The sequence below is a fragment of the Vidua macroura genome, chromosome 12 (assembly GCF_024509145.1).
Source record: "Vidua macroura isolate BioBank_ID:100142 chromosome 12, ASM2450914v1, whole genome shotgun sequence".
In the NCBI taxonomy this organism is placed as follows: Eukaryota; Metazoa; Chordata; class Aves; order Passeriformes; family Viduidae; genus Vidua; species Vidua macroura.
In genome coordinates, this window is record NC_071582.1 from 783,350 (window position 1) to 1,067,927 (window position 284,578).

At 41.5% G+C, this 284,578-nt stretch overlaps 12 protein-coding genes and 1 long non-coding RNA gene across 34 annotated transcripts; 7 read left to right on the forward strand and 6 right to left on the reverse strand.

Annotated features, from left to right (window-relative positions):
- Positions 1-219: 219 nt before the first annotated feature.
- CIB2 (calcium and integrin binding family member 2) lies at positions 220-35,596 on the reverse strand. 2 transcript variants are annotated; one of them, XM_053988555.1, is made up of 6 exons: positions 35,498-35,596; positions 25,479-25,513; positions 16,164-16,275; positions 8,507-8,654; positions 8,224-8,419; positions 220-1,708 (listed from the first exon to the last, which is right to left on the reverse strand). In XM_053988555.1, the coding sequence occupies exons 1-6, from the start codon at positions 35,546-35,548 to the stop codon at positions 1,687-1,689; spliced, it is 564 nt and encodes a 187-aa protein (XP_053844530.1). In that variant the 5' UTR covers positions 35,549-35,596; the 3' UTR covers positions 220-1,686. The 2 variants fall into 2 exon arrangements, with proteins under 2 accessions (XP_053844530.1, XP_053844531.1); XM_053988556.1 differs by lacking the exon at positions 35,498-35,596 and adding an exon at positions 26,617-26,704.
- Positions 29,101-102,707, forward strand: DNAJA4 (DnaJ heat shock protein family (Hsp40) member A4). 5 transcript variants are annotated; one of them, XM_053988536.1, is made up of 9 exons: positions 96,608-96,626; positions 96,732-96,747; positions 96,835-96,975; positions 98,601-98,781; positions 99,678-99,782; positions 100,520-100,747; positions 100,837-101,067; positions 101,600-101,700; positions 101,785-102,707. In XM_053988536.1, exons 3-9 carry the CDS (start codon positions 96,844-96,846, stop codon positions 102,001-102,003), a joined length of 1,197 nt encoding a protein of 398 aa, XP_053844511.1. In that variant the 5' UTR covers positions 96,608-96,626; positions 96,732-96,747; positions 96,835-96,843; the 3' UTR covers positions 102,004-102,707. The 5 variants fall into 5 exon arrangements, with proteins under 5 accessions (XP_053844515.1, XP_053844512.1, XP_053844511.1 ...); XM_053988537.1 differs by lacking the exon at positions 96,732-96,747 and having other exon boundaries at positions 96,559-96,640; XM_053988539.1 differs by lacking the exon at positions 96,608-96,626 and having other exon boundaries at positions 96,835-96,879.
- IDH3A (isocitrate dehydrogenase (NAD(+)) 3 catalytic subunit alpha) lies at positions 42,290-55,618 on the forward strand. 2 transcript variants are annotated; one of them, XM_053988544.1, is made up of 11 exons: positions 42,290-42,391; positions 44,473-44,535; positions 46,230-46,313; positions 47,471-47,585; positions 48,131-48,318; positions 48,545-48,678; positions 49,278-49,380; positions 49,462-49,526; positions 51,355-51,439; positions 51,927-52,079; positions 53,968-55,618. In XM_053988544.1, exons 1-11 carry the CDS (start codon positions 42,365-42,367, stop codon positions 54,049-54,051), a joined length of 1,101 nt encoding a protein of 366 aa, XP_053844519.1. In that variant the 5' UTR covers positions 42,290-42,364; the 3' UTR covers positions 54,052-55,618. The 2 variants fall into 2 exon arrangements, with proteins under 2 accessions (XP_053844519.1, XP_053844520.1); XM_053988545.1 differs by lacking the exon at positions 42,290-42,391 and adding an exon at positions 43,877-43,960.
- ACSBG1 (acyl-CoA synthetase bubblegum family member 1) lies at positions 55,876-97,041 on the reverse strand. Of its 9 annotated transcripts, none has more exons than XM_053988527.1 (16): positions 96,275-96,836; positions 95,167-95,434; positions 89,499-89,647; positions 80,738-80,820; positions 72,292-72,509; positions 71,555-71,643; positions 70,647-70,767; positions 68,466-68,546; positions 65,873-66,022; positions 63,322-63,498; positions 62,629-62,810; positions 61,781-62,011; positions 61,004-61,221; positions 59,090-59,229; positions 57,849-58,095; positions 55,876-56,797 (listed from the first exon to the last, which is right to left on the reverse strand). In XM_053988527.1, exons 3-16 carry the CDS (start codon positions 89,576-89,578, stop codon positions 56,721-56,723), a joined length of 2,094 nt encoding a protein of 697 aa, XP_053844502.1. In that variant the 5' UTR covers positions 89,579-89,647; positions 95,167-95,434; positions 96,275-96,836; the 3' UTR covers positions 55,876-56,720. The 9 variants fall into 9 exon arrangements, with proteins under 9 accessions (XP_053844502.1, XP_053844501.1, XP_053844497.1 ...); XM_053988526.1 differs by having other exon boundaries at positions 61,781-62,014; XM_053988522.1 differs by lacking the exons at positions 55,876-56,797; positions 96,275-96,836 and adding exons at positions 56,804-56,983; positions 97,019-97,041 and having other exon boundaries at positions 61,781-62,014.
- A 520-nt stretch (positions 102,708-103,227) lies between the features above and the next one.
- Positions 103,228-110,542, reverse strand: SKIC8 (SKI8 subunit of superkiller complex). 2 transcript variants are annotated; one of them, XM_053988548.1, is made up of 10 exons: positions 110,384-110,528; positions 110,231-110,258; positions 109,769-109,874; positions 108,769-108,941; positions 107,599-107,747; positions 107,189-107,282; positions 106,317-106,410; positions 105,573-105,665; positions 104,916-104,994; positions 103,228-103,500 (listed from the first exon to the last, which is right to left on the reverse strand). In XM_053988548.1, exons 1-10 carry the CDS (start codon positions 110,393-110,395, stop codon positions 103,411-103,413), a joined length of 918 nt encoding a protein of 305 aa, XP_053844523.1. In that variant the 5' UTR covers positions 110,396-110,528; the 3' UTR covers positions 103,228-103,410. The 2 variants fall into 2 exon arrangements, with proteins under 2 accessions (XP_053844523.1, XP_053844522.1); XM_053988547.1 differs by lacking the exon at positions 103,228-103,500 and having other exon boundaries at positions 103,508-104,994; positions 110,384-110,542.
- A 2,266-nt stretch (positions 110,543-112,808) lies between these two features.
- CRABP1 (cellular retinoic acid binding protein 1) lies at positions 112,809-152,670 on the forward strand. 2 transcript variants are annotated; one of them, XM_053988554.1, is made up of 5 exons: positions 112,809-113,015; positions 139,518-139,600; positions 139,999-140,177; positions 142,863-142,976; positions 152,348-152,670. In XM_053988554.1, exons 2-5 carry the CDS (start codon positions 139,531-139,533, stop codon positions 152,396-152,398), a joined length of 414 nt encoding a protein of 137 aa, XP_053844529.1. In that variant the 5' UTR covers positions 112,809-113,015; positions 139,518-139,530; the 3' UTR covers positions 152,399-152,670. The 2 variants fall into 2 exon arrangements, with proteins under 2 accessions (XP_053844529.1, XP_053844528.1); XM_053988553.1 differs by lacking the exon at positions 112,809-113,015 and having other exon boundaries at positions 139,355-139,600.
- Positions 152,671-156,085: 3,415 nt separating this feature from the next.
- Positions 156,086-157,679, reverse strand: LOC128813431 (uncharacterized). The gene is made up of 4 exons (XR_008439037.1): positions 157,507-157,679; positions 156,507-156,550; positions 156,280-156,424; positions 156,086-156,155 (listed from the first exon to the last, which is right to left on the reverse strand). It is a non-coding gene; the product is annotated as an uncharacterized LOC128813431 (long non-coding RNA).
- A 16,006-nt stretch (positions 157,680-173,685) lies between these two features.
- On the forward strand, positions 173,686-195,027 carry IREB2 (iron responsive element binding protein 2). 2 transcript variants are annotated; one of them, XM_053988511.1, is made up of 22 exons: positions 173,686-173,765; positions 174,374-174,463; positions 177,541-177,706; positions 178,837-178,974; positions 180,994-181,215; positions 182,806-182,875; positions 183,889-184,072; positions 184,647-184,786; positions 185,167-185,338; positions 186,427-186,527; positions 186,965-187,081; positions 188,187-188,346; positions 189,130-189,265; positions 189,856-189,940; positions 190,548-190,704; positions 190,972-191,096; positions 191,403-191,507; positions 191,779-191,921; positions 192,365-192,512; positions 192,602-192,724; positions 193,252-193,437; positions 194,053-195,027. In XM_053988511.1, the coding sequence occupies exons 1-22, from the start codon at positions 173,747-173,749 to the stop codon at positions 194,161-194,163; spliced, it is 2,898 nt and encodes a 965-aa protein (XP_053844486.1). In that variant the 5' UTR covers positions 173,686-173,746; the 3' UTR covers positions 194,164-195,027. The 2 variants fall into 2 exon arrangements, with proteins under 2 accessions (XP_053844486.1, XP_053844487.1); XM_053988512.1 differs by lacking the exons at positions 173,686-173,765; positions 174,374-174,463; positions 177,541-177,706; positions 178,837-178,974; positions 182,806-182,875 and having other exon boundaries at positions 181,197-181,215.
- Positions 195,028-198,840: 3,813 nt separating this feature from the next.
- Positions 198,841-203,962, forward strand: HYKK (hydroxylysine kinase). Of its 3 annotated transcripts, none has more exons than XM_053988541.1 (6): positions 198,841-199,059; positions 199,168-199,246; positions 199,544-199,881; positions 200,603-200,745; positions 202,628-202,811; positions 203,438-203,962. In XM_053988541.1, the coding sequence occupies exons 3-6, from the start codon at positions 199,551-199,553 to the stop codon at positions 203,899-203,901; spliced, it is 1,122 nt and encodes a 373-aa protein (XP_053844516.1). In that variant the 5' UTR covers positions 198,841-199,059; positions 199,168-199,246; positions 199,544-199,550; the 3' UTR covers positions 203,902-203,962. The 3 variants fall into 3 exon arrangements, with proteins under 3 accessions (XP_053844516.1, XP_053844517.1, XP_053844518.1); XM_053988542.1 differs by having other exon boundaries at positions 202,628-202,664; XM_053988543.1 differs by having other exon boundaries at positions 199,544-199,716.
- A 959-nt stretch (positions 203,963-204,921) lies between these two features.
- On the forward strand, positions 204,922-210,536 carry PSMA4 (proteasome 20S subunit alpha 4). Of its 3 annotated transcripts, XM_053988550.1 has the most exons (10): positions 204,937-205,019; positions 205,235-205,254; positions 205,309-205,438; positions 205,648-205,690; positions 206,447-206,609; positions 207,956-208,033; positions 208,268-208,356; positions 209,219-209,349; positions 209,573-209,696; positions 210,131-210,536. In XM_053988550.1, the coding sequence occupies exons 3-10, from the start codon at positions 205,436-205,438 to the stop codon at positions 210,283-210,285; spliced, it is 786 nt and encodes a 261-aa protein (XP_053844525.1). In that variant the 5' UTR covers positions 204,937-205,019; positions 205,235-205,254; positions 205,309-205,435; the 3' UTR covers positions 210,286-210,536. The 3 variants fall into 3 exon arrangements, with proteins under 3 accessions (XP_053844524.1, XP_053844525.1, XP_053844527.1); XM_053988549.1 differs by lacking the exon at positions 205,235-205,254 and having other exon boundaries at positions 204,922-205,019; positions 205,361-205,438; XM_053988552.1 differs by lacking the exon at positions 205,235-205,254 and having other exon boundaries at positions 204,977-205,019; positions 205,298-205,438.
- A 5,966-nt stretch (positions 210,537-216,502) lies between these two features.
- CHRNA5 (cholinergic receptor nicotinic alpha 5 subunit) lies at positions 216,503-231,927 on the forward strand. The gene is made up of 6 exons (XM_053988534.1): positions 216,503-216,657; positions 224,974-225,125; positions 225,414-225,458; positions 227,231-227,340; positions 228,293-229,124; positions 231,111-231,927. The coding sequence occupies exons 1-6, from the start codon at positions 216,552-216,554 to the stop codon at positions 231,270-231,272; spliced, it is 1,407 nt and encodes a 468-aa protein (XP_053844509.1). The 5' UTR covers positions 216,503-216,551; the 3' UTR covers positions 231,273-231,927.
- Positions 231,928-233,981: 2,054 nt separating this feature from the next.
- On the reverse strand, positions 233,982-242,871 carry CHRNA3 (cholinergic receptor nicotinic alpha 3 subunit). Its single transcript, XM_053988535.1, has 6 exons — positions 242,781-242,871; positions 240,712-240,851; positions 240,599-240,643; positions 238,677-238,786; positions 236,560-237,571; positions 233,982-235,135 (listed from the first exon to the last, which is right to left on the reverse strand). Exons 1-6 carry the CDS (start codon positions 242,833-242,835, stop codon positions 235,007-235,009), a joined length of 1,491 nt encoding a protein of 496 aa, XP_053844510.1. The 5' UTR covers positions 242,836-242,871; the 3' UTR covers positions 233,982-235,006.
- Positions 242,872-247,420: 4,549 nt separating this feature from the next.
- CHRNB4 (cholinergic receptor nicotinic beta 4 subunit) lies at positions 247,421-260,691 on the reverse strand. The gene is made up of 6 exons (XM_053988532.1): positions 260,509-260,691; positions 255,747-255,892; positions 253,928-253,972; positions 253,693-253,802; positions 250,278-251,250; positions 247,421-248,215 (listed from the first exon to the last, which is right to left on the reverse strand). The coding sequence occupies exons 1-6, from the start codon at positions 260,552-260,554 to the stop codon at positions 248,075-248,077; spliced, it is 1,461 nt and encodes a 486-aa protein (XP_053844507.1). The 5' UTR covers positions 260,555-260,691; the 3' UTR covers positions 247,421-248,074.
- Positions 260,692-284,578: the final 23,887 nt, after the last annotated feature.

Below are 284,578 nucleotides of genomic sequence, written 5' to 3' on the forward strand. Positions count from 1 at the left end.
TTTTTACCCAATCAGAGCTGAATATGAGGATTGATTTCTGTTAATTTTAACTTGGGTAAGGGAATTCAAGTTTAATTTCTTTATTTAAACAGAAATCAGTAGGAGGAAGCATTAAAATGCCATAAACATTAATGAACATGATAGCTCTAAGATATGTATTACAAATAAATGTTATTACTGTAATTTTCACTGTACAATCTTAGACAAGTCTGTCCTGTGTACTTTGAATATCCAAAATTTCCATTGAAACTTTTAATGTAGACACATACTGCTAGAGAAATATTTCTTCTTTATTCATAGTGTGTAAATCTGAACAGCAAGCTACCCTGCAAGCTCACCACACAGAAGAGTTTCTGAGGTAGACAGGCATCACCATCCCTACAGAAATGATAGACAGGTCAGGTTCTCTACTTTAACAGTTTTCTATGTAACACATTTCATCCTTTGAAAGATTTAACTTTATAGTAATTGGAATAATGATCAGAAAGGAAATTAGTATGTGGTCAGCCTAAAAATTCTCAAAGCACAACAGAATGCTTCAAAAGTTTTAATTGAGATGACCTTGATACAGAAGCCATGTAAGTGACAGAGCCCTTCTATTGACTGTTAGAACAGTAATTAATACACATATGATTGTCTTCAGGTCCCAGTACCTAAACAATACTGGAAGTAAAAATAAATTAAAAAACCCAAAACAATAACAAAAAACACCAACAAAAAGATCTAGCTGATTTCCAGCTGGAGAGGAAAGAAAAAGAACTGCATTCATGCATTTTATGGGAGAGATTGCATAGCTTGTTCCGAAAGAAAATATCTTTTCATGTCCTTAATAGTAGTTCTGTGCTTCTTCAATTTCTTCATGATTTACAGATGACCATGTTCCTCCATTCAAGAACATTATCAGCCCATAGAATGAGTAAAATGCAGGAGCCCCTTTGAGAATAAGGACACAGTTTTAACATTTATCTTGGGAAGAAATGAATCACGTATACAGTTATAATATACAAAAGGCAAATATTTCAAGTTTTATAAGGACACAGCAATCCATAAAATATTGGTTGAAGGTAAGCACCAAACCCAGCAGTTGCCATTTTAGTGGCTGAAAAGCAAACCTGGGCTGTGGCTGTCTTCAACACTGGGAGCTTGATCTTGGCTGCAATTCTTTCACCTCAGGTATTTTCCATGCAAGATCCCAGCTGTACAACACAGTGATAGAGGCATCTCATTATTTAAGGCCCATGCTTCCTTTCAAATACTCTTGGAAAACACACCAAAGCTAATCTCTCAGTTTTTGGTTTTTTTTTTTTGTTTTTTTTTGTTTTTTTTTTTTTTTTTTGTTTTTTTTTTTTTTTTTTTTACTTTTAAGAGCAGTATTAAATATTCATAAATATAAAAACTCTGTGGAAATACCTTCAATAATATTCTGATTCTGACTGTTTAAAAAAAGGGAGGAAAAAAAAGAAGTACCACAATCCAACAACCAACCATCTTCGCCAGAGTGCTTGGCCAGCAGAGAAGATAAAAATGTGTCTGTTCCAAATATCCTGTAGATCACATGATGCTTCTGTCTCTTTGTGGACCAGAATTCTTTCAGTACTTTCTGCTGAGTTCTAAGAAGCCCTCATTAGAGGACAAAAGTCCCTGGAGCGCCTGAGATTCAGAAAGGATGGACTGGCAGAAACATATTCAGATTCTTATGTGGAAAGTACTGCAAAAGAAAGAAAAAGATTAAGACATATAAACACATTTCTCACTATGCAAAAAAATTTCCTTTAAGTACAAAAAAAGAAGGTGCTGTGTGAAAAAAAAAAAAAACTTTCTTCTTTTGTGCTTTGAGAAGATTTAAATCTCATGGGAGAAAATTCCATCTTCTGAAAATGTTAGCTCAGGGCCCAAGCTCAATATGGGATTAAATCAAGTCTAAATTACCCAATTTATTGGCTGTAGAGCTGATGCCTTGTGAAGGCTGACCTATGTTGTGGTGCGTGTTTTTGATTGCAATCTGGTCCTAGTAGTCAGTTTTATAACCTCCCCTATTTTGTATTGTTCAGCATATTTTATTACCAATGGATCGTTCCTTTCCCCACTGTGTTGTTGGTTTTGCCTCAGTTGTCCATATCCCTAAAGATCTGCCCTTTTGTTCCGTGTTCCTCCTCCCATTGAATGTCAATCCATTTCCATGCCGGCCCCTTTCTCTAGAAACTTCCCTGTCAATTTTGTATCCTTCGAGGCCCCATTGGTTTGTTTAAGTTGTTCTCCTCCCCTGTAATCCCCTCTTGGTTTAAACGTTGTATCTCTGCCTTGTGCTCCTCCCCAGGCTTCTCCCAACTGGTTAAAGATTGTACCCGCCCCTAAGGCCTCCCCGTATATAAACTGGTGTGTGCCTCGTTCAGCGTCTTTCTGTTCCTGACCCTCCTGGGAATAAACACCTTTGGAAAACATACAGGAGACCTCTCCCTGTTCCTTGTCCCTGCCCTGGAGCAGTGCTCCCATGCAGTAGAGCAGCTGTGCCCTACAGCTGCAGCCCGGATTGAACAGCTCTGCGGGGGCAGCCCGCTCTTGCCAACGGTGTTGGGAGCCAGTCAGGCTGAAGAAATCCAGCACTGCAGCAGGCCTAGGCCAGAGGCCAGATGGAGCTAAAGAATAAAGCAGGGATTTATTAAAATACCTCCATGGATCCACCTTGGGCAGTACAGAAGCCCAGCCAGGGCTGCGCCCAAGATGAACCAAAATGGACAACTGGTCATGAAGTCTCACTTTTGTAAGTTCTGGTCCATTTGCATATTGGAGTTAATTGTCCAATTACAGCTTTAGGTTATGAAGTCCCATCCTGCTTGTTTTTCTCTCTTCAGTCCACGTTGTTTGTGCTCTTGGGCCTGAAATTTGGATCGGTTGTTCTTGGTCCCAAGCTAGGAAAGGAATTGTTTTGTCTCCCTGCTCTGTGAAGAGAGCTCACCATCCCTAATATGAAGCTCAGCACTACACATTAAAGTACTCCAGAATCCAAAAAATATAACAGCTAAAATCTAAGGCATCAGAGCAGAGCTAAGTGTTTCCCAATGGTACTTTTGCTATGGCAGAGTATTTGGGTCCTAACCAAGACAAATTAGGCAGGTGAAGTTGTTTTTCTCGTTGGGCCAGGAGATTCTGGTTGTTACCCTCTATTTGCTCTTTAATACAGGCAAGCAGCATGGCTTACAACTGCCACCAGGCTTCAGAAGAGCTCCCGAGCGTCTCAGCAGGACAAGGAGAGACAATTTAAAGAGGGTATGCTGAAACCCCACTGTCTATAGGCAGCAATCTCTTCAATGTCATCACACTACCAACTGTTTTTCTTGACTGACTGAAATGAGAAGAGATTATTATGTATTTTTGTATGTAGATTCTCTAAGTTTGTTGCCTACACTGAAGGAAAACCTTTTTGGAACATTTGAGAGGCTGTAGACTTTCTGGATGCACACTCTTTGGATTTTGTTTTACCAAAAGAATACTCTAATTTAATTACAGCTATTAGATTTGAATCAGAAATTCACTAAAGGAAGCTTGTGGCATGGATTTGGAGGAGATAAAATTTCATATTCACCATGGTCCCAGGAACTTTGTCTCTAGGAGCTTATTCAATCTGGATGACAGTAAAAGATATGCTGTATAGCAGCCTGGCACACCAGCCTCAGCACTGTGAGACAAAGCAGATAGTGATGCAAATAGTTTACTGGCACTAAGGTTTTCTAAACAAAAGAATTATAAATATTTTGTTCACAATTCAAGAAATGTCTAGAGACAATATAAATCCAAGTTGTTAAAAATTTAACTCCCATGCGGGTAATATCTAGGAGCTAAAAATCCATCACATTGTATGTGAAAACATTTGAGGCATGATTCCCCCAAAAAATCCACACAAATTCACCTAACTGGAAATCAATTTATTAGAAAAAAAAGTTCTATTTTTATCAGAGTGTCATTTTGGCCTTTGAAGATTCAGCTTTTTACTAAGAAGCACCTGAAATACTCTGAAAAAATACTGACAAAAATTATTTCCTCCACTGTATCTTTGCTAAGCATCTCTTGCCAATTAGTCACTAGCTCTAATATTAGTCCTTAAGAACTAATTAATCTGTATGTTGGGACAGTCTTATGAGATACACATTCCCTATAAGGGAGCTTCCTTTACTTCAGCATTTGGTAGGATTGGGGTCACAACATCAACTAGTGGCTGGGCAAAGGCCCACAACAGTTTCAGAAATACTGCATTTCCAGTGTTTAATGTGTTGTTTCCCTGTCTGGTTCTGGCAGCTCCCAGGTATTACTAATGCCATATTCCTCTCAAACCCCATTACCTATCGTTACAGCAGGCTTCACCCTCAGGCATTCAAATAAGCTGAAACTTCCAGGATGATTTATAAAACAATTTCCTGTGGAAAACGTAACCAGTCTTGTAGAACAGAACACTTAGCTAGTGCCAGCTCAATCTGCCAATGCTTCCATTAAACTACAAGCAGCTTCTTAATGATAACAATTTTGAGTGAAATAAAACTACTGGGATCCAATTTTCTGAACTAGTAACTGTCCTTATCATTTACAGCTTAGTTCAGCTTCTGGGATAACAGCCAACTGCATAGATGCTCCCTGGTTAATGATTAACAGTGTTTTCTTCTAGTCTGGAAAAAATTCCTCAACGACAGCAGTGCAAATCAAGCAACAGACTTTACTGCATCTTCATTTGTGTGACAGCAGCACAAAGCTGGCAAAGGCTGTCTGTAGGAGATTAAACCTACAAAGGGTCATGAAGTAAAGGTTTGAGAAAGGACTGATGAGATAAGGAAAGTAAGTCAAACTAGAGTGGATGAACTTCAGCTCATAGCAGGTCAAAGCCTGGATCATGGTGCCAAAGTTAATGCCTGCTGTGTATGTTAAGTAGGCATGATAATGTGACAGCTTTAAAAAACCCCAGCATGTGCTTCAAAACCTGAGTGCATATTGCTATAACAATCTGGCCTTTAAAGGTTTTCCACAGAGTAAAGAAGATATTCCTCCTCAGTAACTTCAAATCTCATGCTGCTGCTGATGATCATTTGCAGCTGGATGAAAGTTCTCAATGTTTGTCACAAGTCAGGTGAACACTGGTCCCACATAAGAGGGCAGAGAGGAAAAAGTGTTCTATGGCTTCATACAAGATCACCTGCTCAAGCAATGGCAGAGCCAGGGATAAAACTTCACTGCCTGGATTCCTACATTTCCCCCTTTCATGGTATGAAGAGGTGGCTTTGGTGGGGACAAAAGGAAAAGAACAGAATAAGAAATTCTTTACTACAGATAAAAACCATCTGAGGCCTTGCAAGTTATTCAGCATTTTCAGAAGGCTCTCATACGACATACCAGGATGGTATTCTGGGATCAGATGTTCAGAAGTATTGACTGCCCATGGCATCACAGCAAAATCCCTGCAAACTGCAGCTACCCAGCATCTGCAATTGCTCACTGGAAATCATTCTCAATGTGGCTATTGCTTTGGTTCCTAGGCATTCCATTTTCACAGTTGCTGACCAACTGGAAGTGTAAATCATTAGACTCTTGGGCTTCCTTGAATTTAAATTCTGGAATGCATTCAACTGGGTACAAAAAGTGGAGATAAGCAAAATCAAATGAAATTGTTACTGCCTTTGAACATTGATGGGTTGGTATTTCTTCCACGTCTGCTTAAGATTTCGAATGGCCAATTTATTTTAGGTGAAAGCATGTTTTTTATCTTTTTGCAATAGTAAGAAGTTAGTTCAGTTTTCCACTGGCATATCGGGTTGGTGATCTGCTATTCAGACATTTCCTGTGCTTTGCATGCTCTGTAGATTACCCAGCGAAGCTGCACAGCCCTGCCTGCCCTTTGGCAGCACACAGCCCAAGGCTATCATTTAAGACAACCATTACAGCTGAAAACTCAGAAGAAAATGAGAGGCTAGGAACAGAGCTGGAGATTAATTCACAAAGATGTAAGAAAGCATTGTTTCAGTAAATGAATAGGTAATGTGTCCAAGACTGTTACAGCACAAAGAATTGGGATTTTTGTGGTGAGAGATCAGCTACAGGAATTGCATTCTTGTCCCATGTCACAAAGTCTGTCACATGCTGGCAGGCACTGGCTCCTGCCAGAGAGTGCTTGTTTAGGTTCAATCCCAGTCAGACTTTGGTGAACCTATTGTGGCATTAAACTTCAATGAATCCCATTCCAAAAGTCAAATCTATCTTTGGAATGCAATAATTACACAGTATTTTAAAAATTAGAATAAGTTCTTCAGAACAGGAAGTTCAGCATTAACAAGTATGTCAGTCTGTGATGCAGTGCATACAGGAAAAATAGAACAATGCCCTAAAAAGATAAAATACCTTTACAAAGTGAACAGTAAACCACAGTAAGGCAGAGGTATCAAATCTTCCATGTAAATCGATTTGGAAAAAAGCAATCTTATGACCCTATCACTTTCTTTTCCTGCAGCTGTTAACTCAAATTAAAACAGAAACCAAACTAGAGAACCTACACATTCTCAACTCTGAGGCTTTTTTCCATTACACTCTCATTTTCCAATACAGCTTCAAAGACACATGTTGCTGAACCGTAAGATCTGAACCATCAGATTCTTCAGAGGATTCTAATATTTTCTTTACATATATTTCCAGCTAAGAAATGGTTTTCTTTGTACTGTTATCCCCACAGAAGCTGGTCTTATATAAAAACTGCCAGGTCAGAGGCTCTAAACCAGTGTTTTGGTTAGAAGGTGGAAGGAGACCCTTCTTTATGTCACCAGGAGGACTTCAGAGATTAATCCCATGACCCAGCTAAACTCCTGAACCTGAAAGGAGGGGCAAGTTATGATTCCTCTGGAAGCCAGGGACGCCAAACATCTACCTTAAATATGCACATTGCCATCTTAAACCTGAAGGAGAAATCTTGTCACAGACACGGATCCAAGTACATGTGTTTAAACTGAGCAACTGGACGCTCAGTCTTTCAATACTTGGTACCCTCATCCTTTGATTTTATTGGTACTCTCCAATTTCTCTTACCTAATCTATAATACACATCTTACTTCATCCCACTTTTTACTCATCATCTTGCCCTGCTGAATACCCAGCACTCAGTAATTTTCACTCATTTCCTCATCTTTCCAAAACATCACCTAACTGGAAAAGAAAAATAATTGTGACAGTCATTCCAATGGCTACACTGCCAAACATTCTTCTCTGCAACTTTCTCAGAAAATGACTGGACTGCACAGCATTCTCAGCTTGGAATTCTCAGTTAGCAGTTTGCAAGCCTCTACAACACAGCAGTAAAGTCAGTCATGGCACAGGAAACTTCTGAAACTGCAGCTTCTACTGAATCTTCAGATCTGCCTTCAATTGTTCACATTTGATCACTGTTCTCTACCAGATTTGTAGGAGCAGCACAGCCTTTTGATTGATTAAAGGAAACTCTACCTGATCCCAGCAGCTCCTACATGGATAGGAGTATAAAGAAGATGTTTTCTTAGCTGGAAATATCTGTAAACAAAATATTAGAATACCTACTGAGCTGAGATTCACCATAATGATGATACATAGCTTGTTCTAAAGGGGTTTCTGTTGATACACTTGATTAGTCAAGGAATACCAGAAATGTATAAAAGACATTCACATTGAGTGTCTCCTCTCCAGAAGGTGATGTTTCTCAAGGTTCACTGGAATCACGTGCTTCTGCTTTATTGTTGAATCGCTTTTAACCTCTTTCATCAGAAGTTTCATTTGTGAAAGAAATACTATTCTGTGTTCTGCAGGACACTTTACAGTTCTTCAAAAAACACTTTCACAGCAAAGAGATCAACGTCTTTCCATGTATATTTGTAACGTGTGTACAATATTTACACACATTCCTATGCAGACAGCTTGGATCCTTGCCATAGGCTTAATCCTTGCTGTAGGCTGAATTTGAGCTCATAATGGATCAAAGTATTTTCCTGAACTGCAGCAAGACGGGTGGAGGAGCCAGAAAGGTGATCATTAAAAGTAATTGAACTCTTAGTTTTAAGTTAGGAGAGAACTAGAAAAGTAAACTGAGTTAGGTAAGAAGTCATCCCCTAGTCAGTTCTCTAGTAAAATACTTAGGTCTGGCACTTCTTATATTAGACTGCAAAGTGATATCCTAAAACAATACCTGCAAGTACGCAAGAGACTCTCTTTTTCTCAAAATAATACCTGAGAAAGTCTGGTGCCTTGGAAATCATGTTTTCAAAATCTGCAAATCCTAATTTCCCATCACCATCCATGTCAGCTTCTTCTATCACCTTCTCACAAACCAGAGTGATTTCCTCTGCTGTCAGCTCTTCCCGGGTCAGCTTATTGAGGGTTTTTTCCAAGTCTGCTTTACAAATGAAGTTATCTGTGTTAAAATCTAAACAATAGAAGAACCAAAGATCACCGAGTGTACCACTCATTTACTCCAAACACAAAAGCACACCAGAGCCCCTCCACACAGTACCATAAATCTTAAAGGCATAGATTGCTTTAAGTTCACGGGGAGCCATTTCACTGAGCACGGAGAACATATCCACAAAGTCATTGAAGCTCAGGCTCCCCTCTCCATCTTCTGAGAATGACTCCACAATCCTTTCCTTGAAGGGATTCTCCTGTGAAAGACATACATAGACTGGTATTTGAAAGATGAAAAAACCTGCAGACTCCCTGATAATGAATATTTAATTGCATAGTTGGCTCTTTAAAGACAATTTTTCTTTCTTTTTTTTCCCCAAAAATGCATCAAAAAACTTACATTTGTATGCTTTAGCAGGAAGTTTCAGCAGTCATTGCTGCTGCATAGTACCACTTCTGGCCTTTTAGTTTCACTGATACATGTCAATGTCCAGCCTGAGGTTGGACTGACTAAAAATTCCAGAGATTTAAATGAAATGTAATCTCCACAGGAGATGATCCTGAAATCACTTCTAGCACCTTAGAGTAAGACAATATTCTGAGCCCATAAACACACAAGCAAGCGTAAGAAAACCTGCTTTATCACTATGAAATCCAAACCAAATGTTTTTACAGTAAAAACCCATCATCTTTCTAAGAGCTATACAAAACTCCAACACTAATTGGTAGCTGTATCAATAAAACTTGGAAAATCAATTCAATTCAGTTGAACATGAACAGAACACAAACATCACTTGGGCTGTGAGCAGCATCTCATTAAAGCTGTGTTACAGATCTTTTCTGAAGCCAAGACACTAATTAACATACTGATCCATAAATATATACAGCTGTGGTGCTGGCATATCAGGTTCACTATTTTTAATATGCATGCAGCATTTTGTTTGGCCTTTAAAGAAGCAGTAGTGTGAAAGCTCAGAAGTCCAATCATATCTCCATTTAATTTCTTTTTCTTCCCCTGTAAATTTAATTACCTAACAGATATTCATAAACCATCCTATTATTTTAAATGAAATTTCAAAAACCAGCTATATTTGAGAGACAAATGACCAGAAAATGTTATTTTTCAGTTTACTTGAATTCTTTCTTGATAATTCACACATAGAACAAAAGCATCTATGGAATGCATTTTTAGCATAACTGTGGTGACTAAAAAAGTAATGACCAGGACGAAGACTGTTTTTATGGACAGATGAAGTAGGGACCACAGAGCCTTAGGCTCAAATGACAGCTCATTAAAATAGTCAATACTAAATACAAATTCTCCTGCAAGGTTGGATGACTGAAGGAATCCACAATTGGGAACAGGCCTACAGATTTAAAAGTATAGGAGATTAATGAGCTCACAGTTCAGATGAAGACAAAACCAAGCCAGATAAATCCAAATTAAATAGAATAGAAAAGAGGGATTCCTGGGAAAAAAAAAAAAATAGCAGCCTCAAAAAGCAAAAGGGTCACATCTCTCTAGAGCATGCGAATGAAAAATAACACCCCAGACCCAGGCAGATGGCTGAGAGAACCTCACTGTAAAAGGATATGTAGTGATCACTCATGTCTCGTGAATGATGTGTACGTACAGCAGGTGTGCATCTGTGGGTACTGCTCAGGTTAAAGTATCTCACTTAAATGCCTGGAAATACTTGTGGAATACACATTTACCTGTTTGTGGGATTTACCTGTGGTTATACACACATACCTGTTTGTGGGATACGCACACACAGGGAGGAACAATTGGTTCTGTTGTTTCAAACTGCCAGTTTATAAATAAGCCAAAGTGAGATTCGTTTGGGCTGAAATATATGAAAAGGCCCACTTTCTTCCTAAAAGCACACCAAAAAATGGTGTGTTATATCTTTAATAATTGAGAATGCCAAACATCAGAATGGACATCAAAACATGTTAGAAATTTATTTTTCATTTCTAAAATGCTGTATAGCTCTCTTTGGAACAAACCTGATGAGAAGTGTCATGGTAACAGTAGTAAACTGACATCTTAGAGGCAGCATTGGGTAACAAACTAGGAGCAGACAGATGCAAATATCCCTATCAGCAGTGAGTATCAAGCCCAGGACTTTGTGCTTTAGAAAGGCTGGGGCAGGACCTCACTGACCCAATAAGCATATTGCAGTTGCATAAGATGAGTTATTTATTTGGCATGTCAGAGGTCTTGAAAATACAGATGAATTAAGAATTAATTAAATGAACCTAAGCATACTTCTTAAGTAACTCTTTGCCAAATGGATCTCTAAAACCAAAATGAAAAATAAAATCTTTCCTCATTGATTTCTTTCCTTTAACTTTCTCATATTATGTGTCTTCAGGCAGTATATCTGTGGCTTACACAATGGAAAGTATTAGCTTACCTTCACAGATACTTTTCACATCCTTTCTGTAATTTCATTACCTCTACTCTAAAGAACACAGATTAGGGTTCCATCATATTTAAAGGAAGAGCCATGGGGGAAGGGAGTAAAGGGGAAAATTATATTGTTTTTTCCTAGATTGCTTTCCCATAAGCACTAATTGTTGAAAAAAGATTCCTTTTAAAACTAGAAACTTGCACTTGTCTTAAAAAGCTTTTTCTGTAGTCTCATAATAAAAATGAGAACAGAGACAGAAACAATAAAGAATTGCTACAACCAGAAAACAACTCTGCTGTTTTGCAGATTGATGTTGCTGCAGTGACTCGAGAGAATCCTAAATGTGCAATCCATCTTTGCAAGGAACACTTCTTTTACTCAGATAATTGTGTTTCTGTGCATTTTAAGATCTCACACAGCATCTATTCCAACATACAGACCTATAACAGCTTAAAATAAAACACAACCATTAGTTTTCTAACAAACTGTTTGAGGGTTTAATCCTGGCACTGCAGATAAATCACCTGTTATATTCTTCTGTCCTTTAGTTTCCATCCCAGACTCTAGGAAAGCACTCTGGTGTCTTTTTGCCTTATCTGTTTTGTAGTTTGAGGAATTAATTTCAAGCATCCAATCCTATTCCCACAGGCCGACTGCATTTTGGAAGTAAGAGGTTGCAAGTGAAGTTCAAAGGTAGGTCAAGATAATTAAGTTGGAGATACTGGAGAGTCATTACAAAATGCTAATTAATTTTCATACCCACAGAAACACAATGATGACTTTTCCTTTCATATTTGAACATAAGTCCCCACTGACTTTAGAGAATATATTTAAAACCACAAAGCAGTCTATTTTGCAGACTATTGCAAGTCAGAATCCTTTTGGATCTGTTAATCAGGACTTTTTCAGCAATGGTAAAAACTAGCCTTTCTCAAACTTCAGAAGTTATTCCAAAAGAGAGGAAAAAAACCCTGCTATCAGACAAACATTAATCTAAAAGTAGCTAAATTGTTCATTACCAAAGCTCCATAGGAAAGACTGGTGCTTCAGAAGAGACGCATAAGTGTAACAGCAAATTGTCCCTGGAGCAGAAAAAAGCAAGTTTCTTTGCAGGATTTTTTTCTTAATTTTCTTCTTCCTCAAAATGAATAGCATGAATGAATGTGTCTATGATTATATTAATGTCATCAAACTTCTCTGCAGTGCCTGCAGGGTACTGTTTAAGAAATTCCTGCAGAAACCAAGGCTAAGACAGAGCTAAATTGGTAAGCTTATGTCTTAATAGAAAAGACCATTTTGTTCTGTCAGAAAGCAGAAGCATATGAAGCTCAACAATGACTCTTTACTGAAGTCACAACAACCAAAAAAACAAAGATTCAAGCTGCACACAGAATTGCTTAAATATTACAGAACCTACCAGCACCTCATGGGAAGATAAGGCATTGTGACAAGAACTGATTCCTAATTGTGACAGGGAAGTGTACAGACAAGGCTGCAGGCACCAGGGACGTGCAGGCCTGGGGTTCGATGCACAGAATACAGCCCTCGCTTATGACTTGGAGCACACACAGCTGAGATGTTCAGATAAAGAGACTTCAGAGAAGCAAGGAGAGTGGTCGCAGTAAAGTTTTGCTCCTCTGAAGGGAGTCAAACATCCCATCATAACTAGGAACAACTAAGAGAATGCAGCAAGGATGTTGAGATGAGCTGGAGGCAGAAATCGGCCAGAGCAGGGTTGGGACTTGGGAAGATCACCCTGCTCTGGCATTACTCATTGCCCCTTTACATGGAAAACCCAGGTGCCATTGCCCAATGCACAGAAAGCTCTGAACCTAAAGACTCATTGAAATCACTTCTATTAAATCACTTCTATTCTATTCATTGAAATCATCCTATTAACACTGTGGAAAATGTTTTTATTTTGAAGCAACTCGCTTGCATTCGCTTTATTCACTTTTAAATTTACTACAAACAGGGTGTTAACATTGGTTCTGAAATGTGCAATGGAGTCGCTGTTCCCTGTGTGTCCTTGCTGGCTCCTGGCTGATTCCTGTGCCTGCTGCCCATCCCGTTTCAGCAGTGGATTTATGAACTACCTACCCCCCCAGTGCAGCTTATGACAAGGCCTGCAAGGATCAATGAAGTTCCTGTGTGAGCCAAAACGCAGGAAGCAACAGACTGTAAAGTGAGTGAAACAAAAATGGTTCCCCTCCAGCAGCCCTTTGCTGCCCAGCTCTGGAGAGAAGGATTGCTCTGCACTGCAGTGCCCACAGCCTAGGAAAGAGGCAATCTGGGATGTGGGTATGGACACCCACCACTGCTACCAACCACAGGGGTCTCTGGCACCAGGTTACATTTCCACCTGCAGCTCTGTGGCAATGACAGCGATAATGTGACCAAAATCAGTTTTAATTTGAAAAAATATCACTTTTGCTTTCTCCGTGGTGCCACACTGAGCAGTCCATATCATGGCTACAGTTTTGCTATATTAATTACTGCAATCTCACAGGTGTCTTAATGCCCCAAAGTTAATTTATTAGACTGGTGCCTGTGTAACCAAGATTGTGAAAATTAGAGAACAGAGACTGCAATGAAACTGATGGAGCAAAGTAGCTCTGTTAACTTCAGTGTAATGGTAGACCTAATCAACTTAAAGTACCTTCCCCTTCTTTATTTATTTATTTCTTGTCCCAACTTTCAACTTTTCAGAATCAGGAGTTAATGAATAATTCATTACCAATTAAAGAGAATGACCATCAGCATTTTTTTTCCCTTGAAACACAAAACACCTGGCTCAAAGCTTTAATGCATGAGGTAAAGCTCTTTCTTTATATTAGCAGAATCTAATTTAGAAAAGTGCATTATTGATTCTATCCATTTGTCAGAACCTGCAGTGGTATTGAGCTCAACGTTGCCAGTAACTAGAAATGTAATGTGTATATGAAAAAAGCCAGGTGCATTGAAATTAGCACTAATTTTATTAGAATTCAATAGACATTTAGGTCATTTATTCCTATTTTAAGAAATAAATGTTGTCTTTGTCTTCACCTTGATGAAAATTTACCAAAGAAAGAAAACACCATAATGATTTGTTAGGCAGTCTGGTCAAGTTGCAAAGGTTAAAGATTTTTTTCTTAGTGTATGAGCTGAAGTTAGTACCTAGGTCGCTTCAAAAATAAACTCTTGAGGAAAGACTCTCTCCCCCTCACCCCCGTCTGCACAGGTGCCCACAAGATGCTTCATGAGCAAGATGGACCCCAGTTTCTAACAAAGAGCACGTTAACATCTTTTCGTGTCAATGCTTTGAAACATCACCTAGTCTCCTCCTACTGGGATTTTACTGGAAACAAGCTCAGTAGCTATTGAAAGCACTCTGTGATCTCCTAGAATTTCTGAAATAAAATGTGTGGTTTGCAACCAATATTTCTGAGGTTCTTTCTTCCACAGACTTATGAGACCTGAGAGAGAATTTGTACAAAATTCAACACTGAGTTTGTCCAGTTACTTTCATAAAGTCAAGTTCCATTACCTGGAGACATCTTCTAAAGCAGGGTCAGAAAGCATCACAGACTTGTGGTGCCAGTAGATAGATTATGATCCATACCTGATTATGATTCATACATGGAAGCCTCTTAGGAAGTCTATCATTACCATCTAAGTTTGCCAAGCTACTATGATATGTTCCGGTATCTCTGTCTAAATATGCTCCTGTATAAAATTTCTGGTTTGTATGTCAGCTTCAGTACCAGGCCTTCCATCTTAAAAGTTCTCACAGAATGGGCTGTTCCTTAAGTGTTCAATCCTCTATCACTGAAGCCAAAAAGACTCTGAGCAATCATAATTTCTCACTTCCTTTTCTAAGCTTAGCCTTGATTTGTCACAAAGCAACTCTCAGCTATCTAGCAGTTAAAGTCTGAGGAGTCAAAGAACTGTGCCAAAGAATTCATGTTGTGCTATCAAGATCTCAGAGACAATAACATAAACCCTAAGGAATACTGATGCCATTACAAAAAGCATATATTTTGCTGAAGAAGCCCATGCTTACTGTGAAAAAGAATTCTAAATTATTTCTCAGCTTCTTCAGAAACCCAAGCTGTCCATAGGCATTTGCTAAATCAGAGTCTGAAGAATAACTGAATGATAAAAATTTTCCCAAGGTTTTCTACTGAATTAAATGCTTGTATGTGTTTAATGTTTCCATATGAAATGTTTAATGTTTCCATTTATATGAAATGCTGGCCGAATACTTTTTAACACATACATTAACAAAACATGCTTCTTGTTCAATAAATTATATTATCCCAGAATCAAACTTACAGCAAGTGTGGTATTAAAGGAATAAAGAGTTCTGTGAACTTCAACTTGAAATCTAATTCAAATGTTTTTCACTTCATGTTGACTTAGCGTCCTCTACAACTGAATTTCTAAAGCACGGCTTCTGTTTGTAAAATATCAGATATTTGAAAAAAAAATACAACATTAAGGAAGAAATTCTAGATCATTAAAATTAAGTGGAAAGCCATCAATCACAAGGTTTTTACAGCATTGTTCTTGAAAAGCTTAATAATGCTTCACACAACTATCAGATTGAACGCATAATTGTTTCCACATTATAGTAATTCATAGACATCAATTGACTAGCATACATAAAAAATAGACTGTGTGACAAAACACAACATAATTCAATGAACTGTTTAAAAATAAATGCTAAATAAGTGCTAAATGCACATTTGTCCTGTTAAAACCATAAATCATTAAATTGTTGAATTGAGAATAAAAACAAATAGTGTCTCTTTTTTTTTTTTTTTGCACTATTGCCTTATACCTACTGCTTCTCTCATTTGCAGTTACATGGACTGTTTCTCCACTTCCTACCATGTAATGTCCCCATGAAAATGAAAATTCCTGACAATTAAGAAAAATAATATTTATTGTGCTCAGGTAGCTGAGAAAAAAGGGGAAAACCTTAACTTTTTATTAGCAATATTCTGCACACTACTTGCAAATTTCCTACGAACAGACTGAAATAAGAACTTCAGATTTCTAACCAGCTCTTCACACAGAGATCCCTGTGGGTACATGGCTTCTGCGGGGGATATACACAAAGAGCAAAGATTGCTAATTTTTTTTTCCTATTCATTTCCTTTAACACCTATCCTAACTATCTCTACAAGAAAGACATTCACCTGAATATTTTCTAGTTTCTGGGGTTGGTTTTGCCCTTAAACAATAACAGGAAGGGGACGACCTCAGCATGCCACAGCACTTCTGGATATCAATTTTGGAAAAAAGTCTGGCAGACGAGCTACAGAAGTTAAGATACAGTTTGCAAGCAGTCAAAAGTGATACCTTCAGCTCAGGCATGTTTATTATAAGCTGCATAGGTAGTTTAACATCTGGGTCCTTTGTGTAGTCCATGGGCACAACGTTTGGTGCCATTTCATGGTATCGGCCGTGCAACCTGTAAACAAGCAGAAACAAACAGCCAATAACCAATTTTAAATAACCAATTCCATTCAGACAGTAATCAGGTACAAATTTGTCTTGCAGTTCTAATCATTGGTTTTAGTGCACAAGTCTGAGCCCACCAAATTCCTGTCTTTCTGAAAAAAAGAGGGCTTTGATGCAGCATCCAGCATAACTGCTACCAACAGCCACGTGTTTCTTGAGGTCTGTAACTGAGCAGAGTTTCCTTTCACACCGTGTGTTTGTAACATTTAGGCACTGCCAGGTGTGTGCACAGAAGGCCTGAACCAAGGCACGTACTTTTCATATGTGGCAATTCTTATCATATGTGGAAGTTAAGTCTTACACCTAATTCATAAACTGCTTAGGACAGAAAGTGCCCCTTTTGTCATGTCCTATGTATTAACACAGTGTATTCTGATCTCTCTGTCGGGCATATGTACTACTTGTATACATTATAAAGCCGTATCTTGTGACTTATTTTCCTTTTAACAAAAAAATCCTGCCTGCTCACCAGACATACTAACAATTACATATAGAGATTACAGTGTTTTAACAGCAGAATATAAACAAAACAGTAATACAGGAAGAAATGCCTCAGCAACCCCTTCATTTCCCCAGCTTTACCTGCAGCAGCACCACACCCAACTGAACTACTTCAGGTTCCTGTGTGTAAATAAACTCAAAAACTAGGATAAAATCATCTACAGGCATCTGTTTTCTTATAATTATGATGTGCCACAAAGAACACATAAAATGAAACACAGAAACACATATTTTCTGCATTGTAGTAAACTGATGTCTTCATCCTGCACAGCAATATTTTGTGCCATACCAGAAACTGGATATCCACTATCTCAGCACATTTCAGCTGCTTACCACAGCTCATCCTGACATTTCATAAATACTGTGTAACTCAAGATGCAATAGCCATTTCCCTCTCTAGCAATTGATTTCTCCATTGTAAATTGCAGCTAAAAAGATGTTTCTAAATACAACAGAAAAAGCAACTTGAAAGTTTTGCTTAAGTTTTTAAGTGCTTTTAAGTCCAATGTCCATATATGGGTTACCTACTTTTTTAAAAGCTAGAATACTCAAATGGTGTTCTAGTCTTCAAGAAAATTAAGCACTCGTTATTGGCAAAACTTGACGACTGTGGACAACATTCAGAAGTTCAGGAGCTGACAATCCCTGTTCATTTTAACTGCCAAGATTTCATTCTTTATCTAATATTAGACTTGTCTCTTTATAACATGCAATATCAGTGCAAAGTAAACCTGTCACTTCTTGCTGACAGAATTCACTATCTTGTCCACAGAAATTGCAATCTATTTATACTGAAGTCCAGCCATACTTTTTGGCGGTTGAAAGATGGATACAGCTCCCAGCTCTAGACTAGGCTGACAGAATTGTCTGGAAGGCAACTGCTGGACACAGAAACATGCAGGTAACTAACTGCAGATTTGAGAGCAGCTCTCATACCCTGTTTTTCTCCCAACTAACTCTGCTGTTAATTCACCAAATCGGTCAAAGATCTGTGGATGTAAGAGCTTTCTACCTGAGTGGATTTCACACTAAAGCATCCAAATGAGTCTGTAGGAAGTGGCTCTGATCTAACTCCTGCAAACTAAATTACAGCAATAAAACACATCTTCCACTTGCTCTTACCTGCAAGGATCCAGTAACTCTATTTGTAATAGCCTTATCACATGGCATGATTAGCATTTAAGACCATGAAAAAAAGCCATAAGATTTCCCTATACCAAACATATAGTATGTTGCACTTACTCCATTATCCTTCAAAATAAAAACCAAAAACCCCAACCAATCGAACAACCACAAAAGACAGTAATACCTTTTCCTTCTGTAAGATCTTGATGCTGGAAGGTTCTTTAGTACTGTTTTATAATAAATTGGATTGCCAGTATCAAATACTGGATTTTGTAGAAAAAAGTAGCAGACCTGCTTCAGCCTCTTAACAGGATGCCAAGACAACCACCTGTCATAAGGAACACAGTCCTTTTTGCTGGAGGTCCACCAAAACTCCCGTTTAGTCGAATAACTTACCTGGCATTGGGAGAGTACTTACTTTTTGGCAAGGAAACAATACATGTCTGATCAATTACAATTTACACGATGTAACGCTCAGTAGACATCGGGGTTACTTACACCCATAATCCTCATGCCTGGATGCAATACCTCACTACACCTTGTAGTGTTGTGCACTATGACAAATCAGTAATCGCTTCCCAAATGCTGCTGTCAATACTGACTGTTCTCTCACATCTCTCAATAACATTAATTCCTAACTACAAATAGAGAAGAAACAAAGCTCTGGTAAAGGTCTGATATTTCTCCTGTTTTGGAGAAGCAGAAGGCTCCTTCAGGTGACCTGAACACATAAGAGCAGTTGTGACCTAGAGGAAAGGCTTTTTGTCCTTTTTACTCAGCATGCCCTTCACAAAAAGAATGTCAGAAAACAATCTAAAGCCTCTTTATCTGTCCTTGACACAGAAACATTTATGTCCTGTCAGGGAGGTAATGTAAGGTTTTGCAGTGCTGTCTGAACACACAGATTTGGAAAAGCTGCCATCATCATACAGAGACTATCATGTAACTTCAGAAGCCCAAGACCAGCCTCACTGTCTTTGCAGCAATAACTCCTACAGATCCTGCAGCTGTATTTCCTCTAAAAAATTCTTCTGGATGCCTGCAGAAGCATTCTCCTATTCCTGGATGCGCTCTCTTTCTCAGCAGGACTCCTTATTAACTTTGCATGGAAGTAGGAAATGAAAAATTGGCAGTGTCTTCCCTGCCAAATGAGAGTGGGAGGGAACATGGTGATAAATTTAATGGCAAATTTCAGTAACTGATGATGCTCTGTCCCCACAGGTACTGGTATATGTTTATGCTTCATGTACAGCATTAAAGGATTAAGGCTGTGATTCTGTATAATTTTAATCCAGTCTAAACCCAGACTGCTGATCTGCCCTTGAAGAAATTTGAAGCCCACCAGCTACTCACATTCCTTGTATAAGCACTAACATTTAAGAATGTGCAGTGAGGTTCAGGGAACTGATGTGTTTGAAAATAAAGACATTATCACAGTTAGCTCCTTGAGGTTACTGAAGCAGTTGTGACAGCAGTCACAAATGGGGGGTTAATTTTTCTATTAAATTAATCAATAAAGGCAGAACAAGACTTACCCCTGTAGACAGCAGTAGTTTTAAAATCAACTCAGCTGCCCATCAACCAGTGAAAACCAAAAGTGCTGTGTTCAGAAAAAAAACCATAACACAGTTTTGTCTCCACAGCCTACTTTTGATTGATGATAACTTTCATTTTACTATGTCGGGTCTTTTACATGGCGAAAAAAGTAGGTCAGAGTCTGTTCCCACTTCTCAAGGGTGAAGCATCCTAGAGTCAGCAAAGATGACGCTGTGGGAATTTGCTGGATACAGTTTGGGATGTCTCCAAACTTACAACAGAGCCTCCTGCTCTACCTGAATAGATCTGAAAAAAGAGATTTCTAAGCTTACACCCTGCAGCAACCATTTAAATTCACTACTGAGCTTTGGGAGGGAGTCAGACTGTACCCAAGGTCACCAGTCTGTGTGTTTAAACAAAGAGCAGCTCTTCCTTGGCCTGGTGTACATTCATCTCCACCATTAAATGTAGTGACAATACATTACAGCTGGCTGAGCTGCCTTTTTAACAGGAACTCTGCACTGAAGGAGTGCTGAAAACAAAAGATAAAAGCTTGCAATGGCTCATTGATTAAAAATAAGTAGAGGCTTTAAAGTGGCCTTTAGAAATGAATAAACATCTTCCCAGTTTGGGTCCCACAGCAAGTCACTTGATTTATGCTGTAAGGAGAAAACATTTTTATTCAGCAATATATATCCTATTTATTCTTAAGTAAAAGGGATGCATTCAAAGACTTGTACATTACACTCAAGACCATCTCAAAGAGTAAATTCTAGATTGTTCTGCATGTTCAGAAAAAAAAAATAGCAAATGGTTTAACTAGAGCAATGAAAGCAGTGAGTGCTGATGGACAGTCCCACCATGGGTTCACAGGAGCTATGGCATGACCTGACCACACACTGTTCTAACAGGATGGAACAACCTGTGCCTGCAGCAAGACCAGAAGTGCACAGCTGCTGTTCAGTTGTACTTTTGGTTATTCACCACAATCAGAGCTATAGGCTCCTGTCCAGATGCCAGAGCTGAATGGAACCGCTGAAGAAGGACAGAGACAAACTCACCACTCCAGAGATAGCAGGAGAATTGACAAGTCAACATAAAGCCCTGGAAAGAGCCAGGTATCAGCAATCAGCCCTTCCAAGCACGTGAGATGGCTGGAAGTAAACGCAGCAGCAGCATTCGAGATGGGATTGCACAGAATGCAGGACAGAATGCACTGATGGGAACTGATTTACAACCCTTGCTACAGAGGCTGTAGCCCTGTACTGATGCAAATCAGTGAACTGCACATGCTCTCTTGTCCTGCAGTCCTTTAATGGACAGCTGGGGAACAGGGCCAGACAGACCAAAACCTACAAGTCTGCCATACAGGGAGAAAAAGCTGCTATAGCTCAAAAATAAGGAGATTCTTTAATCTGGGGCTGAGAAACTAAGGAGGGGCCTTCGGGGCAACTGAAAAAGTACTTGGAGGGTCTTTGATTTATGCCATACTTGCACAAACTGTTTTTGCAACAATCAATGTTAAATGTTACACATGGTAACGGAGGCATAAATCACTATGCTGCACCAATTCCTCAGTGAATTATTGCTTCCAAGGATTGCAAGAGGCTAGAACAGTCTGTTAGAGAAGGTGGTCTACCATGTGAAGCTGAAACCAAAATGACAGGAAACATGATACAAGGAAATTCAGTCAGAAACTGAAACCACAACTCACTGAATTGCCACAGTTTGAAAACAGATAAAGAACAAAAGACAGTGAGAAACACAAGCAGAAAGAGTTGAAAGTTGAAGGAATTCTGTTACTGATATGCATTTTCCCTTTTATGCTTTCCAGTTGAAGTTATTTTCATTGTATCAATAAAATACAATAACTGGGCACTGAAATCAGATTTCTAAAAAGGCAGCATAATAAGATGAGAAAAAAGTGGATAGATGAATCTTCTGCTAGTTTTAATTAGCATGTAAAGTATTTATTCATCTTTGCAATGCAAAATGAAGCAGCACAATTTAATTTAAGAGAATACTACAAAAATATCCTCCCAGATCATCTACAGTAAAATTAAAAAGAAGTTGTGAGAAATGTTTTTGCAGACAATTTATAATACATTTATTCTAAAATCTAGTCATAGTTAGGAAAACTCTGACTTCCAATATACGTACCCTACTGTTCCCAGACCTACATGATGCATAGTGAGTATAGATAAGAACACTTTATAACGTTTTTCCTTCCTTGAAGCGCCACTCAAACCCCTGCTCACAGGCATCTTTTCTGCTGGTGATTCCAAGAATCACAGAGTGACTGAGGCTGCGAGGAACTCCTGAGATGAACTGGTGCAACCTCCTGCCCAGCAAGGGCACCTGAAGTAGGCTGCCACATCCAGATGGCTTTTGAGTGTCTCCAAGGCTGGAGATTCCACAGCCTGTCTGGACAGTCTGTTCCAGTGCTTGGTCACCCTCACAGCGCTTCCCTATGTTCAGCCAGAACCTCCTGTGTTTCTGTCTGTATCCACTGCCCCTTTTCCTGGCACGGCCCTCGGACTCCTTTGCAGCCTCCTCATATGAGACAGTCCTCAGTCCCCTATCCATCTCAATGCCCTTTGCCAGACACTGCAGCAGCTGTACTGGGGAGCCCAGAACTGGACACAGTACAGCAGCACTCTGGACTCCATACAGAACAACACTGACAAGGATTCTCTCCTCTCACAAGCCTTAGCAAAACAGGTACAATCTGACTAAAATATAATACAGGAAAAGTCTATGGTATGGAAATACAGGGACTGCCTAAAACCTTTTTTTTTTTTTTTTTTTTTTTTTTCATTCATAGAGGATACAGAAACATTTTTAACAACAAGAATAGTAACATAATTAACAAGAAGATCAACAGTAGCATCAGGATATATGTTCTTTGTATATGTAGTTTCTTGCCTAAGACTCAGGAAGATTCCCAAGTATAGAGAGCTCCTCTAATTTCATTATTTTGGCTGATGTGTATTCCTCTGAAGCTAACAATAGGGCATTTCCCCTTTCTGCATATAAAACTTCAAACTCTTTAAAAGAAATACAGGAGTTGTTTTCTAACTCCTCCCTCCATTTGTGTAGCAACTTGCTCTACAGCAAGCTGCCTCCCAGGCAGTTTGCTGCATTTGCTCCCTTATAAGGAAGCTTTCCAGACACTTGAAGGAAACCACTGCTTAATTCTCTGACAGATTTCAGATTTAAAATCCACCATTCAGCTGGATTGGCTAGAAGGGCTCCTGTCACCTCACCTTTCATCCATCAAGAACAAGCCACGAAACAAGCGGAGAAGGCAACAGGACTATTTTTCTTCTACCAAAAGGTAGAAAGGTTTGGTGACATCCTAAGTGGTGTACAGCTTGGTCATTTAGTGCCATATTCCCCTGGCAGTTGTCTAACTAGGTTAAGTCACTCTCAAGTAATACAACTTGAACTGACAACTTTTGTGCTTTTTGGCTAGGACAGACATCCAAAAACACCTGCATTTGAGTGCTTGTTTGGGTGCCAAACTGTGCCAGTCTAAAGGGGGAAGCAGAAACAGATGAGCTAATGAACAGTTAAGCATTATTGCTAGAGTAAAAGCTTGTCTGCTAGAAAATCAGATTTGTAAAACTGAGTAAGACAAATAATGCCTTATGAGAGATAACTCAACCATTTGTTCCCATTTACAATCACAAGAGAGGCACGTTATACAAACAGATTCATTGCTGTAACTAAAGTGGTTTTCCAACTTTTCTTCACGTCCTTTTTCTTCTTTTTATTCCTGTTTCTCTCTACAGGATGTTTTCCAAGGTAACAAATCTTTTTCAAATGGTGATGCCCAAAACTGGACAGTCTATTCCTACTGAGGTCACAGTACTGCTGACTGGAATTTTCTAAACACTGCTGAGGCTAATGCATTCTAGAAATGCATTTCTTTTTTGCAAGAGCATTGTGGGGGTGTTGTTGTTAAAATGATGCTCACTTTGCTCAGAACACTAACCCCCCAGCCCATTTTTTTGGTACACTCCATTCTGCACTTGCAAATTTTTTCTCAGTTCTTAGGACTTGAGTGTGTGAATTTTCTTTTGCTCATTTTGACTCTAGTAATTTCTCTAACATACTGAGTACTGTTGAAAAAGATAATCTTGATCTTTATAGCATCTGCAACTCACTTCACCTCAATGTTTCTTACCATTCTCATCAATTTTCTATGTTCGGGAGTATTTTGACCAAGAGTTCAGTGCACTTACGCAAGTAGAAAAGGACTAACACAAACTGGAATATGTACAAGTCTTTACCACAAAGACATGTTGCAGCTGCTTCTTTTCTCTGACTTACAAAAGCAGATACTCACAGGAAGATTTGCTTTTAAGAAATCTGCAGTGGCTGTCTCTGAGTATGTATTAAGTTCTAGGCACTTACAGACTGATTGTCTACCAGTGTGTTCTGGCATCTCTCCATACAGAAGAGTTGTGTCCTGAAGCTGCACACATTGGTCTGAATTTCCACATTCTCCTTAAGAAAACTGGGGCATGTTTTCAAAGCCCTAACACCACCAAAGCAACCGGTAACAGCTCTAAAAATTTGTCAACTGTTCTATGAATATTTTAGATAATGTTTTGAGTCAGTGATAACATAAATATGTCTATAATAACCAAAATTCTTTAGTATGTTCTTGCCCCCATGACTGAACGCTCATAGCTGCGATCAGCACTTCCAAAAAGTAACCATCTTTAACCAAGACTTAGGAGTGTATTTCGGTTTTCTGGTGATAAACAGCTATCAAACACCAATAGTGAGCTATAGTTTCTATTTTTCTCTTTCACCAGGCACACTTGCCTCTGGCTGCAGTCTTACTTTATATTTTTTCCTAGATCCATTTTCAGCATTTTGTGTTAAATTTTTCTTCACTTTAAATTAATAAGTTATACTCTTTTCTAATAATTTGCACATTATCCACACTCAGATTACTAATCAAAAAATGTGTCTTCAACTCCTCTGACCACAGCCTGTGTTAATGCTGACTTGAGCTGCTGCTGACACCAAAGCCTTGCACTCTAAAGTCAGTGTGTAAGTCATTCTAACATCTTACTGGTAGGGAAATGCCCTCCTCATTTTCAGTTACATTTGCTCGCTGTGGCTCTCATGCCAGCTTTGGCACTCATCTGATCCTTCAGAGAGCTGATTCAGCTTATTAAACCAGCAGAAAATATATTTACTGTTGGTTGGGGTTTTGATGGGCTACTTTCCCTGTAGGGACATATAAAAACACTTAGCCCGTCTCACCTAATTGCAATCTCATGCTGGTTTACATCAGTTTATAGCAATCTAAATTGAAGCTGCCATATTCATTCCTTCATCCCCACCTATACAACAGTCATTAACAGCCACGGAAATGGATGGCGAGACAGGGATTTCTTCTTTTTTCTTTTTGTAAGGATGCTCCTTGTTGGATCATCTCACTGAAGTCAGCAGCTGCACAAGAAATTCAGTTCAGCCTAAAGAGGACTCAACCTGCATTTCCTCCATACCAGCCCTGTGAGCATCCTGCAGGGTAAGTGCCCAGCAGTACCTGGCTGCCCCTTCACTGAGACAGGGAGATGCTAAATCAGTAAGTGCTAATTAACCAGGGGCTCAGAACCCATTTTATTCCTGCTCACTAAAACTTTACCTCAGACATGTAGAAACACCTCTGGATTCTACACTGACTGCAAGATGTGCCCTCACTGGTATCATTGAGCAGAAAAGCAGCAAATTCCTTTCATACAAGTTACTGGCTCAACCCTAAAATAGTCTATGATAGACACTTTAAGCTAATCACTACTTTATGACAATTATACATTATAAGTGTATCTTAAATCCAATCCTACTCTATTCTATACTGTTAATTCCTGCAGAGTAACAGGCTTTATCTGGTTTCCTCACAAGTCAGATAAAAAGATTTAGCTCCTTCCACACGGATCACGAAGGAGAAATTCGAAACAATTTACTTACCGAAGGATTTCCTTCCGAGTGAAGAACGTGCAATCCTGTTAAAGAAACAAAATGTGTCACTGTACTACAGAAATATTGAAAACAACTTCAAAGAGTTATTTCTCAACCTTTTGGAAGGAAACTCAGATCTGACAGAGAAACATTAAAGATCCTGTTTGGGTGCCATCAACGTTTGACTCAGAAAGCAATATACACTATAAAATAACAGAAATATTTCAAGGACAGGCATATCAGTAAAAATAAAAATATTGATAATGTGATAGTTCAGGAGGAAAAAACAGGTTGCTGAGATACTTCTCCAATGTGAAATGACCAGACCAGAAACAAAATTAAATCTAAAATAGAAGGTATATGCCAAAAGTATTCAATCAAAGAATATGGAAAACAACAAACAACAATCTGCTGTTGATGACAAAAACTGTCTTCTTACTTTAAGCATCCCCCTGCTGGAGACAACTGGTTAAATAATAAAATTATGTGGTTATTTATTAGTTATTAACCTTTTTTGCTAACAATCAGTTTGCACTGTGGCCAGTTTGCTGAAGGCTGCAAACTCCTCTATTTTAGGAGCATGGATAAATGGATAGTCCCTGCCCTGAATAGCACCAAACCATTCAGCTCTCCCTGTGCTATCACAGAACTAGAAATAACTAAAATGCAAAAGTAGAGCTTGCTGAATTTGAGAGAAGAGCATACAAGCATTCACTTGCATTCTAAATGGCTCTGATGTGACTGAATTGACATTGGTTTAATTCACTTCATGAACACCTCTGTTATACTAGAATTCAAACACTTCACCAAAGAACCAGAATATGAGCAGTGGCAGAGTTTGCATTTCATGCATTTCTACTTCAGTCACAAAAAGAGATATAATTTCAGGTGCTGTGAGGAAACAATAATCAGTCCCATCCCATTCAAAAAAAATCCCCTAGTCTCCACTCTTACCTAGTATGTATTTAATGGAAATTCTGCCCTGCATCCAAGACTAGGAACACTAGTGGTAATGAAATATTTGATAATCAGTTGAGAACATCATTCTTCAATTCAGAGAATATGCAACTTGATCTTAGAGCCAGCTCCTGAGGGTGTACATATAGGGGACAACCACCAACACAAAGAATTCTTCCTGATTACCCACCTCTCTCATGGCCCATGTGATGTGGCAGGGCATTTGCCTAACCATTCAGGTCTTTGTAGGTTTCCTCCTTCAATGGAAAGATATTTAGAATATATCATCTTTGAAAATCAGCTTATGACAAGGTAACAGTACCAGACTTGGTAAGTAATACTTAAAGGGTACATACAAGTACTTTGTCTCTACAAGTCCCTCTCTTCAGTCAACCAGTGAAAAAGTATTTTTTCTCAAGCTGAGACTCACTGGGGCTAAATGCCTCCTTCTTCCAAGGAGGGAAGAAGCAAAGGATCCCTGCTGGCAGAAGCAAACAGCCTGTCTCAGGTGTCCAGGAACGCGATCAGTGCCGCAGGTATCAATTACTGAGCTGCCTTGCTCTCCTCCATACAAAGTGACTAGAGCAGCAGCTCTTCCTTCAGTGGATTGTGCACTTACAAGGCCCAGGAGGAAGCGCCTTGGGAGCTGCTGACACTGATACCACATTGTCTGCAACTGCACAAAGTGACATTGGAGCCAGCTGGTCAAGTCTTCCTTAACTCCACACAATCAACACAGTCAAACTGTCACTTAAGGATGCTTCATTTACTAAGAAAGGGCAGGTGTAATCTCACAAATAATTGTAATGCCCTCAGCTGCAATCATCTGTAATTATATAGGCTAGGGAAAACAGTAGCCACTTAACGACAAAGCTGTCAGGGAAGCAATATACAAATGGAGACAAAGATTAAAAGGAACTTAAGACTTTACCTTGCAAAAGTCCTGCAAAAATGCTATTGGAAGAAATTAGGTCAGATAATAAACCATCTTTGTTGACAGTCAACACATTTTTTATATTTTATTCTGAGTTGTATCATGATGTTGCTAACAAACACTGCTGCCTGCCTCTTTTTTGATCAACAAGTTTTTTACTAATGTAACCTAAACCCCCCTAATACTGAAAACCTCTATAGCAGAAGCAGTTGCAACTATCTACCTGACCACTGTTACTGACAGTTCTATTTCAATTACACCTGCCAATTGCATGGAATTGTCAGGGATGAAGAGTGCCAAAAAAAAATCAAGAATGGCCTCACACTTGAGAGAGATCTTAAAGCTACTCAGGGTCAAAGCACCACAAACTCACTGTGACCTGGTCTATACTCTTGATCCAGCCAGATGATACCACCTATGAGACAATTTACCATAAAAAAGCCTGTCAGGTGTCAAATGGCAAGTGCAAAACCAGAGCTCCACGTGACCTCTGATAGGGAAGTCCAGCCATCCCTCTTGCTTCTCCCACCTTTTTATTTCTGCCTGTTCCTTTACGCAGACTTCACCTTGATGAGCAGAATAACTGCATCAGAGAACTCTAAAGGAAGGAACTAATGTGTTTGTAAATGAACCTAGCAATAATGGACACATTTTCAGCTTGGATCATTTCCTTTTAGTGACTTAGAATATAGCATTGGCAGTACTGGTACAAGAGATGAAGGTGAAACAATTATCTATTGATGGCAGGAAAGGGTTGCAGGACTGAGTTAATTTTCCTTTTTTTTTTTTTTTTTTTGAAATCACAGCCCTCAGTTGGATTAAAATCATGATGGAAAAAAGGTCTAAGTAACATAATTACATTTTATAGTTGCTGGAACTTCAGCAATTTAATTCCAATTTAATTAAAGATTTTGGCCAAAGAAACACGGAGGTGAATCATCCAATTTTCTTCTGGCTACTTCATTCATACAGAAAAATACATAACGAAGGAAAATAAATAGTAAATGAACATGTTAAATTCACTCTCTCATAAGGAAAGGTGAAGTGCCCTCTGGAAAGCATTTGTCATTAATGCACATGATAACTTTGATTTTCCTGCAAGCCAGAGATATCATGGAACACATTTGCTATTTTTATGGACTTTATTTGTGTTTACTAAGAGCACAAAAAGAAACCTGTCTGTTCTGTCTGGATACTAAAATGTCTGGGAGTCCTGCTAGAAAAGCAGAAACTGAATATGAAACAAATAAACATCACCAGAGTTTTCATAATTCTTATCAGTTCAACATTACTGGCAAGAATTGATCCTGGGAATTATTGCCTTTATTTCTAGTGCTATACAATGGTCTGAAAAATTTCTGCTAACAGCAGGCCCTCGGGGGCTTTAGCTTCTTGAGAACAGAGGCTTTGCCTTGACAGGTCACCTATTCTAGCCCCTGAGAACAAACATGAACCTTTTCCAAGATCAACTCTCCCACTCAGTCTGTCCTTGTGCCCTTGATAATCAAGTAAATTAGAAGTCCAGCATGGGATCACTGATGGTTGTTTGGAGGTAAGATATCACTAAAATAAATCTGCAATTATCTACTTAACATCTTGTAACAAAGTGAATAAAACCAAGCAAACAGAAAATAAATTTCCCATTGATTTCCATGAGATTATGACCTTGTATAATGGAACTTGATTCTCAAATTTAGCATCTAGATGGCTTAACTGCTTCTTAAAATATTTTGCAGAGAGAAGAGGCAGACAGCTGGTGTATTTAGGTTCCACAGGTAGCTTGGCTCATGGCTGATAATTGGACAAGTCAGTCAGCATTGCTTGTAAAGCGCAGTTAACAGTCTCTGCTCTTAAAACATAATTTTTATAGCAGAGAGCATGCACATGCTGTCAGTTTTGTTCTTTTATTTCCTATGTCAGATGAATGCAGATTAAGGACGGAACAGACTGAAATATGGTGGTCTACCACCTTGTGCAGTCGTCTGCAGGACTTGACTGCAAACTCCTTGGTTGGTTCTGCTTTGTAGTGAGTTCTACGGTGATTTGAACAAAGCAAAAAAGGAGAGAGAGATGCTCTGACAATGCTGCTAGTTAACTGTCTGTAGAGTGTCCATCCAGCACACCACTCACCCCACGTGCCAGCTGTTCTGGGGATGGATTGCCATTTCCCGAGAGCAGCACACAGCTTATGAATGGCAGCAGAGTCCAGTGAATGGGAGGTTACCAACCACCACCCCCAGAAACAAGTACTGTGCATAAAGCACAGCTCTAAAACAAAGCTAATTTCACGGCGGTATGCAAAACATTCCTCTACAAAACAAAAGCTGGAGAAATGAACAACAGAATGAAAGAATAGAAATACTCAAATATGCTGTGAAACAGTATTTCTGAAAGCCATTAAATGCGTATTTCTTGTCTAAGACAATACATATACATTCTGCTTTATATATGTATAGTTTCATAAGGTCAGGTTTACTTTGATCCTGCAACAGCTTCATTGGAAACTTTTATAAATACAAAAATAATATAAATCAGTCTGTCTCTATTGAGTAAGAAACCTCCAGAAGGCTGGTTTGCATAGTACAGCACATCTTTACTTCGGGTCCTCTTTTATCCGTTGTTCCAATACAGATAGACCTGGTTGGTCAATTAATCAATACATTTCACCTGACTGGCTAATTAACAAGACCCCTTTCTTATAAACAATATTTGAGAAAAACAAGAAAACAGAATAAGAAAACACCACCTCTGGTTGTTCATGATAATAAGCTATCATTGTTTATCTTCAACTCCCTAAAGTCTCCCAGGCCGATTCTGGGAAAACTTATCTAGTTTTCTCGCTCTCTGACCAGGCTGTCACATCCACATCAGTCTTATAAAACCACTGCAAATGAAAAACAAAAAAAACCCAAAAAAACCCAAACCAAAACAAAAAAAAAAAAAAAAAAAAAAACAACAAAACCCAAAAAAAAAAAAAAAACCCACAAAAAAAAAAACAGCCTCAAAGATCATGCAGACACTGTAAACCATATAGCTATCTGAGAGAGCAGCTCTTAAAAAATGTTAACTATTGGGTGCTGCAACACCTTAAAAGGTTATATTTAAAGCAAATTACTGTAGAGGTTTCATTTTTAAAATTATAAATGACATTTTGTACTGTGCCAAAGTACAAAATATGTGTAAGAGCATTTAATCAAAACACCGTATTATCCTGTGAAGCAACCAAGAATCTGGTACCAGACAGAAGCAAATGAACTCTTATATAAGACCTATTATTAACTCTTGTTCCAGTAATTTTACAACATTTTACGATTAGTAATTGTACTACATTTTACAAATGCAATACTTTTGTTCTACATTCCACACAACTAAGACTGGCATGGAGCTGTGCAAGACTGAGTCTGCAAGATATTTATGTATTTTCATCACTGTTAGTGTATAAAGAGTTAACAGAGTCAAGGAGTGAAAAATGCTGTTTGCATCGGAACACCAATGAAAATTTTACCACACAGCTCATCCTTACTTGTCATCATATAAACTTCACAATTACACCCAAACCAACCAAAACACCCACTGAGTTTCAGAAGGAAAAATTCTGCACCTGTAAGAACTGGTTTACATATTCATATGGCAACAGGGGAGTAAAAACAAGTCAGACATTAGCAAGGACTGAAAAAAAGCAAACTGCCAAGAAAAGTAATTTTGTTCAATATACAGATGCACCAAATAGTAACACAAAACAAGAACCTGGCCAAAGGATATTTTCACAAAAAAACTTGCTCCATTATTATGCTACTTTTACTTGCACAAAAACAGCAATACTGTATCAAATGGAAAATGCTTTTTACAGAAGATCCTGAGGAACCTATGAATGCACTTCTTGTATTCTTGCAAAGGGTTAATTTTCCAAGACCCTGGATGAAGTCTGGATGGCTTTTTAAAAGACAGCCTGATGAACCTGTTTTACTTTACAAATGGTGTTTCTTGACGGATCACAAGATAACTTGTACAACTCTGGTTTTGCGCAATTCTCATGAAATATAGTTGAATTGCACTTTGACATAAATTTTGATAGAAGGAAAAAAGTGAGCTCTGTAATAGAGAAATTCTTGTGTAAAAGAAGAAAGTCAATACTTCATCGTACTCTATTGTACTGCAATATTGCCTGTAAGACTGCCAGGGTAAACATCAGTTCGTTTTGAGACTGCATTAAATAATGCAGAGTAAATAGTACTATTAATGAACAAATACAAATGGCTTGCAATAAAACCAGTAATATGCCTTATAATCTTTAGGTTCTAGAAGGGAAATAAAACAAACAAACAAAAGGATCGCTGAATTTATACTGAATTCAGCTCTCTTGATTCAAGTAATCCCAGAAAAGGAAATGAGTTTGACTGAACTGTGCAGGAGTTCGTCCACAGCCAAAGTACAGTTTCTCTGCACTTCCTACTCAATACAATTTTTTTACAGTTAGTAATGCTAAGCATCGAGGTGAATAAATGGCTCTGAATTAATAAGTAAGTTGTTTTACAGCATACTTGTATTTTCCATTGCTTCAAGCATCTGTACACACTCAAAACACCCTAAAATTTCAGTTAATTTCCTTTTCTCAATATGAGACTTGACCTCCAAAATCTGTAGGCAGCTTTTAAAACCTTAATTTTAAAATGTTCTTTTATTGCAATAAAATCCATCTTTCTTGGCTATCAGTACTTACCTTTTCCCTCACCAGACCTTGGTTAGATGACCTTCATACTTTCTGTATTAAAAAAACCCTCAACAACCAAAAGCCCCATTCACCAAAAAAAACCTAAAAACCATAGCCAGAACTCTAAGGGCATAAGAATCATAAATGCCCAGTAAAATTCCTTTTCTTACAAGGCCAGTATTTTAAATTATGTGAATCTCTATGAGCAACCCAATGCTAGCAAAAGCCTAATTTGCAAAACATTTCACTAATCTTGTGGAAATGTAAAGAGCTGCCAACAAGAACACTATCATAATAACAGGTGATATGATCTTAATAGCAGGTGTTACGACAAGGTGTTAGACTGGAAAGCTGCAAAGCTCCTTTCCTTACTTCACATCTACCTACTTCTTTTTTTTTTTTTTTTTTTTAATGCTGAATGGTTTAGCATTATCAAGTTCTATTACAGGTCTCTTGTACAAACAGTTTCAACTGGCTACCAATCTTAATGAAGAGCACTTAAAAAACTTGCCCGTTGAAAACACTGAGGTCATCCTGTGGGTGACCACATTTACAATTCTTTAATTTAAAGTTAAAAGTTCTGCTAACAACTGGCTCTTCAATATGACCATTTACATGCAAAAAAGGTGCATACATAGGCTTCTCAGAAGGTTTTACATAAATAAAGCAATTTGATTTATTTTATTTCATTAATATTACACTAATGATCTGCGATTTATGTATTCTAGCTTTTCAAGCAGGTGATTTTTCTGTAGCTTAATCTTCACTCGCTAAAGCCACTTGCATAGGTTTTACCATACTTTAGGCACATGAACTTCTCACTTTTTCACCTCATAGTGTCTTTCATGGAACTAGCACATAAAACACAATGATTTTTTAAAAAATTATAAAAATTTTCCTCCTTAAAAAATATTAGGTGCTATAAACTCAAAGCAATTTGTATGAAAGACAGAAATAATAGAAGGTATGACCAGGTAATACAATGTCCAGAAATATATTTCAATAAAGAAATTATAAGTCTAACCATGAGTTGAGTGAGGTTTTGAACAGTCTACCAATAGGAACTATGAGGAAGTAAAAAAAAAGAACAACCAAGATCTATTTTACAAAAAAGATTGACACTTTTGCTTCTGAATGCTGATACCATGAACACTGTACTACTGTTCATAGTATCACTGGACCACTGTTGTAAGGAGTACAGAACTAACTCACAGACACATAAATTCACAAGAAACTGCTTTAGGGGAAAAAAAAAAAAAGACTCAATTTATAAGATCAGTTTATAAAAGCAATTTATATGGAGATGCCTTCCTGGTCACTGGGGTACAGATGTGCACAACAGACTGTTGCAAAGCGGACTGTGGTGCACAGTGTTTTACTTTGGCCCATGGTTTACAGACCCTGGTAACTCAGCTGCTGGCTCAAGACATGAAAAACCTGAACTAAAAAAATTATGGAAACACTGCCCCATTCTTCCTTTTTCTATTCTGAAGAAATTCCACAAATGAGAAGAAGGCAGGTAAGATGGCAAATTCCAACTCAAACAGCTCAACTTACAAACTGCTGACTCCTCCAGGATGCTGTGGAGAGGCAAGAGCTCTCTGTGTGGGTGGCTCCAGCAGTCAGCCCAGGATCTTTTTGTTTAAAAGACTCAAGAGATGCAAAACTAATAGATCAGAGGCAAATCACCATCAAAATTATGTCTTTATCTGATTCTTCACAGCATGAGGCTAACGCTCCTTCCTGACAAATTCTGCAGGTCAGTTATTGTCCTGAAACCTGTTATTTTATGGTACTTGCCAAACATAACAAGTGCTGTTACTAGTCAAAAACCGTCTAGCTCTACACTAATGAACTGCAAGTCTGCCTGTAACAGAGAAATCCCAAAGGAGACTCAATCCACTGGGCCAAACTCCTGCCAGGCTTTGAGATCAATTACCCAGCATTATGAAAGGCAGGGGCTGCAAAAGCCATTAGAGAGGCAATTTCTACGTGAAGAGCACTGAATTAGGGATGACATTTCAGCTTTTGCATTTGCCAGTTTATGTCAAGAGGATAACATTAATTACATTTGGATTTTGTTTTGTTTCACTGCAGTTGTGCTCTGTTCTGTGTTCACTTCTATTGTTAGTAGGAAGACTGGTGCTTTACAGATCTTTGATTTCTCTCTTGCCTATCCAGCAGGGATGTGAAAAAAGCTCTTTTGGATCTTGGACTGCTAAGTCTAATATCACTAACTTAGATTAATACATTACAGACTGCTGGTGAGAAGTGAGACAAAGTGGAAATGAAGAAGGTCCACTGTCATATTTCCTACAATGATGAAGAAAACCACTAGGAATTTATAAAAGCATTTAGTTTATGCCTTACTTTCAGTGTGGGATAACGGTTGACAGCATTTAAGCATATACACCTGGCCTCACTCCATGGCTCAATATTTACACCTGTGACAAATCCATGTTAGCAGTGACTTGAAATAAAATTAGTAACTAAAATAATAGATTCTACTTCAATAGTTTTAATTAACGATCACAAAGATAAAATGTTATTAAGTTACCCAGTCCCTTAAGGGTCTGTATCTGTCCCTTGGTTATCACAAGATAAACTAAATCTTTATTTCCTGTGCTGCTAATTCAATGTTTGTCATTTCATGTAGGAGAACAGAGCAATGCAGCCAGCCCTGGCTGCCTCTCTTAAAAAGTAGTCAGCTGCCTCCTTCTTAAGCACACTTCTACTCAATGCTTTGCTTCACTGTATTTTCAGAAACTTGTTCAAGATGCATTGTGCCCATTTCAGCTTCCTGAAATCCATTTCAGTGAGATCTGCAGTGTGCTGAAACATGACTAAAAACAGGGAATCCTTTTTCCTTTTTTTTTTACCCTATTTAAAAACAGTTTATGCAATGTTAAGTAAATAAAGAAGTACCAAGTTATCCCTGACATAAAAGGCATACTTACTGATGATGAGGCAAGAAACTGCTTTCCAGGAGTGGATACAAGTATAACGGCACCTATTCTGGAATTACACTAAGGATGTTTCTCTGACTTATCCTTAGGAGAAGTGAATTTAAACAAGATTTGTTTTTTTCTTTTCCACTCTATTGTCAGCAAAAGGCATTGGGGAGAGAAGGTGCTACACTTTTGTCAAGCTAGTCACAATCTTTATTTTGCTTCCTAGTTCAGACACTGAGGATGTGACCCTTCTCCCTCTATACAGAGAGGGAATTAAATGAATATATTCAACAACCCAGCCTTAGATATCATTACAGCTGCTGAAAGGAACAGTGGAATATATACATGCAGGTTACAAAGAAAGTTTTCAATTATATTGGAAAAAAAACCACTCCCCAAACCAAACAAAAACTCAAATCATAAACATACGTAGATTACTCCCTTTCATCCCCTAATGCAAACCAAGATATCTTACCTGGTAGGCATCTAGCTGTTCATCAGTAAATATCGTTTGCTTATTACCCATCTTAAATGAGGAATTCTTCCTCTCTGCAAATGCATCCCATTAGAAGTAGCTGGATTCCTCTGTATTGTAGGCATTTAGAGCACGTATACTCCGTGAGCGTGCTGAAAAAAATCCCAGAGCCTGCATTGAACTGGCTTGGACTGCACCTGCCCAGTGAGGAAGGACACAGTCTGGGAAATCTTTGCAAAAGCTTGACTGGAGTGTGCCAGGAAGGAAAGTGTTAAAATCACAGGCAGGTGTCGTACGAAAACAGGGATACCAATCTGCCCCTTTTCAGATGCTTTTCTAAGAGGCATACGGAGCTTTTATAACGCAAACCCCGAGCAGCCGCTCCCAGCAGAATGCAGCTCTCTCCTGCCTCGGGGTCTCACTCAGGGCGCTCCTCACGGCACCTCCAGGCTTTGGAGCAGCTCTGCGTCAGGCAGTGGCGCTGGGCAGCGCAGCCGTAGTGCCAGGCACACCAGCCAGCCTGGGAAGAGCGGAGCGCACGGGCATCGCGCACAGACTCCAGCCTGCTCTGCGAGCTGCCCTGCCCGCCGCGGGCTGCCCGGGGAGCGCTGCTGGTGCAGCCTCGCGGGGTCCTCACGGCCCCACTCCCGCACCCGGTGCCGCGGGAGCTCCGCAGGAAATACTCGTGTCTGCACCGCGCCTAGCGAGGATGTGAGCTCACCCCCAAAGGTACCAAACTGCCGGTTACAGCCGCGAACACAGGGACTCCTTTGCACATTAACTAAATTCTTAAAAGTCAGCAAGATTAAAGTAGTTGAGCAGACGCTATCCTGCCTCCTTAGGCTCAAGCAAGCACGGCTGGGAAGGAAAAACCTCTACCACAGCCTAAAGCAAAAGCAGAAAGTGCCAGTAGAGGGCTCGCTGCGTATTTTAGCGCACCACAAGCCTACTGACGGGAAAGTAAAAAAATAAAAGAGCATCTATGAGAAGCAGACAGACAATATCATATTATCTAACATCTGCAGAAGGATAAGCTCTTCCAACAACAGCAGGAAGAAGTCTGAGTGAGAAAGGATGGCAACGGGGAAGAAGGACCCATTATAAGCTCACTTTCCATTCAGGCACAATGGAACAGGACAGGGTAAAATTTCCAACTTCCTTATTTGTAGTCTGCCAATGGCCATTATTTCCTCATCAAGATAGCAAGTTGAATAAAAACACTTTGAGAATTATTGTGTGCTTTTCCCTACAGCTTCTAATGATCCTGGCCTGATACCAGGATTGGATAATAGGAGTTCACTTTACCTTGGCATGTAACAACAAACATTTAAAAGTAATAGTGAAATCAAATATATTGTATACATAGTAAAAATATCCTATGAAGTGTGTTGGATATGTAGTAAAAACATTCTACAAAGTGCTGAACCACAGGCTTATAAGAGATGGCTTATTCAAATTATAACATTTAGAAATGCAGGTTTGATTAGCTGCAAACCATCACTGCCCTGAGCTACAAAAATTACAAGGTATATCCCATACACAAAATAAATGCCTTGGGATGAGAATGTTGGCAATAAGGCTTATTAGCAATAAGCAAACGTCAGAATTGCAACATCAAAGAAATGCATTCTAGCAATTGAGCATATTGCAGCACAGTTTCAGAATAAGAGAGAAGAAGCTACAGTAGTAAGGAAAATACAAACAAAATGATTTACCATCAAACCAAGACAGCAGCAATATCTGTTCAAATATCATACAGTTGTACTGACTATAACATGGCAAAACTGATCTCTGTTTTCCCAGCAACTAGTGCTTTTTTTTAACTTTTCCCTGGCATGTAGTGGCATTGGATTCCTATTATGTTCCAAAAAGTTCTCCACAGGTAAGTCAAAACATTAAAAATAATTTTTAAAAATCTGCAAAATACAGTATTTCAATTTTTTAAAAAATAAAAAACCCAACAATCTATAAGGGCACCTTGAGACAAAGAACTTGCACTGTTCTGAAAGTTCTTACCTGTCCTCAACTCTGAATGAGGTCCATGGTTGGCTTTAGTGGTTATATGTATAATTAAGCATGCGTGCTGATCTGGTGCTACTGAAATAAATGCAAGAGATAAGAGCCGCTCTCAATCAGACCAGGCCAATACTTAGGCAAGTGATTTGCATGAAAAGGCATTCTGTTCACAGCCACCTACTTCAAGCTGCCCATCTATGCAAATCAGATTAAATACAAATGGCCAAATTACCTCTAATGTCATTATACAGAAGTTAATTGGCAGCAGGGGCGGATTTGGCTCCGTATCTTTTAATCTTGTGATTCTGTACGTTTAACAGCACTCCTACAGTGAAAAGCTGACATCCCATCTCTTCATTTTTCACCTGCTTTTCTATTCCTGGCTGCTTCCCCTATACCCTAGATGACAGACACATGAGAAAGTCTCTGTCTTTTGAATCTAAATAACAGCAGTAAAATAGCAGCAGAGCTTGATGGAAAGCATTAACTAGGTAGGATTTACCTGTGGTTACAATGTAGGCCAGAGGATTCAGATATAAACTGCTAAGGTTTACACTATACCAGCTAGCTCTTCTCAAGCATATCACAGTGGTAACTACATCTCAATGCACAATTACCTTGCTGTGCTAATTGGGTAAAATTTAAAGACAGTATAATACACAAAGTCTTTTTCACTCCTGTTTGTTTGTACATGTCAAAGTTCAGATGATCTTCCAGTTCACTCTTCTGGACTTCTATCTGTTTCTATTTATCAAAGATTAGCTTATTTGCCGGTTGGGTGTTAAGTAAACTTACTGCCAGCATGTTGTTGCTGCAACAAATCTATAGTTTTCAATGTGCACAGCAAGAACTGACCTTAAATACTACCAGTACCACCACATTTCACTGTATTTCAGTTTTTTAAAACTGTTTGCCAAATTAAGTAGTTTTAAGCTATTAGAAATAGATAACAAACATCTTGCAATAGGTTGCAGATAAAGTTTTGTAAGGAGGACAGTATATCTAGAATAGTCTTGCCATTGTATCAGAGACAATAGTTAAATAGCCCCTGCTCACCTGCTTTAGAAGTTTAAATCCCAGAGCAGGAAATACACTGTTATTCATGCACCCCAGTGTAGTACTGAACAGCAAGATGGGTGTCAGCTGCAATGGCCTCAGCTGACCACAGCTGCAGGAGTTTATTTCCACAGCTACAGCTCAGGCAGTGGGACACACCAGGCTGGCAGCTCCACACAGCCTTTGGTGCAGGTTTCTCTGCTGTGAAGTGCTGCAAGCCCTGGCTGTCACAGCAGGTGATTGATCTGATTTATTAGGAGAGGCGTAAGTTTAATGGCCTCCAACAGACAGGTCAGAGTACCTTAAGTTGCCTCTGTAAATTATGCAGTGAGAATGTGAAGGTGGTGTAAGTATAAACTCTAACCCCTCACCAAAGGAGACTCAAGCCACTCACTCAGACCACTTTACCACAAGAGGATCCACACAGAGTTTTAACAGTCACATTCCATATCTGCTGCTTTCACATATTGGTTTGCTACAGCTTTTAGTAGGGAAGAAAAGAACCTAAGAAACTTCACACCCATTACACCAAGTATTCCAACAACTTCCCTCTCACACAGATGTTTCCTTGCAGAATAACTGTTCATAAAGAGTTACTTTGTTAGCAAAAAGAACACTTTTGATCTAGAGGGGCTGCCTATACATTTATTCTGTTATTACCTTGCACAAGTCCTTAGGGCCCACTGCTACTGCAGGTCTAAGTAACTGTGATCACTACTTGCAATGGGAGAAGTTCTGTCCTCCACTGATGCTGTAAAAATCTCCTGATTTGTTTTATTTACTGGAAAGCTATTCAAAATTCTGTTTGCATAAAGAAAAAAGATTAACATTCACCTTATACAGCTGCTGTGGAGCTAAAAAAAAAGTTCCTTAAAGATGCTACTGAGCTACAAAACAATACAATTGCAGAAACTATAAATAAAAAATGAATTGTAAATACACAGTTATGAAAACCTAATATATATGAAAACTTACAGTTTTTGCTTGTGCAGTGGGTTAAAAAGTTGCTTTTCCAAAACATGGTGGATGGGAGGATGCTCAGACTCCACTAAATTTGTCTAGAAGTGTCCTAGGGTGACGTTATGGTGCTTGTATCCCAAATCGTGTGTTCTGTTCATGCCTGATATTATGTTCTGTGCCTTCAGGACTGACTCTGAAAGTGAAGGATTGGTTTGTCTTGTTATCAGCTGGCTCACCTCCCCCCATGCTCTGTGTCTAGGAGAGGCTTGGCTGGCTTTGCTTGCTTGCTTTCGCTTTGCTTTTGCTTATTAGTTTAGCTAGGCAGTCCAATTTTTACCCTGGACTGTTTCTTTTTCCCTTCCCTTTCCCTAATATCATCTAAACCTGCTCTGGACCTGGACCTGGGAAACATCAAGAAACACCAAGAGTCTGCATTTTTGTGACCTGCAGCAGCCATCCCCAGCGCCAGAGACTGATAGCTGGGCAACCACTCCCAGGAGAGACTTTCTGAATTTGTCATCTCTTCAGAACGGTGAAAGGGTTTTGTCATCTGGTGTTGTTTTTTTGTATTGGAGAGCGTTTTACTTGTTAAATAAACAGGTTTTTTTTCACTTCTCTCTGAGGAAATCCTTCCCGAACCAGGTGGGGGAGGGGCTGTGGGGGGTTTGCTTTCTGGGGGCTCCTTCCAGAGGTCTTCTCCCAAATTTGCCCTAATCTAGGACAGGAAGTGATATCCTGTGAGAGGAGGCTTCATGGGCTTGAGCTTTGAGGAATGAATAAACAGCTTGAGAAACACGCAAGACTCGCGTCTCTCAAACTAGGAAAAGCTGCCGACTTCGCTGAGGAGCAGGAACTTTCTAGGGAGTTTTAATGCTAAAGAAAATAAACAGAAAGGAAAACCTTAGGTGAAAATGTGTTGGTTTTATGATCTTATCTATCTAGTTTAAAAATACACCATGTTAGAAAAGGAAGGCTTCTGAGTGCATTTTGTTAAGCCTAATTTATCCATAATAAATAGAAATTACCTTTTTTTTTTTTAAAGGTGTTTTACACAAGGCAATGTCTTGCCTCAAGGACAAAATAATAATAATAAAAGTAATGGTTGCCTTAGCAGGCTAAATGTAATATAATGAATTTCCCCATAGGGAGTGGCAATACAGCGATCACTAGGGGAATGGCAGTATTGTTGTATCCTCACAGGTATTATTTTCTTAAGCAAAGTAACTACTCATGGGTTTATTACTGTCTTGCGCAGCCCTTCTCAGAACAGATCCAAACCAGCCACTGTTAACGCCTTATTACTGTAGCATTATTATGGTAACACCCGCAAGACATAGACAAATGGGTGTTGAAAATGCGTACAAGAATTCTCCACAGTATCTCCCCTCCCCCCAGTTTTCAATCCAAGTGCAACCTAACAATGTAGATGCAGATACAGTCACAAACACAAGAAAGCAACACGAATCTGCTCACTATGTATATAGTTGCCAACACTGAGCTAAGTAACTGGAAAGTCTGCTAATAATCTACTAACTCTATCACCAAGAACTGGTACACAATTAGTCTTGGACAAACCTCACATTTCTACGTTGCCAAGTGTAAGAAAGGTAGAAGTTTTTAGAAGCGGCCATTCCCAGAGGTATGACCTCAAAGTGCCTTACTTCTAGCTCGGTGCTTTTCTCTCCGGAAGGCGCGGTTGTCCCGCCGCCCCAGCGCTGCTGACGAGCCCTGCCCGGGGCGCGCCGGGCCCGCGGCTCCGGGAGGCAGCGGGGTCGGGCACTGCGGCCTCAGGGCCCCTCACGCCCCCGCCGCTCCTCCAGCTGACACACCAGCAGCTTTTAAAAGTAATGAGACAAGTACCTCAGAAAGGAGGGCAAAAACAAGTCTTAAATTGTCCCGATTTCAACAGCTTTGTTTTTAACACTTTAAAGTACATGGGCTTAGGAGGCTTCTTATCTACTTCAACAAAAATCTGGCGTCTTTCTTAAAAACTATTTTTTTCCCACAAACGACCAACATCCTCCGGGGGCACCAGGCCGTCCGCCCCGGCGCCTCCCGCACCCGGGAGCGGGAGTTCCCCGGCAGCCCCTCCACCGCGCCCCGGGATGAGGGCCCGGGGAAGGAGGCTCGGACCGCGTCAGGCAGAGACAGGCGGGAGCTGAGGGCCCGGGGAAGGAGGCTCGGACCGCGTCAGGCAGAGACAGGCGGGAGCTGAGGGCATGGGGAAGGAGGCTCGGACCGCGTCAGGCAGAGACAGACGGGAGCTGAGGGCATGGGGAAGGAGGCTCGGACCGCGTCAGGCAGAGACAGGCGGGAGCTGAGGGCATGGGGAAGGAGGCTCGGACCGCGTCAGGCAGCGGCGGGCGGGAGCTGAGGGCCCGGGGAAGGAGGCTCGGACCGCGTCAGGCAGCGGCGGGCGGGAGCTGAGGGCCCGGGGAAGGAGGCTCGGACCGCGTCAGGCAGAGACAGACGGGAGCTGAGGGCATGGGGAAGGAGGCTCGGACCGCGTCAGGCAGCGGCGGGCGGGAGCTGAGGGCATGGGGACGGAGGCTCGGACCGCGTCAGGCAGCGGCGGGCGGGAGCTGAGGGCATGGGGAAGGAGGCTCGGACCGCGTCAGGCAGCGGCGGGCGGGAGCTGAGGGCCCGGGGAAGGAGGCTCGGACCGCGTCAGGCAGCGGCGGGCGGGAGCTGAGGGCCGCGGGCGCTGCCGCAGCGGCGGTCCCGGGGCGGGGCTTCGCGGGGCAGGGCGGGGCCGCCGCTCCCCACGCGCCGGTTCCGGTTTAGCGGCGGGCGCGGAGCTCTCGGGCCTTGGCAGCCGCGGTGCCCGGGCGCGTCATGGCCGCGACCGCGTGGATGCCCACGGTAGGCAGGGGGATGGGCCGGACCCTGCTCCGCGGCGCCCGGGACGCGCCCCGGAGCTTGCTGGCGCCTGAGGCGCGGCCGCCCGGCCGCAAGGTCGCGGTGCCGCCGGGCCCTGGCAGCGCTCCGAGGGGGGAATGGCCGCGGGGCTCGGGCCGAGTGGCGGCCCCGCGGCGCTCGCGGGTCCTCTCCTTCCTCCTCCCCACTCCCCGGGACGGCGGCGGGAAGGGGCCGCGGGTGCCGTTATTCGAGCGGGCCGGGGAGGCGCCGCGCCATCCCTCCGAGCGGCCTGCGGAGAGGTCGCGCCGTAGAGGTCACAGCAGCGGCGGGACCACCGCGGCTGCGGGCAGCTCCCGGTGCGCGCCTGGCAAGCAGCACCGTCTGAAACGCCATTCCCGCAAAGAGCCCGTGGCAGCGGGCACTGCAGAGCCGGCCGGGGAGAACTGCTACCGCGTTCTGCCTGGCGGCTCTCTGGCCCCCACACCTGTCCTCTGGGATTTACAGCTCTGAACCATTCTGAAACGAAGGCCTTATCCCGGGGCTGTCACGGAAATACTGTTTTTTTTGCCTTGAGGAAATGAAATTTATTTTGTACCTTTAAATAAGAGCCTGCTTGAGGCAAAGTTATTGAGGCCGCCCCATTTAACCTATCTGCTAAGGTAAGGAAGAACTGTCAAGAGCTAGTCATGACACGTGACGTTAAGGTCAGAATGGATCAGTTTTCCTTGGGTGGATTCTTTGTTGGTGTTACCAATGTTGAACTTCAGTATAATGTACTAAGCCCTTGATTTCTGACAAGACAGACTGTGCCCTTTCCAGGGCTACTCTGGAATGTGAATCCTGATTCTATATGCAGGAACTGTACTAGGAGAACACTTACCCTTCACAGTCAACTTCACATTTTCATTTGATTACTCTGCCTTCATCCTCAACCACAGGGCCTGCTTTGGTAAACACGGCTTGCCTGTTGCAGTGACCGTGTACATCTCATGTGGGGCTACAAGTAAAAATAGATCTAGCTTAGATTACTTCTCCCCCAGCATTCATTACAATATGAGAATTATATTATTTCTAGTTGCTTCTATTGGTGCAACGTAGTTTGTTCCTTTTGCCACACACCATTCTGTCAGTAAAGAAATAACAAATGCAAGCGGGACAGGAGAGGAATACGAATTGTCAAAGTCATTTCTAGTCTGATAGCTACAGACAGCCTCCATATGTGAGTTTGGCAGAATTGAAGTAGTGTAAGCAGTTAGAAGTCTTCTGGCTCTTAAGTCCCAGAGGTATCAGTCGTCCTAGAGAGGAGGAGGTTAAGATTGGGAGGCCGTGATTTTTGTACAGAGTAGGGATTTTGTCCATGGTGCTAAGCTGGGCAAGAGCCCAAGCTTAGATACCATCCCAGTTTTGAAGCTTAATGCCAGTTAGGAATGCTTAGAAAATGTAATTCTTTTGACTGTGATGTCTAGACTTGTTGCTATGGTGAATTTTGTCTTCGGTGTGCATTTCAGTTCCACTTCTAAAAAACCGTCAGGCATGCAGAAGGCAACAGTACAGCACCTACAGGTATAAAAGGTACAAGAACAAAATTCACCACAGTTTGAATGGAAGAAGGGACACTAATGTAAAGTAGTTTTGGAAACATCACCTAAAATGTGTAAAAATACTGTCCACCCAGCTGCTACCAACGAAGCGTTTGATTTTTCACTTTGCTTTCCGCTTGTCTTCGTCCTTGGCATGTGATGTATTTAGTCAGAGCTCCTGCAGTCGTGCTTCCAGCATGCTGTGTGTGAGGACTCCAGGTGAGGTGCAGGGGCCCCCAGGCAGGACAGGGGCATGGGGCAAAGCGTGGCTGTCCTGGGCTCACCTTGTGCTAAGAATACCCACAAGGCGTTGCTGCTCTGAGTGTTCGACTGCAACTTGGCAAAGCACTGGGTACTCTGGTTTCATTTGAATTTTTATACTAGTTTGAGATAGGAGATTTAAAGCAGTATGACTTTAAAAAGAAGATTTGCTGCTATATTGTTAAACTTGTAAAATCCTGTTTGTGCAGTAAAAGAGCATCTTTCTGTTTTGGATTTTTGCAGGTTTCTCGATTGCTAGGTGCTTTCAAAAGCCAAAAAAAGGTGACCAGAAGTTTTGGTAATACTGTGAGTATAATAGTCCCATTTTTTTCTTTTTAAGAAGTTTCTCAATAAGCGGGTTTGAAAATTTATAAGAACGCTGTTGTTATTCTTATGTTCCCAAAAAATAAGGGCCAAACAAGTGAACATGCATGCTCTTTATGCCATCCTGGATTTATATCAGTTAATCACTGTCATTGGCAATTGCATATCAATGTGAGAATATAAAAGACTCTAGCAAAAAATAGAAGTAGTGTGGAAAGTTTTCACAAAATACAGACATAAGCCAATCTTCTGGAATTCATCTGGGAATGAGCAAATAAATATTGGGCAAAATAGAAAGATTGTTGAGAAGCTTCTCTTTTTCTTTCTTTTGCAGACTTCCCTCTAAGCACTAGATTTACTTTACTGCTGCTTTTAGAAGTCCTTGCATCTAAAATTCTGCCTTTTCAAGGTCCTCTTTAAACTATCTTAGACGTTGTATATTTCACTGTAGATGTTTTACCTTCTTTTTTGTGTATGTGTTTGAAGTGCCCATGGGCATTCTTTTTGGTGAAGGCAAGAGCAGGGCTCAGCACCCTTAAGCAGGACTTAACCTTAAAGAGGAACTGTGGCTTTTCATGATAAGTTTCATAGAACTTAGTACAATAGTTAGAAAAGAAACTGAAGGGTCACTTATACAGTATAAAAATCAGAAGGTGAGGCACCCCTGGTTCTATTGAAAACACTGAGTTTCAGGCTCAGGTGGAGCCCTGCAGTGCTGCCAGACAGCACTGTACTAATCTTGAGGCATTTCATCAGTGTCAGCTTGCTCAGCAGCAGTGTTCTTTTATCTGAAGCTCTGTTTATTTGTTGCACACAGTGAACTTCTTTGGCTCAAAAGTTAAAAAATCAATCAGTCAATATATATTGAAGTTCTGGCCTGTGAGTTGATTCTGTTGGGGATTTTTCAAATAATGTATGTGAGCTGCCTTTTTTGTAGGTAATAACGAGCCCATAAAACCTGCTGGATCTCTTTAAATAAAACAAAATGAGCTGGAGCATGTACCCTTAGAACAGTGATCATAATTCATTTTTTTCTTCAAAGAAGAATACATTCTTCCTCTGCCTTTTGTTGAGCCTGGGCTGTGCATTTTTTTTACTTGCTTGATGATGATAAAAGAAACAAAACTGAGGGCATTGTGAGAGGTAAATAAGTTGGTATTGTTTGAAATGCGTCTGAGATTTGTAGGAGGTCACTTGAGAAGTTTAGCTTGGCATGACTTTTTTTTGAGGTGAATATAGCTGTTCATACATGTAATAATTTCTAGCATGTGTCAGTATCATGCAGCATGTTGATAATATTGTAGACATATGTTGTATTACCATAACTAGGTAATACAACTTGCTCTCCAGATTTCCAGAGGAAAGCATGCTACGTTCATTAATTTCAAGAAGTACTGAGCAGGAATCTGCCTTTCACATTCGGCCTCTGTTTTGAAATAGGAAGAGGTAGTAGGTGAATTTTTAAACAATTCTCTCAAAGCATTTGCACACGCCCTTGGAAAGCAAGCCAGTCCTTCTCACTTCTGTCCAGGACTGCTGTTCTTCATAGTGAATATTTGGTAAAGGAAAATTTATTTTATTTTCTAATAGTTACTTGGTTCCTACAACACATGAAGATGTTTTCTATGTGGAAAACAAACATTCATTTGTTGTACTACTGATATTTCTTTACCTAGGTCCAAACAGTAACTTTAATCCCAGGAGATGGCATAGGACCTGAGATTTCTGCTGCTGTCATGAAGATCTTTGATGCTGCCAAAGTAAGTCATATTTGTCTTGCTAGAAGCATTGCAAATTGAACTACAGCAACAAATATAATTAGGCATATTAAAAAAAGCTTAAAATCTCTCTTAAGACATTAAGTCATATTTAAGCTATTAAAACAACTTTCCAGTAGAAAGAGTTTGAAGCTTCAGCTAATAAATGACAGGAATGTGATACCAAGGCACGCACTTAAACTGTTAGCTGACAGAAGATTAGAGACTTGAGAGCAAATGCTGTGTTTGATTTTTGGAAATACGAACTCAATGTCATATGAAATCACCTTGTTGATGTAGTAATCCTGAGCAACTGACAGGATATTCTTTCATTTATTATGACTTCAAGTGCAGGTCAAAAGTGTGTGTGAAAGTACTGGCTTATTTTAGCAATCCAAGTGCTGTGCTGCCAAACACATTAACTTCAGTGATATGAAAACTTACTGTATCCAAGAACTGTTCTCTTACCTATCTAAGAAACTTCACCAGACCTTGTCAAGTTTCCTTTAAAGGAAATACAGCTCTTCAGGCAAGATGCCTGTTAAATTGTTCCACATTAGTAACAACACCCAGGCATATTCCCTTTTTATTACAACTATCCAACGTGGATTTAAAAACGTGAAGTTTCTTTAATGATGTTGTATCTTTTCATTTGTGTATGGTCATTCCTGATGAAACGAATGGGTGGCAGCTTGTCTCCACTTAGGAGTCCTGTGGTGAATGCAAATTCAGAAAGCATTGTGGAGCATGTGCAGATTTTCAGTGAGATAACAGATACACATCTGTGTCATGCACAATCTTCCAGTCAGTGGGGATGACAAGTCCTCAATGAATTCAGCTTTAAAATGTTGTCTCTTGTATACAAGGAACTCAACAGCTCTAAAACCTTGAAATAAATAGCACTTGTGTATATGATATCTAGGGTGCCATTGTGGTATTCACATTTATGATGATTTGCTGCTCACAATATTTCATTTCCACTTACTTAATTACATTTTTCAAAAATTACTTTAGTTCAAACATCTCATGCTTACCCTCACTCACCAGAGAAAATAGTGTTTAGAAAGGCCTGGACAAAATTCCTTACACACCTTCTTGTGAAAGTTAAAACTTGAAGCAAAGTCACGACATTAAAGTTAACATAGAGTATGTGTGTTTAGGCACCTATTCAGTGGGAAGAGAGGAATGTTACGGCTATCCAAGGACCAGGAGGGAAGTGGATGATACCCCCAGAAGCCAAAGAATCCATGGATAAAAACAAAATGGGATTAAAAGGTATTTTAGGGGTTAATACACAGATATTAAATACTGTTATGTTTATAATGAGTTTGATGTAAAGCCAAAGTTCTTCCTCTGTAGCACAGTAAAATAGGGGATAGCTTGTCAGGTAGTTGTCTGTAATCTTGGAATAGTCCTTGCAGGAAAGGTTCATGCAATTTCCAAGCCATAAGTTTGATAGTTATTGCAGTTGAAATTGGGTACATAACAACCTTTGGACTCTCTGCAGAAGGCATTCCTAAGATACACAATAGTATGCAATAACTACATTACTAATGAGCAGTATCTTTATATGTTTTAATGAATATGTTTTGTAAAATCTGTTCTGTGTAAGGCTCGCAATTTGGCCTTTGCCCAGTTGATGAATGTGCCTGAGCAGTAGTTGACAGAACAGAGAATTCCCATGGCATTCCAGCATAAGGGTGAAACAGGAATTTGGAGATCCTCTGTAGGAGTCCCACGTTACCTAGCGTTTCAGCACAGAGATCCATGGAGGGTTTTATTTACTCATTCATCCTTGTGTACCTTTTTTTTCCCCCTAGGGCCTCTGAAGACCCCGATTGCTGCAGGGCACCCATCAATGAATCTGCTGCTGCGTAGAACCTTTGACCTTTACGCCAACGTGCGTCCGTGCGTGTCCATCGAGGGCTACAAAACGCCCTACACAGACGTGAACATCGTCACCATCCGCGAGAACACTGAGGGCGAGTACAGCGGCATCGAGCACGTGGTGGGTGCCTCAGCTGCTGCCTTCTGCTGCCTTTCTGTTTCAGCACTGCTAACTTTGCCCATCTCTGGGGGTTCAGTGAGATTTTTTTTTTTTTTTTTTTTTACCTTTGGCACCCATGAGAAAGTTCCTCCATTGTGAAATGCATTCTGCCTCACTCAGAATTCTGCTGCTTGGTTCCAAATGGGAAGAATGAACTTGCACTGCTGATGCACTTCCTGTCTTTCAGATTGTTGATGGGGTTGTGCAAAGCATCAAGCTGATCACAGAGGAAGCCAGCAAGCGCATTGCAGAGTTTGCTTTTGAGTATGCCAGAAACAATCAGAGAAGCCACGTGACTGCTGTGCACAAGGCAAATATTATGTATGTTGACACTTCTTTAGAGAAAAACAACCAAAAAAAATCCCCAAAAATATAATCATAAATAACTGCTTAAATCTTATTAAATTGTGAAACTTCTGCTGATGGCACTGGGAGTCAGTAAAATGGGAAAAATTCAAGTAAATGCCTCCTAAGAAAAATGGGCAATACTGATTCAGTATTGACAGGGCTGAGATAATTGTGTGCCAATGTTCTTACTAGCAAGTTTGTAGTAATTCTTCCTCTCAAAGCTCTTATTTTAGAAACTTTTAAACAAAGAAAGTTAATTTTAAAACTGAGGATGAAAGTGGCTGGTGTCTTTTGCAGTTTCCACACCACTTCATACTGAACTGAGTCATAACACGTGATACTATGTGACACCACCTTCACAAATTCGCTAAATCTTCCATAAATGAATATAAGTAATTCTGAGAATTAATGCATGCTGTTTAAGATACTGATACAGAAGTATTTTAGGAGGGATAAATAGTCACAAATCAAGTTTCTAATTCTAGTTAAACCCCTGTTGCATGCAGTTTTCTTTATCTCCAGTAATGCTTCCTTACAATAATTGCAATATTGTCTTGATTGTCTAATTGCAGGAGAATGTCTGATGGGCTTTTCTTGAGAAAATGCAGGGAGGCAGCAGAAAACTGTAAAGATATTAAATTTAATGAAATGTATCTGGATACTGTATGTCTGAATGTGAGTATTTTATGTTTTAGTTGTGGTTATTTTTTTTAGTTTGAATTCTTAACCTGAATGAATTCTCAACCTTCCTTCTAGATGGTTCAAGATCCATCTCAATTTGATGTGCTTGTTATGCCAAACTTGTACGGTGACATCCTCAGGTATGGAGATTTTAATTTAAACTCCCAGCATGTAAAATACTGACACTTTCCCAACAGCTACTGAGGTCACATGCAAGCCAGATCATCTTATACAGTCAGACTTCTTAACAGACATTAACTGCTTCAATTATTAATATACTAATGGGAAGAGCTATATGATGAGGATGTACTTTTTATTTTAAAAAATCTGTTTCTGTTTCTGGAGGCTATGAATATTGTTCAGATGGGACAGAGAGAAATTTCTCAATATGTGTGAAGAATGTAATGGCTTACATTGTAATAGAGAATGAACACCTGGTTAGATATTAGACAAAAACTTTCTCATCCTCAGCACTAAAACAGATTGTGTAGGGTGACTGTGGGACTATGATGTACAGGAAGCTCATCATATATTTAAATCAGTCTGCATAGTCACTGAAGAACTAAATGTGTGGCCTCTTCATATTCTGCCAGCTCTTGGTTTATGTATTACTTTTCCTTACTGTGAAATAAAATTTTGTATTTGAGTAACATTAGTACTAGAGGTTCTTTGTGTCTTGAAGGCAAAACCTATCAGCACACATTTTCCATTCTGTAAAATTATTAGGTAGAGTGTAAATTCCATTAAAGACCTGTAAAATGAAGTGTTTTAATCTGAACTATTAAGTGTATTATGTAACATAGTTTCCTTCTCACACCTCTAAGAAGCGATTGAGAAAAGAGTTGGAACTGGAATTTTTATTTTCAAGTTCAGCTATTCACATGTTAGAATCCATCTCCTGGTTTGGTACAGATAATAAATTTAAAGGTAACTTATGTAAAAGAAATGGTTCTTAAGCTTCTCTTAAAACAGCACTCTCTCTGTGATAAGGCTGTGCACGCTAAGAAAAATCAGATTCCAACTAATGCCTCTTGTTTTAAGAATTGGTGAAGGTGTGCACAAGGCCCTTACAGCAGCTCTTACTGTGTGAGTATTAGCTAAAAGAGATCAAATCAGAGGAGTCTTATCATCAATACCATTTCAAAGAGTTTATTATCACCCATTTTAAAGTTCTCATAGAAATTCCATTAAAAATTTCATCATTCTAAAGCTTTTCAATAAATTTGAGTCTGTTCTTGAAGAGGACACTGTCCCCACTGGGTGAGGTCTCACCTGCTGCTCTAAAAGTATGAACAAAATGCCAAGCAGCTTCCTTAGACTGAATAGATCTGAACAGGCAGAAGACAATCTCTTCTCTTTAAGCATTGAATACTTAGAGTGACAAATGCAGACTGTAGTCAGTTTTTCCCCAGGCATTTTGTAACTTAAGTGGTTTATTTTAGCTTAAAACAGTGCTCTGCAAAGTCATCCAAACTTTTCTCCTTGTTAGTGCTAAGCTAAGGACTAACTTAGCTTAGTATGAGCCAGGTTTGTAGGCAATAGTTATGTATGGATGTGAAAATAGCAGAGTTTTAAGAGCTTTGTTAATCAGTGTGTTCAGCTCAGAGGGTACAGTATGATGCCAATTGCAGTTAGTTTTTGAGACTTCTACACATATGCTGTGCTTCTAGTACTTTTTGTTGTGCCTGTGTCTTATCAGCTTTATTCTAGTATTTGGAATTTCCTTTTAATTTTCCTTTATTACATTATCTTCTGCTAAGTTCTAAGAATTTTCCAATGTTCTGACGGGGTACAGGTGGCTAACAGTGTCTGTTCTTTTTCTGTATTTTTCTCAGACTGTACAGGTGTATAAATTAAATTATAGTTGCAGTTGATTGATAAACAAAAATATTTTAATACCTTGCAGAGAGGAAATCATATATGGAAAAACTCATGGATTGTTTAATTTGGTGTTTGGGTTTTTTTCAGTGACTTGTGTGCTGGACTCATTGGGGGTCTTGGAGTAACACCCAGTGGAAACATTGGTGCCAACGGCGTGGCCATTTTTGAATCAGTAAGTCTTGTTACACACAAAGGCAGATCAGTATAACTTTGTCTCAACTTGAGAATCTAAACTTCTCCATGCCATACAATGTGGTTGACATTTAGCTAACAAAGATCTTCCCAGAACTCTTTTTTACTGCGAAGATACTCAAGCTTTACCCTGAGAGACTGGTTAAAGTAAATATTCCATGTAGGTTTTTTGCACATCCTTCTTTTGACCAATACTTTATTGCCCCACTTTTTCGTATGATAAATACCCTCTGTGAAATAGAACTTGAAGGGCTCAACTTAAAGGTATTAGGTGACCTAGTTTTCCTTTTCTGATGTCTTTGAATGGAATTGTTTTGGTCCTTGGTATCTCCTTTCCACTGACTGTATCACAGCAAAGTAAGTCCTGTTTTAACGTGAAGACCTGTGGCTCAGGTTGCTTGCACAATTGCCTAGGACATTTTAATCAGCCCTAATGACATAACAGATAGGTTTACTCTCATTTCTAGGTTCATGGAACAGCACCAGACATTGCAGGAAAAGACATGGCAAATCCAACTGCCCTCCTTCTGAGTGCTGTGATGATGCTGCGCCACATGGGAATGCACAAATACGCAACAAAGATTGAGTCAGCTTGCTTCGATACAATTAAAGATGGAAAGGTAACATGAGGGTGTGCAAATAAATGCACTGAATTAAAATCATATCCTATCAAAGCAAGAATTAACATGGAAGATTCATACCAGAGTGGGGGATGGCCTGCTGAGCTGGCCTGTTGCATGAGCAGTGCCACTGTCCTTCTCTGACAGTAATTATATTATCTTTGGTGATATTAAATATGCCCTGCAGTAATAAGAGGACAGGCTGTAGCATTCCTTTTGTCTCAGCAATGCTCATCTTAGATTTCCACAGCTTTATGAACTGCAGAATAGTAAACTGGATGGCTGTTTTTCAAGAAGTGGATCAGAGTTTTAAGTAACTCTTAGCATTTCATTTATGAAGTTTATGAAACCTGCAAAGCACATATATTGAAATCTGGATCCTGAAGTGAAGGACACTCATTTGCCTTTCACAGGCTTCATCATCCACTTTGTTTATAGCATTTCAGCCCTGACTGTAATACTTTTGTTTCTGTTTTTTCAGCTTAATTATTTTCTTTTTTCATTCCTACTGCTTTCATTCATTTTTTGACTACAAAAGAACAATTTTTATCCAGTATTAACTTTTTTCTCTGAAGATTGCATATGTTTCTCTTTGGAAGAGAGTATCTTCAGATTAATGACTCAAATGGGATATTGGGAGGGAGAGGGGACTTATGCTCTGAAACCTGACAAATTTGTGGTCTTACCATTATTGGTTCACTCTCCTACACTGATGTCCATCTCTTGAAAACATAGTTGGAAGGATTTTGAAGATTGCAGTTAAAGAGGATTAGCTAGTCATTCTGGTTGATTTATTTTAGGCAGGACCATGAGAAGCCGCTTTGTAATTAAAAGTAACAAGAATGCTGAAACCAAAAGTTGTCATCATTTTTGAGTTTGCAGCTATCTTGCTGTATGTAGGAGCCAGTTAAAAAAAAAATTAAACTTACAACTGCATAAAGAGGTGCTCCTGTAAAGTTTCCATTTATTGCTCTGGAAATTATATCCTCCATCTGCAGGTCAGTAATTCCATGGAAGATAACACTGCAAGTTTTGTGACAGGGCTACTTACAATGTTATGATTATACGCTCACAATGGAGACAATCTTTTTAATTGAAAAGCTCCATAATGCAATTTAAATTACAAGATCTTAAAATAGCAACCATGATTGCTTCTCTTGCTTGTTATTCCTCCCTTCCCCTCAACAAGTTAAGATATGTGTGTATGGGAGGGAAACTTAATAATTTTAATTACCTCCTACAGTGCTTCAATCTAGCTAGGTTGGACAAGCAATGTTGCCCCTTTTTTATTTTTATTTTACTGTCTTCATGATGCCAGACAGGAGTTGTACTTGATGAAAGAGATTTTGAACTCTACATTTCCTCTCTCTTAAATAAATGAAGCAAATTTTGAGAATTGTTAACATGCAGCATTAAGAGTTATGTGTGCTTGTTCTGCATGGGTTTTGTTAAAAAAAAAAGACCCAATATTTCTGAATTACTCTCGATTAGTTGTCCTTGTGCTAAGCCTTCATATATGAATTTTACTTCCAAAGGACAAACTTCTTACTGAAGATGTAAATACTTAATCATTAATTACACCATTAAAGCCCTTTGTAGAGCTTAGACCACACACACTTTATTCCTGTAGTTAGGTTAAAATCATGTTAAAATCACGTTCAAATCTGATAACATTATAAGTGCTTCATGTATACTTAGGTTTTCTCTCCCTGCACAGTCCTTACTGATGAAGTCTCTATGGGATGCAGCACTCAAACTTGATGTATTCCTGCTCACCTTACTTACCATCCATAGACAACACGTCATGAGAACATCCAGACTTGTTCGGAGACAAGACTGGCCCCAGAATACAATTCAGTAACGTTATTTTTTCCTTTCTTTCTTTCAGATCTTGACAAAAGACTTGGGAGGCAATGCCAAGTGTTCGGAATTCACAGAGGAGATCTGCCGCCGAGTACGGGACAAAGACTAAACCTCCTCCTCCTCCTGCTGCTGAGGACTCTGGAAGGACATGTCACAGAGTACAATATATGTAACCTGATATCCACATGCATAGAGTTTGCTTATCTCTTGAGAGCAAACTTTTTAGCTGAGGCCTCTCCATTAATAAATCTAGTCCATATGGCTACAAATGATGCTTGTGCCTGCTTTCGGTGGACTTTTCCAAGTGCTTTGTTTTATTTATTTTTTTCTATCTGGTGAACATTTTTATGTAAGTGAATTCCTTTATTGGCACTGTAACTGTCTAATAATTTTCCATTTCAATTAGAGGGTTTTACTTTCCACATAGAAAAATTAAAACCAGTACAAACAAACCAGTAACAGATCAGTGAAATATAAATGCACCTTAATGTTTAAACCTACTTTATTAATCTTACTGAAATTGAAAAGATAGGTTTTCAGCCTAGGAGTAGCACAAGATGCTCTTCATGCACAGAAACGGGTATAAAATAACTTAAAATAGCAATTTTGTGTTAGAAGCAACAAGAAAACCACTTTAATACTCTGGTGATTAATGAAATATAGCCCTGCCAACAAAAGGCACGAATTAAGAAATACAAAATTCTAGAGATTTAATCTATGTCTGTATTTTAAAAAAACCTACAACCATTAACAAGGGGTGAAAATTAATGCCGAAGTAAAGTTATTTTTTAAATCTCTATACCAAAATAATTCTTACAAGTTTTCCTCTCTGAAACACACTTTACAATAGAGTTCTAATGAGGGCAAACGATACAAAATTACTTCCACCATATATTGTGAGGGGAAAATATTAACTTTGCAGATTTACACTAAATATTTCATTACTTTGGCTAGACTGCGTTTTGTGTTGTAGTTTCTGCACAGTCTGTTCAGAGTGTCTTGCTGTATTGACTAGTAATTTTATTCTAGAAACACTGAATGTAAGAGACGAGTCCTAAATGGATTAAGACAGATCAGTGGTTTGGCTCTGGTGCCTATATTCCAGAAATACATTTCATCCCTATTCAAGGGGATCTGAATCTATTTTTCCCTTGCTTACTAAGCTTAATGGGTGCAAAAGCAACTCGTTGGCCTCCCTTCCCCTCCCCATCAGATGCAGGTTGTCACTCGAGTCGTTCTGATCTGTAACTATCAAGGCATTGCTTCCATTCCTGCACCTGACAAGAAAATACGTATTTTCAAACTTGTTAGTGTAGCACAGGATTATCCCTCCTGGCCAGAAGCAGGCTTCTTACAGCTTCATTCTATTAATAGAAAGTAAGTGGAGTAATATCTATTACAACTGTTTAGGGCTGGTTGTTTCAGAAGTAAAACAACTTTGGAGTAACAACTTTTTGTGTCACTCTCTAAAGCAAGCATCCCAGCTTTTTTATACAGTCTTACAACATGCTGGAGGAGAGTTATTCCTCCCACACTCTGCTTTTTGTGTATAGGGCAACATTTCTTTCTGTGTTTCCCGAGCTGCTGCTTCCTTGTTTCCTTAAGGTTGATATTGTTAAAGAAATTCTGAATTACCATTGCGCACAAAATGGGGAAGAATAAACTTTTCAAAGTCCTATCGCTCATTTTGTTTTTATAATCCTAGGCTGCTGCTTTGTCTTATATACTGAGCTGATTATTGGTACTTGCAACAAATCTTAGCTCTGTAAGATGTGTGAGATTGGTAATGGAACTTTTATAGAAACCTTACCCTGTTCTGCATCATTTCTTTGTCTCAATAACGTGCTGTGGCCTGCCTTGCCTGGGTGAGCTACCAGAGCTGTCTGCCAGAGATCACTTACAGCACACCCTTTACACAACGTTGTGCCAAGCATTTCCTTCTCATAATATGATTTATTTTGCATATGGGTAAGAAGAAACACAGCCCACATTTGTCAGAATTAGTGCAATATGAATACTGAAACATGCAGATACACACTGACAAACACTCAAAGAAAAGCACTGTAAACAATTTTAAAGAAGTTTCTGTAATAGCATTTTAATGTGAGAGCTCCTGTAGTTATTCCTTTGTGCCTTTCAGTCTTAGGGAGCTATTCCCCTGCTTCTGATTATTTGTTTTTATGAGAAATAGTAATGCTTATTCCAGCATGGACTTAAGAAGCGAACTGCTGTGTTCACAGAAGTCTGAATTCTAGGCCTTACAGAAACAGGAGTGTCCCCAGGTTAGTGAACAAGAAAGTGTTCGTTGGGGAGGGAAAAAAATCCCACCCCTTTTGATTTTTAATTTTTTTTTTTTTAACAATTATCACTGGAGTGGTATGGCAGTTTCATTGAGCAGTACTGCTAAAATAAATCATGAGCTACAGGAAACATCCTGTAGAACAAAAGAAAACAAAAGAAAAATAGAAGACTGTATAAAAAACTTGTTATGTTTTAATCTAGAGGAATTATATCTGCTTTATACAACACAGAAAGATGTTTTAGTCATTAAGGTAATAAAGTAAAAGCAGTATTCAAGAATGGACATACTGTAGATGCTTCTGTAAAAGGAGGACAAATGATCAGGTGAGTATCAGGAACAACTAAATTGACAGCAGCTTTCTAGTGGTTTGGTTCAATAGACTACAAACTTGAAGCATAAATCTTTGTTAATGCTTTTGATGAGAAAATACTTCCTTTTGTTCACAGATCTTTCTTAACGCTTGGAGGAAACACTTTTTATTCTTTATAGAAGGAGTCTACTTCATTTCGGTATTTCTCGAGCACAGCGAGCCGCTTCAGCTTCATTGTGGGACCTTAAAAGAGGGAGAATCAATTCCAGAAATAGGAACAAAAATTCCTACTCAGTTTGAGCTTTGGTGCCTGACTGTTTTATTGAAGAGCCTGTTGGGAAGAACATGGGCCCCTCTCAGCACAGATAAATGCTGAAAGTGAGAAGCAAGTGTGATATGTGAGGTTGCATCCACATAAGCATGAGGGAGCTGCAGAAAAGAAGGTGGTAATTGGCTATTATTTTTTTTCCTAAAAATATGTTTTTGAAAGCTTTTAAACAATTCCCAGTTCATTCAAAGAGCCTGGTAATGTGCTTTGGGGAGCTCCATTATCAAGCTTTCACTATCTTGCTGCTTTTTTTTTTGTTTTCTTTTAAAGAGAAACTTTTGATTCCTTAAGTTTTAGCTTTTATATTTTCTAGATCAGGACTGCTTTAGTGTATAACTCTCAAACTCCATAGCCTGTCAGCTACTGTTCTCCCACTTACTCAGAAAAAACAGTTTCTCTCTAGGCCTGAAACCCAAGGTCACCTTATTTTCACAGGCCCCGAAAAATGTAAACTGCAGTGAAGTGGGGGACGGGGGGCAAACGAGGGGAACGAGACCCCACCAGGTGAAGCTGTACCTGGACATCAGCCTCCGAAATGCAAACAGACCAAACTTGCATCTGCCTGAGCAACATGTGACCGTCGTCCATCTTGGGTGAGACTCCTGCACTGCCCAGGGTGCACCTTGTGAAGGCCTTTCAATAAAAACCTGCCCTTTATCTTTTAACTCTGTCTAGCCTCTCTTCTAGGTAGCCATTCCAGGCATCACTTTCAGTATTATTACTGAAGTTATTAACACTTTAATGCACATGGAATTAACCAAAATTGTTTAATTACCCAAAGCAATCCGAAATTTAAGAGCTCTACATGCAAATGAACACAGAGTCATAAATGTGTGCACAGAAATAACTCCAATTTTTGTATTCCTTACCACACACTGCATAACCATTTTTTCCTCCTGTACTGAATATTCTTTGATCAGCAGCCTCTTAACTTTGTGTACCTCAAGATAAATCAGTAAGTCTTACCTAGTTCTCCCCCAGAAATGGAAAAATCTCTTGGCAGGACAATCCATTTCTGAATGCAGTGAACCCTGTTGGTAGCAGTGCTGTTGACTCTGTCGATTCCCTCCTGGATGGCTCTGTAGGTCGCCTGGTCTCTTGTAGCTACAATCTCGGACACTTTGGTGGCTTTACTACCACTCCTCTGGCAGAAGTCTCTGGCTTGCTCTGTGAGAATGTCAGTAGGATCAGATGTATCTGGGTCCAGCACACTCTAAAATGTCAAATGAATTGAATCATTAAACATTCACTCTTACAAGGCATTAACAGGTTCTCTGACCAGGCCCTCTCCCCTGGGAAGAAGGCTCAGGATAAACACACAAACATCTGTAAGCCTTAAAAAGCAGAAACACCTACAGATCATAAAGGGCTTTTCTTTCCACTTGGCTACCAAATGCAAATATTGTCGGCTTATATGCAGATGTCATGAACAGAATTAAAACGTGTGAATGAGTAAGGCTATAGAGTCCATCTCTGACCTTGAATTTCATATTTTCCAAATGACTCCATTGTTACAGGGAAACATTTAGCTCATCATTCAATGGAATTGTTACGGTGTAATGTAAACAGCTCGAGATAGAAGTGTTCCTAGACTTCTTAAATTAGTATTTCTATTGTACCTGAAGATAGGGAGTATCAGCCATAGAGGTAAACAACTTCACCTAAGTGGCATTCACTGGGTATGTTCACAGAACTGAACTGCAGATGTTTTAGGAGAACAGTGATTTCTCAATTGATGCTTATACCACAGCAAGGCTCTTAATTATTTTGTTCCACTGTCATCATTCTTGTGTTATAAAAATAACAAATTGTAGAGAAAAGTTTCTGTTGGAAGGTTTCTGGGTTTGCCCATAACAGAAACATTTGTTGGTTTTGCTCATCTATAAACATAGCAGCCATTGTTGTGTTCTGTTACAAAAACTTCTCAATCTTCCAGCATTTCTTATATAAAAATGTGCATTTAAATAAAAAATAGCTCTTATTTGTACATGTACATTTGTACAGCAGTAAATATGTGGATGTTTAGCAGATCAGGTAACCCTCAGATTAGACTCAGCAGGATTTGTCTGTAGTTGCTACGTGTTTTTTCCCCCTGCTAACATCTTCCTATCTAATTTTAGGTCTTGTTACAAATGGTTCAAAATTATTATTCTTTTGTTAGGTGCAGGTATATAACTTCACTGAAGGCAATATTAAAACTGGTTTACCTTTAGGGTCAGGAACATTGACAAAAACTTCTTCTTATCTCCAATCACCATAGCATTACTAACAATTGGGAGTTCTTTTTTAACAGCATCTTCGATTGGAATTGGAGGCACATTTTCCCCTCCAGCTGTAATAATCAAATCTAGGCAAAAAAAGAAAGGCTATTAGTTGAATTCAAATAAATTCTAGAGATCAGGTTGATGTCTGGCTCAACCTGCTCTTCTTATTCTGCCATAAAAAATACGAGATTTTTTCCCAAGATAATATTTTCCAAATACCACAAATCCTATTAATTATCTTCAAAACAAAAATGCTACTATTTTTCAAACATGTGCTCAGGTTCTCACATCTCCCTCAGTATATTCGCTCCAGATATTTTTTACATAACCCAGTAACAGCTTATTCTCAAGGGACTGTTACATAACTGGAATTTTTCTTTGAGAGATCATCTCTTCCAAATTAGTATAGGATTCTCCTACTATTCTATTGTTGATATCTCACCAAAAAAGCAAGTTCATTGTTACCATGATTAAAAACAATTCTTAAATCCACCAAGAGGGGTCAGAAAAAAATAAGTTCCTACTGGAGGAAGTCTTGATAAAAGCAACATTTGTTCTGAAGTGTAATACCTATATTCAATGAAATTATTACAAACTTGAGTATTCTCTAAGTAAATTCCAATTCTTTGCTTTTGTTATATTGGTGACTTCCAATTGTGCTCAAATAATTGTCTTTGCAGCAGTTCAGAACATGCTTCAACAAGTAACAGAGACACACTTTTCTAGGTCTAACTTTTCCTTTCATTCCACCCTCCTTTTGTTATAGTCCTGTCTTTGTCTCAGATCCTCTACCAATCTCTCTGGCCCTTAGTTTTTCATTGTCCTTATTTGGACTTGGATTTAAAACTTCAATGAAACTGGACATATGGTCATTTCATCCCAGATTGTTGTCTACCTATCCTGTAATTTAGAGTAACTGCTATTAGTTCAGCAATCCAGACAGATATAAGAGAAACACAAATGTTATGAATTGAGACAAGGGGTTGTTACTGCTGTGCTAAAGGAAAATGAATCAGACAAGAAAAGAAGTTAAAATCAAGACAGCTGCATTTGGTGCAGGTTATTAATAGCACCAACTTCAGACCTGATTCCTAGCAGGACATGATGCCACCTGTGACAAATTCACTCATCTGTGTTATCTCCCTAGTGATTGATCTTGAGTTCTAAGATGATATTTACTCAATTCTTAAATCTTCCTCAGTTACATCTTGCCTGTGACCAATCCCACTGTCTGAATACATATCATGAAGAAAGCCTCCAAGTCAGCCATTGGCTAGTCTCTGTCTCGTGAGCCTTCAGCCAGTGTCCTGTAGTAATACTTAAGTGCACTGCTTCAGCTGTAGCTTTTCCTTTGGCTCTCAAGCTTCAGCTCTGGTCTCTGCAAACACTTAACCTAAGACACCAGAGGAACCGACCTCTGACCTACAGCAACGATTTCTGTGTAGCAGAGGCTGCCTCTCCTTCCTACCTAAACATTCTCATGTGCACTTAAGACACTGGCAAGATTCAAAGGGAGACTCGACAGCTTCATGACATCATTCAAATCAAACAAGACACATTAAACCTGTGCTAGTAGTTTATATTGTTAATTGTAATTAATACTGAGTAAAGGTGTGGGAGATGAAAAGCCTGGTTGTAGGAACTGAATCATCTCCACCTACTACAGACTAGAGGGAAACCTTCCCTGAACACAGAGCACACTGTGATTTCCTCATAGGAAAGTTTGTTTTACCTTCCTGCTAGGGCAATGCTGCCGGTATTAGAGGAAAGACACTTCATTAGATGGACTACAACTGAGAGATGACTGAATAGTGCTGAACATTCACCATAAACAGAGAGCAAGATGTTACCTATTACCTTTAATTCTTCCAGTGACATAGAGAAAGCCATCCTTGTCTAGCTTTCCTAAATCTCCAGAATGCAGCCACCCCTCCTCATCAAAGACTTCTTTTGTTCTGTCTTCCATATTTAAATAACCCATGAAAACAGTCCTTCCCCAGAAACAGATTTCTCCATTGCCTTCTGTATCTTTGTCCGCCAGTTTCACTCTGCATCCAGATGCTGGTTTACCACAGCTACCAGAGAAGAGAAGAAAAACCCCACAAGGATCACAGAAACATCAAACATAATAGTGATAAGCTGGCCAACGTGCCAAATCCCTGAAACTGTCAAAGTATCCGTAACTGCAATTATCACCATGTTGTAACTGTCCAACAGCCATGGACTACTCCTTCACTAAGGCAGATTTGTCAGGGTGTCTGAGCACTTTCTGGCAGTCTGTCTTGGCCTGTGCTTGCTGCTCTTCCCCCTGTATCTTCAGGCATAAAACCATTATTGGTTTTGAGGCCTTGCCCTCTCTTGGGCAAGGGCTAGAGTATATGTCAGATGTAGTCACTGTGTTTGGCTATAATGCTGCAACTCAGTCTCAGTGCTCCTGGCACAGTGTGCTGTGGAGTCAACCTGTTCAAATTCTGATCTGGAAATTATTCTGACCCTCAAAGTCACAACAGAGTGAAAATGCACTCAGGGAAAATAAAATAAGTTGCAGTATCTTTGCTGACCTTAGTAAATACTCTTTTCATAGATAAAATGAAACAGATCATATTAAAAAAATAGTAATAAAAGCAAAATTACCTGTGCTGCCTGTAAATGTAAGGCCCAGACAGGCAATGTGGGCCTGTGGTCTCACTCATCCCATAGGCCTCATACAGGGTGATGTTCAGACCCAAGAAGAAATACAGTGTTTCTGTATTGAGAGGAGCAGCACCAGAAAAGTGCTTCTGACAGGAAGAAAGCCCCAGTGCACTACGGATTTTTGCAAGCACTAAGTAGTCTGCTAATCTTGTCCAGAGCTGCTTTAGATCACTGCTGAGTACAAAACACATAAGGAAGTCAGAGCAACACAGGAAATTTTCAAAACAAAATCTGTGCCTGATTTTGTTTGGACATGTATTTGTCATTTGGTTTTGGGCGTTGACAGAAGTTAGAACATAAGAAAGGTGACACATTCATCCTTCTTTCATTTATTCAGTGTCTTTTGTTTCTCCTACATTTGGAGCCTTCCTACCTCCAACTCCTGAGGTATCTGAATTCAACAAATACATAAAGAATCGATAAAAACATATTGCATACAACACAGCTCTTGGTTTTTTATCAGTTAAATGTGTCTCTGAGAACATACACCATTGAAAGCTGAAATTTGTAAGATCTATCTGAGAAACTGAATGATAAGAGGAGCAAAGGAATATCATGGAATTATATTTTGGAATACCATTCTGCATAAGAAATTTCCCCCACTTCATTGTAAAATAATTAATATCAACAATAATTTATAACTTCACCCTCCCCCCTGCACTATATTTGCTGTGCTGCCAAGCCAGATTTTACCCACTTACACAAAGAGTCTCACGAGGCTTCATGGTTTATTATAAGCAAATTGCTACTCTCAGGTTGCTGGAAATCTCACTCATTGTACTACACACCTGTTTGAGCCATTCAGGTTCTTCTCTAAGCTAAGTGACATAGCCCAGGAAAGCATTTTCTTTTTCATAAATCCTGACTGAGCAGAAGCATCCTTTAACTTCTCCATGATTTTCTCCCATACTCGGGGAACTCCCATGTGAGATGTTGGCTGCACTTCTTTTAGTGTGTTGATCAAGCTGCCCTGTTATAATGAAAAAATTTCAACAAAAGGCACACAGCAGAGATAAAGAGTTTTGGTGAAGTAAAGCCTGAATGTTTCATTCTGTAGACCATCACTAAATATGCAGAACATACAGAAGGGCTGCTGAGCCCACTTCAGTCACCCATATGCACTAATATGTGTCAGGTCTGACACACTGGGGGAGGTATGTACACAAGGAGGAAAAACACACATGGTTAGTTCCTCCAGCCTCCCTTTTCTCCAAAAACTGCTTACACTTATTTTGCCTTAAAAGAACCTTATGGATATGAATTATATATTTTAATTAGAATCTAGAGCATTGGATCACAAACACAATGAGCTTTATTTTTCCATAATTCTTACAATAATGGACTCTCAATCTTCATCCTACAACTTTTTAAATATCATATTCTCTCCCTCTACAACTTTTTAAATATCATATTCTCTCCTTGGGATGTTTTCTAAGAGAAAGAAGTGCAATCTTAATTAGATGCAATGCAAGACAAGGTACCTTCAGAGCATCTGGCTCAGCAAAGTAAACTTGCTCTCCCCATTTGATTCCAGTCCACAGGTCATAGATCTGTGCAGCTATGTGGCTGAGTGGGAGATAACTGACTATAGATTCCTGCTGGACCTCTGCAGGTTGCATACCTCCTGCTCTGCTGCAATGGGCTGATGTCCAAGTTATCTGTTTAAATAAATAATACAACACGTTAGGTACGGTTTGGATTTTGGTTAGGGCTTTTCTCCTTTCTTCCTCTTAACACAAACTTGTTATCCTCTTGCTATGCTAATGAAACTGTGGAAAATCTGTGCTCACAGAAAGACATTGCAATACTGACCACACACCAGCCTGTCAGTTCCCTGGGGACACTGCCAAAAGCCAGATTACCTCTGCAGCAATACAGAAGAGCAGATAACATAAGTAAATACAGCATCTGTGCAGCCTGACTGGGCTGTGAACACTAGCAGCTCCCCATGCCCTAGTGACACACTCAGCCAGGCAGCCATGGGCTGGATGGACGAGAAACAAATTGATCTGTCCCTTCCTTTCCAACTCTCCAGCTCTGCAGGCTTTCTATTAAACTGGTGCCTTCCACCAGTGCTGTACCTGCAAGTTAGAAAAGGAACAATAAATACTCAGTGATCAGTGAGCTCAAAGGACAATTAGTATCAGCCACAAGTTCATTGCCTGGTACTGATCATCCCCTGGCTAAGCACTCAGGAGGAAGATAGCAGCTGCACTCTATTCCTCTGGAAGCCTCTGGGATATTCACTGCAGTGGTTCCCAAGTGACACATACACACCCCGCCTCTCATGAGAGGTAGCACATACATGAATAGTTTTGAAGTTGTGTTGCTTGACTTCTTAGTGAACCTGGATGAGGTTTCCCCCTCCTTCTTCCTATTTCCCACTTTATCTCAGAAGATGCAGTTCAAGGATGCTAAATATGCATATCTTCATCATCAGAACATAGCATATGGAAGACACATAAATATATGTCATGTGATGGTGTGAGAGACAATGGAGAAGATATATATGCACAAAAATAAAAACCAGAACAAACAACACCCCCCCAAAAAAAACCCCAAGCAAACCAGAAAACCCCAAGCAACAAAAAGAAACAGCTCTTTCTCAGAGTCTGTAATCTAAAGTGGGTAGTGCAGGATACAGAAATAAGAGTATTCAAGCTAACAGAGTAAAGGCATAAACCACATGTATTCCTGTCATCAGAGCACATTCCTATGTAATAAATTAGAAAGTACAAGTGTAGGCTTGGCCTAAGGAAATAGAGATTCTCAAGAGAGTGTTTTAAGGAGCAGCATGCTACCAGGCCAGGCCATCCAAGTTTAGGTGGCAGCACTGGGCAAGCAGCTATGGGAGACTCACACAGAAGGAAGAACAGGATGTCTTTAAGATGTGCCTGCATTCATTGCTTTTGCTTCAAGCTTCATAGCACACAGGCATACTCACAGCAGATCTGTGAGGGTCATGTGGGACTGATTCAGCACTGGTTTTGCTCATGAACAGTGGCAAACATCTTTGACTAAAGAAGGCAGCAGCAGAGCTGCAGGCATGGCATGCTTTCCACTGTTTGTCAACATAAAAATAGCCTGTTTGTGATCAGCAGCCAAGAATAGTTTGGCAGCTGGCATGGAAATGACACCAGACTCCTTTGATATAAAAGAGCATAGATTTGTAACACCAAATCAGTCTTTTTGTCTCCCAAGTTCATTATGTTCTGCTTCCAAGTACTAGTGCACTAATTCCTTACATTTTGGCGAGTTGCTGTTTTCACATTGTCCATGTCCGCAGTAATTTCTGCTTTAAGTGGTGATGCCTCAACTTAGACCATCCCTTTACACAGATTCTCTATGTAGTCAGAAAGGCTCCCTACCACCTTCCACTCCTGCTCAGCCACGTATCTTTCCAAGCAAACCTCTGTGGAAAGTCCTTTTAGCAAACAACTTTGCTTTTGTCTATAACTGGAAATTTTCTGTTTGCAACAACACAGGTAGGGTTACTGTCAGCACCAGCACTGAGCACTAGAGCTGTATTATCCTCCAGTGACACACACAGAAACCTGCACACAAGTCCAGGAACAAAAGGCACCAAAGTAAAAAATCCACACATCCACCCCCAATTTTAATAAAATCTGCAAAAGCAGTCCATCAGGCTGTTTTGGTAGTAGCTGGCTGATGTATATGATTTGTTCATTTCACAATGACCTATGACATCACTTGAGAAATTTTATGGCAATCTGTGAATTATATTTATGAATTCATGCATTAAATCTTACAAGAAATACAGTGAATAAAAATTTCGTTTTCATAAAGAACTGTTCAACTTTGTGAAGGGCTGCTTGAATGGAGTTTCATTCTTTACCTTGTTTGTACTTTACCAGAAACAGCTGACTGCACTTTGCTTTGCAGTACACTATCCACGCTGTAAAAGCAAAAGCATTTCAGGGCTCTAGGATCTACCAGCCACTTCAAACCACAGCAATAAATATCCCCACACTTTGCTGTTTCTCTGCTACAGGAGGAACCTAAAGTGCCTACGTTGTCATGACTCAGCATGGCTCCTTTTGGCTTCCCAGTTGTTCCGGAGGTGTAGATCAGAACACAGCACTGATTTGGCTTTTGGGAGTTAATAATGTCATCCAAAGTACTGTCAGAGACGTCATCTCCCAGCTCCAGAAACTCTTCCATCTAGAACATGGAACAGAAAATACAGGATACCAAATGGCTTCCTACAAATTTACACGGTACTGCATCTCTCCTGTCCCAAAAATGGTAGAACATTTCAGTGCCTTGTTCTGAACACTTGTCCAAGGCAAGTTTCCCCAGACCTTGGCTATGGAAGAAATACAGTGATTCTATCTTAGAGCTTAATGTGTGAATTGCAAACAGACTATCTAAAATTCTGCTGTCATGAGTCTTTTCAATGTCTAAGAAGGAAGAGTAATACTGTTCCTTCTCCAGCGTGGATACTATGGAGGCTAAAACTCTGTTACATTCTCACACTGTAAGAATGATTTTGAGTATTATTTAAAGGAATCTGGATGCATCATTTTTAAGAGTACACTTGTGACAGCTCATCTATAATTCATTGTACAGTATATAAATATAATTATAAAGCAATTGAACAAAAGCTTCTTTGCAAAAGCATCATTATCTAGATGTGTGAATGTTTGCCCAAATGATGTGCTCTTTTATAGGAAATAGCATATGATGATGCTGGTCACAACTTCCATTCAAATTTGGCTCATTCTAGAATGAGATAAAACTTTCACAACACTGGGCTTTTGTGCCACACAAATTGGCCTAGAAGAATCCTGAACCTGCTCCTCTGTGTTACATGGGTTGCTCCCCAATACTTCTGTTGCACACCCCTGATGTGCTGGTAAGTGTAACATTGCTTGCGATGCTAATTGGAAACTGGAGTATCACAGAATTTTTAAAGAAAATTGATAACCAAATGGTCAGTTTCCCATGGCAATCATGTGATTCATACTGTGCCACAGTAGTCTAATATTTAAATGCAAGGTGCAGCACCTTCATTTTCCAGCAATTTCTTGGAGCTACATCTAAGACCACAAAGCAGCAATAGGGATGATAAGAAAAACAGGTAAAAAAGGAGAGCCTCTACTTGAGGGTAGTTCATTTCTTCTTTCAAACATCTGGCATTGCCACTGTGCTACTAAGATCACAATAGTCAGCATCTGTGGCACCTTAACCTCCTTTTCTTGGGTGTCAAGGCTGTCCCAAGGATTATTCATCAGTTCTATACTTTCTTCCAACAAACCACATCTCTGAAAAGAGAGGCGCTGCACAGCTCTGTAGCAAGTCAGGGATTTGTCACATTCTATTGCTTCCCCACAGAATGTGGCTGCATCAATTTCACAAGCTCCTGGAAAGCCTGGTGGTGTGAAGGATGTAATTGTTTGTACGTCACTAAGCAGCTGTTCCTGCTTTCCTGACCATACTGTATTCTCACAGTGGAATGCACTGATCACTGAGAATCTGTTGCACAGGCTTTGTTTACTGAACAGCACCTGCAACAGATGGTGCTGCCATTCCAGCATGTGTGGAAGGTACAGAAACAGCCACACCACACTCCTGACTCTGCATTTGCCTTCTGGAAACACGCACTGCTCAGCCAGCTCTGCCCCTGCCACCGCTCATCACATGGCACAAATCCCTTTCATCAAGCACCGCGTGGGCTGGTGGTTTGCTCTGCACCACACCTCAGCAACAATCACTTCTGCCTCTGGGGATCCGATCTCTAATTTTTCCTTTAGATGACATAAACGATGGCATCTGTCAGACACTCACAGCTACCCTGCTCCTCTGAGAAAATGTCCAACGTGATGCCTGAACACTGAACCAGTGTTTAAAAATACAGCAATTCTCACACATTTAGATTTCAGTAAGTGCAAGTTGTTCAAGAATTAAATGCTAGCACCTAATCTTTTTTTAAACAGTAGGATCATCTTTGTAGAAACATTTTTATTGTACAAGATGCAAGGCATGCTCTATACCAGTATGTGTAGTATTGGAACAATAACAGTTTATTATTAAGTTATATGCAAGACATTAAAAAAAAGGCACAGAAGACTTTTTTCTTATCAAAATTGCAAGTATTTTAAAATATTTCTATGCTGTTCACTGTTCATTATATTTTTATATACTGAATACATTATATTTCTCTTCAATATATTTTTTCAACAGCTGAGGTTTTTCAGCCTAAAATCTGATCTGTAGTGCAGTTAGAATACTGGGTTTTTAAAAAAATTACTGAACTCACAGGCACCAGGGAGCAACTTTTTTTTTAACCATTTGAGAGTACACATTCCCACCTAAAACCTACAGGTGTTTTGATAACCCAGTCAAGTTAAAAATTAGGAAGACACGAGACAGACAGTAAAGCAAGGTAGCTCTTTTCTTAAATATGAAGTATCAAAGGTAAATTGAACGGAAAAAGCGGAAAAAGCTTTTGAACGTGTTTGCTGGAACACAGCAATGCCTTCTAAATGGTAGATAATCAGAGTAGAAATTGATCAAATAAATAATAGCCCACATATTAACTGGTAATACATGCATATAACCCCATGCATTATTTGGTTATGCCTCTGTTCTAGTGTTCACTCACCGTGTACAAATTTGGATGTCTCTCTGCAATGGAGTCCTTATATAGCACCACAGCCTTCAGGTGGGGCAATCGATTCCAGATCTGTTGCATTTTTTAAAACAAAGCTATTTATTATTCATGTCTTGTGTGGGCTTTTATCCACTCTAATGCTGCCAAAACTGTAATGGGTTGACAGGCACAAAAACCTCCCATTTCCTTTCACTTCCAAACTCATTTCACTTCTCCCCTAAACTCATCACCAGCCAGCTCAACTAGAGGCGGGGGGAAGGAGGAGGGAACTACATAGTCTACACAGACTACACAGTCTGCTCCAGGAAATCCAGTTTCAGTCAAAAGGTTTAAAAAATGAAAAATACACCAGACATGGCTCCTCAGCATCCTTTCTCATAATGCACAAAAAGGCACATAAAGGAATAGTGCAGGTCAAGCTAGAAGCTGACCCAGGCCTGCAATTACCAATAAAGTCCCTTAGCAAAAACCATAACAGTTCAAGTGCTAAAAAAAGTTCAACTTCCTTAAGGAAAAAATCAAAGGAAGCTGTTTGCACATTTTAAGGATAAATAAAAATATAAAGCTGCAGGCTTACAGGCAGATAGCAGTGGCTGCTGCTGTCAGCAGCTCTTTGTGTGCTTTGCATGGCCTACAGGAAGCATTGATTTCACTGAATTCTGTGAGAGCCCATGCCTCACAGACACCTTTCAATTCATCACATTTGGAACTGAATTTTGCCAATACAAAAGCAGTGCCTTGATGGTAGCCAGTATGTACATATTATTAGAAGGATAGCAATTGATACGATATTATTTCAGTCTTGGGTTCCAGAAAAAAAGTTTAAAAAAAACCCTCTGCTGGATAAAGCAGAGCTGGCCAGAGCTCTCTTTTTCTACATAATGTGTGTGAACCAAACTCCTCAAGTTGTTCCATTTGGATTCTTCTCTCCTGTTCACAATAGCATAGCCTGGTATATGACGCTGCAAGAAGGCTTATCTGACTGTGTGTTTTTATAGAACACTTACAAAAATCTCTCTTCCTCCATATTGCCTATAAAACACAACTACGAAATATAAAGTAATTAATGAACAAGTTATATTAAATACATTTGAAAAAAACCACTGCATATTTTCTCTCTTGTTCCATCATGGAGGGCCCTCCTGCTTCAGCAAACTGTGCCATTTTGTGCAAGTTTGATGAGTCCACAGGCCACCCTCAACATCTGACAGACACACAAACCCTCCCAAGAGCTGCCTGTGCTCCTCTCCCAAGTCACCTTGCCATCAGATTGGTCTTTCCATCTGGCACTGTTGCTGAAAGGCAGGCCCAGCTGCCCAAGAGTGCTGGCAAAATTGAGACTGTTCACTTAAGAAGGCTCCTGCTGTCTCACTAAGCTCTGTCTCATGTTAACCATGTGTCGCTGTCGAGCAGGACGGGAACAGAGAACTCCAGATCAGAAGGCAAAGAAAATGAGCTCTGATTTATTTCAAATATACCGCTCTAGATATAGAGGACATCGAGAAGCCTAATTTCATTGGTCTTAGAGTAAAAACATGTCACACCATTGGTGTGCAGTGAATGACGCACAGTGGCAGAGCATATCTATAAACAATGTGAATAACAAGATAGATTAGAGAATTATTTACATTCTTTCCCAACTGTTTCCCAGGCTCTTGCCTGGTTAGAAAACCTTTCTCTTTCTCTCTGACTGAGCTGAGAATATCCACAACCATGATGCTACCAAAGTGCAGTAAACTCAAGAGCCTTAATGGCTGATATTATAAGCAGGAAATGATACCTTGGAAAGAGAAAATTCTGAACACTGACATCCTTAATATTTAAATGGCAGACCTTTACAAACTTGCATCAGCATAATCTCTTCCATTCAAGTGGACTGTGCTTTTCCATACAGAATCAGGTGGTGACAGTAAAAACATGGGATCAAAATGTGGGTTTTTTCAGGTAAGCCTGCAGTGAACCATCCAGTGAGTTCTCTGCTGGAGCCAGAGACACTGCAGAGGGTCAGAGCCACCCATGAGCTCTGACACCAGATACCAGATTTCTGAGTAACAACACACACTTCACAAAGAAAGATTTCATGATACAGAGAGTGTACATGGTATTTGGGACCAACGCAGCATTGAGAAATGAAAAATTGTGGCTTTCAGTAATCATTCAGCCACCTTGTACCTGCATTATCTTGTCCAGCTGTTTCTGATTTTCCACAACCATGATATCAGTCTTGCTGTCATGGGCAATGTAGTGACAGGCCTCTGGAGAATTAGTTGTATATATTCCTGTGACAATTCCTCTGCATCAAAAAATTTATATATGTAAGAACATACATTTATATGCATACACACACATATACATGCATGTAGTATCAAAAGAGAGTAATAATCAAAGATCAGATGAAACCTCAAGGGGTATGAAGGTGTGGAAGCAAACAGCAGGACAGCTCTAATGTTTGTTTCACATATTCAGATATACATGAATCTCTGATTTATGCACATTGCAAAAACTAATCTCTAATTCAGTAGAAGATGCTAGGACTCAATGTTTTAATTCACTTAAGGTTACACAGGAGGTAGCTCAGGAAGTGGTAAAAAAATCCTCACTTATGTCCTCTTTTTGTTTAAGCTGTGCACAGATACCAATTTGGATTTTACTGGTACAGAGCAGCTTAAGAAGTAAAATCCAAATTAGCAGGTATCAGGACAGAAGAAATCAGGGTAGTTAATATCCATATGATACTTCATCTGCTTGAATATATCTTACTGCAGATATCATTAATATTGTATTATTATCATTAACATAAAACTGTGATTCTCATCTATTTCCCACATCTTCCATTGATAAGATCCTGTACAAGAGCTTCTGTGTGACTGTCATGCTTAAGCCCATGGCAAACAGGATGCATTTATGAGTGTCTGAACTATTTGGGATATAAGACACTAGCAGGTTGCTGAAAGTGCCAATCAGTAGCAACACGACCTCCAAAATATGACACAAAATACTGACCTGATACATTCCCACACCTAGCAAAATAGAAGTTCCCAAATCTCCCTCAAAAATTAACCCCACCAAAGAGATCTTACCCAGCAAAAATAGCTCCAACAGCTGAGATGAACCATTCTGGAGAATTAAATCCAAGGATTGCTACACTATGGAATCGTTCAAGACCAAGCTTAAAAATAATATATATATAAGATTACATAATATAGGCCCACTGGAGAGAAACACAAACACAAATATAAACCATGAGAACTTTTGATTTATTATTACAGTACTGACAAGGCATGTGAAGGCATGTTTTGGTATCCATAGCAAACCTGGTGTTTATCAGCAATTAACAGGATGTGAATTTTCCACTGCCTTCTCCTGTCTGCTTGAACTCTGCTGTCCAGAAAGGCCCAAGACCCAGAATACTTCAATATGAACAAGAGCATAATGAGTACTAATATTACCCTATACTTAGAATGTTTTAAAGATTGACTTTGTCTCACCAAATTCATGATAGTAGTTTCCCCCTATTTTTCTTTTTGGATCTTAAGGCCACTGAGCTCTTCTGAACTCTGCACCCATGTCCCAGAGACACAGTGCAACACAGCAGCTCCTCACTTGCAGTCAAGGTTCCCTGACAGCAGTGTTACATCTGACCAAAAGTCATTTTCATCATTATCATTTCAATAAAGAATATGACTATTGATCTTCAAGTAATGCAAAAAAACCCTCTTATATATTGTGGGGGTTGGGGTTTTTTTATTAATTTGTTTTTTGGGTTTTTAAAGGACACAAAAGGACTACAGGCATTGGTTTTGTTTCCTGTACCTACCTTCAAGAAGCTCTTGGCTGCTTTCCTAGAGAGGCAATAATATTCTGAAAAAGTTATTTTCTCCCATTTTCCATTCTTTTTGCTGGCCAAAGCATTAAGGGATCCATATTTTTCCAGGCTCTCCTTGAACATCTGATGAACTGTTATGGGAGTCTGTGGACATGAGTTATCTATTCTCAGCCTGACTCTGCCATCAGCAAAAGAAGTCCACAGAGACTCTGGAAGGTAAAGCACCATTATCAAGGTAATCTGCAATTGAAAAATACCATGTCACTGTGTACCAGAAGACAAGAGGATTGAATAAAGACCACAGGACTAAGCAGAACTCTGGCACTTCCCAGCTTTGGAGAGAAGGGCTTTCCAATTTTCTTATTATCAAATATACCATGTAGAAAGAGAAATCCTTATTTCTTGTACTTTGTTCTGCATCTTGAATTAAAGTGCCATACAGAATTATGTGGATGATCTGTGTGTTGCAGGCACCCCCCCAGTTCCAGAAGAATCTGTTTGCCTGTGCTCAGCTCTGGAATAGCTGGTGAATCAGAAGACTAAAGAGATCCAAAAGATATGAAACCTCCACCCCTGTTCAGTATCCAAGCTCCTTTTGCGTGTTCTAACTCTTCCCTCCCTCCTGTCCCTCCAGCTATTCTCCCTCATCCTGTCCCTGTTCCTCACTACTTCCCACAGCTTTTCCCTTGGCCATCTGCCCCATGCTCTAATGTGTCCATTCCACTCACTCCTGCCTTGCCCTGGTTCCATGGTTCCATTTTTCATCTTCTGTTCTTGTCTTCCTCACCCTGTATTTATACCATCCACTTTTTTCTCCCTGTATTTTTTCTCCCCTCCTTTGACAGGACAAAGATGCAGAGCACCAACAAATGTCACTTGGCTCTCACCACTGGTGCCAAGGACTGGGACAGTCCCTGGCACTCACAAGAAATGTCTGCCTCAGACTGTCCTTGGCTCTTGCAGCCCCTACAAGAGGCTGAGTATGAATATGCTCCATAGAGGATCTAGGGGTTATAAGGTGGAAAAATTCAGGTGAATTCTCACAGGGAAAGCACAAACCCTCCCACAACTCCTCCATCAAACAGTTCCCATACTTATGAACAAAACAGTACAAGAACATTTTTTAAGATTTTTTTGTTTCCTTAGATGTACTTTCATAAACGAACCAATATTTTTAGCATATGCATAAAAATTGATATATTCTACAGTGAGCTGGTGAAAAAAATTCAGACCAAAGTGCCTGGGTTCGTCAGAATTCAGAGTAAGAGAAAACAGTACGTTTTGTAATTCCTAATACAAGTTAATAGGCATAATTCTATTTTACTACACCTATGGAAAGCAAAACCTGTAAAGCAAGCTCAGTTAGTATCTGTGCTGTTTCCTGCTACCTCAGCGGCTGAAAAAAAGCAGTTTTGGAGTGTTCAAAAGTACTACATGCATCACACCCCTCTCCAATGCTATTCTAGCTGCTTCAGAGGTCTGGGAACTGCCTCTCTGAGCACTTGTGGCAATACAGGAACACATTAGCCATAGCTGGATCCACACCAGTGCTTTAGAACACACTTGCAGCCTGCATCAAGAGCCAGAGGCACAGCAAACTACTGTAAGCTCACAAACATTTCATTCCATTCCTGCTCCTGGCTGGCCGATTTGCATTGTTCTCCTGACAAACAGAAGGTGCTAATGACAATAATAAGTACAAATAAAGCTGCTTTATCTCCATGCCTTCTTTTTTTCATGTGTAAATGGCACATAATGATTTTCAAAACATAGCTGTGCTTAGGTCAGTGGAGAAAGGGCATGATAAATCCAGACAGTTTAGAAACAAATAGCTGTGAAGGAGTTCAGGTAGGAGACAGACTTTATCAAAGTGTAAGCAGTAGCACCCAATAAATACTTTACGAGTTGAGAAGGCAAAGCAGCTGTTTCTGCACTTAACCCCAGTGCAGGTGTGAAAAGGATGAGAGGTAAGACCTGTCAGAGACAGAAGCTATCGTTAATACAAATGTTTATTTTACGCAGTGACACACCAAAGCCCAGATGAAAAATTATATATATAGATGTTCTGGTTGGCTTCCAAAGCAAAGGTATCAGGGATTGCAGGTGTGCTTGGACACAGATAGGTGACTGCTCTGTTCAAAACAACATCATACCATACAGAGCTAAAATGCAACATTCTGGTGAATATATTAAAAACATTCCTGAATAAAGAGTACCTCTCTTGAAGGAAACAGAAAATATTAGCAAAATTCCTACAATAACATAACTTGCATTAATAGTGTCTTTTCACTTCAAATGTGCAGCAGATAACAGCACTGCTCCCAGAGAATAATGAAAATCAATCAAATCCCTAAAATATCTATACATAGAAACCAAAAATGTACTTGAAAACTGGGTTTCCTTTTGTTTCCCTTATGCAGGTTTTTCTGCTGTTATAAAGGCATCTTTGCTTCATATCAAAGACAAGGAACAGAATCACTTTCAGAGACTCTGTGCATCACCTTAATAATACTCAAGATACAGCACAAACAAAGACCTGAATGCCCATTCAGTGTCTGCTTTTGCATGTATTTGCAGGTAGAACTTAAAACAGTTCTGAAATCTCAATAAGCCAAATAATTCTAAAAATCTAATTAGTCTGTGCCCAGAGTTAGTAAAAACAATGGAACATGAACAATATATTCTTCTGTCAGTTTGCAGAGGGATTTTGAGCAGAGGGCTCATTCTTTGCAGAAAGTGCCTGGGGAGGAATGCCTGGCTAAATACTAAATGCAATAATTATAAATGTTGGGAGAAGCAAAACAGGTGTTCTACCTCAGGAGCATCTGAAAGTTAAACTGCAATGTCCAGGCTGGAAATGAACTCAGTACCTTCTGAAACCAACGCGGAGATCAGAATAAAACCCCTCAATATACACTCAGTATTGGTACATTATACAACTGTAGCTTTACAAGGAAAAAACCCAGCACTCCAGCTCAAAATGATGCCACTGAAAGTCTTCTGTAATGCAACCAAAGAGTAGTTGTTCCTTTCCTCTTTCTTCCACTAACTCCTGCTACCTGCATTATACTTCATACTCAAAATGCTTTTCCATCCACTACTATGTGACCTTGGCTCACGTCCTTCATATGAATTCTGAGGGTCAGAGATGTTGCAAAAAGATTTCTGCTTAAAGAAGGCTATATTGTCAGATAAAACAAGAAGAGCAGAGATTTTATTCAGGTAATAAAATCTGGACTGTCACTGTTTGAGGCTCTGGAAGGACATTTTTTCCCCTATGTCATTCTCCTCCAAGACAAAAAACTCCATGATCAGACTTCATTTTCCATATTTCACTGCCTTCCCTGCTGAAGGCAGGGACGGCTCAGGGTAGTCGCATTCGTAAGTTATAACAGGATCATTGTAATGCAGCCTGTCTTGGGAACTGTTCTAAGAAGAGCTGATCTAAATACCTAGGATTTTACATGGGCAGTTTCCCCACCAAGATGGGAACTAAAGTGTAAATTTTCAACAAGAAACTTAACAGGAGGAAAAAAGAGTAGTTAAGAACCCCTTAAAAGACACACTTGTAGTTTTCAACTGATCTTTTACAATACAATCCTAAACTTATGAACCATTTACATGTGAATACTGTGTTATAAAAGTACATTTGTCATTCAGATATTTTCTACCAAGTTTGAAATTATACACAACATAGAACACATTACACATTTTGTAATTTTAAAAACAGCCAGTTTATTCCTTCCACCATGTAAAATGGTAAATTCTGACATGGTGCAAGCCCAGATATGAAAAATTACTTTAAACAGACCAACAAATAACGTTTGTTTTTTTTTTTCCCATGTATAATCAGTCTGGCTGAAACTGCTGGACCTCTGGGATACATGAAGGATCAAGAGAAATCAAGAGAAATACACTATTCCTACAGTTTAAAGCTAATATCATTAGTGAAACCTTCTCTCTGTTCACTACCTGACCTGCAAGTATTCTGGTGACTGCCAGAAAGGATTTGAGAATGTAAATGAATTCAGATGTTTATGGAAGAACAGCTCTGAGAGTCATACAAAATGCAAAAGACCCAAGGTCACCTTTCAGACAGATAAATAGACAGGCTGATTGTGGAATGGCCCTGCTGCATGAGCTGAGCAACTCCAAGTGATATTCCATAGATATGCCCTGCGAAGCAAGAAGTAAACCAGTAATTTAACTTCTGCTTGAAAATGAATCAGAATTAACTCACAAAACAGAGTCTTGATTATATGCCAGATGCTGCAAAACATCACTCTGCCCTAATGACGAGGGAAGGAATTCAGCTCTCTGCTGGAGGCATTCCTGTCAGTCATCATCCAAGATTCCACAGCTATGACGCCATCACATTCTGCTGACAACAGAAATACACCATTCCTCCTCTCACCCACTATTTTTCACTTTTCTTCAAGATGTCTGTGACCCTGAAATATTAACTTCATTTTAGTAAGAGCTGGAGCTGAATACACACTGTTTGGAGTCTGCGAGCTTGGTATCTGTGTCAAACTTATCCTTGTGCCAATAAACAGATTAAACAAAGGTACAGAACTTTGGAATTTCAAGTGAACCTGAAAGTCTCGGCCAGCCTAATCACATAGTGATTCTTCTAATAAAACACACAAACCAGCTCCTGTGGCTTGCCTTGCCACAGCTGGGGGAGAAGAAGAGTTTTCTGCTATATTACCAGTTTTCCACAAGAAACAAATTATTTTACCCTCTCTAACAGAAAAGACAATAAATAGAGGAAATATTTTTCAATTAGCCAAAACACACAAAAATATTTCAATTAATGGAAACATCTACTTTTTTCCACTGCAGGAAAAGGGAACAATTATTAATTACAATAAAACATACTGCTCTTCACATCAGTAAACCCCTACAGTGTGGACCAGAGAATTACGATACCCTCCAAGGAATGCCTCCACGAGCTGACGTGGAGGGAGTGGTGCACCAGGACAAGTATAAAATAAGCTTCATAACAACACTGACGCTTCTAAACCTGATTACGATGCGCCAAAATGAAAGTGTGTGGAGGGTGTAATCAGGAGGAAACATCACTACAGAAACATTGCCCAGGCATGCAGGAATGGAAAGTCAAAACTCGGAATTGAAATTGGTGAGTAATGTGAAAAGTCACAAGAAGTGCTTTTACAGGTACAGTGGCAACCAGAGGGAGAACCAGTGATATTGTGGGCAACTCACTGACACAAGACATGCAAAGGGCTGATGCTCTCAGTGCCTTCTTCACCTTGGTATTTACTGGCAAGGTCAGGCTTCCTGAGCTTCCATGCCTAGTGGAAGGTTAGATGTTTTACCTACAGCAGCAAAACATCAAAGTAGGGACCACTTACACAAATTGGACACATACAAAAGAGCTGATGGGACCAGATGGGTTCCTTCAGAGTGGATGCTGAGAAACCAGGTCAAAGCCATCCCAAGGCTGCTCTCTGTCATCTTTGAGAAAGCACAGCAATCTGGTAAGGTCCCCATCACAAGAAAAAAGGCAAATGCCACACCTGTCTTCAAAGAGCAGAAGAAAGAGGATGCATAAAACTAAGGACCAATCAGCCTCACCTCAGTCCATGGAAATGCTATAGAACAAACCCTCCTAGAAGTAATTTTGAGCTATAAAATGGTGACTGAAACCAGCCAGAATGGGCACCCTTGACTTGGCCCTGGTAAATATAACGCACCTGCCTCCAAGATGAGTGACTAGCTCTGACATAGCGAGAGCAGCAGCACATTGCTTACTCTACCTTTAACAGGGTCTTTGACAACTTCTACATAGCCCAAGCATCCTTGGAAGGTTTGAACCAGCTGCAACCGGAGGAACAGGTAAATAAAACATTGACTGGATAAGTAGTCTTTAAGAACAGTGGTCAGCAATTCTAAGGCTTGTTAGCAGTCAATTCCAAGTGACATTCTTCAGGGGTTACTTGTGAGAATGACACTGTACAACGATGGCACTGCTGTCCTGGACAACAGAATGCACCCTCGCCAGCTTCAGTGAGCAAACTTGAGGAAGTGATTGACAGGACAAAAGGCAGGGAGGCCATCCGCTGGAAGAATGGGCTGACACAACCCAAAGCCAGCAGACCAAGGAAAGGGATTATTTCCCCCTACTCAGTGCCCCTGAGGCTGCCCCTGAGACAGTGTGCAAGAGAGAGATCCTGACAAGCAAACTGGCACAAGCCCAAAAAAGGGACTCCTTTTTTGGACTCCCAGGCAGTCAGGGGCCTGGAGCACACCATGTACAAGAATCCCTGCAGGAATTGTGTTTCTCCAGTCTGGAGAAGATAAAAAAATTAATCTACCTGCAGTGAAAGACTGAAGCAGGTATTACAAGGAAAACAGATTCTTCTCAGAGGCACACAGCAGAAGGACAAGAGGCAATTGACATGAGCTGCAGCAAGGAAAATTCTTGCTGGATCAAGAATTTCACAATGAAGGTGACTCAGCCTAAGAAGAGGTACTGAGAAGCTGTACAATTTCCCTGGAGGTTTTCAAAACTCAGCTGAACAAAGCCACAAGGCTTCCTACAGCAGAAAGACATCCTAGTTGCCCTCCAGTGCTCTTTTCTGACATAAATTATTTTGTTGATTCCATTAGTATAAAACCAGTATGGATGAGTTCTCTTCTAACTTCACACTGATTTTAAGTCAATATAATGCCTGCTGCCAACAGTAAGGGTACTCTGGATTTATATACACATTAGAAAACCCCAAATCTGGCCTGCTTCCACAGGAATGAGCTTCTATACGTTAGTAGAAAGGAATGGGGAAAAAATTCCAGAACAACCTGTGGTCCTCATTAGATAAATTTACTCCTGAGCTTGTAGAATGTATCAATTATAAAGTGAGGAAGTTAGTTCTGAACAACTAGAAGATATCAGAATCTCCTCCTCTTCTCTTTACATACAATGTAGACCTCCTGCAACCAGTCACTGAACTTCCTTCTCATGAAAGATCTTTTGGGAGGAGTTTTTGAAATTCAGCCCTCACTTCACCACTCAGCATGTGCATAGCAGTATGATGCTTCCAAGTTAAACACTGCTTCCCATTTCAATGGATAACAAGTAGTGCCACAGATTCCCAAAGTCAAGTAGAAGACAAAGTCTAACAAATTGTAAGCTCCTGATTCATCAACTAGAAACATATCTAAACACCAATAAAGGAACTGCTTAATTAAAATGGATAAGGTGTGACCTGTGTTTGCAGGAAAATTACGATGGAACAGCTGGAATGGCTTCTTCTCCTTAGCTCTTCACCTCACCTTCATGGCAGAGGCTGTGATCACCCCTGAGGAGCCACCCCTCAGGAGTGGCTGAATGACATGTGCATTCCTGCCTGAGCACTGCTTTACAGCCCAGCTTACTTCTCTAAACTGCAGCCAGCAGCAACCTCTGGGAGAGAAGCAGGTAGGCAGCTAAGAGCCTTAACCACTGTCCCAGACAAATTCTTAGGGAAATAGGTCAGAGCCTTCACAAGCACTCTGCAGAATCACAGTCTCAGTGACAATCTACATAGAGAACGTGTAGCTCAAACAGTACAAAAAGATACCCTGTAAGTTTGAAAAAAGGAGTTTGTTAACACCTTTATTCATCCACATTTATTTCCTGCTCACTGAAAGCATATACCTAACAGTTCACTTCTTGGGAAGAACTCTACTGGGTATCAAAGACCTGTCCACTGAAAAGTAACTATATATCCATACAGATAAATATTTATACACATGTATAAAGTCTGCACGCAAGATTCCTACATAGATCAGATAGCGATGTGCTCACTGCTTCAGTTTTCTCCTAGAACAAATATTTTGTTTAATTTAATGAGCACATTCAGATACCAGTAGCAGCCTCTCCAAGGCAACAGGGAACTCTCTTAGGGCTGCAAACCTTCCAAAGAACCTCAGAAAGTTCTGCTAGCAAACCTCCTTTAAGCCACATGGTAGCACATTCAGGCAAGCCATTCAGCACTGCAGCTGGATTAAATGACACCAGTGTGTACATGCTCTGATGCAACACAGAACTGACCAAGGCACAGATATTCCTTTAAAGCCTCCAGTCATTACACTGCACACCAAATCCTCCCCAGGTGACAGCTCGTGAGTAGGCTGTGATGCCAAAGGTAACACAACAATTTGTATGATTCTCAATAGGATCAAGCTATTTTTCATTTTTATCTAGTCATCATCTCAAATACAAACACTGGCAGAAACACATGCAAATTTGCAGACAACTCCTGAAAAATTTTCAGCTGCCCTGACTTCACTTCAGTTTAAATTTTGTCTTTCATTAACTGAGCCTTGAGAAATTGTCAGTCAAAACTTGCTAGAATAGACATAAAAATTACATTTAAAAAAAAAATTAAGAAGAGCTCAAACTTCCAAGGATCATCTTTTACATGCTCACCTGCTGGCTCTATGCCTTCACCCTGGGTCTCGTCCAAATGAGGCAGCAGTTCCCTGCAGACAGGCTGTGCATCTGTAAAGGTTCTAAAAGCAAATAGAACTATTAAGATGTTATCCAGGAGCACTAGCAGGACCTACCACGATCAACATACAAATATGCAAAATAGATATCAAAAGGTAAACAAAAACACAGCTCACAAGCACTTTGAAATCCTAAGAATGACATTCTTTATTTCACGCTTTTGGTTACAACATCATGGAATATATCAGATGAAGACACTAACTCTGAGCAAAGAGACCATGAACTGTACAAGTATGAATAATGAGTTACCAATCTTAACCCTGATCACATTCACACTGCTAATATAACAACACTTTGTAAATTGTCACTACTGATACCTGTTGAAGCTCTGAAGTCAGGGCTTTTTTTTTCAGGCCAGGAAGATAAGGCAATTTAGTTAATAATAATAATAATAATAATAATAATAATAATGAAGTTTCTAAAAAATGTCACCAACACAACAAATTATCATTAATACATGAAAGAAATTAACTTTTCCTAAAAGTAAACAGACCAAGTTTAAAGTACAAATACAAACGCTAACTCAAAAAGTCTGTAAGGTGACAGACTGCTAAGAATTCCATGTGCAAAATATCTACACAATAAGCATTTAGAAATTACGGAACATAGCAATGCACTACAGATTATTCAGGAATAGCAGCATAAAGACTTTTTAATTTAGCTAATTTCATTTCGTAGAACAAATGGTGGGAATCAGCAGCCTTTAGAGGCTAAGAAGAAGCTAGGATTTCCTTCATTCTTTCTCCATAGGTACAACAGAAGAGTCCTGAGTGAAGCTCAGGAAGTCCTTCCCCCTCCACAGTGTAACAAATTAACTCAAAATGTAGAAAAAGAAAGTTGAAACAATGCCCTTCACAGCTGTCAAATAAATAACCTCAAAGCAGTTTTTACACAGTGGTGACAGGGAGCAAACAGCAGGGCCAAACACTACATCAGGCACTATTTCCCATTTCATGTTAACAACCACACTTGAAAAATACTTATATATGTGGGACACTCCTATAATTTAGTATTGTTAGTCACAAAAGCCTTAACCAAGCTGTATCCCCTTTACAATAATGCAGCAGACCACGTAACTCTTCACCTCTCAGAAGTGACAACCACAGTTCTTTTCCTGCCTCACTCTTCCCCACAGGTCCCCTCAGAGCAGGGCACAGGTCACAAAAGCAGCTGAAGGAAAACAAGCAGTCATCACTAATCTTGCCTGTGAGGATATTTTCTCTCTTCTTAATGGCATAATGGCATAAAACATGAAAGGGCTTGTCTGAAAAGCAAAATGAGGATCTGAAAATAGTCACTGCCTTGGTGAAGGCAGATGCTGATGAGAAACTGAGTAATTTAAATATAGAAGGGGATTATCCTGCATTTTGAAAGGTAAGCCTGTGTTTGATATGTGGAAGAAATGGTGGCTTAATGAAGTGGGACTGCAAAGACAGAATGAAAGACCAGGAAGACCTATTTGGGAATAAAACAAAAAAAAACCCATCTGAAATAACTTAAGAACATATGTTTGTCTGCCATCTGAAACCACTTGATATAATTCTTGATTCTTTTCCTACTTTAAAGAAAAACTATATTTGATGTTTAGCAATCCAGTGGAACCTTTTCCTTTAACTATCTTGTGAATAATTAAACTTTTTATTATTTTACAAAACAAATAACCTGAAATCTTGGTCCAAAGATAACTGAAACTTTTTTGATGAAAACAAAGAGCAGAAAAGCCTTCTGAATAAAACAATTCTGATCAGTGATGTATCAGAGAAGCCTCATTTGATGATATTCAAAACTAATAAACATCATTAATGACATTTCCCAGATTAATATCTCTTTAGCTTGCTTTATTCTAACCTGTTGTAGGATACTGGTTCAGTTTACATTATATTCTCTTTATAGAAAAACAGCCAACCAACATTTGAACTTCTGGACTTCCTCTAGTAATGCTTCCATGTGCAAAAGTTCCACGAGGATCCCTACACATTCAGTATCTTTGTGAGTGTTACAGTTGGGAACTCTCCATGCAACATAGTTCTTACCTGTCCCCATGAATCAGGCAGCTCATCTGAGAGTGAGGTTTTTTGTCCTGAAAGTACAATTAAGAAATTTTCTCTTCCAACAACAATTTCTGTGTATATTCAGAACCACTGCTTCTGAGTGAAAGAATGTGGCTTTGATGACTCTACTTTAACCTTTGATTAGGAGTTATTCCTTTAAAAATTAAGTAAATATCCAAGAACGGTTATGGCATCTGGAATTGTTCAAGACTGAACTGAGCAGAATTTGGCGGGGCTGTCTGATCAAGAGCTTACTGAGCATAAATTGAAGCAAGGAGAAAAGGCACTGCAGAACCACAGCATGGTGCCAAGATGCCCCAGGAACACCAAAATGCTTCAGAGATATGGACTTTGGCTCTTAAATTTTTCATTAAGACTGAGGTTCTGCATTAAATTATTCAGTGTTACTAGTGCACGGCAAGCATCTTCCAAAATCCAACTACCAGTTTAAAGGTGGACTTTCTGCATCTGTTTTCTGCAAGTTTACAATTCCAAAGATAATAAGCAAAAACCTCTACAAATCACACAGAGCGAGAATTTAACAGTAGAGGTCACTTGAACAAGTCAATTAGGAAAACTGAGATAAAGTTCCAAAAGATTGACCAGCTAGAACTAACCAAAGCGCATTTCTGTACAACTCCATTAGCATGGGTGATTTTTGAATGACAGTATTTCCTGATGTAATTTGGGCTTTAATTTCAAGATACCACTCTAGCAAACATGACCTCATCTGCTGCCTGAATTCAACACACTGCTCTCACCTGAGAGGAAAGCACAGCTTATGCCAGCTGGCTTATCCAGAGGTCTGGGGCAAAGCCCACCACCGCCCTGTGCACCTTGGATGCTATTCCACACTGGTATGTTCTCACACAGCAGCTGAAAAGCAAGAATCTGAACATTCTCTATTAACAAAGGGATTAACAAAGGGAGAGCTTCCTTTCCCTCTGTATTTCCATGACTGTAACAGCTCTGGAGAGATTTATCTTTGCAACCCAGGAAGCAATGCATGTGTGAGGTAAAATAATGACTGATGTAACTGACAGCCCTTCCTGCTGGGTGTGAGTCACCAGAGGAGAAGCATCCAATCCAGATTTGCTTTCATAGCAACTACTGGTTTTATCTGAGTGTATTTGATACCAACCACTGAATACAGTATCACTTCTTATTGTAACTACAGAAACTAAATGCCACGGCTAAATCTCACTGCTTTTATCATTACAGAATGAGTGCTCTTTTGCTATCTGCACACTAGAAAAACTGTTTGTTCTGTTATCATAATGATGCTTAGTGATTAATGGCAAATCACTACTTACTGTGATACTAATTTCCATAGTTTTTGCTTGTTGTTTTAAGGGACTTTGGAATTAGCCTTCTCCTTCCACAGGCTCTGTTTCCTGTTCCGGCAATTAGAGTTTCTGCTTACACCTCATGCTCCAGGCTAGATACAGTCAGATATTTGCTGTCCTCTAAATTGTTTCCTCATAGTAAAATCTAGTGATAATACAAACAATAAAACTGAAGAGAATCTACAAAGTCAGTCTTTAATATGATAATAAACCGTTTTCTTCTTTGGAAAGAACATTTTACAGAAATTCACACTTGAATAAGCCTTACAGAATACACTGAGTGTCCTGCATAATTAGATTGTAGCTTTTCTCTCAAATTTAAAAACTATGAAATTTATGGTCTAGGATACATTTTGGCCTTGTTTCTGCAGAGTGATTTCTACTATCACAAACTGCACCAAGAGAATATGAACACTGTTATGTAGCCATCATATTATTATGAAATTTAAGGGGAACCTATTCATTAAACAGATTACGTATGGGAGCAAATAAAAAGACATCTCATTCTTTTGGTATTCCTGTTCCTTATCCTATTCCTGTTGTTCAACTCCTGTATTCTTGTCAATGTTAAGTTTTTACCAGTCAGCTCTCTACAGGGATTATCAAAAATTTAAAAGATCAACCTTTCTAGAGAGAGAGGCTTTCTATAAAGTTGCAAAAATAAGCAGTTTAACAAACAATTACATACATGAATTGTTAATACAGGACAAGGTATTCCTGTAGACAGAACTCATAACCCTCTACACACATATAGCAAGCCAAAGTACTTTTACATTTGGAAATCACATTCACAACTGCTCACAAAGAAGACTCAAAAAAACAATTTTTTTGCCATGAAACTAGTGGGTAGTTCAGACCACACACTCACTCAGAGCAATATTCTGAGCTTCCAGACCTGTGCTGTCAGATTCACAATGAAGATACCATCTCCTCCTCCCTTTCTTGGTATTCCTGTTGCAGAGGCTTCTTCACTACACAGATTCTCCACTCCCACCCTGCTCCTGGGTAGTGTTGTACCACATGTGAGATCACCATACAGCAAAATATTTTTATTAATTAATTAATTTAATTCTGGTTTAATGGATGAGACATGATGACTGTTGAAGATGCTGCATTCATTATCAGATAAGCTGAGGTTGTGATGCCTGTGTTTAGAAGAACAGCGTGTTCAAGGTGCAAAGCTCTGGCTGTGGTCAACCATGTTACTGCAGTTCAGGTCCACTTAACTTCCAAAGCTTTCGTTATAAAACTTGCACGATTGCATAATTTTTCTGCTTTTGTCCTTTCAAAATAAATTATCCTGCAGACCGTCTGCAACAGAGAACACAGCCAGTAGGGAGGGAATGCTCAGTTACAGTGTCTGTGGAATGCATACCATTTCTCTGTCCCTTCCATGATTTTTTCCAAAAAGCAATCCCATTCGGCTTCTCCTGGGGATGCTCTGACAGCACTGCTTCCAGATTCAGTGGCTCCCAGGAAGGCTCGGTGCTGTTCTACCCTCACTGTGATGATCCAAACCAGTGCAGCTCCTTCCTCTGCCTTGCTGCTCCTCCGAGCATATCACCGACAAGCTCACCCACCACCAGAGACTGCATTCATGTGGCAGTGGGCACGTTACTTCATACTTCTTACAATAAAGTCCCCACCTTTTAATTAAACTCCTTTCTCTGCTTGCCTTGCCCAAAGAAATATTTTGTAAGATACAGGTGTTTATCTTAGGGAGCAATGTGTGCAGATCCCCATTTGCACAAGTATTTTTTTCTCAAACACTTCTTTGTTGAACTGGCTTTCCTAACTATTAAATATTAATCCTATTTAATAAACACCAAAAAAAATAGGCTGAAGTGGAAAATGTGCCTTTTTCCAAGACAGAACTTCTTCATAATTTTTGATTTTATCTTTCACTGCCTGCTTTTCTTGAGGACAACTTAGTGAATTCCTTCTCTAAACTCCTGCAGCTTGGTGGCTTGATTATTTAAGGAATCCACTATAAAGTGGATGATAAAACATCCTTCTTCCAATCAAGTGTCCTTCTTGTGCTGTTTCAGTCTTGGTGACAAGTGTCCTAAATATTGATCTCTGTTCCAACACTGAGGAATTCCCCCCTCCAAGCTTTTGCTGCATGTTCTCCTGGCCAACCCAGCTATATACATTCCACCAGCCTTACTCTGCATTAGAGCTGCTTTGGGGAGTGTTTTGGGTCTACATCTGCACATTCTTAAGAATTTTTCATTGGGTGTCAGGTATTTTCAACAGCTCATTGGGGCATTTGAATTCAAGAGGGAATATTAAGTATTCATCTGCCAACTCTTCTGGCAGCAAAAAGCAATGGCTTAAATTACCTATGGGTAACCTCTGAAAACTGTAATGATTTTGGTATTTTGCCTAGAGACTTCTGAAAGTAATTATCTTCATCTGGATCTCATTCATGAGAAATCCTTTTCCAAATCCCCATGTATCCTACAAGAGACCAAAATACCAAATCCAGTATTTTAAAACAGAACTCTGGGGACAGACTGTAGAAATGAGCACAAGACAATAAATTCAGAATCACAGCTATGACCTAGAGTTCTAGACAAAGACAGTAAAGTCACTCTGACTTAAATCAGCATAGCACCACAGCTTTGATAGCTCAGCAGCTAAAGAGACTGGCACAGAAACAGCCAAGAAAATACTGTATCTCCAGAGACTGAGGTGCTGCCAACTGTTACCCAAGATGTTCTGAAGATGTTTTCTCATTTTTTATGACATAAGGGAAAAAAAACCCCACAGTAATGACACACCATATTAGTTCTTTAAACCCTAATTTTCTGTAATGTAACATTTTCCTATAATGAATAGAGAGTCACAGGAGGTCCCCATGGCCCTTCACAGGACAGTGCTGTCTATTATGACAGGTCTTATTTACTAATTTACTAATTACTCCTCTATTCAAATGAGGGCAATATTATAATACATTCCTTATTAATTCTATTTAAAAGCTCCCCTTTGCCCTTGAAGGACAGGTTAGATTTAGCTGTTAATTGGTTTCCATGCCCTCATGAGACTTAAAAACAGGGTCACAGATCAGCCCAGATATGTTCCTACTCTTGCAAAAAGGATCAGTTGATTCAACAATCGCTTTGATTTTCATAGTTTTTTCATAGAAACCAATCTTTGTCAAATTACTCACACAACTTCTTCTCTCACAAAGATATATTTAAAAGCTCAACAAATGCTGAATAAAGAACAAACTACTAGTGATAAAGTTAACAGCTGAGATCTATTTTACCATATAACACAGTTGGCACACACCTTCTAGTAAAACCTATTTCTTTACTTGCAAAAAACAGAACTGAAGCACTTTATTCTCGTTAAGAATAAATATCCTCAAAAATCAGGTCATTTATTTTGGTGAGTAGAGCAGTTTTAGGGATAGCCGAGAACTTCATGGCTGAATGGGAAGAAATAAACAATGTAACGAGCCTTTTTTATTCTCCCCCCAAAAAGGCTCTATTCAGCAGTTGGGAGCAACCCAGACCTGACCTTGGTACAGATTTTCTGGCTCTGTTCTCCCCAGCGCAGCAAAAACCTGAAGCAGAAATCTCCCAGTATCTGTCTCTGTATGGATATTTGCAGGGAATGCAGCAAAGTTAGGTCACACAGAACTCATTATTTCATCTCTGTCTCATTTTTTAGGTCACACTGATTCAATTTCAGCCTTATAAAAGATCTTTCTTTCCTATTTCTATTTGATACAATTTTATTTTCTTTGTCTAATCCTTTCTACTTGGAATCCTACTTCCAGCATACTAAAAAAGGGGCAGAAGTTTGTTGCCTAACTTCAAACCACACCAGGTAAACAACAGCGTTTAACATGGCAACATGCACTGGCATCTTCAAAAACAAACCACAGAAGTTTTATGCCAAAGACTTTGAATGCATCAAAAGTATTTTAAGTTCTAGGGTCTGATATTCTTTCATTAGAAATTCAGAAAAAAACCAAATGCTTAAGATATTTCTAATACAGGAAGCTTAAACTTCCTGTTTGCAGTGGATGCGAACCACTGTACTTTTAAATTCTCCTTTAACTTTCTTCTTTAACAAAGAAAACTCAGATTTTTTTTTTAATAAGTCTGTCACAAATAGAAGCATGCATGGATTAAAATAGAGGCATTATTACTAACTTAGCAAAATCCTAACTTTCATGAGTTGGAGTGCACATATACTGATCACAGGTCAAATAGTGGTTTATGATCCTTGGACAGGTTAAACCAAAAAAATGACAATTCTACTACTAACTACACTGGGATTCCAGAAGCAACAACAATACATTCAAAAGTTTTCAAAGATTCCTTAAACTTCTTCCTGCTATGAAAACCTTAAGTCTTTGGATTGCTCCTCCAGGATTACAAAGCCCAGAACAGAAGAAACTGTTATGGTAGAAATTATCCCAACCAATCCTTTACCTGAAAGGATCAAACAAATCTTCCAAGAGACATAACATGCAAGTTATTCCCTAAACAAATGTGAAGTTAGATTTAACTTAACAGAAGACTGAATTCAGTCTCGGGAAATAGATACTAGTACTTAGCAATTCTGACAAACTTCTAACAATCAGAAGCTAAAATATTTCCCATGAAATGTCTTATTGTAATCTTAAGTACTTCCAAAAACTCTAGAGATGGGGAGATTTCTCTCTTGAAAGATACCATTCCAGTGATAGATCAACAGGTAGAAGAAACATCATGTTCTTTTTGTGCTGCCTAGGACAGAAAGGAGACAGCACCCAGCAGGATTATTTTACATGTAAAAGGTAACATAAACATCAAAATACACTCCTCTAAAATTCACTTCCCCACTCCCACCTCTAAGAGATGGGTTACCTGGTTAAGTTCTGTTGCCTTTCACAGGAAGAAGATGGTCTGTCACAAAGATCAATTAATATCTGAGGATTACACCCCCAAATCCAGAAGAGAAGAGGCTAAATAGCATCTGTGCTATAAAACAAACATTTTACAGGTGTATCCTGTATACCAATAAGATACAAGCAACATATTCCCTACTCAATGATGCTATTAGGTTTAAAGTGAAAGTAGGATTTAGCATAGGAGAATAAACCTATTTATAATCTTCATTAACAATTTTCTCTTATCCTAGCCTCAAAAGATATACCTTATTCTTCATTAGATAGTAGAGATACCAGGAAAAATTCTTGTAGATCTGCACAGTAGTACAAGAGAAACTTAAGCTGGGAAAAATTGGTATATGAGTTTGTTAAAATAAGTGCTCAAGCTACTTTACCCATTTTCACAGCTTCCTGAAACATTCCTTGCATTTCCAGTCTGCAATTGTTTTGTGAGAGTCTCTCCACTGTCAGGCATGCTGACAAATCCTGCAGAGCTGGTCACAAATATGCTGAAGAACTGTGCGGATCAGGCATAAATGAGCTACTTGGAGAACCAAAGAAACCAACAGTAACTGGTTATTTGTTAGAAAAAAACAACACGTAATACAAGAGGAGGAGACTACTGCTACAAAAGCTATTTCTTTCTGATTTTAACATGCTTGAAATGTCGCACTGGCTGTGAGCTGCTTACTGTTAAACTTCCTTTTTAATTCACTTTTCTTTAATTATCCATGAGAAGAATTTTAATGAGTTCACAATGCTTTAAGATGCAAATCTTTTCTTTTGCCAAGATTTCCACAAATTCATTCACACAAGTTGAAGCAATTCTAATTTTACTAAGTCTAGTTTCAAAAAAGAACATTCAAGGAAGCTATTTTCTTAAAGAAAACACAGACTAATTACATTAGGAAATGCCTTAAAGTCAAGAACCTATGAAACCCAGCACTGCAACAGCCAAGCACCTCCTCCAGCACCACAACTACAGCAGCACTTCCTGCACCTCACCACAGCAGGCCTATGGCATAATGCAGAAGTTTCTACACATGGCTGAACAAATTACTTCCCAGGATGTAAGAGAGTCCAGTTCAGCTATTTAGGCTACTTCTATACTAGTAAACTAAACAAAATCCAGAGAATGGCTCAAGCCACCCACTGTGAGTGACATGGTTTTGTATGACCTGGCACTTGCATGGGACAAGGCAGGGCAGAGGCAGTCACTGGAGATGATATTAATGACTACCCTGTCTGGAGGAGGAAGAGAGATGCAAGCCATGCCTTCAGAGCCAGAGAACATAATCTGTTTTACTTAATGGTACAAAGACAGCCATAGTGACTAGGAGTATCTAAGACAGCAAATGAAAATAGCAAATAGAAAGCAAATAGAAAGTGTGGATTTTATTCCAGAGTGCCTTGCACCATAGCCAAACATATAATTGTAGACAATGCAATTTGAAATGAAAGAAAACTTTGAAGTGAGATTCTAAGGGATCTATTCTCAACACCAGAAACTTGATTTGAAAATATCAAATATTTCAAAATATTTGAAAACTAAATGGGGGTATTTCAATGGTAAAAATGTGTCATCATATGCAGCAAAACTCTATTTGTCAGGATTGATTTAGCTCTTTAATTTTGGGATAATTCTCCAATCACTTTGTTCCAACAATTCTCTGCAGAAAGCCACAAGGTCTCTTCCTTGCAACCAACTTTCCAGTAACATTATAAAGAAAACTCCTCTTTTTCTTCTTCAGGTCAGCTAAAGTGTTTTAGATGCTACATGAAGGAAACCAGAGAACTGCTAATTCCCTCGGCTGAGTTGCATCTTGGGTGTCTAGTGGCTGGATAACAGGGTGGTCTTCTGGAAGGAAATGGCTGCTCACTCTCTAAGTCATGTACTTTCAGTGAATAAACAGATAACCTCTAATTTGTGTCTTCTGTATACGCTGTGTTTATGAAGGATTTTTTTGCTTTGTTTTTCCTATAATTTTCCTTAAACTTGCTGATGGTTAGCGAATTATTTTGACACAGTCAAGCATTCTCCAGTGGCAGATCACTCCTCCAGTAGCGAGGGCGGCTTGTTACTGCCAGAAGGGAAGCCAGGCTGTGAAGTAAGGGGAATTTATCAGCGGGAATTGGTGGAGAAGAGTTGCTTTGGACTCTCTGCTGTGTGACTGTAACAGAAAACTCACATCATTGTGATAAACTGTGTTTTCCTGCAACTGTCAGCCACAGTCTTGTCACTTGAACAACAGGCTCACGAATGTCAAGCTGTAATAGTTCTACACAGAACCTGCCTTTGCAGTTCTAGTTCTACACAGAACCCGCCTTTGCAGTTCTGGCACATTTCTAGGTTGTCTTCAAGTTTTGAAATAAATCCTAACAAATGAGGCCAGCAACTTATATGGAGTTCAGCAGAAAAAACCTTCATCTTGAAATGGTTTTTACGTGTTGCACCTTACAAGATGCTACAATCCTTTTCTTTTATGCCTAAATCTACCTGCATGCAAGTTGCACCAGACTGCACTAGACCCAGACAGAATTTTTGTGGTGGGATGGGCTGCTTTTTGCAGCTACGGGGTAAGATTTCTGGGTGTTGACAGGCTCACTAAGTGATAAAGGAATATAAAAGCCAAATAAAGCTCGCATAGTGTTCACATCCTTTGCTCTGCAACTAGGACTGGTATCTTTCAGAAATTTGCAACTGATACCTCAGAGTTGAAGACACTTTCACTACAAATTTGCACAGTCACAAGATCCCAAACAGAAATATCAGAGAGGCCAAACCAAAGCCATGTTGTTTCTAAGGTCAGCGACCAACAGCACCACAAGGCAGACCAGCCCTGGTGTGGGTGGAGCACGCTTGGGACAGAATGTTTCAGGTTTAATTCACAGTAAGACTATGGAAACGTGAAACTACCCAGGGCTGTGTACTTGCCCATCTATTTACTTGTAAGGCAAGAAAGTGAATGTTTCACCATAAAACTTGTGTTTACTTAACATGGACAGAGGGCTGGACTAATTCTGGATGCTCCTTGCTAGTCAACCCAGTTAGTTTAAGCAATTGTATGACAGGGCCCCATTTTTAGTCATATAACTGGTAACAAATAGTGCCAAACAATACTTTTTGGTGCAAACATTAAGCTGGTAGTCCTATTGTTCTTCCTATCTTCCAGCACTGAATCCAAACCAAATCAAAAAAAGCCTTACCTCACAACCACTACCAGCAGAACATCTCATAACCTTTATTCAAAGCCTGTTTCAAAGGCCTTGTTAAGTTTCTTTACATAAATTGCACCACTTCTAATATATTTTTATTATTTCATATCCGTTTTCTTAGAGCCTGTCATCTTTTCAACTTGCTACTAATTGCAGCCCTCTGCCTGCTGTGTTCTGTTAACTACATTTGCTGTGATTATCTACAGCTCCCTCTTTTTTCCTACTTTCTCATAAAATTAAAAAATTCACTCAGTGTCTAAAACATTTTCGCTAAAGTAAAAAAAAAAAAAATTAAACTCCACAGATCTACTAAATGAGAGTTGCTTTTGGGGTTTATGTAAAATTCTAAATCCAAGCATGTCTTCAAATACTACACTGGCACAGCCCCCATTAAATCTTACTAAACAAGTGAGTCTCACCACATACCTTAAGGATCAACCAAGTTATGCTACCTTGGGCCAAGGAGATGATGCTGAGGGCAGATTCCAGAATGAAAAGCTCCAGGCAAGCAACAACTTTTTAAAACTCACATATGCTTTTTATACTAATTTATTTCTAATGCAGGAATTCAGATAAGGCAAACCTGTGACTGCTAGTTACTCACTGTACATTACCCTAAAATAGCCCAAAACAAATGCCATCAATTACATTTTTCCTGGAGATACAGATCTTTTACTTTCCATCTATAGCAAAAAGATTTTTCTAACAGTTTGTTTCTGTAGAAAATATGCTTTTTTGTATAATAATTATGGGCCCAGGGCCATTAAAGGTTCATTAAATGAAACTGTCACATTTGACTGTTTAACATACATCTTTAATAAGACTAAAAATCATAGCTTAAAAATATTATTTAAAGGATATTTTCCTAAGAAGTTTGTAGAAATTGTGCTAACTTTTGAGATCTGGGTGCTTGAAAGAATCCAGCTCAGCACAAAGTTAAGTCTGCCGTGATTCTAATTTCACCTTATAGAGGAAATACTGAAGCTCTTTAAACAAATTTAGTGTGACTTAAAAGAGACACAATCCCTCAGATTCCTGATTTTTTTTCCCCCCCTCGGTGTTTGTAATAAAAGTTTTTTTTATACTTATTTATAAAAATCAAGGGTGCTGCAAGAAGCTGAAGCTGCAGTTCAGCAGCTTTTACCTGTGTCTCCAGGATACTACTTTCAACAAGAATGAGAAATAGCAATATAGCCAGATTTAAAAAAATGCAAACAAGCAGATTCTAGCAGTGGTTTATATAATGAGATTAAAAGATAAATGCATAATTTTTGTAGGATATAAAGATGCTGCATGGTCCCAAGGTCGGGGGGAAGCAGTTTTAAATCCAGTTTTAACTTCTGATTTAACTCCTGTTTTGTGCTAACCTGTTTCAGAACCAGAGTCCTCTGGTGGCTAAACGAAACAGACTCCAGATCTAATTATTCCCCATTTCCAGTCCATTCCTGCCTCCCTGCAGAGAACAGAAATTCTCCGCTTGTTTTCCTGCTGACAGCCACACCCAAATTTGATACTGTGCAACTAAAAAGCAACAAGGCGATTCCTGTGGCAGGAGGGAAGAAAGGGAAAGAACAGTAAAAGAAATCAGCTGTTCCTCTGAGAAATGGGTAAGCAACTCCCGATTAGCAACGACCAAAAACTAAAGGAGGCGAGGTGTGCACCACGAGAAACAGAGTTGGGCATACACACCCTTGATCACCAGGCTGGTTGAGCACAGGAACCACCACTGCAATGGCTGAAAAACATGTCTGCATGAGTCAAGGCTGTATCACATTTATTACTAATCATGGCAAAACCATCTGCTGAGGAGGATTCTAACTCTGTTCCATAAATACATCGATAAAGTATTAATAAATAGGAAGCATCTTGCTTCGGACAGCTGCAGGACTGTATTCCCCTCAGGTATCAGAATGACTGCATCACTCCAACATGAGTGATGTAGGAGATGCATGTGATGGTGCAAAGAATACCCACTGAGTGGTATCTCTCCTCTTTTCATAATCTCAAACACCAACCCTTACTACTTTTCCCACTAATTCCTTGAATAAATAACGAATTGATTGTACCAACTGGAACCAAAGATGGAGAAAACAAATACTGCATACGAAGGTAAACACAACCTGGTAGGTCTCCCTAATAAAATGAAATTAAATGACACAGGAGACTCAATCCTCTTAAGCAAAGATCCAAACCAGCCAAGTTTTCGGCTGTTATTACAAGTACCAAATGTTAACAGTAAGAAACCATCCACCAGTGTGAGTTCTTATTATATGTACCAGTATCTACACACACCTACATGAGGATTTCTACTCACAGAAATTACGTACTCTTTTTATGACATACTAAAAATGGATCTCTAAAATTCACTATGTGCTTTGAAAGCTTCTCATCTGCTAAAGCATTCAGCTACTACAAAGCTACAAACCGATTTATTGTTTCTTCTTAAAAGGAAGTAATATGTTCAGAACAACAGATTAGAGCTAATTTATCTTTAAGGTAGAGACCATTATGAGAATAAACCTTTTCTTTTCCTTAAAAAGGAGATATTTTGTTCTTGGCCTACAAGTTTACAGAGTAACTTACCATAAATATTTTTAGAGAAGAGTTCCTGTATTTACTTGTCAATATAATTTCACAATTGCAAAACATACATTTACACGTTCAGCTGCTGATAATTATGCTTGGAAAAATAATAGTTACCAACACTGATTTCTTTCTTGTGGTTTTGAACTGTTCCTTTCATTTATATTTCTTGTTGGTTTACTGTAATTAGCTCCCCCTCCTTCAGTAAATTCACATGCTGAATACAAGTAGATTGCATTAATTCAACCTTCTAATAGTATTTACCTGAAATACAGTAGGAAGTTCGTTTCAGAGCACTACACGATGACAAATTTTCATTTGGATCTCACACTGCTGCTTTTCCTCCCCCTTTTTCTTTCTCTTTTTCCCCATTTCCTGCTGTTAGACAACACAACAGGGCCCTCTCCTTCAGTCATCCTGACTCAACCCGGGCTGCAGCTGGCAGGGCAGGGCACTGGAACCTTTGAGTTATCATAATCACAGGAGACAGTCTGCTTTCATAAAACTACTCCCAGGAATGAAGAACTGTTTCCTGGAATAAAAAAAAAAAATAAAAACAGCTTGCAAGCATTCCTATTCAACTCAAGTTTGAACAAAATCTGTTCTCAGTTCATGCAGCTTTTCTGTATTTTTCACTTGAGATTTTTCAGCATTGAGTTGCCATCTTCTAGGAAAAAATGCTATTGCTCAGAGCCACATAAGGAGCAGTTATCTCCTTTCCCCTGAGCAGTAAATAATTACTTGAAGACCTTTGGTTACCTGGAGAAAGATGAAAACTAGCTCAGCTTCCAAGTGCGCTCCAGGCAGGCCGGCTTGAGGAAAAGGCAAATAACAAGCAGATAGAGAGCAGGGGTACAACATTAGCCCAATTAACTTACAAGGCCTAAAATACTAGGGAACGAGGCATCAGGAAAGCCATCTACTACTTAACCCGAACAAGATCTAAGAACAAGACAGCGCGGGGCAGGTTGCACCAGGGTGCTGGCCAGCCTCTCCCTGAGGCGAATTAATGGATTTCACAGAGCCGGGAGATTTGAAACCGGCACCAAGGGAGGGGCGGCCGTGAGGAGCCCCCTCAGGAGAAACCCAGCGCCTCAGCAGGGACCCCTCACCCTGCCGGGCCCACGGCATTTCAGGTCTGAATTAGGCTCTAAATTAGACTCAACAGACTGTTTCTGCAATACAAACATATAAAACATGGGGCCGCTTTTTATATTTATTTTAGCTCCATAGTCACATTTTAACCATAATGGAAAGCGCAGCTAAAGCTTCCGTATAATGAAACTATTAACCTGGAACTTTTATTGAAAAATAGTATTACGTATATAAACCTAAAAGCAATAAAGAAGAGGAGAGAACAGACGCGCATTACCACGTTAGCATAATAACAATTTACAGCTCCCGTCCAATGCCAGCTCCTCGGTGCGGCACTGCCCGAGCAGTTAGTGTGAGCTGCACTCGGGGAATGCCAGGCACGGCGCCGGGGCAGCCCCAGAGGCGCAGCCCCAGAGGCGCAGCCCGAGCGACTGAGCGAGCCAAACGCGGAGCGCCAGGCCGGGCCCGGCCCGAGGCCCCGCCCGCCCGCGCGCGCCGCCGCCGCTGCTGACGTCACGCGCCGCCGTTCTAGGCCGTTCCAGCCCCGTGACGTCACGCGCGGCGTCATTCCAGAAGATTCGGCCGGGGCTGCTATAAAGCTCGCGGAAGAGGCGGAGCCGCTGGGATCCGTGAGCGGGCGGCGGTACTGGTGGCGGCGGGGTTTTTTTTTTTTTTGTTGTTAGTTTTTTTTTGAATATTTTTGTTTTTTTTTTGTTTTTTTGTTGTTGTTGCAGCGGAGCGACCGCAGCGGTGAGCGCGGCCCGCGGGGCCTCGGCGGGGCGCTGGGCGGGATAAGCCGAGGGTAAGCTGAGGGTAACGTGCCGCGTCCTCCCACAGGCGCCCACCATGGTGAAGGAGACGGAGTACTACGACATCCTGCAGGTGAAGCCCAATGCCTCCTCCGAGGAGATCAAGCGCGCCTACCGCAAGCTGGCGCTGAAGTACCACCCCGACAAGAACCCCAGCGAGGGCGAGCGGGTACGCGGGGCCGGGGCTGGGCTGAGGCCTGCGGCTCACTCACCTCCCCACCGTGAGGCCGCGCTCCCGGCGGCCCCGGTGCGGGGCAGGCCCCGGTGCGGGGCAGGCCCCGTGCGGGCCGGGGCTGAGCCGGGCTCGGCGCCGGGCCGCGGCACGGGCCCTGCGGGAGAGCCGGGGGCCGCGCCGCCCGCGGGCGGGCCGCTGTTACAGCCAGCGTGCGCTCAGTTCTAGCTCACGTTCTGCTTTGCCCTTTCTGGAGCGTAGTGCCGGTTCCTGAAGGCTCCGCGACTTCCAGGTCTCTATTCTATGTCTGTGAGCCTGGCAGCAGGCCTGACGGCCCAGCTGTGGCCAAGGGGATGCAGCATTTTTTTTTTTTTTTTTTTTTTTTTTTTTCGGATGTGACGCATGCTAGTTTCCCCGTAGTTAATGGTGGAAGATCGTCCTTAGAGGAGCTGGTTAAAATAGGCAAAGCTGGAAGGATTTGTAGTGTGCCAGTGGCCACTGTGCTGTCTGACGTTGAAAAGGCTGGTAGTGGATCCAGCTGCCAGCACTGTTGTTCTGGATGGATTTGTGGTCCTGAGCAGGATGGGTTTTCTTGAAATAAAAATGCTAATGCAGACGTCTAAGGTAACTATACCTGGGAAATCACTGGGCTGTACGTGGGTGGACTGCTTACAAGAGAACTATTTTAGATGCTATCAGCACAGACCCAGACCCGTTCAGCTGCCTGTGTTGGCTTGGATGATAAACGAGCACCACAATTGAGAACTAGGGAAAACATTAATAATGGGATCGTTTATCTAAAAGCTGGTCTATTAATACCTTAATATAGGAATAGAAGGTCCATACTTACATTAGTTTCTAGAATACTAATTTATAGAACTCAAACAGTAGCCTAATCAAAGGTAACCTTTTCTGCTCTTAGTTTTTTAGTCAACCTTTTCTGCTTTTATTTTGGGCTGGATTTTTTTTGCTTTACACCATGTTACATGGCCACGAGTAAAGGAAATTTAAAATTGGTCCTTCCAGTAATAGCATTTAAAAAAAAAATCAGTTGGTAATCTTGATAATAGAAAATTCTTCATAGCTATTTAAGAAAATTCCTTAATTGTTTTGATTTGTATCAAAGTCCTTGTGTTTGTGATGAGTAAGCAGCACCAGTGTCTGGTCACATAAATCTCTGCTGTAGCTGGACGTACCAGCTCAGCAGGCATGGAGCATCCCTGTGTAGCTCTAGGCTGACTAGCACTGCTGTGGCCATGAGCAGTTGGGCACCTGCAGGACTTCGGGGACAGTACCACGTTCCTTTCTAAATGGGTTTTTTTAGAGGTTGTAATGGTTGTTGCAACTACCACAATCAGCAAAGTGAAGTTGGTATGTACTTGTAAGGTGGATGTGACTGAATGAAGCCCACTTAAAATATGGGGGGAGGGGGGAGAAGGAGGAAAGGGGGGGTTTTCCTGGACAAAAGTGTACTATTATAGTCTGTTACCCAGGGAGTTTCCTTTTGGAAATAAGTGCTACAAGAGGGTGTTGTAGTGGCTCAATCTGTAGGTGGAGTTGTATATGAGAGGGCTACTTTTCCTCTTGGTCATAGTTGTTCAGAGCTTCTTTTTTCTTTTTAGTTTAAACTTATATCCCAGGCATATGAAGTTCTGTCGGACCCAAAGAAAAGGGACCTCTATGACCAGGGTGGGGAGCAGGCTATTAAAGAAGGAGGCCTGAGTGGCGGCAGCTTCTCTTCACCCATGGACATCTTTGACATGTTCTTTGGTGGTGGAGGCCGAATGAATAGAGAGAGAAGAGGTACACAGTTCTACACAAGTTCTAGAAACTCTAACCATGCACTTAAGCATAAAACACCTGTGCTATGGTACTGCTGTTCTGCTGAGTGCACATAGTGTGGTATTACTTGTTGCAACAATAGAATAAGTAAACTATGATTTTTCTAGTTACTCTAGCATTAAGAGTCTAATAAAGTAGATAACATGGCTTAGCCATAGCCATCTTTCTGCTAAGTTCTGTTTATTTTTTGTTGAAGGGGGAATGGGTAGTCTGTAGGGGAGGGGGAAACATCAGTAAGTCAGCAGTTGATTTAGACCTGTTTAAGTTACCTTTTTTCCAAATCTGTGCCTCACTTGCTCATATGCTTTTGGGCAACTTGCTTCAAAGGACACCATCAACTTAAACTTCAGTAATCTTAAATCCCATTAAAAAATATTTGGGAGAAATTACATGAAACTGAGTACAGTGTGCTGCCAAAAGCATGATATGATTTTTGTCTTTTCCGTGCCCACTGCTTGTTAAAGGAGCAAGTAGTAACTTGCTGTAAAAATCACTGAAATTATGCTATGAAGTGGCATGGCAATTCATAGGCAGGCATAAATAGCAACTTCTGAATTGACAGATCTGAAGCTGGTAGTGTCCTTGCATCTTGCTGTTTCAGTTAAGCTTATAAAATTAGGAGTAGGCGCAGAGATAGGGTGGCTTTAATGATGCTTGGCTTAATTACAGCTCAACTTTTATGTTTGGAAATAAATGGGTGGAGCTTAGTGGAAGCTGATGGAATTGCACATGCTTTTAAGGGGGCTGAGTTGTGTTCAAAGTTTGGAATGAGCTCTGCATTTCTTGAGACTGTGCATGAACGTTTGTCTTTGCAAGAGCTGAACAAGTATTAATATTTCCCTTTTGTTTTTCTAAAGGCAAAAATGTGGTGCACCAGTTAGGTGTATCTCTTGAAGACCTATATAATGGCATTACAAGGAAACTGGCACTGCAAAAGAATGTTATTTGTGCCAAGTGTGAAGGTAAAAAAAAAAAAAGTAATGGTTTCAAATCCCTCTTCAAGTTGTTTGTGTGGATTGTCTGAGGCTGAGAAAGTCTGAAGGCTTTCTTACCTTTCTCTGTCTTCTTTCTTTGCCTGATCCCTCAAAGTCTGCCAGGGTATTTAATTCTTACTTATGCTTATCCAAAAGTAAGTCTCTCAACAACAGTGTTACAAAGTGATTGTTCTAATTGCAAACTAAAACTTGCTGTGAGTTGCAGTTAGGGGTACCTAAATTAAAATTATCTTCACCCAGAAATTGGATGTAAATGTTTATTCTGTAAAACTTCTTTAATTGCTGCGGGTGGAAGACTAGCTTGTGTTATGTTACTAATTTTACAGTTATTAAGTACTCCCTAGACTGGTCCTCTTTGAGGTAAATTTTAATAAGGTCTTGTGTCTTAGTACTCTGTTAAATATTTAGGAAGCAGATTCTTTCCCAGGTATTAAGAGAATGTTTATGTCTTGAATTTGGTATGCTGACAGTTCCTTGGAAACCAGGAGTTACTGGGGGTGGGGCAGAGGCTCATACAATAAGCTGTATTACAAACATTTTGTTTGTAGAAACCTCCAGCTTGTGGGGTATACTTTGTGATGGCAGCTAAATTCCATTACTGAACTACTCTTAAGTTACCCAAATATGCTCTTGAAGTCAGTGAGTTCCAGCCTGACTACTGTAATTTTTTGAGACTGAGATCCAATTTAACTCTTTTGTCCAAGGTTATGGTGGAAAGAGAGGGGCAGTAGAAAAATGCCCTGTGTGTAAAGGAAGAGGGATGCAAGTTATAGTTCAGCAGATTGGACCTGGCATGGTGCAGCAAATCCAAACTGTGTGCCCGGAATGCAAAGGCCAAGGTGAAAGAATAAATCCCAAGGACAGATGTGACAACTGCAATGGCTGTAAGGTTGTAAGGGAGAAAAAGATCATAGAAGTTCATGTTGATAAAGGTAAGAACTGTTTATTTGTACTGGTTCCCAAATAGTAGTCAATAATAGTCTATAGTTCTGCAGAGAATAAATGGGTTTCTTTTCTTCAGGTATGAAAGATGGTCAGAAGATAGTGTTTCATGGAGAAGGTGACCAGGAGCCTGATTTGGAGCCTGGTGATGTTATAATTGTGCTTGATCAAAAGGATCACAGTGTCTTTCAGAGACGAGGGCATGACTTAATCACAAAAATGAGAATTCAACTCTCAGAGGCCTTATGTGGTTTCAGAAAGACAATTGAAACTCTGGACAACAGAGTTCTTGTCATATCTACTAGGCCAGGTAGGTTGTTAAGAGTACTAATACACTATGAACCACTTACCGGTTTAATTGTACCTGGGCTGGAGTTCTTGGGGGAGATTGTTCTATTTGGTTTTGTTTGTTGTTTTTTTTTTTTTTTTTTTTTTTTTACTAACCAGATGATGCAACAAGTTCATGAGGCAGACACTTAATTTAGTTGGTTCTTTGTTGTTGTTACCCTTTCTAAAATATGCAGAATTATACCTAAAGCTGTCAAATACTTCTTAATAAATCCAGTCCCAGTTGGTAGATAGCCAGGAAGATATTAAAGAGGAAATAATCTTAAATTCTACTAAATTATCTGTTCATTCGGCCTGGAGACTGTGCCAAGAAAAGCTGATTTCTCTTATAGCAGGGGAAATAGACTAAATGGCCTTAGCCGTGTACAGCTTGGGCTTAGGTCTTCCCTGTGAATTGGTTACAATCTCCCTGAGGTGCCATGGGAACACTGCTTGTGTGGCTGTGAAATGCCCATCCCATCACAGCAGCCCACTTACAGCTCTCGCCTCCATAGGTGAAGTGATAAAACACGGCGACTTAAAGTGTATCTACAACGAAGGGATGCCTGTCTACAAATCTCCGATGGACAAAGGCAGCCTGATCATACAATTTTTGGTAAGCTGCATGCTTTTCTGTAGCCAGTATACTCATGTTTGCACATGAACAAATACTTATCTTAAAAAATACGTTAAATTGTAGGTGCAGTTTCCAGAGCACTACTGGCTCCCAAGGGAGAAACTGTCTCTGCTGGAGGCTCTGCTTCCTTCACGAGAAGATGTTATGGTTACAGATGAGATGGATCAGGTAGACCTTGAAGATTTTGATCCAAATGAGCAAACCTACCGTAACAGTGCAGGAGAAGCATATGAAGAAGATGAGGAGGGTCCAAGAACAGGAGTACAATGTCAGGCATCTTAAAGCAAGGTGGAGTGGATGTCATCTAAGATGTAAATTTTCACAATGAAAACTGCATGGCTGTAATAGCCACTGCTTGTGGTTTTTGTGTTCAGCAAATTGAGTTGCTGCGCTGTCAGTATCACCTTTTTGTAACTAATTTATATTGTGTTCTTGTAGTCTTTCTATATAAAGCAAATGTCATACTGCTGAGAACCAACTGAGTTGGTATGCATTTTCCTTGCTGTGAAGGTTCTCAATTTATTCACCTGTGCTATTTCTATAAGACTTTGGCAATATCGATAGAGGCTAAGTGGAGTGTCTTATGTAAATACTTTCATACTGGAAAATTAATTTCATAGAATAAAACATAGCAGAATAACTTCTAATAAATAGTACTTCACCTTTTCTCGTGCTTCTCTTGTACTTTCTAAGCCATGCTGGAACCCCCTTTATTTAAACAAGTTCTTCTAAGCTCAGACTCATGTTATCTAGTCTAGATTATTTGTGTTAGCTGCATCACTCATACCTGTCTCATTTTGTATTTCAGAAGCACCTTGTGCATGCCCTTCTCTCTGCCTCATAGCCCTCTTCCTGTGTTTTGTGGGTTTACAGTAACATTCCTTCAGCTGTTTCTTTGTGTGTGACCTAAGGTTACAAACTGTCCTCTAATGTGTTACATACAAGCAAATACTTGCAAATAAAAGTTTGACCTTTCAGAAGCTCAAGCTTTGTATTTCAGCCTTCCCTAGAAAGGGTTTACTTCCTCCTAGGCATTGTATACTTGTGCCTTAACTAAAACGAATAAACCAAAACCACCTGCACTGGGTATACTGCTGCTGTTTTGTAACACACATGATACTACAGTACAGCAATCCCATTAAAGCTTTTTTCCATTTTACCTATTTGCTGGTAATGTGTGTATTAAGTCAGGGTTAGAAGTAACTGGTCCCCTTTAGTGAAATTAAACCATGATGAATGATCTATGTTCATGTACCACACAATTGTTGAAACAGGTGTTCAGCTTAAGTGATCCTCTTCAGGACAAGCTGAGGCTGTCATTTCCCATGTCTGTAACAGCCTCAGTCATCTTCCTTCTGCTAAAATAAGCTGTTGTAACACTTAGCCCATGCTTTCCAGCTCTGGTCTATTTATGTTTAAAGGCAGAGGTGATTAACTGAGCAGTTACTTCACCCATGACTATCTATTTCCAAAAATACTTTTTCCCCAAAAATTAGACACAAGGACTTGGAACTGTAGCTTTTATTTTAAAAAAGTAATGTTTTCTCTCATGCTAAGCAAAATCAAAATTAGATCTGGTTTTGCAGATCAGTATGAATGCTTTTATCATACTAAAAAAAATTACACAGGACAGTAGCAGTCCCTTGAAACTGCTACAAGAGATTTACTGAAGTATCTGAGTCAAGACATTTAAACTGGACAGTCATAAATATGAATTTCTTGGTCATCACCAACAGACACAATTTTGGACCCACTTCCATTGTATTTCACTCCCCAAACCTGTAAAAAAGACATATGCAAGTTTATCCAGAGAGGACAAAGGAAAAGAAGCTTTTTGGCAGTAATATTTATTACAAGCAGTAGAGGAAGGATTATTGAAAGTCAACTAATTAGAAGTGGTGCCGTTCTGGCTTGTGCTTCACCAGCAGCTGAGGCTGCCGAAGCAGAGTAGGACACTGCCCTCTAGGAGCCTGACGAGCTGCTACTGCCAGTCCCGCTGACTGTGGCTTACACTAGCCAGAGATACTCGGTCAGGGCTGAAAAGTGCTTGCCCCAGTTTGCATAAATAACCCAAGCACTTCCACTCTTGCCCATCCTGCAGCCCTTTCTGAAAATAGTATTTTACAGTGCAGGAAAGCAAGAGCAAGAAGCATTTGTCATGCAGACTGAGACATCATGACAGACTGAAGAATGACCAGGTTTATCCTTGAGCTCTTTCAGATAACCATTTACCTACCAGTGCAAAACTTACTTAGAAAAATTCAGGTCAGTCCTCTAAGACAGTTACACAAGCTCTTACTTGACACCCATCTCCATCAGAATGATAACAGGAAGAGTGCAGTTTACCCAGCAGATCAATGTGAAATGCAGAGTGGGTGTTGACAGCAGTATGTTTTGGGCAATCTCATACACTATTCTGCATTAGTACCCAAACCCAGCGTTCTCAGTAACTAACACATCTCTGCTACTGAATGAGAGCATACACAACAGCTAAAACAACAGGGGAAATCAAGTCCCACTTGGTACTTCACTAGTAAAACCCCTGTAACTATAGGTAACTGAAAAGAAGGTTACCAGCAAGAATTTACTATGGAAGAAAACATTAAAAAAAAATCTGGAAGAATGTCCTTTGTTTCTTGCTCAGTGGTCCATTAAAATATAACATTGTTCTATTTATCACCTAACATCTGGACAAAGAGTAAATGGGTAGAAACCTAACTCCTTCCCTCACAGGTAGCTATCACTGAACAATAAATTAAAAACCCATGGTATTACAGACACAGAAGGAGGAAAAACTCCCAAGTTTCCAGGCTGCTTTCAAGCATCTGTTTAAGTAATTCCATCCTTTTAAATAAGTATTTCCACCCTTACACATGCACGTGCTATGTTAGTCACAGAAATACGTAAAACCAGAGAGAAAGGTAACAAATAGAGTCTGGTGAGACTTAGGCCACTCAGGATTGCCTTTATTTGGGCCTGAAAAATGTTAATTACTTGGAAGAGATCAGCATATACACCAGGGAGTACTAGTTCAATATTAAGTGCTAAATAACCACAACTTGTAAAATTTTATTATAGCAGGCTAAAGTTGAATTACTGCAAGCCTGGAGGTGCAGCACCAAAGTGAAGCACAAATGTGCACAACTACACGAGCTCTCCTGGGAATGTGGTGATTCAGGGAATAGCAGCCATACCTGATCTTGGTGGTCAAAAAAAGTATGGACACAGGTCCTCGTTCCAGCATCCCAAACCTTCACACTTTTATCAGATGAACTGAAAGAAAAGTAATACTGATTAAGGTTTAAATTAATATATTAACTAAAGTTTAATGCAAACATTAAAGGGTCTCATGTGGTAGATATAAGAAACCCTCTTTCACCCATCAAATACAGGGATGAAGTAGTAAAGGACTGCATCTTCTGCCATGTTCCACTACCTTTAAAATAAATTTACTGTTCCAACATCTGCAATGTGAAAATGAAGACTCCCATTTTGGCCAAAAAATTCTTTGAGGCAAGTTCTTTGGATAAGGAAATTCCTCTTACATATACTTGGTCCCCCAGCTGTCTCAGCTGTTTTAAGAATGAATGCTAAAGTTCAAGTAGATTAATCTACTACTAGTTTAGGTTGTAATTCTTGATTCAACAGCAATTTTTCAGCTATTTAGAATCAAAGTGACATTCTCTTAGGTCAGGTGTTTTTCACTTGTCAGGAACTACACTGCAGTGAGATGACTTACTCTGTAAAATGCTCTCACTACAGCTGGTGCCACATCACAGATTGGCTCAAGCCTTTACATTTCATGTTATTTCATTTTTCAGTAATCATAAACAATTAAAAATCCTCAATACCTGGAAACAAAATGGGTATCATCAGGACAAAATGCTACATTTAAAACCCAGGATCCATGACCACTTAATGTGCCAGCCAAGTTTGCATGTTGCCTGTGGAAAGAACACATTAACATTTGCTTTGTGAATTCCAGGGAAAAATCAACAGGAATATACTCTAGCTAGTGCAATCAAGAATGGTTCAATGGGAGGTGACTTCTGGACATTTGTTCATCCAAGCTGAACTGGTGTTACAGCAGATTCTGTGTTTCCACTTCAAATAGTTAACATAAAAGTAAGTCACTAAGAAGACAGGCTTAGGAGGACAAAGAGTTTCACCAAAGCCAAAGCAATGCAGGTTTAGGGGGTGAAGACCACTGAAGCAGGGCCATTTCCTCCCCAGGGTCTTCCAAGGTATTGCAAGATGCAACAGAAATAGGTCATAAATATAATTAGCTGAGTACAGAACAGATGTTTTAGGAAGGGTGAACACAAGCTCACAGGACAGATACACAGAAGAATTAGATTACTGCCTACAGGCAAATATGAGGAAAGTAATTTGTTTTCAATTGACAGCTTTCTTCTACCTCTGCACTTTCAAAAACCATATAAGGATGTAGTATTTTATGATTTAAGGTTATTTACTACATAAAAAGTCACCAAAAGCTGAAAGGAATTCTGGAGAGCCGAGGGTTTGATGTTTCACAGTGTCAGCCTCTCCAAGCAGTTGCTGTCCTGCCTGCAGGGCTGGCAGTCCCCACTCACACATCGTAGATCTTGATGTAGCCGTCGTCGGAGGCGGTGACGAGTAACTGGGAGTCAGGGGAGAAGGTCAGCGAGCGGATCGGCATGGCGTGGCCTGCAGGCACAGGGACACAGAGCAGGACTGGCATCCTCTGACTGACACAGCACTCAGCAAGCTACTCCACAACAGCACTGCCTGCTCAGAGACACCAGCCTCGGAAGCCTCTTTCTCTCTAGAGGCTTCTTCCCGCCACAGAAAATGGAAACGGGCAGCAATTCTCAGCTGTGAATGTTAAGGCATGTCTGCAACACAAAAAGTATCTTGTTTCTTTCAGCTGTGGATCTCTATTAGAAATTATGTCGTATTTTATAGTATGATTGCATATTTAAGTGGTTGGGGTTTTGGTTACGACGGGGCAGAAATAGCATGAACACTAAAAGCCCATTTATCTGTTAGAAAAAAAAGCACGTATTCTACAACATAAAAAGTTCAGTTATTTTTCAGAACAGCAAAAAATTGCTTTAGAACAAATCACGTAAGAGAAAGAAAAACCACATGCATGGCAGCACACATTTGGCTTGGCTTCATTCCCTTGTACTTTTTTCTGCAATACAAAGAGCTCCAATTTAAGAATTTAGTTAAGCATTACTGGCTGTATCTTTTTAAAATGCCTTTAAAAGGCATTTATGATGCAAGCCTGAGTTTACAGTTTGCCTCTAATATTTCAAGTGGTTTAGGTTAGGGCACGCTAAATAACTAAATACTGTCTAATGGACAAAAATGTCAACTCACTTTTGCCGTGGTTGTTGTAGCTTATTCTGACTTGCATTATATCCTTTAATTTTCTCAGAAGTGAGGTCAGAATTAGGTACTGCAAGTGACCAAACCATACCTTCTAGCGTATGCAGAAGTTTTCCAGTCGCAATATCAAAAATATTGATGATGCCATCTATTGCTCCACTGGCCAAGTATTTTCCATCTGGACTCTGTAATAAAACACAAAAAGTGTGATTCAACATCTGTGTGCATTTATGGTGTGTAAGCCCTGACATTCCCTTGGCAACTTTTCACAAATAATGACCTATGCAATTTAGCTGGGCTTCTAAAGTCCCGAAGACTATAAACAAGATCCAAATATATTTTCCAGATGTGCAAGGGGAAAAACGTCACACAATTTGTATTTGGAACTGTGGCTGTCACCTAGTATTACTGTAGAGATAAACTGATAAACAAAAATACCTACTTACAACAGATTACAGCAATAGCAATTTCTCATAAGGAATTATCAATCGTGCTTCTTACATATGCAATGCTAAGGATGAACTTTCCTCTGGTGTCCAGAGAATATTCTTTCTTTCCAGTTTCAACACCGAAAATATTTACTTTCCCCACATGACTTCCTGTTGCAAGGTACTGGGAATCGGGTGAAAAAGCCAGGGACCAAGCATCAACTGTATTAAAAAATAAAGAACAGTTAGCTGGATCCTGTTCCTGGTTCTTATTCAACGGTGTCAGTTCTGTATGCATCTGTTCAGATGTGCAACCCTCTTGAGAGTGTACAAGCTTATCAAGTTACCCCTTTTGTGTAATTAATGGAGTGTAGCTCGAGCCATTTACTTACATCTGATAAAAGATTAAATTTCCAGTAAGACCCTGACCTTATGAGACCCTCACGTAACAATAAATTTACAATTATAGACCGCATCAGTTAAGTCTAAATTCTTACTTTTTTCCTGGTACCAAAAGATTGAAACTACTGAAAAAAATCAACACTAGTACGTAGCAAAGCACAGAAGATGCAGGAGAAATGCAGATATACAAATGTAACACAGATAACACTCCTGCAACTGAATGTAAAAACCCATCATTTTTCATAGCAGTGCCACGTATTTATCTGGCACAATGTAATTCACAGTTTTTTTTCTAAAAGTTAAATATTAATTGCCTAAAACGCTGCAAGATTGTTCTTAAATTTGTGACTTCCAGTGGATTCATTAAATACTTGGAATAAGACCTTAGGCCCTGAATTCCAGCTTGGAGAACATTAGCATTGTTACCATTGGTAGCTGTTTTGACTTGCTTGCTTAGGATTGGACATTGTGGATCAAAAAGGATCACATGCACGGCTCAAATTCACTGCAGTGTTATGAAGAATGTTCAGAGCTCCTTTGTAAATACATCTGAATAAGCATTTGAATTATTTCTTCCAAATACTCCTTTACCAATGTGTGTGTAAAGAGCAAGCTGGTTTCCATTCTGCTTTATGCACACAGCAAAAAGCCAACTATGTGTACCTGAGAAAGCACAAATAGGGTGTAAAAATAAATGTAAAATTGACACTGCTTTGAGTTCATAAAACCTTTAACACTTGTGCAAATACAGGAAAGACTAAAGAACCCCCCAAAGACCTTATTCCCCTCATGCACCCCAGTCCCCCAGTATTTGCCAGGAGGAGTCACACTGGTGTCTTACCAGGACCAGCATCCATGGACTTGATCTGCTTGCCAGTCTCCAAGTCCCAGAGGCGAATGTGGGCGTCCAGAGAGCTGGATGCTGCGATGGCCCCCGTGTGGCTGATGTCCACAGACACCACCCCCAGCTGGTGGCCCTCCAGAGTCCACTGCAGATCCAGCTTCTCGTCGTTCCTGCCGTGCAAGGGAGGGAAAAGCCTCGCTGGGAACGGCTGGGGGTACCAAGGGAGGAGCGTGGATTGTTTGTTTGTTTGGGGTGAGGCTGGGGGTGTTCAGCACCCCCAGCCTCACCCCAAACAAACAAACAATCCTCGCTCCTCCCTTGGTTCAACACACGGCACTCCAAGCCCTGCCATGAAAATGTGAGGGGCTACACACAAACCCTCTGTTCTTAAAGAGCTGACAAATCAGTAATTTACCACGTTCCTGCCAAGCAGGTGCTTCACCCTGGGTTTGGAAGCCATCCCACCAAGAAATGTCCCTCACACGGCAGCCTGGGGGTGCTCACAGAGCTGGCATTTGCACAGTCCCCCCAACCAAGCTACATCTGTCCCTGAGGTGAAGCACACCCTCCACACTGCTTTGCTCAAGAGACAGTAGCTTCTTTGCAAAAGCACGCTTGCATAAGGATTATCAGGAGCTTTTTTTCAATAAAAAAGGAGGATGTAATTTCCTCTTTCTCACTATTGCCATGATTTCTTTCACAACACACATCTCCAAATGCACTGTCTCATCAAAAGGAGCATTTCTCATTCTTTGGTTTAGAAATACATCAAGTATTCTCTGACAGGCATTTTCAAAAGGATTCTCATTTTTCTGGAAATGCAAGCACACCAGAATGCCACCACTCCCAGAGAGAGCACACACCAGTGCAGATAAACTTGCTCGAAGAAGCAGCTCTGTGTGCCATTCTTCTATCATCCCTGCAGATTGTGGAAATTCAAGGCTGCTCCACACTGACTACTTCCAAGGCCTAACACAGATTCATATGGAGCACTTACCACTTCCAGACCTTTACCAGATCATCCAAAGAGCCAGAGATCACTGTTTCAGAACCATCATTTTTATTTTTGCCCCAGGCAACTGACCAAATGGCATCATCATGAGCTAAAAGAGAATATATGCACGGCAATTAAAAAAATAAGTATTTTCTTTTGCTAGAAGACCACAACCGGTTCAGGTAATGCTGAACTGGCTAGCTGCAATGTTGGCAATAGACCCTGCTCTGCTCCTCAGGCCTGTTGAGTGCTCCGAGAGCCTGGTCACTGTCTTCTTCGTTCCAAAATATGCAGTGTTGTGTGACCAGCGTCACTACCGAAAAAGCAGCACAGCTACCTCTGACTTACTCAGATTTATGCCTAATATAAACATAACCAGGTCTCCTCTCACGGATACCTGCCATTATCAACTGTACATAATCCCAGAACACCAACATTGCTCAATACCCGTTAGCGTTCGCTCACCTTGCTCTTGCTTGAAGAGAATACCGTACTAGAAAGGAAAAAAATAATTAATATTACACATGAGCAGCCTATACACACACGCATACATATACAATACATATACACACGCCTCAAGCCAGCAATCAGCTTAGCTAACGCTGTGTTTTTAATTACCTGTGTGGTCATGTCTTTCTGAAAACAACCCCGACGGGAGCGCGCCCAGAGGAGCCGGACACGGCTCCGGCCGCCGTCGTGCCTTGATGACCTCACGTACCACAGAGAGCGCCGCTCCCCCGCGCCACCGGCCCCGCGCCCTCTGCCGCCGCCCTGTGGCCGGGAGGCGCAGGCGGGCACGTCCTGCCGGCGGAAACGGCCCCGGGGACAGCGGGGCTGAACCCCGGGGACAGCGGGGCTGAACCTCCGGGAGAGCGGGGCTGAGCCCTCGGGACAGCGGGGCTGAACCCCCGGGGACAGCGGGGCTGAGCCTCGGGACAGCGGGGCTGAACCTCCGGGGACAGCGGGGCTGAGCCTCCGGGGACAGCGGGGCTGAACCCCCGGGACAGCGGGGCTGAGCCCTCGGGACAGCGGGGCTGAACCTCCGGGGACATCGGGGCTGAACCCCGGGGACAGCGGGGCTGAGCCTCGGGACAGCGGGGCTGAACCCCCGGGGACAGCGGGGCTGAGCCTCGGGACAGCGGGGCTGAGCCCTCGGGACAGCGGGGCTGAACCTCCGGGGACAGCGGGGCTGAGCCCTCGGGGACAGCGGGGCTGAGCCCTGGGGACAGCGGGGCTGAACCTCGGGGACAGCGGGGCTGAGCCCTCGGGACAGCGGGGCTGAACCTCGGGGACAGCGGGGCTGAACCTCCGGGGACAGCGGGGCTGAGCCCCCGGGACAGCGGGGCTGAACCTCGGGACAGCGGGGCTGAACCCCCGGGGACAGCGGGGCTGAGCCTCCGGGGACAGCGGGGCTGAGCCTCCGGGGACAGCGGGGCTGAACCCCCGGGGACAGCGGGGCTGAGCCTCCGGGGACAGCGGGGCTGAACCCCCGGGACAGCGGGGCTGAGCCCTCGGGACAGCGGGGCTGAACCTCCGGGGACATCGGGGCTGAACCCCGGGGACAGCGGGGCTGAGCCTCGGGACAGCGGGGCTGAACCCCCGGGGACAGCGGGGCTGAGCCTCGGGACAGCGGGGCTGAACCTCCGGGGACAGCGGGGCTGAGCCCTCGGGGACAGCGGGGCTGAGCCCTGGGGACAGCGGGGCTGAACCTCCGGGGACAGCGGGGCTGAGCCCTCGGGGACAGCGGGGCTGAGCCCTGGGGACAGCGGGGCTGAACCTCCGGGAGAGCGGGGCTGAACCCCGGGGACAGCGGGGCTGAACCCCGGGGACAGCGGGGCTGAGCCTCGGGACAGCGGGGCTGAACCCCCGGGGACAGCGGGGCTGAGCCTCCGGGGACAGCGGGGCTGAGCCCTCGGGGACAGCGGGGCTGAACCCCGGGGACAGCGGGGCTGAACCCCCGGGGACAGCGGGGCTGAACCCCCGGGACAGCGGGGCTGAACCTCCGGGGACAGCGGGGCTGAACCACCGGGACAGCGGGGCTGAACCTCCGGCCCCGAGTCCTGACCCTCAGCGCCCCCGGGGACCCCGCAGCTGCGTCCCACGGTTTACATCTTCATCGCCGCCTCTCACTCGTCCCCTTGAAACAGAGATTTTTAGAGTTAGGTTAACAAAATGAATTAAGCATTTATAATTTAGCTTGTAGAGTTATGTGTTGAATTTTAACCTTTTACTTAAGCAACCTCTGCCTGGTACAAAGGGCATAGGAAAATGCAAATTTCTAGAGCTTCTTGCATAAAGAACAATACCAGAAGAAGCAAAGAACCCAGATAAAGAAGCTCCTCTGTCTCCAAGCCCATCAAGACTGACAGACGTACTCAGATAAGCACCAAAGGACCAAAAGCGCACGCGCAGAGAGGAAAAGTTCAAAAGTTCAGCCATGAGGAAGACCAAAATCTTCAGCCTCAGGACCACCGAGAGACCCCCGTGCGACCACCACAGCAAACCAGGCGTGCCCAGAAGGGCGTGGACTCATTTAGCATGAGAGGCGAGGACAGGCGGGGCCAGGGGTTGAATATGCATGAGAAAGTTGTGCAATGTATTGCATATGGAACAGCTTTGAGAATAAAGGTGTGGGTCAGACTGAGGATCGGGGCACAAGTTTTGGAGAGCTATCTCACCTATGCCGGGCGCTGACATACAGACCCACTTCATAACTACACCAGGTTGTGGAGTCGATTTATTTATTCTGTGTATCGCTTCATGCTCCCGCTCACCCTCAGGACAGCCGGGGCGCAGGGCCGGCGCCGTCGGTGTGAGAAGCCCTCAGGCACTGGATGTGTAAGAAGCCCTCAGACACTGGGTGTGTGAGAAGGCCTCAGGCACTGGGGGTATGAGAAGCCCTCAGGCACTGGGTGTGTGAGAAGGCCTCAGGCACTGGGTGTGTGAGAAGCCCTCAGGCACTGGATGTGTAAGAAGCCCTCAGACACTGGGTGTGTGAGAAGGCCTCAGGCACTGGGTGTGTGAGATGCCCTCAGGCACTGGGGGTGTGAGAAGCCCTCAGACACTGGGGGTGTGAGAAGCCCTCAGACACTGGGGGTGTGAGAAGCCCTCAGGCACTGGATGTGTGAGAAGCCCTCAGGCACTGGGGGTGTGAGAAGCCCTCAGGCACTGGGGGTGTGAGAAGCCCTCAGACACTGGGGGTGTGAGAAGCCCTCAGGCACTGGGGGTGTGAGAAGCCCTCAGGCACTGGGTGTGTGGCAGCGGTGCCAGCGATGCCCTGCGGTGCCGCGGTAGCAGGGATGGTGTCAGCCGTGGACGCCCCGAGGACTGAGGCACGCGTTCAGGTCGGCCGGCCCAGCCGTGTAGGAGGCTCCTGAGGGAAGGCTGCGCTGGCTGCCTCTTGTCTGAGGTGTGGAAGAGACAAGGGACAGGCTGAGCACAGCACTGCCCGACCCCACTCTCCTGGGGCTGCGGCACTGCCCACGGCTCTCACCAGGCACAGAAGACTTTAACTCCACAGAGTCACAGAGCCATTAAGGTTGGAAGGCACCCGTGAGATCATCAAATCCAGAAGAAGTTGACCGCTTTGTCAAGTAGGCCAAAGCACGAAGCGCCACACCTGATCATTTCTCGAACACTTCAGGGATGGTGACTCCACCACCTCCCCGGGCAGCTCATTCCAGTGCCTGACTGCCCTTTCTGTGAAGAAATTCTCCGTGATGATCAGCCTGAACCTCCTTTGATACAACTTGTGGTTGTTTGTCGCTGTCGAGCAGGACGGGAACAGAGAACTCTAGATCAGAAGGCAAAGAAAATGAGCTCTGATTTATTTCAAATATACCGCTCTAGATATAGAGGACATCGAGAAGACTAATTTTATTGGTCTTAGAGTAAAAACATGTCACACCATTGGTGTGCAGTGAATGACGCACAGTGGCAGAGCATATCTATAAACAATGTGAATAACAAGATAGATTAGAGAATTATTTACATTCTTTCCCAACTGTTTCCCAGGCTCTTGCCTGGTTAGAAAACCTTTCTCTTTCTCTCTGACTGAGCTGAGAATATCCACAGTTGTTTCCTCTGGTCATGTCACTTGTTTCCTGGGAGAAGAGCCTGATCCCCACCTAGCTACACCCTTCTGTCAGGGAGTTTCAGAAAACGAGAAGGTCCCTCTGAGCCTCCTCCAGCTGAGCCCCCACAGGGCCCTCAGCCACTCCTTGTGCTCCAGAAAGGAAGTTTCCCTGCTAATTATCTATGTCAGATTTTTTTTAAAAAAAATCTTTTCTTTTGGAAGCTGAAGTTTCTCACGTTACTGTCTCTGCTTGAGTTAGAAGTGCAAAAAAAATGTCAGAATTAAAGTTCAGGAGAGTTAATCAGATTCCCTGAGGCTCAAAACTAAAGACAAAGGATCAGTGGTCTTTCCCAGCTCTTAATCAGTTTTCATATGTACACAAAGCTCTTTGAGATCAATAGAACTTGTCTGAGTAAGCAGAGTAACAACCAAAACAGGAATTCTGAATGTGTCTTAACACAGTTCTGCAGTCAAGAATGAAAATCTGGGTAAAACTCTTACACATAATTACAGACTTTTACATATAATTACAGAATCCTTAGTTCTCTGATTAGGTTGAGCTTTGAGAAGATCTTAAGGCATACAGCTTTAATGTCTTGAATTTCAGAAATCCTCATTTTCTCGTATGTAATGACGCAATGGTAAACATTCCCCAAAAGTAAAAGAAGTTACTCTATTTCTTGCCAGGGTTCTTCTAAGAATTCTTCCATTTAAATGTGCACTTAAAATGTACTGCTTTCACCTTGTGTTCAAATAATCAAGCTTGGTCTTGCAGTTCTGTGTGGAGTACCGCAGGACTGTAACATAATCTTTGACAGACAAAGTGTTTCTAACCTCTCCAGAGGTTTCAAAGTTCTCTCTGTGCACTGGTATTTACTCTGTACAGTCAACACCTTAGGCCTTCATGGGAAAAGATTGTTCCTGTTGTCCTGTGAGAGGACAGAGTGAGATTGTGGGTTATTTCCTACATCACTTACGACACAAATTGATAAAGTGAAAGATAGAGTATTTGATAGAGTGAAATCTGATTAGATGCTGCTTTGGGGCATCAAGAGGGCAATCTGAAGCAAAGTGTGCCACATGTTTGATTTACAGATGAATTGCCTCTGTGGAATAGTAACTGAGAGCAGGTTTCTGTATGTCTGTCCTTATTCTGGAGCACTTTGTCAGTATAGGTATTTCAGCCCTAATCACAACGATGCCTTGGGAGTGCCTCTGGGTGCAAATGACAGCTTTTAAAACAGACGTACAGGGACTTTTGCCAAAGTGAGTAATACAGGAATATGCATTTTTGTGGTTACTAATGTCAGGCCATGTCAGTTTAGAAAAGGGACTGTGTATTACAACTGTGCCTGCAGAGATCTGGATTCAGTTCCAGGCTCCTTTCAGGACCAATCCATCCATTTTGGGTTTGTTTTTCCATCTTAGGATTGGTCACCCACAGGTACTGCAGAAACAAAGGGTGACTTGTGCCAGAGCATGGAGCCTGTGTGCAGATTTATATCTATATATATATATGCACATATATATATGTATACATTCTCCCTGTTGTGGGGCAGCAGCAGCAAGAGCATCTCCATCCTCTTTCCAGGAGGTTGGCATTCACAATGAAACATTAATCATTTCACATCATTCTGTGCCTGGGGACTCTGAACAGTTGTGGCAGGAGCAAAGAATCCTCTGCTTCTGTTGCTTACTGTGTCTCTAGGGGACTGTGTTCCTGGGAGTGAATTGGAATGGCATTTGCACTGTTTGCTCATTCACTTCAGATCTCTGCTTCATCAAGTCACTCAGAGGATCTACAGCTTTTTGTATAGCGTGTGTCAGTATTGTAGTGCATTAGCATTGGGGCAGTTGAGGCAAAAAACAAGAGCCACAGACAACTGAGTCTGAATACAGTCTTCAGTTCCACTTTTGAAACAAGTCCAGTTCCTTGCATGCAGATTTGATGAACTTTCAGCTTTTGTTGGTTTTCCTCTGCTCACTTATTTCTTTGTTATACCTTTTTGTCAGCTGCTGTCCCCTTTCTTCCCTTTTCTTGCAACTTCATATCCTTTTTCAGTGATAGGTTTCTCTTTGATAGTCCCAAGCAGCTGAATTGGGATCTGGAGTCAAGCATAAACTTTCCTGAAGTTTGAAGAGTTTCAAACAAAAGCTTTACTTTAAAAAAAAAACTCCTGTCTTATTTCCAAAAACATCCACTGTAGAGGCACTGCGTGTTGGAAGTGGCGACACCAAACCCAGCCATCATACCTTATAGGATATAGAGATGAAACTACAGTCACAACTGTAGTCCAAGGGCTGGCCAGAACAGGGAAATGATATAATGGAAAAGCTCTTCTTCAAGAATCTGAAACCATGTCCAAATATTAATGACATTCTTGCCCTGTGAGTTAAGGAAGGATCATTATCCATTTCACAGATGGGTGAAATCTGAAGCAAGGTGATGAATTTAGTCAGTGGTAGATGGAGGAATGGGACCTGTTTCTCAGCCTCTTGGTGTGTGCTCCAGCTCAGTGTGTACCTACACACTGACATTGCTTTAAGTTTGCGTTTGAATACTAAATTGCTTTGCTAACGAGAAAGGAAGTATTCCAATGTATTTATTCAACAGGCAAGGAAAAGTACTTGGGACAGACAAAAATGGAAAGGAAAATCAAAACTCGGCCTAACAGGAATGAAAATAGTACTTAGCACTTGCAGGAATAAATCTTTCTCTGGCTGCCACTATGCAGTTCCAGCCCAAGGTGTCACGGTGGGCTTCTGGTCAGGGGAAAGCTTGGCCTGGAGAGTACTTTCCTTCAGAATGGATCAGGTTCCTTTGGAATGGATAAGGTGGACAGGGAGATTGGAGTGAATGAGCAGCTGCTTTTAGGAAGAAAATAAGAAAATAGAACAGTTAATTAATCAAATAAATCATAAAATCTAGACTTTCTTCCCCACGAAAAGAACCTCATCCCCACTGTCATCTGCAGAGAAGCCAGAATGGTCAAATGTAATTACAGACCTTTTACCCTCCTGCTTATGGCATGTATAGGTCAAAGAGAACCTTTCAGAGCACAGTTGTTTTGAAAGGAATAATGAAATAAGCAAGAAAAGAGCAAAAGTCATTGTTCTTCATGAGAAATTTTCTAACAATTGGTCTGTGCTGAATGATAACTGAACCCAGACGTTATTTTCTACCTATCTTCTCTTTCTCCTGGTGAAAATACTTCAGTTCTTCATTTATTTATTTACTTTATCAGAATTATCATATTTTCTTCTTTATTTTATTCTCTCACACAGCTTTCTTTTTTTAAGGAGAAAGAGATGGATCAGAGAGAGTTTCTCAGACCTTAACATGAGCCTGAAATGTTAAACATATAGAATATATAGTTGCATGTAAAATGCAACTACGATTAAAAAAAACATCTGGTGCTCATTTGTCAGGATTGAAATAAGGCCCTTTAAAACATCATGCATGTAGCTGGGACTGACAGAAAGCACAAAGTTCCAAGCCATACATCAAGTCTAGCAGTAAAACCTTTTTCTCCAGGATGATGAATTTCACATGTTTAACCAAAATTAATGTATGTCCCTTCCTCCTGTGGCTTCAGATATATATGACAGCTGGGGATGATGGCCTTATGCACCAAAACTGAACCATCTGAGCTCTAGGAAAACACTTTTGGCTGTCAATTAATAATTGGCTGTTTAGTTGCGAACTACTAAGTACTGACCACATAATCTAAGGCTCTCTTCTAAGCCTGACAGTGTCCTTTTTACTTTGGTATCTATGCATAATGTGTGATAGAAGGCTCCTCTGTGCCATCCTCAGCCAGGTGCTGCTCAGCCCCCAAGTGCCGGTGAATGTCTGCAGTCACTGCCTGTGAGAAGCGAGATGCTGCTCCCACAAAGCAGGAGGAGGAAGGCATCGGGGTGCTCTGCACTCCTCTGCCCAGAACGCGGCCTCTGCCTGCATCTGGGTCACTTGAGCTTATGATGAGTGGCAGCAAAGAAGAGAAGAGAAAGCACTTTTAATTTATTTTTCTGTTCCATACAGATAAAGGCTTGAGTAGGCTGATGAACGGGGAGACAGAGAGGAGGGAAGGGTTTTCCTTCACCTGCTGTGTAACATTCTCTGCCTGACCAAGCTGTTTACAATTCACTAAGGATGAAATGAAGGCACCATGGATCCAGTCTCTGTATATCTTATTTGCTCCACTGTAAAATGTTATTAACTTTATTCTTCTTAGAGACTCTCTTTCTAAATTGATAATCCACTTAGCTGCTAAAATTGGCTTTTAGACAATTTTTTTGCTGGAGTGGGGATCCAGAATGCCTGGCAATGTGGCACCTTTGTAACATCAAGAGTCTTTTTTATGTGATAAACTTTTACAGGATCAAATGTAGAGGACACAACTCTGGCTTTTTAGAATAATTAGTAAGAAAAACCAGGAAGAAAACCCTTCATTCGTTGGCAATAGATGCTAAGAATGTTCATAATAATTAGCTCCAATACTCGCAAAAACTTTTTGTTGTGTTTACTAATTATTTGTTCCTGTGGATTTTTGTGTCACCATTTGGAATATATTTACATAAATAGGACTTAGATCTTCAGTGCTTGGTGTCCATTTGCATGGGTTGCTGGCAGACGGACTGTATGGATACACTTGGCTCAACCAGACAATTACTTTGCCACTTACCTTCATGTCACTGCCTTGCTTTGTTATGGCAGCCTTCAATACCACTTCTGTCTTCATCAACACTGTCTCATTCCTGCTGTTTGCTTTGATGGCTTGGCTGGGCAACCTATTTCGTGTCCTTGTCTCCTTGTGAGAGAGGCTTTTTCTTCTTCAGTTTGGCTGTCTGGCTCACAAATCCCTGTGAATCAAATTGACGGTATTAACCTTACACAGGGGAGTTGTGCTGCAGGATAAATGCCAGTGCTCTGCAAGCTCTGGCTCCCGTGGAAGTCAGAGGGAGGAGGACTAAGTATGGCACATCATAAAGCATTATGTTCAGCTACCACTGGATGAGATGCTTGACTCAAGCCATACAAGTTGGTTAAATCACCGTGTTGTTGCTGGCTGTGAAAGCCCATTTTACAGTGGTGATTCAACATTCTACTCCTGCACAGCAAGACCATGTGTTCGTGTCTCATAGATTTTACTGGGTCCTGAACACAAGTTCAAGAGCCTCTACTGAATCTGTTCCATAAATATCTCATATAAAATGCTAGACACTTTTGTGACTTCCCATCATAAGTACTTCATTCACATTTGACATTGTGTCAGTGATGGGTGTTTCATATAATGAAAAAAAAATTCAGATGTGTAATGAGGTGATTGTTTGACTGCTTTGGTTGACCTATGTTTAGTGATGTGTTACTGACATTAGCAGAAACATGGCATGAGGAAATAAGAGATTTTGTATGTAAGGTAATTGTCTTCTGTGTTTCAAGCTTTCTAAGTCAGACATAGAACCAAAAAAAAAAAAAAAAAAAAAGAGAGGAAAACCAATTCCTGATTTCTGTGAACTTCGGATCAATTGTGTGACTGGAGGATTGTTGCTGAGATCACATAACACTGTACTGGTGTGGGAATTCTTAAAATTAGAGGGTTTTAGGAAAGCTACAAAAGGTAAGCTTTAGAGACAGCAGAACTGTCATTAGAGCTAAGTAGTCATAAGATTTGTCAGCAGAAAAATTATATAAGAAGTAGAAAAGTAATGACAAATGTTTGTCTAACTCAGAAGCAAAAAAACCTTTCTCAACCTGTCTAATCAGTGTGCCAATAACAGATTTACGTTTAATCAAAAAACAATTTAATAGTAACCCTAGTAAAATTAACAATGAAAGCAATCCTATATTAAATTAAAACATTTAGACCAAAGAAGCCCCCAAAACAGTATCTAAACCCCAAAAATTAAAAATCCTTATTCTTTAACAATAGATTTTTGCCTTACGTTTGCAACTAATGATTAGTGAAACGAACAGGGCTAATGCCTTTATTAATGTTCAGCTTTTTATTAAAAAGATCAGCTGGGCAGGGGGCTCGACACGGAGCTCGCCCCCGCAGTTGTGGCTTTCCCAGGTGGCCCAAAGGAAGGAGGCGTGCAGAGTCTGTCACTGGAATCTGCCTTTCTGTCTCCCTGCTTCACAACCTAATCTAGTCTAGTCTTTCTTTAGGTGATGGTGACAGGTAAAAGTCAATCAGGGGATGTGTTTCACTCTTCTTCAGCTAGGGCACTTGTCTAGACCCCTCTACTGTATTTAGTTCTTTGTTTAGGGGTGTCTTTATCCCCTAAAAATACTCCCATGATCCCAAGGGTTTTTTTATTTGCATTTTAGTCTCAGAACGGCAACGTGGAGGGCTGGGAGGCCAGTTATCTCCAGGTAGTTTAGGGAAAACAAACAGAGCAATTAGCTAATTAGCATTTCAATATCGGTACTCAGCTATCAGGAACTTTATTCATTACAATTAGCGAAAAAGTGATCCTCCAAAGTACAATGTCACTCCCCATTATTTTACATACAAAAATCCAAGTTTTTAGTGTAATTATTCAGACAGTTAAGATGCACTTTCTAAAGATAACCAATACCCACAACAATTACCAAAAAGCTATTAGTTTATTTGTAGGAATAAGACTTAACAAGGCATTCCATCACACCTTAAAAGTAACCCATGTAACATTAGAATGCTCACTGTAATAACACCTACTACTAAAACAGTCATTAAATAGAAACATAAGAGAACAAGGTCTGCTCATCACTATGATGAGAATTGTAAGAGTGATTTCATGCCTTAGAATACTACAAAAAGAGTTTCAACAGCTCTGTTTTTAACCCAACTTCAACAATAACATTAAAACAATTAAATCAAGTTAAATGTTAGCAGAGTAAACAAACTAATGCCACATCCGCTACAATCCGTAATATACTGACAAATGTTAACAATTGCTACCCTTCAAAATAGAACAACAATTGTTTTTCTTTTACTAATACATAGACATAGTTGTAAAAAATTTAAAAGATTGTGTATGAACCTGTCTAATCATTTTAAATCCATCCACAAAAACATACAAAAACGAAAAGATTTAACAGCTCAAATAAAAAAAAAAAGTAGGTCATAGTTAGATAATTTGTTCCAAAAATAGAGCTTTACACCTTAACTAAGAAAATTTTATAAAATACATTTATATGTATTAAATATTTTAGTAGTGATACTAATAGTGATACCTTACATACCTCAGTGTGTACAAGAAATTATAGACGAAACTATCAAAGAAGTTTTTATCATACGAGAGAGAAGTAAGAAATAGATTCACAAAGAGTTCTCAAAATCTTACAGAAATAATAGATAAAAGTATAAACATAGAAAAAAGTTTTAAGTTAAGGCCTTAGAACAGGCAAATTTTTTTAAGCAATGAATCGTAATTGCTATCAAATATGACTTATGCCCTTTAAACTGACTAGAGTTTCACATCATTAAAATTGCTGTGTTATAATATAGCAATACTTAATGCGAGCAAAAAGGATGGTTTAAGCAAGTAATAAGCAGAGATATTCTAGTAAAGCTATAAAGCACAAAGCAGTTAATAAATGACACAGTTACAAAAGTTTCTTTTTAGTTGAACCGAGAGGGGGAATTGTGGGAATCCTTAAAATCAGAGGGTTTTGGGAAAGCTGCAAAAGGCAGGCCTCAGAGACAGCAGAACTGCGATTAGAGCTAAGCAGTAGCCATAAGATTTGCCAGCAGAAAAGTTATATAAGAAGTAGAAAAGTAAGGACAAATAGAACAATGGTCTGTGTATTAAAGCTTGCCTAGAATATCTCCCTAAGCTACAGAAAAGTATATCTACCGAGATATTAGGAAGTTCTAAACTTAATAATGGAGCTCTGTGCCTTGTGTTTTAAGGCTTACAAGCAGGTATTGTATTGGAAATAAGAGAGCATTGTTTTAACTAAAGGTACGTGTGCTTACAGTGGTTGGACAGAACTAGTGTCAATATGCTTTTGCTTTGTGTGATTGGTCAAAAAACTTTTAAAGTAAGTTGTAACATTGAGTTCTTTGTCTGCTGCCAAAGATGTGAGCTGCTGGCATCTTCCCATTGTCGTAACCACGTAATGAGACTGATGCTGGAAAAGAAACAGCTCGAGACACGTTCCTCAGCAGTCCTGTCCCATTTGTGATTTGTACATAGACCGCCCACCAGCAATATACTGGAATTTGGATGCTGTGGTACCAGGAAATCTTCAGTTCTTTGTGTTTTCTGGGACAAGAAAACCTTGCCTTTTACACTTTCGATATTTGAGTTAATTTATGAAGTGGCACCTGGAACCCTGTGCTGTTTGATCTTTCAGGTTTGGTGGTTTGGAAATGCTGTCTAAAACACAAGTGTCCCTTCCAAACTGAAGTTGCAAATTCTCAAAAACCATGTTTGGAAACTACTGAGGAAAGGTTTGCTTGCAGAGATTCATGCACTGAAAATACTGAGAGTACAATTTTCCCTGTGGTGTCTTGGCCCTTGAGGGTAGACTCAGAGGTACTAAGGGTGAGGAACCCCTAAATGTGTTCATCATATGACGCTTGACAAGTGCTAGTGAAGTGGCTTTTTCAGTGCACAGGAGTCAGTGCTTTCCACGCTCAGCTGAAAAAGAACAACGAATTTAAGCAGCTGCACTGAGCTCTGTTCGCATCTGTGACCCACTCAGCTACAGCTCTCGATGCTGCCTGATGAAGGGAAGTCATGCACATCTCAGTAGTGACACCTAGGCCAGAGCTGATCCTGCATGAAAACAATTACATGCTGAGCCCTAAACTTCTAAGGTCAGGAAGGGAGTGATCTTTCAGGCCCTTGCAAGGTACTACCAGATTCCATGAAGTGCAGTCAGTAGCTCTGATTTATTAGTCTTAGTGTGTTGTTTAAAGGCAGAGATTTAGCAGGTTGTTGTTTGAAGTGCTACAGTCATCATAGAAATTACTGGGATATTTTGAATTTGAGTGCCACCACCTGATGTTCCTGTGACATGCAGTGATCACAGTAGGAGTGTATGGGACTCGTACAAGCCCCTAACTGGAAGTTTACCAGCAAAAGCTGTATCACAGGGGTTTGAACACCAAGCAAGGTGGTCGTAAAAATATGGGAGTGTTGGCCAGCACAGCATTGACTACTCTAGTGCAAACAGACAACACAAACACAGTCTTAGAAAGCAGAGAACTAGAGTTTTGGCCCAGAGAAGGGACAGCAGTGGTCCTGTCAGGACTGACTTTATAAACAGGGATTTTATGAGAGTACTCAGAAAGTGGAGGGGTTTGTCTGGCGCTTTCGCACTGCTGAACTGGGTACACACAAATGTGCTCAAGTCCTGATCCAGCACAGTATTTAAGCATGCACTAAGTGTTTTAGCATTGAAATACAAATATTTGGAATCATGATGTTTAAGTATTTTGCTGGTTCTCAGTCTTAATTACAGGAGATGAAGGTAAGAAAAGCCTTCTCCCATCTCCTCAGTGAAGATTGTCTCAGTGAAGGTTGTTGCGCAAGTCATGGAGAATTTGTTTCAAGGAGATATTTTAGACTGATGTTTTACCTAGGTCAGATTTGTCAGTTCCTGAGATGGGATTGCTCCTAGTAGAGTTTCCATACATTTTGATAAAACATGTGTGTGCTATGGGGCCCTCTCTGAGAAGAGTCATTTTTCAATATAAAAGGTGCTCTATCAAACATCAGAAGAGAAAATGGAAAATTCAGCTTCACAGCTGGTGGTCTAAATATTGGCACATGATCCTCTGCAGCAGTTTTAGATTTTGAAAAGCAGCTTTTCCAGCACGTGTTTAGAATTGGAATAATTTACAATGTGAAGAAAAAACAAATTACAGATTACTAGTGTAAGTATGAAGGACCAGTCGTCTCTTGTTTCCATATACTGCTTCCTGTGCCAGGTTTTGTTTTCTGAGAAACCGAGCAAGGCTCAGGAAAAGGCCTCGTCTGGGAGAGAAATGAACAAAAGCTAAAGGACACTCAGTAATGTGAGCTGGACTCTGATACCCTTTGGAACCCTAAACTCTGCATAGCCAGAATCTACTCATCCTCCCAAGCCCGTGTGTGGCAGTGGTAAACCTGGCTGGCTGTTTGTCCCCAGTGCGATGGCAGCTGCTGGCCAGTGATGCTGCATTGTGTATTCACCTCTTCTGAGCAAATCACAGCAAGAACAGCCTCTTTTCCAGAGGTGGAAAGTTCTTGGGTTTATTATGTGTGGTAATAAAAATATAGTAACTGCTGATAAGGTGCTGATTTAAAGACATGCAGACTGTATGTCATGGTCTCAGTGGACAGTTTTACCCTAGAGAGACTGAACAAAAGCAAAAGCATTTTTGATTGCCTTGAGTAATGATCATCTTGAATTAGAGAGCTAGATTTCTGCCAAATGCAAGTGGGCAAATCCAGTTTTTAATAGTGAGCTTGCCTTTGAGGATTTACATTGTCTAGCTCCTTCAAGAAAATATCAGCTTGCTAAGTAAACACAATCCCCTTTGCTTTGCCATCTCTGCATTGCTGTCTGCGCAAATTCATTTTGTTATTGCTAGTCTGTTGGGGTTTTTTTTCTTTTTCTTTTTGTATGAATGGGGTCAGTTTCCAATCTCCTTGCATTAGATCTTGGTAAAAATATCTAACGTGACAGTTCCCCAAATGTTTCAGTGTTTTCAAGAGAGAGGTGTGAGGCAGCAAAGGAAGGCTCTGCCCTTGGAATTTAATCTCTTGGAAAACACAGTCTCGAGTCCTTCCAGGCTCTTCATTGACTGACTGACATTGGACTATGTTTTGATTGGTAAAGAGATCTGGGGAGGCAATGCATAAGCAAAGGGGAAAACAAGCAGGGAGAGCTGAGACACACAGCAAGTTACTGTGGAAAAGACCATCCTGCCAGGCTGATCTGAATGTTCTCAGACTGCTACATTGTGCAAGAAGAAAGGAAACAGCCCCTGTCTACTTCTTGTTTCTTTACCTGCTTCTCTGTGGTGAAATCCAGCTAGTGCAAGCCACGTAAACCTCTTTGCTGAGGCAAGAGGAGACAAACTGGGAAGTATGCACAGGTACTGGGCTCCAGGGAACCACAACTTTGCCACATTTATTGGTGGAGAGGAAGGCTGGAGGGAAAGGCAGAGGGAGTGCTCTCTGCTACCCATGATATTGCTGCTTCTAGCTCTCCATGAACTGATGGTGCTGCATACGTGGTGGCTGGGGAATGTGTTTACCCCTTTTCCACAGTTTCTTTCATCCTCCTCTACTTTTCAGGTAATTACTTACAAAAGATGAGAAATCCCTGTGTTTCCTAGGGGATCCTGCCCTAATGCAATCCAATCAAGACAACAATTTTTTTTTTTTTTTATATCATGCCAAACTCCTCACATGAACAGCTATAACCTTTCCTTTTGAGAGTGGCTATATTTTGTTTTCATCTCTGATGAAACCAGTCTCCACGTCCTGTGTTCTGGAATGTTATCTGCGACCTGAATTCTGATCAGAAGTATTTTATCCCGTCATTGCAGTGCATTCAAGGCAAACACACATAGAAAAATTATTGCCGTAGGCATAGTACTTGTGGTTTAGGTGCATATTCTCTTGAAAAATTGTTATAATTAAAAACATTGATATGAGAGGTCCAGAAATGTGGAACTGGCATCCCGTTGTATCTTATGTGAAGCTGTATGTGATAAAGGATTCATGTGGAGTGTAAATAAAGTCTGCACCACAAAACAATAAGCATTGCAGAAAAAAGAACTCTAAACATATACCTGAGAAAGAGAAGGAAGAACAGATTTTAGGATTCAGAATAAATCCAAGGACCCCAATCTAGCAGGTAACTGTAGATTTCTTCTGGAGATCTCTGTAAAGGTCAACGTCCTCTTGATGTTTCTGATTCCCTGCTATTTCAAGGGAAATACATCCTGAGTGTAGCTCTTGTTGTTCAGTTGTGTTTTAGGTAGAAGTGACCTTGTAAAATTAGTTTTAATTAATAACAGCTTGTAATTATCGAAGCATATTTGTTGAAATAAATCTCTTCTCTTACATACCTCTGAGTAATGTAATTTCCCCCTATAATTTCAGTTGGAATCACTATACTTGTTTCTGCCTTTTTTCATTAAGGCCTCACAACCAGCTGAAGTTCAAACTAGCCAGAAAGAGCTCATTATCTCCCCTATGTCTTTCCTAGTCACTGAGGAAAACGCAATAATTCTGTGTATTTCTCAGGTCTGTTTCTAGACTTGGACTTCATTTTTGACTTGCCTCTTTCCTGTGTTTTTATTCGCCTGTCTCTAAAGCCTTCAGAGATTTTCCCCGTAACATCCCTACGATAATGACAGCCACAGGGCCAAACTTTCATCCTGGGACTTGAGTCTCTGCTTTTCTTTGTCTTGATGATTTGGATTGTTCTATCCACAATTCTCCTATCACAATTCCGACTCATCTGCACAGACTCACTTGTTTTTGTAACGGTATCTTGCTAAGCATAAGCTACTTGTCTTCACTCTCAAGACTGTTCCTAGCTACAAACGCTGGCCCTTTTATCATCTGGCACTCAGTACAATGGGTTCTGCAATAATCTTGTAACAATGGGCTGGAGTCTGCTTCTCTTTTTCACATGCAACAGTACGTTACTCCTGGAGCAGCCTCTTTGGTTTCACTGGGCACACGTGAGAGATTGCAGACAGCCCAGTCCGAGTCTGTCGGGTAGGAAGATCTGCTCTGAATTATTATTATTATATAGTAAATAATCTCCAGATGAAATAATTGGATCTATGTCAAAATCAGTATCCTTTGAAACAGTCAAGTAACAAGAACAGATGTATCAGCATGTTAGCGTGCATTAGAAATGAAGTAAATAGATGCCTGTGCATGAATGCCCCGACTGTTGTAACATCCACCAGCTCATGGTTTGCAACAACCAGGGTAAGAAAACTGTGAATAATTAGCATAATTAAATTAACTCAAATGCAATCAGAACTATAATACTGCACCATTAGCAAGTTTAGAAAGTTTTCAGAGACAGTTATAGACAGATTTAAAAGTGCCTTGCTGAACCAATAAGCTTATTTATTACTCTTTGATCTTTCAGTGCCCAGGGCTACCCTCTTTGCAGTTAATAGCAGTCATTCTTGGTAATGATGAAACTATTTTAGAATAAGCATTAATGGAGACTTAGTTAAATATCATTAAATAAACTAGAAATAGCTCTTGTGGTCACAGAGAAACATGCAGTCACAGAGAGATGATGTGATTTAACAGTTTCAGTGAACAAAACAGCTCCTTTCAAGTCCAAGATTTAGACTTTCCTAGAATAGCAGCTGAGATTTATTGCCATGATGAAGAGTAGTACTTCTCTGTTTGGTTTGTCTATTTGTCTAGTGTGTCTTTCCAAAGAGGTCTTTCTCTGTGTGTATTATGCTTTATCAGAAAGTTAGTATTGACTGCTTTGGAGTGGATAATAACTAAAAACTTGGAGATTAATATAGTTTACTTTTAAAATGTTATAGGGTGAAAAACAATGTTTTATGTAGATTCTGATGTAAAAGAGTATATCTAAAACTCTGAAAGTGGCATAAGTAAGTAGTTTCCTGCTTTTTCTTATCTTTCCCTAGGAATAGATTCCCCTTTTTACAATTGCTTTAGAAGTGTATTCATATCAAAGTGCCTTTCTAAGCTTTTTGGAAAATATTCTTTGCGTATGAATGTGACATGTATTTAATGGAAGTGATAGCAGATGGCTGAATTTTTATAATGTTCCACATAAAACAGTGCCTTTTCCTAAAAGCTTGTGTAACAGTGAAGTCACCAGATCACAGAACAGGTAAGGTTGGAAAGCACTACAGTGGGTCATCTGGTCCAACTTCCCTGCTCAAGCAGGGTCGTTCTAGAGAACATTGTACAGGATTGCATTCAGATAGTCTTTGAATATCTCCAGTGAGGGACATCAATCAGTCTCATAGATACAGTTTTATTATTATGCCATGCACTGTTCTGTGTATTAGGGAGAAATGATGAGGAGGTGCTGTTTACAAAAGGGTATATATGTGAAAGACATACATTTGGGTTTTTTGTCAGATGAAGTTCTTAGATATCCAGTACAGTGACATCCATTCTGGGATGAGTTAATCTTCACAGAACTGATCCAAGTGGTAGAGAAATAATGATTTTTCTAAAGCAGCAGATCATATTAGCATCTGCAGGGAAAGTCTGTGTTTCTGCCACATTCTTCATGCAGAGCTTTATGCCACAGGGGTTCTTCTGCAAGTGTGAAGTGCAGTAGTCTCATCTTTATTTTCTGCTTTTGCCTGACCCAGAGGCTTATTCTGACATTGTACTTTCATGTGAAGATGGGGATCTAACAAGGAGTTTTAAAATTTAATTTCCATTTTTTTTTCCTTACTAAATCCAAGTCCGACATCTCACTTAAAAGTGTGAGCTTGCTTTCATGCTATTGCTGAAAATAGGCACCCTAGTGAGATACAGCTGGCAGAAAACCAAATCAATTTAAAGCAATGAGTTTAAAACTGAAGTAGGTGCAACAGGGAGTCCCCCTGCAAGTCTGTGGTTTTGTTACTACTTCTCTTATTTTTAAAAATGCTTTTCTCTGTACTGTTTATTCGGTAAAGACATAAAAGGGGATGTGGAACAACTGAATGTGGTGACACTGCTCCTGTATGCTCATGGGTGACCTTAGTGAACACGCATAGTCCTGGCTAAGATTTTCCCTCCCATCTTTAAACTGAAACTAACCCTACAGGACTGAGCTGGCTCCAGAGAGGATTTGAGCAAAGCACCAGAATTTACTGGAGCCAACAGTTTGCAGAGTAAACCAGTTGTAAAGAATATCAGAATAGTGCTCTCTCTGCTTCTCTACATTTACAGGAATTTGCAAGAAAATCACAGACAGGTACGATTTGTTTTCCTAGTTTGTGGCACTTCTAAATTGTATCAGCTTTATGTAAGCATAATACTCAGATAGGTAGTAATAAAGCATTAGATTCCTACAGTAGCATTCTTTGAAGTTGCAGACAAAGGGATGTGATTTTTCTTCATAATCTTCTGATAAGATTCCAAATATTCTGATAAGATCTGAAATTATTTCTTTTTGTCCCACAAGTGAAACAATTAGCCTGGGGGAGATGCCAAGAACTAAAAAACTATTTCGCCTGATGGCTTTGTGAAGTAAATATTTCTAATACTCCCATCATCTTTCTACTCATGCACAAGGCGTTCTCCTCATATTCTCTTCCACTCAAACGTTACATGGTGTCTAGAAATCACAGCGTCAGTCCAGCACAGCCACTCCAAAACAAGCAGTGCTATCATGAGTAAATGACCTTCTCTTTTCTATTGTTGTCAGTGCCCAGGGCCAGGAAATGAAAGGTTTTAATCTATTCTGACACGAGGGTTGCTGGTGTGCTGCTGCTGGGCTGTGACAAGCAGAAATAAACAGGCTTCTGGATATAATAGTCAGGACTGTCATGCACTTAATTAGTGCTATATGAGCTCTAGCTGCCCTTACACACTATTTATATTGCAGTTTTGGTACACATTTAGAATCAGGACACCATGCTGTAGATCTTTTTTTCCAGTTTACTAGTGGGTTTTTTTACCTCCTGCAAGGTACTGAGGGTTTTTAGTTCTTGCCTCAGAAGGCATACATTGCATACAACTTCAGTTAGAATCCCACATAGGTAGTCAGCTATCAGTCTGTCTTTTCAGTGTATCACTTATCCTTCCTGCTCCCGTCTCACTTTGCATTGCTGTTGTGAGTCTGTTTGTATTTAACGTGGTGGCCCACCTACTCTTCTTGTCACATGTAATTAGTGTCACAGCATCCAGAGGAATGAATGACATTTTGGAGCTGACAGCACAGACTGCTTCCCTCATCAGGATCATACAATATTACTGGTCAAATACTTCACCTATTTCTTGCCTACCCTTTTCCAAGGCTGGGGACTGCATGTGAAAGGTGTGCCAGCTGAACTGGGCACAGAGGTAATTTCAGATGTGGCAGAGAATGGCTTAAGCCACTAATACATTACATGTATTTGTGGGGTTTCTTCCTCCCCAGACTGACTCGTGGTGGGGCACACTATGTATGTAGCCAGTGTCACACCCCTCACTGCATGTGAGTATGGTAAAACCAAGCCTTTAGAACTGTCAGATAAAACAGAATTTGAAACCTTTAGCCAGCAGCAAACTATTCTGTCACAGTCATTAGTCTAAAAAGCATGGAAGCACATTAGAGATTGTTATGAAAGTATATTCTGTCTAATCACAGCTACAGGCAGTGTCTTTCCGAAGCAAGAAATAAATCATCAGAATGAAGGTCCTATTTAACAGCAGAAAGTAAGGGGTCTGTTTATCTTCAAAGAGGTGGTAAACTCTTTTTTTTTTTTTTTCATTATTATAATTGTTCTAATGAGTGAAGTGTTTCATTATTAAGTCCATGATATTTAGCCCACATCCCAAAGGCAAATACTGCTTCTAGAACTGGGACATCTCAAAATCGTAAGCAGCAAGGTATTGTTCTTTTGCAGGGAGGTTTGTTTTATTTGAGAAGACCAACAAACCTGTCATGTGTATAACACAGACAAAGATAATTCTAGCTTGTGTGTCCTTGTGTGCTGGCCTGGAGAGTGAGTCCATTGTGGCTGAAACAAGGTGCTGAATCCTATCCAGTTCTTAGTTCCCTCCTTTGATCAAGGCTTCTGCTCCTCAGTTTCTTGCTTTGCAGGTACAGCTCCCATATGTGGCACTTGGAAGCAGAGGTATTTGGTATCCCATAGGCTGCTTAGGCATTCTGCCACCTGTGCCACACTTGTGCTACACCTATGCCACAGTCTGCTGAAATCTGTAACAGATCAAGTCCTTACTGGACAGTGAGTTCAGATTCCTGGAGCACAAGAAGCTCCTGAATACAGTTTCATTGCCTTGTCACTATTCACTATTCCTGCTGTTTTAGATCACAGACAGCCCTCCCAGTAAGCTTGCTCCTGATACCGGAACTTGTCTTTGTTCACAAAAGTAGCCTCCATTACTCTTTAAGTTGGTTGGTCTGTCTTTTCATTACTACAGCTGATCATGGAATTTCAGAAACAAAACAAAAAAAAAAAAAGTTAGAGAGACCCCCATTCTAAGTCAGTGATATTGTGAGCAGAACCCCTCCTGTTCCAGAAAGCAAGATGCATTCATCTTAGTGGCTTGTCATAGCTCATTAAACAAAATCAAAATTAATCAATATACCACGATTTCTTCATTGACAGCTATGATAATCTGAATTTGTGTCTCTGACATGTGGGCTCAGTTTCTCTTTGGAGATTCTGCTTAGGCTTGTAGCCTTCATTTTAGCAGAGATTTAACAGCTTGGGTCCCAGATATGCACACTGATTTGTTTCTACCGAGAAAATAGCATTCACCATTATTTATGAATGGAAAAATGTAGACAGAATTACATCCATAGCATATGACATAATGGGGACTTTAATCTTGGGAGAGCCTCTTAAATGCAACGTTAGAGAACAGTGTGTTGTTGAAAAAGATGAGTGTTGTCTGCAGTCATCGGCCCTTTTATGATTTAGGTCTGGTTGTTTACATGGAACTATTAAATTTTTTTCTTTAGTTGTAGACTATTGCTTTAAAAGTCTGCATGTAATGGCATTTCTGCTTTTATAAACTATCTGCCCAGTGACAAACACTCTAAATTTTATAAAAACCAATGCCTTTCTTTTTGTCTTTTCTGAAGGGAGAATCTCTTGTATGGCTGGAAAGCCATAGCCATCTGACAGTCTGGTGGCAGAAATTGAGTTCAGATGAGGAGAGTGCTCTTTATTCAGTGACCCACAGTAATTAATGGTAAAAAGGAAGTGTTTAACTTTTTGCTCTAGAAATTTGTGGTTTAGGATTGCTGTTTAGGTTTCTGGCATGGAAAGATGTTGCTGTTCTTTACAAAATAAACCAATACTACAGTAAAATAAAAATTTTAATATCCCTGCAGCTTCACTGTGGTACTTTTTTTTTTTTGTCAGCTCTTCTGAAAAGTAAAGAGATTTCATCATCACAACCAAGTGTAAAGTTTAGCAATTCCCTTTTAACAGTGTACCTTATGTAATGAACTTTCTATTTGTCACCTTTTCTAAAAACACCCTCCTGGAATTCAACTGCAGTATTTCACCTAGCCTTACTTTGAGAGCTGATGTCTCGAAATTACTCGACATAGCATCCTGTCCCTCTCCCATGTCTTCCCTGTTAACATTGCTGACGGGAGATGCTCGCAGGAAGCCGCTGAAGGCTGAGTGCATCTGGGACGCAGATGGAGGAGCTCGGGGGCAGGGACACGGAGCGCGCCCTGCTCTAGGTGGTGCTGCTGGCAGGAGCTGCAGCCTCCTCCGGCAGCCCGTGCACTTACTGCCGTCACCTTTCAAACACGAGGGGCTCGAACAGGTTTTAAAATGTGGAGAATTGATTGCCGAGATTATTAGCTTTTTAATGGCCTCTTGTGAGGGAGGGGCTCTTGGGAAAAATGAGACAAATGCTGTAGAAAAATGACTTATTTGTACTAATGGGATGCATGGACATCGTCTGCTGTTACTGAGAGAGCTGGAGCCCATAGTAATATGCCCCTGTGTCTTGGCTAGAATGTCTTTTTTTTCCAGGATGTATTATGCAAGGATATTGTGGATCCTAAATTCTAAACTTAGAAGCCTAATTACAGCATCTTCTTTTGAGAAATTTGTTCACACTTTCCAAATTTGATTGCTTTCAGCTGTTCACCGAAGTGTATAGTGAGGGACATAAGTAAAAATATTGCAGTTCATAGGGATGCTGAGTACCTTCTCTTTTGACTGACATTAGTTCAAATTATTATTAATTCTGAAGGATGAGGTTCTTTTATTTAGATGCCTCATGATATAGTTTGCTACAAATGTCATCATCCAAGTTTGAAAACTCTGGCCATAATCACTTAGGCCCTGAGAGATGACCCCTCTAATTTTAATAGGCGAGGAAGTGGCTTGGGTTATCTTGATGCTTTCCAGATAATGTTTAGACAAAGAATGTCTGCATTATTCTTTTTCAGTCTGAAATCTGCAGATCTAGTACTAGAGAGGAAGCCTGGAAAACAATGACCTCCTTGTCAGGGACTCTGGTTTCGGTTGGGAATGGTCACTTGGCCTGTTCAGTTAATAAGCCCCAGAAACCTTCTGAATTAGAAAGAGCAAAGGATGTTAGTTTAGAAGGTCAGAGGGTTAACAACAGAAAGAGCAGTTGTACTCAAGGTCATTTTCTGAGCAAAGTTTAGCAGGACAAAGCAAAGCTGGGAGAAGAATTGACAGGAGTAAGAGCACCTACAGCTTACGTATTTCTAGACCTCATCTTCTCAAAGAATAAATTGTCATGTCTTCCTTGAAACTAGTACAGTTATAGCTGTTTGTATTGGTAAGAACTAGCTCAAATGCTTAGACTTATTGCTTCGAAATAAGCTGATGAAAAGCCTTTCAAAGACATTTGGAATTTTAAATTGAATTAATGGATAAGATCCTTATTTCCTGGTTCTAATTTATGTGGAATGCTAAATACTCTGTTTTGTTAGGAAAGAGAAAATAAAGTTTCTTCATCTTTTTTTTTTTTGTCTGCCAGATGTAGTGGAAAGCTTTTGAATTTAACACATACACAAAGGTCAGGGCACCAGAGTAAAACCTCCGGTTGTGCAAATGGCACGGCCTCTATAGCTTCAGGACATGGCCCTGTTGGGAGTTCAGTCCAGACCTAAATGAGAATATATTCCTTTGAATTCACTCATTCTTCTTCTGGACATTTGGTAAAAATACCGTGGTCCTCCATCCCTGGAGACGAAGGTCCTTTAAGAATCTCTAATGACCACACATCAGCTCAGTCCATCTGCCTGCCTAAGTCAATCTTAATAGACCTGCATTGTCTTCAGAGAGCTGACACAGTTTGATTACTTTTCTATTGACAGCTACGGCTTTATTAATGCCTTTTGTTCAAGAAAAGGAGAATTGCTGGGTTCCTGCAAGCCTCTATGAAAATCCCTGGTTTTAAATGTCGTGGTAACCCCTTAATGAAAAAGAGACAACTCTTCTGCATGAGTAATGATAGGGAGCATTTCCAATTTAACAACTTCAGCAATGTCACAGCCTGAAATAGCAAAGCAAGGCCGTGACAGAGAGCACTGCTCTCACTTTTCTAGTATTGTTCAGATTTTTGTAGTGACCACATGGGGAAACTACCAGACAAAGCTCAAAGGAAAAGCTGGGTTTTAAGAGCAGTTTTTTCAACACCTCTACCCTGTGCCTGACTGAAGCACACATTTGGAGGCATCAAATAAATACATCCTATGAGTTATTTCCTTAAAAGCCTCTGATAGGGGAACAGGAACTTTGCTCCTGACTTTTGGACGTACCTATGAAGGACTCTTTGGCTTGGAGCTGGCTTGATTTTGTCTCCTGGAGATTTATGTAGACCAGTGTATCCCAATCTCGGGAGGCTAGGAAGCTCCTGCCTCAGGTCCTCTACTCTCCTGGCTTAGTCCTTGTCTTAGGTTGCCTGTGAGCAGGTGCAGTAACTCGACTGCTTAAAGAGATGTTCGTTGCCTTGTCTGAAATGAAGGTACTGTGCTGAAGGGGAACACTCCCAAAATTAGTCAAATCAGTCTGAATAGCTTCCTTCAGCTAAAGAAAAGGAAAGTTGAGGAAAGAGAAAAGAATGCTAATGTCTTGTTTGCTAGTTTGTAAAAAAACCTATTGGGACTTTCCACGACCTTCTTCATTCAGAGAGCCATCCTTGACTAAGAGTTCCACAAAAAAAAAAAAAAAATCCATTAAAACATGTGTAATGCTTTTCAGAGAGGATGACTTTCACCTCAGGCCATGGATTCTGAAATCAATAAATCCTTGGTTTAGTTTTTTCTTTCTGAATTACATTGTTTTGCCCAATAAAACAGAAAGCTCTCTGTAATCATGTGAATAGACTTTTTCCCTTCCTGTTCATCCAATACTGTATTTTAAAATTGGCAGATTGTTAATGTTGCTTCTAAGCTGTCACTTTCTGCCATGTTGCTTTGTCTGAACCAGAGGGGCTTGGGGATTGATGACTCCCTTTCAGCTGCCAAGCCACAGGCAGAATCTGACTTTCAGGAGGCAGGAATTGTTCAAGGCAGCTGGTGGTAGCTGGGCAATTTGGTCAGAAGGTAATGTCACTTACATTCCTCACACTCTCAGTCAATGCCCAAATTTGTTACGTTACAAATGCTCAAGTGTATGTTAAAAGGTCCAGCTACTGAAAATCTATATTGGATGTTGGTTGTTCAGTATGGCCCTTCCATAAAATTATTTAACAGTTTGTAAGTCGTTTTCCAAAACAGTGTTCTAAACTAATTTATATTACAGACAGAACATTAGTCTGAGATGGAGTGATCTTGATTTTCCTCTTTCCTGATGTTTGTGGCTTTATTCTGGTCCTGGCCCAGGGAAACACACCCATGAGCACCTTTAAAGCCCAGTTCATGGTGATTGTGTTACTACTTTGCTACTATGCATTGCTGGATCAGGATCAAGTTGCTCAGCAGTCTGCAGAATTAATGCCCAAGTGAAATGACAGTCAAACTCCCTTTGTTTTCAGAGTCAGAGAAGAAAATGTTACTTTAGTTAAGGAAACAATTCTCAATCTTATTGTATCCTTGTAGCACATCAGAAGATAGAGCGGGTGGCCAACTAAAAGCCTGATTGTGGGAAAGAACACAGATTAACTAGTTCCCTGTGAAAGGGAATATTACAGGGAAGGAATTAAGATAATCATATCTGTTTTTCTTACTGATCATAAAACCGGCAAAAACTTTACTGTTTGGCCCTAACAATGCAAGAATTCAGTTACTTTCCTATTAGTTAGGTCTCAAAAACCAAAAGGATAGCTTGGCATTGGAAATCCCTCTAGCATTTCAGCTTGGGAATAGTCAGTATTCTTTCAACTTAATAAGGATGCAGTAGAATATACGGTGCAACACAGCAGAAATGCACACATCATATTACATTTCACCAGTTGTCATGCTAGGGGCCCATTGTAAATTAATTTGGCAGATAAATTTATGATGGCAATTTGCCTTCCAGTTGTACAATTTATTCATGTCAGAAATAATTTATTATATTGCCCCTTAAACCAATATTTTCTTTTTTTTGTTTTTCTTCCTGGGGAACCACCTTAGTAAATAAAATCTATTGTTTACCCTGAGCCTTGTGTGACTTCACAGTGGTCAGTCAATAACCTCAAGGGGATAGTTTTGGTCACATTACTGGTCACTTACTTGTGTAGATGATGGAGTACCCTGGTCCCATCTGCACCTATATTACTTTCCTTTGTCTTAGAGGCACTGTTGGAAAGATTAATTAGGTACATCTGTAGGAAAGGATCAGCCTTAAAGGATTCAGGTAAATAAAATAAATGCCAATGGGAAAAAGTGCTGAGGGGCATGTTTTGAAAATCAAACTGTTTTTCATAACATTAATGGGGAAACTACATACAGAAGGAGATTGAAAGAAAAGTAAAACTGTCATTTAGTCTGAGTTATTTCAGCGTGACCTGATAAAGATCTCCTATTGCTGCTGTGGTAGGAAAAAGGATCTATGAAGTGCACCATGCAATGGGATTACAATCCACAATGTTTTCATGAAACACTAAACGAAAAAACAGAAAGATCAATTTTTTCACTGAGCTTTGGCTGTCTTAAAGGACATAAATACTAGAGATGTTTTGCTTTTAAACTTTTGTTGGAGCAAAGTTATGTTCCTCTTGACTTTGGAGTTTAACTTCTAAATTAATTAGTAAAGCCAGAGAAACATGAAGGCTTATTTTTGAGAACAAGAGGAAAACAATAAATTATTTAAAAGAGAAGCAGCATGCAGAAAGGATACAAAAAGAAGTGTAACTCAAAGATTAAGGGGGAAATGACTGTTGGTGATCAGTTCAACTACTGTGTGTACGTGAAGAACTATGGGTGAGAGGAAAGTCATTGGCTCTGGAAATGCACGTGCTTGTCTCCTGCCCATGCTGGCAAGAGTGGACCCTCACTCTCAGAGGGGAGCAACTCCTTCTGGGGTTGAACTTTGAAGTCTAATTCTGAACAGTTGCTTAGCCTGCATTACGCAGTGATGGAAAGAGAGAAACTGCCTCTGTATGAATAAGGTCTGGATCTGAACACATTGCCACAGAGAGGCAGTTAGATACTCTAGAGTGTAACTGGGTTTCTGCTTTAGAAGCTGCATTGTATAGGCAGAACAGTGCCTCGTGGTATTTAAGTAAGATTATAACGTAAATAAAAATGTAATTCAAGCACTCTATATTTAGGATGAATAGCTCAATGTGCTGCCATTGCAGAATAGAGCCTTTATTGACTGAAGGCACTTCTTCCTTCCTGCCTGATGCACTTTCTAGATGAAGGGTATTTTGAAGGCTCCCTCCTGGTCCTCGTGGAATAGGTCAATGGCCACAGTGCAACACCTAGAACACGCATCCTACATCTTAGAGACATTCCCTCAGGTCACATCTGCTGGAATAGTTCTTGCTTGTATCAGTGGCTCAGCAAACAGAAGAGCTTGAATGGTCCTTTAAAGAATAAATTGTCCTTCCTTAAAATCTTCTGAGCTGATTTGTTTTCTCATGTAGAGATAGGAGTTCCCATCTGGTTTATGCTGCTCATACTCATTGTCATAGTTAGCTAAGGACTTTGTCCTGCAAGGAGTGAGCCATAACACTTCCACGGGGCTCCAGGTATGCACATTCTGCAGGATTCTGGAAGCAAAGCATGTAGCATGTTTTCAGTAGTGCATTTGGGAAGTTGAAACTGAGGGTCTGAGCAGGGTTTTTCTTCAGCGTTTCATACAATATACAGGCTTGGTACGTGTTTGTTGGGACTCCAGCCTTACATTTGAAAATCTTAAACCTACTTGCAATAGGAAATTGTTTGTGCATCTTTCTTTTTTTTTCAAAAGTGTTTTTCTTTGAGGCGATTTGAAATTTTAAACAAAGTATTTCAGATGGAGATTAATTTAATGTCATTTACTAAAACAACTGAAGGATACTTCACGCTCTGGTTTTTGTTTTGGGTTTGTATTGCTCAGTTTCTCTTTTTAGAGAACCCCTGTTATTGAAAACATATATTCTTCTCTGAAATGTTCATTTCCTGGAAGAAAACCAGATTTTTAATCAAAATGTTTCCGTCAAAGAGCTATGCCAGGTCTCCAGGGTGTTCTTCTGGAAAGGCAGAAACAAAAATAAGTAGAAAAAGAGTGACAATCAACAGACAAGTACTTGGTTCTTACTCAGGTGAAGTTCTGCCTGGAATAAAAAATGAGAGCAAATTTCAGCATATATAGTATCCTGCCTAACATGCTAAATTAACTCCCAGAACTATTCATTTTCCAGGAGTAAACACATTTTATACACAAGTAACCTACGCATTCATTTTACAGAATGTAACAAGTGAAGAATGATTGTGAGTGTACCATGAAGTTGGTTCAGTAAAGCTTTTCCTATAATTAAAATACATCTGGCTCTGTTCTGAGTGGGAGATCACAGGCCTCTGAATGTTTTGACTATTTCCTTATGCACAACAGCAGCAGAAAAACTCCATATGCCTTAACCTTTCAAATTCTGTTCCACTTTATCATGTGGATAAATCAGCTGCAATAAAGAACTTCAATCTAGCATCTTTGACCTGAAACCGAGGGATTCAAAGGAAAGACAATGGAAATGGTCATGGGAAGCATGAGGGGCTCAGAAGAGCAGTCTAATCTTCAGCACACTGGTGCTAATTTAAGTAAGTGTGAAATAACTTGCTGTGTTTCTCCATAAAAGCTTGTGACCGCCACGGGCACTGTTCTTCCTGCTGCCGGTTCTGCACCTACATGTTCCTGCTGCCAGCAGTGCCAGAGAGCACTGGGAATGCTGAATGCTTGGCCGTGGTGGGGAATGCTTTAGCTGCTGTGCCTCTCTTTGTCCTTCACCCTTCTCGAAGGGGAGACTCGGCTCAGGGCAGTGACAGCTTCCTTACAACAGTTCCCTATCCTGGAAAGGGTTCTGCTCCCTGCCACCCCTGGGACCTGCTGGCTGTCCCCGTGAGCAGTGCTGGGGGCAGGCTGGCACCTGGGAGGCCCGTGCCTGCGGGGGCTCGGGGCTCGGTGTGATGGGCTGCTGTGCCTCGGACCTGCCGTGGTGGGGTCAGCCCAGCGTGAGCCTGGGGAGATTGGCGCCTGGTTGGACAGCCCTGCCTTCCTTGCCTGCCTCGGGGGCTTTTCATCAAGTCCTCACTGTCCACCTCATTTGTGGGACAAGTGACAATCAGGCTCTCGTTCTTGGGCAGCCCCAGGAGGGGCAGCTGTGGAGCCTGCAAGACAGGCGACAAACGGTGATGGATGGAGAGGGCAGGAAGGATGGATGGATGGATGGATGGATGGATGGATGGATGGATGGATGGCCATGACTGCGAGGGGGCTGGCTGGCTGGCGGTGTGATGCTGGCCCGAGGGAAGGGGTGGGGGGCCGGGTGGGTGTGCCCGGCTCTCCCTGCCTCTGCCGCCGCGGTCCGCCCCACTCACAAGGTGCCTGAGCCGGAGAGCGAGCAGCAGCGCCGCGTCCCCTCCGCCCTCCGCAGCGCCCGCCCCGCCATGCCCAACTTCGCAGGCACTTGGAAGATGAGGAGCAGCGAGAATTTCGACGAGCTGCTCAAGGCGCTGGGTGAGTGCCGGGGGAGCCGGGCAGCGGGTCGTGTCCCGCGGGAGGGGACGCGGGACGGCGGCTGCAGCCGCGCTCCGGTGCCCGGTGTCTCCCGGGGGAGCTCCGTGCGTCGGCCGCGGGCAGCAGAGGCTCCCGCCGGTGCGGGGCACGGCTCAGAGCCCTGCCCGGGGAGCCGGGCTGCCGCTGGCCCGGCGTTCTGCCGCAGGGGTCTCGGCGAGAGCCCGCGTGTGCCGGCCGAGCGGAGCCTGCCGGAGCGCCGCCGCTCCCGAGCTGTGCCGCGGGGCTGCGCGCCCTGCCCCGGCCTCTGGCCCCGCTCCGCGCTCCGGGTGATGCTCGGCGAGGTCAGCCCAGGGCACGGCTGGCGACTTCAAGCTCTGCTTCCTCCCTGCTTCGCCCAGGTGTCAACGCCATGCTCAGGAAAGTGGCGGTGGCAGCCGCCTCCAAGCCCCATGTGGAGATCCGCCAGGACGGGGACCAGTTCTACATCAAAACTTCCACCACTGTCCGCACCACTGAGATCAACTTCAAAATCGGGGAAAGCTTTGAGGAGGAGACGGTGGATGGACGCAAGTGCAGGGTAGGAGGAGAGATGGGGCGTATGTGTGGGGGGTGTGTGTGTTGCCGAGTTCTTTTCAGATGGGACAAGCACATCTGCTGCTCGTGAACCCAGACGGTGGCATTGCTGCCCTCCACCCTCTCCTTGAAGCACTCCTGGGGGTTCTGGATGGTCGCCACTTCTCTTGTCCCTCTTTTGGGACAAAACTGAAATCTCAAGGCAACAGGACATTGCAGGTCCCGAAAGCAGAGTTCAGGTGTCTGGTTTCCAGCTTGACAGGGTTTAGTTCTTCTCTTTTTGCTTCCCTCTCCCCTGAAGACCTCAGCTGCAGTGAAAGCTCTCCCCAGCTTCTGTCCCTGACACAAAAAAAAAAAAAAAATGGTGGAGCAAGAGAGACCTCAAGAGTCAGGATTTAGTGCACAGATCTGACATAGCTTTTGTCCTAGATTGAATCAGATGAGCTCTCAAGCAGGACCACAGACTGTTGGTTGGTTGGGGCTGAAAGCCTCTTTGACACCCCTGCCAAGTGCATATGTCCAGTTTACTGATAGATAGCTGTTTAACAGTGTAAGACAGGCTTTCAGCAGGTATTATACCATCAGTTACACCATCCCCTTGAGCAGAAGTGCGTTAGAGGGCATTCACTGGAGTGTTTTGGGCTTGATTCTGTGTGTGAGACCCTGCTCCTCTACCTTTGTAACCACTTCTGTGGCCGTGGAGGGGGATTTAAGTCGGCAGCATCTGACACCAGGTTCTGGCTGGTGTAGATATGTGGGATCTGAGATTTGGGGAACTGGGCTGTGGTCATAGCTGCCTTTTGAAAACCATTATTGGAGGCATGTGTTAGTTATGCTTTCTTCAGACAGTTTACTCTCATAATTATAAAGAAGTATATATAAGTATATATAAAACTCTTATAAAAGAGGTACCAACAAAGATTCTCAGAAGGTAGTCTCAAATGAGGATCCAGTATTAAAGGTATCCAGTGTTGGTGAAATAATGTACATTCCAAAATATGATCTCTCCTAATTCTTGGGTCAGCTTTTGAGACCATTTTTGTCACTAAAAATTGAGAACTTACTGTCTTCAGTGCAATTGCTGTCAGCATAAATTTATGAAAAAGGAAGCAGATTCTGGGAATCGGGAATATTTAGAACATCCACTTGCTCTCTAGGATGAGTTATCATATATTTAACACTTTGTCCAGGAAATGTTGCAGGCTTTGTTAATTTATCTTGTTCAACAAAAGTGTCTTCATGCATTATGCATATACAATAAATGTGACCCGCTGCCTAGAGAAGGATTTGTTGCTGCAGATGGAAAAACAATAACTGTGGCTGTAACCTATGAAAATTGGAAAAACCTGAAAGAAATGGATTTTGTGAAGAAGTAAATTTTTTCCATGTGTTGTGAAATTATTTATAGTCCACTCTCAGGAATATGTTCTGCTGCTGTGTGTATATAACCAAGATGTGGCCACAGAGCAGAAACTGACAGATAATAAAAAATTACTCCAGAATGTAGTTTGCAGTATCTGGCAAAACTGCTGACTGGTGATAGATTTTGATACTTTATGGGATGGAGGGTTTTGTACTGCCAACTAACTTGATCCATTGTTTGTGCAGACAAAGACAGCATCATATATGGTTGTACTTCAAGGCACAGCTTCTATAACTGCCATTTGAGATGGCTTGTTGGTTTATAAAATCTATTGTTTTGAAAAATATTTAAAAAGTACAGAGCTAATTTTAAATCAAAGTAAAGGGATTTTCCCCTCGGAAAGTCTGGGAACTGTTAACTTGAATTTAGGCATACATATGCACACACACACACGTGTATATGTACATGTATATAATCACAGACTAATAAATGTCTCCCCTGTGTAGTTATAAAGTGATAGCTTGAACATTCATTACAGGGCATCCTTCTGCACAGCTGTTCCATTGCACTGTGCAGTAACAGTTCAGTGCTCGAGTGAAAAGCAACAGAGTCAGGGCTTGCCTGTTTGTGAAAGTTTAACAAAATCCTGTCGTTTTGGGTTCTTTTATTTTTTAGTGGTTTCATAGTCGTTATTCAAATGCTTTGAAAAATGCCCAAGGGTATTTCAATTTCCAGGCTCATAACCTTAAGAAAGTAATGTCACAAACAATTGAATTCTGACAACGTTTTTTAAATTTAGCTGTGATTTATTCTAGTTTGTTAGCTCAGTATGTTTAATACACAGTTAACTTGGCACAGTGCCGTTGAGCAGGAAAGATTGTAAGTGACAAATATCACATTACGTATGACTACATGATATATGCAGTTGTTTATGCTTTTACTCTTAGGGGACTTTGTAGTGACAAATAATATGTCAGATCAAATCATATGTGTACAAAGACGCTTGGGACTGTAGATGCTACATTAGCATGTTCCTAAATTACACTTTCCAACACCAAGCATTTGATGGAAACTGAGTGTCCTCACACTGAAAAGACACATTTGCAATTACTTTGTTACTAATATATTCCTCTTTCCAAAATGCCCCATCACACCTTAATTTTTATTTCACCACTTTCCACTGATTACTTTTTTCCTCTGCCTTTGGCTATCTATGTGGTGCTCCTTTAGTGGAGCAATTATTCTCACTACTGCTCATTGTTGTCTCTGTCTTATGCTGCTGGAGAATATAATTAATGTATTTCCTAATGGTTTTCTTGCCTGCAGAGTTTGGCCACTTGGGAGAACGAAAACAAGATCTACTGCAAACAAACTCTTATTGAGGGAGATGGTCCCAAAACATACTGGACTCGAGAATTAGCTAATGATGAGCTGATTTTGGTAAGAAACTTGAACTCCCTCAATACGTGCACCATATTAACAGTTGGGTTTTTTTTTTTTTTTGTAGTAGTATGAGCTATTATTTTTCCCTACTTAAATCCATCTGGAAGACTACCATTTTTATAATCCTCTACCTAACAATTAATATATTGCTTTTTTTCCCTTTTTTTTTTTTTTAATGGATATATATGCATATTCTGACTTGCATTTGATTGTTAAAACTTTAACCATACTAGTACTGGTAGAATAATCACAAGTTGGCCACTTCTGCTCTGTAAATTCACAACATCATCAAAGAATTTGCTTGATTTATTGCAGATTTTCTCTGGTGAGATCAAGGCATTTGACCTCATTTCTGGAGAATCTTCTTTTTAGGCATGTGCATAATACTGCTTCTTATCCATGGTCACATGGCATATAGCAGGAAAGATATGCATGTTGTGAGTATGTTCTAATCCCTCCTGTTTCTGAAAAACATGTCATTTCCTCCCACATCTCTGCCACCTTCCCCAGTTCCCTGATCACCTTCAAGTCAGACTGAGAATTGCCTCCATGAGGTTCATAGAAATACAGAGCCTTGCACATTTGCTGCCAGGCAATATCCCCCCAGTGGTGTGTGAGCTTCCATCTGGCAGCAGTGTGACTGTAGGCATTCTGAGCAGCACGTCTGGCTGTGCCCACCCTCAGTCACACAGGGTCTGTTTATTCAGATTGTCCTTACTTCTGTCAGAGTTCTCTTTGCTGCATCTTTCCTCAGTAGTCACTCCATATTAATTTGGATAATGCAGTATCTGCAGCTGAGTAAAGACACAGTAGCACAGTTCAGCTCGAGGTCAGAATCATTTTATTGCACATGTTCTAACTAGTGAATTCTGGATAAATAGTTGATTAGACTGTTATGCCTCATCAGTTTGGACATGGAAGACAGGCTCCTGGAGTGGTGGGTAAGAAAACATCAAAGCAGGGAGGATTTATTTCTAACTATCACACTAACTAAACCTCTGCACTTCAAAAAACAAACAGCCTCCCCAGTGTTTCTCTAAAGTAGATAGAGTTCTGTTTTTAAGATTGTATCTGAAACAAAAACAGGACCCAAACCTATCCAAGCATAAACAAAAAGCTTCTAAGGTGTTAATATTATTCCAGACATCTTGGAACTGTTCACCCACATGAGGACATGTGCAGTTAGTGAAATCACACTGGTTTCTAACGAATGAATACTCCAATGCTGCATAATTTCTTTTGATTCAACCGCTGGAATTCTTTATATTATCACAAAACTTTAGGAGGCAAAGTACTTTGATGTCTGCTTTGCATCTTTAGATGAAATGCAGTGGACAAAATATTCTCAACTAGAACTTTTCCAGCTTTCTAACAATACATTTCTGTAGTTTATTATTTAAGCAACAAGCTGATGAGGCAGCTGTTAAATAAAGTGCACTGCTCCGAACAAAGCAAGAAAGCCGCTCATAATACAATTGCCTCTTGCCAGCAGCAACGTGAACTTACCCTGCTGGGGAGGAACAATGAACTTAGATAAGAAACCAGAGGGATTCAAAGATTTAAAGCCATCTCACCTTTTTTCTTGTTTAATACAGTTGAACTTTCGTGAATTAATTATTTTTCCAATTAGGATATAAATTATAAGAACTTGCTTCTTATTAACGTATTTCCTTTCATAGGAACTCAGAACTTTCAATAAGTTGATTTCCTGGTTAATTTCCTTGCAATTATAATATACATATTTTTTTTAATCTGTGTATGTGTAGATTCAACTTCCAGTCATTACATGTTGTGTATAAAAGAACCTAAATAATATGCCTAGAATTTGTTATTGCAAATACTTCTCTTAATACCAGATCAAACCACCTCTTAGAAGAACTCTCTGGTTGTGAAGCTAAACCACTGGAATACCTCGAGTCTTTCAATGTAAAGAAAGCTTTCATTGAATCATTATTTGAGTGCTTTTTTAACCCTGTCCAATTTATCAATTTCCTTCTTAAACTAAGAAAACCAGAATGGCATGTACTGTTTTGCTAGCAATCTAGCACCTGATGTTATGGTGATTTCCTCTCCCTACGCTTATCCAAAATGATCCTGATTTATAACACAAAGCTTTGGTAACTCTTTTATGGTCTCCATTTCCCCAGACCGATCCCCTTCCCGACTCAGGCAAGCTGGAATTACGTTCATTGGTTGCAATGTGTGGTTTTACTGTGGCCATTATGAAAATCTGGTATTTGTTTCCAAGTGATCCAGATCATTCTCTCTGCATTTTTACTATTCAATATGAAATACAGTTTCATTCTCCTACCTCTTTGAGCATAGTGACCTCTTTTGCTTTATTAAATATTATGACAATAATTCGTCCTCAGGACAAGCATTTTCAAGCCTTCATGACATTTGATGGGACTGAATGTACAGACCTTTTAAATACGTGGGTTGATGTTCAAGATCCGACAGCCGAAAGCTCAGCAATGAGGTGTTTCTGGGAGTAATGGTGGTGTGAGACCTCTGGTCCTTTGCAGAAGCTGAAATGACCCTTCTGGGAAAAAAAAAAAAAAAAAAAAAAAAGAAAAAAGCTGAAAATTAACCCTTTTGGGAGACAACAAAAGGTTCTACTGTTTGGAGAGAGACAGAAGAGGATAAGCGACATTTTCTTATCGGTGGTCCCTAATTTTAAAGCCCCAGAACATTCCTTCAGAGAATTGAGCTTTAGAAGCTGAACTATTTGAAGGGATTGGCTGAGGTGTGTTCAGCAGCTCTAAAAGGGAACAAGGTAGGAATAAGAGCCCTCAGTGAGAAGACTCTATTGCTCTCTTGCCTCTCCACTGTATTTGGGTTTTTCATCACTCCAGTGAGCAAAGATTCAACATTAGATTATTTTATTTTATGCTTGGCAAATTTCCTTGGATCTGAGTCTGCAAACCCCCACTTATATCTTACTTCAAAACCAAGATTACAATGAGAAGAAGAGATCTCTGTATTCTTCTTCTTCTTCTTCTTCTTCTTCTTCTTCTTCTTCTTCTTCTTCTTCTTCTTCTTCTTCTTCTAAAGCCCCTCTTCAGTAACCAACCACTTTAAAATGTTTGTGTGTAACAGATTCAACTTAAATTGATTTCTTAGAGCTTTCTTAGGGATCTGTAGGACCTGAAATATATTCTCATTCAGTTTTGCTGTCCATATTGCTCCAAATATTTAACAATTCCCGTCTTCACACTTCTTAAATCTCCCTGCTTACCTAAGAAATGTTTTCTGTTCCTTTGCTCTCTCTGATGTGCTTCAGTAAGGCTCTGCTTCTGTTTCTCTATCACAAAAAAATATTTCAAGAAGTCTTGAGACTCCTTATTCACTATTATATGCAGTTGCAGAAGAAATCAAGAAAAGTCATACCCAGTTTGAGTTGCAAGAAAGAATGTAAACTGTGTTAGACTGAGGCATGAATTGAAGAAAGGCTTGGGGTAACAGGCAGGGGGTAAGAAATTAGTTTTACTCTGTTAGTAATGGCTCCATAAATGTTGGAGCTTTGCCACATAATTTTGATCTAAAATACTACATTGCTTAGGAGATCCATTTGATTATGGTATTTTTCCTAGTGTAAGGGTATATTTTTTTCTCCAACACAGCATATTAAACAAAATGCATTTATTAGCCCATATAATAAAAAAAATCAGTGTTTAATTGCCATGACTACCACAGAGCTAAAATAGAAACCATATTACTCTATAATTATCAATCTTTCTTGCATCCTGGCAGAAGAATTCCTTATGTTCTTCAAAGATATTTCTTTGGAGTAAAATGATGGTCTTGCAAGTAACATCATGTCCTCTGGTACACAGATGCTGAGAACACACTATTTAGTTAGCAAAGGTCTTCTTTACCTTCAGCTGCCTTCAGTTCTCCTTAGCTCCTTGCAGCATGGAGAAAAAAATTGCTCTTATTAGTAGATAAATAATATTTGGCTCATACAATGACAGATGTAGGCCTGAAGTCCTGTTAGAAAAAGAATTCTTTCAGCCAAGGGAGGGAAGGAGGATCAAGTTCTGCTTTATAAAAAGATGGTCTGAAAATTAGAACATTGATCTAAAACTAGAACATTGCAACATCTTTTATCAAAGCTGTTTATTCTAATCTCATCTGATGCACTTGCTGGGATTTCAGCACTGCATTTTTAGAATTACTGAACAATGTAGATAAAAATTACATGGAATGTGCAAGCAAGGGAGGGTGCAAAGGGTAGTTCCCCACCGAAGTCCACATTTATTTGTCTTGACTGTATCTTTACATTGTATTGTACTTTAGGATTATAATGCATACACAGAGTCAGGATATCTGTATTTGCAACTCTACATTCATAACGTTTACTTGGATTAGCATTTGAGCAATCAAAATCGGAATATAACACAAAAAATAATATATTTCTTTTATTTGTTTGAAAATTTTGACCTGGAATTAAGTGCCTTTTCTTCCCTTTATTATACTCACAATGTTTCTGTTGCTGCTGTGTATTTTTGCCAGGGACATTAATGAGCTATCAATCACTTACGTAAGTCAGCAGAACAAAAGATCTGCTCTTTGCAAAGTTAAAGGATACTGCTTACAAATATTGGCTATTCAAATGAGACACATTTATATTCAAACCTTAGGTGCATTGCTGCTTTCATGGCTGCTCAATTTAAGTTTAATCTGTAACACACAAATGTTTTAAAGTGGATGATTACTGAAGAGGGGCTTTAAAAACAGCCTCTGACCACATTTTACACAGTTCACCTATCACACAGGGGTTCTCAGAATCAATTGTAGCAAGGGTCAAAGATCAGAACATTGGTGGGGGTTCAAGCATGGTTTCTATTCTACATTCCCTCCTCAGAAAAATCATGCCATAGTTGATTAAAACTAGTGAACTGTGGAGCCTAGATGAGTGAGTGAACATTTTTTAAATGATTTTGCTGACTTCTGTTCTGAAATGAAACATAGTATGTGAGAAGGGTCAATGCAGATTTGGAAAGAGGTTTTGCAGCGGGATGCTGAAATGTGTGATGTGCCTAAGCCTTGCATCAAACAGTGTCAAACTACCTAAGTGTTTAACTTTTCTATAACTTCTGGAGAGTGATCTTACATAAAATCAGTTATCAAAAGAAGGGTCTAGTCATACATATCAAGCTCAGAATGAGGGGATTGCTGATGTTCCCATTAGGGCAGCCTTGACAGAAGTTCAGAAGCCTGTAATAATGCATGTGTGAGTGTTGCATGGGCCTAATGCTTTAATTTACTCTTTGCCATGAGCAGATTTACAAGGGGGCTTAGGGATCTACAGCCCCTGCTCACTACTACAGCCTTGTCTGGAACACATCCCCAGCAAAAAAAGAAGCGAAAGCCATTTGCATTTTGGCTGCACCCGATCCTGAATGCAGCCTCTTGTAATATCACTTGTAGCTTAGATTTCCTCTGTGCCCTGGCTCTCAGTTACAACTGGGAGATGCTATTGTCTCAGGTCTCTGTCATTCATTTGCTGCATAACTTTGAGGAAACTGTAAAATATAGCAGTGCTCAAACACAAATACTGACATTTAGGCCCCTCGAGAAATCACCTGATTTTGCATGGTGCTGTCAGTTGATACCCTGAGGAACATGAGGTTGTGAATTGGGTGATTTGCTATCAATAGCCAAGTTTGAAAGTGGGGGCTGCACATTCAGTGACTATGTCCTTGTGAGGATCAACTTCCTTCTTAAAATTTTATGGGAGTCGGGAGGAGAATGGAAATAGGCAACATGCCTTTGTTGTGAAGATTTGTATCTTTATCCTAGATAACATGGAAGTGTGCAGGGGGACAAAGCCTTTTCTGAGGATTCATTTAAGTAATACCTTATTTTCTCCATCAGTTTGCCGATGGATTCTGTCTTCCTTTTGTAAGTTGCCTCTGCATTTTGATCAGTCATGAGCAGATAAAGAGATTTTTGCATACACTGGCAGAAGTAATCTTTCCCAGGTGATTGTTTCAATCACACTCTTCCTCATTATACTGTGTGCTTCACTTACCACAAAGGCTCCTCAGCAAATATCTATAAAGAAGGCCTTCAAAAAGCAGATTTGCTCCTACAGAAATATATTACTGCCCTGTAATTCTCTTTTAATCTCTCATGATGTCAGTGGTCATCAGATTTTGAGTGAACTGAGAGAGGTCAATTTATTGGATTATCCCCCTGCGCAGGGCTTTGTTTGCAGTGTGCTTTTGGACTCTTAGCTACAGATTATGACAAGCTAAGTGAAGAAAACAATTCCATTATTTGCAGTCGTGGCACATTTAAAATCCTATTTTACATTTAGATAGAAGCCTTGTCTTGTAGCATTTTATGACATAAGTGGGACCTTTCCAAGCCTGTGAGAAAGTGGTGTTTGAAAATCCTGCATCTTCTTGTTACATCTGAATTAGAATTTGGTAGCATTGCACTTTTTTTCAGTTGCTCTGATGAAACTTCACCACCAAATAGCCAGGATTGCTCATTCTTTTTTCATTTGGAAGTTCTACTGCTCAGGGTCATGGAAATATTTAAAGTCTGCTTCTTAGAACAGGAGCTATCGCTTCTTTTGAGTCTAGAATTGAAACCATAGACACTAAACTGCTTCATCCTGCCACTGAATACAAGGATTTAAATGTGAAGAATAGAGGAGTAACACCCTTTGGATTTGGATCCTTCCTTGACCTTGGGCCCATCTGTACATTAGACATTTCTGTGAGTTACCACAAGAAAAAGAATGCAGCAAGTTTGAACATATTCCTCCTTGCTTTCTTTAGTAACACTGAGTGGAGTTTTATGAACAAATGATAGTGAGTCACAACAAGATAGGAAAACACCTTTTGTGTAAGTCCACAATGAAACCTGTACGTTACTGTGGTAATAAAGCCCTTTATGTGCTTCAATTACATTGTTAATCATCTGAATGTGTATAAATCTGAGTGCTAAAAAATGCAGTTTATTCCTGAAACAGGTCAGAGGCCACATAACCTAAGCTGGGTCTTAGGATGTCTTACTTGTTTGAGAAGTGCACAGTGGTTACATGGTACTCCAGAATAATTGTAATTGTGCTTTGCATGATTTCTATCTCTTTGCAATCCGGATTTAAAGACTTTATTGTGTTAAATTATAGTGGCTTTCCAGACTGTGAGAATGCTGTGTTGTGGAGTCCTTGTGTGTAGCAACTGATTTTTTAAAATTTGGGGTCCCCGAGTATGTCCATATTTTCTGCACTTGATTTTTGTCCAGAGTAATTTCAATGTAATCCTTTGCCTGAAATTTTTGGAAGTCCAGAAGTTTAGCTGGAGCCGGATGCTGGAAGTACCAAGTGAGGATCCTGTGTCCTGTGTCACAAACACACTGAGCTGCGACTCTCTGAGTGCACAGCAGTCTGTGCTGCTGCTACTCACCCGTACTACTGAGCCTTCCCAGAAAGTCTTATGTCTTTTTTCTTCCTCCACAAATTTTAATCTTTATTTCCACACTCCCTCCTGTGAATCTTCCAAGGAAGCTGCCAGTCAGACGACACTGATGTCTTAGGAGCAAGCTCTGCCCAGGAGCGCAGTCTGAGAACTGGACACTGCGATTTCAGAGGCTCAGATCTACAGTGGCTCCCTTGCAGTATGAATCACATCTATTTCCATCTACCCTTCCCTGCAGTGTTCCTTCTCAATAGAACTGCTGATCTCTTCTGAGGATAACTGCTGTTGCTTAGCTTTAGGGGAAGGAGTTTCTCTCTTAACTTGCCTGAAAGAGCAGACATAAATTTGTCAGGGAGGTTCCGTGAGTTTTGGCGAGCAGCTGCTGCAGCCTTTCTCATTAGAACTGACTGATGTGACATCCATTCCCACCTCACGACGTGGCTGTGCAGCTCCAGCTGCCAGACTGGGGCTGTGCCAGCTCTGGGAGAACACTACACAGGAATTGTTTTACTGCTGTTTATGACTTGTGTTGAAGTAGCAGCAGGGGACCCAAACCTCCCTGTGCTTACCAGTACCTGAATGTGAAAGACAATCACTGTTGCAGGGATCTTACAGTCTCCACAGAAAACCTTGAGCCCTGGAAGGTCTTGACTCTTACTTCCTCTCTCTGGCAAAACTCCTGCTGAAATAATTTTGCCTTTGTGGATAATTTGGAAATGTTGAAGGAAGCCATAATAAGGATATTTGCAGCTGGTGCTGTGAACAATAGAGAACTATCCACATCCTTTAATGTTAATTTTCAGATGTATTAATGTATAATCTAAAAATATATCTTTATTAAGCACTGATATGACATTGATATGCATAAAAACCAAGTCTGTATCTCCTAAATACTAACAGACTTGTGTCTCCAACAAAGTGAACAAAATAGAAGCCAGAATCAGTTTTAAAGCCAAGTCTTTTCAAAGTATTGGCCAAAACAGGTGTAGAAAGCATTAAAACAAATAGCCTAGCTGAATTTTCATAATGCACTGGGGTAGTTCTTAATGCATGCTTTTCATGGTAGTGACCACAGCCAGACACCCCACCTCAGACCTTGTTAGTGCTGAGCTCAAAACCGTGTCAGCATAGCTGAATGTGAAGGTTTTTTTCAGTCTCTATTTCCTCACTCTTGCCCCCATTGTTTCCCTCATGCTTAATTGCTCAAATTCTAGCCTGCCAAATGGCATACAAACACTTTGGGACTCAGGTGGTTTTCTCAGACAGCCCCACAATCACTGTCCTGCCTACGTGTTCCGATAATCTCTAGGGCATTCCAGATCCTTCTCACGGTTAACAAGCTCACTGGTGAAGGGCACAGTCTCCTGAAGCAAGGTTGTCACTGACACTGCCCAACTCCAGCCTGGAAGAGAAGCTTTGCTATCCCAGCAGGAGCTGTCAGCCTCTTGCAGCAGCGCTATGTTTACAGGTGTACATTCTCCTGCTCTTCATCTTTCCTCCACTGACTTCGTTTGCCTGCTTGAATTTATATCTGCAAATATCAAAGAATACCTTTGGAACACGCCATCTGAATTCCACCCTCAGCATTTCTAGTTCAGAGTGCTGCAACTGTTTCTAAATATAACAATAGTACATTCCAAATTCACTTTATTTTCTCTTGTTTATTTATCAATTCATGCCAAGAAACTACAGAAAAAAAGAATTTATGCATCATTTATCGTTCTGACAAAATCCATCCTGCCTTGCAAAACAGGTCATTTACATTGCATTCCTCTTTCAAAATGATTTCTTTCTTTACTCTTATCTGTCAAAAGGCATAAGCAAAAGTATTTCTGCTATAGAACTGGTTACTTTAGTAAAAATAACACTTTGAAATGGTGTTAAATGTTGGCTGGTTCTATCTCTTTTGATTGATTTTTATTTCTTTTCCAGACCTTTGGTGCTGATGATGTTGTGTGCACAAGAATTTATGTAAGAGAATAAACCCATCAATTTACTTGTCATCTGGGATGAAGTGGAGAACTGTGAAAACCCCCAGTATAATGAGTATCTATGTGTGCTGTTACAGTGTTGTATGTGACCATGTGTGTTATATCTGAACCCAGATCCTTTGTTAAGTGTATTTTGCTTTCAGTTTTCATTTCAGACATTATTCCTTCCCACTTTTATGCCATCAATTTTCATGTCTGCTTTGTATTTTGTAGTTGTCACTTGCCTTGGTTTCCTCAGTTATTAAACTTACTGGGCATAACTCACAGCTGTTTGGGGGTGTTTTTAATTGAAAACCCAGCAGTGCTTTGGTTAGGACTGAAACACTTTCTACCCTCTGCTGAAGTCAGTGTGGAGTTTCCCTGCTGTTGGCAGGTCCTGTGCTGTCGTGGAACACCTACTAGGGCAACACGAAGGGATGGAGAGCAAGTGGATGGCAAGGCCTTTCACAGAACTGCAGGCTGCTCTCTTGAACCCAGAGCTCTGCTTCTTTCCTTCTTTCTGCCCTCTCTCCTTCTCCCTCCTCTCTCTATCTCTCGTCCTCTCTTCCTCCCTGTTGAGGAATAATTTGTGTATGCTGTGATTGCTGGGACTGGGCTTAAGCTGAGCCAGACAAGACAAGGTGAGATCTTTCCCCTTTCCTGCTACAGGACAAATAATGTGATCATGACTAATACTTACTGTCATCACACCCAAGCATCTCAGGCCTGATCAGAGAGCCAGAAGAATATGACAGACTTTACTTGTTTTGGCCATAAAAAAATAAAGCTGAGGAATGCTGCCTTTCTCACCTGTGACAAAGAGAATTTCCAAAGGCTTCACTCCCCCTCCATTATGTTGTTATGATGCCATGTTACAACTCTCACTTCTGGTGATTCAACCTTTAATTCTTTGAGCAACTAGTGTTTCACAAACCAGGGCCATAGTTCCAGAATGAAAAAACACCACATTCAATGTATTTGTTCTGGCTCAGAGTTCTGGCCGTAGCACTATCAAGTATTAGATTCAAGATGAGCAGCCATTCCACTAATGAACTAGATAGTCTTCAGTTCTTCAGCCTTGGAAGTGTCTGGAGATTGAGACTAGGAGCACTACTTATTTCACTGCAATGTCCAATCTTATCTGGCCAACTTTTATCTTTGCAAGAGTAATTTTTCTGCTCCATGTCACACAGTAATATAAGATTTTTAAGAGTTTCGATGTTAGCAGAATATATGCCCTGTTCACTGGATTCTGCTCATTACTCACAACAGGAAAATAGGACCAAAACGTACTCATCTTGGGACATCCATGAAAAATTACTCTGTCTCTTCATCCCTCACATAGCTACGCAGAGAAATCCCCTTTGATAGGGTTGCCAAACTGCCATGGAGAAATCAGCCAGCTGTTATTATTGCAGTGTGGCAAACAGTACAGAAGCACAAGAGGAGAGAAACACAGTGTTTTCTGTCTCCTCTGCTCTGACAGGTCATGCTTGCTTTCTCTGCCATCAGCACTCAGAACCATATTGCAGCTGAAAGGAGCAATCCGAAAGGAGGGTTCCTTTCTTCCACACTCCAACCTTAAGCCAAATCCTGTTTCTGAGACCTTGGTTCTATTGGTATCAGTTGAATACAGTGTATGCTGGCCAACACTGAGGCAGGGGCTGAAATTAGTTCATTGAGGTTTGGATACAGATGAAGCTACCCCCCTGTAAGAACGAAACCAAGAGGGAGGATGACAGGGATCTATCTTTATTTTCTATCTTCTTTTAAGATTAAAATTAAAATAGTTGGGTGTTTTGTTATAAACAAGTTCCACTTCAGGAGAATCTGGATGTGCTTCTGCAATCAGCTGTGCCAAAGGAACTCCACAAGAAAGTGCCAGGCTTTGAGCTCGCTCAGAGCTGCTCAGGGATGCAGACAAAACTGCCTTGCCACATCAAGACTGAGCAGTCAATAACACTGTGTTGCAGGACATGTTGGCACAAGTCATATCCCAGAGCAGCAGGAGCCCACCAACACCACAAAGGCTTGGCCTCCACCTCCAAGAAGCTGTGTGGTGGATGTAGGGGCTGGTACAAGCTGGAGAGGCAAGTAGTAGAGACAAAGCCAGTGAGTAGAAGGGCTGTTTTGCCATTACAAGAAAAGATGCCACTCTTAGCAATTACCTTTTCTACCTGTGTCTAAAACAGCCCTGATGCACAGTTTGTGAGGGCTCAGCAAGGTACTGGCGTGGGCCTCAAACTGTCTGAAGCCAGTGAGTGCATTTAATAAAAGCAGCAATTTCTGTTTCATTTCTAGGAAGGCTCAAGCTAAGCTGTTGTGCTGCTCAAGCAAATGTCCTTCAGAAAACTTTCCCATCAACTGGAAAATACCAACTCAGGTTTCCATTCCAGTTGGCAACTACTATCCAAGTAGTAAAGCATGAGCTATGTAACGAGCTTGTAGGAGTTTTGATTAAAAACAGGCTCTGGAGACGTGAGCAACCCTGAATAACTGGGAACTTTCTTCTTACAGGCTTGAAGCTGTTCTCCTCAGCTTCATTTGCAGTCTGGCATGATAGAAGTTCCTTTCTTTAATAATTTCAGTGTGGAAGCTTTATCACTTGATTGACTTTTGTGAAGTTATAATAAACTTACTGGTGCATGGGTAAATTCCTGTGAACAGAGACTAGAACTGGTCCAGGGTCTTAGTTTTATGGCTCATTGTTGAAAGTGCAAAGGCCAAATTGCATTTTGTGAGTCCTCTTGGATTTAAAAGCCTTCAAATCTAGGCAGTCAAGGATTTGGAGTGAATTTACTGGCCAAAAGCCTTGCAGTTGTCGTTTGCTTTTTTTTTTTTTTTCCATTGCTGAGATTAAGCTCCTTTGGGAACATGGATGTTGAATAATGCCATGGCAGCCAAAAGAGACGGCTTTATCCAATTTTTGTATAACAAGTAATGAATTCACATGCACACACATACCCCTAGATGAGGTGATGGAAGCAGAGTAGAGTTACTGTACTGTGTTGCATCCACAAATATTAAGTCTCATGATGTCTGAGTGTTAAATGGTTGCTTAGCAGAATAGGGTCCTGTAAGCTTCAGGCAGCTGCTCTCTGCACACAGGAGGGAGGGACTTTTATAGGCAAAGGACAATGGAGCACCTCTAAAACCAAAGGACAATGGAGCACCTAAGGGTTACATAAGTGGTTTGTTGATTATTTGATAGCATGTGGATGCCTGGAAAGGGCCCCAGGGATTTCACAGATAATAAGACTTGAGTCTTCCAGATTCAAGTCAAAGAGACACTGTCTGTGGCTCGAGGTAATCAGCCAGGGGACAGAGCCTGGCTCACAGTTACATCTATCAGTGGGCAAGCAGAAACTTCCCCTCATGCTTCTGTGTTCTAAGCAACGCTTTTGTCACTTGGGCTGGAAACCCTCTGTGGTTCTAAGCACTGGCTGGTGACAAACATGGCCCACCTCTGTCTGGATGGCTGCTGATTGACCACTGGATGCATAAGCACCACCCCACATCTGCTGTCTTGCACATCCCTGTGCCCTACAAGCCAAACTCCTGAGCTCTGCAGGATGATGCTGATGGCCAAAGGATTTCTGACAGTAGAAATGAATGCATGAGGGAACTTTCCTTGTGAGTGTATTGCATACTACTGTTTATGTTTTGAGAGCATTTCTCCACACAAAGGCAGCAGAATACAGCCATCTAAGAAGGTAGAAGTCTTCCTCCTTGAAGTTTAAAGGCTTTGTCTTGCCATTGTCTGAACAGTCCTTGAATGGATGCAGTACAAGTGAGTATTCAGTATTATGCCTAAACATAACTTTCTACAGCTGTTTTAGATATCCTTTGTATCCAAGACATCTGCACAAAGCAGGATCTTCAGGGAAGCTGTACCTTTTTTTGGAAGGACAGCAGCAGACCAGGGACAGAGCCTGAGGGCATCACAACTGGGGTGGCTGTGGCTGGGCAAGTGACTGCCAGCCTCTGTGCCTGCAGGCCTGGGACAGAGCACTGCACGTGCCATGATGATAAGCCACTGCTACAGCGAGACAAAGAAAGGGTTACACGGGTATCTGCAGCAACATGGCACATGGGTAACATTTCACAACAACAAGACCTACCCACATGAGTGGAACACTAGGATCCAGTGGCCACATTCTCTGCCCTAAGGCAAGAAGAGTTCATTTTAGGATTTTCCTTTGATTTTCTATACTTTATTCTTAAGTTGCTTTCATAAAACATTTATTGTTTTTCTTCAAGAAAAATAAACATCCTAACCAGTAAACAGATCAGACAGTGAAGCTGGAATCAAAATAATCCACAGTGGGAAACTCAAAATATGAAAAAAATTCTCAGCAGAAATGTGACACTGCATTGAATAGTTCAGTTCACAGATATCTGTCTCACCAGCTCTTTTTGTGTGGATCAGAGCTGTCCCACTGTGTGCTGTATGCTCTGAGACCTAGAGCTGCTTTAGCTCAAGTGATCTTCTTGCACACCGAGTGCACACTGAGTGCAAAAAGAACATTTCTGCTAACAGGAAACCCCAAATCCCACATGGCTGCAGAATCCAGAGTCTTTGAATATTTTTAAAATACATGCTCTCTGAGCACTGCCATGGCAGAAGTGGGACAACCTGATGCTCTGCTGACATGATTTGTGGCAGGCACACAGTTCTTTGGCCATGTTCTCAGAACAACGAGGAGCAAGGGAACTAAACTCTTTTACAAGCTTGAATAAGATGTGCCATTAGAATTTGCTGTATGGTCACACATTGCAACCAGAAAAGAAGGTGGTGAGGCTTGAAATGGTTTCTGCAGCTGACAATACCACAGTCTTCTGCCTGATACTGCTCTCTCCTGCAAAAACCAGTGGCTCATGAGGAGAGGCAGTTCAGTTGCTCAAGCAGAAAGGATGTGACAGCCTAGGTGACTGTCTGAACTACTGCCTGTCTTAAAAGCCCTGCAGATATGTATCTCAACGTTAACCTTCACAGGATGGTCATGTGGAGCTAGGGGACTGATTTCATCATAAGTCTGATGAGTTCACAGAAAGTTTTCAAAGTGCTGAAGCTACTGGTACTGGGAGATAAAGGTGCAACTGGAGTAGTAGTGTTCTTACAGAATTGCAGACAGGAATAGCTATAGTGGGTCAGTGTAAAGGTCCTCTCTCCTCCAGAATTTGGTGCCTAAGACTCTTCTCTGAGACTTCTGGGAGCCTGCATATCAAGGTTACCCAGAAAGATCCTGTGAGCACTAATATATAGTCCATGTCAGTGCTGAGATTCTGCTGCTTTTAAGATGCTGATGATGACTGAAGCTATTCCTTTCCATTTCTCTTGCTGTAGCTGGGAGATTTTTTAAATGTTCCATATGTGGACATTTGTGTAGACCTGACACTATGTCCTAATGATACATAGTGAGTCTGGAACATCTAAATAATGATATTAATTTGCATGATCCTCTGTAGGGCGTGCCAGGACATCAGCAATGACTGCAGTGAGAAAGCCTGTCTCTGAAGTAAGCACCTAATAACTCTTTTTGCAGGAGTTTTTAACACTGAGCTTAGGCATGTGGCAAGGCTAGAGACTGTGAACATATTGCAGTTATTACGGAGCTTGAAGTCCAAGTTCCTTTTAAGACACGTCACTGGTAATGTGTTTTAATCAGAAGTATTTTAGTGAAGTAAATTGGAAGCATCTGGACCTGCCTGGTATCCTGTTCTTTCAAGTGTGATTTACACCGTAATTCCTTTAATGAACTGGATATCAATACTATCTGATGAACAGGAAGAATAAACAGTAAGCTTTCCATTACAGGTTATACATTTCCAGTACTGCTTATACATAAATATTGCTGTTGTTGATTTTGTTGCAGCAACAAAAGAAATCTTCAGTACAGGTCACAGTGCAGCTATGGGAATGGTCAGAGTGCTGTAAAAGGATCATTTTCAGGGATAGAGCTTTCTTCCTTGCTACTGTTTAAGTAACAGGATAATTAGTTAATCCACTGATTTATTGCCAACGTTTCATCCTGCTGAAAAAAATACTTAAGAATATACTCCAGGACTTGGGATGGGGGACACCTTGCAATGCTTCTCCTGACCTCACAGTCAGGGTCCCAAGCGGTATGGGCACAAAACTGTGTTTTCAAGAAAGGGAAGGAGGAGGCAAGAGAGGTGTAGTGTGTGTTTGTCTGTGTGTGAAATAGCCATCATGCCACAGGACCTGATTTTTACATAGCTCTAGAAGACCTAGCTAGTGCTGAACACAGTGCATGCTTGCTTTTCTTTCAGTTTATTGGAAAGTGACCCATTTTGTTCAGAAGTTATTCACTTCTCTGTGACTGAAAGATAGAGAGATGGCATGACTGAAAGACCTCCCCCCAGTCTTGGGAAACCAGGCTGAAATACAATGAGACATGCAGGGGTGACAGAGTTTTAGTGACAGAAGGAACACTGGACACTCCTGCAGGTAGGGTGAACGGTGCTATGAAATGAACCATTCCATTATTTTCCCAAAGCTTTTTGATTTAGCCATGGGGCTTGACGCTGTGGCACACAAGATCTTTCATGTGAACACAACTAGCTCTTTCCCCTCTCACCACAGCTCATACTTCGTGTGTTAGTATGTCAGTGGGGAACACTCTGCATTGCATATCAAAGTCTAATAAATCTCAAATATAGTACTTGGGAACCATGCAAGGATCTCAGCATAAAGCCCTGAGTCTGTTCCAAGGTAGGGAGAAGGAGGAGGAGAGAAAGGGAATTTATAACTTTTTCTATAACTTTTTTCCTTCTTGATTTTGGCTGAGAAACAAATTTTAAGGAAGGGTTTGGATACTTTGCCATAATTAAAAGCCTGGAAAGAGCTTCTTTGTAGGCTTTTTTAACTTACAAGCATTTGAACAAATTGCTGTATAGCTCCCTAAACTGCTGGACATTTGCTCTTGTTAGGGCAAATTATGGTTACATCTACTTCTGACCCGGATATTTTTTGAAAGAGAAAGTTGCTTTCTACTAAGTTTAAACAATTGCATGTGCTAAATGCTTGTAATAAGTGCAGTGGCCTGTTAAATTAAGCCTGAATTTATTCAGGATATGTTAATTTAATGAATACTTTTGAATAAGTAATTATCATTTTGCCTGAAGCCTGTCATTTGGATGCTGCAATAATTAGGGTGCCCATTAGCCAGATTTCATCATCTAATAATACAAAGTAAATACAGAGGGAAATTGAGAAGAAAAAGTCGGTATCTTGAATAAGAAGGTACTGGGATTAGAATTTAAAATACATTTCTCTATAAGCAAGACAGGAGTTAACTGTTAAGTTTCTGGAGCTGATTCAAGAGAGCCACGGTGCCGGCGTTGCTCTGGCAGGCAGCAGCCGTCACAGCTGGGTGGCTGGAGGCAGAGGCAGCCCGTGGGGATGGCAGGGGGCCACCACTCTTTGTCCTGGGCACAGCACAAGCCTCTCTCTAACGGCAGCACCCTAACATCCAGCTGGTGAAGAGAGCAGTTCACATAGCTGGTCCTAAACATGAGATTAGTCTCAAGGAAAGGATGAGAACCGACAAACATCATGGTGCTCACCAGCTGGGAATAGTGTGAATCTCCCTCTCACTTAACCAGTCCTGGAGGCACGTAATCACTCTGCTGTACTGCACTATGGGCAGCAATTTTAAACTACTCCTATGAAGTTGCATTGTTGCTTTGCAAGAATTTTTTCACCATAGTTAACCACATATATGTAAAGGTGCTTTTTAAAATGAAGTTTTCTCTCTGTACTTTGGACAAATGTTCCCAGTGGATCCACTGAGTTTCTGCACTGTCCAGAGTTTAACAGAAGATGGAAGGAGCTAGCTGGCTTTGGAAGGTTATCCATGGCAACAAAATGTAAGAAGAGCTCATGGAGCAACAGGGATGCAATATACAGAGCCAGTGCCATTCAGCAGCCCAAAATTTGCTTTTGGTCAAGGAAGCAGCTCTTGCTCCTCCTCTGCCTCTGCCTGAACAGAGTCAAGATATGCCTTTCTGGCTGAGTCGAGGAATAAGGCTCAGGAGTGGAGGAAATGACAGGAAGGTGAATGGTCAGGAATTGCAGCCATGAACAGAAGGTGTTTGTCTGGAATACACTTTTATCCCTTCAAAATAGATGCAAGGGTGTCCTTACATTTCAGGATGTCTTACACAGCTTTTTCACTCCACCTAGCTGAGGTTTCAGTCCTGCAAGTTGTGTTCAGTGCTGCTCACCTGACAGGATGACAGTTCCTTGCTCAAAGCTACTTAGAATGTGCTGTCCAAGCACACACACACTTCAGCACTAGGAGATCTTGGTGCAAGGCTGCTCAGTGAAACTACGAGTGTAGGCATAAAGGATTTCTTTCAAAGTCTGTTCGGAGAGTGCCAACTGCATTTCTAACTCTAAAAATAGCAACAAGTGCTTTTCTTATATGTGGCTTTCAGGGCATCATTTTTCTTATATTGGTATAACTACTGTCTTCTCATGCGTGCTGTTGCAAGAATAGCCAGAAGGCATTCAGCCTGCATGAGCCTTCACCAGAGGTGTTTTCTCCACAACACACGGCAAAGTCCTCTGTTGTTTTTGGGAATCTCTGTAGCTTGAATGCATTATTCTGATGTTTTGTCATCCATGTGCATGATAAACTGGGCATTCTTGACTATTGTTTTATGATACTGTGGCTAAGAAAATGAAATGGCCTTTTATTTTATTTAAGACAGCAAAGTGATTTATGAAAAGACACATCCACTTCCCCGATGGGAAGTCCATGTGTGCTTTAAGCCGCCGAGCGGACTGGGCTGAGACCATGCCTTTGCCATGGGCTGAGACCATGCCTTTGCCATAGTTGTTACCATTGGTGTCACTGGAGTGCACAGGAGGACAGAGCCCCTCTGCTGCCCCCAACTCTACTGTGCTGTATGCTGAACAAAGATGGTTTGAGGCCCTCCCAAGCTTCGGCCTTTGTAAACACTCAGGGACAATAGTCCTGAGGACAGAAAGACACACTCCTCTTCCCCACGGGGTTCAAATGATCTACACGGAGGTTGTCATCTCTTAAATTTCAGTGGTGAGCTGGAGCAAAGAAAAGAAATCATTCACGCAGCCCTGCTTCAGTGCCTCCCCTCTCAGCTCTCCGCACAGCAAGGCCTTTCTCCAGAGACACACCATTTTCACTTCACCAGGTTTTTGGCCTCAGTCTGTGTCTGGGAAACATTGCCCCATCTGTTGGGGGTGTGTGTGTCTCAGGCAACTCTCACTTGCATGAAATGAAGCTGTGCTCAGCTTTATCTGCAGTTACAGCTGAGTGCATCCACCTTAGCTGGGCAGCCATTGGCTGAGGTTGGCTGAGCTTCTTGGCTTCATCTGGTGAAAGGTAAATGACTGAAAGGATGAAAACAGGGTCTTTTTAATTGCCAAGCCACTTGAATCAATAGGGAACTCTGCATGCTACTATGTGTGGTCTCCATGGACCCCATATGAACGATGAAGGCAGCTGTGACCTTGCTTCATCACCCTTGCCTCAATCAATAGCTACCAGCTTTTAAGGTCCCAAAAGGTGTGATTAAATCTCTGCTGCAGGAAGTTAGCTTTCCTAGCATATAGCCCATTGTCCTGACTGAAAGGACCTAAAAGCCCCTATTCTGTGAGGGTTAATGACCAGATGTCCCTGGAAGGAAGCCCATCAGCCCTGGGCCTCAGTGCCAGAAATTACCCCAGCTGATTTCATTTCCCTTTGCATCCATGTTGCAGCTTCGGTGGCAGCGTGAAGCATTTCACTTGGGTAAAGGAGCCTGTGGGTGCAGGGATAATCTCAGTGATGTCCTGGGAGAGGACTGGAAAGACACTGGAAAGGTGTTATCTATTGTGTTGCTCTTAGTCTGTGAGAGGATGCTTCAGAGGGGTGCAAACTCAAACCCTTCCACACCTGAGAGTGTGGTAGTGCATGGTTCAAGTCCATAAATGTAGCACTTTCTCTGCAGCAATCCCTCTTATGGAGTGAGTGCTTGTGTAAATGTGACAGTGCCAGCAAGGTCTGAATCACACTGCCCTCTTGTAATTGCAAGGCTTTAATAATGCCTGAACAGGACGATTGCACTGTCTGTGTAAAAACAGTGAGGACAAGTTGATGGTCTGCAGCAGCAGCTGCTTCAGCACCTTTAACAGGAAGGGAATGGGCAGTGTACTTTGGAGAAATAAATAAACCATGCCTCATAGGGTGTAGGCATATGACACACTTAGGAGACTAATATTGATACATCATTCTCAAAGGGCCACTTCAGTGTCACCATTTTCACGCAGAAATCGAACAGTACATTCTTTAACTTAAAAGGGCTCTCTGAGTAGCTGCCTTTCTTGTACTTTTCTTGCACTCTGTCTCATTGTCCATTCCAGAGCTCTGGAGGCTGTGAGGACGCTTCACTTCAAGGAAACCACTGGGACTGGTATTCTGCTCTCCACATGGTGTATCATTGACAGTACAATTGGACAGGGAATTTAGTTAGCACAGTATAAGCAGGGTATGGTAATTACTGGAGCATGTTTTTACAGTTATTAATTAAAGCTTTTATCTTCCTTTGCACATTAGAATTTTGGAAAATATTAGATAGCATTAATAAATCTTTAGTCCCTGTAGCCAGCAGCAGCTTAGCTTTTGGAGAAAGAGAAGCCCTGGAAGTCTTCCTTCCAGGCAGTTGTGCCTTGCAGGTGAGCCTGTGTGTAAGGACAGATCATTAAGGATTTGTTGCTCTGGGATGGAGGCAGAAATAAACTTACACATGCATAGAATATGGAGCACAGATCAATCCAGCCATGATTCAGTTTGAGTGCAAGATTAGTTTCTTTTGAAATGCCATCAGAAAGCATCTGCTCAAAATGTAGGTCACAGCAACAAAGGCTGTGGGAGGGACTGACTGAGGCAAAAGGAGTGAAGCTGAAATTGCCTATGTTCAACAGCTGTCTAAGTCTAAGCCAGATGTTTGCAACACTAAATACTCTGTGGCAACAGAGGTTTGTAGCAATGTAGACCCTATAGCGAGAAAAAATGGAATTGTACATTTCTGTAAGTCCACACAGTGACCTCGTAACTCTCTTACTTGCGTTACTGCTAAAAGTCTCTGCTTCTCTTCATGCTAAAAGTGTGTCAAACACTCATTTTCACAGCTAGCTCATGTTATGGTTTTTTCTAGTGCCTCACTTCCTTGTCCTGAATAAAATAATTGTTCTTTGAGCTCAGTACATGAACCAAACATTGAAAGAGATTAAGATGACCAGCGGATGATGGGAATAAGAAAATGCAGCTAGACTCATTCCACATAAACAAGTATTTTGAGGTGCACTGCTCAGGCAAACTGATTAGTTTGCCAGCTGTAGGCAGAGCTACAGAGGAAATTAAAAAGGTGGAGTATACTGAAAACTGCAGAGGGAAAGAAACTGCAGCAGGGTACACTGATTCATAATGCAGCAGGGAAAGAATGAGGTTTAGACATGAATCTGCTGGGTTTTAGGATTCTTGCTTCTTTGAGAGACAGTCTGTCTGTGAGACACTTTCTATACTGTCACGCCAGCAGTGGAGCGGAAACTTCTTTTTTTAACAAGCAGGAGGAGGGGGGAAAGCCCTGCATAAAGCCCAAGCTCCCATAAGTGGAAAATATCATATGTACCTTTTTAAAATCCTCAGGATGCAGCTGCAGATAATGAAGACAAATGATTCCTTCAAAATAAAGATAATAATGGAAACAGGCTATGCCTAGAATTCACCTCAGCTTTAGATTCTGATGGCAACAAAGGTAATAGCATAAAGGAGCCTATTAATACAGTAAGAGGTAGAAATAGACAAAAACTGCAAGGATGAAGGGATACTTAAAATCTCAAAGAGATGTATACAAAAGAGTGAGAGAGGAAATCATCACTGAGATCATGAAAGCATGAACAGTCATGATGAATATCAGAAATACTTTATGACCTACCTTTATTTGCAGATAGGAGTAGCATCTCTAGTGCCCTCTGCAAAATGAGATATTTCAGCAAACAGCATTAAGTGGAAAACAGTCAGAATGTTTTCAGAAATACACTTCTTTTTGTCAAGAAACATCAGTCAGGCCCCAAACTTCTCCTATCAGCAATGGAATATTAACTATGAAAACTCAGTAGGTTTAGGGTAGTATTTCTACTGAAAAAGCAGCCAATTACAGAAAACATCCAGTAATTTTGGCACTAAACAGTATTACAAGAGACACAGAAAAGTTTCTTCCAAGCTCCTCTTCCTGTTTAGATGATGCTATGAGCTTCAGTCAGATGATACAGAAGATGCCTGCTTTTGGTAAGAGCTTTTTGGCAGCCTGGAGATTCTCCTAATCCCTGAAAGCGATGAAAAGATCTGAGAGAAATACATCTAAACTATATGCACTTCTAAAACAGAATACTGGTCACCTTATCAGTTCACACTTAATACTGTCTGATAACACAGCAAGGCTGGAGTGTATTTTTGTGTTACTTCCTCTGATTTTTAAGAAAATTTAGGACATAATTTAAATTAAACTGAATAGGAAAAAAAGCATATTTTGAGCCAAAGAGGGAACTGAGAAAATTCAAGGATGAGGTGAACCATCTGGGGAAGTAGGAAGCCTGGTTCATTTCTGTCAAACTCCTCACAGCATTCCTGGATGATAACGCAGGCACTGCCTGAGCCCTCATGAACCCTGAGCAGCAGGGTAGGCCTGTTCTATGTACAAAACATACAAAGTTGTCACTAGGGTCTGGTAAGAACAAGGCTGTAGGTGTAAGGGACACGCACCATTGGAATAGCTGTACTTAGAGATCAGTGCTGAAAGAACAGCTGGCGGCTTAAATTAATAAGGTTTAATCTGTTATCCAAGGAAAACGTGCATATATCACAGGAGTCTGTGACCTCCCAGAGGGAGACTCACTGCTAACTTCACTAGGATGGGTTAGAAATTAGGCCCTTCAAGGCCTCTCCTCTACTGATTAATCATTTCAAATACTTTTCAGAATCTATTTCACACCTGGCCTTGAAACCTCAGCCTGCACTTTTTAAAATTTGCCCTGTTGGCTCTCTTAGGCTGTCACACATTTGCAAAATCCCCCAGAGCCACAGTATCACCCGTCTTTAGAAAACCTGCCTGTTCCAAGCAGTCTCTGACACACAGGGCAGTGCTGTGGGAGCAGAAGGGCCATGCCACTGCTCCTGATGGTCACTGGTACTCTGAGCTCCCTGCCAGTTCTCAGATGCTGGGGCCATTGCAGCAGGAGCAGTCTCTGTTCCATGTGTCACGGTCCATATTACAGTGGGGTCTGGGACTGGAAGCAGCAGTACATTTCTGCTAAACAGAAAAAATATTGCTACTAAGAGAACAAAGACTTTCAATGTGATTAACATTTTATTGCCTGGGCAGTAGGTATCAAAGGGCTTTTTGGCTCTTCTGGAGCCACTTCAGTCCAGTTGCATTAAAATCAGCACAGCTGCTCCCCAACTGACTTTAAAAATGCTTCCAGTAAATGCCACTTCCTGCTGTTGCTGTCCCTCCTTCTGGAAGCTGCATCATCCTGCTTAGCTTAGCTCAAATGCTTGCTCTTCTATTCCCTCCTCCCCCTCCTCTTCCTCCTCCTTCCCTGTGTGGTTGCTTTAGACCTAACAGTCTCCATCCCTATATCCCCTGCACTTCCAGCAACAACCTTCAGCACACACATTGATGAGTTGGATGGTGGGGATTGCTAATAAGGAAATGGAATTACCCACAAGAACAAGTGGGGCTGTGAGTATGGGAGATGCCAGATCCTGCTCCGCCTTCCCCTCTACACTGGGCTTGGGCACCAGGACTGGATGCTCTCCCTGGCTCTTCCTGCACTGATAGACAGATGAACTCTGCTGGAGCCAGCCAACCCCCTGTGTGCCAGGGAGCTGCTCAGCAGAGGCAGGACAGCTATTTCCTTGGACATGCCACGGGGAGGTGAAACTTTCAGACAGTGAGGACTTTAAAACCAGCAATAACAGATGTTTCTGCCTCTGCTGTGGATAAAGGGGTGCAGAAATCTCTGGCAACAATGCAGGGATGAAGAGGGGCTGGAAGACTGTAACTGCACTTGGAACTGAGTAACAGAGAGTGTAAATCTAAAAGAAAATAGTTCAGAGTGTCTGTGAAGAAGCCAGGACAGCAGAACTTAAGCAGCTCCTCTTCTGTTAAAGAGCTGCAGATGGGTGATCCCAGTGGGATGCTGAACAACAGAGTGACAGAAGTAGGGTTCAGAGCTGTCTAAGCTCTTTTGATAATGCACTGCCGTGCTCCAGCCTAGATCTCACTCCATCCCTAGGATGCAGATGCCATCTGCAGGAGCCACTCGATCCAGCCGCCTGCAAGCTACAATAGCTGTGAGGGGAAGATCTAATTCTGATAGTCAAAGAGGTGACAGAAGACAGACTCCATCTGCCTCCCTGCCTGCACCCCAGGAAGGAAGCACAGCCCCTTCTTGTGGAGAGAGCTGCCATAGTGGGTGGCACGAAGGCCACCTCTCTCAGCCAGGGTCCAGGGGTGGGGGAGATTAGTTTGCTCAGGCACCCCTCCTATTTTAGGGTGTAAGTTGAAGGTCTCTCCTTGTAGAGCTGAGGGCTTCCCACCTCCAGTAGAAGTGTGTTTGGCAGTATTTAGGCAGAGAGGTTGGAGTTTTCTGCGCCCACAGCAGATTTCTCTCTCAGTATGCCTCATAGGTCTATGGAACTCCTACACAGTGCTGACTTGAGGACCATTTTCTCAGACACAGGAGACCATGTTCCTAGCTCACACTGTTGACAGTTTGTAGGAAGGAGGGGTATGGTTTTGAGTGGTCATTAGCATCAAGAGTTGGGGATTATCTTGCTAAAAGCCTCAAACAGTTCACTGTATTGAGAAGAAGTCCTGAGTACACCTCCAACATCTCTCTGTCCTTTGGGTCACAATGACTGAGCTCAAAGCACAGCTTGCTGCAAGCCACATCCCACAAACAAACATAGGAAGTGGCTTGTCCTGCTGTGGAGGTTTCTGTGGATGACTGAGGATTGTCAGGTGTGGATGAGCTGTCATCATATTAGAAGCAGTTAACAGCAACCAGCAGTTAAAAGGAGTTTTAACACCATCCATACTTCTCTTATGCCCTAGGGAATTGCAGTGCCTGGTGCTAAAGGGTGTTACTTAACGATTGCTCTTGCCAACTGTCACTAAATCCCCCGAACTGCTTTCTTGTGGATGTATGCAGTGTGTTCCCTGCTGCCGTCCCTCTCTGAAGGGATGGAGCTCTTGGCCCTCTGCAGCTGGGATGCACCCAACAGCGGTGCCCAGCATTCCACCCCCACTCCAAACCGCACCACCCCCTCCCCCGGCACCTTCTTCCCTGCAGGGGTGAGAAATGCCCCTAGAGGTACTCGCCAAATGAAGCTTCCTCCTGCAGTGAGTGAGGAAAGAAAGCAGTTTGGCTCTCCAGAACACATATGAGCACATGGCAGGTGACCACTACCTTCCTGAGGAGGAAAACATTTGTTCCCAGAGGCCAGCAGTGCCTGAGCTTGCAAAAAATCCTGAGGTAAGAAAGCTGAACCCTGCCTCCCATCTCCCTTCCCAGCAGCGCTGAGGAAAGAAGGCAACAGATGCCATCCATTTAAAACAAGCATGTCAGTAACAACCACAGCCTGAACCAAACCAGATGTGATCTCTGGGGCTGTTAAGCCTGATACTGCACAGACTGCTCCAAGAGCTGGGCAGTGTAGCTTGAGGTTCCCCAGTTGCTTGTTGCACTTCCTGAAATGAAGACCTCAGGCTCACAACTCAGAGTTCCATTAATATGCCATCAGCACAAAAGAGTCCTTCTTCTTCCTGACATCTCTGGGAAAAGACTTTGCACTCACTTAGACTCTGTTGAGTAACTAGAAAAGGCAATTTTTCAAGCTCCCTAATGATACAGGAGGCTCAACAGTGCTGCAACCTGAAAATAGGTGCCTGGCTTCAGATTAGCAAAAGTTCACCATCCTATTCCTCTGTTAGATGATGTAATTGGAAGCAAGCATGTTTACTGAATTTTGCTTTTGGTACTAATGAACTCTTAACAGCTAGGCTGTTCTCCTAAACACAGTTTATGCAGGATCCTGTACACAAGCACTTCTCTCACATGTGAAAATCATCTTGAACACCTTTCCTCCACTTGGGAGAATAAAATGTACTGAGCTCAAGAAATAAGTTTTGAAAAATTGAGCCTCTTCATATACCCAACCCTAGAACAGTTCATGTGCTATCTCTAGATATTCACGAGGCAGCATTATCATCTGATTTACTAAGAGTTTGCTGAATGCTAGGGAGGGACTTTTAGAGGGCTGTTAGAGTTGTGTACTTCTGTTTAAATGCCAGCTCGTGTAAGAAGAGATTGAAACTGATTTTTTATTTCCTGAGTACCAGCACTTTAGATGAAAAATTATGACAGCAACTTCAATTGCCAGCAGTGAATCAATTAATAAACACCAGTCTGAGATAACAAATATTCCGGGTATGAGAAATTTAGGTAGTGTTATTTCTTAGTGGAGCCTTAGCATGAGTAAGGAACTTGACTTTTAGTGCCTTTCATGACACGGACTCACACAGCACAGACTTGTTGCCATATCCTTGTGCCAAGAAGAAATGTTTTTCCCTTTGGCAGTTATGAATCTACTTATTTTGACATAAGCGACAAAAAAGCAAAGCTTACATTCATATTCTTGAAGATGACATGGTAGCAGTGAGGACACTGTATTCAAAAAATTAATTTACAGAAGCAAAGATTGTATCTCAGACCACGTGGTGTCAAAACTAAATATTCAGTCATGTTCTTACTGAAGTATCCAGTCTGCCATGTTCTCATTTTACAGCTCACCTAATTCCTGTGGCTTTGCTGCTGTGGCACAAGACACAGGAGAATGTGACCACTTGATTTTCTTACAAATTGTGCAATCTGAATTTTACAAACCCTTTTTTTTTCAGTTTGTTACTGATATTTTGACAATGTCAAAATTGAAAAAATATTTATTTTGACAATGTCAAACTGAAAAAATATTTATTGACAATGTCAAAATATCTTTGTGATCTTTTTAATCAGCTGTCCCAACTTTGACTATGCATAATTACTGTGTCTTACCCGCTCCGTACCTTCCTTCACCTGTGGATTTTAGACTCAATTGATTGGACTGACCTAAATTTCTTAAATAAATATTCTGAAGAGGTTTCCCAAATTTTCTTTCTAAACCTCATGTATCCATTCAGTTGGAAGAAAATCAGGTTGCTGTGTTATTTCTTCCATCTATAGGTAGTTAAGAACAGTTTTACTCCCTTCCTCTGAAGATCTCTCACTGCCTCACAAGAACAGTGTAAGATTCAGTGCATCTAAGCTTCAAGTACAGCAGTCATATGGAAGCCAGGATTAGAAGCGATTTGTGTACTTCAAACTCCTGAGTCAACCTGCTTCTCCTGCAGAGGAATGGATGCTGTGGATGCTGTCTGGTTGTCACTGCTATTGCCTTTCTTCTGTCTTTATCGGGAAAACGGGGGAAGACAGAAGAAGGGCACAACCAGAAAAGCTGTGTCTTGCACTGCGCTGGGTTCCCTCCGGCTTGCTGTGGTCTCTTTTGTGTGGCAGTGCTGTGGAACACAGACCTGAGAGCAGTATCTACCTCAGCTTTTCCCACAGCAAAACTGCTTTCTCCATTTGAAGGCTGAAATATGGTGAACAGCAATATTGAAATTCTTTCTATGGAGTGACTGCCTTTCACACAAGCAGCGTAACGTAATTCCCTCTTACTCACATTCTCTTCTTCACTAAGACTCTACTTAGCCTGCTTCTGTCAGCTCTAATTACAAACCAGCAATACCCATCCCCGCTTTCTTCTGGATAAGCTCTCCCTCGAATTTGACTTATTTCAGGATGTGGGATGCCAGCTGGGAAATGGAAAATACATTCTGGAAACTGCAAAACCATCTTTCTTCCTAGACCGTTACACGTTTCCTTAAGGGACTTAATTCTAGAAGAATCACACAAAAAACAGTAAGCAGAACAGTGCAGTAGCTCAGTTGGTAATAAGCAAAAAGAAAGTTTTCAGTATAAATTGAAAGCCAAACACTGTGTTAAAACCAAATACATATGCGATATGCTTTCCAAGAATCTGTCTGGTATGTAGGAAGGACACAAACCTCTAAATATTTAGGGTTAAAGGATTTCACGTGTGAGCAAGAAATACTCCATGCTGCCTAAAATTCCTTTCCCTGGATGTACCTGACGCGCCGAGGTCGGCCTTCAGCCAACAGAGGGAGATAACCAGCAGCCCTGAGAGCCTGGGGTGTCTTTGGCAAAGGAAAACAACTGGTGAGTGATGGTGCAGCACATCCCCGGAGATGTTTCTTATCACAATTTGTCAAGAGACAGAGCTCCAGCATTTGTCTGCCAACACTTCGTTTGCTTGTCACCGCAGCTGCCAGCAGCGACCCCAGACACTCCTGCCTGCTTCCCATGGAGCTCACGTGTGGCTGGCACGAGAGGCAGCCTTGTACGCTGGGACGAGGGGCTGCGCCGGGTTCTGTCACGGGAAAGGACTGCACTGATCCAGCAGGGGTAAAAGCTACCCCTGAGATGTCACACATGAGCCATCCCTTCAAAGACAGACAGCTTTGGGCACCCTGAGCATGCTTTACACAGCAGAATTTGAGGAGCCCCTCTAGACACATCTGGGCCACATGCTCCACCATCTCTCCACCCATCCCATTGCCTCTTTCTGCAGTCTGTCAGAGACAGGTCAGGCATCATTGCAACAGCCTGGAGCAGGGTTGCTCATGAAGTTTTGAGCATAACTATTGCAATCAGTGTGTCAAGTCCCTCTGTCACTATTCAGGAAGGTAATGGCAGCTTAGGTCAAAAGAGACGCAGGCAAAAGGAAAAATGGATTGATTAGAGGCTGAGATGCAGACATCTTTCTGGTAATCTTCTTTTCTGCCTGAGCCTGGTGGTGAGTTCTGGCTGCATTAGTGTCTAAACCCCAGGTATTATCTATGTCTCATAGCCTGGAGAAATGACTATTGCTTGACTCGCTCACCGCTGCGAGTGTGGCCTCACGTACTGCTACTGTTGAACTAAAGATGAAGACAAAAATAAAATTCCACCATCCCGCAAAGAAAAAAAGCCTCTTATTTAAGAGGAAGAAAAGAAGAAAGACATGCAGAGGTGAAATCCTTGTGAAGAAATCTAGCATCAAGAGCCAGGTCAGGCCCAGCTGCAGGGCAGAACACTGAGCACACACCTTTCTGCTCTCAGTGTGGGCCGTGGCACTGTTCATGCCCTGCAGCAGCACGCAGCTCGTGGAGACTTCTAATGGCCTGCGCTGGGACATGTGTTCATTTCCTAAAGGGCCAGCCTGTGCCTTCGGAGCAGTGGGAGGTGGGAGCACCCGCGAGCTATCTCGCATTCGGGGCGCTGCTGCTGGGCCTGCAGGGCTCTGCTAGGCTCTGCACGGCTCTGCAGGGCTCTGCCTGAAATGAACAGGGCTAATGCCTTTATTAATGTTCAGCTCTTTATTAAAAAGATCAGCTGGGCAGGGGGCTCGACGCAGAGCTCGCCCCCGCGGTCGTAGCTTTCCCAGGCAGCCGGAAGGAAGGCGGCGTGCAGAGTCTGTCACTGGAATCCCGAGCAGCAGCTGTCCTTTCTCCTTTCCTTGTGGCACATCGGTGGCCAGAGAGTGAGGAGGCGTGGTGTGCAGAGTCTGTTGCTGAAGTCCAGAACAACAGCTGTCCCCGCCCCTTCCATGGTGGCAGCACCAAGACTCTCTGTATCTCCCTGCTTCTCAGAGCCTAATACAGTCTGTTCTTTCTTAGGTGATGGAGACGGTTAAAAGTCAATCAGGGGATGTGTTTCCCTCTTCCTCAGCTAGGGCATTTGTCTAGACTCCTCTATTGTGTTCAGTTTTTGATTTATATTCCTTTTTATCTCCTAAAAATACTCCCATGATCCTAAGGGGTTTTTATTTGCATGCTAGTCCCAGAGTGGCAGCGTGGAGGGGTGGGAGGCCGGTTATGTCCAGGTAGCTTAGAGAAAACAAACACAGCAATTAGCTAATTAGCATTTCAATATCGGTACTTAGCTAGAGTTAGTAGTTTTTTTTTTTTAGTGTTGCCATGGGAACTAGGAGGGCCCTGCCCGCGTCTCTGGGGAACACGTGGAAACTGTTCGTAACACTCGCCGGAGCTCTTGGAGCCGCTGCCGAGGGGCCGCGGGGCACGGAGCGCCTGCCCTGAGGGGACAGGCCGGGAAGGCCTCGGGCCTGGGAAAGGGAACGGTCTGTGGGAGCTCGCAGCGCCTTCCAGTACCTGAAAGGGTCCTACAGGGAAGGCGGGCAGGAACTATGGTCACAGGACAAGGGGGAATGGGTACAAATTCAAAGGGGGAAATTTAGATGAGCTAGTAGGAAGACATTCTTTACCGTGAGGGTGGTGAGGCACTGGAATGGGCTTTCCAGGGACACCGCGTGTGCCTCATGCCTGGAAGCCTTCAACGTCAGGTCGGATGGAGCTTAAAATGGGAGCGGACGGTCTTTAGAGCGCATTGCGCCTCTCAGCCTCGCAGGCTGCGCTGAGCCGCGCTCGGGATGGCTCGGGGCCGCGCTCGGGATGGCTCGGGGCCGCGCCCGGGATGGCTCGGGGCCGCGCTCGGGATGGCTCGGGGCCGCGCCCGGGATGGCTCGGGGCCGCGCTCGGGATGGCTCGGGGCCGCGCCCGGGATGGCTCGGGGATGGCTCGGGGCCGCGCTCAGGATGGCTCGGGGCCGCGCCTGGGATGGCTCGGGGCCACGCTGGGGATGGCTCGGGGCTGCGCCCGGGATGGCTCGGGGCCGCGCCCGGGATGGCTCGGGACCGCGCTGGGGATGGCTCGGGGCCGTGCTCGGGGATGGCTCGGGGCCGCGCCCGGGATGGCTCGGGGCCGCGCCTGGGACCGCGCCGCGCCGCCAGGCGGCGCCAGCGCGCCGGCGTGCGGCCCCGCCCCCTGTGGGGTCCCGCCCCCGGAGCGGCCACGCCCCCTCGCGGCCCCGCCCCCGGCGCGTCCCGGCCGGCAGCTCCGCCCGCGCGCTCGTCATTGCTATCGCGAGAGCAGCGGCCGCCCGCTCCCGGCTACTTCCGCCCTCGCCGCGGAGCTCGCGCGATCTCGCGCCCTCTCCTCCTGGGCAGGGCGCGCAGTCTCGCGAGAGCGGGGCGTGCTGCGGCTGCGGGGTGGGGCGCCGGGCGCAGTCTCGCGAGAGCTGCCGGCCCGCCGGCGCCCCCCGGCCCGCTCCCTCACGCTGACATGGTCGCCGGCGATGGACCCTCCCAGAACAGGTCGGTCACTGCGGGGACTGCCCCCCCCGCCGCCCGCCGGGGCACCGCGGCCCCGGGGCATCGCCTCGCCCTCTTCGCCGCCGAACGGCGCTGTCCCAGGCCACGGGAGTCCGTCCGCGGGAGAGCGGCCCCGTCCCCGCCCCGCTGTCTGCTCTCTCCCGGGGGTTATTTATTCCGAGCACCTAATGGCTGCTCCGACCTTTGTTTCTGTGTCTTGTTCCCTTGACGTTGGCTTGGCAGTCAATGCTTTGTGCTTCCTGCCGTATTAAAACCCATGTCTCTTATCTGCGCTGGTGAGGTGTCTTATCCTGCGTGTAGATGGCGAAGTGAGACAACAAAGGTCAGGTGTGTTCAGGCTGTGCTGGCGACCTGCATTGACCTGCATGTACCTACGATTAGCGGTGCTTTTAAAACTCACCTTAGTCACACATCTGCATCACGAGCTGTCTCAATCCATTTAGAAACCTTTCCATGTTGGCTCCAGATAGAGTCGGGAGGAACGTTATTTCTGGCAGAATCAGAAGTGAAATCTCTTTTTGTGAGTCCTCAGTCAGCGCTGAAACCACCCGTTGTTTTGTGGCTGTAACTTTGTTTGTTTCGTCCCGCAGGAAGCCCTTACCAGCCCGCCATTGAAGCTTTGGAAAGCCACCCAGAGAAAAAGTTTTACAATGTGTCGAAGCTCGGAGGCGCCAAGTATGGTACGATGCTGTCCGGGGGTGATCGGGGTGTACAAACTGCGAACTGCACCCCTGGTGCCCTGCGGCGGCAGGAGGTGCAGGGAGCAATTTCTGACGGGTGCGTTCGGAAGCTGATTATATCCCGATTTCTTAGTGCTTTATGGAGTTTGCAGGGGTAATACCCGTAGGGTTTTTTTTTACTAAGGGAGAAAGTGCAGGTGTTTCTGCAGTTTTCTACAGTATTCCAAATCAGAAGAATTACTCACTTTTGGGGAAAAAAAAAAAATGAAGTGACAACTCCTATTTAATGCTTCAAAAATAAACGCAGCTTTTCCTGTAGTTCCGTAGAGCTTCATGGTGTTCTAGCTCCTCCTCCCCAGCAGCCTCACATAGTGGGTGCCTGTCTGTCAGAACACGACTCCTGCTGCAGGGTGAGGTTTTGTGGTGCTCTCGCTGTTGCTTAATCTCGGCTTGTCATTAGCATGCAATGGCTGTCTGTGCCAGTGAGACCTTCATCGGGTCTCTGTGTCCAAGTGCCTTTCACAGAGCTGCACGTGTGGTGGGAGGGGAGCCCACACGGGGAGGGAGCTTCGCTCGGTGCCAGCTGGAACAGGCTGTAGTCTTGCAGGTAATCAAAGCATGCTGGCATTATTCTCTCCCTTTGTCTTCGTGTTAAACTGAAATACTTATATGGGCTGCTTAGTAAAGGCATTTCAGCTATTTTTTTTTCAGTTTTGCAAGATCTGAATTCTTTTGTATTCACAGAATTTGTGCTATTCTTCTTGAATAAAAAAAAACAACAGTGGATATTTCACTTTAAACCCATATTTGAGCACAATTATTAACTCCGTGTTGTTTAAAGAGAAGGGGAGGGAGGCACAGTGTCTGCTGAAACTTTGTGCAGCAGCTGTGTGCTCTTGCAGATTTCCCCCGCCTGTAGTAACAGAGTCAGTCTTTCAGATAAGCACACATGGAGGAAACAGTGCTTGGCCCAGTGAGAGGCAGTGCTGTGCTAGTCACAAACCCAAGCAGTTCTACAGCAGTTTTGTGAAACGCCTCATGACAGGAGTGGAAATAAAACAGTATACAACTTTCTGCTAAAATGTGCCATAAAGCTTGCAGTAGCAATGGGTATTCCTGAACATATTGTCAGGAGTCCAAACAGACTGCACTAAGAGGGTCTTTGTCTTCCAATAGAAACTTCTGTGCAGAAGCTGGAAGCCTCGTGTTAACTTCAAGGTAGCAAAGTACTAAATAACATCTAGACACAGTATGGGACAGCACTGGTAACAAATTGAGCGTCTGGAATTGCTCACTGCGTTTGTTTGAGTTTTACCTGTCTGGCTGTAATTTGACATTAATTGCCGGTTGATATTAATCAGATTACTAATGTAAATGTTAATTGGCTTAGTTACCAGTTTTCTAGTGTTTTAAGACTTATGGGGCAAATGAGAAGAGCTCAGAAGGATTTAGGGCAGAGAGGACGTGGAGATTTAGACCAGGCTCTTGCATGGGCTGGAGCTCATGTGGGGAATCTTCCATGGTTAAGCTGTGCCAGCCTGGGAGGACAGAGATTCCACTGCCTCCCGTGACGCTGTGCTTAACCGTGCTCCTGTGAGCTGCTTTTCCCTGGTGGCCGGTCCCAGTTATCCCTTCCTGCCCCCTGGCACTTCAGCGACGCCCAGCCTCCCCTTGGCTGCAGTCCCCGGGAGGCGCTGGGCACTGCAGCCCGGTCACCATCTCCCGTCCCCTCGGGGGAGCCAGCCCAGCGCTGCCTGCAGCCCCCGCGTGCCACCGCAGTCCCGGAGCCTCCTGGAGGGCCCTGTGCCGGATGTGATCTCCTTTCTGGAGCTGTCCTGTGCCCTGCAAGCCCCAAACTGCTCTGAGTTGCAGATAGGACCTGCTGGTGCCTCGTGGAGAGAAGCAGCTGGTGCTGAGAGCCCCTGGGGCAGTGAGATTTTTAACCCACAAGAAAGCAAACAAGTTCTTCTCTGGGAATCTGGCTTTTAAATCAAGGGAGTGGTGGCATGAAGGTTCATGAGACCTTTTGGATGACATCTTTATACTCAAACTTATTCAAATCTTAAACTCAAAATAGTGACTTGTCTAATTAGACAACAGTGGATATTATCTCAGAAAGACACAGTGAAAACAGAGTCAGCAAGTTCTGTATTAGTAGTTTGTGACCAAACCATTGGATTAGGTTGTGACCACTAATTTTTTTTTTATTAAAGCCAGAACTTAATTGTTTCACCTTCCTTCAGCTAATTTTTTTTAGGATTTCTCACTGTTCTTGTGAAGCTAGCTGCCTGCTTGAATTATGCTGAAAATAGTGGGATTTGAGGGAGAAATGTCAATCAGTCTTGATTTTTTTTTCTTTAGTGGTTATTTTGTTTTGTTTGCAGTGAATAGTGACACTGGGTTTTTTTATTTTTTCTCTTCATCTTATTTAATTTCCATTTCCCCTGTTCTTCTGTGAAGGAAACTGCTGCTTGTCTGTACCTTGATTCATATCAGTAGCAAACTAACTTAAGCTGTATTTAATGAAATGTTCTTTATATTTTAGGGAGTATGTTAATTTTGATAGAGGTGCATGGCAGAATAGTTTCTGGTCTTTGTATCACTGTTTATTAAAAATAATATTCTGGCATTGGTTGATTGGTATCTTGAATTATGGAAAGGCAAAAATTACAGTTAAAATGGTTTTCCATATTCCAGTAGTTGTTGCTTTTGTCCTGCTCTGATCAATAATCCCAGGACTATATTCCTTGCATCTCTCCCCTGCCAGCCTAATATGCCTTATTAAATATCACTGTCTGATCAGTGTACACAAGCCATTGGGATCTCCCATTAAAGTCCCATAGGATAACACATCCATGCATACATTTTGCAACTCTGTTCCATATTGTGTAGGGAAGATCAAACCCAAAGGCAACTGGAAAAGCAGGCTCCTGAAGCTCTCATCCTTCCAAACCCTAGGAAAAAAAAAAAACCAAAAAAAAAACCAGAATTCCTCAGAAATGTGAAATTGTACTTTTAAAGAACTGTGTAAGCTGCAAGTGCTGTGCTCATGGGGTCTGTCCCTTGCCTCACCCCAGATACTCTGCCTTACTCCATCCGAGTGTTGTTTGAGTCCAGTGTCCGTAACTGTGATGGCTTCTTGGTGAAAGAAACGGATGCTATGAACATCTTGGACTGGAAAACAAAACAGAACCATGTTGAAGTGCCCTTCTGTCCTGCCAGAGTTGTTCTTCAAGACTTCACGTAAGTGTGTGGGTGTGTGCAAAACCCCCAAAAGAACCTGTGCAAACTCACTGAATTTGTGTTGAATTCTTTGGTGTGAGAATAAATCACACCTCTCCTCTTGATACCCAGGTAGAAACCCATGCACTGCCTCTGCTGTGCAGTAGATTTCTCCTGATAATTCCATATGATGCCAGGGTAGGAGTTGCTCTGTAGGGTACTCTGGCTTTGGGGCAGGTTGGCGAGGCTGAAACTGCAGGCCTGCAAGGAGCACTTTACAGGATAAGAGCCAGAAAACAAAGGGAAACGGTGATGTTTTGGCTGGAGCCAGATGGTTGATAGTTCACACTGTCACTGCCAGTCCTTCCTTGAGATAATTGAGGATTAGATATTGCTTACTCCGCAATGAGTAATCCAGTTGAATCCATGCATAATGCATATCTAGAAAAAGCAGCTTCTTAGGATGTTAACTTTCTTAGTGATTTGACTATGGTATAGCTAACAGGGCAGCCCTTCAGCAATTTGCAAATATTCCATTTAAGCTGTCTTGCTGACTCTCTGTATTTATTAAGAAGTGAGATAATTAAAAAAAGGAATTGTGATGATAATAAAAATGAGGTAATATTTGCTTAGCAGGCAAAACCAATAAGATTTATGTACTACTGTGTTCTGTAAACATTGCCTCTGTCTGTTTTGTACAGCAATAAAATATTGTGAAATGCTACAAGCTTCAGAAATGGCTCTGTTAGACGAATGATACACGCTGAGGTGTTAAATGTATAGCACGAGCTTTACTTGCATAGCAAGGTCCTGTTGTAAAGGTAAGGAGTATCTAAAGATCCCTTCTCTACTGAAGTACCATCACGCTTGAGCAAAGCAAGACACAAGAGGAGCGTGGTTATCTTTGAGATGGTCCCATGTTCTTGTTTGGTACGTTGCCTTCAGACACGCTGTTGCGCATTGGGAAGGGTGTACCAACTCCAGTGACTTCAAAAACGGCTCAAGTCCTTTAAAGTTTAGAGAATAACAGGTGTATTTTCTGAAATAGGATATAGCTGCTTCTAGACTTGGATAAAATGAAAAAGAAGTTTGTGCATTTCAGTGAATTAACGTCTCATGATGTTTTACTATTTTGCTTTTCTATCTGTCAGTGGAATTCCAGCAATGGTGGATTTTGCTGCCATGAGGGAAGCTGTGAGAAATGCTGGAGGAGATCCAGTGAAAGTCAATCCTGCCTGCCCAACTGATCTCACTGTTGACCATTCTCTGCAGATTGATTTCGGCAAATGGTGACGTAGTTTTTTAAATTTTATTTTTACAAGTGATACATTTTTGTCTGGCACTGAAGTGTGGATTCATTTAGGTCTTGTGACTATCCCATCAAATCAATTGCCATATGTGATCCCTAAAACAAGATGTGGTAGTATATGAAAAAGGGCTGGATAAAAATGGATAAGCACTCTTGAGGGAGAGAAAGAATGTTTGTGAGGTCTTATGGGTGAAGCTGACTGATAATCCAAATTCTGGGCAAGATTTTGCTGAAATAACAGGATCTGGCATGGTTTCCAGAAAATAACGTGTATCAAGAGAATGAGGCAGAGGGCGTTTGTTGTTTTGCTTTGCTCTGATTTTGTTGTTCAAGTTAAACAGAACTTTGTTTCCAAACATGGCTGCCTTGTCACAGCTCCAGAGAAGGGGCCTGCAATTCTGCTGGGCATTTTAAAAGACTGTCATTGTAGCCCATGGCTTGTGACTAGTCTGGGTTTTTATGGGCTTTGATTTAACACCACGTAAATGAGGCTGTGGATATTTTCAGAGAGAGAAGTACTTGGAGAAGTCTGGAAAAGTAAGGGAACTGGATAGCTACCAGCGTGGTTTTCTTTGTCTGACAGGCAGTGGTGTGATGAATACAGCCTGGGGCTGCCTTTGCTAGAAACATAAATACTGCACAGGAGGAAAAACTTGGAGCTTTTGTTTAGTGCTTGCTGAAGTAAATACTAAAATAGTGCAGCTTCCCTTCACCTTGTCCCCTGCCTCTCAATTGTGGAGCCTTCCAAAATGAAGGCAGAATTGCATAAACTGCTCAGGCTCTTTGGAAATTTTAAAAGTTCATGGGGAAAAAGCCCGTGGTCAAAGGACATGGGTGTGTGAGTCATTTCTGTCAACCTTCCAAATACAGGATTTCAGTTTGCTGAGTAGCAGAAGAGCAAAAACTGCGGATGATCTGTTGTCCTGCATATGTGTTGTGTCAGTTCTGTGTTCTGTCCATGCCTGGGTCCAGAGGGACAGCTGATTCCTTTGCAATTAGGCCAGCCTAAAATTATCAGGCAGACCAAGTGTTGGCAAGAGGTCTTCGCGTGCTGCTTTGTAATGATAAATCCGGGCTCTGGAGCGTTCCTTTGGAAAGCTGTGGGGGCTCAGCAGCTGCTGGCCTGTGATAAGAAACCCGTGTCTGCAGGGTGGTTTGTGCTGCTTTTATAGAGAGCTCCCATCTGTGGGTTACAGCCTGGTGGGCTGCGGTGGGATTTAGACAAGGTATCTGCTGAGGCCAGGCAATGCCCTGCACTTGGGATAACTAAGGATCTGGCTGTGTTACTGAGGCAGAAGAAAGCAGTGGCTTTAACTGCAGTTTTGTGATTTAATAATTAGGGAGAGAGGTGAAAGTCATTAGTTTTTCACAATAAGCTTTCTTTGCTCTCCTGCAGAGACCGAATGTTGCACAAATAGAAGGTAGTGTGCTATATGGACTTTATTTTTTAAAAAAATCCTGGTTTTTCTCTCTTTCTTCTGACTGGCTTGAATATTGTGTACAATTTATCTGTACATTCAAGAATTTGTATAAAAAGCCTAATTATGATCAGGTTATGTTTATTTCCTTGAGAAAGCTTTGCCTGCAATCATTCCTCTGTGATTTTAATAGAACACGTACAGCACTAAGTTCAGTCGACCATTTGTATGAGACTCTACCCACATCTTCCAAGTTCAAAACTCTGGGTTCAGCCTTTGCAATGCTGTTTAGAAAGATTTCTGGTCTGTTGTGAACAAATGGAAGGAGTTGTTTGGTGTTAATCTTTCAGACAATCCAGTTCTGTTCACTTCTTACCACACTACATTACTTAACTAAGTTTATCCAGCGATAGTTTACTTGGCAACAGGATTGTAATAAAATAACTCTCTTTTTTCCGATACTGTTTTATAATCTGTCGAAGGGATTGCAAAAAATACCAGCAGGGGTGGGAAGGTGCAGGGTGTGTGCATGAAGAAGCGCATTGCCGGTGCCTCAATGAATGCTGTGTTTGATGTTGCAGTGCAATCCAGAACGCTCCCAACCCCGGTGGGGGCGAGCAGAAGCCACTGGCCAGGCTGTCCCCGCTGAAGCCGCCGCTGCGGAAGCTGCCCCCGTGCCGGGGCCAGGGCAGCTGCCAGGGCTCGTGCGGCGCAGGCGAGGCCGGCCGCAGCTCGGGACCCTTCTCCGCGCAGATCGAGAACACCCCCATCCTCTGCCCCTTCCACCTGCAGCCTGTGCCTGAGTAAGAGAGCTCCTTTGCTAAATTGCCTCGTACCTTTGTGTTGTGGAGCACTGCCTGTGACAGCTCAGGGAAATGGGACTTGTTTTTTTTTTAAACATCCTTCTGTAGTTTTCACCCATGCCACAGATAAGTTGTTTCGGTATCTAGAAGTAGGTCAGATGTAGCAGACAAGAATTAGTCTGCAAATTTTGCTTTTTACAAGAAGAGCTTTACTGAACACTCTGCAGATGGCCCCTGTTGGCTCATGGGTGTGACTTTTAAATTAAATATTACTACTTCTCTCATTTCTTTACAGCAACAATTAGGCATAGGAGTAATTCTCAGTCTGTTGCAAAGCAAGCCTGATTGAGTAACTCAAGGAAGCATGAGTTTCTTTCTAAAAGTAACTCATAGATTTTTGTAATAACTTTTCAGAAGTCTCTTGCTCTTAAAGAACTAAGAACTAGGCTATACATCATCCCCCAGCCTGTACAGGATCTCACAGCCGATCTGTCACTGAGTTGAAATTCAGTAAATATCCTGCCCGTGTAGTAGCCCAGGGGAGCCTGTGCTGTGTTAGATTTCTGTGTTAGTAACAGGGCGTTGCACACTGTTCCATCTATGCCAATTATGTGTAATTGCCCTCCTTCAGCTGCTGCCTCTTTGTCTGATGGATTGCTGAGATCCCTATCTGCCTGTGCTGGACAGGTGTACAATTGAAGAGCTGATCAGATCTGTATCCTACAGTGATAGTGTGTGGAATGCTGTGGTAGTGTTATGGATGTGGAAATGCTCCTGCTCAGTGCAGGTGTAGGAATGCAGGAGTGACATTTTCAGCAGCAATGGTGTTCTGACAGCACACCAGCTGTGGTATTTATGAAGCTGCAGGGTGAACGCTGACTGTCCCTCGGGGCTTGGTGAGGCAGGAGAGCTGCTGACCTGCTGCAGAAAAGAAACAGAAGTGTCATGACTTCAGAGTGAAATACACTTCTAAGAATTGAGGACTTCCTTCCTGGTATATAGCAAGTGTGTTCCCTTCCTCATTCAGATGCTCAAAGCAGAGGTTATTCCTCTTAAATTATGGATTACTCTGTTACAAACAAATATCAGTATCTTAATAAATAACACACACAAAGAAAAGATAGTTCATTTAATGAGACTGTACTGATGTTCTTCTTGTGAAGAAAAACTTGTGGCTTGGAGGGAAATATAAAAATGGAGGATAGTTACAATTGAACTAATGAACATCGTGGTTCTTTAATGTATGGCGTTTTGAGATGTGCAGGCCTGTGAGTTAACTGATAGGGAGCAAAAGCTTCTGTGTATTGTAGTACATGCTTGGAATAGATCTTTCAAAGTATTTTTGAGATCACGCACTTTAGGCAAACCATACCTAGAATAAACAGGTTCTCAGACACAGCACATATGAAATCAGCTATTTCTCATTGTTTACAGAAAGCTTGCTGCAGGGAAGCAATTATCTTTGTTCTAATAAACCTCTTCAAAGACTCCTGCAGGCTTAAATAAGTCTTTCATCAAACAAACTACAACTTGTTCTTGTGTAATTTGAAATAAATTATGACAGTACTTGTAAACTTGTTTTCTTCCTAGGCCTGAGACAGTATTGAAAAATCAAGAGATGGAATTTGGCAGAAATAGAGAGAGGCTTCAATTTTTTAAGGTACGTCTGTGTACCTGCAGGCTTTGTGGTTTGGGCTTTTTTAAGAGTCATTTGTCCACTAGTATTCAGGTTTAGGTGATAAATTAAATGTAATCATTTGGAAATGTCAAATTTTCAAATCTGAATTTAAACAAGAGAAGAAAATTGACTTTCTAACTTGAAAGAGTTTACTCTGATTTGGTTCTTGTCAGTGGGGATTTATGAAGCACTGGTGTTTTTAATGCCTTTCATGAGCTCAGTGCCTTAGGTCACAGTGGGTTTCTGGCTGAAAGGGTCATTTATCCATAACTGTGTTAACAAAAGTTCATGGAGTTGGAAGTGTTGAGTAGAGACCAGTGTTCAGATACGGCTGCTCTTAAACTGAGCAGCAGAAGTCCTGTGGTGAACATCAGCTTCTCTGCTGCTGGGCAGGGCTCTGCAGCATTCCTGTTTGATCCTTGTCCTCTGTTTTGATGTGGATAAGGAATTCACTGCAATGATCTAAAACTCTTTTCGTGGATGTAGACTAGAGGTTCCTTTCTGAAAGTTGCAAATTAGCTTTTACATTACTAAAGAAGGAAATGGCCAAGCTGAATCTTGTTACAAGTTTCCGTGTCAAGTCTATTAAATGTACCATCCTGAGTTTGCAAGTGGTTTCAAACCTAAACTCAGTTATGCTACAAAAACAAATTCTGCTATAGACACAAGTGCTTAGGTTCTGTTGTCTGATTACCAGTTTTAGGTGGGCTTGTAATCAGTTGTGTGAACTGGAAGGTAAGAGATTTCTGCAGCCCCACTTTTGAAAGGGGCATGAATTACTGATTCAGCCTTCAGAGGAATTCAGTGAAAGCTTTTGTTGATGGTTAAGAATGTATCCAAGGGCTCTGTTTGACAAAGGGACAAAAGCCACTTAGATAAATAGCAAGGACTCCTCTTATTGTGTGTTCATTCTGTCTTCTTAGTTATGTTCTGAGAATTGAATATAGCTTTGAAAAAAATGCAACTCTTTTATTCTCCTTTTGGAAAAATTACAGTGGAGTTCAAAAGTTTTTGAGAATATTTCCGTAATTCCACCCGAGATTGGAATGGCGCATCAAGTGAACTTGGAATATTTGTCCCGAGTGGTTTTTGATGTGAAAGATTTCCTGCATCCCGATAGCGTGGTTGGCACAGACTCGCACACAACCATGGTAAATGGCTTGGGTATCTTGGGCTGGGGTAAGTATGCTCAGAACTTCATTGCTCTTGGAAAGGCAACTAAAGCTTCACTAAAAAATATTTCTTCCCACTGGGTGTCTGTATCTCAAGCATAACAGACTGTCTTGAATTACTGCTTTGAATCTTTTTTGTCTACAAGTAATCTTGAATAACATTTCTTTCCATTGAGAATTGTAATTAATCTCTTGTAAGTTAAAGAGAAAACAACCCAAAACGAGCTGATATTCAAATAGGTGCTGTTTGTACAGCAGAAATTTGTGTGGAAGTTTCTTTTCTCACAGAAGATTAGTTTTAGATATAAAATATTTTCTAGTTGACTGTGATGTCTGACTTGAGCAATAGTCTTCTTGATTTTATTTTTGATGTGCAAATATTTAATGGAACTTCTAAATGTCTTGCTGTGTCCTTGTTGGAAATGGAGCGATGCCCTTCATTTGTGAGAGAAAAGCAGCAATATGTTTATCATCATGAGTCTTTAGGCTTAATATAGCGGGGTTTATTATTTTTTGGGGCCTGAACACACGGAGTGTAGGTCGGTGAAGGTGTGACAAGCCGTGTCCCACTCTTCCTGCAGGCGTCGGGGGCATTGAGACGGAAGCGGTGATGCTGGGAATGCCGCTCACCCTCACCCTGCCTGAGGTGGTGGGCTGTGAGCTGACAGGCACGGTCAGCCCCTTTGCCACATCCATAGATATCGTTCTCAGCATCACAAAGGTAAGAGTTCAATGCCTTTTCAAACAACACAGAGATTAATGCAAGTACTGCTAGTGTTGCTTGAGAAATGAATTAAGTGAGGGGAGTGTTTTTAGTACACCTTTAATCATGGCAGTGCAGAAAGGTACAAATAATCTCTAACCATTTTTATTTGCTAGTCCTTTGAAGTAGTGGGTTTTTTTCCTTTCCCCTCTATAATGGTTTGCTTATAGACCCTCTTTAACCAAAAATAATTCATAACAATTTTATATTTTTTTTTTCAAACATTGGCTTTAGGGTTTCAACTTTTTGTTTTAAATGCTCATGACTTGTGAATTGTAACAAGCACAGCTTGCACTGTACCTCTTCGTATACCAGGTATTGTGTGTTCTTTCCAACAGCATCTTAGACAAGCTGATGTGGCTGGAAAATTTGTGGAGTTTTTTGGGAGTGGTGTTTCCCAACTGTCCGTAGCAGACCGAACCACAATAGCAAATATGTGTCCTGAATATGGTGCTATTCTGAGTTTTTTCCCTGTTGATAATGTGACATTGAAGCACTTAAAGCATGCAGGTAAATATTAAACTAAAGCAAGGATTCATTGTAATTGTGGTTTTCAGTTGTGGTAATATGTTTTTTGCTCTTGAGAAAAAACTCAGTGTAAGAACTATTGAGTTTTTGCTTAAAACTCCTTAATTGTTATGTGGTGCTTTTCTGCAGAGTTCTGATGTGGATTTAACATGTAATTAGACTTGTGCTTGAGGTTTGTGTCCAGTCTGGTCCATTTGTCTAATGCCTGATTTACCAACGTGATATTGCTTTTCAACATCCAGAGTCCTGGATGGTGGAAGTGTATGTAGGCCTATAAAAATATTAAGGAAGTTTTCACTTATTTTGAAATATGTTTGGAATGTAAGTCTTCTTGATTTGAAATTAATCCAATAACCACCTGGAGATTCCCTGCAAAATCAAAATTTAAAATTATTATTATTAATAAGTGAAACTGCAGAACAAATCTGAACATGTCTCTGATTTTTCCCAGTGGTTTATGTTTCCCTTTGAAGTGCATGATTTCACTGGCATCTCAAGCTAAGCAAGGAGGATGTCAGTTCCTTATCAAGCTACTGCAAACAGGAAACCACAGGGTGGCAGATGCCAAAAAAAGCTCATTCATGAGTGAGACTTTCTGAGACTGAAAACTGTCACTTTCAAATAAGAGTTAAATGCCTTCAATGGCAAACATTTTTGTCTGATCAATGCAAAGCAAATGAATGGGTTTGGAAGAGTAGGCAGCTACACTGCCTATTGTCAGCTAAGCACAGGGGCTGTATTAGACAAGGAAACCCTAACATGGAAAAGCCTCATGGACTTCAGGGACACAACTGTCAATTTAGTAAGAGTTATCACTGCTAGAGCTGGAATAGCTTATTTTGTTCCTTGACATAAGAAGAAAAGTTAAGATAATTTAGAAAAAAAATGTAATAATTTATAAATGTTTTCATTTGTGTGTCATTCCTGAATAGAAGTTGGGATATGGAAGTGGTGAAAAAAAGCACTTTGAATATTACACTTAAAGCAATTTGAATGTCTGTAAGTTGTGTGATTTATTTTATTTATGTCTTTAATGTAACTTTTCTCATGTTTGACATGACCTTCCTTAGGTTTTGATAAGGCCAAGCTTGAAGTCACAGAAGCATATCTTAAAGCTGTGAAGTTATTTCGAAATGATGAGAGTTCTTCCAGAGAGCCTCAGTATTCCCAGGTATGCTTGAAAGGAGTTGTTTATTTGATTCTCATAAATAACTACAGATGATTTCACAGTCTCGTCTCCCACTGTAACTTTCATTGCTTTCAGCAAAGTTGTTTTTATTAACTCTGAGTTTTGAGAAAGCAGAGTTTGTAAAATGTAGAGGGGGTGGGGATAAGAAGGGAAGCACGGTAACATCATGTCAATACAGATACTGAATTCCAGTCATCCCAAGGACTGTGAATGGTCATAAAGTTACAGATAATGTTAAAACATTTGGAATAAGAGGAATAGCCTCTTGAGTGAGAGGTGTTGAAAATGGAATCCCAGAGTTCTAAATGTCTGAGAACATTTAAATTTGGAACAAGAGTTCCTGGGTGTCTCAGGAATATATTCCATGCACTGCTGGGCTGGGGTTGGTAATGCCTGCACTTTGTTTCTTGGTTTCTTAGGTCGTTCAAGTTAGTCTCAGTTCTATAATTCCATATGTCAGTGGCCCCAAGAGATCCCAAGATAGAGTGGCTGTTAATAACATGAAAAGTGACTTCCAAGCCTGCTTAAATGAAAAGGTTTGTATTGCTGATGCTCGCTTCAAAAGGTATTTCCTATCATTCACATGAATAAATGTTGTGTTACCTTTTCCTTGCATACCTACTGAGCCCTCCTTATTGCTGCACAACTGCTTCTCCAGGGTGTTCTGTTCTTGCTTGACAGGCACCCCAAGAGTAAATCATAGGTGTGTTTGGCAGGAACATGAGTGTCCCAAAGTCCTTAACTTCACAGTTTAGATTGCTAGGGAGAAGGAACTTTAGGTGGTCCATAGTGTGAGCTTAGCAAACATTTGCACATTTTCAGCGTTTTTTAAAACAGTCTTATATTACTTAATTTCCATAACAGAACTTACCCTAAGAAAACTCATCACACCTTAAAGAAGATGCAGAAAGACTGCCAAGATTTGTAGCTGAATGTTCTGGGTTCTTGCATTAGCAAATGATTTTTCCTTACAGCTTAATTGGTCTTCACAGAGTGAAGTTTTTACTCTGAAGGTACTGGTTTTGGTTAGGGATATCCATGGGTACCTGAAGAGTGCAGCTGATACAGGAATGTACTTTCATTTTCATTTCATTTATCATTAATGCTCAAGACTTACAGCAGTATTAAAAACAGCTTGTAATGAGGCCTGTGGTACTGTGGCTCAGTTGTGCTGGAAGGAGATCATAGCTGATGGTGGAAGACAAAGTGTGAGGTTGAAAGAGACCTCTGGAGGGTGTTTGAGTGCTGAAGAGCACTCAGGTGAGTGTGGAAAATGCTAATGGACCTACTCTAGTTTAGTTACCACGCTCTTGCAATTAAAATCTTGGACGTGCTTCTAATTCAGGAACAAGTATTGTGTGGATTAGACATTAAGGGGATGTTCTTCAATGTATACAAGGAAGTGAGCTGTGGAACAGCCACACACTGACTGACGTTTGTTCACAACTGTTGCAAAGTTAAAGCTGTTGTGAAGGAAGAAGGCTGAGACCCGTGTACAGACAGAGGGCTGCTTTTAAAATCATGTACGGGTTCCTAGTGGCACAGCTGAGTATTATTTCAAAACCAGTGTTCACTTGGTCTTGCTGTAATGTCATCCTTTCTGTACTGCAACAATTGCTAACATGTATTTTTGTCACTCAGTCTGGTGTTAAAGGGTTTCAGATTGCAGCTGAGAAGCAGAATGACATTGTGCCTGTTCAATATGAAGGAAATGAATACAAGCTGTCCCACGGCTGCGTTGTCATTGCTGCAGTCATCAGCTGTACAAACAATTGCAATCCATCTGTCATGCTTGCTGCAGGTATGTTGGGACCAGACAGCTCAGCACCTTAATGGTGCTCCCATGCTTCACAGCCCTCACCTTCACTTTTGTAGGTTCTCTTTACAGGTTTGAAACTGCAGACTTAGCTTGTAGGTTCTGGCTGGGTTATATATGGAGAGTTGCTTTTCCATAATACAATCTTAAGTTTGTCCCATAAAGCAGCATTAAGGAGAGGAATTATAAAATCTATACACCTGGTAGTATAAGAGCAAGTAAGCAGGTCTAGGGCTCCTGTCAGTGCACAGTGGCATAGCTGATGCAGGAGGTGGGCTTTAGCTTCCAGCCTGTCCTCATCCTTCGTGAGCTGTGATGCCACAGCCAGCACAGAAACTCTGTGCTGCTGAGCAGTTGTTCTGTCATTGCTTCAGGGGTATCTGCCATACCTTTGCAAGCTGCAGATGTTTTTGCTGGAACAGCACATCTGTCAGACCTTGCTCTCCTCTTTTTAAGATCCTCTGTGGCCAAGGTGAGCTTCCCCTTGGGGCTGAATGGATTGGCACTGTGAGCTAGAACATGGTAAAGAGATTTGTCTTGGAGAAAGTAAAATGGGTGTCTACCTTCCAGAAATGGGAATAAAATTCTACATGGTATTATGCATTAAGAAACTATTCAGGCCATTGCTTGAATAGTTTAATAAACTGAAAGTTGTCTAATCCGCTGGGGGTTTTTATGCTTGATTTAACTCAGGTAGAAGCATTCAGATGTCCTGTGAAGGGACATGCAAATCATAATCTGTGTCCTTTTTTCCTTTTTGTTTGGTAGGACTGCTGGCCAAAAAAGCTGTTGAGGCTGGCCTCGTGGTGAAGCCCTACATCAGAACAAGTTTATCACCTGGCAGTGGCATGGTTACACATTACCTCAGTTCCAGTGGAGTACTGCCATACCTCAGCAAGCTTGGGTAAGGCCTGGCTCGGGGTGAGCCTGGGCAAGTGATGCATATGGGGGTTGTACAGCCTGATAAATAGGATTGCTGTTCATTTGGGGTTGGCTAATTCCTAACTTAATAGATTGCTGTTTTGATTACTTGCTGACTTAAAATTATTCTGCTTCATTGTATTTCCACTTCAAAATTTATGGTACGTAGCTCTAACACATCAGAGCTGGTTTTCCAGTCACAAATTACTTCATTTTAGGTGACTTGCAGGACAGGATGTATTGATGATGTATTCTTAAAGTGGAAGCTGGATGCAAATTTGTCAGGAGAAGTCTGTATTTGTCTTCTCTTATCATTGCTGCTGTCAAGGGTTGTTCTGCTGTCAAGTTAATGGTTTTCGTTGCTCTGTAACAGTAACAGAATATGTTCAATATTCTGTAACAGTGCCCAGCTGTGGTTTGCATCAGTGACATGTAGTGTCTGTTCTTCATTTTCTAAAAAGTCTTAACTATCAAGAGACAAAAAATTCTTAGGGATTGTTAATAAAAGAAAAAGCAGTTATGTTAACAAATGGCTCATGACCATGTGTGACTTGATTGGTTTTTCCCATGCAGGTTTGAGGTTGTTGGTTATGGGTGTTCCACCTGTGTTGGGAACATGGCCCCTTTGCCAGAAGCCATCAGGAATGCAATAAAACAGGTAAAGTTCTGGCTGGCTTGTTGAACACAGAAATGTATTTCTCACTCAGTTAAGCAATCGAGAAATACAGTAATCCATGCAAAATGCACTTCATTTTTTGTTTGGACTTAAGATGATATTGTTGGTGTATTTGCTTGTTAGAGGGAGACCATGCAAATTGATTGCTGTGTAAAATAAATGTAATAAATGGTATTTGTAGAATACAGTTATAAATGGCAAGATAAATTCATATGATCTAATCTTGCAGAGGATGCAATGTGTAGATTTTGTATCATAAGTGAAGAGGAGGGTATTAAAGAGCTGTGTGCTTGAATAGTTTTAACGAGCACTGTCAAAACAGCTACAGCTTTTTTCTCTTCTGAAGCAGAAGAAAAATAAATAAATGGCAGGAGAGGAGTTGAATGAAGTGACAGGAGAGCCTGTGAAAGGGTCAAAAAAGAAAGAGAGAAGGGTAGTGAGAGAAAGCAAAATGCCTTTCAGTTGTTATGTTAGAGTGCAAATATTTGAAGTGCAATGCTAAAAGCACATCTGACTTAGTCGATAGAAATAGCATAAGCTGTTGAAGTACTCCAAATGCTGGACCAGTATGTGTGGGCCTGCCTTTCAGGGTGATCTCATTGCCTGTGGGGTGTTGTCGGGCACGAAGAACTTCGAGGGCCGCCTGTGTGACTGTGTCCGTGCCAACTACCTGGCGTCCCCGCCGCTGGTTGTGGCCTACGCCATCGCGGGCACCGTGCACATAGACTTTGACACGGAGCCCTTGGGTGAGTGTTTTCCTGCAGCTTCTGTGCACGTGGGCACAGATTTCTGTGCATGATTTCAGCGCCCAGAGACAATGCATTTGAAGAGAAGGCACAGCCATATTTGGTTTGCTCGTGGCTAAAGCAAAGTACTCACTTAACTGATCAAATTTTTGCCTGTCTGGTACCATCTCTGCAGGCCTGAATATATACACATCTGTATTCTAATACAAATCCCAAGTCTAATAGTTCATTCTTCCAAACTACTGTTGTGTTTAAAATCTTACTCAGGCACTGGCTTTAATGGCAAAAGTATTTACTTACGAGATATTTGGCCCACCCGACAAGAACTTCACACAGTGGAGGAAGAGCGTGTGATATCATCCATGTTTAAGGAATTGAAAGAAAAGATGGAGGTAAGAGTGGTCTGTTCTACATAATTTAAAGGTTGCATTTCACTGTAGTTTTATGATATCTTGCAGTTGAATGTGATTGGTTTGCCGTTTATTTCTGTTATAGTAATGGAGGGCTTAACTGAGATGGGTACTTGTATTTAAAAGCGATTCCTAAGTAATGCCCAGTGATGTAACTTGTAATATGTAATAGAAAATTATTTACTAAATAATAGTAATTAATAAAATCACCAGTATGTCTTTAGTTTTTGAGTGTAAAAATACAATAAACTAACTTCTGTTCTTTTTGATTAATTTTCTTTTTTCTAGAAAGGAAACAAACGATGGAATTTACTGGAAGCACCAGAATCAACTTTATTTCCCTGGGATTTAAAATCTACTTATATTAGATGTCCTTCTTTTTTTGATAAACTTGTAAGTAGCGTGGATCTATCCACCAGATTATATGCATTGCATTTAAGTAAAGGAATAGCTATTACAGCAAAGCCTCAATGTTGAACTAACAAATTTAATTATCGCTCATATTTCTCAGTCTTTCAAATATTTGTGTCTCTGGAATGAGTGGGGCCTGTCCATCCAGGGGCCTTCCTATACTGCAGATATGTTTTATGTCTCTAGTTCATGGAAGAAAATGTTTAATGTTCCCTTTGTTCCCCTCTGTTGTTGTTTCCCCCCGCCCTGTCAGGCCAAAGAAGCAGTTCCACCACAGGCAGTTGAGAACGCCCACGTGTTGCTGTTCCTGGGGGACTCTGTCACCACGGATCACATTTCCCCTGCCGGGAGCATTGCGAGGAGCAGTGCTGCTGCCAAGTACCTGACCAGCAAAGGGTGAGCACTGCTGAATCATTGATTGGCATTGCACCTTCTCTAGAAATGTCTGTCTGCAGAAAGGAGAGACTACGTGTGGAAAAGCAAAATACTTAATCGATGTTCATAAATATGCTGGTAATGGTAAGAGGAATAGTAAGGTAGGCTGTTTCCTAGGCTAGTCTCCCCATAATTCTTCTGTGAGTGCCACACTGCTTCAGCAGTGCTTCATAAAAAAAATTGTAAAAAATTAATTTAAAATCGCAGCTTTCCTCACGAATAACCTAGCAGTGATTTGCACATTGTTCATGATTTAGGATAATTACTTTTGTTGGAGGTCCAGTCCTTTGCATCTTCCACTGAAGACTTAGATATGCGGCAATAATTATAAGAAAAAAAGTCATAACATCCTTTTAAATCAGATCATCTTTAACTGATTTCTTTCAATTTGCTTTTTATTTCAGACTCACACCTCGTGAATTCAACTCTTATGGGGCTCGAAGAGGTAATGATGCTGTGATGACAAGAGGTACCTTTGCAAATATCAAGCTTCTGAATAAGTTCATAGGAAAACCAGCTCCTAAAACAATTCACTTCCCATCTGGACAAACGGTAGGAATATATTTGTTTGCACAGCTACTCTGGAATGGGGAGTGCAGGTTTAGAACTCACTCAAATGGTGTCATTTTGTCATTCCACAGCTAGATGTGTTCGAAGCAGCAGAGCTGTACCAGAAGGAAGGCATTCCTGTAATTATTCTAGCAGGAAAGAAGTATGGACTGGGTAGCTCAAGAGACTGGGCTGCAAAAGGGCCTTTTTTACTGGTACTGCTGGTTTGTTTGGGTTTGGGGGTGGTTTTGTTTTTTTCTGGAAATGCCTAAAAACACATTGTGTAATTTCTTTGTTAGAATCTTAATGGCAGAGAATCACTAGTCAGGATAGATCTGAATTTCCTCATTATGTCATTTACTGTCTTGGATGCCAGACCTTGAGACAAATCAGGCATTTGTCTATGTTGACCTCTGTTTGGTCTCCATGAGGTGTTCAGTATCTCATTGTTGGGGGCTAATTTCCACTGATATTGAGAATATATTCCGAGTCAGCCATTGCTTCATGTCCTGTTAACCCCAGCATGGTCACTGTCTGTAACAAACTCCATTTCACACGGCATAGGCCTGCTCTGGCTTGGTTGCTTCCATCTAGCTGGGACCCTACTAAATGATGCTACCAGGGTACTGAAAGGACTCTGTGCAAAGCACTCTCTCTGCTCCTGAGTTGGAATTGCAAGATGTTGGACATAATCTGTGTTTGAAGGTTACTTCTGTGTTTCACTCCGCTTGTGTTTTTGCAGGGTGTTAAAGCTGTCCTAGCTGAGAGCTATGAGAAGGTTCATAGGAGTCAGCTGATTGGAATTGGCATCGCTCCACTTCAGTTTCGTCCTGGGGAAAATCCAAGTACTTTGGGACTCACTGGCAGAGAGCAATTTTCTATATTGTTCCCTCCAGACCTGTTGCCCAGAATGACGTTGGATATTAAGGTATCTTTGCAATATTTTTAATTTCTCTGTTGAATGTTCTGATGCAAAGGAAAAAAAAAAAAAAACAACCTTAATTATGATGATAGGAAGCAAAGCAAGAAAAGATTCTCTTGGAAGGTAAGCTTATAATCGTGCCTGAAGTTTGTCATGGCTGTTGTAGTTTCCCAAAGTACATATACACATGTTCTTTGTACACAGCTTTGTATGCAGCCTGATATTCTTGATCGTTCTCAGTGGTATTTTGCCCCTCATGGGCTCGGTCTTACGGTAGAGTTGAGTTTGTCTCTCATAAGTGTGATGATTTGAGAGAGGCTTCAGCTCTCCATGCTCTGAAACAAGCCCATAACACAGTTGGTGCCATCTTAGGGACCTGGTGTTCTTTGGTTACCAACAGGCCCCTGGCATGCTCCCAGCTGCATCTCAATTGCACTACAACAAGCCTGCCTTCCATCTGGCACCAGCAGGCTTGGGGCTGTACAGGCACATCAGAGGGCTGAATTTGCTTGTGTTCAACAAAACTTGGGGTTAGAATGTTGACTGAGAAATAAGCAAGGGGAAGTGAAAGCAAAGCTTAATTGGTTTCTTTTTTTTTTTTTTTTTTGCTTTTTTTTGAAGACAAGCACTGGAAAAGTATTCAGCGTGATTGCCTTGTTTGAAAACAACATGGAGATAACTTTATACAAGAATGGTGGAAGTCTAAACTTTGTGGCTCGAAGATTCTTATAGTAGCTACTGACTCTCTGGGTACCCTGCATAACTGGTAACTCAGCAAATGCCTTGTGTGAACCCAGGAATCTGTACTGTGGAACTGCAAACAGTCCTAGTGTGCTCAAAGTTACTTCGTCCATGGATGTAAAGATTGTGAATCATTGTAACTGCAACGAGATCCTTTCTGATTTTAAATAATATTCTAATGGTGCTATTAAACATTGCTAAAATCAACATGTGTATTGTGACAAGAGAGCTGTAAGTATGGAGGGGATGTTTTATCAGACCATTTTGTAAATAAACTATGCGAAATTGAAACTGATTGTGCTGAAGATTATTATGTAAGAAGATTTTCTGCAGTTGTTTCCACTCATTTTTTGCACCTGTAAATCTGTGTACTGCTGTTTGTTGGTTTAAGAGTAGCAGATGGCATGGAATCTTAAAGGCCAAACAGATTTTTTTTTTCCCCTCAACCAGAGCTTAAAAAAGATACTGAGTTTTCAGTTTCTTTAGGTTATGGGCTGAACAAAAAGCAGTCCACATGAGGCCCATGGTATCCTGTATCACAGATGTTGACTTCCTTACCTCTTTGGGATTTTATTTCCTCTGAATCGAAATTTAAACTGCTCAAGCTATGAAATATGTGAAATTCTGGGTGCTTAGAAATATGGGAAATATTTCTGCATTTAAAAACAAATCTGCCAGTTGTTTCATTCAGGCAGGTTAAGCTATGTTTCCTCTTGCCCTTCAATTGAAGTTTGTCACATCTGCTTCAAGGGGCGCGCTTTGTCGTTTGTGATGTCTGTTTTTATTGTGCTCTCTACAATATCATCAATGTACCTCCTTGTAATGTTTTAACCTTTAAAGCCTTTTAAAACATTTGCCAGGGCTGTTTCAATTCCTCTGCTTTAAATACAACCTGTCTAATACATTACACTTGTCAGATGTTCAAGAGCCAGGTGGCCACACTGCCTTTGAGTGCTTTCTCACATGCTGGCAGCTCCCAGCTCTTACAGAGCATTACCTTCTGAGGAGGAGCCCGGAGCACTGAACAAACCTGTCTCTCATGGCACTGTGGAATTGTGGAATTCCAGCTGTGGCTGAAAGTGTCAGCACGCTGAGGGTAAAGCCCCTGTTCCATAGCTCATATTGGCAGGAGATGCAGAGTTGCTGCAGCATGGCTTGTGTTCCCACTTCTCAGAGCTCAGGTGGTGTCTGAGCTGTGCACGTGAGTCTGCAGCTCCAGCAGGCTCTTCCTGTGCTCCTGTCTTGAAAAGCTTCATAACTTCACTTACAGATTCCGTAGAGTTTCATTTCTGCTGGAGAACAAAACTGCAATACTTGCCTATAAATTGTCAAGGTTTTGTTTTAAGGATTTTTGTTGTTGATAAATGTTGTCTTAAATACCAAAACATTCAAGAGGACTATATTAGCTTTATTTACATGTACTTTTATAACCAGACACTGAAATAGTTGACTTGTGAACTAACAAATGAACTGTTCAAATCTTTAAATAGTATGTTTGACATTCCTTTAAAAAAAGCTCTGAACCCAAAACACCCCAAACCTCTTGCATAATTATATCAATACAGTGTATTAATTTTTTGACAGTTCAAAAGCCAAACTAATTTGATTGACATAAATTTGATATTTATTTTTCTGTTTTGTTAGACAAAGTTCACTGAAATTTGAAGTTCTGTATAATCTGTTTTTATATTTCACTAGTTAGACGTGATTTTCTTTTAGGTGAGATGAAAACCATTCCGGTGGCTCCTGCCAGTTCTGAGGGGGATAAATCAATGCGGTTTTGAATATTATATTCTCTTGAATGCTGAACAAGTTCCTGTTCTGTGGTACACTTCCATTAATTCTATCCAGAGTGACTGGGCAGATCCTACTTCTTGTACAACAGTGTGTAATACTGTTTTGTCCCAGCTCAAAGGTATATTAATGATTTAGTTCAAGGAAATGTTACTGGGGAGAAAATGGAAATTTAGTGCTGGTACATAATGGTGCCTCATGCAGATAATGCAACTGCAACTCCATGCCTATTTACAACTCCATGCCTATTTACTAATGCTTGAAGGAAACACAGCCCCCTGCCCTTTCTCCGTGCTTCAGGAGACAGGGATCCAAGCCGTGTCAAGGCAGACTGATGAGGTGAAGTGCAATTTCAAGGCATGTGACTTAACCTGCGAGTTGTCACCACTACAGCAGGTCGCTTCTTTTTAGAGACACGGGGCTTCATTACCTTAGCAGCTGCTTTAATTCTGCTACACTGATGAGAGAGAAGTTCTGAGCTATGCTTGGGCACAGGGGCTGCTCAGCTGGAGGCTCCTATTGCTGCTGCAGCAGGCTGAGCTCTCGGCAAGCTCGAGTCTGGCACCTGCGAGGTGTCAGGCTGGCTCCTACCCTCGGACCCTGTGGGGTGGGGTGCTGTGTGGGACGGCACTGTCCGTGTGCCATCTGCTCAGTGCTGGGGAGCACCTGGCTCATGGCCCATGAGGACAGCCCTGTTCCCTCTCCCCTGTGCAGAATGCAGCTCAGGAGCCCAGCAGTCAGTGAAGACATTTAACTCTGGGCACACTGCTGGGACCCCGAGAGCCGCAGGCGGGCAGGAGTGGCAGGGGCAGGGCACGGCACAGTGGGGACTGCAGTGCTCACACACCAAGCGTTCAGTTAGACCTTTAGTATCCTAAAGCACAGGAGGGTGTGTACCTGTTTGAGAAGTGATTCAGTGTGCTAGATGTATTTAACCTAGGCCTCTCTCCATTTGGATTTGGGGGGAGAATCTTGTTGAAATTTTTGTAAATGTTTTCTCTTCTTGCTTCCCTCTTCCTCCCCATCCCAAACTACAAAGCTTTGGGATAGTGTTGATGTTTATACATTTTACACCTAAGTATAAGGACAAGAAGCTATGTATAGTAATCCTATTTAAGCAAATGCAAATCATTGTCTGCTGTTTGAAGCCAACAGAACAGTCTAAGTTTTAAGCTCAGTAAGTATAGATATATCTTAAGTTCAATTGATGAAAATTGTGCATACAATGTTACCAATGTTGTAAATTATTTTTAATAAAGAAAATTGTATCACAGTTCTTGTATGTTACTGTCTATTTTGAATAGATAGCAAGGAATACACTTAAAATGGTACTGTGTGTGAAGGCAGCGTGAATAAAGAATGGGGATAATATTGTGTATTATATGATGATGCATGTTCCATTTACTTGTTAGGAGTGAGTTTGGGCTCACAAAGCTTGCTTAGCTGGTGTAGAAGGATGTTCTCTGGGTTAGCTGTGCTCTGGACTCTGGATGTTATATCAAATGCTGTTTTAATAACTTTTTCTTTCCCTTCTGAAAAATGTCTCATTTAAAATCTGGATGAAGTCCTGTATTAAAGCAAGCTGTTGGCCAAGGTTACAACTCTGACAAGATCCTCAGAAGTGCTTTGGGGATGTCCAGCACTAACCTACTTCAACCCTCGCTTTCAGCACAGGCATTAGACTGGAGTTCAACTCTTGGATGCTAAATTATTCAAGTCTATCTTTCTTCAGATAATAAGACAGGCCAAAGTGCAACCTTCAAACTCTGCCTTGCCTCACAAGCACAGTGAGCTTCCCCAGAGTACCCAGGCAGGCAGGAGAAGTATGGAAGTTTATAGGTCTTTGCTTTTGGCAGTCCAGTCTGGCAACTGAAGCAAGAGTAAGGAGTACAGATCTGCCAAGTGCATTGTAATCCTGTTTGCAGAGCTCAGGAGTACATTTCTGTAACCAGCTATGTTAAACCACAGCAAGAATGCTTTCCCAGTGTATCGATTTTACTCCAGTGAGCTAAAGCTTTAGGGCCTCAGAAATCAGGAGAGGGAACCCTAAATATTTTAGAGCTCTAGTCTTTGTGGAAGGAAAAAAAAAAACCACCTTAATTTTGTGATTTCTATGAGAAGAATTGGTCAATTATTTTATTAACATCTCTTCTGAAACTGGAGAGAAAATTTTGTTTCTTGGGGAAATAGTTTCCCTTTCCTGAATTCCCTATTTTATTAAAATAAGCATTTGATGAAGATAATTATTTCAATTTTGGGTCCCTAATATTACAAACAATACTGAAATTTTGTGATAGAGGATTTTTAACTGTTTTACTTAAGATGCTTCAGGTGTTGTTGTTTGGGTTTGGGGGGAGGAGGGGTTTTTGGGTGTTCTTCAGCATGTCTTTCCTAAATTCCTTTTTCTTCAGGTTCCTAATTCTGTCATAGCAGAACATCAACTACAACAGATTACCTTTATTTCATTAGAAGTTCCAGAAGACACTTCTATATTAATCTTAAGGTTCTTCATTATTTTCATTAAGGGTCAAATTTTCTAGGACTGGACCTATTGTCCCAGTAAAAACTCTCTGGGACAGTCTAAAGGACATCCTGAGCAAGATGCCTCAGGCTTGTTTTATCTATTTATATGTGGTCTTCAGTCTACGCATTTGGCAGAGATTTTTATGTGCTGTGCTGATAAAAGGGCTTAAAGAAAAGAACAAAACGGATGTCTTCCCTCCTGCCCGTCGCGGCGCAGGGCTTTTTTAAGCGCTCTGCCTTTGTGACAGGAAGTCGCAGCTCTCCTGCCCTCTCGTGCCGCTGCAAAACAAAACGCTCGGCCCGGAGCGGCGCTCCTGCGGCGCGGGGCGGCTCCGGCTCCGCTGCCCGCGGCCGGGAGCTGCGGCCGGCCCCGGGCCCGCCTGGCCCCGCGTTCCGCTGGGCGCAGGGCGCTCCGGCCGCCGGCTGCTGCCGGCAGCTGCGGCAGCTCCTCGGCCGCCCCGCACCGGGCAAAGGTTGGCGCGGCTCCCAACGAGTCCAAGGGTTGCGCTCGTCTCGGGAGGCTCGAGGTTCCTGCAGCTGGGCAGGCGGGAGACGAGCGAGCGTCCGCAGGTTTGTGCCGCCTTTCTTAGCACAGGAATTTGGAAGGCCGTGACCAAACAGAAAGATTTAATCTGCTTCAACGTTATGATTTACTAAAATAATTCTTGCCTTTTGCAGGCACGAATTGAAGACCTCCTGCTCAGGGATTCAGCAGCTCTGCTCCGGAGGGAGTCATTCCTACTATCAACAATACCAGGTTAGGCTGCTGCTAGAAATGAGCTAATAAAAGCTTGGTTAATAAGCTCTTCGTGACTGCTATTCTGAACAGATTGAGTGCATCTCTCTAGCAGTCTTTCTTTGGAGGGGCTGCAGCCTAAGTATTCGATAAGCTACGATGTAAGAAACCTGAGCTGGCACAGGGGGTTCGTTTTCTTTGCTTGTTTAATAAACGTAGGAAACTCTTTTCCAGCAGCTGAATGCATTTTGTTGCCGTAATTACTGCTTCTGGTGTCAGAATACAGATCAGATCATCCAACTTTTCTTTTTTTCCTAGAGGCACAATGTCTTCTGGAAATGACTGTCAACCCCAGACCTTGACCAAACCCACATTTGGTGAGAGAGAGGCAGCTGAATTGGTTGACAGGGTGTTTGGATTGAAGGTGTCTTGGATCGGGTCACTGCCCAGCTATGATGATCAGAACTTCCACGTGTGTGTCTCAGCTGAAGGTGCTGATGAGTATGTCCTCAAAATCACCAATTCAGAAGACAGCCAGGAGCCTGACCTCATTGAAGCGCAGACCCAGGCCATGATGTTTCTCAGTGCTGAAGGCTTCCCTTCAGCCACTCCTTACCTGACAAAAGATGGTAACATAATGTCTCTGGAGTCAGGAGGTGAGCCACTGTGGGCACCTTTACTGCCCCACTCTCACCCTCAGCTCAGCAGTAGCATGGCATACCAGGTGTATGCTAAAGGGAAACTCTAGGCTTGTGTTTGAATAGTAGGGATATGCATCAGGAGACCTGCATTCCAGCCACAATAGTCCAAAGTTAAAATTCCAGAAGCAAAGCAACTCAGAGAGCGTAATAATTAACTAGGAAAACACTTAGGAAAACACTTCAGCTTAAGGAATTGGAGAAGACATTTATCTGACGTGTGTCTGTGCACAGGAAAAGTTAAAAATGCCTCATTGACTATATGGTGCTTGAAATTATTTGCCTTCAGAGTAGTGTAACGCACAGTTCTAGCCCATCTCTGAAGCCAGAATAAATTGCTTTAATGTAGTGCTTGGAAGAAAAATTGTGTTGGCATTTAGCTTTTACTGTCACTGTAACTTTCCCACAACATTTGGGATTCCTGAGACCTATTCTGCTGCAAAACTTTATGTGGGTGTGCGGGCACTGGAGGAACCCTGCTTGGTGCTGAGTTTTTCTCAGCATAGATTTTCTAAGTGTGTTAAGGTTTGTACATTATTACACAACATTCTGGTAAATCAAATCTTTGCATTTTTATGAGCTACATCCGACAACTTACTACACTGGGATAGACCTTTTTTGCCTCTTGCATTAAGTGATACTCAGCCCACAGCAGAGTGACTGCGTCTCTCCTTGTCAGGTGCTAGACTTGGGAGCAAGAAGTACATGGTCAGACTGCTGACTTACCTGCCAGGTACACCAGTAGCAAAAATCACTACCAATGCTCAGATTCTCTATGAGATTGGGAGGCTCGCTGCCAGCCTGGATAAAGTGCTCTCAGAGGTGAGTTCTCATGCTTTAGCCTCACACTTCTCTCTTAATCAATGTCTCTTCAGCATTTGCTCACGTGCTTGCTGCCTGCTTTGCAGACCTGCAAAGTGCGAGTTGGCGACTGCAGATGCCAGTGACTCATGGCTCAGGTGCCAGCCTCCAAGCTGGCTAAAGCCTTTCCCAAAGTACACGACAAGTGACATGGTACTGGTGATACTTCTGCAGTGCACTTTTGTACCACGAATAGAGCAATATGGAGTTCTTTTTACTTATGCAAAGCTCACCTGTTAGTGTTTCAAACCTGGCAAATAAAGGAGAATGAACCCTAGGGTGCTCGAATTAGAGGAACAGAACGCCAGGCTTGTTTTAAAGGATTTTTGTGTAGTGCTCAGTGGCTGATCTATTATTTTGAATTCCTTTTGACTTGCTGACTTTCTTCTCTTCATTAGCACTGTGACCATTTCACATTGGTACCCTCCCTACAGTGCCAGCTGTGCCAACAGAGATCTGTGACGCTTCTCATTTGCACCACTTCCACTCAGTCTTAATGCAAACTAGGTTCTTTACTCTGCAGTTACACAGGATAATAAAGCTGATCAATCAGCCAGTACTAAGTGTGATGCATGAAAGACCTCACATTATTTATTAACCTTTCATTAACCTCTCCTTCTCATGTTCTGGCTACCAGCTTCAGACAGTTATGAAATGTGAATTGCCAGTTTTACTAAGCACATTCTTAAATTACAAGAGCATTTTCAATTGTAGAAGATAACTTACTGTTGCCTTCTGGCACACTGGTCACACTCTTATAATGTGGTTAAGATAAGCTAGTCTCAAAATATGCCTGTGACTGATCCTGCTAAGGAGGAAGTAGTTAATGAGAAGCAGTTCTGATGGAAAAGGCTCTTTATTCCCTTACCATATGGATTGTCATCCACCAAGGTGGTTTAGGCTCGATCTTGTTCTTTACTGGTTCTAACACCGTCAACTTTTGACTGTCATTTAGTGATCTTTAAGAACCTTAATTACAAGCATAGTTGCATAGTTTTTGTAGTTCTTTTCTTAAAAGGGAGCCAGCTACTCTTGTAGGAAGTTTGTTTTGGTTTTTGTTTGTTTTTTTTTTTTTTTTTAATTTGCCCTACACGCTGATCCAATCTGGCCCAGATGTCACCTTAATAAGCATTTGAGGAGTTCGAGATAAGCATGGGCTGTGTAGTGGCAGAGATGCTTTTCCTCTCTGAATGTCACTTTCCAAACCATCCTTTCCATTTGCTAGTGAGAGAGGGATTAAGGACCTTGTATGTTTAAAGCAGTGAGGCCTGGATGTACAAAGGCAAATTTTCACAAGCATAAAGCCGTGGTCAGTGTCTCCATAAGCTACTGTGCTCAGGGTTTTTCACACATCAGCTGTTCCTAAGGTTTGTCCCCCAAAGGTCCCACCTTTAAAAGCACAGAGTGTGCCTAGTCCCAGCATGCTGGCAGGTTTTGTGTCTCTGGTGTTCCCACAGCTTTCTGCAGCACCAGCTGTGCAAGCTGAGCTCTGCCAGAGCAGGACTCTGGCCTTGGCAGAGGCTCAAAGGCACTACTCTAACGTCACCCTATGGACAGGCAACAGCAATTTTACATTATTGAAGTGACAAATGACTTAAGGTAACCTTTGTACCTAGAACATGGGGAAAAACCATTCAGGCTGTATGTAGATACTGAGATGCTTGCTTTAATCATTCTTCAGGTGATTCTTTTACTTGATATAAAACAACAATCCAACTCACGGTGCTTTTCAGTGAGTCTTATTAGAAACCTGTTAAAATTAGTAGGAGTTTTGAATCAAGCCCTTTAATCATAAAGTCTGCATTTTTTCTTATGCCTATATTATTGTGTGCTTTTTCCAAAGAAATTCCAGCATCCATCAGCAAAAAGTCTGCATCGAGGTCAGTTCATTTGGAATCTGGCAAATGTTCCTCTTCTAGATCAGTACATTTATGCCTTGGGCCAGAACAAATATTGTGCACTGGTGGAGCAAGTTATTGAGCAGTTTAAAGGCAAAGTAATACCCAAGCTAAGCAGTTTCCGAACCTGTGAGTATTTTATTCTCATTGTAATTACGTTGAACTGAGACACAGAATTTGGCACACAAATTTCATACAGGAGTTCAGTTCTATAGAGAAGGAGAACAAAAATAGCAAAAAAAAGTAAATCTCCTTTCCCTAGCCTGGACATGGACACAGCACAGAGTAAGCCAAGAGGAATGTTCTGTCCAGTCAGGGTCAGCTCTTTATTTTTCTGATGAGTTTCCTCCCATTTAAGTTTATGATTTTCATGCTGTTATGTCAGCTTACTAAATATATACGGAGTACAGTACCACCTTTCCTAAAGTACTTAATCAAGATTTTGGAATACAAAGGACATGGATATTGAGGATGAGGTGACAGTTGTACTGTTGTGCGTTTGCGAGCACGCAGTGTATCGCAGGTCGCAGCAGCCTGGAGCGCGATCCCGTAACTCTCCCTCCTCTCCTCTGCTGTGGTCTCTGGCAGCGCGGTGGAGCTGCACAGGAAGCAGTAAAGGTGTGAAAGGCGGCACTTGATGCTGCAGGGGACTAGTGCAGTTTTGTAGCTGAGTGTTAGTGTAACGTGCATCTTCCCGAAGCTGTTTCAGCTGTTTAATAATTATTAAATACTGTTTCTATTTCTTCTGTGTTTAGGTATCAATCATGGAGACCTTAATGACTACAACATTCTAGTAGACTCCAGCTCTGCTTCCCTGGAGAATCCCCAGTACAGAGTGTCTGGCATCCTGGACTTCAGCGACATGAGTTACGGGTATTACGTGTTTGAGGTTGCGATAGCCATCATGTACATGATGATTGAGAGCCCAGACCCTCTGAGTGTTGGGGGACATGTTCTCGCAGGGTTTGAGAGCATCCTGCCGCTCACCGCTGAGGAGAGAGGTGCCCTCTTTCTCCTGGTGAGCGGGAGGTTTGCACAGTCCCTCGTCATCGCTGCCCACACGGCTCTTCTGTACCCAGAGAACAAGGAGTACCTCACAATCACGGCGAAAACTGGCTGGAAACACTTAATGACGATGTTCGAGGTGGGCCAGGAAGCTGTGGAGAAGAAGTGGTTTGAGACTGCCCAGGCGTACACGCAGCACGCACCTGCCCCGTAGGTCCGCGGCTGCTGAGGTACTGGCGGTGACATCGGACTGAATAAAGCCATCAATAAACGCGGCGCTGCCTGAGCTGGATGGGGCGCGTCCGCGGGCCGGGCGGGAGCCAGCCCATCTCCCCGGGAGGGAAAGCCGTGACCGCCCCGCGGCCTTTACCGCCCTCACGGCGCGGGGAGGGGATGTGACCATTGTGCACCCTCAGGGCAGGAGCCGGCCTCCTTCCCGCCCTCACGGCAGGGACGCGGTGTGACCATTTACTCGCCCTCACGGCAGGGACGGGGTGTGACCGTGCCCGGCCCTCACGGCAGGGAGGCAGTGTGACCGTGCTGCCCTCACGGCAGGGAGGCGGTGTGACTGTGCCCTGCCCTCACGGCAGGGAGGCGGTGTGACCGCGGTGTGACCGTGCCCGGCCCTCACGGCAGGGCTGCGGTGTGATCGCGGTGTGACCGTGCTGCCCTCACGGCGGGGACGCGATGTGACCGTGCTGCCCTCACGGCAGGGAGCCGGTGTGACCGTGCTGCCCTCACGGCAGGGAGGCGGTGTGACCGTGCTGCCCTCACGGCAGGGACGCGGTGTGACCGTGCCCGGCCCTCACGGCAGGGAGGCGGTGTGACTGTGCCCTGCCCTCACGGCAGGGCTGCGGTGTGACCGTGCTGCCCTCACGGCAAGGAGGCGGTGTGGCCGTGCCCGGCCCTCACGGCAGGGAGGCGGTGTGACCGCGGTGTGACCGTGCCCGGCCCTCACGGCAGGGACGCGGTGTGACCGTGCTCTGCCCTCACGGCAGGGAGGCGGTGTGGCCGTGCCCTGCCCTCACGGCAGGGAGGCGGTGTGGCCGTGCCCTGCCCTCGCACGGCGGGCGGGGCCGTTTCCCGCCCCTTTCGGCGGAGCCCGAGCACGCGCACGCGCACGTGGCGCTGCGGGCCGCGCGCGCCAGCCCCGCCCCCGGTGACAGGAGAGGGCGCGGGCCCCGCCCCAGGCCGGCAGGCGGCACCGCGCAGGCGCGGCGGCCATTTCCGACGCGGCGCTGAAGGTTCGGGCGCGGCCGCAGCGCCCGGTTCTTGCCCGCCGGCCGGGCCTCGCCGCCCCCCGCCCGGCCCTGCGGTTGCCTCCGGCCCGCCGTGAGTGAGGACGGGCGGCGGGTGGGCGGTGGGGCGCGGGACGCGTCTCTGCGCGGCGCGGGAGGCGGCGCGGCCCTCCCGTTGTGCCGCGCTGAGGATGACTGTGCAGTGCGGGCGCGGGCGGCAGCGCCCCCTGGGGCCGTGCCGGGGCGCGCTCGGTGCCGCCTCCCGGCGTTCCCGGGTTCCCGGTTCACGTGCCCCGTGCTCTCTCGCAGGCCCGGTGCCGGTTCCCGGCGTTCCCGGGGTTCCCGGTTCACGTGCCCCGTGCTCTCTTGCAGGCCCGGTGCCGGTTCCCGGCGTTCCCGGGGTTCCCGGTTCACGTGCCCCGTGCTCTCTCGCAGGCCCGGTGCCGGTTCCCGTGCCCTGTGCTCTCCTGCCGGCGCGCTGCCCTCCGCCCGCGGCGCGGCCCCGGCACCATGGTGAGTGACCCGCGTTCCCCGGAGCTTTGCTGAGCCGCGGGTGCTGCCGAGTCACGGCCCGGGCGGGGGCGGCGGTCTCACTGCCGGGGCCGGGCTGCGGGCAGCGGTGACCAGCCCGAGCTCACCGGATGGCTGGGTCTGTTATATAGGGGCTTTAGGGCGTTGGTGACAAGAGACTGGTGATACTTACTGAGCTATTCCTTTTACAGTCTCGAAGATATGACTCCAGAACTACCATATTTTCTCCGGAAGGTATTTTTTAACCCGACATTTTCGAGTCAGCTCTGTTCTATCTTCTCAAAACACTTGCAGAAAGGATGGTTGTTAGTAGCATGTTTTTCTGTCTGAATATGAATAGCAGATATCCTATTTGCCCACACTCAGTTCTGTAGGGAGAGCAAAGGTCCAAAGTGGACACTTTCAAATTCATTCTAATTGAAGCAACAATGAGACTGAGTCCCATTAGTGAGTAATATCACCTGCCATGTTTTTGAAATAACCATTTATTTCTTGTTTGAGCATGGTTAGATTTTGTCACTATCCCCTGAGAATGGATAATATCCTGCTGGTGCAGTCATGCCTCTCCTTGTTATTCTTGCACATGCTGAAACAAGTACGTACAAACCACGTTTTCTTACTTCTTAGATGGGAGGAACCCAAGAAATCCAGTATAAGATATTTTCTTTCTTTATTGAAAATTTGTCTTGTGTTATTCTACTGCAGCAGAGAGTTCTTTAATTTTTTTCTTTTTTTTTTTAATAGAAAAGTGTTGTTTGTTTTTTTTTCTTTTAATAGAAAGAGGGTTTTTTTTTCCCAGTGGCCATATTATTTTCCTTCTCTGACTCCTTCCTGCTTTTCAGCCAATTAATTTACAATTGACTGGTAAGAGACTGAAGAATTAGATGGGACAATGAGCAGTTGTAAGATTCTTGTAGCTTTCAGGCGCCTTGTGCAGTTGGTCTCGTTCCGCGTCATTTCTGGATGACAGGAACTGCAATCCTTTCCCAGGTCGCCTGTACCAAGTTGAGTATGCCATGGAGGCCATCGGGCACGCAGGCACCTGCCTGGGAATTCTAGCAAACGATGGAGTTCTGCTGGCAGCAGAGCGGCGCAACATTCACAAGCTTCTCGATGAAGTGTTCTTCTCAGAGAAAATATACAAACTTAATGAGTAAGTTGAAATGGTGATTGAATGTCCTGTGATGTTATTAACAGCAAAGTGCTGATTAGCACATAACCTGGGCTTATTTTATTTGAAGTGTTAATAATCTTTTTGTTTGGTGTTTTAGACAAGTATGACTATTCTGTCATTGTTCACTCGAGTAGTTCCCCTTCTAGAGTAGAAGTATTGCTGGTTTGGTTTTTTTTATCTCCAGGAGAATTTTCTAGGTGGAATAACCTGTTTGTTGGTACTATGCTATACAAGGTAATGGGATTGTAGCAGTTAAGAAAACTGGGAAATCTCAGTTTTACGAAATACCATTGGGTGGCAGAATAAATAGTGCACACAAAAATTACCATGCTATTTCAGCTCCCTTTCCACATCTCTGTTTTTCTTTGGTGGCTCAAAAAGTCTGAGGTAACTGGGTAAAATGTGCCTCAGGCTTCTTTGCCACAGTTGTAGCAGAGATGAAACGTCTGTCTATTACTATTTTCATTCTAACTCCTGGAAGTTAAATTTGTGATGCCAGAGCAAAGAGTTTTATGGATTATGCTTTTTTGTTGCAAGGGAGGTAGAGCTTCATCCTTGACAAAAGCTGCAAATGAACACAAATAGTTTTCCATCCTGTCTGCCTCCCATTCCATGTTGATCTTGAAAGCACCTGGAAGTGCATTTAAGATCAACATGGAGGTTTATCTTGAAAGGAAGTACTGGGTTTTCAAGGAGGCAGTGTAACAGCACACTGGAGTGGTCACCTAGAACAGCCCTTCCATCTTTTGGAAAATTCCCAATTTCGCAAATCTTTTTTGTGCAGCAAAAGGCTTGTAGCATATGAGATTGAGCTAAAGAGATATTAAATTAAGATCCAACAAAACAATCAAGGATTGAAGTGCTTATTTTTCTTAGGGGCCTATCAAGAGCATGAAGTTTCGGTCACACAGATGCCACGAGTCAGCAGCAGCTCCCACTGAAGGCCTGTCCCATCTGTGTGGCTCCTTCAGTGTTGAGGTGTGCTGTGTCAGGTGGCCTCCTGAGAGGCACCTGTATGTATGTAGCTAATGGCTCTTGTAAAACCACTCAGAACTTAACATCCGTGGCATGACCCTCTTCTCAGAACTGTATGTACAGCTAACGTACTGACTCTCTGGCTTTGGCTGTCCACCTCTGCTCTTAGCAAATGGTTACTGATATTTTTGGTGCACCCTAAAGGCAGGAGCTGATGAACCCGTTTTGTACAGCAGCTGTGTAGCTTTGATGAGAAAAGCCCGACAGCTCTGCTTGAGCCCCTGGATGAAGATGTGCGTGTTGGCTGGAGATTGACAGGAGTTCAGTTAATGTGTATGCCTTTCTTGCAGGGATATGGCGTGCAGCGTTGCAGGAATAACCTCAGATGCCAATGTTCTAACAAACGAGCTGAGACTGATTGCACAGAGGTAGGTCTGCTGACAGCTAACATGGTTTTACTCACCTGTGCTGTCACGTTCAGCTCTCTTTATGCATTAGATTAGAATGAACATGCATTTAGTAGATCAGAAGTAGGTTGAAATGGAGCAGCTAGATCACAGATACTCTAACTTGGGAACTTGCTTCCTCTTAAATGTTGTGCAAGATACGGTCAGCAAATCAAGTTTTGAAAACTGTTTTTTTTTTTCCCTCTTTGATATTAGGTATTTGTTACAGTATCAAGAGCCCATTCCTTGTGAACAACTAGTAACAGCACTGTGTGATATCAAGCAGGCTTATACACAGTTTGGAGGTAATGAAGTGTGATGAATCATTGTGTTACTAAATGCCTCAAGTACAATTCTCTTACATAATGTGAAGGATCTAAGTCTGTGGACAGTTCTACTGAATTCTCTCTACAAGTTATACTTAGGAAAAAGATTGCCTAATATAAGAGGGGAATGGGTAGTCATGGTTACTGGTTTTTGCTGCTGAGGCTTCTACTTTTTATGGCTTGGGAAACTGATGGCTGAGGTGCTGGCTCATTGCATGGAATACTTTGAGTGCTCTTGCATTTAAAGAATGCCTTCAAAAGACTAGCAGAGAATTGTTTAGGCAACCTTTCAAAATTTTGGGCCCATCCACCATAATGGCACAATGAATCAAAAACAAGGCTGTATGTAGGGGTATCAATATTCTAACACTTGAAAAAAAGTAATGTTTATTTGGCTCAAGCAACATCTTAGAAAATGATATTGTAAGTAGTGTTCCTTAGTATGTGAACTGATGATTCTGTTGTTTTACATATGTGTAGTGGGAGAGAATTACCTTTTAAACTACCTGGCTTTTGACATTGCTAAGTTAAATGCTGTAACAGCTAAGCTACATACCTGAAATACTAAATTTTGATTTAAAGTCCCGAGATAGTAAATTACAATTTGTGAAGACACAAATGAACTGCTCATAAGGTTAAATGGAATAAATCTCTCCTGCCTCCCACACCATGACTTAGAAGGAAATGCTGACGTGCTTATCTCAAGCAACAGAAGTGCAGAACTGTCTGTTAAATCCTAGTTCACAGGAATAGATTGAAAAACTAAATCAAAGAAAATAATTGTAACTCATAACCAATCTTGTTGCTAAATTTGGGTTGCTAATAGCCTTCTTTTCAACAGGAAAACGTCCTTTTGGTGTTTCATTGCTCTATATTGGCTGGGATAAGCATTATGGATTTCAGCTGTATCAAAGTGATCCTAGTGGAAATTATGGAGGGTGGAAAGCCACATGCATTGGGAATAATAGTGCTGTAAGTTCTGGGTTTTTTTCTTTTCAAAAAGATAACTTAAAAAGTGTAAATTGTACTGTATTAATTAAGCTGAGCTGTTGATTATTAGTGCGGGAGAGATTTACAGGTAATTGTAGGAATGCTGCTGTTAACTCGTGTGTTGGTATTATCTGGCAAAACCCCTCTCTCTAGCTGTGCGGTTGATTGCCCAAAGACACCGTTTTAATTTCTGTGAAATTTACAGGCAGCTGTGTCAATGCTGAAGCAAGACTACAAGGAAGGGGAAATGACCTTAAAGACTGCCCTGGCATTGGCCATTAAGGTTCTAAACAAGACCATGGATGTCAGTAAGCTCTCTGCTGAGAAAGGTGAGTGTTCTCAACACGGGATGGCACCCTCTGCTTAAACAAAGGGAGCAGTGAGTGCACATATTCCAGGTGTGGCTCACCGGAGCGTTAGTTGCCACAAAAAAGTGTTTTCAGAAGATGCAGCAGTTCTCAGCCTTAGCCTAAGAGGCATTCAGATAGCTTAGTCCAGGCTGATGGGCCCCGTTGGCCAGCTCCAGAGGCGAGACTGCAGCCTGGGGATTGGAATGCCTGCGTGTCTGGGAGCAGAACCCCGAGAGGAGCTCCCCTGCTGCTGCGCTCTGCTGCAGGAGGCAGCTGAGCGTGGCTGCCTCCAGCCAGGCTGTGTGGCACAGGGAGCACTGGAGCCTTCTGCCTCACTGTCACTTGTAATCTCAAACCTTGCCCTGCTGATGATTGCTCTGCCTAAACACTGCTGTCTGTTCCATGTGTTTCAGTTGAAATTGCAACACTGACAAGAGAGAACGGAAAGACAGTAATAAGGGTTCTGAAGCAAAAGGAGGTGGAACAATTGATAAAACAACATGAGGAGGAGGAAGCAAAAGCTGAACGTGAAAAGAAGGAGAAAGAACAAAAAGAGAAGGATAAATAGAATATGAAATCAAGTGTTCTCTAGATAATAAAGGACCTGCTTCAGCAAAAGATAATCTGGATTTCTGTGCTGTAGAAGCCTTACAGCTATGCCATGGAGGACCCAGAAGTACTTTTGATGAACCAGGTCCTTAGTCATCATTTAGATAATTAGTTTACTGCTCCTTACATTGACCAATAATTGCTTTAATTCTTGAACACTCTTTCTTTCATCTTCTATTTTTTATTATGGAATAAAATTTAAGAAGAATAGTGATGGGTGTCTTTTATTTCCTCAGTAATGCCTGGATATGCACAATCTTGAGGAATTTAATTGCTTTAAACCATTAAAACAAGGTATATGCTAGTTGGTAAAGAACAAATACGGTGTTAGAATTGTTAGAATTTTGTGTGTACGTGTGGGTTCTCCTTTAAAGGTAGTGAAAAGAGCTCCTAAGTTCAAAAAGTCATTTCACAAATGCAGAATTAAAGTGTGCTGGCATGCCAAGTTTTAGTTTTGGCCTATTTTGTTCTATAGCAGGCTCTGTCAAACTGATGGTCTTGCAAGCAGTAGTGTTTTAAAAATGCCCTGTAGCAAATGTGCTCAGTTTATCATAGCCTTCACAAGTGCATGTGTTTTCTAAGGAATTAATCATACAACACTAATTATATTCACACAAACTAGAAAGACATTTTACAAAGGCCATGTGAAAATGCTTTATCTTGTCAAAGTACAAATAGGTAAGTAAAACAGTGCATGATTTTTAGGCCATGTTGACGACTTCACATTTTATCCTGAAAGGAAATTAAGATGTTTTATGTTTAGTTTAGTGTTGCTGACACTTCCCCAGTGAATTTGATTCATTTCTCTGACACACCAGTCAAGAAAACTAAGCAGTTAACCACCAAGAAATCGTAATTGTGCATGAATTAGGAATCACAGTCATTTTTGTCCAGCTTGCCCCTGTACTGAATGCAAAAAAGTATGATTGTCAGATTAGCAAAAATCTCTTCTACTTCTGAAAAAAAAAAAAAAAATCTGTAGTGAACAAAAGAGATGAAAAGTTACTGAAAATTACTGTGCACTCGTTCAGATATCAAACGCAAAGTGAAAAGCCTGAGGGCTTAAAAGTGAGGCCCTGCTGAATTTCAAACCATGACAGCAGTGATCCAGCCCATTTGTGTCCACCCTGGATTGTATTGATCTTGTAGGTTGGTTTGGCTTTCTTACCCCAAAGGATATTTGATGTTTACAGGATTTAATATGACCATTTGAAGAAACTGAGTGAATCCATACAGTGTTCTGTTGGTTTAATGCATCTCAGACATTTTTGACTAAAATGTACTTTGTCAACATGGCTAGAAATGACCCTTCCTCCCAACTAAACCCATTTTTGAGCTTACTGCTGTAAGAGTCACTGTGGAGAGCAGAGGGAAGGAATCTGACTGAAGATGTCTGTGCTGCAGCGTGTGCAGTTGTCCTGCACTGACTCTGGCAGCCTCTGTACAGAGAAGGGGCGAGGCTGTGGGTTCTCTGCAGGACCTGCTCGGCCATTCTCTGCGCCTCGGTGCAGCCCACTTGCTTTAGTCTTTAGCACTGAACTTAGACAGCACTTTGTTAATGAGCAAATTTTATAGCTAATGAAAGTTCAACTGACTTATTCACACCTTGTGCAACAGTAGGTCTTCCAAATAACAACATAGGAATGGTGTTCCATGTAACAAGTCCTGAAGAGTTGCAGACAACATGCAATGGGTAATATTTAATCTCCATTATAAAGGATTGTATAAATACCTCAAGCTCCATTTTATGTAAAAATTCAGTGCTCAATCTTTCTATTTTTGATCCATGAATGCAATATATCAGCATCTTTTGCAGATTTCTGGATCGCTGATGATGGTTATACAAGTACTTGGAATATGCTCTAAAAGCAGCAATGCCAAAATGGAGTTTTTTTCTCACTTCTCAAAGATTACTTGCAACAATATGTGATAGATTCCAGCAAAGCTTTCTGTCTTCTGGGAAGCTGTTAGTGCATCTGAGCTTGTGTTCATCAATGTATATAGTTCATAAAAGGCAGTTTGTTTAGTGTAATAGTGTAAGTATTATCAGATAGCTTAGATTATAGACTTAGTAAAATATTTTTCTTAGAAGCATCTTTTTCTAAAAAAAATGGGGATAACTCATATATGCATATTTTGGTTTAAAGAATTACCAATACCATTTTCTTGCCAAACACGGCATCAGTTGCTGATAAAGGAGAATTTTTTTAGATACTGTAATAATAAAAACTTGGAATGACTAATAAATGTACTGAAACATTGTAATAAGTTTTAAAATATCTATTTAAAGGTTTTGTTTGCACAAAGTGGAAGAAGTACTGTCTAATACTTCATGAGTATAATCTTTGAACAGTAATTACCAATTTAATTTAAAAAAACCATCATCTCTCCCTGAGTGCCATTAATATCTGATTGTGAGCTGAGCCTCAGTACTGCCTTGGAACAGGCAAGGAACTCTAGCTGGCAGTCATGTCCAAGATGTACAGCCAAGTTCTCCTAACCAAAATTTTATTTGTGATTCGTTTCTGCATTTCAGCCTAGGGCAGTAAGCAGATGCTGGAGATCTTTCATTATTAGAATCTTCCCGAGCCATCTGGACACTAATGCAAGTTTTCTTTCCTGTTCTTTCTAGAAATAAGAGCAGCGTTTGACTGTGTTGGCCTATTGTATTGATTCTGGCTTTGTGTGTTAAAAAAAAAAAAATTAAAAAAAAAATCACCACCAACTGTGCCTTTTCTGGGAGTGGTTTGGGGATAAGTCGTAAGAACAGAAAAATGATTCTGGCGATACATTTGAGGTATCTTTGCTAATCAAAATGATCTTCCTGTTCTTTGTATGGTTTTTTTTGGTGTACGTAGTGTTTACGTAGAGTTTACAGTGTAATACCATAAGTATTTAAAATATTTAGCTATTGCTGTGGATTTAATGTTATTTTAAAACAAGAACTTCATGTGGTGCTGTGGAAGGTGACAGATTTCTCAAATTAGGTAAAAGTATTTATTTAAAATTGTTTGCATAATATGATGTTTGTAAACTTAAAAAACTGGATAGCTTATATCTCACTTGAGTGCATGATAGAACTTGTTAGGGCAAATATGCAAATATTCACAAATAGATTGTCCTAAGAAATTGTAATGTGGTTTGTTATTCTAAGTAGTTTAAGAGATAATGAAACTACGGCTTCTCCAATAATTACTGTGCTGTCTCTTGCATCTGTCAGTGTTTAAAAATAGTTAGCTTGTTTTCTAGGTGACTGTATTCCGTTCAAATAAAGTCAAATTAACTTCCAAGACTGCTTCTTAAATGACCTCCTTTAGGTATGCTTCCCTCTTCATCCAAATATTTTACTTGTCAGTTACAGAAGCACTCAAATTAAGAGACAACAAAAAACTTCTGATGTTAAATTTGACAGCTGCTTCTGGTTTCTTACGTATTCCAAGGGGATTATTTATTCTTTCTCTTCATAACCTTAATATTAGGAAGAAATACTTCTCCACTGTGTTGTGAAAATGAATATAATGACTGAAAGGTGTTCAACGGTTTCAGAGGCCTCAGGACTGTGATACAGAGATAGCACAATATACAGGACATGCAAGTCCAAGAAGCTGATGCACTCAGATACTTCATACATGAGAGAAATTGTGTCGTGTCAGACTGGTGGTGATTCTAAGACTTATTTAAATATCTTTCATTTTCTTTAAAGAGTCTTTTCTGCTACATTTTTCTGCAGTAAAAATTAGCCTAATTTTCAAGTTTCAATTGCAGTTATTTCTACCACAATGTGAAAACCCACTGAAGTTACTGGATCTAAGAGTACCCTTCACTGGCTTTAATCTGGAGAAAATTCAGCTTCACAAAGCTTTTAGAACATTTCTCATTTTACAAATAGAACTGAGCAGCTGGCTATTTTTATCTGGGTTTAATTTGGCATTTGGCTTTCCAGTTCAACTACTCTTCAGTGCACAGTGAAAGCTGCCATCAGCCAATTTAATGCAGATTCTCAGAGTGTACTTTAGCAGGGACCTTTGGATGTCACCTCCTGCTGACAAGGGTCCTTTGAAAGACAGCATTACTCATGTCATTGTTTAGCCTTTCACTGAATGGTAAATATTAAACTAAACATGCTGCTGATACTATTAACATTCTGCTCCAAGTTCAAAGCAGCAGGAAAAAAACATCTACTTATTTATAACTACTGTTTTCTAAAACATTAATAATACAACATAATTAACATGTGCCATATGATGCTACATAAAATATTTAGCAAAATGTTAGGCATGTAACCCAGACAGTTTAATCCTTTTATATCCTACAGCATCTGTTTTGCCTAGTTAGGACCCAGCTGCACACAAATCCACAGTTATGTAATAAAACCATTTTCCTATGTCCTGCACGTTCTAGTGGCAGCTATGTTCAACATTGGTAGTGACACATTATGGCTCTAAAATGCATCTGCTGCAGTGCACAGAAATACAGGTTTTCACCTGATAACCTCATGTTAGGAACACCAGGTGCAGTGCAGTAGTGAACCAGCTTCCACCAAAAACTACAGTCGCAATTTCAGTACAAATGTTGCACAGTAATTCTTGAAGCACTCAGAAAATATCAGAACTAGAGTGTAAACAAAACAAACAAACAAACAAAAAACCCCAAACAACAACAACAAAAAAAAAACCTGGGGGTTTGTGCCCTGTTTGGGGCTAAAATATATTTTCCATTTACTATAAAATCTTGAGTTGACAACTCCATTGAGCATTTCAAAATAAGAGCAAGCTGCATCCTTTACACAAATACTCTTGACTGTAGAAGATATGCCATATACAAATGGATTCTCAATATATAAAATGACCATATTTTCTGCAGAGCATTCAAATCAATACAGCCTGTCACTAGAAGTGTGCTGGAAGAAACTCCTGTGTAAGCAGCCTTGTTTTGTGTGCTTGTACAGACTGCATTATGTCTTGCACAGACATGCACAACCCAAATATGGCTGCAGGAAAAGATAATACAGAAAAACATGAGTTTAAAAATTAAGAAAGGGTTTGTAATGCTCCAGTATTCTGTTTTGGTCATTGAAAAGAGTCACTGTTTACACAGAGAGGTTCAGTTTTTCTGTAAAATAAGCAGTTGGTATAAAAGAATTTTGACAACTGACAACATGCTTAATGAAATTGCTCTTTGGGTAGTGCTCATTTTAGAAAGGCATAAAGTTGCTAAATTTTTGAGTTAAATAAGGACTATTTTCCTGAGGAATGCAGTATCTAGCACTTTTCATGTAGAAGCTGATTAACACGGTAAAGTCATTTAGCCTTCTTTCCAAGTCTTTTCTCTCTATGAAATATTAAACACTGTCTTAGATGTAAAAAATGCATTAATGGCAGCTGCTTCTATTTTTTTGGCTATGTGTACACTATACATTTCCACTAGGATGATTTAGGAAAAATCACTGATTAAGTTTTACAGTGTGTATGTTGCAAATTGTCTTTTGTAACAGATTTTATTTATCTGATACAGAAAAAAGTGGTGTTTTGTACAGAGTATTTATTATGTATGTTGTATATCTATAATACACCTAAAGATGTGGAAATATCCCAAGTTTTTTTAGCTTGCATTAGTTTATCTATCTTAGATTAAAAGTTCCAAAATATTCTAAATTGAAAAGTTTTAAAAATCGTGCCGATTTAGAAACTTAAAAAAAAAAAAAAAAAAAAAAAAATCCTACCGAGTGTTTCAAATGCAATGGAAATTAAAAGATGACCTTTCTTTAGCCAGAAGTCACTTACACTCGCACCCTCCCAAAAGCACGGTGCAGATGCAGCAGGCGTTGCCCGGGTGGACGCGCCGGGGTGATCGGGCGCTGCCGCCGCAGCCGCAGCAGCGCGGGACAGCGGCCCCGGCCCCGCCGGGCGCGCCCCTGCTCGGCCTCGGCAAGAGCCGCTCCCGGGCGGCGGCACCGCCGCGGGGACCGAGCCTGCGGCCGCAGCGCCGCCGCCTCCTCCCCGCGGGAGCCGCTCCGACCGCACCGGCTCCCGCGCCGGGCCGAGAGCGGCTCCCGGCAGCCGGGGCGGCCGGCGCTGGGGCCGGGCCGGCGGCGGGGCCGAGCCCGCGGTTCCCGCCCCTCGCGGCCCCTCACGGCCCCCGCGGGGCGGGGCCAGCACCGCCCGGCCCCAGCGGCTCCCGGCTCCCGCCGCGGGCTTCGGAGGGAGCGGGGGCCGTGCCCCAGCTATGGCCGGGCGCGGAGCGCCGCCGAGCCGCGGCCTCGCTCCGTCCGTGCTCCTCCTCGCCTGGCTCTGCGCGCCCCTGCTCGGCCAGCCCGGAGCCTCACGCGAGGGTAAGGCGGCTCGGGGCGGCCCCGCGGTGGGCTGAGGGTCGGCGGAAGAAAGGGGAAGGGTGAAAGGCGGGAGGGTGTCGGAGGGGAGGGCTCGGCCGGCCGGGGGTTCCGAACCCAGCCGGGGCTGTGCCGGGGATGGAGCGGGCGGTACCGCGGCCGCTGCCCTGCCCGGCCGTGCCCGGCTGGGAGCGGTTCGTGAGGGAAATGAGGCGGGATTGTGCGGGGGGGGGAGCAAGCTGTCGGAGATGGGGGTCTCTGCGCGCCGTCAACTTTTTCCCGGACGAGGTTTAAGGTCAGGCTGGTGCCGGTGCGGTGGCGGCCGCTGAGGGAGGATCGCAGGGCTGCGCTGGCTCTGGGAAAACGAGCGGGACTTGCGGAGAGCGCTGTCAAACGGGCTCACCGGGGCTGCCCCCTCGCCGAAGAGGGGCAAAATGTCTCTGCTAAACCACAGCTTTTCAGGTGCGTTATCAGTCTTGGATGCCTCACATTTCGTTGCTTTACGCACCTTTTCCTAAACGCGTATATATATATAACACTTTAAAGATCTCAGCTGCCATAGCTTTCGGTTCTTAACCTCACTTTTTGAGAGGAGGTGCAGTTGTAGGTTTGTGGTGCGTGCTCTGCATCTGGTACGGAGGTAAACTTGCAGAATCTATTTTAATAACTGTAATTTCGCGTATGCACGTGAGATTGCACATGAAAACAACTCCCTTAAGAATTTATAACACAACTCTCTTTAGTTTGGTCGTGCATCCTTTCTTAGACTTCAAAAAGGCATTCTCATAATTAATTCAGGATTTAATTTTCTGAGTTGAAGGATGTAAAACAGTATGTGAAGCTGGAGTGTTTAAAGAATTACACAGATTAAAGGAGCAAAATCACTGCTCTTCCACAGATTTATTTAGAAACAGTTGTTTAAAAATGTTGCACTCACATAATTTGTAAGTACATTCCCATGAGTTTTGCAGAATGTCTTGAAACCATTACTACAACAATTAAAGGCAGATAGAAAATTAATGAAAGATAAATTTGAGTGTTTTTTTTTATATTAAATGAAGATTGAAGAAGTGGTTGTAAATATGGTTTATGGAAAGTTGATTGCATCAACATCTAGGTTTTAATTCAGCCTACAGATATTCAGTCTGTTGTTGCTGAATGTGATTTAAAAGACTATTCTTTGTCCCAACATTTGGAAAAGTAGTGTTTTTCCTGTTCTTTGTGACAGAAGATGCAAAATTATTGTGTTGCATTATATGATTTATATGACTGCATGGAATTGCAGTCAGGGTAAGCCAGGTTTTGTCTTTTGGCACAAGCCAGCAGTTTTGACTTCACTGAGAACTGATTGTATACAGTGAGGCTAAAGTTTCTTTTCATAACTCGTTTTTTCAAAAATAAAATGAAATTTGCAATAAGAGTGCTTGTGAATTAATTTGATATTTCCTTCAGTTAATAGCGAACCAGTATTTTATCTTGGCTAACTCCGAATGTCAGGAGAAAACACTTGCTGATTTAAAATACAGTCAAAGTATATTTTGTTCTTGCTCTGAATTTTCAACTAACAGGTGAGACTTGAATGCCCAGATGGAGTTGAGGTTAACAAGAACCTCTAGCCTGGCCCTGCTGTGCTGTGCTGCAGACCTGTGATGGTGTTTCCCTGGCACTTCATGCACCCAAGCATTTTCCACTCAGTTTAACAGATCAAATCCTTCTCCCTACCCAACAGGAAGCTGCAAACCTTCCTGCTTGTATGGGTTTCTTGTGATTTTTCTTTTTAAATATTTTGTGCTTTCTTTAGAGGTTCTTGGGGGGATAAATGTGAGCATTGGTTCGTGGAGAAATGCCTGTGCTGATTTGTAGAAGGAACTGTGGAAGAAAGTACTTGCATAGTTTCCCACTTTTTAGAATGGCAGAACCTGGGGTTTGTGTGATATTACAGGTTTTGAAATCTCCTTATCTGGTTTTGAGCAATGTGGCTGATTTCTGTGAGCTGTAGGATTCTGTGTTCCAGTGTATCCAAGACTGGAATGGAGCTGAATGGGCAAAACACTCCTGAGGCAGAAGGTAAGGCTGGTGCCCATCGTCTGCAGCACCCAGGGCTGCACTGGCAGCTTGTGAGAAGCCTTGACCTGTTTCTTATTTCCATAAGGTCGTTTTTACATACATTTTGGATTTGTGTTTAATTCCATGACACATAGCCTCTAAATTTATAAATGGTTCTACTTATCAGGTTCTACATACTTGTCCTTCCTTGTGCTCCTTGTGCCATCTGCACTTCTATACCCCCCTTTTGCTGCTTGCTTTCAGCATCCTCGGTGCTGACTCCACAGCCCATCTTCAGTCTTTACTGACAGGCCAGCAATCAGTGAAAATGGTGGAATGGTTAAAAGTGGTACAAAGAGAGATGATAAAATCCTGGATCTGTTACAGGAATGTCCTCCTGCCTTCAGCGTGACAGGATTTTTCCCCAGGGCAGGCTGACACGAAGCAGCCTTTTCCCGTGGCCCGGCTGTCGGGCAGGGAGAAGGATCCCGGTTCTGTCTGTGGGAGCTGAGTGGAGCACGTTTGTGTGTAATGAGCTCGGGAGGAAGTGCTGCAGCACAGGCCTGCAGTTACAGCTGCGGGTGACTGTCACTCTCATGTCACAGTCATGTCCCTAGGGAGGTCAGGAAGCTGCTTGGCACGTGGTGTGGACTGACCCTAGAATCCATAGTGCGGCTGTTCAGACAGGAATGGTTGGTGGGCTTTGGAGAAACATGAATTTCTCCAATTCTTTGTGGTCCAGTTAGCTCTTAATCTAAAGACTGACTGTCAGTTCACATCTATTTCTTGGTTAGTTTGCAAACTACATGGCAGTCTTTTATGGCTACTAACCAAACTTGTACATGTATTCAGAAATATGTGCCATAATTATACCTTGTTGCTAAGCTGTTAGGGGTAGTTTCATTCTCCTTTACAACTATCAAGTTGTAACTTTAACATTTTAAATTTGAGTTAAATGTGAAAAACACCTTCCTGCTTTCTGCGAGCAGCTCTTGTACCTCTGTGCGTATCGGTAAGTACTAAGCAGCATTGCAGTTCAAAATTCCTCACAGTTTCATGTCCAATATATGTAATTTTATTTTGCTACTGGTTGGCTGAGGTTGATGTGCTAGGTAAGAGAGAAGGCACAAATCTTCCCAGTAACTTTAAAGCCACCTTTTCCATGCTTGTAGGTGTGGTGATAGGGTTTGCCTTTATTTTTTAAACAGGGGAGGAAAAGATAGTTCTGGGAAGTTCAGAATGTAAAAGCTGGCTTTTCTGACTTGCATTCAGTAAATAGAATAGAGTTGGTATTGCTGCTTTGACTTACAGACATCCTAGTTAAGATGATTGTGATCTTTCCAAATGCTCGCTGTTAATTAAAAGCTTGACTGTGATTGGATTCTGGGCAATTGCTAATGGATAGAAGGAAAAATAGCCCAAAAAATTAAAGACCATGCAGAAAGTGTGACTCATGATCCTTTTCAAAGGGTCAGAGGAATCAGTATAAAAATAAAACTTCCATTTAATACATTACCTGTCTTTTCTACCTAATGAAATAATGACAGGAGATCATCTTAATAAATATACTAGAGTATTGAAGGCAGGTGTACTGTATACCTTCATCTTCCAGATTTCTAAGCAAATTATTAGTTGTAGTATGTAGCAGTTAGATTTGTGGATAATAGTTTGTGTTATAATACCCCAGATTTAAAGAATGTAAGGTTAACTGCAAAGTATGGATCTTTTGCAATGTTTATTGTCCTTAGTAGTGGCTTTTTTTCTTGTAATGGTATATGATTACAAACATACATTAGTAATATATATTACTTCTGAATATGCATGTTAACATTGCACTTCCAAAAAGTGATCCTTTCCTTTTCCCCATAGGCCTCCTTTGAAACTGCACCTAGTAGTGATGCAAAGAAAAACTGAAATCATTAACACTGTATTCTGTCAATTAGAAAATGCTTTGAGTTACACTGTTTAAATTAGAAAATGCTTTGAACTGCACTGTTTAGTGTATAAGGACCAAGGATTGGCACTGCCAGTCTGGCTCTTAGACTCTTTATCTAAGGAAGTGCAGAGAATACAGAGTTCAAAGAAAGCTTATTATTTGGAGAAACATGGACTGTGGTGTTCCCCTATTTAAAAACAAAGATTTATGAAAATACGTCTGGGATCAAGCCTGGTATACAAACACTGGTATAACACAAGCCTATTTCACTGGTAATTCTTATAAAAGGAATAATGTTGCTAAATCACATTAAGATGCTAGGAAATTTAATCCCATAATGGTACAGTAAATTACAAAAGTATTATTCTTTTGTAAAACCCATCTTTTGTTTCTTAGCTACAACATTTAAAAAGTCAGCCATTAGCAGCCCATGTGAAATTTTGACTTGAGAATGTTAACAAGATAAATAGACATGTACATATTTCATCATGCTATTCATGCATCTGAGGCCCATGTAATGTTTCACCCTATTTTATAAATAGTTCTTCCAAAGTAATAAAAAAGTTTGTTAAATATCTAGGGGGGAAATGGTAGAACCAAATTTTTAAACACAATGTTTTCAAGGTCAAGTGATTCATTAGAGTTTTTACTTAGCCTTTGTCAAAAGCGTTCTCCAGCTACTTCAGAGTTTAAAAAGATGAAATCATTAGTCTGCTTTGTGCATAAACATTTGTCTCCTTTGTGCAGAATTAAAATTTAGGCCATCCAACCTCATATGTGATTTAGGTGTGTCGTTTTGGGGTTTTTTGTTGCTAAATATGGACTTTTACTGTGGGGCAGTAAGAAGAGCTTAAGGTGCAAATACTAAAGAAAACGTTGTCATTGGGAGTTACCACTGAACAGTGCAGAGAGTTACCTCTGATTTAAACTGCAGAGGTTCCCTGGCCTCAATAAAATTGAAGACACACAAATATAGGCAAGCTCAGAACTGCCCTTCAAAGGCTACAGATCTTTAAAGTATTTTTTAGTACTCTGAGCTGGTGGCTGGGGTGAGTGTTGCCTTAATCTCTTGCCATCTGATTTAGTATGAGATTGTACTCCGAGTTGTTTGTTTGCTAATCTTGCTAGTCATAACCTCTTTCTGTTTTTCTCCAGCCAGCATAGCTACTCTGCTGCCTTAAGCCACTAAAACCGTTTTACCTGTTTTCCTCTCTTTACATTTTTTTCCACTTGTCATCAGCTCTTCACCATTTTTTAACTGATGTTAATACAAGGAGTAAGTAAGAACCACAGCCCCTTGTTGTAATCTTAAAATCATAGATACGTGGAAAAGAGAGATAAAACATATGCAGACTGTGTAGCAAATTATTTGAATGGCCATATTAAATAAAATGTACAAGGTAGGGGTGATTACTTATTTTGGTTTTGCCAAGTCTTAATAAACTCTTACCATTCCCAGCCTCTTCATGGAGCTCTCCTTTGTTCAAGATGTCTTTTCTAGACCAGTTTGCTCCAGCGTATTAATAAAGAGAATAAACTAGAAATATTGAAAAGTGTGGATACATCTGTGATCAGAAAAAAAAAAAAAAAAGAAAGAAAGAATTGAACTGTATTGTTAGTAAATAATGGTCATTGTAATAGATCAGTGAGTGTACTCTAGGTCTGAGTATAAAATGTTTGAAAAATAATCTACGTATATAAAAGCAGTAAAGGAACATGTCCCCTTTTAGCATAGCAGAGGAGATGCTGTGTTTTAAGAGAAGCTTCATCTGGAAACAACACGTACCCTGAAGGTGCTGTATCGATGCACAGGAGGTCATCTTACAGGAACACAGAAATGGTGAAAGTGCAACTTTGGCTCTGCATTGCTTCAAGGTCAATTAATTGAGAGATAATACCCAGCTGCATAGTCAGTCTTAAATTCAGTTGAGACTTGTAACTGGAAGAGGGAAATGTAATTAATGCTACTATAAAAATCAAGTATTTATGAAATATTAGGCTGAAATGTACACAAAACCATTCATAATTCAGGAAATAGGGATATAGAAATAGAGAAATTAAGTTGTGTCTTCAGGAAGCATTCTTTTGGATGTCTGTAAAACGTAGGGCTTGGCAAATCTGTCTATAGTTACGAATAAGAAAAAAATCCTTGGCTAATGAGGAGATAGTGAACCAGTTAAATACATTTTTGGCACTTGTACATTTACAGGATAGTTTGTATATGTGCAACATTCTGTTGCTGGATCCTTTTTGGCAGCAGTTCTTATGTCCTGTGAGTTTTGCTGTATCCACCTGAGCTATCTCAGCAGTATGGTGTAAGTTGCCCATCCGTTCTTTGCACATCCCACGAAGCAGAAAGATTTGTATTTTGAAACAGAAGGGTGACCTGTCTTAAAACCCAAATGTTGATTTGGCCTGCAGCAAGAACCATTCAGCAGCACATTAGTGTGGGGTAGGACTTGTAGGAAAAAGGGGTCCTGCTGCTCCCACTGTGCTGATCCTACATTAACTGCAATCTGCTTTTGCTGCTACTATGACACTTCACAGAAATCTGGTTAGTGTGTAAAATAATAATATTTGTACTGGACTGCTGCACACCTGCAGTGCCAAAGGAAGGGAACTACTTTGCTGAGCTCTGCAGTGCTTTGGGTGTTTCCACCAAAGGACTTGTACATGGAGCCTTTTGCAGCGCAGCAGGAATCCACTGCTGTCACACTTTGATGAATGCAAGGGAACTTAAAACCTAGGCTGTCCATCTTCGTTTGTCTAGACTGCAGTGGCTGCAGTCATGTGGGACTGCGTTAGCTCAGTTCAAATTAATGGCTTAAGTGGTGCTAGCCCAGCCTCTGCCACAAATGCCAAGTCATGGAAGTGTTGGTCAAACTCTGAGGTTTGTGGGAATGAGAACTGATACCCTGTGCAGGTGTGACACTACCTGACATACAGCGTAGTCATCCCAGGCAATTCTAAAGTCCTGATCCTCTTCAGTATCTATGAATCGCTGATTTACTGAACGTTGATGGTAATGAACTTCAAGTAGACATTATTTATGCTGCCTTAAATTGATACTTTGTTTCCTTTACCTTATTTTATGAGAAAGATTAGATGCCACCAATGTTTTTTCTGCTTGTATCCTTCCTAGTTGATCTACTTCTGCTGTGTTGACTAGATTCATCTCCTCTACAAACAAAGTAATGTTAATCTTTTAAATCTCTCCTTGTATGGATGACCGTCTCTGGTTTTAATCTGTTTATGACATTCTCTGGTGATTTTCTGCTTCTGATATATCTTTTTTTAGATGGATGCTGTTAGTGAGCACATGATTTCTAGAGAGGTTGTGCCATAGATTTATGTAATAGCATAATATTTTAAGTCTGCATTTCAAGGAGATGGTGGTGAGCGCCTTTCTTTTGTTTATGCTGTGCCTTAAACTGCTGATAATAGTTGCTTGGTGGTTTTTTTTGGTAGTAGTTCCCTTTTTAATTTCATTGATGAGTAGTAAAAATCTTTATCTAGAACATGTCAGTGTTTTCTGGTGGTCATTCTAACTTACGTCTGGGGATTGGAGACCCTTCCATGGAAGGTGATATGTGTAGTTTGTGCTTCCTGAGACAGCAGCCATCTTCAGGTCTTTCACAACACCTTTGAAAGCTGTTCTTACTCAAGTTATTTAGCTAGACTCTGATCTTCTCTTTTTTCATCCCCTCTCTCTCCATCTTCCCCAAAATGACCCCTTGAGAGCTATGAAAAAGAACTAGAAAGGTGCATTCCAGTCAGTGTAACATTAGAATGGGTAGAGAGTTGGCTGGTAAATAGTTTGGCATATGCATCTAAGATACAAAACAGCGTGAGGGAAAGTGCTCTGCAAGTGCAGCAAAATGTATGCTTGGTAAATGTGCCCAAACATTAGAAGAAATACATTAAACGTGAAGAGACTGAAGTTTCAAACTGAATTGCAAGTTATGCAATATACTACAGACGTGTAATGTGGATGTAGGTTGACAGAACTTCAGTCCCTCACAGATCAGCTTTTGGTTTTAGAGGAATTCAATAGTTGCATGGCATTGGGTAAAGGATATAAGAGCTTTTTGTCTGCTGAGATTATCTTAATGTTCTTGAGTCATCAATTTTAGAAGCGTGATAATGGCATGAGGATGCTGATAAAACCAGGTAACTTCAGAAAATTCTACTTCCATGACCTTGGGCATGCTTCTAGAGAGAAAGGGATGAGATGAGAAATTGAACTCTGCATAAAAAAAGCTTGTTTGGACACAAGAATGCAGATGTACGCTGCTCATTTGAATCAATGTTAACAATTTTTTTTTGTTTTCATATAGCTGTATCTGAACCTTCTTTTATTGCTAAAAGTGAAGATCGTTTGTTTAAGCATTTATTTGAAGACTATCAAAGATGGGTTCGTCCAGTGGAACGTTTGAATGACACCATAAAAATCAAGTTTGGCCTTGCAATCTCTCAGCTAGTAGATGTGGTATGTATGGTAAATAAGTTGTATTTTTTTTCCACTAGCTTTAAAAGGAGCATAATTTCATGTGAAATAATTGTGCCTGTTAAACACAATAGATTAAGCATCTTAAATTATTATCTGTGTAATAAAAATGCCCTTTAGATGAATATATAATGTTCCCATATAAACATACTTAGTGATTAGAATGTTTTCAGCAGTCTGTTTTGTATTTTAAGTTACAGACCTCTGTGAACTAAAGCAGCTGTTTCCTATGGATAGATTATTTTTTGTGATACATGTTTTATTTTACAGGATGAGAAAAATCAATTGATGACAACAAATGTATGGTTGAAACAGGTATGTGTCAAATATTGATGAAAATTTCTGAAGCTCCATAACTGCAAATCAAAATTTAGGAGAAACTCTTCTAGTAAATTGTATATTCAAAAAATTTAGTTCCTGCATGAAATTTTATTTCACATAGTATCTTTATAGAATGTCCTTGGGGGGGAAAAAAAATGTAACAAACCTCTTAAAAAACCATAACAACAAGGTAAATAAAAATTCACCAAATTAAAAGCAATATGATATGGCATTGCATGGCCATTTAATATACCAAGGTGTATCTATCCAACCATTACGGTCTGGGTTCTCGGGCTCTCTAGGTGTCCCAGATAGCCATGTCCTGCTAAGCACAACCTGTCCAGGTGTCCCAGGCAGGCTCCCAGCCACAGGCAAGCTTAGCAAGCAGCTCAGCTCTTAAGTGAGATCACTCTTTGGTGAATTCAGCTCTTCAGTGATTTCAGCTCCCTGCTTGCTAAGTGCCCCGGGCAGACGCGGGGAGGGAGAGGGGAGAAGGCTGTGTGAGGTTCCACGGAGGTGTCTTTATGGGCAGCGCCTGCGAAGGGTTCCAGTGACAGCTCTGCTGCCAAACTGGGCAGAAATGGGGCTTTCTATGGGTGCAGAGGTGTTGGAAATTGTCCAGTAGCCAGGGTCGAGGTGGATATGACCTATGGTCTTACAGAGAGACAGCAAGGGTCCGAAGGCAGAAGAGGGGTCTCTTGGTCCAGTCATCATCACCAGGCATTTCTTATCTTGGGCGAGTCACCGCCAGGGAGGCCTTGCAGGGCCTGTGGCTGCTACGTCCAGCCATAAATTGCTGCTTCAGTACAAAAGTTTTCATTCAAAAGCTTCATTAAGAAAAGTATGGTTAGTGTATTGTTCTCTATAATATTTTTTCAGGTCTTTTTCCTGTGGGATATTTGAAATTATTGGATGTACATTATCGTAGAATTCCAATTTCAAAGTTGAATATGCTTGCTAGAAGGAAATACTTTTTTCTCTTGAGAATATTTGTGTTGGGGCAGGAAAAAGCCTCAAGCTTTGTAATTGTGAGAGTCCAGTGCTAAACTTAATTGCCACTATTTACTTAGGTAATGCTGCTCACAAATCATTCTTGATTCAACTGAGAAGAATCTTTGCAGATGCTGGGTGTACTTACTAGTTTATGGAATTATTTTTGTTTGGGCTAATTCTTTTCTGTTTGTTTATTTGATTTTTTTTCCTTTTTCTTCCCATTTCCTTCTTTTCAATAACTGTAATTTTAGGCCAAGTTTTTATTTTTAGGAAAACTTTGAGATTAATCAGCAAATGTGAGATGGCCATGTGGGCTGATGATTCTTTGTGCCCTCTTTAATAGCTTCTGCAGATCTTCTTGAAGTTGAACCAGTTTTAAGAGTTGGAGCATGATGGGTTTTTTTGTATAATGAAAATGTTTAAATTGCTTCTGATTAGCTTCCAGTCATTGGTATTCATCCAGAGCAAGCTTTTTTAAAATTTAATTTATACAATTAAATTCAATTATAATAGCTCTTACTTATAAATACATGCTCTGAAAAAGGAACATCATATCTTAAGTTCTGTACAGAAACATTGTCAAGTAGCTCTTATAACAGAAAACAAATACTGAATGACATAACTGCGTGTCTGTTCAGCAACTTCATTGTTTTATGCACATTTTAGTTCAGTTTGATTGTTGTTAATTGCCCTGTTATCTGTTTTCATCTGGTATCACCCTGCTGAAATCCACTTCCCAATAATAATGATTTTTACATCTCACATATCCACAGGAATGGATAGATGTAAAATTAAGGTGGAATCCTGAAGACTATGCTGGAATAACATCTATCCGTGTCCCATCAGATTCTATTTGGATTCCAGATATTGTGCTCTATGACAAGTAAGGTTTGAATCTTTTCATACAAAATGCACTTACTTTATAACTTTGCTGGCCAAAGTGCTTCTATGAGGCTCAGTGGATAGACATAATGTGTACATTTATTGGGCTAAGAACCTGTGGAAGAAATTGCCTCTGAATGCAAATAGACTTTTGTTGCCATGTTAAATGCTCAAATGTTTTGCTTTACTTCTGAATGGAATTCAGTCCCTCTCACACATTTTATTGTGTGAACTTTTTTATTTATTGGAGAAAAATGTCTTGCACAGTGCTGGGTATAAATAGTGTAGTGTGATGGGAGGGAAGTAATTAATTTATGCTGCTGTAGGTTATATTCAGTATGGAATTAAAGTCAGGTACCTTTAACTGTAAGGGGGGGTTGGGTTGGTTTTGATTTTTTTTCTTTTGAAAATAAACAGATCTCAGAAACAAGAACTACTGAATTAGCCTTTCTGCACAACTCAGGTGCACATACAGTGCTTTTACATTTCCTGACTTGTCAAGTCAGGCCGTTAAATAAACGATAAAAGGCCGTTGCAGTGATTGTAAATTCAAGTCTGGGCACAAGTATTATTTTACCTGTTTCGTGACTATTTTTCTTCAATAATTATGATTTGGCTGAATTTAAAAGCACTTATTCTGTCTTACTAATAGAAACACCAGATCTGGGTCGTGCTGTTAAAGATCAGAATTTTACAGTCCTTTCATAAGACATTGGGACCGTAGAAAGTTGCACAGATCTTTTCAGGATTTGAAAATATTCTTCAGTCTTCCAAAGCTGCTTACCTTTGTTAGCTTCAGATTTGAGGGGAAAAAGTTGACTATGAAGACAACACAAAATTTTTGCTATCAAGGGATAGACAGCTGAAATGACAATAACAAAGCGTAATTTCTTCTTTAAATACATCCCCACACCCCACATTGTAATTGCCTGCATTTATCTTTCTACTTTCAGTGCAGATGGACGTTTTGAGGGAACATCTACAAAAACAGTGGTGAAATATGATGGCACCATTGCTTGGACTCCACCAGCAAACTACAAAAGTTCTTGTACTATTGATGTAACATTCTTCCCCTTTGACCTTCAAAATTGCTCAATGAAATTTGGTTCCTGGACTTACGATGGCTCACAGGTTGATCTAATTCTTGAAGATTATGACGTTGACAAAAGAGATTTTTTTGATAATGGAGAGTGGGAAATAGTGACTGCAACAGGAAGCAAAGGAAACAGGACTGATGGATGCTGCTGGTATCCTTTTGTTACATATTCATTTATAATTAGACGTTTGCCACTTTTTTACACTTTGTTTCTCATTATTCCTTGTATTGGGCTTTCATTTCTAACTGTCCTTGTCTTCTATCTTCCTTCAAATGAAGGTGAAAAAATTTCACTCTGCACTTCAGTACTGGTATCTTTGACTGTTTTTCTTCTTGTTATTGAAGAAATTATTCCATCATCTTCTAAAGTTATCCCGCTCATAGGAGAGTACTTGGTGTTTACTATGATATTTGTGACCTTGTCCATTGTGATCACTGTCTTTGCTATCAACATCCACCACCGCTCCTCGTCCACACACAACGCCATGGCACCCTGGGTTCGCAAGATATTTCTGCACAAGCTGCCCAAGCTGCTCTGTATGAGAAGCCACGTCGACAGGTACTTTGCTCAGAAGGAGGAAACAGCAAATATGAACGGATCAGAATCATCCAGGAACACCTTGGAAGCAGCTCTGGATTCCATCCGCTATATTACGAGACACGTGATGAAGGAGAATGAAGTTCGCGAGGTGGGTGTGTTAGTCCTGCTCTACTGATTTTGTACAAGTGCAAATTAGAAAACCAAGGGCTTTACTGTGCAGTTGCATATTAAAGACGTGCTACAGATTCCCAGCTTTTGGACTATGCTGAAAGTTGTGTTGTTGTTTCCACTGGAAAAAAGTGCAAACATGGTACAATACTGAGAATATTTGGCTGATACAGTACAGTATTTGGGGTCTTCAAAAGTCTTTTGCTGTTTTTGAGAAGTTCTTGTCATTAGTTACACATTGTGAGACACTTGTCTGTGACAAGAGCATGTACTGTAACTGTTCCCTACAGCACTTCTGAGGTGACAGGAGAAGGAGCTCTTTTTCACTTTAATGTTGTACCTGAAGGCTATCTTGAAAAACGCATTTGCCTTATATTTTCCAAATAAATACTGCCAAGACTTATCTTGCAGCTTTCAATTCTGAATAAAAACAGTTTGAGTGCTCTAAGTTATATTAGTTTAAATGCAGGCTATAGCCATATGTTGGCCATTTTGTGCTCAGTCCATTGAAACATGGACTCAATGACTTCCTAAGTGTTCTCTTCTACCCTTACTATTATTTGTCCCTAAGTTTTATTAAAAGATGTCAGAGGCTTTTTTTTTAGTGTCAGAATGCATTTTCACTCTTCTCCTTATCTTAATTATCCTTAATGAATGTTTACAATGTTTGTGTAGGAGCATTAGAAATCTGTTTTCTTTACATGCTCTTTGAGCTAGCACCATTGGTACATCAGAGACTTAAATGCTATTTCCAGTCTAATGTAGAAGTTTGTAGAAATACAGAAGTTTGTGGTGTACTGTCTGTTCCTGATGGCAAAGCCTGAGGTTCTTTCAGTCTATATGGGAATTGCTGCCTTCAGAAGGCTCTGTTTGCTGAGAGTGTGTTCTCCCATATGAGACTAGGAGCAATGTGCCTCCTCTGATGTGCCTTCTCAGGACTTGATTCTGACATTGTCACAAGGGACGCGGCCTAGATTTTTAATAAATGTATCTGCTGTACATTAAAGCAGCATCTGCATTGTATGAACAACAGAAATAGAATAGTTTGCTATTAAATACATAATTTCCTGTAAATTAAGGGTTGACTGTTAGGGACACGTAGTAAGTATTTTGTTTTTCAAGTGTAATGTTGTTACTATAAACCTTGGAAATTAATTTACAGCTGACTGGGGATTCAGTTGTTTTATTATTACTGGGCTCCAGAGAATGCAAGCTTTAATTGCAAAAGTTGTTAATAAACACTAGACAGCTAGTGCTATTGCAGCCTTACATCTTAGGAAGCATTAAGCTTGGGAAACATGGATAGCTCCAGTTCAAATCCAAGACAATTGTTTGGCAGGGTTTTAATTTGCTTGCACAATTATATCTTCAATGCTTGCACAACTATGTATAGATATGAATAATTTTATCAAAAAGGAAAGTATTCTTGAAACTACTGTCAGTATTCTCCCCAGTGTATAATTCTTTGCAGCTTTCAGCAATTCTTTGTAACACAACAGCTGCTCTGTACTAACAATAAAAAAAAAATTATTTACTACTTGGGAGGTTTGGTTTTGGTTTTCTGGTTAGTTTTTTGTTGCGGGTTGGTGTTTTTGGTTGTTTGGAGTTTTTTTACAACTTTTGCTTCCAACTCCTGCTTGGGAGTTCCACGTCATGATGTCATGTGCCATGTATCCTGCAGTATGTTAGAAAATGGCAGGCCGGTCTCATCTGTATAGATGAGGATTTTTGGTGCTTCTCAGGGTCAATTTCTGCATCAAAATCTACATAGTTTGTCAATCTTCACAGAGGGAAGCTTGCTTCAATTCTAACTCCCAATATAATTATAAAATATTGTTCCAGAGGGTTATCATAGGGACATGGTTGGAAAAAGTGTACCTTGAAATAACTAAGAATTGCAGGATTTGGTACTGTATTTTCACCTGTTCTTGCACACACTGACCAGCTCATGTGCTCTCTGTTTTAGGTTGTTGAAGACTGGAAATACATTGCTCAGGTGCTTGATCGAATGTTCTTATGGGCTTTTCTTCTGGTTTCAATAATTGGATCACTTGTGTTATTTATTCCTGTTATTCATAAATGGGCAAGTATAATAGTCCCTACCCACATAGGCAGTGCAAATGCATAAAATATTTTTGAAGCTGTGTCCTACTGACCTGGCTCTGAGTTTTGCAGTAGCTCTATTTCCATGCATGTTCTTTGTAGGCATGTTTCTGGTAGAGTGAAAAAAAAAAAAAAACCCAGAACTAGAAAATTAGGTTTATCTTAAAGCATGGCATTCCCAGGACACGTAGAAGTCAGTTTGCTTATTGCCAGTGTACTGAGTTACTGCCAAGCCAGGTCAGAATTAAAAGAACCTTTTCAAGCCATGGCACGTATGATTTATCAAAAAAGCAGACACTGACACCTACTGTGATATAGAAGGATTTCAATTTTTTAATGATGATCACTGTAGTCCAATTATTAAATTACTATATAAGTCATTATACTGAATAATAAATATTTGCAATTACACAGTAGAGTTGCTTATTTCAATTTAGTATATAAAGGTGAATTTTCATCTGGTCTCTTCAGTGTGTTGTAGAAGTCTGAAATTTTGCCAGAGTGATTTAAAATAATAAAAATATAAGTTAAACTTCCTGTATATATAATATACAACTAAGAACAGCAATTTGGCCATATTTGGCCTTTGTAAATTTTCAGTGGAATTTGCTGCTAAATTTTAAAGTTTGTTAATTCTGTGATACCAACATAAGCATTTAATAAACCTTAAAATGCCTAAAGGATGTGTGTATATTGATGTCTCCATCAGCTTTGGAAAGGAAGGCAAAGGCAGTTAACTGATTTCCCAAGGTGCGTAAGTATTCTAAGGGGCTGGAACATTCAGATTTCTTTACTCTTGATGAAGAATTTGATACAGTGTGTTAGTTTGCAGACATGTTCATTATTTCCTGTATCTGGGTGTTTCTCAGAATTAAGATTTTAAGCACAGGCATAAGGAATTTGTGGAGTGACGCCGTTGAGCAGGATGGGAACAGAGAACTCCAGATCAGAAGGCAAAGAAAATGAGCTCTCTCTTTATTTCAAATGTACCCCTCTATATACAGAGAACATCGAGAAGATGAATTTCATTGGTCTTAGAGTAAAAACATGTGTCACCATTGGTGTGCAGTGAATGACACACAGTAGCAGAACATATCTATAAACAATGTGAATAACAAGATAGATTAGAGAATTATTTACATTCTTTCCCAACTGCTTCCCAGGCTCTTGCCTGGTTAGAAAACCTTTCTCTTTCTCTCTGACTGAGTTGAGAATACCCACAGTGGAGTGTCTTTCTGAAGAAAATGGGTTATAAATTACTCCGCTGTGGAACCAAATGGAGATGATTAATGATTTTCACATTTGTTTAATTGAACTTAAGAGAGCTGCCTTGGATTAGTTCTTTCACTTTAAAAACCATATGTAACTCTAAGCAGCAAGGACTTAGAGTTTTCCGTATTTCCTTTTTCCGAAGATCATTGAAAATGGGCTTGCAATTTTTCAATTATTCCATTAAAATGTATTCTTTACAGTGATTCCAATGCCACCTTTCTTCCTTTCTTAATAGCTTTGTTTCTGGAAAAGACTCTAAAATAGATGGGTGTTTTCCTACACGAGAGTTTTTTCAGTGTTGTTCATAATATAATTGCATCCTGTAGGCCTAATACAGGAGTAGAGCAGGCTAGAGCAAATCTTAGGAAGTTTGTTTGCTTAAATTACTACACGTATAATAATATGTTTAGGTGAGAAGTTTTAGTGTAAACTGTGGTATCTTCAATAATTTTAAGTTTTTATAGTGCTTATAAATTTGAACAACAGATATATATTTCTCCCACACTCCCTCCCAGATCTCCTTTAGAAAAGTCCTGCACTGATTATAGTAGTGATTACTTATGTCATAATTTATATCTAATTTAATATTTATTTCAAAATGTTTTAATCAGCAAGACATTCTTGGTTTTGTGTAGCTTTTAAAGCTCACAGGTAGGGAAATTATATCAGGCAGACCTTTTTTTATAATAATAGGGAATTATTCTTCTTCATTTACACAACTACATCTGACATTGGATATCCATGTTTCCTCTATTCCCATCATAATTTGCAAGGTGAATTTGCAAAGATTATCTGTTTTAATTAATTAATGTAAGAGTTTTAACTTCCCAGTATTACTGAGGTTAGACAATGCATCAATGACTTTTCCTGTGTGCATGTTGCAGAAATACTTCAGATAGCTTGTTTCCTCTTCAAATACAACATTTCTTTTTAAAGTCTTCCACAGGTTTGAATTACTGAAATTTACTCTTACCTGTAGAGAAAGCAAAGTGAGCACAACCGTAGATTAGATACATATCTTATTTTTTTAACTCCCCATTTCATGTCTTTCCCCTTGCTAAATTATGTCTCCAGGCTGCCCAGTTACATCATGATGGGCAGCACATTGTCCAGTGGAGTCACTCTCTTTATTATTATAGTAACTCAGTTTTTGCCAAGGCATGGATTTCTTTTAGTGACTTCTAGTCTGATCATGATAGATCAGATAACACAGCTGACACTGGAGTCCTTGGGGTCTTCTGCTTATCAGGTGTGTCTGAAACAAAAGAATGTTAATATACTCAGAAGCATGAACTTTTACGTCTGTAACTTACTGCTGAATGTATTGAACTGTAGGTAGTACTACCTTATATAGATCTCTGTCACTCGCTCAAAATAAATGAAAAAAAGGGCACAATTTTCAACAGTTTGATTCTTTTTATTTTCATAAATATTATATCACTTGATACACTGTATTTCCACAAAGTTTTCGGTTTGGTACAGAGAGAACAGTTCGTATTTTTTAAAAATATTATCTGATTACAGTGTTTTGTTGCATTCTTTATTCATGCTCTTAAATAATCTGCAGTTACTGATTAAAAAAAAAAAAAAAAAAAGAGAAGCTATATATGCCTAAGCAACAATTTTAGCACACTTTACAGGACTATTTTTGTCTATCTGCCTTACCTTGGCATAAAACGCTTCACTACAGCAGGATGCCTCTGTATTCAAACTGCTCTGTCTGAGTATTTTGATCCTTTGCATCACTTGCAGACTGTCTTATTGTGTGTTTTACTTGTACACAATTCTAAACATCATTAGGTTTGAGCAGGTTTTTTTCCTGACAGCCTTCACATACATTGCAATCTAGGGATACACAGAATTTACTTTATGGCTGCTTTATCACCATCATCTGTTATTTACCTATCTGTTTTCCCTTTGTAACAAACCCCTCCTCAGTCCTTTCTTGCCGTTGTGTGGGTCAGTTTGTACAGCAGGTGGCAATGTCTGCACTCCAGCTGTTTGGCACTTGTGCTTGCTGCCTTGTATCCTTGTGAGGGTGTTAATGGAACTATGAACTCCTATGTCCATGAACTCCTTCCAGAAGATCCTGGCACGCTCTGAGGAAGCTCGGGACCGGACCACAAAACAAACCTAGTAGCCCAAAGCATTCAACTCATCTTGACGTTCCAAATGCTCGTGTAATTTTCCATTTCTTTATTAACCCCTTCTTAAATCATTCCTATAAAGTTTAACATGCTGCCGCTGTCTTCTTCAGTTATTGCAGGGAGTAGCTGTAAAGCATAGCTTGTATTACTTTGAGATTAGTTTTCATAAAGGTTCCAAATAATTCCTTTTTCTGCATTTTGAACAAAGCTGCCTTGGTCAAGTGAAGTTGAAGCCAAGAGAGATCCTTGTTCTACTACATGGAAGAGACATGAGATGCTGGGAGAGGGAGGCAGAGTTGATTGGCAGTTTTATTTGATTTCACAACATTTTATTTAATTTTTACATTTCATCTCCAGCCATCAGAGGTTGTAAAAACAATCCTGCTGTTCCTAGAATGCATACCAGGATGAAAACCCATAGAAAAATACGATCAATTACCATGGCAACATATTTCCAATCATCCTGAATCTGAAAAGAAAAAAAGAATAGCAAGTTGTCATGTTTAGTAGGTGAATAAGTTGCATTAGCAATAATACTATTTCATACAAGAAGCACAGTTTTTTGCATGTAGATATCCTTATGAATGCACAACTTAGACATTTGTTTTCACTGACAAATGAATTCATCCTGAAGAAGCTTTATTTGAATATGGTCTTTGGAGCAAAGCCAAAAGCTGTTGCTTCAAATCCAAAAGGTTGTTCACCAAGAAACTGGACTTGAGGAGACACAACTTCTCTATCCCAAAAATGAAAGTGTAAAGCTTTACATTTCTAGATGAACAGGTTTCTCCAGAAAATGTTACTGAAACAGACTGCTCATACTGGCCTTTAGGTAGTATGGAAAAAGCAAAGATTAACTGGTATATAATTATTTTTTTACTGTATTATGTAGCATTGAAATTTGACTGTTTTCATGCATGATGTAAAATTCATCTCTGTACCCTTCATGTAAAGAGGGAACCAAGTTTCAAAAAACACCTGATTTTTCTAATTTTCTTTTATTTACAGTAAATTTTATAGCAAGAGTGACAATGAAGTATTCAATATGTTATATATTAATAGCAACTCAGTGATAATTTTTTGTTACTATTGAGATTACAACTCTTTTTTTTTGTTTTTCTTCAAGAATTATAAGAAAAGAACTTGTTGGTTTTGAAATTTGTTCTTTTTAGCTTAGAACTTGTTTGTTAAAGGGAAACTTAAAAACCCAAAGCAACCCTGTATCTTCTGTACCAACTAAATCTAAATCTAAATAGAGTTCTGATTTAAATATAAACGAAGTGAAGTTAGAATGAAGTGCTATAGTTTGGCAATTTGAAAGCTGTGAGCTACTGCTCATAGTATGTTTGAGGAATATGGTAGAAAAAAAAACCTTTTCATTTTTTTTTTCTCCTTTATTGTATTAAAATGCAGCTTTATGAAAGATTCCGGTCCCTGTCTTGCGGAAGTTGCCTCATTTAGCTACAGCACTTTACTCTGCAGCAGCAACAGAATGAGCACCATCATCACTGTGAGGGACATTCACAGGGGGTAAGCTGTGGGAGGGAGAATGTAACTTTCCAAAGGCCATAGGGTCAGCAAATTCCACTATTAAGACTATAACTTGGAAAATCCTAACTTCCACGCTCACGGGATGGGTGCTTTGTTATATTCCCCTTAAAGTGCCTCACTCAGTATATATACTGTCAATAAAGAGATCACTGGGCAGCAAAGCTGCTTCTCAGTTAGGTAAGTTTAAAATTGCACATATTTGTAATACAGCTTGTGTAATTTACTGGTATAAAATAATGGTCTCTTATCGTTTTTATCTGTTTGTTTGAGAACTTTTTCTTACCAGACACTCTAATGGCAAAAGGTATCTGCAGTTTGAGTAACAGTAAAATACGTTCTTACCTCTTTCGCTTCATTCTGCATTTTCATATTTTCTGCAATGTATTTCACACTTTCAATAGCTTCTCTCATTTCTGGTGACAGAACTGAAAATGAAAGCGTAGGATCTACAGACTCAGAGCTTGAACTTCTAGTGAGATTGCCACTGAAATCCGAGAACTTTGTGCGCTGATACTGACAGCAGCTGCATGCCGTATCTTGACAAGCAAAGCCATCTTTGCAGCATTTGGTTTCAGAACCATTGATGCAATTTAAGTTTGAGAACTCAGAAGTGAATAATGGTTTTGGCTTCTGATTATTCTCTTCATCACTGGCAGGCCTTGTCATGAACATGATCCGGGGAAGTAAGTTCAAGAAAATGGTTCTCACCCACACAGGCATTGTGTGTGTCTTGGGTGTTCTGTAGTGCACATTTAGTACAAATACTGTAATGACAATGGATAGAGTTACAAATATCATGGTGAAAAGGAGGTATTCCCCAATAAGGGGAATTACCAGGGAAGTAGAAGGTATAGTTTCTGTGATAACAAGAAGGAACACCGTTAAAGAGAGAAGCACTGATATGCAGAGTGTCACCTTCTCACCACAATCTGAGGGCAAGTAGAAAACTAATACAGTCAGAAAAGAAATCAGCAGACAGGGAATAATCATATTGATAGTGTAAAATAAAGGTAAACGCCTGATGTAAAGAGAATATGTGATGTCTGGATATATCTCTTCACAACAGTTGTATTTGATGTCATGTTTATACCCAGGAGCTTTAATTATAGCCCATTCTCCGCTCTCCCAGTAATCTTTCAGGTTCATTGTAGAGCCAATTAGAACTAAGTCAATTTTGGCTTTGTCGTAAGACCAGGAACCAAACTTCATGGTGCAGTTCTGATAATCAAATGGGAAGTAGGTTACATCTATTTTGCATGAACTTTTAAATATAGCTGGAGGTATCCAGGTCACATCACCCGTGTATTTTAAAAGGGCCTTCGTCTTGTCATCAACCTGGAAATCCCCAACTGCACTGTAAAGCAAGTAAAAATAGCAAAAATTAGAATTACCTACTCCAGGTAGCTTCATACATTCAGATCACACACATGAACTCTTTAATCTGTTTTGGGGAAGTCAGCCATTACTTGTTTACTTGGAGCTGAATTGCTCATGCAAGACTGACTTGGTGGCCATCATAAATTTTCATGGTTAAACTGAAACAAACAGCTCTGTAAACTCACCAGGGAGGAGCTGAAAGCAAATATTCTCCCTGATTAATAGCATGGCTTGGTGCAATCAATATTCAAAATGGCAAATAACAGATTGCAAATGGCAGTCTGACTAGATGAGTCTTGTAGGCCCCTTCCAACTGAATTATTTCATTGTATTCTATTCTAGATTGATCAAGCACATCAGAACTCATGGGGTGATTAGAATATTATTGGTATTTCCACCTCTTTCATGGACAGTGCAGGTAGTAACTATGGAAGGAGGGATTAAGGTTGTATGTATCTTTGCATAAGGAGTGTATTTGGTAAGAGGTTATTTTAAGTCCCATTTTGCTAACTTATATGATCCAGTTGTATATATATAAAAAAAAAAATAAAGTAAAATTAAAGGGTAATTTGAAGTTTTAAGGCCCCTGTTTGAAAAGGTGTGTCATCACTGCTGATCCATAGACCTGAGTTTTGGATCTGTGTAGCTGAGTCCATTTCTATGAGACTTGTGTTCTTACAGATCCATTTAGTTATGGTTTGGCTCTTTACAGTTTCAGAAATTGATATCTAAAGTAAACTTTCTCTGTGGCTTTTATTTGTCAGTGGTGTCAGATTGTGAATTTGACTGCTAAAAAGCTAGAATTTGCATTCCTTTCAGTTAAAGTTGTGACTCACAGGGGCATGTGAAGGGGAAAAGCCAAGCTCACTTTGGCCTGCTCACTTGCAGCTCCAGGTTAGAGCATCCAGGGATGCTGACATAGCTGGCATGAAGGTGAGAACAGCAATGGGGGGATGCAGGACACAGGTGCGTTGAAAAGCAGCTTTTCAGTGCATTCTGTGAACTTGCTGCTGATTTTTTTAGAGCTGGTAACATCACCCCTCTCTCCCTGAATTAAGAAGTTAAATACACAAGAGCCTTACTTGTTATACAAAACAATATCTGGCTTCCAGATCTGGCCAGATGGAACTCGGATGAATTCAGCACCTCCATAGTCTGCTGGATTCCACCGAAGCTTGTAATCATTCCAGATCTAATGATGGTAGAAATAAGTCTATGTTAGGTTTGTGAAGAAACTGAAATTCAGTGGACCAGATCTGAACCAAGTGCTGTCATACCACTTCCTGGGTTGATTTATTTTGGATACTGCAGTGTTTAGATATTTCTTTAACAAACACATATGTGTGGTGTTTGTTCATATGCAGATTGTAGAAGGGCCTAGATCTCTAGACATTATATACATATATGACTTAAATATATGTGGCTGTCCCAGGAATGCCTACTCAGTAGCTGGAACAAGCTGAAAGAAGGAATAAGACACTCTCTTCAGAGAGTGTAGGATTGTAATAATAACTTTGATCTCAAAAAAGCAGGTGTCTATGGGACAGTGAAAATAACTTCCTGGAGGCTGGTGGTGCAAGCTGTGAGCATCCATTGAGGGACCTTGGCTCAGTGAGAGCTCCAGCATGTTACGGCTCAGGCCTTTATCACTAGCACTTGTTAAACCCCATTTTAACAAACTTGAATATCAAGCTGAATGTGGGAACTAAGTTGTTTCTAAGCCGACTGAAACAGTGAGTAACTGCATTTTTAAAAATACTTTTAAACATGAAGTACACATTTTTCGTTTGTTGTCACTTTACGGGAGCTAACCAGCCCCAAGCGCCGCCGTGCGGGACCTCCGAGCCGAGGTGCTTCCTTTGCGCTGACGTCTGCCAAGGCAGCGATTTGGAAGTCTCCAGAGCAAAAATCTTGTATTTAGCGACTGCAGCAAGCGTAGCAGCCTTGCTCTCCTCCCGTCCCTTCCCTTCCCTCCCCGTCCCCGCGGCCCCGCTCCCGTTCTGTCCCCGCCTGCCGGGCGGCGCGCCGGCCGCTGGGGGGCAGCAGCGCCCCGGGCAAGGGCTCGGGCGGCACCGCCGGCGCAGAGCGGGGGAGCGGGGTCTGCTCTGCCGGGGGCCTGTCCCGGGCTGCTGCCTAAGGATGCTCTGCCGGGGTCCTGTCCCGGGCTGCTGCCTAAGGATGCTCTGCCGGCATCCTGTCCCGGGATGCTGCCTAAGGATGCTCTGCCGGCATCCTGTCCAGGGATGCTGCCTAAGGATGCTCTGCCGGCATCCTGTCCAGGGATGCTGCCTAAGGATGCTCTCCCGGCATCCTGTCCCGGGATGCTGCCTAAGGATGCTCTCCCGGCATCCTGTCCCTGGATGCTGCCTAAGGATACTCTGCCGGGGTCCTGTCCCGGGCTGCTGCCTAAGGATACTCTGCCGGGGTCCTGTCCCGGGATGCTGCCTAAGGATGCTCTGCCGGCATCCTATCCAGGGCTGCTGCCTAAGGATGCTCTCCCGGCGTCCTGTCCAGGGCTGCTGTCCCAGGATGCTGCCTAAGGATGCTCTCCCCGCATCCTGTCCCGGGATGCTGCCTAAGGATGCTCTCCCGGCATCCTGTCCCTGGATGCTGCCTAAGGATGCTCTCCCGGCATCCTGCCCAGGGCTGCTGCCTAAGGATGCTCTCCCGGCGTCCTGTCCCGGGATGCTGCCTAAGGATACTCTGCCAGGGTCCTGTCCCGGGATGCTGCCTAAGGATGCTCTGCCGGCGTCCTGTCCCTGGATGCTGCCTGAGGATACTCCCCCGGCGTCCTGTCCAGGGCTGCTGTCCCGGGATACGTCTGTGCTCCGCGGGATCCGAGCCTGGCGCCGACCCCGCAAGCCCGGTGCTCCCGCAGCCCACAGACGCCTCGCGGGGCGGGCGGCTCTCGTGGCCCCGCGTCGCCCCGGCGGAGCGGGGAACACTCCCACGCCGGAGGGGCAGCGAGCTGGTGCCCTCTGCGCTGTCACTGAGCGCTACTTACGTGCTTCAGCCACAAGTTGGTTTCCATGATCTGGTTGACTTCGTCCTGGAAAAGAGAGGCGTTGTCGGGAGAAGCGTCGGGCCTGCCACGTTGCCCGGCGGGCCGGTACTCACCACCTTCACCAGCTGCGACATGGACACCTCGAACTGGATGATGACGGGGTCCGAGACGTTCTTGACGGGGCGTACGAACTGGTTGTAGCTCTTGAAGAGGGCCGCGTAGAGCCGGTGCTCGGCCTCGGAGCCGCCGCAGCCTGTGGAGGGCACGGGGTGAGCTCCGGGCCAGCGCCGTGCGGGGCAGGGCTGTCCCGGTGCTGCCCTGGCTGCTCAGCATCCCTGGGATGCTGAGCCCCAGCCCCTCCCAAGCGGGGACGAGTGTGCCGTGGGGGCACTCGCTTGGGCTGCGAGGAGAGCAGCGAAAGGTAATGCTACGACACAGGTTTTCTAACACACCTCTGCAAACGAGTTAAAGAAACGGTTTCGGGAAATTACTGAGGAACTGGGGGTGCAAAGGCCTTTCCCCTCAGAGTCCCAGTCCCCCAGACCTGGCAAAGGAGCAGAGGAAAGGGAAAGTGTAGCCCAACAGACCAGGCCTCTGGTAAGGGGTAAGAACGCCTCGCAGTAGGAGGAGTCCCAGGAAATGAGAAGTTTGCTTTCTAGTCTGAGTCATGATTGCGTGATTACAGTGAGGATAACCCTACTTCTTAAAATATATTTTTTTTAAAGGGTTAAAATTTTATTAACTGTTACATTCAAAGACACAGCACGCTCAAAGAAATATGCTAATTCCTCCTTTATTATTCTAAGTAGTTTTTATTTATTGTAGAGTCCTATTGTCCTTTTGCCACTCATAAATGCAGTTCATCGTACCCTGTAGCCAACAAAAAAGCCTCAAACTGGAATTCTTAAACAACAAGGTTCTTGACCTGTTTCAGGATGAGGTGTGAGAGCCTGTATTTTACACTGCCATTTTACTATCAAACTCTCTAGGCAATAACCATCCTGACACTATTAGAAGCCAGTGACCTTTTGTTTTTAGAAGGCTGTCTCTTAAACTCTCTTCTGGACAACACATGCTCATGAATTCCAACTGAAACACCAGAAAAAGTGTTTTGTCATTAATGTATAGCACTATGCAAATTTGGCAAAGGCACAAACTGAAGTCTGTTGAACATATTCTACAGTTCCTTTGAAACAGAAATATGGATCTATATTAAATATGAATATTTGCAAGGACATGTTTATTTTCTGCCAGTTGTTTTTTAGTAGAGAAGGAGGGGAGGCAGAATTATCTGCAGGTGACAGACTACACAAAGAAGGTGTTACTTTTGAATCTGCCAGACCTCATCTCTCCCTAAGACAAGGGTTCCTCTCAGGTGAAACTATTCAGCTAAAAGGTCTTTTGTTTGCTTTTGGTTTTGTTTGGTTGATTTTAACCCCTTGTGCCTTCCCTTGTTCACTTGGAGTGCAATTTTGTTTTCAGATTAGTGAAATCATTCAAGCCAACTTGCTAACTAAAAAATGAACACTTTTTAACTGCCAGTCTTGCCCATATTATTTCTTGATATCTTCTATCTCTTAGATTGAGATTTCCTGGAATAAATACCCCCCAATCTTTTAGGTAAATCATTTTAAATCTAGATCTTAACAACTATTACAGTCAATCCCAAACTGCCAGCCTTTTTACACGGTTCCAGCACCCTAATTAAATCTAGCATCCACTGTTTCTAGAGAAGTGCATTCATGTGGGGCTTTTTTGTTTAACTATTTCGTGCTTTCCATATCTGCAGAGAGATGTGCTGTTTGCAGCACGTACTTAAAGCTCTTTAATGTTGTCACTTTCTTGTCTTCTCTGCAATATGTGAAACCACACCCTTATGTGCGAGGTGCTTTTCCTTCATGTTAAAATGGCTTTATGTGTCCTGTTTGGCACCTTTAATCAGGACTAGTTAACTACTTTGTAAGGATAAACGTAACACACACACACACACCCCAACCCCCCTCTCACCATTGAACAACAAGCTATGTAACAGAAAGAGCTGTACCACAATTCTGTACATTTGCCCCTTCAGTTGGAGAGCGCTTCTGCACTTCTTAAAAATTATTTGCACCAAAACCATCTCCTGCTCCCCTTTTCAACCCTCCCTTCGCTATCAAAGAATAACAAATTAAGGATCACTCACCTTGACAGAGAAAGCAAACAGCAGCAGTTAGAAGGAGAGTGTTGAGGCTCTCCATGGTGTTATGAATTACTGCCCGCGCACAGAGGCTGTTGAGGATGAGCTTCGCTGGCAGGACTGTAGGAGCACAGGGAGCAGGGAGGGCTCGGCTCCCGGGATGCGTGAGATGCCTGCGAGCAGCAGCCGGCAGGACTCCGAGCGCCGCTCTGCGCACTCAGCTCCCATTAGCTTCGCTGTGCTGCCCCCTTGCCAGCTACCCAGGCTGTCAGAGCTTTGGGCACGGCAAATAAAGTGCAGGAAAAACAGATGTTGTTGTAGGCAAAGAGCAGTCTTCTGGCACAGATAGCGGGCAAGAGTCCTTAAAATGGTGCATAAATGAGCTTGGTAATCTGACAACACTGAAGAGTTTTTCAGCCAGCTGCTATACAGGATCCTTATCTATCAGAAGCTCATGCCAATCTGCTAGGGGAAGTTTAATTAATACAAATCTTGTAATTGAATTGTTCTGAAACGAGTATCGACATTAGGGATGCCTGATCTAGCAGTGAACTGAGATCATGGGACCTCATTTCCAATTAGGCTGTTGAGGTTTTTTTCCTGCTTGTGTCTCATCTCGCAGGAGCATATGCTGTGTGCTTGACCATGTAAAAAGGATGTGCTATTCCCAAGGAGCAATTAAAGGTATGTACAGTTGGTGGGATCTGAGCCCAGAGTGGTAAACATAGCAGCTGGGATCTAGCAAGAATCTGAGGGCTTTGAATGGAAATCAAACTTGACCAAACCCTTGAGAATAACTGTCTTTGGACCATTCCTATTTTGTAGATTAGAAAGGTGAAATTTGAGAAGAGGAATATGAGCACAGGATCCCAACTTGATCCCACAAAACCTTATTGTTCATGGGAAAGGACACTAGAAAGAAGGAGGAGCTGTTTGAAGTTCAACCATAAAATCAGGATTTCCCAGGTGCCCATCAGCTTCCTTGTTAACTTACGTGTCACCTTTTGTACTGCCCTGCCCACCTGGAATGACCGGGTAATGCAAGGCTTCTGCACTGGTTGTTGCACACATCTGTGTAAAAGGAGGAAGGGGCAGAGAACAATATGGGATTCTACCCCCATTTTTAGAACTGATGAGAAGCAAGCCCTGTGGGACAGGAGCTGCACCAATAGGTGCTTCACTGTCTGCCCTTAGGGGAGGATAAGCAATAACCCCGTTTGGTGCTGTGTTAAGAGGTAGCAGTGGGAGAAAGAGCACCAGACTGGGTTCAGTTCTTGGCACTGAGCTTGTTTATCCTGTTAGCCCTATCTCTCAGAGCATCATTCACTTTGTCCCCAGACACATGGTCTTATGATAATTTCTGTAATTCTATTAGTGTGGAGGAAATAGGCCTTACTGTCCATTTGAATTTATTTCTTTTTTTTTTCCAGAGAACTCAGCTGCTTGGTCTTTTAGCTTAACCCATTGTGGATACTTTTGGTTTTGCATTTCCAGAGCATTGAGGCTAAATGTTTTCCCTTTCTGTCTCCTTGCTATAAGCAGCATTATAACTGAGAATTTTGTTTGTTCTTTTTAATCCCAACTAGAAATGAGCTAAAGCTTCAAAGATCAAACCATAATTGGTGTTCCTCAAAAGTCAACGTTTAACCTGAATAATTTGGAAACACTGATCTGGAGAGGAAGCGAAGAGTCATAGCATCAAGAAATACAGATATTTTAGCTTAATTTGCCTAGTTACTGAAATTTTCAGTGGTGTTTGTATGGCACAGATACTTTGTTTCTAACATCCTGTGCTGTATCTCCTGGTGAAATCAGCTCAGAATTGTGGTAGAATTATTTTTATGGCTGGGGAGGGTAATGTGATGAGAACACGTCACCACGACTGCATTGCAGAACTACACAGAAGAAGAATTTGTATGGGCAGGGGGAAGCTGCTTTACCCAGGAACATCTGCAGTAACAACTTATGCAGCCTTTGTTCTTTAGTAAACATGCTGCTATTAGAGGGGTTTTGCTTTGTTAAGATCAAATCTTAATCAACTCATGTGATGAAGAAAAGAACATTTTCCCACCTTTGGTCTGGGGTATTGATGCTCCCAGTTGTTCCCAGTTTGCTGTGGCTACAGGGCTGCAGAGAGAGTCCCCAGTAAACTCATCTGGTGCAGGTGGTGAGTGGTGGTGTTGGAATTTCTACATGTTCAGATGGAAGGTAAGATTGGTTCAGGATTAAAGAGTTTTGTAATGGTAGGGAATGGAGAGAAACCAAACAGAGGTTTTTCCTCACTGGAAGGGAAGCAAAGACTGGTTGCACACTACCATGGAAAAAACAATTTTAGTGTAAAATACATTTTGAATGTTCAAGTTTATTTTGTTCAGTGAGCTGGGACATTATCATATTCATATTTGCCTGCAAGAAGACATTTTTTATATTTCCTTTTCTCCAGTCTTTTAGTTTTAAAATCTTGCCAAAAAATAAAAGCGGAAAACCCTGTAATTCTTTGACAAGTTAAACTGGGAGCAGTTCTATCTATAACGTAGGTGGTGCTGCTGAGGGTTAGGCAAAAATAGGATTTGCCAATTGGAAAATGCAGTTTTAAGAGGTCGGAGTTTTCAGAATTTTAGGACTTTGAGTGAAATTTTTCGTTCTGAAGTTTGATATGGATTAAATTATATCTGGAAATGCTAAAGATACAGAGGTGGTTCCCAAGAACATAAGTAGGAAAGAGTACATTTTTCACTCATGATTAAAAAGGAGTAAGGTGGCCACAGTGTATGAAAAGCACCAGAGCCCACCATTTCCTGGACGAGGAGCTCTGGTTCTGCAGGGATCTCCCTGGGGCCAGCAATGTGCCTCTTGAAAGCTTTTTCTGGGTATGTCAAGTCTGAGGACTTCATCTGCCTGGGCTCTGCGATAGCTGCTAACTGAGCTGCCAAATCCTTTCTAAAACTTTTGTCCGTGCTGAGGATAATTCAGCTGAAGGCTGCAGTTACAGAGCCAAGCATTATCAGTCTTTACTGCTCATAGAGATAAGGCCAGTTCTGGGATGGGAGCACCTGGGGCCTCATTTCAGATGCATTCAGGCAGTGAGGGGGAGGATAAGAGGGAGATGGGTAGGAGGGTAAGAGTGGGACAGAGCCCAAAGTGCTGTTGATGCTGGGTGAAAACAATAGAAAGGGGTCTGCAGCTGCTTTGCTGCATCCATAGCTGCTTGGCTGGGTGAGTCTCTCTCCCTCCTGCCCTGAAGGATTGTACAGCAGCTCCTGCAGCCTTTAAGTCTGCACTGCCTCTTTCAGATTCCCTGTTCTGCGTTATTTTGATATTTAAAGGTCCTTCACCTTTACACTGCCTGCACAGTGCTGGCAGCTTCTCTGGCTTCCCTGTGCCTTCTCTGTAAGCAGAAAGGGCTGTTCAGCAGCTGGGGCAGCGTGTGCACCTGTGGTTGGGATGTAACCTAACATAGAGCAGCATCTCCTTGCTTGGGGAAGGCAGCCCGCTGCTCCCGGGGCTGTTCGTGCCCCATCTCACCTCACAGCTGCTGTTACAGGTGCCTGCAGAGGAGCAGCTCTACCCTCTAGGTCCGAAAAGGAGAAGGAAACGTTTGAGGCGGGGAAAGCCCGTGTGACCCATTTAAACTTTACACCACCCACCGGTCACCATGGGAGACGGCCAGGGGGCTGCCCCCTCTGTGAGAGGAGGATATGGTGACCCCAGGGTGTGCTGCATCACTAGGGCAGGCAGTCCCACAGTTACCCCTCGCCTCCCTGCCCCGCCCGTGTCAGGGACACAGTGCTTAGAGGAGGGGGAATGGAAGGGAGGGTGACAGTGTGAACCCTTCCTTCTTCTAACGTGGGGTTGGAGACAGCCTCACCCACCCCACTTGTGATACTTTTCCCCATCTTCTCAGAGTGCCGGGCACCCGGCCCTGCTGAAGTGCTCGGGCCCCTGGGGAGCCCTCCCAGGCCTCAGGGACGGGGGGGTGGGCTGGAGGGAATGCAGCCCTGCAGCTGCTCGGCACAGCTAAGTCTATGTCCTTATCTGAGGCTGCCTGGGAATGGCAATCTAGGCAGAACTGCAGCTTGGTCTTAATGAAGGCAAGTAGGGCTGGAACCGTCTTCAGCTGTGGCTTGTTGAAGAACACAGGTTTAGGTGTCAACTAATCCCCTTGGGACAGGCGAGCCTCAAATCCCCTTCACAAGTAATAGTGGATTTCAAGTTTGTTCGCCAGGCATTAGCTGTACTTACCAGTGGTGATGCAATTGTTGTGTGTCCTCACAGCACCCCAAGGAAAAACTGAGACTGGTTTAATTTGAAAAGTGACGGGAGCCCACTTCTGTTTTTGCAGGTTACCTGGAACAAACTGTGGTGGGATTGTCCTGGGATGGGGGTCTAGGGCCTCAATCTGTCCTTTGCCAAAGACTTTAACACTCTACGTGCTTCCCTAGCTGGTTTGTTGAAGGTTATACTTAAATCCACATTAAAATCTCTCCAGAAAACACGCAGGCCTGTGTGTGCTCATGTGTCCTCTCATTCTTGCTGCCTTTCTCCGTTGCTTTCCTGTGCTTGTAGCCTTCGACTCAGTAAAGTGTGTTTGTGCCCCAGATACATGAGCTGTTAAACTTGCAGGAAATTTGAGGACTAAATCTATATAAAGGAAAATTTTATGTTTTATTTATATTTCATCACCAAACTGAGTATTATATACATGTTTGTTTATCATACATTAATTTGGCCTTTGTTGATCCATTGGCTACCAGAGATGGCAAGGTGAGAAACCTTTCAGTGGTTACCTCAGAAAATATTTCTGTTTTTCAGTTCAGATGTATCAAACCTACTTGCAAAGCTCTTTATAAATCAGACAAAATAATTTTGATGCATTTGAAGGAAGTAAATTTCACAGCAGTACCTTCTTTGTAATAGGGAAATTGCAGTATTCTAAGGAAAGAAAATATCCTTCCTAAGACAATATATTTAAAATGCATAATAATAATACGAATACTAAGAATAAGAATATGATTATGATGATGATGCCAGGATGACGTACAATAAAAATCTTTCACTGTAATGTTCAGACTTCAAATAATTGAAAAAAGGGCAAGATATCACCAGAAGTACTGGACTCACTAAAAAAGTTTCTCTTTGTTTTACTTTTTTCCTATCCCAGTAAGTCAAGTTCTACTTTCCTTTTCTCTACTCTAAGGGATGTAAGTGTAACTCACTTGGCACCTCTGTGGAGTTAACAAAGGGGAACTGAGAGCAGAATGAGACCAAATGTCTGTGTAAGTATTGACAATTTTAAATAGCTAAGGGTTTATGGCAGCAGTGTGGTTTTGAAAAAGTGGTTGCAGAAATAATCCAACAGTCCCTAGGACACAAACAAGGACAAATATCCAGAGAAACAGCCTGTCCACTACCATGGCAACATACTTCCAATCTTCAATGACCTGGAAGAAAAAGCCAATTAAAGATATTAGTAATTTGTCATATTCTTTTGGTCTTCCTCTTGCTAATGCTAAGGTTTTCTGAATCAAAATAAAAGGGAACTGATCTCGAGGTTCAGGGAATAAACTGGCTTTAGACTTGGTTAAGGGATTTTTCTCCTACAACCTGTCTGAGCAGTGGAGAAAAATACAGTAAATATTTCTTAGCTTTCTTAGATACATCAGATACTGAGTGTGGCTGCCTAGTGTGGTGCCAGCCCTGAAGGACCCACACTATAATCCAATTAAGGAATTTTTTTCTTCAATTTCGGTTTGTAAATTCTATTAATCTCAGTGGGCAAAAATAGATGGTGTTTACTGTTGTTCAACAAGGTTAGCTTCAGAATTATTTTCTTATCAGCAGTCAGTCATCTTATTCATGGGGTTTAATGCAGGTTAATACTGTTGCTTTCATTAAAATCCCTTTTTGCCCTGCATGTTTTCTGTGAAAGTCATGGCCTTAGATTCTGTCTCAGACCGAAATGACCAGCTAGGCTATTTTTGTAAAGGGGAAAGATATCAATCTTCATTTGCATTGCAGGAATAATTTTTCCTCTCTCATTGATTCTAGTTGCACAGGGGATGTCTTCACATCAGTGACTTTATCATCCTTGTCAGTTGAATCATGTCTGATATTAGACCATTACATATTTTTCCTTCGGTGCACACTTTTAACTCCCACTGCTGCTAATGGGAATTGAATACTTCTGCAGTCAGACCATATAAATGTACATGAACAGTTGTTATCAGACCGTTGTGATGAGGGAAGGAAGCAGAGAACAAAGTTATGAATCTGGAAAAATTATATGTAATATCAGAGTGATATTTCCACTATGTGAAAAGCAGTAAGTGGATTTTCAATATATGAAATGCTCTTGAAAATTGTTCTTACTATCAAGTGAAAGCTTTGTAGATCCTTTAGTGTGCAACACATCCTTGCAAGAATTTCTGAGCTGTTAGAAAACCTTTTCCCGCACTATGAAGTCGGCTTCTGTTCAGTCAGTTTCAGTGTTTACAAGCTCATGTCTAATGTCAATAGCTGAACTTCTTTATTTATACTGACAGTAATTTCAGTTAATAGAAAACATTAACTACTCAGCAGCATGCTTCTCTAGGGACTGCTGCAAGATCAGAAACCAGACTTTATTTAATCTGCTTGGCTGAGGGAGGGGAAGCACAACAGGAATGGAGAGCCTGGAGTCTCCCTGTGGTCTGGATTAGAGACAGGACAGTGGTAGTAGGTATGAGGATGACTTTTCCCAACTGTGGGCGCTTGTCTAAAAAAAAGCCTGTGACCCACCTGAATTTTCCAAGCATTATTCACAGTGTTTCTATCAGCTCTATTGTGCTAGCTGGTGGCCTGTGAGTAGGGCAGGGGAACAGAGCAGCAGCACAGCTTAAATAAAGTATTTCTCCTAACCAGTAATGAGTCTGGTATATATATAAAAAATGAAAGAAGTGTCAGCTCTGCTGAGGTTTTTAATCCTACCCATGGTGCTTGCCATATACAGACAGCTGTTTTAGTCTAGAGAGGGGGTTTGCAGAGGGCTTCTACCAATTTTGCTAAATCCTCCTGCTGTGCTTGGTTAGGTAAATGAAAGCATGAGCTGCAGGTACGTTGTTTCCGACGAACTTGGCCTGGGCAGGGATCGAATCAGTCTTACTGATTCACCATGGTGAAAAATATTCTATTTCTAACCTGGAACTGAATATTGTTTTCTTCCCCTGCCAATCACCATTTGAATGTGACAAGAAAGCTTTTTCAAGAGTGTTTCATGACTTACTGGGCAATCAGCAAACTCTTTTTGTAGAAATAGCCATGTTATTTATCAGGAGGGTATTTGAAGTTATCAAATTGCTGTTCATTAATGGCATAAATTATTTCCTCTTATGTGCTGTATCTAGAATCTCTCTAAAATCTTGACAATAGCTGGAGAGTTCAAATATGCTTTCTGAGGAATAGCATGTTACCGAGGAGGACAGAAGATGAAGTTTGGAAGGACAGGGATTTCTCATTTTTACTTACACTCTGGTCGTTGTCATCGCTTTTCATGTGCTCTGCTATAAAACTGACTCCATCAATTGCTTCTTGCACTTCAGGAGAAAATTTCGCACCTGTTCTTAACCTAAAATCTCGATGACTGCTGACATTGTCAGGTGTCTCAGAGACTTTCATATCGTATCTTTTGGCAGAAACTGTATTCAAAAAATAAGTAGAGTTCTTGTAGAAGTCAGATGGCTCCATACAAGGATTCTCTGCTTTTGTCTTTTTGCATTTGCATGGCTTTTGCCGTGGAGAATTATTTTCTGGGCGCTTCATGAACAGATAGGCCGGGAGTCTTTCAAGGAAAACCAGCTTTACCCAAGGGGGCATAGTGTGAGTACTTGGAGATCTGTGGTGGACATTGAGCACACAGACACTGGTAACTATTGAGAAGGTCACCAACACCATTGTAAACATGAGATACTTCCCAATCAGTGGAACATCTAGAGATGTTGGAGGGACAATTTTGGAGATGAGCAGCAGGAACACAGTCAAGGCAAGCAACACAGATATGCATAAAGTCATTTTTTCACCACAGTCTGAAGGTAAGTAGAATACTAGGATGGCTAAGGATGTAATTAGCACACAGGGAATGATAAGGTTGATGGTATAAAAAAGCGGTTTCCTTTTAATAATGAAGTCGTATGTCACATCGACATAATTGGGGTCCAGAGGGTTTACAGTCCTTCTTCCTGGGAGTGCTACAATGTCCCACTCTCCGCTTGGTGTGAAGTCGTCCATGCTCGCCATGGAAGTCTTGAGCACCATATCAATTTCTGTGTGGTCGTACGTCCAGGACCGGAACTTGAGGGTGCAGTTTTGTTGGTCAAATGGGAAATGCTTCACCTCAATCTTGCAGGCGCTCTTGTAAATGGCTGGTGGCAACCAGAGAATGCTTCCATTGTTCTTTACAATGGCATTTGTGTACAGCGAGACTTCGTACGTGCCGTCCGCGCTAATGAGAGGAGAGAAGAAAAAGGGGGGAAAGTGATAAAATATTAGGAGGAAAAATGTAGATCAAAACAGAAAAGGTCTGACATTCTTGATCTTGTGGGCCCAAGTTGTTCTGAGAATCAAAGTTTAGTTATACTATTATTCTGAAATCTGTGCTGTAGGGAGCTATAACTTGATAAGGAGATCAATGTATGCATCTCTCCCAGTCAGAGAGTTGATTTTTGATCCAATACTTACAGATAAAAAAAGTTATAAAATCATTATTCAGTACCAAATACACACCTCTGTTTCATCCAAAGAAATAAATGTATTTTGTAAATGTTTGCTCAAGTAATTAAAGCTTCCTACATCTCTGAAGCTAAGCAAAAATGAGACCATCCCATGTGAAAACAGAGGTACCTTTGATCTCTGCTAAGAACACAGAGCAACACTCCTAAATGACTTGGACAGGGAAATAAGCATGAGCAGCATTAGTTAGAAAAGCAGGGAGAGTGTAGGCAGAGGAAATGTAATTATGTGGCTTATAATGTATTGCAGAACAGACAAGCCACGGTGTTCTTAGTGCCCACAAATAATCTGGGCTTTGTATCTCTTCCAGCTGCTGAACTTCCACCAGGGGAGTCTTCCATGTTCTGATGGGCCCTTTAACTTAGGGAAAAGTTGATTGTCAGTCAGAAGTATCTTCTCCTGCCCAATAGTCTGGGCCAACAAGGTGGGGCTGTTTAAGCCATTAAGTATCCCGAGGTAGTGTTTGTTGACAAGGCATCATGGAAAATAGTTATTTCAGTGCTAAGGGTGATTTTTTTTTTTTTTTTTTCCTAAGCAGGGAAATGCTACAAATATCTGAGGCTTGGCACATGTGTCTGAATCAGTTACATTTGACTCTGGAAAGGGCTCACCTGGGTGAGGCAATGAGTGCCTGGCACTGAGCTGAGACCTTTGCAGCTAATTCATGCAGACAGTGAAACAACCAGATGTGGGAATGAGTGGCTACAGCCACTAATAGGGGCCACTAGTTCATTGCCAATAAAACAGCTATCTTTTGAGAAATGAATTGTCTGCACAATGAGAAATGAAATATCTGCACTCCCTGAGTTAGCTTTGCCATCGTGCCATGCCATGTGCTGGCTAGAATCCTGGGATGGGAGTGTGTGAGGTCTGGTGCTGACTGCCCAGTCTCAGTGGTGGGAAGAGGCTGGGCTGCACTCTCAGAGCCCTGTGCACAGGCCACAGACAGAGCTGTGGGCATGGGGACATGCTTTGTGTTTTCCTGAGCACCTCAAACTGACTGATGCCCGTGAAACTCTGCTCCAGCAGCAGGAAGTTACATGGAGCTGTCTTTAGCTAAAATTTAATTGAAGCTTTGTACTAATGTAGAAATCCAATACAGTGAGGCTTGTTCCTGTGCATTTAAGAAACCTTTTGAAACGATTCCTTTCTATTTTTGCAAGCTATTAAATGGTATCACTTGGCCAGTAGCAAAAAGAAGCAGAGGGAGAGGCACAATTCACCAGAATAAGCTTTGAGCAGGCAGAGTACATCCTAATCCACTGGCTGAATTATTTTGTGACTAATACATTAGATTTAAGTGTTCATCAAATCTGGTTTCCAGTAGTAGGATTCCAAGGACTTAATTCAGTTATATATAAACTTCCTGGGTTTCCCATCTGTATATGTTCATAAATCATCATGTGTTCATGAATTCATTGGTTTTCAAAGTATCATAAAAGTATTAATTTTGATTATTTAAAAAGTTTATCATTCACTTCAAGGTTTTGCTAGAGACTTAAACCAAAGCAAAACACAATTGTCAGTTAGCTGTTTGTTTGAAAGAGGAACTGAAGTATGATATTTTATACTCAGTACTATAAAGCAACAGGGTCAAATGTTGACAGATTTATTATGTATTCCTAAAATGTTTTTTTTTTTCCAATGCTTAATGAAAGTGGAATATAATTTGGTTTTCTACATGAATATGAACTGGAGTTATGGTATGTGTGAACTTTGTAACAGATTTGTGTCCTGGGGTCTGTGGTAGAAGAAGGAGTGGGGGAAGAAGGAGATAAAACTATCTCAGCCCCTAAGATGTCTGATAGGATTCCAGATGTTTTCTTGCAACTGCAATTGTACCTACAATTTATTCTTTCCATACAGTCTATTTTCATATAAATCTGTCTCAGTTGTGAGCCTTGTCGTGGATCCTCTGCTGTAATTGCTCACGCTGCAGACATCTTCCAGCTCTGCTGGAATTTCTTTAACCAGAGCACTGATGTTACTAAAATTATCTTTGAGCCCAGTAGGCCAGTCAGATACACTTGCTACTCTCCAAAAGTGACAAAATTCAGTTTTAAAATTTTACCAGACCTACTTCATTGTTTCTGATGCTTGTTCCTTGGTTAAAATTTTGTTCATTGTCTGCGTAAACTACACCAGTTTTACTTACTTATTGTAAAGCACAATGTCTGGCAACCAGATGTGTTTTGCAGGTATTCTCAGCTTATTTATTCCTTCATAGTCAGAGGGCTTCCAAGCCAGCCGATAATCAATCCACTCCTAAGAGAAGAATTGTACAGTAGTGATGGGAGCGTCCAGACCAGCACTAACAAAACAATTGTGTGATGGAGTGAAAGCAGTTGTATTTGTGGTTTGCAAGAGCCATTTCTCTGTGGGTTTGTTACCTGGTTCAGCCAGACGTTTGTAGTCATGATCTGCTCCCGTTCATTCTGCAGGGAAAAAACAGAGACAAAAACTGGCCTCTAAAATGTTTCACTTTATTGCAGTAATAAGATTTATTCAGTGGGTTTTTGAGCATGATTTTGTCTAGTGTATTTCAAGACAAACATTTCTCTGAGGTATGATGGCCAGTCTTGTACACATACTGATGATAGTAACCCCCTAAATGTAGAATTCCAAATGCCCTTTAACAGGAACAGTTATGGCAGGAGTGAGTGTAGGTATTTGGAAAGAATGACCAGCACCTCACTGAGCTGGTTTCCTCCCCCACCCCACCCCACTTCTCCACCTTTGATTTGAAACAGGAGGGACAGTTGACCATCAGGGAGGCCTACATGAGGTTGTGTGAGGTTGGTGTAAGGTTTGCCATGTAATCTCTCAGCTGGCAGGCTCTGCTTCATGAACTGCTGTCCCTGGAGAGCAGTCCAGAAGAGAAACCTCTCTGTGGAAGATCTGTCAGGAGGATTTCTGCAGGAAAATGAGTTAATTCTCTGATCCTGAAGATGCTTGAGATTGTTGGAGCCTACAAGATGCCTAATTTTGTTCTGCTCGAGGAGTGAGGCTATAGAGGGATAGGGACTGAGCTGTGCTGGTCTTGGTCTTTGCCCATTCATCCACCTTGCTTAGGCTGTTGATCACCAGGGCCTCTGGAGCAAGGCACCTCCCTTTTTATGCCCAGTATCTGCAGTCTGAGGGGACACTGTGCTCGTGGTGGTAGTGCAGGATGTAAGGAGGCCTGTCTGTGTCCAGATGGAGTTCCCCAGGAGAGAGAGCACCAAACTAGTATCATCTGGTGTATGTGGCACTGAATCCTGCGGGTATATGCATATACCTCTGTGTGTATCTATATATATTGTATCCAGTCTGCATGGGTGTATGAAGCCTCAGCTGTTTGTACAGTTTCCCTTACGTTCCAACAGAGTCTTTCTCGTTTCCTCTTGGATTTCAGAATATAAATTCTTTATGTGTCTAGAAGTTTGCAGCAGTCCAGTCACTAGTCCTTACACAAATTCTGACAGGGAGGCAGTCATCTGTATCTTCTGTCATCCAGGCAGAGCAGCAGAGTTGAAAGGCCCAGTTCAGGAAATTATTCCCACTTATATACTGGCTCTCGTTCCCACTGCAGTTACTGTTAACCTCTCTTAGTAAAGATGTGTTTATACCTTGGAATAACTGTCAAACACATACTAACCTTGTGGGTGAAAGTGTCTTTTAGACCCACTGAAGTTGCTTTCATGAGGATTATTTTAACCATGTTAAGCTATTCCAGCCAGAACTAATGTGCGTTTTTCTTTTCAACATTCCAGTGTTCTTTATTAATATGCCTGATATGTCATGTGATTTGGATGTGGCTTTGTAGCTTTTTTCCAGGCCATTGAACCACTTCAGCAGAAGATGGATTACCATTCCACTGACAGTGGGTAGTGTGCACATTGCTGCTGTGCACTGTCCAGGATAGGTCTGACCTGGGGTAACTTACAGTAGCTGTCCTGAAATCAGTGGAATGATTTTTGAATTTTAGATAGATGGAATTCTGTTGAATGAAGATCTGGCCCCCGTCCTTCAGTGCTTAGGCATAGACTGATTTCCCCATTGTAGCTCCATTGTGAGGTATAAAACCAGTAAATTGCTTGTGTGGGCTCTGCCTATTGATAGTGTTACACAAATGAGAAAAGAGCAGAGATGTAGCAATACCAGTGTAGCTATTAATTAGTGCTGTGCAGGTAGTATTGAATGTAAAGGCGTGGCCTAATTGGAACTTACCACACTGATGAGCTGTGCCAGGGAAACCTGCAGTTCTATGGATACCAGCTGGGAGGAGTTGACGGCTGGTCGAATTAACTTATTGTATCTGTCAGGACTCAGTAGGTGGTTCATTAATTTTTCTTCAGCATCTGCTGCCATGCTTCCTGTAAAGCATCACAAAACAGGATTATGGAAGGGAGACTAAAGTGACATGATGTAGGGCTCACAGAATATCCATGCATCAGATCATCTTTGGGAAATAATGACAGCTTTTGATTTTCTAAAGACTTGTGTGAACAGGAGGATATGGTGCTCACACTGGTGTCTGTTCTGCTGAAGTTGACTGTCTTTCACAGAGCACAGATCAAAGCAGATCCCTTTCAGGGTTTTTTGCAATAAGATGTGAAACTCAAATTGGTAGATACTTTTGGGATTACACTCAGAAATAGAAACTGGGAGCAGAGCACCCTCTTAATGGCAGGGGAAGAATTATTCTGTGATCCCAAGGGAGGGGTCCAGCTGTGACTTCTCTCTTCAGTGCTGTAGGAGACAGAGTTGCAGGTACACATACAAATGTAAAGACTCTGCTTTATGTAGAGAAAACCAGGGAATAAGCTTTAGGAGTCATAAAGGGTTTTTTAATGACTGGGGACTCTCTGGTAGCTAGTGATGTTTCTGTTTCAAAATTTGAAAACCCAAGGTATGTTAGACTTTATGTTAGACTTTATGTGGAAGTAAAACCTGATTTGTGGACTAGCACAAATACGGTAAATCTTTGCCAAAGCTGGAGTCCAGTGACTACAAAATACAGTATCTACAGGTTACTATCAAACAAGCCTGAACATTCCCTGTGGGGCAAGAGCAGCTTCTGGCACAACCCCAGGGTCGTTTATTCTGTTCTCATGTTCTTTGTGTGCTTTTTAAAGTCATCCCAGTGCACTTTCAAACCACTGTTGACCACCTGACCATGCTGATGAGCAAGGTCCTGTAACATCCTGCCAACAGAACTGAGCCAGAGACATTGTGCTCTGTGTTGGGCAGGTCTGTGTTGTGATGCTGATGAAATTACTGTGTTAGTGAAAGCAAGTTCCAATACAATGGAAAGAATACCTCTTCCACAGAAAAAAATCACCTAATTCAGCTCACCTAATTCACCTCTAGACATTGCAAAAATGAGGGTAGTGTCCTTACAGCATGCATGCTTCATTATTTCCCAGAGCAATTTCACACAGTAAAAAACGCTAGCCATGCAAGTATTTTAAATTTGTGGTACATTAATATGTTCTGGGTTTTTTTTTTATGTTGTAGCATATCCATGAAATCTGGGGAAAGGCAGACACCAAAAGGCCAGGATCAAATAAGCAGCCAAAGTTTGTCTGCATGTCTAGAAGGTGCCACATTTCCTTGTGAAGTGGGATGCAAGTTGATAGGCTGAACAAGTCTCTCTTTAAACTTGAAATTCTTCTGAATCCAGGTGGGGTTAAAAAAATACCCTAAGACCTTCTTGTTTCTGATCCAGTGAGAAAGTGGAGTGAGGTAAAAAGAAAGATTATCAAACAGAGATTTCACATTTAAGAACAACTTCTACTCAAGCTCTGTGGAAAGGCTGAGGTAAACACCAGGCTTGATTTAATTCTTCTAAGACCAGCATGGGCTATGGCCTGGTAGCCCAAATTCTTCACCTATACTTAACTATAACATGGTTCTTCAGAATAGGTTTTTAAATCCTTTCCAGGGCATTTGGGAAAACAAATTACATGAATGTATCTGTGTTTGTTGGGTCAGTATTTTTTGGTTTTTTTTGATTTGCACTTGCTTTGTACCTCCCTGCAAGTCATTATAAAAGCCCTATATCACGTGATATTTTAATATGACATTTATTCTCAATGCAAGGTGCCTAATCAAAAGCTTATCAAGAGTTAGAGCTATGCTGAGTCTTGCTAAGCTTCAGATTCTGGGGTGGTTTTCTTGTGTATAGCAATCAAAGAAAAGCTAAATTTGATACTGTGCAGAAAAGAGGGCCAGGTTCTAGGAGTGAATCTTCTTGTGGTTATAAGGATAGGTTAGAAGTCCTATGGTAGTTTAAAAGATAATCCTTGTTAAAGTTTTTTTGTTGTGCTCTTTGGCGGAGTTTTATGTTGGGTTTGTTTATAGTAGATTTTTTTTTGTTGCATATGTAAGTGATGTAAACAAATGGCTATAATTCAAAGAGAAATAAATCGTCAGTTGGTTTGTTTCATTCAGTGGTCACTGAATACTGTTAGCAAAGATGTGAGTTCTTGGTTGAATTGTTAACTATGTTTTCACTGCATTGCTGCCTTTGTGGATATTCCTGCACAGAGAGTATTTGCTGAACAAGGAGTAAGGAGTAGGAACTGTAGAATATCTGCAGAAAGCTAATTCTGGATATGTAATTAGTTTTTACTCTGAAACCTGCTTTTAGCAATCACAGTCGCCTGGTCTGCAAATCCAGACATGGTGTGGGGTCTGCATGTCTGATGAGAACAGCTCAGATTTCCAAATACTGACTGTTAATAAACTTTATGTGGATTAATGACAAACCATGACTTTAATTATAAAAAATATTTATTCAACAATGATTCCTTTTGAGAAATTATTACCTGTTCTTAGTGAAGGCATTCTTTCACCAGGGATAATCCTTTATAAAATTCCAGCCTTTGTAACTTAGTAATCAGAAATAAAGGGGCTGCTCTGTCACCTGTCTCATACACCACTAGATGTCATCCCTGCACTGCCTTAAAACTTGTTAAAAACCAATCTCTCTGTAAATACTGGCGAAAACTGAGTTTTTCTTGTCTCATTTTTACAGTCTACTTTCCATTAACAATCTACATATAAGCCAGATGGCAATTAATGAGAACAAAATTACCAGTCATCCAGTTTCATCTTTACGTGCATTGTGTGTCAGTAGCCAGGCCTTTGAAACATCTCTTTTTCCTCTCAGGGTTGGAAGAAATGGAAGTGCAGTTTCCCCCACAAACTGTTTTTTTTTTTTTTTTTTTTTTTTTTTCCCAAATAGCAGTAATCACCAGAGATGTTGCAGACGGTAGATTGATGCTTTTAGACAAATTATTTTAACAACAATGATCCTAATTTGGGAGTGGAGTATCTTTGTGTACTGAAAGCAGTAATAAATAAAGCCCATTGGGGTGGATCCTCAGCTGGGGAAATTATTTTAGCTCCACTGAACACGCTACACATCTGCTCTGTGACAAGGAGAGCAATCACCACATAACTTGCAGTACACATTCCTCAGTAAGTTTGTTTTCTCTGTGGGACTATGAGCATTAAAAAAAAAAAAAAATTGCACCAAGATGTTTCCAATTTCACAGCAGAAGAAACTAGACTACAGACTTCATTCACTCTGCTGTGGAGACTTTTCTTTTTACATAGTCTAATTTAAATACAGAAAATGAAATAACTAGACATCCTGTTATGCTGTTTGATTTCAGTGTAAGAACAAATTTGTTGGAGGGATTTCCACAGAAAAGAAATAGGAGCAATGCCGAGAGATACAGGCAAGTTCACTGTTATTACTGTCTACATTTCAAAATGTAACATAAGACATATTTCTAGTGTTTCTCTGAACTCAGTCCTCATAATAAATGTTGAAATAATATTTGTTTAGAAGTAGCACTGTAGCATGTGCTACCTTTTTAATCCTTTACTCTCTCACACATAAGTGACATACCAAGTTCCCCTCTGTAATTAGTACAGAGCAAGTAAGAAGCAGCAATGAAGCAGTCCCATTATCTTCTCTGAAATTACTTCATGATGTTGTTACTTCTCAACATGCTCTCAAGCAAAAAGATTTTCATAACCTCTTAGAAGAACACATGCTGATTTGGAATGTTTTTTGTTCCAATGGAAATAGCAGTGAATTTACTGTATTTGAAAGATTTTTAATTTTTACACTGCAATTAATGCAAATAAAAGGGAAATACTCAGGGGTTTAGAAGTGTATAATTAAAAAACCTAAAGTGGGCCCTCACTTTTGGGTCCTTTTGTTACAGAGCAGATGTTTTCTGAAGTTGCCTTTCAGAGATGGAAGAAATAAACCAAGTGTGGAATGAATAGACAAAAATGGGAAGGTCTGATGATCTTGGTTTAGTTTCAGCCAGTTTCTCTCAGAGCACTTCCGAGGAGCCTCTCCATGGGAAGATGCTCCCCTGCTAAATGCTGCTGTCAGGCTGTTGTGTTGGCTAAAACATATCCAAGAGATCCTGACAGACTGAGGGAAATGTTCTTGTATAAAAGACATAAATATATGGGTTTTGTAGCATATATTTACATATGACAACTTAATTTAAATTGTTTCCATTCTAATTTAAAAAAAATTCGGAAGTATGAACTTTGCAAAATATAGGAATATGAGAAAATAATGGTAGAAGGATGAGATCTGTCATATTTATGGATCATGTCATGGTTCATTTTTTCACCTTCAGCACAATATGCTGCTTTTCCTATCACAGATGATCCTGGGAGCGTCTAAAGGGATGTTATTTAGTCATTATCATTGTCATGTCCTACAGTTTTGTAATTTTATATCCAACCTGTCTGTCCATATTCATCGCAGTGCATGTGCTGGTACCAAACGAGCCCAAAACAATACTAAAATAATTTTATACATCCTCTTAAAGTCAGCAACCTCCCAAGGTGATGGCTACGAATTGTCTGTGAGCTCATGTCACTGCCCTACCTCTTACCCCCAAAAGCTCTCACTGTTCTGAAGCTGCAGGAGAAAGAAAAGGTCACTTACCGTTCAGACAAAAGGAGCCCACCACAAAGAGAACGAGGGTGTACATTTTCCTCGTGGCAGTAAGAAGATGTGGATTACTGTTCTTCAGCTTAGACAGCTGGCAGTAGGCTCTGTTGGCAGGGATGCACAGGGAAGAGATGTAAAAGCAAACCTGAATCTTGGAGGTATGAAATGCCTGGAAAGAAACAGACAGTTGGACCTGACAGAAGCGTTCTGCAAAGTGCAATTTTCGTGAGCATAGTGGTCCCTCCCCCTTTGCAGCTGTTTAAAGAGCTTTGTGAAGAGGAAAAGCAAATAAGAAGAGTGAACATAATGTGATAATGTTGAAAAAAAGGAAATGAAAGAGCAAGCTAAGGGACATGATGTGCAAAACACAACTGCTTAATTCTTGCTACTAGATAACATTTAAAAGGCTTTCTGATTAATGAGTGCAGTGGGTGAGAATAGCTGTATGGGAAGAACTGGTTAAACTTTGTGCCATAAAACCTCTTAGTGTCAATAAATTATAGCCCCAGCAGAGGGTTATTTTCTGTGTCAAAAGAGAAAGTTTAGTACCTACTGCCAGCCCTTTTCCACTCCAAGGCCCACACATGTGATCTCTTTAAACTGGAGCTCCAAAACTTTTTGGGAGCACCAAGAGAGCGACAGAAAATTTGTTGTCATTAGCATCTGACAGGATTTTTAAAAGAAAGCCAAAGCAATCTGTGGTGAAGTAGCAGTAGGGGTAAAGACACTCCAGAGGAGCATTAGAGAAATTCTGCGGAATTCATCTTTTAGAGCTAAAGGGTTTAGCAGACTATAGAGTGTCATGTGTTTTGGGACTTGCTATGGGAAAATTTGTGTAGAAGGAGGGGACAAGAAGATCTTATGTGCCCTTTGCAAGCACTGTAGGACAGGCTGAAGTCCATGGATAGAAAAAAAAACCAAACCAGCTTTGATCCCTTGTAACTTCTAAACTTTTCTGTACATACATGTAATCAATTTTGTTTAGAGGTGCATTTATTGTATTCATGATATGCAAATATCTCAGATGATAAAATGTTCTGTGGACTATAAAGGGGATCGATGGTTGATGACTTCTGTGTACTCAAAAAAATTTCTCAGCAAACGGTTGCCTTATTGTTAAACATAGCAACATTAATGTGCTGGGTTTGCTGCAGATCTTAATTAGTAAATTGAGCCTGGTATCAGGGCTCACCTGATACCAGGTGCAAGTTCCTGCCTGTTATTTTCAGGGTTTTTTTCTGCTTTCATCGCTCCCTTTTCTCTCTTATTCACTATCCATTAGCTAGAATTGGTTTAAATTGGGACTGTTTAGCCTGGAGAAGAGAAGGCTCTGGGAGACCTTAATGTGGCCTTTGAGTACTTAAAGGGGCTTATAAGAAAGATGAGGACAGATGTTTCAATAGGACAAGGGACAATGTTTTTAAACTAAAAGAAGTGGATTCAGTCTAGGTATAAGGAATTAATTTTTTACAATGAAGATGCTGAAACACTGGAACTGTTTGCCCACAGAATTGGTAGATGGTAGAGGCCCCATCCAAGGAAATAGAGTCAGACTGAATGAGGCTCTGAGCAATTTGGTCTAGTTGAAGACATCTCTGCTCATTGCAGGGTGGAGTTGGACTAGATGACCTTTAAAAATCCCTTCCAACTGAAATTATTCTATGATTCTGGATAGTGTGGGACCCAGGAGGGATTGTGAATGGTTTCAGTGAGACAAACAGAACAGTTACAGTGAGGAAATCTACTTGACTTTAAAAAAACAGTGCAGTCCTAGTGAGTACCTGTAAATAGACTAACTGCATGAAAATATAACACTATTTCTCTGTTATACTCATGTTTAATCAACAGCATGTAAAAAGAGACTGTAAAAAATTCTTCCCTTGCAACAGTCAAAAAACCTAGGAGGTGTGTCCCAAGTAAAGTCTTTAACCTGAGCCTTCCACTTTGTGCTTCTCATGACAGTGTGCTTGTCATGTTCCTTGTCAGAGGGTTGCACATCAGAGACCTTGCTACACTCCTGAGCCTGCTGGGCAAGATTGTCCCTCCTAATGTACAGGGAATTGTTTTCACAGAGCTGAACCTTCAGTTAATAAGGCTGTGTTTGAGCAAAGCACCAGTGTGACGGGGAAGAAAGACTGCATCTGTTTCTCTGTTGTTACGTTCTGATATCTGACCTATTTCTCCCCAAAGGCAAATCTTCCATCTGCCAACCCAGCAGCGGTTGTAGAAGGAACAGATGTGTGACCCCTGAAGTCACTGTGCTTGCACCCTCTTACGCTGCTTGATGCTTGAGAGCAGTTCAGGGAATAGCAAAGCAGGCTGGGACTGCTTCTCCAAAGCAGTGGGCCCTGAGAGAGCCAAAGGGTCACAGACCATGCACTGATTGCTCCACTTATCCTGTTGAAGCTGTGGTGGAAGGGAGGAATTACCACAGCTCGTTTTCACAGAACTTCCTTTGCCATCCACTTTCATCCATTCATTCTGATAGAGCACTCAAGGAATTCCTTCACCACTCGTGCTCTGCAATTGTTTTCCCCACAGTGATGCTGCAGGATTCCATTTGTTCATTAAGCTGAGGTGCCGAAATGAAAAGCCTTTTTGGCATACGTGACGTTGTGGATTTGCATGTTAATGCACTGGGCACGGCAGGGAGCCATCCCCTGAGCTGGCTGGGGTTCGCACGAGGAACGCAAGAGGTTCACGTGTCCCGGGAAACTGGCATCCCCTTCTGTGCATTTATCATGGTGATTTCCAGCTGCCGTTTGCATTAGGAAAGAACCAGCCAGGAATGCTGGAGATTTCAAAGTAGAAGCAACCTAGGGTAGAGCCGGCTTCCTTAATGACACAAGTACAAGTACAGGGAGTTTGCTGCAAAAGTAAATGCTTCTGGGTGGAAGGGCACAGTTAGTTTCCAGCAGTTGTGATGCTGAAATGAAGTTTCAGAAAACATAGAACTGACTTAATGTTGCACTAACAGAACAGCTGTCACTTTCTTGTTGAAAATTGCTACAGAAAATGTCAACTAATGGCAATTTTTTTCCCCTAGCCCCTTTTAGGTGTGAAGTTAATGATATCTGCCAAAATCCTGGCTCATGTCATCAGCAGCAAGGCTTACGTTGCTTTCTGTTCGGTTGAAAAATTGAGCTTTTCACAGGTAACTTCTGCAAATACGCAAAGGGCTCTGCAGGTAAAATCCTGGTTTTCCCTACTCACCACTACCTAGATGAGCCCATTAGAAGAGCTGTACTGGAGCTAACGTTTCGCATTTCTGGAATTGTTTTCATTACAAGTGCACTTATAGTCCTATTGGAGAAGTGGGATGCCTCAGTCATTCTGGTGCTAATGCTTTTGGGTTAAATTGTACTGCTGCAGCTTCATTTCACAGTGCTGTAGTGCAGCCCAATTTAAAACCTGCAAGGCAAAACAAAACGGTGGCACTGTAGTCCCAGTAACTGTCAGCTGGATGAGCTTAGCTAGGTCCTCACAACTGTTAGCAGAAATTAGTGGAAGGGCAAGGGTATGTGGAACATTTAGTCTTCTGTAATCTAAAGCTTTGGAATTTAGTAAGCTTTTTTTGGATTAGTAGATGCTTTATATAGAGGACTAGTTTTCATCCAGAGGCTTACTCTGCAGTGATGGACTGTGTTTATGTGGCTAATCATATCATAAAGTCTGTTTCCTACAGCATTTTTTTGTAGATGCATTTGCCTTCCCAGATGGGTTCTAACCAATTTGTACAGGTATTTGTAATAAGCTGTCTTCAGGCAAGGCAAAACACCATCAAGTTTTTGTAAAGGGCAGTGCAAAACAGCTGTGGATGATACCAAATGATCAGGTAAATAACACTCCTTCAGGGTTTCAAATGATGATCTATATATTACCCTATCAGAATCTGCTCCAGCCCCCAAAAATGTTCCAGAGAATTGCCACTCTTAGCACTGGGACAATGTTACTAACAGGAAAATGTCCCAGAGAATTGCCGCTCTTAGCACTGGGACAATGTTACTAACAGGAAGGACTCGGTAGCAATGGATGTGATTCCAGCTTTCATGGTTAAAATGCAAATTATTATGGATAAATGAAAAGCCACCTTTGTGCTCTGGAATATTCCTGATGACAGACAAAGTCACTCCTGAAAAACAGTGCTTTCTTTTTTCTGGTTCATTCTGGAAGTTGCTACCATGTACTTTGTGAGCTACAGGTGTGTTGTGCTTGTAGAGTACTTAGGCAATATTAAGCCTCTGTCACTCACTGATTACCTTCAATAACTTTAACCTTCAATGTGCACAAGTGTAACAAGTCCAGAGTGCTCTACAAAGCAGTGCAGAAGCACCAGATGGAGGTGGTTATGCTATTTTGGAGCTGATAGTCTTATTTTTATTAGTCTTCTTTTGCTTCCTCTTGCTTTCTTTGACATTTACTGCACAAAAACCTGCTGAGTGCATTCTTTGAAAACACTGGAAATGAAACTGTAGCCTTTCTTGCAATGCCTGTATTTTGTATGAAGTTAATTAAAAGGGGCTAAATATTTGCACATCCTTGGCAATATCAGTGTGTTCTATACGCAGCATAAGCATTTTTGCACGCTCTTACTTTCTGAAGTAAAAACTCTAAATGTGGATTCCAGGAGTGGAAAACAATTTCTTAAGTTTATCTATCTTGCTACATTATTCTAAATAAGAAACTGTGCTCGTTTACCTGCCAAATCAGTGTAATTGCTGTGCAGTTTCCAGCTTTGGTGTAAAAACAGAGTGTATTACATCTCTTGGTAAAGGTTTATTTGTAAGTTTTTAGTATTCACAGTGTTTTCTAGATTCAGTAGAATTACCCCTTTTAATCCTCATCACTTTCTTTATTATCAAAGTCTAAGAATCAGTTACTAAGGATTTATTTCCAGCTTTTTCAGTATTTACACCTTTCTACTGAAATATGTGGAAAGCCCTATAGCAAAAACCTACAGCAGTAAACTACCATGGATGTCAAAAATTGTAATGCATATAACATTGCTGTGAAATAGAACATCATTATCCCAAGAGTAAAGAGTAAGCAGCCTGTGCTAAGGCAAATGCACGGTCAACTATGCAGACTGAAAGTTTAGTACCATTTATTGCTGTGTTTTCTGCAGAAAGTGGTAAGCTATTGAGAAAAGCTTTACTGTCTACCAAAAGTAGATGCAATGAATAAATGTTTTCAAGCTGTTGTGGAATTTATTGTTGCAGAGCCAGACCCGCACATCTGCTTGGACCGTAGAGTTATGTGAGTTTTACTCATGAGGTTGGCAAATTTTGTACTGGCCAGATTTCTATTAGAAAGGTAACTTTTTTGGCAGCAAAATGATTTTCCTTCTCAAGGTGCCTCTCTGTGCTCTCTGTGATGTTAATAGCAATAGATAAGTACATATCTGGTCACCTGGAAAAGCCAGCAGTGCTGTGGTGCAGAACGCATTCACTGCAAAATTGTGAAGAGTTTTACTTGAATTCTAGCCACTGCTCTTCAGTGGGACAGACCTGCCCACTGCTGCCTCCTTCCTTGCTTTCATGTTGGGCCCATGCTGGGGTAGTAATGGCTCTTCTGTACACCGGGCTTTTAGGATGAGACATTGGCATTTGTGGATTAATCTCCTGTTACTGAGATCACTTGTGCGCCAGAAAAAAATAAACTCTCAGCTGTTTGTGGCACAGTGCAAAGATCTCTCTCTTGCACCCATGGTGGAGGAAATCATAACTTCTGTAGCTGCACATCCCTTCAAATGGAGAAGGAGGAGAAGAGTGAAGGACAGCTGTACTGTTTGAGCTTGACCTTTTTGTTTAGAACCGCCACATTTCAAAATGAGAAAACAGAAGTAGTGCACTAAAAAAAGAGGGCTTTAGGATACAAGACTGAGAGCCAAAAGACATGGGCTTTGTTCTCAGCTCTCTGAGAACAATGAGTCTCTGGGGCTGTGTTTAAATGAGTACCATCCTTGCTCAGTGCTTCATTTTCCCCAGGTGTAGAGCAAAGATAAGTATTTTCAAATAATTAAATAATGTTTATAAAGGGCTTGGATGGCAAGGAATGAAAAAGAATCATGAAAACACAGGGAAGCTGTGTAGTACTTTGGCTTTCACACTTCTACTACCAAAGAGGCTTTTGCTTTTCTTAATAAGCAAATGAAATGGATACTGGGCTTGTCTGTCATGAAGTTAATTTGGTGTCTCTAAACTGATTAATTAAACGTGTTAAATGTAAAGAAGTATGGCTGGGACAGATTAGCAGGGCATGTGGTTCTGTAAATATGGGAGGCCATTATAACATAAAATTTTCAATATGAGAGACTTTCCTCAAGGTCACCTAAAAGTGTTTGGGTACAAGTCAGAATGTTCCTGCTGCACTGTAGAGAAGGATGGAACTGAAACCACTGGTGGAAAAGGTCTCACAGCTGGAGAAGCAGGTACAGCCTTAATTTTTGCCTAGAGAGAAGCTCCAAAATTAGTTCTTTAAATTCAGGGCTTTTGTACCTTCTCAGTTTGGGAAGCAGCAGGCACTGGGAGAACTGGAACGCAGAGGTCTGATGTCAGAGCAGATAGCTGGGAGATGGAACTCTGTGCTGGATGCAGAGGGTAGTGGTGCAGAGCTGGAGTGGCAGTGTAGGCAGGACCTTTTTTAGGTCTGTGCACAGCCAGGTACAGGACAGGAGCAGGGAGTGCCGCCGGTCACGTCGACGGCAAGCACAGAGCTGGCCACAAGGAAGGCAGCCTCGGCAGGGAGGGCTTTCATTCCCATGCCCCGGTCACCAAAGGATCCACAGCCGGCCCAGTGCATCTGCTGCTAGCGAGCGCGGACTCCGCACGCCTGCTCTGCCTTGGCTTCGAGGGGCAGCGGCAGCAGATGGCAACCGAGAGCGCGGCTGCTGCAGCTTGCAGGGCGGCAGTGGAACCGTAACAAAGGGGACGGAATGCGGGATAATGAACCAACCCCCAGGCCCCGGGTTTGAAAATTCAGTATTTCTACCTCAAGTAACAAAAAAAAAAAAAAAAAAAAAAAAAAAAAAAAACAAAAACAAAAAAAAAAAAGTTAAAATATAAAGTCTGACAACCTGTTGCGTTTTTTTCTGGTTGTATCACTCGGTCTAGTAAAAGATCCTATTACTGCTTGCAAACTTTGCACTGTATAGAACCTGTCATGTAACCACTAGCATTTCCTCTGCCCTTCCTTCAACTTTGGTATACTAAGGAGAAAGAATAGGAAGCCATTTAGAAAAACACTCTAATTGTATATTCATTGTTTTTCAAAGCTGAAAATAGAGCTCCTTAGTTTGCTAGATAATACCCCAATCTCTGAGTATTACACATCAATATACATTTAATGGAGAGACATGAGTATCTAAACAGAGGCACTTCTAATTGATGGGGTTTTTTTGTAATTTAGAGCAAGAATCCAAACTAAATTTTTAGCATGTAAAGCTTTTGAAACTCCAACAGTATCCCAAATTAAAAGTTTTTTTCTTTTGCTTTACCCATTGTACCCATCGCAGAATTTGTTATTTCCAAGTCAAAGGAAGCAGTTCCTTCTGTCTCTTCACATTTGGTTTTTGTGAGTTTCTTTAATGCCTCTGGTTCTATCATCAGCACTATGTGGAAAGTAGTGGTTTGTGCTGACATCATCTAACTGCCCTGAAGAAAAAATATGTTGCATATCACCAAGGAAAGGGAAAAATTTATCCATAATTTAGGGCAGTAATGGGGTTTAATTCACAAAGTCTCATAGCCTCTCACGTAATGACAGATTCTACTGTCATTAGCGACGTCTTGGGATTCTGTCGTATGGATTTAATCAGTTATGACTGAAAGGAAATCATTACGAGGGCCTCCATTTTGTAAGCACCTCTGGGCTTTGTTATCCTTTGTGGCAGTTGTGCTTATGAGAACTCAGGAGACGTTTATTTTTCCAAGCAAGGAAACCCACACAAATTCTTGATATTTGAGGGGGTTGGTGGCAGTGAGGTGCAGAAGCTGAATAGAAAGCTGGCTCCTCCTCCCCTGCCGCAAACTCCTGTGACAGCCCAGACTGATGGATGGACATTTGTTGGTTATTTGTAGTTCTTAACCTGCCAGGGCTGTGCTGATGGCAGGGCATGCCAAGCAGGCAGCTGCAGTGCCCAGGGGGGGCACACTCCTCTCTGCCTCCAGGCCGTGCTGTCCCTGAGCCACACAGAGCTCACCCAGCAGCATCTGGCACCTTATCCTCGCCTTCCACGTGCACCTCCTTGCTTCTGTGGTTTTTCTCAGTGGGTGGAAATCATGGTACATGGCATACCAGGCAGTATGTTGCCTCCAACTTAAGAGACTATGTTTGTGTTTGAAGAGATGAGGCATCTCATTGAGTAGTGAAACATTTGATTCAGCAGGTAACAGATCTGACTCACTGGGTCATTTATTTGTTTCCTAAGTAGTCATATAAAGTGATTAACAAAGCATCTGGCTTACTTCATGTTCTGTTTTTCTTTTTTTTTTAGTCCTGTATAATTAACTTATGTATGTCTGTGTGATTCCTCTCTAGCAGTCCATAAAAGCTCTGTCAAACTGGGTTTGTGACATGTCTATCCCAGTGTGTGGTCAAAACCAATAGTGGCCCTGTTGTCACATCCAACCCAACAGCAGTCACTCTGAATGTGGCCATGAGCTAAATATAAACGTGGGATACATTTGCTTGTCAGTAAAGGTGGTGTATTTTTAGAATTCAACTGGAACCTTACAATTTCTTATATGTTATTGAGAGGCTTCAGAGAGGACTGTGTCTTCCATAGCCAAAAACCTATTTTGAGTTCTACCCAGTGCAATCTGTATTCCATCTGCTCCTTATTTACGGCAGTCTGAAGCATGCCAGCATGCAGGGGGACAAAAGCCATCCTGTTTTGACTAGGCTAGTCTGTGATATTCTTGTTACAGTTCCATTTGAGGCAGTAGGAGGAATTGATTTAGTGGGACTGGTACAAAACCAGACAGACCAGGTCAGATCAACACTGAACTAATTTTGAGGATTTTTCCTGCTGAAAATATTTTTAAAATATTTTGTGTTGTCATCATTCCGATCAAAATGTTCTGATTTTGAATAAGTTATAAATATTGCAGGCACTGAACTGGAGATACCCTGAGGTGAAATGCCTCTATTCTCTGATTGCCACTGATTTCCTTTCCCAGAGTTTTAAAAATACTCACATTCCTCTTTTTAAAATTCTTTTCATTTAAATGGCCACTTTCCACTGGGAGCAGGAAGATGCTTGGTTTGAAGAATGTAAGCTCATTTGAAATTCTGAGCTAGGTTGGGTATTTCTGCCTGCCCCTACCTTGTTTCTGACACACGTGTCCTGACTTCTTATGCTCTACGTGACTCTTTTCTGCCTAAATTTCATTTTGTTGAGACTTCAGTTAGTTCTAAGAGCAATTAATTTTTGTAACAGCTGTCAGTGAGGAATTACTTTTCACCTGAAGACAGCTGCTGAATGTGAGCACCTGAGAGGAAGCTGAATCCTTTGTCATTGGAGCTGAGAGGTTTGTCCAAAGGAGGACACTCCTCCCCGCCCTCCCGGGGACCTGAGTTCCTTTACCCCTGCACTTTGAGAGGATTGTGTCCCTGAGGCTGCTGGCACTGAAACACGGAGGTAAAGAAGTCTTAGAATGTGACATGAAAGGGGTTGGAAGTCAAGGAGTTGGAAAACAGCCTCTTCAGGGTTCAGTTACACTGGCTGAGGAAGGGGGACAAACTGCTCAGAGAGCTTATAATGCTTGATTTCTTTACAAAGGCCAAATGCATTGGGACAAAGAAATTTAAATTGCTGTTTGTCAAAGATTTGTCATCATCCCTTAGTATATGGGAATGGCTAATAAAGAGGCCACAGGCCTTTCTAGTGTCTTTAGCAACATCAAGGGAAGCTAGCTTTGATAAAGTGTATCATCCCAAAATTCAAAACCTTCTCTTTCAGATGAATTCCTTGGGTTTTGCCTAATTCTCGCAAGAAAAAGCTCTTTTTTAACATGCAAAATTTATGATCCACTTATAATCAAACTGTCATGTGTTTCTCTGAGCCTTGTGGCTCTTTCAGGGTTGGGCTACTAGCACTGGGATCAGGGAGGCTGCAGAAAGGGAGGGATTGGCACGGGAGAGCAGAAATGTGTGGATTATGAAGATTCAAATAGCTGTGCTGGGAATGAAATTGGATTTTCAAGAGAACAGAATTTCCCCACTGCTCTCAAAGCAGATCTCTAGGGGTTTGTTAGCTGGAGCTGAGGGGAGAGAGAGGAAGGAGCTGTTCATTAGTGCACAAGGCTTTCAAGAGGTGGCTTTGGGAAACTCATGTTGTATGGAACAGCTCTCTGCTGACAGAGGAATCGCAGGAATTGTTCCAGACTTTCTGTGGCCAGCTGGGTCCCTTGGTAAAAGAGTTTCAGAGAAGGGTGATCATGAGGGAGCACAGAATATTTGCATGCCATGTATTAGCTTTTTTTTTTTTTTTCCCTCCTTACATTCCTCTCTGTCTGACTGAAGCCAGCTGCTGTGTGGTGGGTAGGAGGAAATATCACATCCCCCAGCTTTCCCAAGTTCTGCCTCTGCCAACTTGTGTTCAAAGGACTCTCCTGCCTGGTGTCTTACTTTCCACTACCCATGCCATGTCTGAGTGGGTTCCCTTGCCAGGGACCCCTCCAGAGCTGCAGCAGTAGAACTGATCTGAGCACACACACCATTGGTGTGGAGTGCTGCTTGCTTTAAATCAAATTGTATTTGTATTCCAGTTATACTCTCCAAAGCACAGCTGTACTGGAAATGTCAGTGCAGCCCGTTTGTCCTGGCTCTTGTACTGTGTTTGAGCAGAGGGTAGCACGAATGTGAGCCTGCAGGAAACTGCAGATCCCACAGGTCTTTTCCTTCCTTACGCTTTGCCAAGCAATTATTGAGGTTTATCTTGGCTTCGGTGCTTTTTAGAAAAAATATCTTCAGGGTGTTTCATATTACCTTATTGTTGTGTACACTTGAAAAATACTTCAATTAAAGCAGATTAGTATTTTATTAATATGATCTGTACAGGCTGTTTTCAGGCAGCTGCAATGAAAAGAGATGGGATCTCATAGAAGAGAGATTCCAGAGGATAAACAACTCCCAGCTGGAAAGGCTATGCCTGATACTTCACTTTGCATTGCAGTCTTCACAAAAGATAGCTTTGAACTAACTAGGAACTGCACTCCAAAACTAGAGATACTCTAGAGCAAATCTGTGTGAAAGTGTGGTAAATGCTGGAAAGGATGCAGTGCTTTTAAATCCATTGGAAGGGCTGCTGTACCACCTGCTCGTGGCTACGCTGCCATCAGGAGCACTGTGAGAGACAGGGATCTAAACCAGAAGTAGAGAGGATTTGGAGCTTTGTGCTTAGAGCCCTGCAATGCCACAAGTCAGACAGGTGTCTGAGGAGACAGGTTCCACCAAACTGCAGGCAGCCAGCTTGTCAAGACAAGAAGGACACTTGTGTAGGTGAGAGCTGGAAGCACTGACTGAATACCAGAATGCCTGGGGCACAGAATGCCCTGTGTGTACCCATGGGAGACTCCTTTGTCTGCTGCCTGTCAACTCTCCAAAGTACCTGAAAACTTACACACTGCTTTGCCTAAGGTCGTGCAAAGAATTAAGGCTCTCTGGCCCCCATGGTAGGTGATCGGGGGGTTTATATAGAGTAAGCTAAGTATTTTATTTGGAGTCAGCACCCAATACTTACAATGTTATGTTGTGCCATAATTTAAGCAGCTTCTACTGCCTAAAAATACCAAGAAACCCCAGAAACTCTGGCACCCAGCCTTATTCTCTTTAGTTGCTTGGGTCATTCAAGAATTGTTTGCAGTCATGGGTAGGTCTGACCAAGGAATTTCAGAACTGACTGAAAATGGAGTCTGGTTTGCAAGGCTGTTTCTAGTACAGGTCCCCTGATTAATCAAGATGAGTGTATTGGGATTTCTCTCTGCTGGTGGCTGCCTGTCTGCAGAAGTACTGAAGTGGTTGGAAGCCTTGCCCCTCTGGAGAGTATGGCCTTTAATCAGCTGTGAAGTTCCAAAGCGACTGGGGCCAGCTGGGCAGGAACGTGACACGAATAAGAGCTCTTGTTTTACCAGGAAACAAGGCTTCAAATATGAAGCATGAAGTCACTACCCACAGGAGTTAAGGAGATAGGCTTTTCCTTGTTTTATTTGCTTTTTACTCATAGGGTGTTTTTTCATATTAGGATGGTGGTAACATTGAATCTTATTTTCCCAACCCCTCTGACTTTGCTCCTTTAAAACTGTCACAATTTGTTAATCCCACAATAGTTAATTTTGTGAATTAACTAGTCACAAAACCTTTTTTACTGTTGAGTTTCTAGAGACATTTTTTTCCTTCTCTAACTTGACTGTTTACACCCTCTTACCCCTTCCTTGCCTTTACCCATCTCCTCCTCTTCTGCTTAACACATCAGCCGGTTCTTCTTCCAATTTTATCACAGTACTGGGGGACCAGCAAGCTGGCAAATGCACGAAACCACTTCACTGATGGTTCTTGCTATGTTTGCCAGTACCCAGCTGGAAAGCTAAATGCTACAGCCTAATTTCATTGAACTTCATATTCCTGTGAGATCCAAACCACCCGCTGCTTTCTGTGCATCAACTGGTTCCTTTCTCTTATGGCCCTGAGAGCAGCACTCGAGCTGGTTTTGTGTGCACTGGGTAGACAAGGAGGGCAGTGGAGCTAAGGGTGCTCATCTGTCATCTTCTGCTGGCACAGAATTACAGGGAAATGTTCTGTGGGAGCTTTTTCCTTTTATTACTCACCTGCAGATTTACAAGTGCTCTTGTAAAGGAGGAAGGAGGCCGGGTTCAGAAAGCAGCAGGTGCAGCAACCGGTAGCTTTCCACATGAGGAAGGCTGAATTTTACTTTTGCTTTCCTATCAGTGATTTTTTTTCCCCTCTGAGATCAGTTATGCCATTTCTGCAGACCCAGGTCCTAACCTGTACACAATCAGCACCACCTTAATCAGGTGGGATGAAAAATGTGTGCTCTAAGTCTGGCAAGAAGATATTAGAATTCCTGGTTAGTGACTCAGTGTTTATTGCTCAGTATTTAAATGCTCAGGATTTATATTAGTTTAAATAATTTTAAAAAAAAAGAAGTAATATGTTTAATTTTTACTTCTGTCACCATTTAGAGAACAATTTGGGTCCATCACTAGGTTCTGGCAGGGGGAATTTTCTGGTGACTGCAGCATAGCAATGGCTGATTACTTTTGTCAGGCAAACAACAAATATCCCAGCTCCTGAGCTGCTGAGCCCAGGCCAGCTGTGTATTCTCTAGAGAGATTGCTGTTCCTGTACAGCTCCCAGGGGACATGGAATTGAGCTGACTCCTTGGATTGTGTGCTTCTGAGGGAGGCATGTAATGAGTTTCTCCTGTTTGGCTCATGGGTGTGCACATTATTTGGGGGATTTTTTTTTTAATCTTGCAGCAATTAAAAATCAAAGTAATCTACCATATTAAAGGATGTTTAACTGGCTAGGTTTTATTTCTGATAATTTACTTAATAAGTCATCTAATTAGCAGGAAGATGGTAGCAGCCAAAATGTGAGGTAGTTCTTAATGATTTTTTCCCCATATCCTAGGAGTTTTGTCCTAGAAGCATAAAAATTCTTTATAACTGAATGCAACAGAGAATAGAGTTGGTTCAGATGGCTCCTTGGTCTTTCATTAACAGCATTTGGAGTAAGCCTGAGCCTTGCTGAAATCACTGGAGCAGGCAAGCAGCAGTCAGGGAGGAGAGCCATGGAAAGAAGTCTTGGATTTGCCCAAGATGTAGGTTTGTGTGTGATGTTTCCTATGGCTCCCCTCATGACTTTTCTTTCTGCTTGGAGAGTTCAGCAGGTGGATTGGCTCTGTGGCACACGGAGCTCTGTACCTGGTTTGGCTAGGTTGGATCCATTCCTCATTCTTCTCCACAATTTCTCTGTGCTTGAGCAAGTCCCCCAGCTTCTTTCTGCTTCTTCACTGGGATGTTCAGAGGATAAGTGACTTACAAAGCTGGAGGCTGTTAAATCCTGTGTTAACAGGGATCATATACATACCCTATATATTGTCTTAATGTGAATTTTACCCACTCAGCTTGATGCATGTGCCAGCTGAGCTTCACTTCACCCAGGATATTCAGTTGCTTTAGAATTGTTTCTAAAAATTGCTCTAGTGTTGTCTGCTTCAGGCTAGGTTTATGCAAACAACACTTTCTTAAGACCAAAAAGAGCTATTTGCAGCAGCTTGAATAACAAACCAATGGGGTAAAAACTAAGATGTTTTATATTTGAGGAGAATAGAAGGTCCAAATCCTAGTCCCACTAGGTTTATTTACAGAAGGTTTTGCCATCCTTTCTAACAGAATTCACAAATACAGGCAGAGGAACGGAAAAAGAAGTCTGAATTCTGGACCATATACTTTTCAATTATATTTTTGGACGCCTGCTTTGGTAAAGGCCAATTATTTTGCTCTATTTTGCTCTATATTGAGCTAAACTGACAGAAAAGAGAGATAATTAATTCTAGTAAGGTGAAAATACCCAGTTAGTTACAGTATACAGAGCGTGAAAAGTGCATCTATGCATAGAAGCTCCTGAGCCTGAATCTTCACGCAGTCAGCCTCTTAGTAGGTCAATTAGCACCTTACTCTATTTGAGCCATAATAATCAACTGGCCTCTACAGAAATTTGAAGTGACATTCACTGCATGCCCCCTTCAGACATTTATGAGTTCATTACCAGAGCTCACACTGAGCATCATGACCTCTGAGTAATACCTAGATGCAAACATTTTGGCAAATAGTTATTGATTTCAGACTTAGGAAAAGAGGACATTTCAAATTGCTCTCCTCTCTTTTACGCCTGAAAAGCTTGTGTAGGTGGGTACAGCAGAGACAGCTCCTGGTGAAGCCTCCTCAGTCTGAGCAGGAGCATTCAGCACCTGAAGTCCTGGGCTGTCACCTTTGGAAGTGGAGCTGCACAGAAAGTCTGGACAAGACCATCATTTTATTTATCCAGGTCACTGGAAAGATGTTTTGAGGCCTCCCTTGTTGGGTTTGTCATCACACAGTGTCTTTATTTTAGGGTCTGGAAGAGCTGTGTAGTAAAAAAAAAAAAAATACTTTGACTTTTTATCAGCCAGTGGGGTTATTCTTGGGGAGTATAGAGAAATACATGGCCCTGTTGTGCACATGGGAGAGTGAGGTGGCTGGGGAAGTTATCTTGGTTTTCTTAGGCAGTTCTTGGCAAAGACTAGATAAGTATGAAAATGAGCTAAAAATGAGTCCAGCCAAGCTTCTAGGGAAGGGGTGGTTTGTTTTTTCTTCAGTAATTTCCATGTTCTAACAGCACAAAGTCAGGGAAGCCTTTCTGGGCTTGTACAGGCTCCAAGCACGCCTCCTTGTTAGACTCTTCTCTGTTTCTCCTGCCAACTGGCACAGCCTTTTAAAGCCATCACCATGGTGCACTTGGAGCAGAATTATCCCTGCTATAGTCTCCCTGAGGTCAGTGAAAATATGAGACTGAATTTCTGGAAATGGATTTTCTGTCCAATCTGCCTGTATTCATTTCTTCCTCTTGCCTTTGGCCGTGAGCTCACTCAAAACCAGCGTGGTGAAGTTGGGAGTATTCTGGGACACTGGATTTGTGCAGCAGATGCCATGGAAGGCACTTAATGCTGGATAGATTGTTTTCTCTAACCAGTGTGTACATTAAATACTAGGCTAAATCCTTTTGGATTAGAGAAGTGAGATAAAAAGAGACTATTTCTAAAGGAAATTTTCCTTCCATGCCCCTGATTTTTGCATATTTACAATATTGCTCTGAAATGGAATCAGTGCATTTGGCACACTTTGATCTTTTCAATCTATTCCAAGTATTAAGATTTGAAGTAGCATCCCAAAAAAAGTGCTGATTCCTTCAGGATGACACTGAGGAGTCAGCCCAGCACTTTGTAACAGCTCTGTTTGCCAGCATGGTAAGTTCTATTTATATCTTTCCTGAGTCCTGGCAGGAGAAGAAATACAGCAGGCTGGAATCTGCAGACAGACCTCACATGAGCCCTGGTGTTCTCATTCACATGTTGTGTGTCCTGTAATTGCAACGATGTCTTTCACACACAAATGCTCAGACATTCCCAAAAACAGCCTTCTGCGACACTCATCCAGAGGTTTCTGCCTTTCCTCTTAGGAAAAATCTTGTTCTTCTGCAAAAAGAAGTAAGGACATATCAAAAGTCCAAATGTGCACTGGGCTTGAGGCCAGGTCTACCTTTGCAAAAAAGAGTTTATTCTGAAATTGGTAGGATTGGTCCCTGGCTAACAGGGAGTAAGGAGCATCAGTACTGCTTACTGAGTGTCAGGCAAAGTCTCTGCTATCACCTTTTTCCATATCAGTAAAATACCAGGAGAACTGCAACAATTGCTACACATTTTGAAGTAATTTTTTAAACAGAAAGAAATACTGCTAGTGAGCAATAAGATACAGGCTTGTGAATTTGCTTTGCTGAGAGTTTATTTAGCTTATTTATTTAGCTCTCCCCTCTATTTCTCCTGCTTTTCTAGACAATTCTGACGTGGTTCGATTTGCTGACAGGGCTTCAGCTGAGATCTGATGTGGGCACTGTACAACATCCTGCACTAGCTGCAGGATCAGGAGTGAGTCTGTCCTTCCAAGTTCAGTTCAGCTGAGGCTGGAAGCAGGGTAAAAGCAACGTATTTGCCTGCAGAGAGGACAGAAAGTCGGGTTTGTATCACGCTTCACTGCTTGCTCTCAGCTGAGACACAGCTCAGACTCTCATTTCACAGCTGCAGGGTGAGCACAGAAGCAACAGCTCCTACAGGAAGGAGAAGAGAAACATAAAATGTTAGGGCAAAAGCTATTGTGTCCAGAGACATGGATTGAAATCTCCAAAGAATATAATCCGTCTCTTGTCTCTACTCCACACACTCAAATAGATCCATTTGTGCACGTGCACTCACTGGGAGCCTTGATGCATGAATAAAAGGGGAAAAAAAATCAATATGTTGCCCACATTAGGAAGATAATGATGGGTTATACCTCTAGTCCTGGGATCAGCTCTCTAGTGTGTAGTGAGCAGAGCTGTTTCTAATGCTTTAGAGCAGTAAAAGCTATTAATATTTAAATATATATGCCTTTTCTGTTCCACTTTTGCTGAAGGTGTGCTGCTATAGATCGTGCTATCCCAGAGACCAGTAAGAAAACAGACACACTGAATATCACATTGCTGTCTTTTTTTTTTTTTTTTTTTTTTTAATTCAGTTTCTTTCAGTCTTTCCTATCCCAGCATTGCTGGTAGAACTACAATGCTGTCCTTGTAAAAATTCTGAGATCGAAGAACTGACACCAAGAAAAGGAATTTATATCAGATAATGCCATCTCTCTGTCTTTTGCCTGTTTGCCAGAACTCCCTACTGCCTGGATTGGAAAATTCATTTCTGCAGAATGCAGAATCAAAGCAAAGGGGTTTTGAAAGTACATCCTCATGAATTTGGGCTCCTGCTTTGCTCTAATGATAGGTTTATTTAATAAGTCACTGTTGATTTCAGGATCTTTGGGACTTGCAGGACATTGAATGAAAAGTCAATGAGTGATGGGACTAGAGAAATTTACTCACTCTACAAATGCATTTGAACACTGTCCTACTTGAGGACAGTGGAAAGTGTTGCAAAAATGAATGGCCCTGCAGGGGGGTTTGCACCAGGCTGTAGGTAAGTCAATGAGCCCAGTTATAACCAGCACTATAAAATAGTTACCAAGAAGTCCTCTCACGAATGACATGCACTTTTTTGCTTGTAATGATCTGTAGCAGTACTGTCATAATGGGGAGGACTGTCTGTACACTATAGATCTTACCACCCTTCATAAATAGAGAAACTGATGAAGAAACCCAAGTGACTCACTCCAAACTCCCTGAAATGTACAAATACCAAGAGTGACTTCATTTATGAAGGACAAGAACTGGCCATTGGGAGTAAGCACATCAGTTTTTTGTGGTGTGAGATGAAGGAGCAGACAGGAGGTTAAGGAACTGGAAGTTTGTCTCTGTCAGCTCCCAAGGCAGAGCAGGGCACACACAGCAGAAGAGGAGTCACTCTGCACAGGAGGGATCTGCAATGGGCTTTCCACATGTGGAAGCCTTGTGGTGTCTCCAGGGGCAGTGGTTGAAGACACTACATTTAAAACCTGATCTAAAGACCACAGAAATCACCATAAAGATTGTACTTGCCTTCGGTTGTTTCCTCTTATGCAGGAAGAGAGATTTCTCACCAGTACCGATAAACTGAGGTGCTGCATTCCTGGATAATTGCAGGTGCACCTGTTCCTACCCTGTCTCACATTCCCCTTCATTCGAAAACTGCCTCTGTCCCTGGTCTACTCTGCTCCATTCATGTAGACCCGCTCCTTCTCTCCACAGAAAGCCGGCAGAACAAGCATCTTGCCTGGATTTGAAGTGTAAAAAGGACAGAAATCCCCAAATATTAGCATGTATATTAATGTAGTGTCTATCACCTCTGCCAGGAACGCCGTACCCCGCTTCATTTCTAACTGCATGAACAGAGAACAAAGCCAAGTGTACTTGCCCCAAAGAGCTCTCTGTCTGAAGCAGCCCGAGAGCAGTGCTCAGTCTAACCTGTGGCCATTTTTCCCCCATTGTCTTGCTGATGCCTTCTCTGTTCTGCTTTTCTGGTTATAGCCATGCCAGGTGTCAGATCACAGGTACTGTATTTTCTCTTCATCACTTCTTGCTGCTGGACCCAAGGGTGTGTACATTGAGAAAGCATCATTAGCATTTAGAATGTGTCACTCCTGGCCAGTCAAGAAATGACTGTGCCCTTCTGTGTCTGAAGCCCTCTTCAGCAGTGGTGCCTCCCGGTGGGTTGAGGCACTGCCCTGGGCTTTCCTTGGCCGTGTATGAGTTCCCAGGGGGATGATGTGACTGTTTTGCTGCCTCCTCATGCCAGCTCAGTCCTGCCACATCCCTGAAGCCACACTGTGACTGTGTTGCAAGGGTGCAGCAGCTGGGAGGGATGCTCAGCAAACACTGCTTACTCTGCCGCTGTACCCATGCAGGGAAACTAATTTGCTTCACCCTGAATTGAATTAGTTGCTCTTTACACAATAACTGATTATTCTCCTTGAATCATCAAGTGGTTTAGACTTTGGGTTTACAGACAACTTCTTAAATGCCAGACTTGCAGATACTGAAAAGCAAAGTCAGGTTTCATTCTTTATTAGTTCTTCTGCCACCTTTCTGTTTTGACAGTCTGGAGGGTGTTCTCTCTGAACCAGCCTGAGTCCCACTCGAGCACATCTTTGTCGGCAGCCGCGTTTGGCAGGCAGAGCCTTTGATGAGCTGTGCAGCCTTTTGTGAGTGGGCAGGGCACACCCGGGGGGATTCCCGGGACACTCAGGCGCAGGGGAGCGCTGGCTCCTCCTGCCTTCTCTGAGGAACAGCGATAACTGCTCAGCCCTTTCTGCCATCACAGCTCAGCTGTATGCAGGGGGTTGAAAATAAGTAAACAATCAGTTATAGCTTTTTAAACAAAATCCCAGCAAAAATGTGAATAGGGAACGGTGACTGGTAATCAAAAACATGGGTAAGAATCATCGTGCTTGAGCAAGCAAAGGTCCTGGCATCCAAATTCCTGATCTCTGCTGATGGTTTGGTAATACACAGAATGCTTAGAGAAGAATAAAAGACACAGATGAGTCATCAAAACGCAGAGATGTCTGCTAAGAAAAACTCATGTTTTCTGTTTATGTACATTTTCTTTTTAAGAATTCCAGACATATCTGCCTTTTTACTGCCTGTGAGTATCAAATACTTTCATAAACTTGTTCATGATGACTCTCATATTACTTTCTTTAGGGATGGTGAGTATTTAGTTGGCACTGTTTTACCCTTGTGTGTATTACAGTGTTTTAAGAATATTGAATTTGAATGCTTCTTCAGCATTGTGAGATCTTTCTGAAACTCCTTGCAGTGACATTTAGATTTAATTGCCTGAAATAACTTTCTATCTTTACCAAACCAATCAAGCAAGTTTCTTATTCAAGTCACTTAATTGTGTGACTGCAAGGCAATTTATCTTTGAGACAGACACTTTGAATGTATGTCTTGAATACAAATACAGATTTTCATGGTGTTATTATTCTGCTAATGATGGTATAGCATTGCTAACTTTTTTTTTTTTCCCCAGATTTAAAAATCTAAATAAAATGACAAAGGCTTAAATCCAGGCCTTTAAAGCTATGACTATGCCTGTGGACAATGAGGAGAGTAACCTCCTGTGTCCATTATCAAACATCACAGGTGTGCACAGGGACCACACAAGCTATTCAAACTCTACATTTCTATTCTTGTTAGTTAATACAGTTCTTGCATTTAGAGATGAGTGCATATTTCCGCTGGAAATTAGGAAACAATACTGAAAACAAATTTATTTTAGATATTTAAGGACAGAAATTAAGTTGCAGTATTGCTTTTTACATCCATAACTTTAGATTACTATAATTCAATATATTCAACTAATCTAAATATTGTAAATCCTACTGATTGTGGCAGTAGGAGGGGTTTTGGTAAGTTGATAATATAATTGTTCTATAAGTATTTGTACTGGTAAAATTTATCAAAAAATCAAACCAGTGCTGGGAGAGCAATCACAAATAAACCTCACAGGGTAAACTTGAAAATTTTAATTCTTTATGAATTGTAAAGAAAAAAAAAGGCATATTTAAACCATGAGGAAAGTGAAGTCTCCTCTCTGTAAAGGTGCAATAAAATGTGAGTAATGAAGCATTAATAATTCCTATTTCCTCACGGACTATCACCTTGAAAAGCTTTCACCAGGTACAGGGGTTGGATGAAAAAGGCAAACTCTTTGGAGGATGAATGTCTTTAGGGAGAACTGAAAGGAGGAAATAACTGATACAAACCCAAGAAAACTGGATGGAACCACCCTCGTGGTTTCCAGCCACCTGTGGGTGCTGTGGGATGCTCAGAACACGAATCCTGGGAGCAGCCATCCCTCGAGCCATTTGTATCACGTGAAGGAATGAACTCCAGACACGGCACCTGGTGCCCCAGACACCCCTGAGTTTGTTTGGTACAAAGTACTTAGCTCTGCCAGGAGTGAAGCCTCTGAATGCTGATCAGCTCCTGCTGCTAAAAACCTGCTTTGTTCTTCCGTGGGGGGCTGTGCCTGGAGCTCTGGGGCAGGGCTGGCTCAGCTGCACATGACAAGAGTTTGTGCCCCTGGTTGAGTTGTCTGAAGCTGAAATTTGCATATTTGATGCCTCTGGGCTTTCTTTTTTGCATTGTAAGTGAGGCTGTGACCTGAACAAACCCAGGAAGGTTTTCTTGAGATCATCAAGTTCTTTTTCACCTGATGTGAGAACAAATCCATTTTCTAGACTATGAAGTTAATTCCCTAAATCACTGTCTCTGCTTTGTCCTTTTCAATTACTGCATTTGAAAGTCAGTGGCTATATTAAATAAACTCCTATTAAAGTGGTTTGGAATGTCTCCTTTCTAGCACATCCCCAGGGAAAATAATTTGAGAAAAATAGAGAGAAGATGACTTGGCAGCACTAATTCACCATTAGCTGCCAATTACATTTGTGGATGGTCAATATCATACCCGAAATAATGCGGGATGACTTGATTATCTGCTTCATGGTGCTGGCCTGCTTCCCTTTCTGCTTAGCCCACCTAAGAGCATAAAACAAGGAGAGAGGAGAGGAAGATACTAGCCAGCTCCTGTTATGGTTTGGGGTTTTTTTTTTTAACATTGAATTCTTTACCTTAAGAAGTGGGACTTGATTTTGCCCCTCAGGCCTGGTGCATGCAAACCACAGGCATTGCCTATCCAGAGGCCTTTTGACCTACATGAGACAGGGTTTGTAGATGGTGCTTTTAGCAGTGATGGCAGAGTGACAGTGAGCCAAGGGAAACTCACCACTGTTTATCCACAGGACCTCACCTGAACTGCTCCTGCGTGTGCAGCACTGCAAGCAACTAAGCTTGCTTGACTGCAGAAAGCCATGATAGCAGTCAGCGTAAATAAGAACAGGACTGAATTATCACTGTGACATGGCACTGCTCACAGTTCATTTTCAGGGCTGAGCTTCATGTCAGCTCACTCTCAGGACTGCCATGCACTTGGCAGTGCATTGAGCTGCAAGGGATGAGCAGTTGTGACCCTGTGCACTGCTTCTCCCCGTGCCAGCGAGCCCAGTGGGCCAGAAATCAGCACCAGACTGGCAGCAATCTTTGGCTGAAGTGTCAGTGCGAGTCCAAACTGAACGTGACTCGCCTTGGAGTGCAAGACAGAGGAAGCCACTGGTTTGGGAGTGGGTTTGTGTGCTGCTGTCTGTGGGGAGTGTCAGCCCACATGGGAAAGGCAGGCAGCAGGGAAAGAAAATGGCTCAAGAGTGGCAGCTTAATCCACTGCCAATTGCATATCATTTTAGCTGGCAGGCCAGGGAGTTTCAGTAGGAAAATCAGAGGTTCCATGCAAGTGGACTTCCACTGTGTATCTTAGTTAAGAATAAAAACGTGTTTCTTTGGTTCTATGAGAAAGTGTTGAGGGTTTTCAGCTGGCTGTAGTTCAAGAACATTTAAGTCATATAATCTTTTACAAAGGTAGTTACATGAGTGCTCACCCTGGTATCTAGAGCTGTGCTTTATGATGCCCACAGGATTAAAATCAATGATTTACTGTTTTTAATTTTGCCCATAAATATGAAAGAGCTTACTCTATTACTGGATTCATACCATGACTCTCTTAACCTTCCTTTTTGCCAGATGTGAAAAGAGCAGACCACCCCTGTTTTTTACCCATGTAATACGAGGCAGTGAGAAATGCACTAATGTTTCTTTTTGCATTACTGATCTGAATATTGGCTGTTTAACCAGTAGCTTTTCATTCAACTAATTGTTTATTAGTCTGATTCAGTTGCAGTTTCTTTGTGTATATACCATAAAGAGAGTTACTTGAGACATTCAGAAGAGAGAACTTAAGTCATTTCAGATAATTCAGCAGCTCCCTAATCCTGGTAACTTTAATCATTTCATGACTAAAGGATTTTAGCTTCTACTATTTTTTCTTCATACAGTATCTGTGTTATGAAAAAAAAGTCATAGAAATAGTAGAGAAAATAAATAGACATGTAAAAACTTAAAGCTAATTGAGTATAGAAATATGTGTGATACATTTCCACAGGTGAATTTTATAGGAGCAAATGCAAGTTTTCCGGGTGTATTTCCAGGTAAGTTTTCCAGGTATATATGGAAGACATTGGTTATATGACAAAAAAAAAAAAAAAAAAAAAAAAAAAAAAAAAAAAAATATATATATATATATATATATATATATATATATATATATATATAATTCAGAAATTGCAATGTGTGATGCAGTGAGCAGTAGCCCTTCAGGACTGCTTGAGCAGAGTCAGGACACCAGTTGTAGAACTGGCTCGGGTCTGCAGCATGATTTTGGGCACACTGCCTCCACCCCAACAGCTTTCATTTCCCCTTTCACCTTGGCTATATCTTTTCTATTTAGGATGTAGACACATTATGAGTCAGATTCCCTTTGATGAAGTGTTTTTGCTGTGCAGTCATGAGCTCTGCTTCTGAAATAATATTTCATTAAATCTGCCTGGGTGACAGGCCTCTCTCAGGCTTCTAATTTAAGAGCCATTTGAGACAAGCAGATCTTTTTTTTTTTTTCCCAGTGTCAATGATTTTTTAAGTGGAGCTGAATTTTCAATGCAATCAGAGAAATATTTTAATTTGCTTTGCAGAGTTGTCTCCTCCTTATTGTGTATTAATGCTGCTGAAGTAACTACAGGTAACTGAGGTTCCCTAGCCAGGGGCTCTGAACACTCCTCTGGCCCCTGCTATGAGGATGGGCATCAAGAAGCCCCTGAGCTTCAGGTGCAGGGGAGACTGGTGGTGGTGTTTGTTTTCCCCTGAGCAATTT

Coding starts and splice junctions, on each gene's coding strand:
- CIB2 (XM_053988555.1), bottom strand. CDS start 35,548: ATGGGTAATAAGCAAACGATATTTACTGATGAACAGCTAGATGCCTAC. Junction 25,514..35,497: donor AACAGCTAGATGCCTACCAG/GTAAGATATCTT, acceptor TTTCTTTAACAG/GATTGCACGTTCTTCACTCG. Junction 1,709..8,223: donor AAGGCACCAGACTTTCTCAG/GTATTATTTTGA, acceptor TTTCTTTTGCAG/TACTTTCCACATAAGAATCT.
- IDH3A (XM_053988544.1), top strand. CDS start 42,365: ATGGCCGCGACCGCGTGGATGCCCACG. Junction 42,392..44,472: donor CGACCGCGTGGATGCCCACG/GTAGGCAGGGGG, acceptor GGATTTTTGCAG/GTTTCTCGATTGCTAGGTGC. Junction 44,536..46,229: donor CCAGAAGTTTTGGTAATACT/GTGAGTATAATA, acceptor TTCTTTACCTAG/GTCCAAACAGTAACTTTAAT.
- ACSBG1 (XM_053988522.1), bottom strand. CDS start 89,578: ATGCCTGACAGTGGAGAGACTCTCACAAAACAATTGCAGACTGGAAAT. Junction 70,768..71,554: donor GTTGGAGCTATTTTTGCTGG/GTAAGATCTCTT, acceptor TTTTTGATGCAG/AGGAATTGTCACAGGAATAT. Junction 68,547..70,646: donor AGCTGGACAAGATAATGCAG/GTACAAGGTGGC, acceptor AAAATGCAACAG/ATCTGGAATCGATTGCCCCA.
- DNAJA4 (XM_053988537.1), top strand. CDS start 96,844: ATGGTGAAGGAGACGGAGTACTACGACATCCTGCAGGTGAAGCCCAAT. Junction 96,976..98,600: donor ACCCCAGCGAGGGCGAGCGG/GTACGCGGGGCC, acceptor TTTTCTTTTTAG/TTTAAACTTATATCCCAGGC. Junction 99,783..100,519: donor TATTTGTGCCAAGTGTGAAG/GTAAAAAAAAAA, acceptor CTTTTGTCCAAG/GTTATGGTGGAAAGAGAGGG.
- SKIC8 (XM_053988547.1), bottom strand. Junction 108,942..109,768: donor CTGGTAAAGGTCTGGAAGTG/GTAAGTGCTCCA, acceptor CTTGCACGGCAG/GAACGACGAGAAGCTGGATC. Junction 105,666..106,316: donor TACATCAAGATCTACGATGT/GTGAGTGGGGAC, acceptor TTCTTTCCACAG/GCAACATGCAAACTTGGCTG.
- CRABP1 (XM_053988553.1), top strand. CDS start 139,378: ATGCTGGCCCGAGGGAAGGGGTGGGGGGCCGGGTGGGTGTGCCCGGCT. Junction 139,601..139,998: donor CGAGCTGCTCAAGGCGCTGG/GTGAGTGCCGGG, acceptor TGCTTCGCCCAG/GTGTCAACGCCATGCTCAGG. Junction 142,977..152,347: donor CTAATGATGAGCTGATTTTG/GTAAGAAACTTG, acceptor TTTCTTTTCCAG/ACCTTTGGTGCTGATGATGT.
- IREB2 (XM_053988511.1), top strand. Junction 191,097..191,402: donor AATTGAAAGAAAAGATGGAG/GTAAGAGTGGTC, acceptor TCTTTTTTCTAG/AAAGGAAACAAACGATGGAA. Junction 192,725..193,251: donor CAAAAGGGCCTTTTTTACTG/GTACTGCTGGTT, acceptor GTGTTTTTGCAG/GGTGTTAAAGCTGTCCTAGC.
- HYKK (XM_053988541.1), top strand. CDS start 199,551: ATGTCTTCTGGAAATGACTGTCAACCCCAGACCTTGACCAAACCCACA. Junction 199,882..200,602: donor AATGTCTCTGGAGTCAGGAG/GTGAGCCACTGT, acceptor TCTCCTTGTCAG/GTGCTAGACTTGGGAGCAAG. Junction 202,812..203,437: donor GCTAAGCAGTTTCCGAACCT/GTGAGTATTTTA, acceptor TTCTGTGTTTAG/GTATCAATCATGGAGACCTT.
- PSMA4 (XM_053988549.1), top strand. Junction 205,691..206,446: donor TACCATATTTTCTCCGGAAG/GTATTTTTTAAC, acceptor ATCCTTTCCCAG/GTCGCCTGTACCAAGTTGAG. Junction 208,034..208,267: donor CTGAGACTGATTGCACAGAG/GTAGGTCTGCTG, acceptor CTTTGATATTAG/GTATTTGTTACAGTATCAAG.
- CHRNA5 (XM_053988534.1), top strand. CDS start 216,552: ATGGCCGGGCGCGGAGCGCCGCCGAGCCGCGGCCTCGCTCCGTCCGTG. Junction 227,341..228,292: donor GATATTGTGCTCTATGACAA/GTAAGGTTTGAA, acceptor TTCTACTTTCAG/TGCAGATGGACGTTTTGAGG. Junction 229,125..231,110: donor AGGAGAATGAAGTTCGCGAG/GTGGGTGTGTTA, acceptor TCTCTGTTTTAG/GTTGTTGAAGACTGGAAATA.
- CHRNA3 (XM_053988535.1), bottom strand. CDS start 242,835: ATGGAGAGCCTCAACACTCTCCTTCTAACTGCTGCTGTTTGCTTTCTC. Junction 240,644..240,711: donor TGTCGCAGCTGGTGAAGGTG/GTGAGTACCGGC, acceptor TCTCTTTTCCAG/GACGAAGTCAACCAGATCAT. Junction 235,136..236,559: donor TGCAGAATGAAGCGAAAGAG/GTAAGAACGTAT, acceptor TTTTCTTTTCAG/ATTCAGGATGATTGGAAATA.
- CHRNB4 (XM_053988532.1), bottom strand. CDS start 260,554: ATGTACACCCTCGTTCTCTTTGTGGTGGGCTCCTTTTGTCTGAACG. Junction 253,803..253,927: donor CAAACGTCTGGCTGAACCAG/GTAACAAACCCA, acceptor TTCTTCTCTTAG/GAGTGGATTGATTATCGGCT. Junction 251,251..253,692: donor GACATTGTGCTTTACAATAA/GTAAGTAAAACT, acceptor TCCTCTCATTAG/CGCGGACGGCACGTACGAAG.